At 34.4% G+C, this 288,358-nt stretch overlaps 8 protein-coding genes, 2 long non-coding RNA genes and 6 other non-coding genes across 23 annotated transcripts; 10 read left to right on the forward strand and 6 right to left on the reverse strand.

Annotated features, from left to right (window-relative positions):
* The first annotated feature begins 110,472 nt into the window (after positions 1 to 110,472).
* Trnay-gua lies at positions 110,473 to 110,560 on the forward strand. Its single transcript is given in 2 exon segments — positions 110,473 to 110,509; positions 110,525 to 110,560. It is a non-coding gene; the product is annotated as a tRNA-Tyr (tRNA).
* A 1,194-nt stretch (positions 110,561 to 111,754) lies between these two features.
* Trnay-gua lies at positions 111,755 to 111,840 on the forward strand. The gene is given in 2 exon segments: positions 111,755 to 111,791; positions 111,805 to 111,840. It is a non-coding gene; the product is annotated as a tRNA-Tyr (tRNA).
* Positions 111,841 to 112,145: 305 nt separating this feature from the next.
* On the forward strand, positions 112,146 to 112,231 carry Trnay-gua. The gene is given in 2 exon segments: positions 112,146 to 112,182; positions 112,196 to 112,231. It is a non-coding gene; the product is annotated as a tRNA-Tyr (tRNA).
* A 188-nt stretch (positions 112,232 to 112,419) lies between these two features.
* Positions 112,420 to 112,505, forward strand: Trnay-gua. The gene is given in 2 exon segments: positions 112,420 to 112,456; positions 112,470 to 112,505. It is a non-coding gene; the product is annotated as a tRNA-Tyr (tRNA).
* A 545-nt stretch (positions 112,506 to 113,050) lies between these two features.
* On the forward strand, positions 113,051 to 113,136 carry Trnay-gua. Its single transcript is given in 2 exon segments — positions 113,051 to 113,087; positions 113,101 to 113,136. It is a non-coding gene; the product is annotated as a tRNA-Tyr (tRNA).
* Positions 113,137 to 140,198: 27,062 nt separating this feature from the next.
* Positions 140,199 to 150,956, reverse strand: LOC125057635 (histidine--tRNA ligase, cytoplasmic). Of its 3 annotated transcripts, none has more exons than XM_047661406.1 (9): positions 150,540 to 150,956; positions 150,185 to 150,466; positions 148,626 to 148,838; positions 148,178 to 148,399; positions 146,430 to 146,636; positions 144,605 to 144,899; positions 142,796 to 142,896; positions 141,526 to 141,708; positions 140,199 to 140,683 (listed from the first exon to the last, which is right to left on the reverse strand). In XM_047661406.1, exons 1-9 carry the CDS (start codon positions 150,630 to 150,632, stop codon positions 140,450 to 140,452), a joined length of 1,830 nt encoding a protein of 609 aa, XP_047517362.1. In that variant the 5' UTR covers positions 150,633 to 150,956; the 3' UTR covers positions 140,199 to 140,449. The 3 variants fall into 3 exon arrangements, with proteins under 3 accessions (XP_047517362.1, XP_047517363.1, XP_047517364.1); XM_047661407.1 differs by lacking the exon at positions 150,185 to 150,466 and adding an exon at positions 149,840 to 150,003 and having other exon boundaries at positions 140,200 to 140,683; positions 150,540 to 150,676; XM_047661408.1 differs by lacking the exon at positions 150,185 to 150,466 and having other exon boundaries at positions 140,201 to 140,683; positions 150,540 to 150,952.
* A 119-nt stretch (positions 150,957 to 151,075) lies between these two features.
* On the forward strand, positions 151,076 to 157,561 carry LOC125057636 (vacuolar protein-sorting-associated protein 36). Of its 2 annotated transcripts, none has more exons than XM_047661409.1 (8): positions 151,076 to 151,209; positions 151,457 to 151,584; positions 151,748 to 151,943; positions 152,027 to 152,382; positions 152,563 to 152,727; positions 153,313 to 153,413; positions 154,244 to 154,358; positions 157,358 to 157,561. In XM_047661409.1, exons 2-8 carry the CDS (start codon positions 151,489 to 151,491, stop codon positions 157,526 to 157,528), a joined length of 1,200 nt encoding a protein of 399 aa, XP_047517365.1. In that variant the 5' UTR covers positions 151,076 to 151,209; positions 151,457 to 151,488; the 3' UTR covers positions 157,529 to 157,561. The 2 variants fall into 2 exon arrangements, with proteins under 2 accessions (XP_047517365.1, XP_047517367.1); XM_047661411.1 differs by having other exon boundaries at positions 151,207 to 151,348.
* A 1,306-nt stretch (positions 157,562 to 158,867) lies between these two features.
* On the reverse strand, positions 158,868 to 160,187 carry LOC125057637 (piRNA biogenesis protein EXD1-like). Its single transcript, XM_047661412.1, has 3 exons — positions 159,600 to 160,187; positions 159,404 to 159,520; positions 158,868 to 159,141 (listed from the first exon to the last, which is right to left on the reverse strand). Exons 1-3 carry the CDS (start codon positions 160,185 to 160,187, stop codon positions 158,899 to 158,901), a joined length of 948 nt encoding a protein of 315 aa, XP_047517368.1. The 3' UTR covers positions 158,868 to 158,898.
* A 28-nt stretch (positions 160,188 to 160,215) lies between these two features.
* LOC125057638 (vacuolar ATPase assembly integral membrane protein VMA21 homolog) lies at positions 160,216 to 160,780 on the reverse strand. Its single transcript, XM_047661413.1, has 2 exons — positions 160,550 to 160,780; positions 160,216 to 160,483 (listed from the first exon to the last, which is right to left on the reverse strand). Exons 1-2 carry the CDS (start codon positions 160,568 to 160,570, stop codon positions 160,235 to 160,237), a joined length of 270 nt encoding a protein of 89 aa, XP_047517369.1. The 5' UTR covers positions 160,571 to 160,780; the 3' UTR covers positions 160,216 to 160,234.
* A 2,565-nt stretch (positions 160,781 to 163,345) lies between these two features.
* Positions 163,346 to 167,968, forward strand: LOC125057890. Of its 2 annotated transcripts, XM_047661827.1 has the most exons (7): positions 163,346 to 163,512; positions 163,886 to 163,981; positions 164,053 to 164,153; positions 164,969 to 165,080; positions 165,660 to 165,746; positions 166,369 to 166,467; positions 166,656 to 167,968. In XM_047661827.1, the coding sequence occupies exons 1-7, from the start codon at positions 163,468 to 163,470 to the stop codon at positions 166,965 to 166,967; spliced, it is 852 nt and encodes a 283-aa protein (XP_047517783.1). In that variant the 5' UTR covers positions 163,346 to 163,467; the 3' UTR covers positions 166,968 to 167,968. The 2 variants fall into 2 exon arrangements, with proteins under 2 accessions (XP_047517783.1, XP_047517784.1); XM_047661828.1 differs by lacking the exon at positions 163,886 to 163,981.
* Positions 167,969 to 168,093: 125 nt separating this feature from the next.
* LOC125057888 (cytosolic carboxypeptidase Nna1-like) lies at positions 168,094 to 176,141 on the reverse strand. Its single transcript, XM_047661822.1, has 17 exons — positions 175,993 to 176,141; positions 175,192 to 175,367; positions 174,645 to 174,797; positions 174,105 to 174,337; positions 173,691 to 173,837; positions 173,129 to 173,387; positions 172,577 to 172,741; positions 172,074 to 172,189; positions 171,231 to 171,390; positions 170,845 to 171,164; positions 170,654 to 170,774; positions 170,512 to 170,589; positions 170,252 to 170,428; positions 170,040 to 170,185; positions 169,790 to 169,966; positions 169,559 to 169,720; positions 168,094 to 169,436 (listed from the first exon to the last, which is right to left on the reverse strand). Exons 1-17 carry the CDS (start codon positions 176,018 to 176,020, stop codon positions 169,133 to 169,135), a joined length of 2,922 nt encoding a protein of 973 aa, XP_047517778.1. The 5' UTR covers positions 176,021 to 176,141; the 3' UTR covers positions 168,094 to 169,132.
* LOC125057889 (glutamine-dependent NAD(+) synthetase) lies at positions 168,295 to 197,631 on the forward strand. 3 transcript variants are annotated; one of them, XM_047661823.1, is made up of 13 exons: positions 168,295 to 168,523; positions 177,730 to 177,883; positions 178,807 to 179,062; positions 181,086 to 181,231; positions 181,978 to 182,227; positions 184,575 to 184,779; positions 185,260 to 185,406; positions 187,998 to 188,146; positions 189,034 to 189,189; positions 190,840 to 191,054; positions 193,360 to 193,579; positions 194,881 to 195,057; positions 197,533 to 197,631. In XM_047661823.1, exons 2-13 carry the CDS (start codon positions 177,738 to 177,740, stop codon positions 197,566 to 197,568), a joined length of 2,103 nt encoding a protein of 700 aa, XP_047517779.1. In that variant the 5' UTR covers positions 168,295 to 168,523; positions 177,730 to 177,737; the 3' UTR covers positions 197,569 to 197,631. The 3 variants fall into 3 exon arrangements, with proteins under 3 accessions (XP_047517779.1, XP_047517780.1, XP_047517781.1); XM_047661824.1 differs by having other exon boundaries at positions 177,733 to 177,883; XM_047661825.1 differs by lacking the exon at positions 168,295 to 168,523 and adding an exon at positions 175,733 to 175,984.
* Trnat-agu lies at positions 187,013 to 187,086 on the reverse strand. Its single transcript has one exon. It is a non-coding gene; the product is annotated as a tRNA-Thr (tRNA).
* A 4,646-nt stretch (positions 197,632 to 202,277) lies between the features above and the next one.
* On the reverse strand, positions 202,278 to 205,736 carry LOC125058011. 2 transcript variants are annotated; one of them, XM_047662007.1, is made up of 3 exons: positions 205,264 to 205,736; positions 203,259 to 204,801; positions 202,278 to 202,936 (listed from the first exon to the last, which is right to left on the reverse strand). In XM_047662007.1, the coding sequence occupies exons 1-3, from the start codon at positions 205,358 to 205,360 to the stop codon at positions 202,924 to 202,926; spliced, it is 1,653 nt and encodes a 550-aa protein (XP_047517963.1). In that variant the 5' UTR covers positions 205,361 to 205,736; the 3' UTR covers positions 202,278 to 202,923. The 2 variants fall into 2 exon arrangements, with proteins under 2 accessions (XP_047517963.1, XP_047517961.1); XM_047662005.1 differs by having other exon boundaries at positions 202,278 to 204,801.
* A 3,968-nt stretch (positions 205,737 to 209,704) lies between these two features.
* On the forward strand, positions 209,705 to 211,568 carry LOC125058005. The gene is made up of 3 exons (XR_007118301.1): positions 209,705 to 209,743; positions 209,996 to 210,473; positions 211,110 to 211,568. It is a non-coding gene; the product is annotated as an uncharacterized LOC125058005 (long non-coding RNA).
* Positions 211,569 to 217,989: 6,421 nt separating this feature from the next.
* On the forward strand, positions 217,990 to 219,806 carry LOC125058015. Its single transcript, XR_007118303.1, has 3 exons — positions 217,990 to 218,028; positions 218,281 to 218,758; positions 219,396 to 219,806. It is a non-coding gene; the product is annotated as an uncharacterized LOC125058015 (long non-coding RNA).
* Positions 219,807 to 288,358: the final 68,552 nt, after the last annotated feature.

Raw genomic sequence — 288,358 nt, forward strand, 5'->3', positions numbered from 1 at the left:
TGCCGTTGATTTTATGTAAGGCGATATAAGACCGAACTACCCTTGCTCAAGCTTATCTTAACGACTTAATGCGAACGCTTTATCTTGTAAGTTAAACTTGGTATTAGCACTTTTTAATATCATTTGATATTCTTCTTAAATAAAAAATTACATACAATTACATTTTATTCATTGTCAACTTCTTTAGAATTCCTTTGTTTTTTTTTAATAAGGGTTAAAGCATAGATAAAGCACCCCTTTTCTTCAGAATTCTTGAATTTGCATTAAAATATAGTGTTGTTTGAAATGTAGCGAATAATAGGAAATATTAAGATTAAAGCTTCAAAATCGACACATTTCTGCATCTATTTCATATGATACATAATGAAAGTTTTAATATATTATGAGTGTGAGGTTCTAATAATAATAATAATACTTTATAAAGATGTATATTAAACATCTATCCTTTTATGTTTTATTTATTTTATTGATTAGTAATAACGAAAGTTATAGTGAATAAATAAAAAATAAAATAGTAGTAACATTTACGTATACAATACTTACTTTACTATACAATACAATACAAAATAAAATGTATTTATTATTTTGTATTGTAACCTACTTAAAGATAACTATAATAATCCTACGCTACAAGCCACTGGAGTAATTGGCGTCAGAATTTTGCATCTGTTTAAACTTTTGTCGTCAAAAACATCGATTTTAGACTTTAAAAAAAGCCGGTTTCCTCACGATTTTGCTTCACTGTACTAGTTAATATGAATTGAAAATAATATATAAAATCCATATGATTTTATGAGGCATAATGCGTTGAGGCACGCAACGATCAAATTGCCTATTTAGCAACGGCTAATTAGCAAACATGAACGATTCCGATATTACAATTAATGATCCTTGTATTAATTGCGATGCAGTTTATTTTTATTTCAGGTTAAATATTTTGATCGGAGTTGTTATCTAGTATTTATAGCGAGTATAGGGGTAGAGTTGTCTGGAATCCAGACAACACAAAGAATTGAAAGAAGTTACGTTGGCATCAAGCAAAAGGACATAATGAGAAATACAGATAACTAACCTATCTAACTTTCTCCCTTCAAAGAAAATGGAAATGGGCTGGTACATTGACGACAGGTCGACACAAGGACTGGTAAAATGGTCAGGGCTACGAGGCACAAGATCGAGAGGCCGGACTTTTACCAGAAGGACAGAATTTCGATGACGGCGGGGAAAAGATGACTGTAGATAACAAAAAATACGAAATTGAAGAATGCCTTGAAGGAGGCTTTTACTCGTGGGTGGTCCATATAACATCATGTGTTACTGTTAATTTCTTGTGTATATGTGTTTGTATTTCAAAGGAATAAAATAAAGCTACATTAAGAGTGAGAATAATCTATGGCAAAGAACAAACCCAAAAAGAGGAAACAGCCATGTTCACCATAAAAATAAATGCCATGTAAATAGCATATTACTAAGATAACAAATTAATTAATTAATTTATTGTCTTACATAACCTCTTCACGTATGAGTAGCTGTATTCTACTCTAACTGTACCAACTCCCACAGAAAACATTGTAAGTAAACTGGTATTGCTTTAAATCGGAGAGAAAAAAATGACCAAGAAACACGTATTTTTAGTACATTTAAGTAACCCTCTGTTATGTTCCAATGAAAAATAATGCTATAAAGACAAACCCTTATAATCTATGAAACACTGCAACCCTCAAATGCATCTTAATTATGGTAGATTCAAAGTGGTCGTCAATTAGCCGGCGGCTGGCGTTACAAGTGTCCTAAGAGCCCTAATTACGATAAATGATGTTTATAATTAAAATAACACTTGTGACTCCTGTCAAAGTCAGGTTTCAAATAGCTGACGCGTGTAACACCACTTCACTTTGTGTGCTTTTCCTGTCTCCCGACTTGATGGGGTTAAAAATGTTATGTTTATTATATTATGTATGTTATATGTACAAACAGAACTTGTATGTATAAAGAGTGGATACAACTTTGTGGAAAAAACTTTAAAAATGAAGTCAAAAGACGCGGAAGCAAATTTGTATTTTGAGAAATAGGTGAGCTATTTAATGTGGTTTTATGAAGCTATGACGATTTTAACATATTTTTTAGTAGGCAGTCTATTTTCCTATCTAATTATGATTTTCATATATAAAAAAAAACAAACTTTATAATATTAGTATTGAATACTTAAAATTTCAGTTTGTATAATAAAGTATATTTTCGCTTTTTAATAGTGTGTTTGTAACATCCTTAAGGGTTTTTTGGTGGCTTTATATGCATTTGTAAAAGAGGAAACTATGAAATATTAATGGGCATCCAAAATCAAACTAGCCATGATGATCGCTAACCTTCGCAAGGAGATGGCACTATAAGAAGAAGAAGAAGAAGAAGATGAAATATTAATAGTCTTCGGTACACTTATTATGTTTCAAAACCATAAGACAAGGTTTTTAGCTTTCGTAGAGGTTTTGTAGCACACGTGACTCACTGGTAAGCACAGACCAAAAAGAAAAATAAAATAGTGGCGTTAAAACCTTCGGTTTTGGTCACAGATATCTGTTTCTAGTTATGAAATCTCTACTGTCAGTGCCGTCCGTATCTACTCATAGTAGATTTTAGGTTTAAGGCAAGCAAGTTTTCTTAAAACGATTTCCGTTCGAGTAAGAAAAAGATATTATACAATTACTCATTCATTAAGAGGTTTAGTTGTTTTAAATATGTTAAAAAGATATAAAAAGTCTAACACTGCCTATACGTCGTCGTTAAACACGCATTCATTGATAGTTGAATTGCATTATTTTTTGACTTAATATGTCGGAGCAATGGCGTTACCGTCAGGCGTCAGCTGTCATTGTCATTATATGTCACAGAGTTAATAAATTAACAACGTCAAAGTCAAATCAAACCAGCTAATACTAAGAATTACTATAACTATTCAATGCTTGATAGTAATTCCATAGTCATTATTATCATTAAAATTATTTATTATTAAAATAAATTTATAATTGTTAATTATAAACAACGAACAACTCTGAATACAGCTGTAAGTTTATCAATTATAACAAGAATATATCAACATATTGTTAAAATATAATTATTAATTATTGTATACTACTGTTGATACTACGACATATATATCTGTATAGGAGACAGTAAATACAGCGTCTGCAACATCAATGAAGGCTACCGGCCGTCTGGTTTTGATGGAGGCACGCACGACTAAAGCGGGTGCGTTCCGGAATGCTAATTAACCAATACATTTTATAAATAATTTACTACAAGAGCTTAGGCTGTGTACTACTGTTAAAATAATAATTATGTAGTGTAACAATTTTGTGTTTTTAAAGATAGATGTTCAGCCTTGTGTCATGTCGATTTTTGAGTGATAGGAACATCCTCATCGCAAGTGTTAATTGAAAAATACATTGTGGACACGAATTTGAAACCAAGCAGGGTTGAGGGTTGAGGGTTGAGGGTTGAGGGTTTCATGGTCAGCCATCACGCCGTAACTGCTCACTCTGTTCATACTGTATTCGAATGTCTCTTTATTTTTAATCTTCTATCAAGTGATATACTTTATTGTTACTGCAAGACTCGTACGCAGCTAATATTCACTTAAAATCACTAATATTAAAAATATCTCTATAATGACAATTAGTTGGCGACAGATTAAAGTTTATTATGTATCGGCAAATAATATATACTGTATTTTATAACCAATTATAGCTAATAGTGTTTTGTTGGTTAGCTATTTAAAGACCAATTATTTTATAATTGGTGCTATTCTTGGCACGAACGGCTTACGTAAGTTATATTGTACTCTTAAACAAAAACAAGAGTCCTATAAGACTCCACAATGAAGTTATGGATCAAACAATATTAAAAATACCTACCAATTCAATGTAAATATTATTATTAAATAAAGACTTTAAATAAGTCAAAAAGTAAAAAAAGACAAAAATAATTTATTCATGTAGGTAACAAACACAATGTACACTTATGAACGTCAAAAAAGAAATATACATTAAATGATTCTACTTTTACATTTACTGCCAGTTCTCAGATAAGGCCGTAGAACGGAAGAGAAGAACTGGCAATAAACTCTCCTCCACTCTTTTTAATCGCCAAGTTTTTTGTTTTACACAACGTTTGTAAGAAGCTGCAACCATTACACCATGTTCCACATGACATCCTTAGTAATAAATAATAATAAAATAAATAAATTAAGATAATATATTTAAGAAAACATTCGTATAATCACAGAGATTCAATAAATCATGGTAAAAAATAAATTACATTTCCACAACCCTTTTATAATGCAAAGAGGAATGGCAGTGTTAGCGAAACGAACAAATTCGCTAATTTTATCTCCACTGAATAAAGATATATTAGTGGTCTGTGCAAAGATAAAGGAATAAATTGTGGATGCGATAAATCAGTAAAGGCTGGCTTTAATTACACGTCCGCTGGAGCCTTACTGAATAAATCCGTGGTGTACTAGAGTTTTAAATCTATATATATAAAAATGAAACCCGTTTTCCGTTGTCACGACATAACATGAATACGGCTTGAACGATTAGGCCAATTCTTTTTTTATAATATACTTTGAAGTACGAGGATGGTTCCTACGGAGAGAAAAATTAAAAAAAATGAGTGAAAAAGTCTTAAAACAACACTTTTCTATATTCCCATACATAATATTCGTAATAATACTTAAAAGTCAATTTGAACTTTCATACCATATCATAAAGCTCAAGTGTTAGTGGAGGGGTTTCGGGAAGGTAAATTTTTATTTTTTGACATAATGTATTTGTTGTCTTATCAACTTTCTTTTTTTATCTTAGCTAGTCCGGTGTCCCAAATAGCAGAATAAGTATTAAAAAAAAATAAAGAATCGACTGTTAGGCGGTACGATGTTCGCCAGGCCAGCTAGTACGATAATAAAAACTTAGCAGATAATTTTCTATTTCATTCTAATTTTCATTTTATTACAAAAAAATGTTCAATCAATATGCAAAATTAGTTACATTAAAAGCAAAATTAATTATTTATAACGTCATAATAAATATGTCAGTGTATTTTTTTTATAGAACAAGGTGCAAACGGGCAGGAGCCTCACCTGATGTTAAGTGATACCGCCGCCCATTGATACTCTCAATGCCAGAGGGCTCGCGAGTGCGTTGCCTGCCTTTTATATCGACAATAATGTAATCTATACCTTAAGAACTATTGACTAGAACGCATTGCACAATCAGCATACAAATGTTAAAATGTTGAGCTGTTACATAGCTGTATAGTTATTAATGAATTAATAAATAATGTAAAATACATAAAACCTACAGACTGACCGGTGTGACACTACCCTTAATAAAGGGTTGAGCTTTGCTTTGCAAAACGTAAATAAAGTTAATTATAGCTGGTTAAGTGATTTCAAATGTACTAAAATATATTACCGCGATTCGGGTAACTTTATCAACAAGATCACCGGAGTGTTACATTTTCAAATATATAATACTGAGAATATTTAAACACTTTGTTATACGATCTACGATGTTTACAAATGGTTGATTAATCTGTGATTCTAGAGAAGTAGCTCCACCGTCTATGACACATGTATTTTCCTTCTGTCAAAAACGTATTGGATTTGATAAACCCTGCAGTCTCTAAATTGGACTCGGTCTCAACACAATGGTCTCCTTCGTGTACAAGTAAGTGTTAACTACATCTAGCCAATGTCCTAAAGCGTGAAAGCTTGCTGACAATTGTGAGCTTAATCACTAATCATTACCAAAAAAATATATTAATAAAGCAGTGTTGACCTAGTGGCATCGGTGTACGAGTCTCATCCGTGAGGTCGTAGGTTCGATCCCCGGCTGTGCACCAAACTTTCTGTCTATGTGCGCATTTAAGATTAACTTGAACGGTGAAGGAAAACATGGTAAGGAAACTGGAAAATGATTATGAAACGGATACAGAAATCTGCGGCCCAGACCCAAAAAGCTTGTGCCACTGATTTTATTTATAATTAATAATTACTATACTATATATTAACGCCTTTAGACTGTTAGTATAACAGTCTAAAGGCGTTTTTTTTTGCGTATCGATCCAGAAGTTTTTCTGTATATTCATTATAATAATACATCTATTTCCCTTTATACATACGTTTATACATTTCACTACCATAAACTTCAATGCACATTTGTATATTAAAATTTTAGTAAAACCATTTCCCATTCATACCGATAAAGCTTAATAATTCACAAGTTTACGGTGTTTAGTTCTGTTGCATGGTGCCAGTTTATCACCACGATCTCAAAATGGCACTATAAAATGCATCTAGAGGAAAGGTTGTGTTATGACGTTTAATATGCATTTGGCACGCGATGACACGTTCCCTTGCCCCATAGTAACATAATATAATGTGATTGATATCATTGTTAGGAATACTGGTTTAATTAGGGAAATTACTTTTTTCATACAAAGTAATGTTTTACAGTCTTTATTGTAATTATATTTTTCTTTTCTCTTCCTTCAATGGTTCATTAACTTATAAACATTAACGATTTATTAGATGTATAATAGTAGTATGTTCATTTGGTTGCTGTATACAGAATGTGTTAATAAATAATAAGACATTATTAATAATAAATACAATTCTTGGGTAAACAATTATTTTATTTATTGATACAACATAAATATATTATATCCAGGTCAGTTCCTATATTGTAAGAAATAGTAAAGTCTTTTTGTACTTTGTGTTGTGTTTTTCTTTGTGTAATTATTGTTATCGCATTAGAGTAATCTGTAATGGTTACTTTGTTAATTAAATAATAATTTTGAGAAAACACAATGACACAGTTTCGTTATTTCGTTTGTTCATTTGTACGTCTATAACTTTATTGAAGGCCCTATTTCATTTGTTTTTGTAGAGTCAAGGACAGAAGCTTTCAGAAGGCATACAAAGGCCTTCAAAACCGTTCACAATGAGTCATACTTATTAAGTACATATTTGCCCGACAACGGTCCATTAATCAATTTTTGCATTTTTAATTCGCCCCTCATTATTTGCCCGTGAATTTCATTTCCACTGTTGTTCAACCACTTTAAAATTTAAACTCGTCAGCCTTCAAAACGCACATTTCCAAGTAATTTACAATTTATCGTGTTCGCCAGCAAATGAGCAAATATTTTTCATTTGTTAAGCCACTTGTAATTAAATATTATATTAAAATTTTATTTCCAAATGTGGCCGGATTGCATTTGCGAGAGGCAGTTTTCATTAAAACATGACCGGAAATGTATATATTATTGAAAGCATTTATGTTTGTTGGAAGAACAAGGGCTTAACAGATGCTTCACAATATAATTAGTTTTTTATTTTGTGTTATACAAAATGCAATCCGCCTTGATTATCGTATGTACGAAAGGGCACCATTGGACTTTTCATGGTATGTAGAACTTCGTACGGCAAAGACAAACATCGTGAGGATACTGACATTTCTTATCTTTATATATATAATTCTTCTGTGAGTGTGTATGTCACTGAACTTCTCTCAAACGACTGGACCGATTTTGATGAAATTTTTTGTGTGTGTTCAAGGGGATCTGGGAATGGTTTAGATTCACAAATCAGCCCGGCAGGTGGCGCTGCAGTCGGTATTTTCATACTTTAATATCCTAATAGCTTGAAATATCATGCAGGACAACGTCTGTGGGGTCCACTAGTACTTTAATCGAGTACAAGGTTTGATAATAAAACAATTTTTTACCGGATTGAAGTTATGTATTTACAATTATTTTTCATATTTTTAAATTTAACCGACGTTTCGCGTGCTTTACAGCGTGCGTGGTGACTGAAGACAAAAGGTGTTGAATGTCAAAAAGTATCACAGCTGTAGAAAAAGTTGTATTATCTGTATTTTTTTCCGGAGTTGGTATCGACTAAAAGATGGAGGGTTTTGGCAGAAATGGCTCACAGTGTCCTCTATAATATATATATATATATAATTATGAAAAATAATTGTAACTACATAACTTCAATCCGGTAAAAAATTGTTTTATTATCAAATGTGTGAAAGTTGTGTCAATAAAAGACAAAACAAGGTGTCAAGCATAGAAGGATCATTTTATTACTTATAGATACGGATGTATTATGAGGCCAATACTAGGTAATAAATGAATTTACGTTAAAACTGTAATAAAATTCCATTACAAAGTGTAAAGCAATATGGAATTCTCGTTGAATTTTAATATACGACATAGTCGAAAGTTTAATAAAATGTGCGCACGACTACACAAGTTTCCACTTAATAGGCTGAAGTGTCGTCCAGAGCTACGAATGGAAAAATCCCATTGAAGCACTACCCGACAAATTCGACAAGTGGAAAATCGATGTGGACTCAAGAGTAAACGGTCACTGACAAAAATATTATACGGATATTGCGTTTTTCTTTTGTTTATCATTCCTAATATTAAGATATTAAATATTATTAGAATGTTCATCAAATAAACTATACTTTAGCATATTTCGTTTGATAATAACTTATTCAATTATTTTATATGGTTAATATATGTATGCTGAATTATTTATTTTGACTGGCAAGAATATATATTTTGAAACTAATTACTTGTCAAAAAAGTTTTTAATTAATTAATGGTTTATAGAATACTCGTAGTCAAAGATTAACCGATAAAAACATCGTATTTTACAAGTGAACCTTTTCACATATGTGAGGTACCACATTCATTCGCGAACATTCGCGAACTTAAATAAACAAAACATATGAATAAAAAGTAACATTTCGCATTTTCACTTGGAAATTATCCATGAAAAGGCTGCTATTAGTGCTGTATCGTATAATGTTCTACAAGCACGTTCATTATGAACGCAAATAGCTTAATTGCATGACGTAAACATTTAATTAATTCGCTTATTTTAAAATAAGCAAAATGCAGCTACGTGAGTCGTGTGTGCTAAAGGCTTCTTGTTACAGCCAGTGCATGCTTAATGCCCGAGTAAATATTAAACGATCACTCCGGAGTTTTTCGCTTTATATTTTTGACGTCGGTTGTAATTGATAAAGGCGGAACGACCACATGTATGCGAATTTAAATGCTTCCGATGCGCGAATTTAAAATTCGAATTACGCGTTTTTGAAATGACGCGGGGTGATTGATATTTCATAAGCCAGATTGGGTTAATTGTTTTTTTAATATTAGAATTATTGTTAATGATATACGTACAGTGCTGGTAAATTTTCGATTTTCAAATCATGTAACCCAATGAAACATGAATACATAGATTTTTTTTTAATTCTCTATAAGCAAGTAAAACGCAATTTCTGTGCCAAACAGAAAAAGTTATATTAATAAGTTAGTTATTAGTATATTAACAAATCTTTTGAAACATTTGTATTATTCTTTGAAGTATTTCCGAACCAATTCGACTTTGAGTCCTACAAGAAAAGAGCGTACCAATTCTTAAAAGGCCGGCAACGCACTTGCGAGCCCTCTAGCTGACAGTGACTTATGGCGGCGGTATGACTTAACATCAGATGAGCCTCCTGCCCGTTTGCCCCCGTTCGATAAAAAAAGTATTTCCAAACCAATTCGACTTAGGGTCCTTTAAGACATTAGCGGACCAATTCCTAAAAGGCCGGCAACGCATTCGCGAGCCCTCCAGAATCAGATCTCTTTTGGGTATCACTTAACATCAGGTGAGCCTCCTGCCCGCTTGCCCCCTGTTATAGACACATACAGTTGCAGTATTATTAGAGATACCTCAATTATATTATAATAATTATGTAGACATTCTGTGAACGCAGCTGCTAAACACCTCAATCATCGCGATAACTTGATCCCACGTAACTACAATGCCAACTAGAGCGTTCAAAACTTTAACTAAGGTAACAAACAACATATTTACAAATATTAACTCAATTTAAATCTTAAGCACACGAAATAAGGGCTGTAATATAATTTGTGGATTGTAAAACGGATTTGGTATACATACGCAAACTTGGTCTAAGTTAAAGCTGTCAAATTTGTTCAGCGGTAGGGGCCGCTAAGTTGCAAGAACGCCGGCAGCGTATACCTAAGTGCTTACTTGCGTACAACTTATCGAATTGTTACATTTGTGTTAGAACACAATTTATACATGGAGAAACTTGTTTATAATAATTAATCAAAGGTATTAATGTTTAAATAACTTTATTTATCAGTACAAAAATTTGCCGTACTAATTTTAGTCTACTAGTCTCATTCTGATATGTATTATAGTTCATAAATTTTTACTTACTTTGAACTATGACCAAACGGAAAACCTGCTAGATATATAAAAATAATTTTCACATATTATGTGTGCCTGACACATACCCTCTCCCACTATCACACATACACACACACTCACCTACACATACACAACACTCATGTACACACTCACACACACACACTGACACACTCACGCACACTCACACATACACTGACAAACACACACACATACACACACACACTCACACTCACATACACACTAGTTGACTTTTTTGTTTTTCTTTCTTTATTTAAAAAGTTAAATTTTTTTGCCTACCAATATATGTATGTACTTTTTGTAACCACTCAATATGGCTTTGCTGTGGAATGTAAGCCTGGTTATCCATATCACAGGTTCTTACCTAGTTTGGAAACCAGTCTCCCAATACCTTCTCAACTGTAATCTTATTGATTGTTGTAAATGTTATATGGGAGAAAATAAATTATTGTTATTATTATTTGTGTAAATAATATAAAATGTATTATTTTAAATTTATTATTTTGTAAAATTTACATATTGTAAAATACTTATTATCAACCCGCTTTAAACAAGGGATAGCAAATAATTTAACGCTAAATGAATGTAATGAAATTTCAGGGCTATATTCTCGGGGCTAAAACTAAAAAAGCCTGTGTGAGTAAAATAGAGCCTTGGCTCGTACGTTGAATATAACAAATATAAGCATTACATCACCTTGAATATAAGATATGGATTTTAGGAGATTTGCCTGCAATTACTTCAAGCAAGGACGAGAAAAATATGAATGAAACAGTAGGCACCGCAAGCGTATTCCTAGATCGATTTGTGACTTGAATATTGTTACCTAACACTAAATCTGTATATATATACATTTCATCCTCTAATCCCGCTATTTGTAAGTTATACCAATATATTTGTGCCGGGAATATGAACAGGAAGCCATTCAAGTCCTTCAGGTTGTTCGAAAACGGTCGTATTACAATAAGCACCGATCAGGATTCATTGGACAAAGTTCTCAAGAAGCCGGACGGAGACTAATTATAAAAATTGCTCACTTTTCTTAAAATAGTCTTTCAAAAGGCTCGGTGAAACCATAAGTTACCAAGTTTTTTATAAATCAATTTTTAATTAAACGTAAATTTGTAATTTGATGTTTATTTTTTGTTCAAATTCAAGTATAAGTTTATCAAACTTTAGTGGTTTAAGAATTTTTGCCGAGTCTCAGTTATCAAAATAGAATCAGGCAAAAACTAAGAATTAGTTTTCTTAAAACTTTTTTCCACTAAATCGAACTCATCTAGGTTTATAGAGTATTTGTGATGAGTGTCTCTTACAGTTATTGTCTTATCTAGGCTATGTTTCACACAGTGTTGTTCAAATTGATATTTATTAAGTAATACCAATTTATCAGATAAAAAAAAGCGTAACTAAGTAAATTTCTTAATGACAAAAAGCTCTAACTTCCACATATTCTACGCCGTAGAAGTCTACGGCGTAGTACGTATATAATTTACTCGACAATTTCATAATTGCTAGTACACACGTGATATTTTAGAGCAGTATTAAGTAAAGTATTATCTTAAGGCAATCCTTGTATGTTAGCGGTGAAAGAGTTGATTTCAACATAAAACAAAGTGAAACGATAAGGGCCGCTCCATTGCGTCATATTTCACAAAGTGCCCTAAGTTCGGCAGTTAACTCACATGGTTATGGCACTGTTAACACGTGTTGACGCTCTATATTGTTTTACTTCGTATCCAACTAAATCATCGGAAATGTGAAAAAAGTTTACGAGCGCTCGTAAGTCTTGCTTACCCGATAGCGGAATTACCCTAAACTCATACCAAACAACTTCCTTGCATACAAATGGTATTAAAATGTAATAATATTATCCTTAACCTCGGAAATTATCGTGATTCATGCTATCTGTTATTGAATTAAGAGGCACTTTTGTATTGATTATGATAGGTATGTAATGTATTTATTACTAGTACTTATCTAAAAGTAGTCTCTTGTTAGCGAGGTTACCCTTTATATTACACAGAAATTCAAACGCTTAGCAACTTTAGCATACAAAAATGTAATCGTGAACTGATTTTCAGACAGTTTTTTAACTGCAATGCTGTGGAAAATCTACTTAATCATATGTGAAAAAGTGAAATAAAATATTGTAAACTTATAGGTAAATATTAAGTTACTTTGTCATAATTTAATATAATTTGGTCCATTATTTAATGTTGTTTATTTAATTTTTTTAAATTGTTTTCGATGTTTCTACAATAGTAGTAACTAGGAAGACACAGGCTCAAATACAGTAATACTAAAATACAGTTCTCACTACATCAGGAGCATGGTAAACGAGTTTTTTTTAGGTTAGTTGTTTTTTGGCAATAAATATAATTATTTTGAAACGTAAAAAAGTAAACTTCAAACATCATTCGAAAAGACAGTATAGCTTCGAAATGTCCAAAAATGAATTTAATTTTTCATGAGTTATTTACAATTGAAGTGCAACAGAGAGTAGCAAAAAACTCAACTTAAATACAATATGAAACATAAAAAGCTATCGCAAAAGTAGCCATAAAGCGAGCCATGAAATACACAAGCGTTCAAAAATGAAAAGAAATGGGTAATATTTTCCGGTAAGCTCGGAAACGAGCCAAAACGTATTTACGTGTCGCAGTAAAAAATCGCCAATGGATTATGAGCTTGTATTGTTTGGGATGGCTTTGGAGATGGTGCAAATGTGCTTTCAAATTCTGCTGCAGGCTTCTTTGTTTTCATTTCCTGCAAGGATAAAGGGCGGACTCAATTTTAGGAAATAATGCAATTTGAATGTTCCAATTTCAAATTGGTACTGTATGGTTGGTGATATAAAAATCTAGGTATGTGGCTTAAACAAAACACATGTCACATGTATTCTGTTTAAATTAATAACGTATAACAATCTATTAAAGTGAATTATATAATTTTAATCGCATCCAACAAGTTCAACCTACTACGTAAAAACGTAAGGTAATAAAGATAAAAATCTATAACTATATTTTAACGAAATATGTTTTAACATTACCAAGAGATCACGGATTTAGCACCGAGCTGTATATAAATAAATAACAACGCCATGGCATTTAAACTATTTACTCACTTTCCCAGAGCTTACTGAACACTACCGTATTCTTTTTAGTTTTAGATTTTTCTAAAATGTGAGGGAATTCTTAGATGTTGTGAAATAATAACATTTAATATGACATAATGAATAATTTAAGTGCTTTTCATTATAATTAGACATGCATGCTACGTTGATATGGCCGATTGTGCTGTTATAATATCCACCTTCAAGGCAAACAAAAGATTAATTATTTATATATTATATTTTTAAGTCAGTGAAACATGTTTAATAATAAAAATAATGTGCCCAAACAATATCGACTATATCATAGTAATAACATTACAGTACACTGTATTGTTTTCTCTTATAAACATGTTCTGAACAACATTTTCATAAGAGATCAGTTAAAGCGTTGCCCGGAGCGACGGAGGCTTTATTCAAGATCACTTTGTAGCATTAAAAGCCTCCTTACAGATCAAGTGGGCCTTTTTGAACAGAAATAGAAGTAAAGGGGCGTAACTCGTTATACAAGTAAACTAAGCCATTTAAACAATATTTAGAGGATACTTGAACAATGGAAATATCAAATTTTTATCAAAAGAAACATTATTTTAAAATGAAACTGATTTAATATTACAATCCATTATATATTTATATTAAATTCACATTTTATCGTAGTAATTGTAAACCAAACTAAAGAAAAATATAAATAAAAAAAATAATTACCTTTAAATACCTAAATAAAAAGAATATAAATATTAATAATATATATAGAAGAATTATATATCCCTAAATAAAAAGAATAATTACCTATATTTTAAAAATATTACAGTAATTATTTATACAATTATAATTGCCGTTATTATTAGTGTATTTAATACTAGTTCTGAATCTTATAATTTATTTTCCGTCGTATACATTTATAGATGTCCAAGATTCTCGGCCATCTCTATGAAGCTCAGTGAAGCGAACACCATCTTGACAGTATCATATTTGAAGAAGGGTCTGCTTTGTACCAAAGAGAGGACTTCAAATGAAACTTTATTGGACATTTTTCATCTGAACATGACTATCCATTAAATATTTCACTTTAATACATATTTCGTCTATACAGATTTGTTTATATTAATACTTAATTTTTTTCATTTAGTGGTAGTAGCGGTGACCTTAAGTCTAAAATAAAATTAAAAAAACCCTTTTGTTTTTTTATTTATACATTTATTTAAACACATCCACTGGCATAGGTCCGCGAGTTATAGTCGGCCCTTAAATATATATTAATGACTATCCACCTCTGATACCATGGTAGCCATTTTGACACAAAAACATTAGGCTTTTATAAAAAAGCCAAGCATATTTTAGACCTTTTTACTCCTATATATTAAAAGTACAAAATGTACGTATAAACTTAATCTAAAGCCTAACTTATCCTAAACCGAAATTGAGTTAAAATTACCTATCAAACGAAATAACAATTCACTATCTTTCATCAATTATTTTAATTCAACAATTGAATCGAAGGCAACCCTATGGTAACATATCACGAGACATGTTCAACGGACGTCTGGAATGTTCCGTACAAAAGAAAACGCATATTTCAGAAAATAAAATTACTGAAACGCGGACAATTTCCGTGTACGTTTGAGTATATCCGAAATGTGTTTACAATGAAGGCCGGACGCGACATATTTCATCGTGCCGAAATGCCTCTGACTCTATAAAAAATTGTACGATAAACTGTACAGTCATTAAGAAAAGACATCTCGTAATCCTACTATTGAAAATATTTATTCGTTGCAGTATGTATTTATGTTTCTCCAACAAGTTTTAATTGCAATGAAGTAATCTGAATTTAATATGAAAACTAATTGTAATACTTAATACGAAAACAGTGTGCTGTCATTGTTATAACAAAAATTTATTGGAAATTCACAAAAAACGATAAATATTAATCTATTTATCGATCACTACAGCTTCAGTCCACCTCATTCTCTGGTGTTCTATTTATAAAAATAACCCGGGGCCATTTTGTTATTAGCTTAAGATCCTATTATCATAGCTAGAAGGATGTTTTACGTTAGATACAGTTGCGGTATCTTATTTATAGATATTATATTATCAAAAAATAGTACTATTCACTTTTCCTCGTGACATTACAAGCGTGTCCAACTCCCCGTTCCGGTCACTATATAATAAAGTTATTCTCCTTTCGATAAACTTCAGTTTGTCCGTCGATAAATTACCCGCTCACTCGCGGAAGTCTTTCTTGCCAAATATTGGCTTTGAAGAATATATATTTTTGTTACAACAAATATTATTGACATAAATCGTATTTACTCTAATGCCAGTTATTAGATAATTAATAAATAATAGGGGTTTAATTTGTAATAATAATAATCCAGTGGCTACAATTCCTTAGGAGTCTTGATCCTAGTTTTTTTTGATTGGATTATAGGTTTTCAGATTTATGTGATGAACAAATGAACACTAAGACATAACGGTTGCGTTATGACGGTAATCTTTGCCGTCGGAGATAGATTTAAATGTACACATAGAAAAACTATCAAACATTTAAGCTTAGTCAGCGCCAAATTATAAAAAAAACGTACAAAAGAAATAACATTTTAGCGTCAGATATGATAGATTAAAATTTTAGTATACTGTGGCGACCTACAATTTGTGTCTACGAATTTCTACGTCATACCCCCGAAAATGCGCTAACGAAGTTATTCCTGCTGCTAAGGATATATACTACTTCTCGATCTTAGCCACTGGGGCTTTCTATCTCTTCAGGTTGGAGGAACGGCCTTGCGATTCTGTAACTCACTTTTCGAACTCTCACAGCGGTTTTCGCAGCGGCGGTCGCGCTCGAATCAGTCGTGAAGCATTTTATGATTTGGCATTCTGATAAGGAGGGAGCTTGTAGTTTATTGTTTATCAGAATGCCAAATCATAAAAATATGACTAATTCACGACTGATTTGAGCGCGACCGACGAACTACTGTGTAAGTTCGAAAAGTGAGTTACAGAATCGCAAGGCAGTACACCATTCTACCTCCACTATACCAACTATAAGGATTTTATTATTGGCAAGGGTACAAATTTCATTTAAATTATATTCATGTTCACAAAATCGTCTTACGATTAACGGCCCAAAGAGAATAAACAACATTTTGCCTAAAAAGAATCCAATTTATCCCATTTTTTATACATTTAATACGTTTTCCGTGCCGTCGTACGCATTGTTTGCGGTATCCTGTATCTGATGGCGCGGCACTAATGCCGTATGAATGAAATTTACTGTCAATATCTGAGGCCCGCATGCGGCTTTGTGACGCAAACTGTCCTCTTTTATATCCACTATTATTCCTCTTTTATTTTCCCTTTGAATTTTTCCACGTTTTTTACAATTTCCATATCATTTGCTTTTTCCTTAGTAATGGGTTTGTTATATGAATTTAACTTACGTTATTCTTGGGAATGTATATTCCGAATTTCAAAACTTTGGTAATATGTTTTTACTAGATAAAATAGAAATGATTTCTTAAATACATTCTATCTTCAAATATGTTTAAAGTTCCGTCTCCAATTTGTACAAGTGACAGGTAAAATTCTGTATCAAACAAGAAGTGCAGTTGAGTAACAAACAAAAGAACCTCCAAACATATCTTTTGTTTTTAAATCTCTAATTTTGTTAAGGTAGTGATTCGAAATATTTAGTATTATTTGTTGTTTTAGATATTAAATTTCAGTTTTCTGTATATAGTTTTGTCTATTGATGCGCTTATTTGTTTTATTTTTCGTATATAATATTGTTTAGCTATGTAATCTGTTTTGGCTTTCTAGACTGTCTAAGTGTTTGTTTTGTAATATTATGTATGTTAGCGGTAAGATTACTTATAATTAAATAAATAAATAAATAAAATCTAAGATCTTGAATTATGTATTTGATTCAAAATCGGTTAACAATCTTAAACATCTTCCAAATAATTTCTCACTTAAAGAATCCAAACTGACTACATAATAATGAGCCCAAAAGGAGCTCAAAGTATAAGCGCCCCTATAATTTGTCCTGGATTATCGGGACTGAGGTGAATCCTGCGATTAGTCACAAGTATTGCGAGATGAATTCGCAGTGTTGGGAACGAGGCTTATCTTACGAGAGTCGAACCCGCTACGAATACTGATTACTTCGATTAAGTATTCAAGGTGTGGAATTATCAGATTCACTTGGAATCACGTCGAGTTAATACTTTTACGATAGCGGAAATCGGATGTATTGAGCGTGTGTATTTTCATGATGTTGGTAATGCTCTTTTGTTTACTAATTCTTGTTTTGTTTTTAGACGTATCTAGATGACAATGGACCTATCAATGACATCTAGATGACAATGGTCAATTCGCACAATCCCTTTAGTGTCGCCTACTTGTATATACAATATACATGTATGTATAATATATACCAATAATTATACAGACAACAACTTCAATCGGTAAGGTTTGTATGGTCGAAATTATGAATCAAAAAATGAATTACACGTGAGTAATGAAAATAGAGTCACGAAATAGACGAAAAAGAAGTTTAATTTTAATACTTGATATCACATTCAATTATTTTTGACAAATAACATCATAATTTCTTCATATAATAAGAATTTATGTTTAATCTTTCTTAATGTATCCCAATTTTCATACGAAACTGAGATGATAGCCTTAACTGTGTGCTTCCAATAGACCCCCACAGATTCTAACAAACTTGTCATTAATTGAGATCTTAAGTTTATTTAAACCAACAACGTATGCATGGAAACTAATAAATAATTATTAATTAATATTGTAACAAACAGTAATAAATATAAAAACTAAATATATAAAACTAAATGATAAATTTAAAACTAAAACAAATTTAAAAAGTTTCCATTTTGTTTGTTAGGCTTTGACAGCTTTAATGCTAGCAGCAAGTAAAATAATTTTTTCTCTTTTTATTATTGGAATCTATATTTTATAAAGCCGATGAATTTATTTGATTGGCTAGCCACGTCAATCGCAGGAACTATTTCGAATTGAAAACAATGTTCTATTAGATAATAGCATTTTATTTATATAACAAAATCACCAAACAGGAGAAATAAATAATTTAAAGAAGACATGTATACACAGCGAAAGGGATGTATATGGCGGTCTTACAACTAAAAGCAGTTTCTTCTATTCAACCCAGACGTAAGATGACGAAGCAATGAGCATAGGGAAAAGAAGCCTCCTGTTCTACGCTAGATTTAATTCAAGTATGTCAAACTGGGATTCAACTTTTCTATTATAAATCGGGATGTATTTATTCATCCGCTTTAGTGATTTTTCTTCAGTCAGGCAATACAGAACTTATATAGCTTAAGAACACATCTTAAGCTGTCGAAGAAGATTTTTTTAAGATGCCTCACCTGATGTTAAGTGACCCTCAGAGGGCTCGCGTGTGCATGGCCGGCCTTTTAAGAATTGCTACGCTCTTTTCTTGAAGGACGCTAACTTACTCAGTCTTTTCATTTAAAAATAATTTAGATTTCTTTCCATGTTTTATTTTAAAAAAGTCCTTCAAACATATTTAGACTCTAACCCCCTTCATCACCAAGTACGTCACCCTCACACCTCTACTTTTAATGTCATTCTAATGGTCTTATAAACGTACCTAGAAAGATACCGTACCCGTAGATACCTAAGATAATAGTAGTGCAAAGTAAGCTTAGAATTCACAGATAATAAATAATAGTTTAAAAAAACTAAAAAACACGCTTTTAAAGCACATCAAACTAAAAAGTTAAAAATAATTCCTAATTTAGGCTGAAAATGGTAATGAACAAAAAATACTGGTATTATTGTGAGAAAGCGTGGGTTGCTCGATAGACGAAAAATATGGCACAAACTATTATTTATTTTTTAGTTAAATTTTTTTTATTTTTATCATTTTTTTTTTCCGACTATTGCATTGTCATCGATCTTTGACAGGTGCGCAAAGTTTGAATTAAATCTGTCCGTTAAAAGTGGGTCAAAATCGAGTCCGAAGGAGTCGGTTACATACGTACATACATACATACAGGTGAAGCTAATATAAAGCGTGTAAATCAACAAATCCATGGTCATATAACAATATTTCTCAAGTATTTGAGTGTTGATATAACTGTCATATCAGAAACTAATTCTCAGAATGATCGTGACTGTCCACAGGCATGATAATTACGGCGCACCTCAGGCGGGCCGCAATTAATTCCAATCCGCAATCCGCAGGCTGCCCGTTCGCACGTCTCGTTGCGGTGTCATACCACACTTACATACACATCTTCCATATTTATGTTAGAGATATCTTACGTATGTCAAACGAATTATACATACTTGGCTTCTTCCATACCTATATTACACGTTTATTATTGTTCAAGTCAGAAGAAATCGTCCTAGACCTTACTCATAAAGAAGTTATATAAGTATATGTTCGATTTAAATCTAATCTTGTCTGTATTTAAATACTTAGCCATATAAATCTAAGTCAGTATATTTAATAAATTCTATTCATTATACATTGAAATAAATAACTAACCTTAACATAAACTAAAATATATTATTAAAAGGAGTCCCTTTAGGCAAGGTTCCGAAGATACTGGCAGCGTTCCCCCTTTGAATCGCTAGACTAATTCTTTGTCCGAGGTAGCTGCCAGATCTTCGGTCTCATGTGATGTCGACTAACCTTTTTGATATTTCTTTAAAAAGCCTTAAAGCGCTAGGACCTCACGGACCAAGGGTCTCGACACCGAATTAAAAAAAATTAAATTAATATTGTCAGTATATTAAATAAAAAATGTGTCCAATTTAAAAAAAATTGCATTTGTCAATTTTAATAAAATTAGGAGATCCTAATTTAATTAAAATTGACATAGATTAGATAATCTAGTAGATCGATGTCAGATTCTGTTATACTTTGAAGTTAATACAATTATTTTGCAAATAAAATCAATAAATAAAAAGAACACCATAACTGTGTCTGTATAAATAATAATGTAACTCTAGAACCGCTATTAATAATTAGAATAGACCCTTGAACACGTGTGTACGAAATATTAATTAAACAAAGTTAGGAGCAAAAGATATCATGACCCTAATGAATTTGTAATCTACGTAATCTGTTCAATGAGAAATGGAAATTTTCCAAATAATGGCCGCCGTGCAAATTAAATGTTACCCGAAATAATTTGTCATGCCGAACGATTAAGTTGGCTAATAAATCGGTGTTGTTAGTTTAAAATTATTTAACATAAAATGTAACGATATTTTTTTTATAGAATAGATAGTGTGAAGTGTTAAAATTAATAATATGCTTCTACAAAATGAAAAATGAGGGACCAAGGCAATCTTATCTTAGTCTTATGTCTTTAAGAGACGCTCTTGTCGTAGACCCTATGGTATAGAGATAACAAATCTTGAACCAAAATACTGTAAGAAGAGACAACGGAAGTAAGAGTAATTTGAGCAAATTCGAGTTTGCAGATAACATTCCTATGTTGCATTTAATAAATTTTGATTGATTCCAAAACAACTCACGAAGAGACCCATTAAAATAACTATATACGCGAGATATTTAAATAGAAAAACAAATGAACGGAAACATTATTATATTTATTTAGATAGCCAACAGCTTTTAAAAATATTGCAAAATCGAATCTAACAAAAATAATTACCACGAGGATATAATTAAATCACACAAGAATTTAATTCAAATTAACATGGACGAACGATTGCCGCCAAATGTTGCGTGGGTCTAAATATTTTAATTTTGTGAGCGGAGTAAGACCGATGTCCGTCCATGGCGACACATGCTGTCCGGTGATTAATATGCACGACTGAGGAGCAATTCATCGTTTTGCTTTTCAATATGCCTTCTGTTGTAACGAGATAAATCGTTATCAAAATTAAACAGAATGATAATATGTGTTTTATCACAGTCTGCCAAGTTACCTTGTTTATCAAGCTCTTAATGAGGTATAAGTTTTCATTTAGTTTTAATTATTATTAATTTTTATTTTTTATTTTATGTTTGTTGGTTTTAGTTATTTCCTTTGATAGATTACTTATCCATACTAATATTATAAAGAGGAAAGATTTGATTTTTTGTTTGTTTGAAATGAATAGGCTTCGAAACTACTGGACTGATTTCAAAAATTCTTTCAACGTTGGCAAGCTACACTATTCCCAAGTGATGTTTATCTATGTTTCATTTTCAAAAAAAATAGGGATGCTTACTAAAACTTGAATAATCTAACCCAACGTGTAAACAAAAAACTTCCTTCAATCGCTTGCGCTGCGAAAACTATTAATGATAGAACCAAATAATGTATCACAATTTTTCAGGACACATCTATAAAAAATGTCGCAACAGCATGTCTCTATCTTTTATAGTTACGTCACAATAAGCGTCCTTTTATTAATTGTTTTTTTATTAAAATACCACCTCTAGAAAAGGCTCTTTATTCGTACCTAGGTATTGATCCTTATCAAAATAAATACCAACGTTTCAAATTTAAGCTACAATTTAATGGCATAACCATCAAAAAAGCATGGTGGATTGGTGTTCTCCTGCCGTTTCTCTTGAATAGTTAGTTAGTTATACTACTATGTAATATAACAAAAATCTTAGCCACAGCAACGCTTGGCCGAGTCTACTAGTGTTCTAATATAATTGATGTATGTGTTAAATTTGTGATGTCATATTTTCTTGTATTTTAGGCATACACATTATTTTAGAACAAATAAGTATATGCAATATACATATTATTGTGCCCCGAATTTCCTGCCTCCGTAGCCTAGTCATTACCGATGCTAACCCAGAGATCAGATTCGATACCCGTCAATAAATAATCGTAATATTGCTTGGCGCCTTGCCTTAAAGAAATATAATATAAGTTATGATTTATATTATCAATATAATTAATGTTATGAAATACTGAAAAATAAATTATAATTTCGGGAAAATAACCACGCTGCTATCTCCAGTGCAACCTAGAATAAAATGTGAGTTTAAAGTGAGTTTGCACAATAAATAATTGTTTCCCGAGACGTAATTGCCGTAATTTCATGAATAATTACCGCCATAGAGCAATTAAATAAATTACAGTAGGAATAACGAGCTCCTTCGGGCTTTAGTTTAAACTTAGGGCGCCGGCTGTGCAGTTTGCGAATCATAACTCTTACGGTTTCAAACATTGTACTTTATTACCAACAATGCGCATCCATAAAGAAAACGACGAAGTTTAGACCGCAAAACAAAGTTAGAATTTTATCATCGGCTGTTAAATTGTGGCTTCGCAAAATCTAAACACGTAACCGCAAATGGTAGCTCCAAATGCGGTTAGGTTGAAAATTTCAAAAAGAGAATCGCTCCTGTCATACGCGATATGGCGGGCTTCCAAATATCGGAGTGGGAGGGCCGGGGGAAAGGGTAACTTCCCCACATGGCCAGTTAGTTACGCCGCGAATTATAGGGGCCATTACGATTCATTAAGGCCAGTTAGGCTTAAACCGGTGTTTACTCACGCACACAATGAAACGGACGTCCTGCGCACACATTCGAACAGATGATGGCTAAGCTTCATTTTGAATATAGAAACTGTGCGCAAATAAGTTTGTTTAAGTCTAAATTTCATTTTATATTACGTACTCTGCCATGTATTGATATCATGGTTGTTAATTTGAATGACTGCAAACATAATATCGGACGTACATCAAACGATATTAGAACGGCTCTAGAGTGGATTTACATGTAAATAATAGGTATCGCATTGCGTAGCACGTAGCTGGAGGCTTGCCAGTATTGACATTATCGGCTATCGACACGCAAACTGCCTGTGGCCGTTCATAATATTCATTACAGATTTTACATACTTTATAGATATGACCATGATATAACGTTTTATTTATTTTCCTATTAACTGTTATAATAATTGTTTACACTTAGTCATTTTTTTTAAAGACAATTCACACCAATTGACCTAGTCCCATGCTAAGCTGGTGAAGCTTGTGTTATGGGTACTAGGCAACGGATATACATACATATTATAGATAGATAGACATATAAATACATATTTAAACACCCAAGACCTAAGCACAACACCAAATGCTCATCACATCGATGTTCGTCTCAGCCGGGGATCGAACCCGGGACCCTTAGATTCGCAGTCAGGGGTACTAACCACTAGACCAATGAGTTGTCAAAGTCATAGTTACATTAATGAGTTATAAAGTGGTTCATAACACGGTATGAATTTATTTGAAATGCAGTTTAGGTTTACATTTGAAACCATTTAAAAACTGACGCAAAAACGATATACCCGAAAAATAGACCATAGCATCGCCTATAACCAATCATGACGAAGTCAAATCGAGCGTTATATCAGTTCAGTATAAAATCGCTTCCGTTACAGTAAAATAGACTCTAATCCCTCACAATAAGGTCAAACCGAACGCACACTGTTTGCCACCAACATCGCATCTGCCAATTTGTAGCTCAGTGCATGTAGCAGGTAAATAACCGAAGAGGATCGTTTACCGATGCTTTTGACAGCCTGTAGCGTTGAGCAAACATGACGATTATTTGTGCGAAATGGTTTTCATTCACGTATCTTTTGTAAGTGGCGCGATCGTTCAATTACCGGCTTTTTTGTGTGTGACAGTTATTATGTTTTTAATCTACATATGTATATACAGACTTAGTTTAGTCATTACTTAAAAAGCAAGGAGCCATCATAAACGTACTATGTTTAAGGATTCAATTCAAAATTAAAAAATCTTTATTCAATAACAAGTAACATTTTTAACAGATATTGGAGCCCCTGAACTAAGTCTAGGGAGACCTGTACATCAGGGTACTCCGCTCTTCCAATGGTATAACGAAATAGTAACTTAAGAATTATTGAAACTAAAATACTATATTATAAAAATAAAAAAATCTAAGACTAATTACAAAACTAAGGATAAGGTATGATTGAGATTATATATCGTTGAGATTTACAGGTTTACATTCGTACGCACCAGAATGATAATCTTAAGGAAGGGATGGATGGGATGGGAGGTGGAGGGTGGTAGTGTAAAATAGTGTAAATAGTGCAATGAGGAAATTAAGAATGGTAAAATCATATTTTAACTAGCAATTTAGTTTCTTCGTAGTTAAGTAACATTAATTACCACTTGTTTTAGTTTCGAATAATAATTTAAATAAGGATTATATTTATACCAATTTTGTTATGTTAGAATCAAAAGTTAAAATATATTTAATAATATGGGTTCTATTGTGCACTTATAAATGTATAAAACTAGTAGGTTGAGTAGATAGGCAAGTTTATAAACGTATGTGATAATCCAACCTATTTCAAGATAAAACGTAGCTTAATTACAAATCTGCATTTAACCTGACCGAGGTCATTTAAAATCGTCCCCACCAATTTATTCACGAAACCAGACACATTAAACAAAAGCCCGCGGCCCAAAAGAAGTCCGAAAAAACATAGCTCCAACTAAGCCCACGGGCTATCTAATAACATTTATTACTCGGCCACCGTCCCCAGTGTCCACTTCCAACGCCTGATAAACTGGCGCCATTTTTACGGCCGTATTTATTTATCAGTGTAAATCGAACGATAATACGCGAAACGCTCATACACATCGTAGCTTAAATGGCCTACGGCGTAGTAGCTACACTGTCGTAGCTAAGAAATAACTTGGCGATAATGTGGCGTAGATTACTACGACATATGTGGTTTATATCTAAACTATTGTTTATATTTTTCAAGGCAATAGTTTTTTTTAATTTACTAAAATTGTATGCTTTCAAAGAAAAATCTACACTAATTATGTAACTTTTTAATGATAAATGCTTTTGTGAGCAGTTCTTATGAAAATATCTAACTAGTGGCAGTACGACTGCTTGTTTGAATAATTATAATAACTGTATTCCAATTCTACGCAAATAGGTAGATTATAGATTAGTTAAATCTTAATTTTCCATAGATTATAGAAATGCCTCCTAGCAATAATATAAATTCCATAATGAAAACAAAGATCAAGCACTTTTAAGCTATCTCGGAATGAGTTTTATAACTTTTGAATTTTTATTTTATTTCGAAGTTACGTTTAAATCACAGCTATGGACCGATGGATTTTTATAACGAAATTTATACATGCTTTTACGGCCGAGATTAACATAATTCATACGTTATATATTATATAAAAGAATATCACTCTAGGGTAATTTTTCAAATAAACACAACACTAAAGCTTAGGGACCATCATGAGTAAGGACGGAAGTATTTTTGCTATTGGACATTACGTTTTAATAGTTTTTTTACATAATTAAACAAGTATTGAGATGACATAAATAGCCCCAATAGAAAACAAAAGGTTCGAAAATAATGTTATATAAGAATAAGCTCCAGTTATTAATCATATCGATGAGAAGCGGTGAGTGTGCGTAGGATTTATGCGATTACAAGTTTTCCGCTTCGCACGCATCTTGAAACTAATGACCGCCATTTTGGTCTAATGACGTGCTATTCCGATTCACCCAAAACTTTAGGAAAAAAAAATGTGCGTGTACTAGTGTACACACGTTAGAAGTGAAACTTCTTTATGACCTTATTTTTCGAAAAATTATCTATATGCAACTAACTTTACAGAAATTGGTTAAATAAAGTTAAATTAGATAAAGTTTAACAAAAGGCTTTTAATATCACAGACTTGAATACAAATACTACAATTATTTCATTTTACCTTATTACCACTAAGATTATTACAGTATTTCATAAATTGTAAAAGAATTTTTAGTATCATTGTTATAGTTATTATAAATTTTTGTTATTAATGGTTTAGAATCTCTTCGAATCAACCGTGGTAGGGACGAGAAAAAGACGCGCGTAACGGTCAAATGTGACGCGTAACCGAAAAATTTTACACTAAATTTTTTCCAACCCCGATAAAGAAGTTTCACTTCAACAAGCTTCTATTTTTAATATAACTAAAATAATACAACATGTAAGCTAGCTTTTGGTAGTATTTAGTATTTTTTATTTAATTTAAGTGAATTTGCGTAATGAGAAACAAATATATAACCGTAAAATAGTCGCACAAAATTATAATACAATGATACACAGAAATTCATACAAAACATTCATTTGTTTTTTTTAGAAAACTTTTTTAATACGAACAATTGTATAATTTTTGCGTATTCATTTACGTTATCTAGAATATATTATAAACGGAACTATTACACACACTTATATAACTATTTATATACACTATTACGCAACTCATAGACGCAACACGACGGGACGTTATAATAATAATTTATTGCAAGAATATGGTACAAAAATCGTAAGTTCGCATATTCTGCCATACACAAATTTGTCTTTAAAAGACGTACACAATTTAATGAAAGATTTAAAACGTCTGAGGTCAAACCCCATAAGAATTGTAGGTGATATATATTCTAAAAAAAATCGGTTGTCTGTAAAGTCGGTTTACTGACGATAGTTGAACGTGACAACGTCATAAAAAAATATTGATGGGATGGTTGCATATTTCAAAAAAAAAATTAAATTTTATTTGTTTGATAGCTATTTTGTATGGTTATATGGAGAAGGAGGTAAATGGAAATCACAATTGAATTGATCAAGTTACATTTATTTGTACGCATAAATACAATTATGTCAATTTTAAATGGAACGCCTCAGAGCGAGGTAACGCCGCATGAGTCATGTTTTTTCGTGCGTGCAGCCGGCTCCATCGAATTATAAGACGTTGTCACGTCAAAACTATGTATTATGTCACGCGTGCTGTTTATATTTCGTTTCTATAATTAGAAGTAACAATGCATAAGAGAACCCACCTCATGCGTCCCAGATCTTACAATGACAGTATCCGAGTTGGGTTGATATTATAATTTAACACAATGTTTGTTTGAAGTGGACAGCAAAATCCTCAACATAAATTGCGGAGTAAGCGAAACGGTAGCCCCGGGGAGCGAGCCGCACACAAATCATTGTCTTTACTTTGCAAAACGTACACTAACATCTTAGATGGGTAGTTTCCTTTTCATGTGTGAGTGTTTACATGTGTGGATGGTTAAATGCGAATAAAACAATTAGGGATATCATCATGTATAGCCTAAAGATGTATAGTGTTTTTTTGTCTTAGAATAAACTGAAAAACCCCGCCCAGGTCTCACTTTGAAGACCTTTAAGTCATAATAATTCAAAAAGTGCCTGAAGAAGCGCTCGGTCAAAGTGATGTTAATTGATTGATTGCTAAAAACAATTCATAATGAATAGTGAGGAATTCACTACACATTCAGTTTAAAGATACTTTATTTCTCAAAGAATTAAATATAATTGTTTAAGAAATAAGGTCGTAGGTTCGATCCCCGGCTGTGCACCAATGGACTTTCTTGCTATGTGCGTATTTAGAATTCACTCGAAAAGTGAAGGAAAATATCGTGAGGAAACCTGCTTGCCTTAGACCCAAAAAGTCGACGGCGTGTATTAGGCACTGGAGGCTGATCACCTACTTGCCTATTAGATTGAAAAATGATCATGAAACAGATACAAAAATCTGAGGCCCAGACCTAAAAATGTTGTAGCGCCATTGATTTTTTTTGTCTAAATTTTAGAGTAGGTTAGTTAAGTACATCGTGTTATGTAATTATTTTGCGTCGGTAACTAAAATACTACCTTTGATATATATATATCCAAAATAAAGTAAATTACTTATTTATATTTCTTTAGAAGTGTTAAAATAATGTAACAGTTAAAAAACGTTACCGAAAAGGAAACAGTGAAATCTATGTTCCGCAATTTTTATAAATAGTAGTTTTTTTATGGAAAAATAAATATCAAACATTTTATAACGCATTTCAGACAATAATAACCTAAAATATTTTAGAGGAATATTTATTACAAGATTGTAACAAACAGAAGGCTTTCCTAAATACAGCAATCCATCCAGCCGGGTCACTCGATGCCCAGGAGGAGTATTAGCCGGCCCTACTCTTTGTCGCTTTGATTTGTGTGAGCCCTGAAGATACATCGCCCTTAGGAACGATTAAATGCCCGGAAACATTCAATATTTTTCTTACATTGTTTTAAGTGGAGATATGTCTGAACAGCGTGTTAGTAAGTATTTTGCTTTCTTTATTTTAATTTTAAATATACTTTTTAAGTGTTTACTGCACATCTGGGGTGATATTCAGTTCTGACCCGTTTTTTGAGGCAAACGGACAGCAGGCTTATCTGTTGTGTGCTCAAATAAGTACCCATAGACACAATGCCAGAAACTCGCAAATGCGTTGCCGGCCTTTTTTAAAAATTGGTACGATCTTTTTTGAAGAACTAAGTTGAATCAATTCGGAAATACATAGTGGTGTTGCGCGGCAAAAAGTGTCTTTTAAAAACGCAAAGTTGTGAAACGACGATCTGATCAACGGGTGGAATTTCAAATTCAATCATGAAACTCAGTCGCTTGTATTAATCCGAACAACTCTGAATCAGTCAATAATCAAGCTCTTAACTCTGACCAATATGATATGTTCTAGAAATTTGCTATTATTAATTTTTAGAAGAAATCGTTTTTTGAGGTTTACTAATATTTTTGTGACACTTTTTTTACTACACCATTAATTTTTCTACTAACATAAAGAATGTGATGCTCTGTGACTATTCGCGGAAAAAGGAAAATATCTTTATATACGTAAAATTTATATACTCTATTGTTTATTCTAACACTGGGACCTACAAAATAATCTAAAGTCATTTAGTTAATAAATGATAATGGCTATATTTTCAACCGTTATCAAAGCTACACAATTTATAAATGTCAAAGCAACTGCCCTGAAACCTGATTCATAATTAATGGTAATATCCGCCAGACGGATTTTTCATCCGACGAGAAAAAACTCCCGAGCACCGGAAAACAATCGCGGAAAACGTTTACTCATTTATGACGGTGATCGTACCGGCCATTTTAGAGGCATTTTTGCTTAAACGGTATTAAAGATTACGCAATTCCGTTAAGCGTTCGTCATTTGTCATAGGAAATTTTAAATTTAATTCCCTCTTATATTAAGAGGATTCTTTGCGCTATTTTAAAATACATTTACTAGCATAATTTGTTCGCTACGTTTTGACGTTTATGCACAAAATATGCAATGAGGTTATTTAAATAAAAATACTTTTTATAACCACTTGCGACGTTCAGTGCTGAAGAGTTTGGGTGTTGAGTGTTGATTAAATATTTAATAAAAAGAGTCATGAGGCAGACGAAGGAAAGCCCCAAATAATACATATACGTTTAAATACATACATAGTTTTTTTTTTATAATGTAATAGGAGGCAAACGGGCAGGGGGCAAACGGGCTGGTTCCACATAGTGGTGGTGCGCGGCAAAAACTGCCTTAGAAAACGCTCAGTTGTGGAACGACGGACGTCGAGGTGATACGGTGAAACTCAGCTGCAGTCTAATAAAACCGAACAACTCCTCTGAACACTCTCCATGGTAAATGCGGTAGAAGAAGCAGAGAGACCCCACATCTCTACGCAACGCCAAGGGATCTGGTCGTCGACGATTCGAATCACTCATCGTTGGATACGGTCAAGTGGAAGGAGCTGGTACTGGGGAGCTCCCGCCCAGAGGTGAGAACAGTATTCCATGTGGGGCCGAATTTGCGCTTTATATAGTTGCAAGCGGTGGCCCGGAGTGAAGTACCGTCTCGCCTTAAAAGTAGTTATTTATAATAATTGTTAACTCTCGTAATAAACATGTTAGTAGACAATATAAAATTAAAATTTCAGTGAAAATTAGAATACACCATGTCTAATCTGTCGTAACAAATTCCCTGGAATACCGGAAATACAGGTTTTAAAAAAGAAATCCAAACGGAACTAACCAACAGGAAGACGACAGCGCCTCGTCGCCAACCGACGGAATAAAAAATTCAAAGTACACGATTCCCAGTTTCTTTTAGAGTTAAAATTATTACAAGGATTATCCGATTCTTGTTTAAAGAAAGCATTTATAAATATTGTTTACGATTTATAAGTATTTTGTTTGACATGATATAAAAATACGTTTTAAGTTCACTTTATAACACGAAATGTCGGACTTTCTTTATAATCGCAAATATTAGTCGACAATCAAATAAACTTTATATTTAGTTAGTAGTTTTTAGTTAACACACATTTCTGCTTGTCTTCATGATAATTTTGAAGAAAGTAAGTCATTATGTGTTTAGCTGAATGAATAATTGTTTCTCCGGGTATCTTAGGCTGAATTTAGTCTCACGCTCACCGTCAGCGCTCATAGATCAGCGCGTAGTTCGTCAGCGCTGACGCTCAGCGTGGTTCGTTTTAGTATCCACTTCGCGATTTGCCATGACTGTACACGCTGACGACGTTCGTTCGACACTACAACGCTCACTGAAAGCAGAGGCGCTCTAGCGATCGTCAGCGCTGACAGCTACGCGGCGCCGACGCGCGACGCGTACAGCCGCGTTGCCATCGGCGCTGACCACCGTGCGCGCTGATAGCTACGCGTCATTCAAAAACGCTTCCTAGAAGTTCATATATCCATCGACCATCAGCGCCGACGGTGCGCGTGCGGTCGGCGTGACACTAAATTCAGCCTTACATGTTTGATTAGTACGAGAGTTTTCCTCCGGTAATTCCTTGTGCAAATAGTGAAAGAAATCATCGTGAGAAATTATTCTTATTTTGTTCTAACCAGATAAGCTACAGAAGTGCCTTAAGAATACTATCATGAAGCAGTTACATGATATACATTCAAGTTAGATGACTTTTCATTCAAAAATATTTTTGGGAAAACATAAGTAGGTACACTAAAGGTACCAATAATTAAGTAACCATTGGAAATCGATACTGAGCTACTAGTCATTGCGTGATATTAAAAGCTACAATTAAATAGGCTAATAATAAAATAATGTCTAAGATTTTGTTCCCTTTGGAGTAGAGACTCTTGGGTTCAAGTGCATAGGCGCCTGGTAGATAGTACCGGTGAACCCAGAGCTGGTGCTGCTCAACGAATAAATATCGCAATACAGCGAGGAAATGCTGCCAGCGTTAAAGGTACACTGCCACAGGGACCAAACTTTTTAAATTTGTTTTTAATAATTTTTATTATTACTTTGTAGGTTAAGAAAATTCTAACTGCAAATTATAAGTATGTAATATGATTCAGATATTAGTTAAAAAATAACTAAATTAAATGTATATTTAAGTAGAATTTTCTTGTTAACTTGTATTCTAAACTTAGTTATTAAGACTAAGTTTGAAATATCACATAAAATGTAAAGGGATTTCAATGCTTGTGATTATATGTAATCTTCTTCTTTAGTCACGTTCTTCATTATTGACGGTCGAGCATGTCTTTCTCCATACCTTAGGTAACAAAATAATTCACACCAATTGACCTAGTCCCATGATAAGCTGGTGAAGCTTGTGTTATGGGTACTAGGCAACGGATATACATACATATTATAGATATATATACATATAAATACATATTTAAACACCCAAGACCTAAGCACAACACCAAATGCTCATCACATCGATGTTTGTCTCAGCCGGGGATCGAACCCGATCAGGGGTTCTAAGCACTAGACCAATGAGCCGTCATAAGTAAATAAAAAAGAACAGCGTTAACCATGGTCTAGAGTCAACTATATGACTTCCAATATGTCATTTCCTTTTACACACATTAAAAGAATCGATCTGTTGATAGTTGTAATGGATATGGACTGGTAATACTATAGAATATGTTAAATAAAATCTATTTACGTAGAAGGTAAGCAAACTACGTTACATAAAACACTCACACAGGCGTGTATACGAACTATTATATTTTATATAAGCTTAACGGAAGAATGTCTCACTTCGACCTTCAGAGCGAGCTTCTTGGTGGGCGTGTCAAAGGCAGGGCGGAGCTTAAGACCGACACTCCTTAGACTTTCTCTTTTTTACTTCATCGCGTATTTAGGTACAACACGACCAATTAAACAAGACCCCTAACCATTTGAGCAATTCCTCTCTCCGCGTTCAGTCGATAGCTTTGAGAGGAGCGCGGGAGGTCAATCACACTGGGCATATTTATATACGCATAGAAACAAAGCACCGAACAACTTTAGTCGTTATCGCATTTATAAACTCTCGAGACAATTCCATTTTATAGGGTGTTTTCGAGATAAATTTTATTTCTTTTGTTTAAAAGCTGACGCTGTTTATTTCGATGTGAATTTTTCATAAAAATAAAGGTAAAATGAAACAACAAGCAATTTGATGACGAATCTTTTATCTTCTCCATACAGTTTATTAAAAATTGTATAACATCGGTTAAAATACGCGGTTAACCAATTGATAAGTAACGAAACGCATTGTTTTTATGGTAAATTGGTAAAAAAACTGTAGCCGAGAACCCTTGACTTCGGAATTCTGTATCTTATTAATAAAAACACAAGAGGGAAGAAGCCGCCTTCTGTGCCTGATACACACACACACGCATATTAACAGAAAAGTCCATTAGTGTACATCCGGGCTTCGAACCTACGACTTCAGGGATGAGACCACACGGTCAAGGCAAAAGACCAACACTGCTTTGAATAAAATGTTATTTAATTTAAAGCAAGTAATAATTTTAATTAATTCCAGTTCATTAAAACATACAAAAATTTTACAAATCAACAAATTTACTTATACCACTATACCTTCATCTAATCTCTATCTAATCGGAACCTTTTAATCTTTTTTTTTTTTTAAAGACAAATCACACCAATTGACCTAGTCCCATGATAAGCTGGTGAAGCTTGTGTTATGGGTACTAGGCAACGGATATACATACATATTATAGATAGATAGACATATAAATACATATTTAAACACCCAAGACCTAAGCACAACACCAAATGCTCATCACATCGATGTTCGTCTCAGCCGGGGATCGAACCCGAGACCCATGGATTCGCAGTCAGGGGTAGGTACTTACCACTAGACCAATGAGTCGTCGTTTTAATCAGGTATGTGTCGTGATCGCCAAATATAATAAGAATAAAACTTTATTCACATAACAAACAACATCATAAAACAAAAGAATTACTTATATATGGGCAGTCTAACTGCTAAAAATCTCTTTCAAACAACCCAGTCGTTGCTTCATTATTATTGCAAGTACATATATTCTTTACAGTAACTATATATGAACAATATACGCTTTACACTAATCGCATACAACAAGTCACAATGAATTTAGTCGAGTTGTGCTTAAACACATTCAATTTGGCACTTACACCCCATTACAGCGAATTATCAATGTCACCTACATCATTGTGCGTACCCTAATAGTCGTGTGTGTGTAAACGTCTATGTGTGTGTTATCAGAAAGATTCCACTTCATTTCCCTCGACCCGTGCGTGACGTCACACGTAAAATACTGACGCTCTATAGATTATATAAGCTTAGTAATTTCCCTTTAATAGTGGATTCTGATTCAATTTAATTGAAATATACATTTAATAATGCTCAATACAAATGATGTAGAGCGCATAAAGCGAAATTATTATATAATTACTAGCTGATCCGGCAAACGTTTTGCCATGTATATCATTTATAATAAAAAACAGGGGTTGATCGTAGAGGAGTGAAAATTAGAGGTTGTATGTATTTATTAATGTTGTATCAAAAAATAAAAAATAAAAATTATCTAAAAATTGAAATAAAATATTTGGGGGTGGACTACCCTTAACATTTAGGGGGATGAAAAATAGATGTTGTCTGATTCTCAGACATACCCAATATGCACACAAAATTTCATGAGAATCGGTCAAACCGTTTCGGAGGAGTTTAACTACAGACACCGCGACACGAGAATTTAATATATTAGATATTTCTAATTTTTATCGTTTCCATACAAATGTAAAAATATTTCTGCATCTTTCACTGATATTTACGTTGGTAAAAGTGGGACTTGGTTTAATAATTGTTTAGTCAGGAACCAAACCGCTATACGCCCAGGTTTAACTTAGTAATACTACCATAACATAGAGCCTTATCCTTATTATTTGTCAATGTTTGCGGTTACCATTAAAATGAGCCACATACATTTTATTGCCAGTTCTTCTCACTCTATAAGCCGTGCGACTCTCATATTTTGACAACCTACAATAGGTTCGATTCCCGGCTATGCACCAATGGACTTTCTATCTATGTATGCAATTAACATTCGTTCGAAGGGCGAAGGAAAACATCGTAAGGGCTTTCCTTAGACCAAAAAAAAGTCTACGGTGTGTGTCAGGCTCGGTTGATCACCTACTTGCCTAATAGATTGATAAATGATGATCATGAAACAGATCTGAATCCCAGACCTAATATCAACGTTCATAAGTGTAAATTGCTACCAATATTAATAAAGAAATTTAGTTTTTGATTTATAATAAAATGCCACTTGATTACTAGTATATAAGTTTCTATTACAGTCAAATAATTCCTATAATTTTAGATTAAACATTCAATTAAGTGTCTAAAACATGTTAGCACAAACATCAAAAATGGCCGTCGCGTCGTTTAGGAAATGAGCGTCAGCTTTTTATCTAAATGGCGGTTTGGGGACGTAAAAATGGCGTAAAATTCCCGTTTGATACAATAAATAATGAAATAAAATACCTACATACTGTAGCTTAATGTAGTACAAGTTATGACTAATAACATCATTCTAAATGGCGACCGATAAAAGCGTAGTCATAAATTTGTTCATACATTCCTTATTCTGTATGCACACATCTTCGTATCTACACATAAAATGCTACACGTACAACTTATAATATTATAAATTATTTATGACAGTGCAAATTTACTACAATTTGATCATTAGAAATTTACTTTTGAAAATATGTTAAATTAAAGATTATAGATTTGTTACTGTCAAACTATTTAGTAATTGACCGGATAGTAAATTTATGAGTAACACTGGTCAAATCAGAGAATATTTTAATAAATATAGCAGAAAAAAGGAAACTTTAACATGAATCATTAGTCTTTTAGAAGTTTTTTATAAATTGCACAAAGACTTCAATTAACATTACGATCTAGCCTAATTTAAGACTAATGAGTAATTTAAAATAAATCTAATTTTAAAAAGGATATTTAACATAAAAAGTGTCCAATACTTACAGTCTCTGTTAAGGGAAAGACACAGTTCTTGTAAACATTTTTTTACACTTGTTTCGCACTTAACTTAACTTGCACTCACACTAATTCACTAATTCAAATATGTTCTTTTCAATTCTCACTAGGTCCGTGGTGTCAAGAAGTTGTAGAGCCTCAACATTTAGAACATAATTATGGCGAATGTATAAAAGCTATAAACGAGGGAATTGTTGGAAAAATCAAACAAAACACGAACAATGGGCAACTCGCAACCTTTTCATCGCGTAATGAAGCCGTATCTTTAATAGCCCGATAAGGGCGCTAAATGTTTGTGCACACGCCAAATAATAAGCTCGATCATTTACCGCAGAGGGGTGAAGTTTTGACGAGAAAAAAGAATCGGCCGCTTATCGCCGAATGAGATAAGTGAAAATTGAATAACATGTGGTCATATTTCTACGTTCTTGGGAACTATGATGGATCGTCTGATCGGCTCCATTTCAATATGAGGAAATTGTGATATAAATTGTACTGGTGTATTTTATTGTGTGATTCTTGTAAAACGATAGAGGTCGTTACATTTTTGATTGTGTTTAATTGATGTTTAAGGGTTATAGCAGAGCTGAAGCAATTGTTTCGCCTGAAATTGAACTCAAAACATCATCCATATATATATGAATGCAGTGTATTACTTAGTTTAGATACTATAATATATATTGTCAGTGATTATAACACTATTATAATAGTGTTGTTTTTACATAATTTGAAATATTAAGAAGTTATTTTATGTTTCATAAATAAATTAGTGGCGCTACAACCTTAGGGCCTCAGATTTCTGTATCTGTTTCATGATCATTTGATCTAATCGGCAAGTAGGTGATCAGCCTCCTATACCTGACGCACGCCGTCAACTATTTGGGTCTAAGGCAAGCCGGTTTCCTCACGATGTTTTCCTTCACCGTTCGAGCGAATGTTAAATGCGCACATAGAAAGAAAGTCCATTGGTGCACAGCCGGGGATCGAACCTACGACCTCAATGCTCAAGCTTTATGGTTTATACAAACATTTATTCCACTTAGCGAGCTGGAGCCAGGAGCTGGTGACCATGTACCTCACAGGGGAAGACAAAAATTTCAATGAAACACATATCAGAGCACCACTGACTTCTTTATGCACAGTGTATATTTAAAATTTTCCTCTTAACACAACAACACTAAACTTATTAACTATTGGATATATATACCAGACGTTAATACCTCAAAAATAGTAAGAAAAACCACAATAAAATTTAAATATCACAAAGTTGGTCGACTTTCTTTTTTTTTAAAATGACAATTCACACCAATTGACCTAGTCCCATGCTAAGCTGGTGAAGCTTGTGTTATGGGTACTAGGCAACAGATATACATACATATTATAGATAGATAGACATATAAATACATATTTAAACACCCAAGACCTAAGCACACCACCAAATGCTCATCACATCGATGTTCGTCTCAGACGGGGATCGAAACCCATGGATTCGCAGTCAGGGGTACTAACCACTAGACCAATGAGTCGTCATTTGAATATAACATTGTAAATCGAGCCTTAACGTCGAAGGCAGTAAAAGTGCTGTAAACTTGTTTTTACTTAGTTCCTTTTATAGGGAAATAACCGTAAAGAGTGAAGTTTAGCGAGCGATAGGCGATATCGAATGTTACCCATCCATTTATCTCAACCGGAAAGTTTCCAAAGTACGTCTAATGTCTTTAATGCTTTCCTGATAAACGGAATTGTAGGATTGACATAAATGTCACTGAGAAATAATAATAATAGAATATGCAATTTACTGATAAACGGAATTTTAGGATTGACATAAATGTCACTGAGAAATAATAATAATAGAATATGCAATTTACTGATAAACGGAATTGTAGGATTGACATAAATGTCACTGAGAAATAATAATAATAGAATATGCAATGGAGAAATGTAATTAAAATGGAACATGTTAATCTTAATGTATAAAATTACGTGTCACGTTGTTAGTCCGCTATGGACTCCTAGACTACTTAACCGATTTCAATCAAATTTGCACACCGTGTGCAGTTTGATCTAACTTAAAAGATAGGATAGCTTACATATATATAATTATATTGTACGTGTGTTTGTCACTGAACTCCTCTTAAACGGCTGCATCGATTTGAATGATTTTTTTTTGTATGCGTTTGGGTGGAGCCCTGTATGGTTTTAGATTCACAATTCAGGTTTTTTCGGTTCTTTCACACTTTGTTTAATATTCTAATCGCTTGAAATCTCGTCGATGTCTGTCGGGTCCGCTAGTTGTATATATATCAAATATTGAAATATTTGATATATGTAGCACGGAGCATGGAAAAGTTAGTGAATGCTCTAATTTCTGTTTCCTTGATATTTTTCTCTTTATAGCCACAGGCAGAGTTTGAGCGCGCGATCAAACTCAAACTCAAAATATCTTTATTCATATAGGTAAACCAGTACACTTATGAATGTCAAATAAGAACTTAAATTAATTGTAAATTTACATTTACTACCAGTTCGCAAGTCAAGGGTGTAGAGTGGGCAAGAAACTTTCCGCCACTCTTTTTAATCGCTAAGTTTTGAGACATACTTGAGTTTTGAACTTGAGCAAATCAATCCCAAGGATTAGGATCATTTACTAGGATCCATCGACCTGATTTCGTAACAGTGTGGTTCAAGCACAGGGCCCAGTGTAAATGTATATATATAACTACATAACATACATATACATGTTATTAAAAAAGCCTTTATTATAGTAATAATGTTTATGTATACCCTTTATAAAAAGCTGATTGGGTCGGTCATGGTAAAAAGTGGCCTGTTTTATGTTAATATAATAATAAAATACTTAAAAACAACACATATTGTATTGTCTCCTTATCTTCTGTCAAGTTTGTATCTTATTCTGAGAAACGTTTTGTTAAGAAAAAAGTTTTATTTCTTACTGTTAATAAATAAATCACGAATATATACCACCAAGCAAATTAATACTAAACCACATAACTAGCTATATAACTGTAAAACATTTAATCCTTAATCCAACACCCTTATACTTATCGTCACGGGCCTCATCAAAACTAAATTTTGCCAACGAGTCGCAATCCCACATCAAATAACGGGAGGAATGACGAAGAGAACAAACTCTATATAATATTTATCGACACACGGGCGTCGTGCTCATAGGATCTTTCTCTTTTAGTAAGGTTAGCGTTTACAAGTTGAATAATTATTTACTTGAAACACTAAAAATATGAAATACTTGTATAGTATGTTTTAAAGCATAATTATAATAAAACAAATTATTAGCTTCGCATATATTCAATTTATTTTGCTAATAAACACACTTATTTACTATTTCGCAGAACTTTTTTGCCCAAAATTTTGCATTAATTTTATCTTGTATATAATTTGCTTTTTAAGTCAAATATTTATTGTTTGTAACAATTCTTTTAGTAATAGTTTCGGATAGTGTGCTGCGTTTTTATTGCTATTTTTGTTTGTTTCCAGATGTATATTCTACAGCCCGTTGTCTAGCCTTTTAAAAAAAACTATGTAATTTTTGCTTCGAATCATTCGTAGCATAATGTAGCATGCATGACTTAAGCTAAGCACTTAAGTATAGCTTTGAACTTCTTATACGAATCTAAATGAACGAATAAAAAATAGTTTGTCTTGACGACTCATTGGTCTAGTGATTAGTACTCCTGACTGCGAATCCATGGGTCCCGGGTTCGATCCCCGGCTGAGACGAACATCAATGTGATGAGTTGGTGTTGTGCTTAGGTCTTGGGTGTTCAAATATGTATTTATATATCTATCTATCTATAATATGTATGTATATCCGTTGCCTAGTACCCATAACACAAGCTTCACCAGCTTAGCATGGACTAGGTCAATTGGTGTGAATTGTCTTTAAAAAAAAAAATTAGTTTGATAATATTTCGCACCGTGTGTCCCAGTAGTGAATAGCCAGATGAATATTGTTTCAAACGGAATTAGACACGCTCCACCGGGACAGGGATCACTTATAATTGTTATTTTATTCATAGAAATAACACTCCTTTGGGACATTGGATAGGTGAACAAATATTTTGACGTGTTGAGCACCTTTTAGCGAAAAACCGTGTTGAATCACGCAAGTGTAGTTTTAGTTGAATAATGAATTTATTTTGCAAAAGTATTTTGACGTGATAACGTCTTTAAAATCGTTTTAGTCGGGTGACATGTTCAGAAACTTGTGTCACACCAAAACCTCACGAGCGCGATCGCAGGTATAACGAGAGAGAGACGGACCGATCTCCCGTCTCATCTCGAGCGCTGCCAGTCATTCCGTGAATGTATGAAGAAAAATGTATATCATAGTCGAATAAGTAAACTTGTCATTTTACACCCGAAATTTATCATCAAAAGTGTGAATAAAACGATAGATGTAATTTAAAATTTGAAAAAATTGTTATCTTCATTAATTCCTTACTTCCCAAAAACTTATATCACCAATAAGACGTTATCACGTAAACATCTCGATCGTAAACCTACTTTACAAACAACCAATATTTTTTTTGACCAAGGATATTTAGATACGATTATACTCGTATATCTTTCAGGTGGTTTTAAAGGTACCTAGAAGATAAGCGTCTATCTGCTGCAACTCCAGCTCCACAACGGTCAAATAAAAGATCTTCTTTTGTTTGACATTTGTAAAGAAAATTAACACTGCGCACTGCAATATCTTTTTTGTTACTGGTTCCATGTCTCTTTTTTACAAATAATAATAATATATTCCGAAACTCTGTGATCTGTGAACTTTAATATATTTTCACAACAGTTTATATAATATCTCGGAGTACGGTGTGCCTCTTGGCAAAGGCCTCCTCTAACCCTCTCCACTGTTCTCTATCCTTTGCGACTCTTCTCCAGTTACAGCCTTCTTCGTTTTCCATCTTTTGCTCGATTTTTCACGGGAGCTCCGTAGTATATGATCCGTACATCTCCATTTCATTTGGTCCATCTTAGTGAGGATGTCTATCACACCTGTTCTAGCTCTTATGTCTATGATTCTTTGTTAGTTAGTTACTTATTAAAACAGCAAAGATGCAAAGAAGTATATCTGTAATCAAACTTAGTATTAACCTTAATAAATGGAACCTAAGCTGTAGCCACAAGATAAGCCAAAGTTGTTGGACGTAATCCTTCGCAATCATCCCACAAATCCCGTATCATTAAGTATCGCTAAGAAAGCGATTCGCGGACCATTACTATGTTAATAACGTAGGGGAGAGTGCAATTAATCAACTTGACGTTTAGCCACCTCGGGCACGATACTAACCTCAGCGGTTTGCGATTTTATGCATAGATTCCCGATTGGAATAATCACAATGTTAGTGGGTATCATGGGATATTCAAACAAGATTGAAGTTACCACTAATTGTAATACTATGTTAAAACTTAACTCTTGGTATTGGTCTGTGACCAAGGTAGACGTCATTAACAGTTTTGTTTTCATTACATACACCTAATAATTAATATCATATAATAGAGACCCTTATAATTTTCGAACTACCCTCATAATTTTGAAAAATCTGGATACTAAGTATTCTTCATTATTATGACATATTTGTCGACTTCCCTAATTAATATTTATATTTGTATATGACTTCGAAACGGACAGTTAAATTCAAAATATCATTTTATTTTTAGCAGCCACTGAGGGTTGAAATAATAAGCCAAGCGCATAGCTTTACATCCCCTTCATTTAAATTATAAAAATTCAAATTCAACATAACATAATGTGTAATCTCACCGGTCAAAAGCTGATATTTCTCCTTTTAATCCCTGTCAGATTATTTAAATTCCCACCTGCGAGCTTTTTTCCGAGACTTATTTAACAAAATAAAATATAAAAATATTCGTATTTGTTTTGGACGGATGGAATCCTTTAATTTTCGGCACGGCTGCGTGACAGTTCACCCAATGTGCCGGCTTGCTTCGGCCCCGCGTTTGTAGCTTTGATATTTGTTAATACTCATTTCGTAATTATGCTTTTGTATGAAAATATGGCAATTAAATATTTACATTATATAAAAAAGGTGTACTGAATATATTATTACGTAGTTTAAGCTTCTATATACTAAAGCTGAATGACGCGACACCGATCTTAAATTAAATTATCATGATTCGTGTGCACTTTTCACTTTTTATTTTTCATGTATCCTTTATTAGTTTAGTTTGTGTTTTGTTCCTCTTTAGTTTCTTTTTCTTAATAACTATATGTAATATGTATTTTTGCAGTTCTTGTCTACCTTATCAATTTTAATATTTTTTTTTCTTTTCTCACAATGGTTGCCTGGAAGAGATCGCTCGAAAGCGATAAGGCCGCCAGTTGCCCTCCTTTACATTTAATTATGTTAAATTTTTATATTGTAATGCAACGAAGTGTTAATGAATAAATAAAATAAATAAAAAAAGCTAACCTGTTCTTTATTCCGTTATTATATTAGACGAAAAATACATATAATTCAATTAGCAATGACAATGTTACTATGTAAAGTTTGTGGCATTACAAATCTCAGTAGGTTAATTACAAAAAAAATACGAAGCTTATATTTGATTAATCTACTATTAAAATTACATTGGTTCTGTAATAAACAATATAATAATATAATACAAACATTAAATATTTCTGAAACTACTAGCTTTAAATTGTGGTCACGGCTTGTACGAAAGAGAATACGGATGAAAAAACAAACTGCTGGCTGGAATGCAGAAATTGTTTGCGGCTTTTTATTTGTGAATATCATTTCGGCCTTATTCGAATTCTTTTATATACAAACTTTCAGCAGTGAAACACTTTGAGTCTAACTTTAATATTTCAGAGGCTTTACTCGGTAATTAATTTAGTAGTAAATATTATGTATTAATTGCCAGTACTCTGTTCTCACGTCGGACTGTAGATGAACATACATTAAACAATTATTTAGATGATTTGGTAGATATAGAAATATTGTCAATTTTTTTTGAATGTGTCACTCGTAAAATAAAACAGGTTCGTTAATTTCAGTTCCCTTACTATTCCAGCACTCTTATATGATATAATAGTCAACAGGACAAAATCTTAGTTTTCTTTGCACACTTCAATTTACCAAATTATACTTCTTTAAAAGCAGCATAAGGATGCTGGACTAACAACCGTATATATACTAAGATCGATGAGATTGTCACTATCTTCGATGTTTCACCATATTGAACTTTGGTATGTTATTCGATTGGCCTTGTGAATAGTTTTATTACTGCTTTCTTTTCAATAGCAGCCTTGCGATTCTGTAACTCTAAACTCACTTTTCGAACTCACACAGCGGTTATCGTAGCGGCGGTCGCGCTCAAATCAGTCGTAAAGCAGTCATTTTACGATTTGGCATTCTGATAAACAATAAACTATGTACAAGCTCCCTCCTTATCAGACTGATGACTGCTTCACGACTGATTTGAACGCGACCGCCGCTGCGAAAACCGCTGTGAGATTCGAAAAGTGAGTTACAGAATCGCAAGGCTGTATATTAATATATGCAATTTTTGTGTGAGTGTTCTTACATAGGAGGTTATACAATCGCATACATTTAGAATATGTGAATATGAAACTTTTAGTAACTCTGAGTGTGCAGTGTACCGTGAGAACGACTCGTAATGAAAACAACTTTTTGAATTAACGTCGCGATGGAGTTTTTTCCATTCGGCTCTCCATTGAAAATAAAACTCCTGTATCGAGTTTAAAGTTATGCAGAAAATGCGTTTAACTGCAGCTTTCATATACGAAGTTTAGTAACGAAATGAAAGGGTAGAGTTTTATATTGCTATTTTCATTTCATATTTACATATGAATATAGAATTTGTGTAGATTTAAAACAATGGACTATTATTAGTTTATATATATAAGATAATCTTACTTTTTCGTGACTAGAATTGACTATAGCTTATTCTTCTGTTTATACGGCATTTAAAAAGACGTGTTCTTTACAGTTTAAATTTTCTACAATTTAATCTGTATTAACCTACAAAGTAATAATAGAAATAATAAAAAATAATTAAAATCAAAATCAAAACAAATTTAAAAAGTTTGGTCCCTTGGCAGTGTGAACCTTTAACGCTGGCAGTATTTCCTCGCTGTATTGCGATACTTATTCGTTGAGCCAGTAAAGTGCCAGCTTTGGGGTCACCGGTACTATCTACTAGACGCCAACTTAAATCTTTAATAAGCGCCTGTGCACTTGAACCCCACGGCTCAAGAATCTCTACTCCAAAGGGAACAAAATCGAAGTTGTTTATATATATTATGATAATTAATACGAGGTTTCATTGAATATTTAACAATTTCACCGACCTCCATTGAACATCAAACAATTGCAAGGAAACCGATAAATCACTCGCCAACATCAAATAGAAACATCATATTTCCACAAAAGATTTAACTTGAAAATAAATTGTGTTTTTCCCCTTTTGTACCATTGTTCATGGACGTGTGGAAGCCGCACCATTCTCGGCGATATTTAAAAATCCATTAAGTGCACGCTTTTGTACTGAACTTAAATAGTTTGGAAACGCCAGTAAGCGTGAAATATTACGTGGTTTTACCAGTATTATGATAACCGATTTGTATATTTGTAAAATTTCTTGAACTCTAACTCTAGCTTCAAAAACTCATTTGCAATACAGGCTATATACCTCAGTTACATAAGTATATTTATATAATTTAAAGAAAAAACTTTTTAACCAGATTAAAGTAGCTGTGATTTTTTGTCAACACGTTTTGTCTTCAGTCACCGTGACCACGCACGCAGTAAAGCACGCGAAACGTCGGTTAAATTTAAATACATAATTTTAATCCGGTTAAAAAGTTTTTTCTTTAAATGTGTAAAGGTTATGTCAATAAAAGACAATACTATATTTATATCAATAACATTTTACAAAATGAATGTCCGATATCCGAAGCCGAGTCGGGTCGCTAGATTCTCTTTAAAAAATTAATTTTTTAAACCTGTTTCTTACACACAGATAATAAGTGTTTACCTTATACCTTACCATTAAATAATTAGTTATAAGTTTAATTACCTTTTGTGTGTATGTTGTAAATTCTCCTCCAAATGTTTTGCTAACAACTTATTTTTTTTGGTGTAGGTCTATGCTTAGCTGTCGAAGCAATAGTTGGTTTTATCGTAAACAAACACACATCTATCTAATTTAATGAATGCGATAAATGTGCAATAATTTATTAAAAGTATACCACAGTATATTTAAAAGTAACAAAGAGGGAAACCAAAATATTCATAATATATGAAATGTAAGGACTAAATACACATGACAGATAAATTATTGAATTTAATACCAAAGATATTAACAGACTTTTTTGCTCATTGAAAAAACATTCCAGAAGAAGTTAAACAAATTATGTTAAATTAAGACTATTAATCAAAACTAATAATAATTAGTCCTTAAATTTATAAATAAGAAATAAATGTTTATTTATAATAAATTAATAAAGATTTGATTAACTGGAAATAAATTTAGTTCCGTTACTATCCTAAAGCTTGAGAACGCGAAAGAATTGTATAAAAAATGATTAAGAGAAACTGAAGAACTGAACTGAGAAACCCGTATTGTAAAATACATTAAACGTATCATAAATTTATACCTCCTAATTGTGTGCCAACAACGTTTTGGGCATATTTTTCCGGCCATGTTTAGCAACAGATCCACGAAACGCGCCATAAATTCAACGCTAGCCTGATTTACAGCCTCCGACTAAATGTTTGATTTGTGCTCGTAAATCGAGATGAGCGTTTGTCAGCCACAAGCTTGATCCTTCTTTCCAATTTATTTCTTAATACCATTTTTCATCGAAAGTTCTACGTTATTTTCATATTTTTCATAAATAGGAACCAACCAATCGAGACGGGAAATAATTTATGTATGTATAACGTAATGTAATAATTGTTCTTTTTCACACATCTTGTTACTTCCACATTGTTATATATGGATATCACTAGCTTATTAGTGAGAACGCAGCCCGTTGGCCTTATTATACGTAATTGTACCTAATAACGTAACAAATTGTTAAAAAAATTGACTTTTATTTCTCCCAATATCACCAGATTTCTATTATTATTAATTTTAATGTATGTAAAATTTAAATATACATTTTTATTAGTTGAAACTGGAATTTGATATCAGTCTCCTTCAACTGGGTCAATTGGTTCGACAGATGATGTTGTTTGTCAATGTATACGCATAATTTACTACTACTGGTATTCCGTATGCTCCATTCGGCATTCTGTCCCCAAATCCACGGTTGCGACATCAGCGCTGCAGAGAGAACTATGTTAAAATCGCTATTGCTTTTGGAATTCAGAGGTGCTGCCAGTCAAGTTCAAGAAGAAAGAGAAAGGCGTGATCATTTGTTATTTCTATTCCGCAAATTGGTTCAGGAATCACGCCATCGTTGTTTCGGTGTTCGTTGTGTGCCTGATGAGGCCGGTTTCCTCACGATGTTTCCATTCCGAGCGATTGTTTAAAAGAAAAATTCAATAGTGAGTAGTCGTGATTCGAATGCACGACCTTATGATTGAAATGCACTCAATACACTAGGCTAATACTGCCTGTGTGACAACAGTAACGCATGAAGCTTGTTTTACACATAAAATAAACATGCGAAATTATAAGTTGCATTCTAGTCATTCTTGAAACAAACAATTTGATGATTTTTCTATGGAATCATCGAACGCGCCTTCTATTAATAAATCATTTAAAGAAATTTTGCTAGTATATATAAGTTGGATATATTAAATATTCGTGAAATAGTAAGGAATATAGCGAATTAAACAAAGGAAACAAGTTTAATTAGCGGTTTAATTCATAACTAACTTGTTTCGCGACTGCGAGTTAGTTCTATTCAAAGCTACTAATGTGAAAGCACGATAACATACAATGCCACTAACTTTCAAGTACTATTCGAATTCATCTTAATAATACGTCTCTTGTTATGACTACTGCAGCAAGAGAGATTTAATTTTATTATTGATATGATATTGATAAAATCCTTAATTGGGCAGACATATTTCTGTGTCAGTTTGATTATTTAGTTGGTGATCTTTGTGTCTGTATTTTTGTGTATTTTATGTAGATGTGTTTAGACGGTATTCGCTGGGAAAAATACCTTTTTTATAAAACCCTTTTGATTGAAAGAAATTTGCATTATTATGATTAGTTCAAAATATTATTAAAATGTTTGTAATTGCGACGATTGTTATGTAATGTTTTAATTGTAATTTAAAAAAAACCTCTTTAATACATTATTTCATTGAATTCATCAAATTATACTTGACTTGTTATCAACGTAAATAAAGAAAAACAGAATTTATTGTATTATCAAAGTATTAATAACAACAAAAATCTTACTTTTAAAGTAAGTATACACATCGAGTAATGCCAAAAGCCTAAATGGTATTCAAATAGATCGTTGCCAGGCCGTTAATTTGCCGATTCAAATCGAAAACATGCGATAAATTCACCAGTTAGCGCGTTTCCATTCAAACGTCGACATCTCCTTTATTTGAGTTACACCAGTGGTGCCATTTTTGTACCAGCACAAAGTTTTCGTTACATCAAGAATTACATACAAACTGACATAATAAAAACTTTGATTTTTAGCTGTTTGTCAATGACACAAAACCGGAGAAAAATTAAAACAAAAGAAACAAAAATAATATAAACATAAAAAATACAATACTAAACTTAAAACTACACTAAACCAGTCAATAGCAGCAATAGCAATTGAGCAGTGTAGGCCTAGTGGCTTCAGCGTGCGACTCTCAAACCTGAGGTCGTAGGTTCGATCCCCGGATGTGCACCAAACGACTTTCTTTCTATGTGCGCATTTAACATTTGCGCGAACGGTGAAGAAAAACATCGTGAGGAAACCGACATGTCTTAGACCCAAAAAGTCGACGGCGTGTGTCAGGCACTGGAGACTGACTTGATCTGATCTCTTCTGCTCTTTTTCGATGTCTCAGTGTTACACCCACCATGCTTCTTTCCATTCCTCTTTGGCATGTTCTCAACTTTAGAAGATGTTTCTGAGATAAAGCCCAAGTCTCGCAGCCGTATGTAACACATGGTAGGATACATAGATTGAACACCTTTTTCTTAGCTACTATTGGGAAGTCTTTACTTTTAAGTTTACAATAAATACATAAAAATATCAAAGGTTTAATTGGTACAGGGTTGTTAATTTACTTAGAGTAAATTTAGTCTGCGAAGTACTTAATTATACGAACAAAATTCTATATTATTTCCAAATAGCCCTCAGATCAGGTTTTCTATATAAAAACGTATTACTGATTAACAAATGACTGTGCCTTCCCGCCAGTGCCTTCGAGTCAATCCTGATGTGTCATGCGTTCTTGTGGTAATTTGGGTCATGGCTGTATGATTAACCTTGAAAATATAGCACTTCTTACTTACGCATACTACTTACGCACTACTACTTACGCATTTCTTACTTTATATTATTGGCGTAATCCATTGAGGGCTAGCATTTGTTAAGGGGTTTCACTTAATTAATCAAATTCTTAGATTTTAATAGAAAAAATACATACTGAGCAATACAATTATAATGTTATTATAAAATAATCATGAGTGTCTTGAACAAACGTATCTAGAGCTAATATTATATTTATACGTTCGTTCAGAGCAGGGCGCCGCTTTTTGTCCGTTATTTATGACTGCACAGATATCGATAGCTTGGAGCGGTGTCATGAAATATTAAACGCATTACAAGTGGCATATAGGCCGAATGAGGTAAGAAAAACGTTTACATTTCAAAAAAGGAATAATGTTGATATACCGAAGTGGATTTCAAATTTGACAGTTCTATTTTCAAATTTAGATTTGATTAAAACAAATGTCAACATGAATTTGGCGGGTTAAATTATAGTAGAATTTTTATCCTGATCACAAGGAAAATAGTAACAAGGGCAAATTTAATGTTCTGAAATAATCTGTGCCATGTTATATCTGTCTCAATCTTTGAAAATATCGTATTCGATATTTGAAATGTAAAGGAAGTATTTAAGTACAACAATTGGCAGCTAGGTGAGGGGTACCGGGTTCGATTCCCGGTTCGAGGGCAAGTTTTAATTTAATTTAAATTTGTTCTCGGCCTTTGGGAAGGTTGTGCGGTACCGGGCGAGTGCTTAAACCGTACATGGAGGACATGGTCGAATTTCTAAGGCAAGCAGTGAGTATGCTACCTAAGAAAGGAGACTGTGAAGGTTTAGAACGTAGCAATACGTTCTAGGCCGAGGATGGCAAAATTACAAGTGCGAATTATAAAAATCTTATACTTGACGCTGGCTAATGCACAAACCGTGCCTGAGCCATTAAAAAAAAAGTTCAACAATTAAACAATACGCATTTAATAACATTTCTTCTTCATTTACTTTATTTCTCAAGTTAATGCCATTATCCAAATATGACATAAATACTCAAGATCGATTGTCCATTAGGCAGTCTAACATATATTCTTTCAATGTTATTAATTGCTTGTGAATAAAATAAATTAACCTTAAATCATGGTGCATTCGTCTTATCCACATAATATGTCTGCTAAAGTTTCTATAACAGGCAACAACCGCAATACTATCTCGTTTAGGAATCACACAAAAGTTTATTCGTTCGCTTTTATCGCACTGAGGGCGCGTTAGAGAAAATGATTTATACGATTTATCATAAATAACTTATTTCCTCTCCCTGCCAACTATTCTAAGCGATTTTTACTTTAAATACGTTTTCATATAAATTATAGTTCTGTTTTATTTATCTATAATACAACAAGACACACATGACACAATGTATGAAAATAACTAATTGTATAGATTAACAGGCGTTTTCAATAATTGTCCGTTGAGTGCATTGACATAAAGTTTGCTTCTTGTCAGTTCCTATATATAAATAGTAAGTTTTTTTTATAAATATTTTATCTATTAATCTAAATACCGTATTGGAGTATTCTGTAATGGTATGTATCTTTTTAGTAAAACATATAAGAGATAGAAAAAGTCCCTGGACACAATGGCAGGGGAGTAGAGAGTATTATATTATTAATAAAAAAACATTTTGTATTAGTATCTTATTATATATGGATATTAAAATTGGGCACAAACTAAACAATACACAAATGAGTCAAACATATTTTAAACAAAATGAATACTATCCCTAATCCCACATTGCCAATATATTTATCATTATCTAACTAAATAATACTTAATTTTTAATATAGATAGATAAATAATGTACCAGTTTGTTTATTGAAGTCCAATACGATACAGTAACTTTAATATTGGCAAGAGTTATTGACGACTGGTCCCTCACAATACTTCTTATATTATTATAATCTACATATTATTCCAATAAGTGGGTTTTCCCAGCCAATATTGCGCTCGGGAGTAGTAGCCGACCCTCAGAATTGAGTAAGTTTTTACCTTTTATTGTTTTATTTATAACTTTGTGATTGATGATGGCTCAGGCCGTAGTGCCTTCATAAATATTGAGGCGCGAACTTATACAGACGAAGTGGCTATACTTTTTCTACAAATCCATTGTATTTACGCAACATGTTCCTTTAAAAAATAACTTTAAATAGTCCATTTTTTGTGTATAAAATTGTGAGTTTAAAATTGGAATCTTAAGCAGTGTGTATTTTATAAATAATTAAATTTAATTATAATTGTAATAGATACAGAATTGTGTCTACATCAAGGTTACGGAGATACACTCGGGTAACAGAAATTATTTAAGATAAATATACCTTCTCTGTCGTTAAATATAGTATTAGATAGATTTCCAATTAGTTATTTATGTAACATTTCGCTTAGCAGTGTTGGCCTAGTAGCTTCAGCGCGCGAATCTCATCCCTGAGGTCGTAGGTTCCCCGGCTGTGCACCAATGGACTTTCTTTAATCTTTTTATGTGCGTATTTAACATTCGCTCGAACCGTGAAGGAAAAATTCGTGAGGAAACTGGCATGTCTTAGACCCAAAAAGTCGACAGCGTGTGTCAGGTCTACTTGCCTATTAGATTTCAAAATGATCATGAAACAGATTCAGAAATCTGAGGCCCAGACCTAAAGAGGTTGTAGCCACTGATTTATTTTATTTAAGATTTCTCTGCATAATATATATCTTTTGGAAGGTAACAATAAGTGTTTATTTAATTTTACAATGTATGTGAGATTAAACTTCATACAGTTCGTATACATTCGCAGTTAAAAGGCATAATGAAAGTAAATGATCAATAAAGTGAAATTCGAGAATCGTGCTCGGGGACCACAAATAGTGCGTTATCAGCAACAATCAACAGGAAATCCGTGCCACTGACGATGTTCGTTCCGCGCCCGACGATTCAATTTGCATACACGTTTATCGCTATTGTTTTGTACTTTTAATTTCAGTGCTACGAAATAAAAACAACGCGCTCTTCAAGGTTTAAAATGCAAATATGATTACATTTTGCATATAAATTATTCGCCATAATTCGAAAAATTCTTATATTTATTTAGTCGACATCACAGGAGACCGAACAGCTGGTAGCCACCTCGAACAAAGAATTAGCCTAGCTATTTAAAGGGGAAACGCTGCCAGTATCTTCGTAACCTTGCCTAAAGGGACTCCTTTTAATAATATATTTTAGTTATTATTTTTCTTATTTTATTTATTAAGTTTGTATTAATAAATAAACGTAATTTTATAAAATATGAAGTGTAGCTGCAATGTTTTTTTATATTATATATCGCTACGTATATATTATATCCATTCAAAGCTTGAGATTAAATATCGTTATTAAAGGGTATGCCAGAAGTGTGATGTTATTATGTATTTGAAATTGTCATAGATTATAATAAATACCTATTGTATACGATACATGTCGAGATTTATAAAAACAAAATATGTGAACCAATGTTAAAGTATTAAATAAATTGCTCTCAAAAATCCTTTAGACATCTTGAATAAACGACGTTGAATTCAAAAGGTCGCAGGTATGATAAGGAATACCTTTAAACGATGCCATAAAGTTACATTCATAAAGAGATGTCCATGAGACCCGGCGGCCGATAGCACAATGCGGCAAACGACGAAGCCGCTTCCTGTTCCGGCCGCGGCGCCACCGTCGCCCAGATTTATGCGCGTCGCTTCCTCCCGCCATATGCGTGTCTACCCTCCTTCATTTACACAAAACTCGAGTTTTTCAAGCACCTGTGTGTGTCGTAGCGGATACGGGCTTTTTGCTATTTGGTGGTCGTTTGTATAAGTACCTTCTATTTACGATAAAGCTTGCTAAATCGTCATATTTACCTGATGTAATAATTATATTCATAAATGTATTATTTTTGCTTTCTTATATGTGGATAAGCAAGCAATCAACTCAAAACGCAAACAATAAAATAGCTCAGGATAAATAAAATTTTATAATGATTAGGAAAATAAGGAAACATCTTAAAGTAAATTAAAAAAATCATTTATTCATATTGGTAAAATAATTTTCACTTATGACTCGTCAGTAAAGAAATGCATATTAATGATTCTAATTTTACATTTACTGCCAGTTCTCAAATCAAGGGCGTAGAACGGAATAGAAGAACTGGCAATAAACTCCGCCACTCGTTTTAACCGTCATTTTTTTCTTTTTTTTACACAACGTTTTAAGAAGTTGCAACCATTACACCATGTTCCACATGACATATTAAGTAATTAATAATAATAACATAAATTAAAAAAAAACAAAGACTTGTCCTCTATCAGCAGGAGGCATTGTGAAATAGGAGCACACACTTACATTCTCGAATAACTCTTGAAAATGACACTATACTTACGTTTATATTAGCAAAGTTTATTTATTGATATGATTATGATTATTAAAGTTAACAATTTTAATGGAGTTACATCCATTAAAATTGTTAACTTTATCTCATATCAAATTGCTTAAAAACCTCAAACGCTTTGATAATTAAACATATGATTTTGTTAACAAAATTATTTACCAACAATTTCAGAAACTTTATATGTTGTTTTAAACAGTATTAGGTACGACGAGGGAAGGGAAAGGAATAGGAATCTCGTGCATAATAGAGCGTCGGCCGCAAGTGTTCGCTGCGTCTCGGAATATCTTAGCAGCTTTGGAGCCATCACATCATCCTAAACGGCACGGCTCTGTTACGGCGAATCTCAAATCATATTTAAAAAAAAAGAACATTCTTTTTTTAAACCGATTCATATATTGGTGTAAGCCTAAGTTCTATAGTCTTTATCTTTTATTTTTTGTTTATTACAACCGCGATATTTGTAGTATTTTATCTGTACAGAAAATATAGTGTATATATCCTTGTGTCTTTCTAAGTACAAATTTCTAAGTTTCAAATTCTACACACTACTTCTATTCATGAGAACTTTCTATTAAAAATATGCGTCGTAAGTTTTTAAATATAAAGTGTAGGAATCTATTAGCGCCGTTTAACCTGTAATAAACCTGCTCTTTGATCCCAAAAAAATTCTTGATACTATATTATAGATATCATAAAGTATAATTGTGGTAACATAAAAATAAACTTGTATTATTGACAACAAACCCCGAATCAGCGTAACAAGCCCGAAACAAGTACGGAGCAAAGTTTCATATAAATTTTGTACAATAAACCTTAACTGACGTTAACTTGGAATCTTTGTCTGATGCTCACGTGGAGGCAGGTGAGTGGGAGGTGGATTCTAGCTGGCTTTGTGAATCAATCAAGAATTAATTGCGGCCCAACTTGAGTGGAGTTGAATGATTTGTGAACTAGTGTTTTTGTTGTGTATATAAGTGATTTCTGAATATATTTCTAATTTATTTATAAGATAAACTACCTGACCCGGCAAACCTTGTTTTGCCATGTATATTATTTCTAGAAAACATTTTTCTTTCTTTTCATTTGATTCGCCGACCTAACCGATATGCATACAAAACTTCACGAAAATCAATCGAGGCATTTTTTATACATTAGATTTAACGAAATAAAATATATTAAAGCAAGGGATCAGCGATATTATACTATTAAAAGGCGTAATAAATAGCTTAAATCTAATCTCACTTCATCATCTTACGTCAGGTTTTACGTAAAGTTTGTAGTTAATGTTGATTAATAACTTATTAATATGACCGACTGTACCACGAACCCACGACCTCTGAGTCATGTCTTAGTCATATGTGCCAGCTATTTAACCACGGAGGTTGTTGTATCTTGTATATAGTCAGCAATTACATTTAAGAAAATAATAACTAAGCATTAGAATTAAGTAAAGTAAAAAGTGTTCCATCTATCTCTTAATCTAGCTAGTTCTTTTCACGGTTCGGGAATAAACCTCACCAGGCGATTAGGGATTTTCGTTTCACAACGGGGAGCGTTTTTCAAGGCAGTTTTTGCCGCGCACCACCACTATGTGGAACCAGCTGCCCACTGAAGTATGTCCAAACCAATTTGACTTAGGGTCCTTCAAGAAAAGAGCGTACCAATTCATAAAAGGCCGGCAACGCACTCGTGAGCCCTGTGCCATTGAGAGTGTCCATGGGCGGCGGTATCACTTAACATCAGGTGAGCCTCCTGCCCGTTTGCGCCCCATTCTATAAAAAAAATATAAATTATAATAATAATAATCTATTAGCAAACTTTTAGGGGTTTTTACATTTTAGTATGTTGTAAACCACTTTTTTAAAGTGATATTCTAAAATTTAGCTACGGAGGTAACTATTTAGTGCTAAGCTGCTTACTGTACATGCCACATGTTTTCCTTACAAGCAAATGTTAATTATATATAGAAAAAGTACGTAATAATTCATATGATATAGCGTTCATTTTATAATATCTAGAAGTTGCCAAGCTGCTTCACAATACAATTCCACCTATTCGGTAGACTTCAAAGGAAAACTTTTGAGTGGCTCGCAATAAACGGTTTGTTCTCATGTTTCACGATTTTGAATAGGCCAATTAATTCGATAGAAATTATGGTTAATTACTCGGGTATTAATTTAATTATACTTCGGAGTTTGAATTGGTTCGATGTATGATGATTATATATCTTTTTGATAAACTACAGACTTATTTTCAAGGATACAAGACATGAGGGTAAAATTACAATTAATTGTTTTTTTTAAAGAAGTAACATTTTGTTACTGTGATATTCTATGACTCTTCTTCTATTATTAAATTGTAACTATTGTTCGGATTAATAACTGCAGCTGAGTTTCATCATCGGACGTCGAGGCAGAATACGAAATTCCACCCGTATTACCTTGACGTCCGTCGTTCCACTAAGCGTTTTTAAGACAGTTTTTGCCGCGCACCACCACTATTTTGGACCAGCTGCCCACCATTTCCGAACCAATTCTACTTAGGGCCCTTCAAGAAAAGAGCGTACCAATTCGTAAAATGCCGGCAACGCACTCGCGAGCCCTATGGCATTGAGGCGGCGGTATTACTTAACATCAGATGAACACTGTTCAATAAAAAAAAAATATTTCATACAGTACTTAAATAATTTTATACATTTGTCTCTTCAGACCTGTATTTAAAATAGTAGTTTGATTCTACTATTAAATAGTTATTAATATTTTTCCTATTGTGTTGTCCAAATGATCCACCTTATTTATTTGGTAATTCAACTATCTAATAGATTGTATTCGTTTTTGTCTGTGAACTACAAAATTGATGTCTATTGATAAATCTACAACACGTAACAGTAACGGCTGATATAAATGTAAATCAATACATTTCAATCAATAATTTACGAAATACAGAAACTCTCTAGCCATACAAATCAAATTTACCTTGAGGATCAGATGGCGAGTAAGCATACCTTCACTGAAGTGCCCTTCGTTCAACTATCCCTGGTTAGACTCGGTATTAGTACCGTCTACTTTGGCTCAAAGACATTCCAAACCAATAAGGCAGGTAATTCAATACAATCCTAATTCGAACTAGGATATGAGTTAATTAAAAATAGTCGTTAATTTCAGACAGTATTTAATGATACTAAAACTACACAATGGATAAAAACAAAGACTAAATTTGAAAATAGAACGTCGAATTTATTATAATTTTTAGAGCCTCTCTTTTTGTTTGTGAAGTAGTAGTAGTAACTATTTTAGAAATAGTATAATAGTATGAATTCTTTGAGGTTTTTAATTACAAACACGCACAGCTTTCCTCTTTGTATCTCGGAACAGTATGCATAGATATGTTAAATATGGTAGCTAAGGGTGCGTACAGACTATGTAACATATTATATAACTTGTCTTTTATAACACGTCCACATTATGTAACCTTGTTATTCAACATTATAACATAAAACAATACTGTACACATTAGAATAACAATGCAATATAACAATGTTATATAACCATTTTAAATAACAAAAGAAAAACAAAAAAACGTAGATGCTGGGTTAACATGTTTTATAACATTCAGTGTCCACATTATCTGAAACATGTTGTATAGCAATGTTGTATAACATGTTATGTTATATACCGTAAGACAGACATGTTCAGACCGCATAGATCTCAGCACCTTGACTTAGATAATTGCTTAAGTGGGATCTCACTTATCCCTTTTGGCCCCTTTCTCTTGGACAGCCAATTCTTGACAATAATTTCCAGCCTCTTATGTTTATGAACATTGAAATAGTAACTAATTCGTATTCAAAAGTTATTTACTAAAAATACATTTTTGGCTCTGACAACCTATGAGTCTGATACTGCCAAGCATTAGTTAAAGACATTAAGCGTTTATTATTTGCCTTTGAATTCTCAGTTACATATATATATATATATATTTTAGTTAATATTTAAAAGCGTAAACATATAAACAAGAATAGATTTACATACTCTTCAATAAGTCAAGTTAGTTTTTTGTTAATCCAGCATCGCTACAACCCCTAATGTTATCTTAGTTATAAGCTCATGTTTTAAACAATTAAAGCCAGTTATTACCCAGCATCAACAAAGCGTTTCATTGAACATATCTATACAAAAACCGCCACCAACTTAGAAGTACTGCCTTGCGATTCTGTAACTCACTTTTCGAACTCAAACAGCGGTTTTCACGGCGGCTGTCGCGCTCAAATCAGTCGTAAAGCAGTCATTTTACGATTTGGCATTCTGATAATTGAAACGTGTGAGTTCGAAAAGTGAGTTACAGAATCGCAAGGCTGGTAACTCCAGTCAAAAACTTTTTCTTGCTAAAGAGATCTCTATAAAAATGAATTGTTCTGGAACAAATGCCAGATGACTGTAGAACGTAACGGCCTACAGGACATGTTAATAAAGCACAGACCGTGCCTGGAACGGTTCTGCGAAAAAAATATTAAATATATAAAGGCGGCAAACAAAACTGAAAGAGCGGGTCTCGCGAGGAATTGCGCCCCGGCTCGCCCATGAATATTGTAAATAAAAATATTACTGATTCGTGAACTAGTTTATTGTAATTAATATAATGTATCTTGTTTTTTTTAGAAAAAGTGCCCTGGACACAATGGCAGGCGAGTAGAGTGTTATTAACAATAAAAAAAAATAATTGTTAAATATATAAATGAGAATTTAAAAGCCTCAGTAAGTTCTCAATGTTCAAATACATTGTAGGTATGTGTTGAATATTTGATTGCGTGTTAATTGCCGAAACAAAGTAAGGCACACGTGGAAGAAACTCAAAAGGGTTGACGTCTTCACTGTCTTAACACATTAACAATTTACGTGATTTCGTTACTTTGTTTAAAAGCCACGCTTAAACAATTTAAGCCTTCATTAATCATACGTAACGGGTATTTTATATACTTGCTTTCAATATCTTAACAAAACCCTATTAAGCCGTGCATTAGACTAATAAAATGTTTGTTTCTCTTCGATAACTGTTTATATATATACGTAATCAGTTACAGTAAAACTAAGATTGTTATTTAAGTTTTAATAAAATAAGGTTGGATTATATTTTAATATTTAAAAAAAATATTAATGGAACAGGTGCACTACAACCTAATAAGGTGTGTGCCCCAGATATCTGTATCTGTTTCGTATTCATTTCATTATAATAGGTAAGTAGGTTTAGTATAATAGAAGGTAGGCTTTCCTTCTGTACCCGACACACGCCGTCGACTTTTTAGGTGTAAAGCCGGTTTCTTCACGATGTTTTCCTTCACCGTACGAGCGACTGAAATGCGTAGGTACATAGATAGACAGTCTATTGGGGATGAGAGTCGCACGCTGAAGCCAATACTGCCCTGCGATTCTGTAACTCACTTTTCGAACTCACACAGCGGTTTTCACATCGGCGGTCGCTCTCAAATCAGTCGTGAAGCAGTTTTTTTATGATTTGGCATTCTGAAAAGGTGGGAGTTTATAGTTTATTGTTTATCAGAATGCCGACGAACGACTGATTTGAGAGCGACCGCCGATGTGAAAACCGCTGTGTGAGTTCGAAAAGTGAGTTACAGAATAGCAGGGCAGCTTTTTAAAAATATAAATACAATGTCTAATTATAGTTATTTTCATTAGGGAATGATATTGTCATTAATAGCCAAACTATTATGAAAACCCTATAGAATAATCCGAAGCCATAAATTACCTCAATTCAGGTGCAAATAATTCAGTACACGTTTCCTAACGAATATTGATACGGCCTCCAGAAAGGCAATCCGCAATAATTTTCACTCAAATCTGACGTAAACATGACCGATATTCAAGCAATTTGCATGTCCGTTGGCTGTTGAATAAATTAGAGGTACCTGCCCGAAGGTTCAACCTATGAATATGTAAGACAATGGCTTCCAAATCTTAAACTCCAATTAGAAAGGGGTTATTAAGCCGCCGCTTGATTACATCTGCAACTGTACAAGGAATTGTTAATATTTGTATGAATATTCAACACGATAAGTGCTAGTCCTATTATTTAAAAATAGTATCGATGATAAATTTATATTTGTGTGTAACTCTTGCATGGTCCAATCAATACTTGTTAAGTGTGAAAGGGCATATGTTTATTATACATATATATATGTAACGTACGCCCTTGGAGACATGGGACAGCTATAGGAAAATAGCAAAAATAGCCATAGAAGTCAAGACTAAATAGTGACTTGTAATCCCCTTTATACATACTTGGCTCCATAAACTTAAGATAGGTGTAATATTTTGTATAAGGTTTTAATTTTTTCTTCTCTCTGTTTGTTTTAAAGTTTATATTAGGTGTGTTTATGTAAACCTTGTATTTTAGCTCTTTAGTTTATAAGGAATTTAAAATTTGTACTGTGGTGTAGCCCAAAGCACTGAGGTCAACCCACGGTGGTGGGTTTTTAGGTGTATTCTGTACTTTTAGTTTATTTATAATAGTAAGCAATAATAAAAATAAAATAGTTTAAATGCACCATGTTAACCTAAGTATTTTTCCGCCTATTTTATTCATAGTGTGAATCCAAATGATGAGAGGGAATGATATCTTCCACTATACTTTTTTTTACATTTGAAAGTGTCTTCACGGTTTTCATTAAGTAATCGTGCAGAGTTGATCACATATGACAAAGAAATGTAGCTGAATTAGTAGTAACTTTACTTACGTAGATATTTTATTACCCTTTACTCTGGTCAGTTTAATATAGTTACAGTTTAATCGATTCAGCCGAAGTCGATACCCGACTTGTGTGGTACGAGTTTCATTTTCACGGTAGAATATCACCTGCGGCAAATTGAAAATATCCAATATATTCCCAATTACTTGGACACGCTATTTTTAATTAATGGATGGATATATACCAAGAGCGCTACAACCTTTTAGATCTGAGCCTCACAATATCTATTCCGTTTCTAATATGCAAGTAGGTGATAAACCTTCTGTGCCTGACATACACCGTCGAGTTTTTGGGCCTCACGATGTTTTTTTTCACCGTAATTTATGGATAGCGCAGAGCATAGATGTATAACTTTTCGAAAGTTTGGATCGCCATAGTACTAAAAATGCTCCTATCTATCCATACACAAAAACTGTTTCTAACTGGCAGTAAATTTCAATTTAGAAGCATTTTTTTACTGACGATAACTTGTACATTGAGTTACCTACAGTAATAAATGATATTTTATTTCATTACTATAGAGCACACTGGAATTACTATTAATGGTAATTGTTGAAATAAATTCGAACATTTCCTAGTTCCTACTGACTACCACGTGTTATGTTTTTGTTTCAATACGAATTTAGTAACATATTGGCTTGGCTATATAGCCTCTACTCACTTGTAGCCTCTTTATTTTATAAAACGGGGGGCAAAGGGGCAGGAGGCTCACCTGATGTTAAGTGGGCACTCCATGGACACTCTCAATGCCAGAGGAATACGCACTGTGCGTTTCCGGCCTTTATAGAAGCGGTTCGTTCTTTTTTTTGAACGACCCGAAGTCATCGCCGTTCCGTTATTACAATAGCACATTTACTGTATATAAAAACAGTGGTTCGCCAATTGAGGTACATCGACATATCACCTTCAAACACTTTTAATAAAAAAACAATTTTTATCTTATATTATGATTGTAATAAAATTCAAAATTGCCACTGCAATTCTATTTCGTACATCATAAGCTAAAACGTAGTTTAAAACTCCGACGTGACTTCATTGACCTAGTTTATTTGCATAAAATATTTAACTTCAATACTTATACTTCTTGCAAAATTGTCCTTTCTTTGTAATCCTACAGTTCCTAGAACTAAAAGACTTCTCAACGTACGTACGGCTCGCTTATCTGTTACTTTAATCAGTGAATAGGCTAACATTGATGAAAATATTGATATATTTTACAAAAATCTTCCAACTTAATGAGGTTTAAGTTTCTATTTATTTTTTTGTTTTTTATTTCGTGGTTCCTTGCTTATTTTTCCCTTGCTAGCTTGCTTATGTTCTAATATAATTGAGGTGTATGTGTGTAAAATTTGTGATGTCATATTTTCTTGTAGAATTGTATGCATACACCTTCTTTTAGATCTTATAAATAAATAAGCAGACACAGCAAATATACGTATGTTTTAGCTTCCTAGACTATTGGTATACTCATGTGACAAAGTGAAGTAAGCATTATGATTTATAACGAGGTAATTATTCGTGCACGTGAGCCCGTGAGCATAAATACGGAGAGTAAACACAGTATTAGCACCGGTCACGCTGCGCCTTGTTTGCACGGCCTAAAACAACATGCGTTTGCGGCCACCGACTGAATTTGTTACTGTCCGTCATTTGCTGACTCAGTCAAATTTTCTTGTACACTTACGTACACAATTTGACTTTGTGTTTAGTCTAAACGCCATGAAACCAAATCTTGCGCCTTAAAATCAAATAACCCCTTCGCGTTGAAAACTTTTAGAACAATTAAATTTCGTAATACAATTTATTTAAGTATTAACATAACTGATCAAGTGTCCAATTTCCCAACGAAACACTTATTTGCAATTGTAATTTTTATCACACTTTTATGCACGATTGTACATACGTGACCACGCGTTAATGGACAGATAACAAATTGCATTTTACAATATTTCGTAGCCTATTATTATAACGAAATAATTTTCACAATAAAGATATTATTTTTTGAGATTGCGATCTATATAAAATATTTTATTACTGGTTAAATAAAGGGTTAGGGAATTTTAGATTTGAATTAAATATAATTGGTATATTATAATTAACTTAATACTAGGTATTTATATTGTATTTGGGAGGTTTTGAAGCATTGTCTTATATTTACGTTATTTTCTAGTATCTTATACGACATATTAAGTAATATTAGGCTGAATATTATTATTAATTTTTGACAATTTTTGCCGTGCACCACCACTATGTGGAACCAGCTCCCCACTGAAGTATTTCCGAACAAATTCGACTTAGTGTCATTCCAGAAAAGAGCGTACCAATTCTTAAAAGGCCGGCAACGCACTCGCGAGCCTCCTGGCATTGAGAGTGACCATGGGTGGCGGTATCACTTAACATCAGCTGAGCATCCTGCCCGTTTGCCCCCTGTTCTATAAAAAAAATAATGTTGTTTGAAATACCGAAATACTAAATCTGCAGACAATTTTTCGGTGACCTCAGAGCTGGTGAATTCCTTGCTCAACGAATAACTATCGCAATACAGCGAGGACATTCTGCCAGCGTTAAAGGTACAGTGCCACAGGGACCAAACTTTTTAAATTTGTTTTGTATTTTCTAATTATATAGGTTAAGAAAATTGCTAATACTGTATATTTAGGTTTATTGTTATGTTTAGGTTTTCATAAACGATTATCTGACAATCAGCAGCCAGTTAACTCCGCACAAATGACAGTAGCACAACGAATGTTAGGACATGTCGATTTTAGCTAATGTGGTCATGTCAACACAACGTGTGGACAGGGCCTAAACAAACAGTCATTATTCCGACACCGTGCTACGTGATCGCCTAAACGATCCTATTGAATCAATGTGTTATCATTGTTATACAATGCTGGCGGATTTTTTCCAACAGATGTATCAAGTTTACTAGATTTCATCTGTCTTAAGGAGTAGATTTCCTTGTTTATCTTCCGTCAAGATGAAGATATAATGGATTCAATAATCACTTCAAAAGCCACCTCTTTCATATATTTCTTCTTAAATTGATCGGTTTATAAATAGAATAATAATTTCATAAAAATTATCTAGATTTTCTTATAATTCCAAGTACATTATTTTCACAACAAAACAAGTCATTTTCGTCTCTGCAAAAATTCCAAACTCAAAGGCGTTTCACAAAATACAAATGTAACAATATATTTGGTTTTGGGTATTGTTTTAACATTCAGATAGAACAGTGTCGTTTGCACAGTGCCACATTGGCCTAACAAAGAGGTAGGATTCAAAACATAATTTAATTCATGCCTTATGTTTACAAAAAACGTAAAACAAGTTATCAATGTTTCTTACTTAAATTAATAATGTAAGCTAATGTTAGTGGGGTCCTAGCGCTTTAAGGCTTTTTAAAGAAATATCAAAAAGGTTAGTCGACATCACAGGAGACCGAAGATCTGGCACCTCGGATAAAGAATTAGTCTAGCTATTCAAAGGGGGAACGCTGCCAGTATCTTCGGCACCTTGCCTAAAGGGACTCCTTTTAATAATATGTTTTAGTTATTATATGTTAAGGTTAGTTATTTATTTCAATGTATAATGTATATAATTTATTAAATAAATAATTATAGGATTATATAATATAATATTTATTTATAATATATATGTCAGCTAATGCCTTAACTTAATAGTTTACATAGCATTTTACTTCAGTTGTATAAATCTTTGTAAAAGTATATCGTAGTTATCGTAATATTTAAACGTAAATTAAATACATAAAGAAAATGTATATGCCTTAAGGTCCACTTATTACACCATAAATTACGTTTGACGAGTTGATTATATCATCGGGGCTTTTCGTACCACCGCTACATCCCTGTAACTTAGCCACAATGTGCTGTGAATGACATATCGTATGCACGTGAACTGCATTTTGTTTTGCCATATTTTAATATAAAAATGTTGTCTCGGTTGTACTTGTGAACTACATGTTAAACGAACACACACACAGATCCACACAGATGTCCACAGATCTCTATGAACCTATTTCAACCGATCTACATTAATTTATTTACACTTTGTTACATTAAACATACATATAAAAAACAGGTTACGTAATTTATTAGGCAACAGGTGGCCTTGTCGCTAACAAGCGATTTCTTCCAGACAACCAAAAAACATAATATTACATGTAACACTAGAAATATACTAACTAAAACCTAAATATGATAATAATATTAATAAAAATGTAAAATCTAATTTTAGGGTTAATCAATATACATAATTTCGTTCAAAGACAAAAACATCTGAGCGATTCGAAATACGTAAATTTTCTGAAGGTAAAAAAAAATAAAAATGCATTTACAGGTGGAATGTATAAAAGGAATCCATGCATGCAGACTTTTAGTTTTACAAAGTACAAAGACTACAGCCATTAAACTACCGATAATTATCGAAAATAAAATTATATCTCTTAGGCTTTTAATCGCATTCAAAATCATTTTTCACAGAATTTTACGCAGGTAGATATTAAATAATATTTTCATATAATTTAACTCTTTACCCAGAATTCGGCTCAATTATTCTCGAACAGTATATTTTAATAGTTAAAAGCTTGCGGAATAATTACTTTAAACAGTTATTAAAGAAGAGTACGAAAACATAAAAAAATTTGCCAAATTGTATTCTCTAGGGACGTTACTAAATGAATCTCTGAATTCATTTGTTTATTTCTATAAAAAACCTATCAGGCAATAATCTTCGTAGACCCATACAATAGATTTAATTGAAAATAGAGTCTGTTAAGAGCAAGTATAAATAGATGTGAACGGACGTTAAAATACACAAAGGTAAGGCTGTCAGACAGCAAGACGGTTTAAATGGAGGAAATGGGGAGAAACATCCAACTATTTCTCAGATAATGTCAGACATTTGGTCTTCATATCGAAGGCCAAATCTATATAATACAAAGAGAAATTTGTGAGGTTGCAGAATAGAGAGGGTAATTTCCGGAAGTTTATAATGATTTTTCATTTAATTTTTTACTGCTAGTAGATATATTATTTCGTTACTTTTTTCATTTAATACAATATTTAATGTATTAGGTAATAATTAATATGTCATGCTCTTTTTTTAATAGTACTACTGTAGTGATTTTACACACATACAACGCAGACGCATGCCAGTGGCAATAATGCTAATAATTGCATAAATTATTATTTTAGTTCTCTATTGCCTTTCAATAAAAAACCAAATAAGAATTGTTTCTAAGAAGTTATATTGTTCATTTCAGCTATCATTTTAACGTTTTTAACTTAAAGACATCTTAAAACCAAAATCTCATTTCAATCTCTCTGGATGCGAACTCACATTAATTACCTATAACCCTTATTTTCTCTATAACATTTGGTTTTCCCCAGTGTTTTCCGAAAGTTTCCCAAACTGACCCTTAACTTAAGTAGTAAATACCGAAGCCGCTTAAACTTTCAAAAACTTAAGCACTATTCCCACTTGTGGCTGACCTCTGTTAAAACAAGAACAAGTGACCAGCTGGGGACCTCACAACTAACAAGAATAAACATATTAGTCGCCCGTGGGACAGTTAAATTAGTAAATTATTCCCTAAAATAACTTGGTAACTGCATATTAAATAAAGTCTTCTAAAGCTATTATAATATATATATTTTGATTTAATATGTATGGTAAAAAATTGGTTTTGTAGTTTTAGGTAATACATTTAAGCATAAAAGGTCAATTAAAATAAATACGTTTTTTATCGTTATATTATTTTACCTAAGTATTCGTATTTTATTCTTTATTAGGTCTAGGAATCAGTGTTTAAGATAAAAGAGTGTGTTATTAAAAAATTGTGAAACCACGTAAAGTAAAAAACTTTATATAAATAAATCCCCATAAACCTACTAATCTTTTTCGATTTCTAATCACTTGTTAGATAAATAAACGGGGCACAATACTCTTTAACCAATTGAGACAGAATGTTTACGAACAAAATATCGTCTGTCATAATTATATTATTTATTAATGTATAATAACTAATAATTACGAAACATTAATGTTTTGAATCGCATTTATTTTGTGTTTTCTTACGTTAACGTTTTACGTTAATTAAAAATCTTTAGTGTTATTTTTTTAACCCATCTTCTTGGTTATTAAAAGATAATTATACGCCATTCTGTGTTATACGAAGGAATAACGATTAGTTTTTGGATACCTAGAGGTAGTTAGCCACTAAAATTGATATCAAATTCAATACCTGTCAAGGAGTTTAGTTGGGCGGGCGGTTTGAACAGATTTCAAAGTTAGAATTCTGTATCGAGCTGAAGTAACAGATTTGGCCGTGTTGGTATTGCACGAGCCACTTCCAAATTCAATTAATCATAGTTCGGATTAGTTCCTCTTTGACGATCCCTGGACGTGACTGTCTCTATCCTATTTCAATAAGCACTTAGACTAATATAATTTCATTGTAAAATATGCAAAACCTTTGGTTCAAAAGTCTTAACATATGAATATATGGGTGTATAAGTTATACTTTATAAGGTTAACAGATTTACTGGCAGGAAAACGGTAGTATTATGTTTAAGTTAATATATATATACTAGTGAACCCGACAGACGTTGTCCTGCATGATATTTCAAGCGATTAGTAAAGCAAAGTATGAAAGTACCGACTGCAGCGCCATCTGGCGGGCTGATTTGTGAATCTAAACCATTCCCAGATCCCCTTGAACACACACAAAAAATTTCATCAAAATCGGTCCAGTCGTTTGAGAGAAGTTCAGTGACATACACACTCACAGAAGAATTACATATATAAAGATGTATATTCCTATCATATTGTCTCGACAAGGCAACTTTTGTATTTTATAAGCAAAGTAAGGCACAAAACAATCTAAATATTACACGCAAGCAAAAATTTCATTTGTAACATGTTATATAGTCATGTTTTTCATGTTAAACAAGATTTAATCAAATTTCTCTGCAATGTAGACTCGGCCGAATTCTCGGATGCCACTCAAATTAACTAACTTCTGACGGTCAGTTTTCAAAGCTATATCCGTTACCGTCCGGGAATCGAAGCCAGGCTCTTAGTTACAAATTTATTAAGAGGCTACTCCTAAATACCAGCGGGATTTCGCTTCAATTTAAATCCGTACGCTAAGCTTTCTAAATTCGAATTTAGCCTTCCGTTAGCTGAGCTTAAATAGATAGTGAATGAGAGAACAATTATTTCTCCTTTGAGATCGAGCTTTATTTTTGGCTTTAGTAGAATATTCGCAAATTTTAATTTAATTTATTATGTATAATTATAATATTATTGGCGCGTACAAGTCTGATTCAGAACCAAGTTTCAATTGTTTTCATAGTAAATATATTTTAGCATCAATTACTAAGCTTTTAACTAATCCTTTACAATGTAAGCCTTGGTTATTACTAACTTATCTAGTTATTATTTAATTAATAAAATACATTTTTATTATAAAATATTCATGAAAAATCGCTTTGCATATAAAACTGTAATTATGTACCAAATATAAATAAAATACTGCTTACCGAAGCGAATGTCCTAAAGCGATAAAGACAATTCAAACAATATATTTGATTCCTTTTGTTAAAGAGGAAGTAACAACAAATCAAAAGACTAATAAAGGCAAACCGAACAAGTCTTGCTGAAGTATTTCTTTCACGGGTTAAAGTTGCGAGTCGAGAATTTCCTGTAGCCTTATTCCTATAACTTTACAGAAATCGTAACGTACATGAAAATGTATTTTTACACGCTTTATATTAGCTTCACCTGTATGTCTGTATGTATGTACCCACTTTTAACGGACAGATTTAATTCAAACTTTGCGCACTTGTCAAAGATCGATGACAATGCAATAATTCGAAGAAAAAAAATAAAAAAAAAACATAATAGTTTAAAATAACTAAAAAACACGCTTTTAATGCTTTTGTGCGTTGCTCGATAGACGAAAAATATGGCACAGAGCGCCCCACGCTTTTTCACAATAATACCAGTATTTTTTGTTCATTACCATTTTCAGCCTAAATTATTAATTATTTTTCACTTTTTAGTTTGATGTGCTTTAAAAGCGTGTTTTTTTAGATTTTTTAAACTATTATTTATTAATAAAACAGTGATTTGAATTGTATTGTTTGTTACGATTTTATTCTCTGTACTGCTTTCTCAGCCAGTCCTGTCCGAGCTTTGGACAGGACATATAACCCAGCTTAAATCACCATTTACTGTCCTTCTGGTACAATAAAATGGGTAATTAAGTACTTTCTTAATTTGGGCGGTTTATATACTATGTGATAAATCCCGCTCTAGGGGTTATTCTTTCGTCTCAATATGTAATCAAGTGTAAGGATTCGACCTTGATCGTTGTTCGATTGACAGTTGATTTCCCACGATTATACTAAATTATATAATAATCAATCAGCAGATGCTAGGTAGTAAATAAGATGACATCATAAAATCAGTGTGAATTGGAACTTAATTAGTCTTACTCTCAACATCAACAACAAAACATCGACAACGCACTCGCGAGCCCTCTGGCATTGAGAGTAACCATGGGCGGCGGTATCACTTAACATCAGGTGAGCCTCCTGCCCGTTTGCCCCCTGTTCTATAAAAAAAAATCTAATGAGCACGTTTAGCGTCTAGTTTGGCTTCATACAGAAAGTCGTGACCTAGTGCCTAGTGCCCCCAATCCGGCCTATACAGTATACACTACAGGATTTTAAAATGTAAGCTTACTAAAATATCTTATACGTCAAGTGCGTGAATAACTCCACAGAAAATGGCAAGAGCGGAACTGCAAACGACTTCCTTTCGGATCGCAGTGCACGTAGACAAGTCCACAACCAGTGCAGACAACGCTTTTGTTTTGAAAGTTTTTAATTGTTAGCAAAAGTATATTAAACTTACACGCTACGTTCCGTGACTCATCTAGCCAATATCATATTTTAACAGCTTCATGATAAGACTAAAATATCTATAATACATAATAATTTATTATAACACATAGTTTCAACGTTTAATCGCTATTTGAGGTCTATCAATAAGGGGGAAAGGCGTAAGGAAACAAAGACATTTCTATGTCTGCTCGATTTAAACTTTAGATGGTGGGAGTTGAAACTTCCAAGTATACAAAAATTATTGCTTCGATGTCAGATTATATACCTGATCTACATGTTAAATTCAAATTGCTCAAAATAAAGTAATTAAATTGCTTTTTCATTACCCATACTTAACTTCTACACAAAAAATCTACTGTGAAACAAAACTCATGAATGTAAAACAATTATTTCAATACAATACCACCTTATTAATCTACAAAATTCTAAATGACTATATACACACTAACATTACTTTCACTAAAATAAATCAAATTCAGAAGCGCACTTCACGACGCCCTCACAATCTTATTGTACCGAAGTTTAGAACCAATCACGGTAAAAAAACATTGAGCGTTGGGGGAGTGTTGCGGTATAATAGACTTCCACAAAATATAAAAAGTGCAGACAGCCTGGCAATATTTAAATTAAGACTAAAAGACCATCTCTTGAGTGATCCCAGTTACCTGCGTGAATGAAAGTCCACCCAAGTAAAACTTCGATAATTGATCCTTGAAGCTCTTCAATGACCCACGACGTGATAAATTGTATCTTTAGTATATAAGTTCTCATGTAAGTGACTATTGTCTGTTATGAGAATAAATAAATGTCTTTAAACCTAAATTCCGTACGCAAAAAGCACAAGGTATATTACAGGTTATAAATAATCAAATTTCAATCTAGGTACTGAAATAGTTAAATCAATAAACTCATTATATTTTTCAATCAAGTAGGTATCTGTCGTATTAAATAACAGCACAAAAGTCGGTTTTGAAAAACCTTTTAAAAAAGCCGTTTTACAATGAATTTGCAAATACTGTTCGACAAAGGGTTTAACCAAACAAACCTTTATAGATCTTATACTATAGTAACATAACTAGGTTAACAAATTATAACAACAATCAATTATATAAAGTTAAACAACAACTTGAACAAGTATTAAACTAACAATCTGATCCCAGTATTGAACTTGTAATAATAATATTATAATGTAGCCAATATACAGGGTAATACGAATAGTAGACTAAATATTATCATATGTAATACCACAAGAGCTTCAAAATTATCGGGTATTTCCCGATAGGTTCGTTGCAAACAATTAATATAGTCGTCATGACGACTATATTTGTTTGCAACGAAACTTGAGGGAAATACCAGATAATTTTGAAGCTCGAGTGGTATTCGGGGGATTATTTTTCCGACCCAAATTTCGGCCAATAGAATTGCACCATGAGACGAAATGTACAGTTAACAAATAAGAATTTCATAATGAATAAAACAACTACTTAATACTTTTCTTGAAGCAACGACCAGAGAAAATTTTCACAAAAAATTGTCAGTATAATACCATGTAGGTTGTACCACGTGACGTCGAATGGTGCAATTCTATTGGCCGATATTTGGGTCGGAAAAATAATCAATAATAATCGGCTTACCCCAAAAATTATTGCATGTTTTAAGATTAAATTTAAGACGAGAAAAGAAGTATTACGGGAAATCGCACATTACCTACTTGGATTAGATAGACTAGACTTAGATACATATATATAATTATAAAGATATTTTACTTATGATAATAAAATCGTAGCTGTGACGTAGCAGTTGTGGCTACGAACGACATTTATGTAGATTGACTTTTTCCAATGTGGATAGCAATCTAAAATAAAAAAACAGCTGATGGAATGTGAGAAGACTAGTATTGAAATATAGTGTAATAAATATTTGTAAGATGAATTACACACAATAAACAGATTCGCTAGAAGTAAGTCTCTATAAATTATTATTATATTTTATAGTTCAGAGAGTGTTCATTGCGTAAATAGAAAGGAAAGGTTAAAATCATTCGAAATTTGAAATTTAATATTTTATTATTTTTGCAGTATAGAGTTTGGTGGAAACAAAGGAAACGGTAATATATGCATTTCCGAACGTGTTTATTGAAAGTCAAACTGAGATAGTGGCGCATATATTAATATCAACTTGATGAATGACTAATTAATCTTCCTGCTACAGTGACACGTACACTGCATTAGGATTTACTTAATCCTAATTTATTAGAGTCATTTTATAATATATAGTTTAACTAGCAGACCGTTCAAGCATTGCTGTGGCTAAGGTTTTAGTTATATTACATAGTTGTAAACTATTCAAGGGAAACGGTAGGAGAACACCAGTCATGGGGACCACCATGCTTTTTTGGTGGTTATGCCATTAAATTGTAGCTTATGTGAAACGTTGGTACTTTCAACACAGCGCCATCTGTTAGAATTGTGACTATCAAATAATAAACAAATATATTGCAACAATGTAATATTGCGGGTAAAATTAAGTAACTATCCCTTCTTTTAAGTTAGATCAAACTGCACACGGTGTGCAAATTTGATTGATATCGGTTCGATTGTTTAGGAGTCCATAGCGGACAAACAATGTGACATGTAATTTATATATATTAAGATAAGTAGGATATATGGTGTATGGTGAGCATGCATAGTGAATGTCTTGAAAGTGGCTTCAGCGTGCGACTGTCATCACTGAGGTAGTAGGTTCGATCCCCGGCTGTGCACCAATGGACTTTCTTTCTATATGCGCATGTATCATTCTCTCGAACGGTGAAGGAAAACATCGTGAGGAAACCGGCTTGCCTTAAACCCAAAAAGTCGACGGCGTGTGTCAGGCTGATCAGCTATTAGATTGACAAATGATCATGAAACAGATACAGAAATCTGAGGCCCAGACCTAAAAAAGGTTGTAGCGCCACTGGTTTATTTTATTTTATCTTATGAAGGGAGGAAAGAAAATATTTTAGTGTTCAACTGTTTCGTGTTACACACAGTAATAAAAGTTTTAATTCGCCAGGAAATATTTCAATATCGCATACAAATTGACAGTAAAACTTCAATTTCATCCATTTTACGAGCGAAAAGTGAATATATACACTAGGGCTGTGTGTAAATTATTTCAGAGATTACTTTTACCTAGAAGATAAAATAAGTAGAAATAAAAAATAAATGTTGTTCCATTTTTGTGTTAACTTAGACTTGAGCTTATAAAAGTATTTTCAAATAAATTAGGTAATTAGTATTTTCACGTGACGATGTCTTATAATAAGATGGAGCCGGCTGCACGCACGAAAAAATACGACCCATGCGTCGTTACCTCGCTCTGAGGCGTTCCATTTAAGGCTTGCAGTGCAAGCGAGAGCGCGTAACGAGCGACAAAGAGGCACAATCGGCTTTCGCGTTCGGCAGCGTTCGACATCTTTATTGTATACTAGTGGACCCGACAGACGTTGTCCTGCATGATATTTCAAGCAATTAGTAAAGCAAAGTATGAAAGTACCGACTGCAGCGCCATCTGGCGGGCTGATTTGTGAATCTAAACCATTCCCAGATCCCCTTGAACACACACAAAAAATTTCATCAAAATCGGTCCAGTCGTTTGAGAGAAGTTCAGTGACATACACACTCACAGAAGAATTATATATATAAAGATAAAGTATTTATCGTATTATATCGATTATATTGTAATCAATCAATTCAATTGTGATTTCCATTTACCTCCTTCTCTATATATACAAAATATCTATCAAACAAATAAAATTAAAATTTCCTTTTGAAAAATGCAACCATTCCATTGGTATTTTCTTATGACGTTGTCACGTTCAACTATCGTCAGTAAACCGACTTTACAGACAACCGATTTCTTTTACAACCTTTATTCGTTCTCTGGAAACCAACCTCCTCCTTTTGACCTCCAGATGAGAATCTGCCACTGATCTAAGGCTTGTCCCAATTGCCACCTGTTACAAGTTTTCAATTGTATTAGGTTCTTCTCCACTCTTTCTGTGTAATAATAACTTTATTTACCATAGAATAGTGTTACATAAAATTTAATACTAGATTTAATAAAACAAATAAAATTTTTCGTGCCAGTTACATAATTAATTATGAAAAAGTTTCTATTAGATATACTCAATAAAAAATAAAACTTTATTGTACCAACCCTGATACACTCAAAGTATAATCAAGCACTCCCAATATAGGTGGAATAGAATTTTTTCGATCTTAAAAATTGCGCTCACGTTTCTAATATAGTGAAAACAATATTCTAGTGACCGGGTGATTTCTGAACATGTGCGCCCTTCTTGTGTAATAAGGTTATGATTTCAAAATAAGAATGTTTAGTGTTCTTTATACTGTTTTTTTTTTAATTCTATTAAAAAGAAAATTTTACTGGCTGCCTACAATTTTGTCTGTTATTGACAGGTCTTGTGTTCTTTTAGATGTGACAACACTAGTTTATGAGCTTCATACTCGTATATCTTAACAATGACGTAAAGTATGTCTCGATTGCACTTACGTAGTCCATAAATGTTACCATCTTAGGCTAGTAATTTACCTTAGAAATAATCTAATAAAACCAAATAAAATGTAGAGATAAAATAATAGGTAGAATTTACTTTCATGATATGATGGATAATGTTATGTATGTAATATGTAACTACTATGTAAAATTTTACCTTTTGATTATGTAAGACAAATTTGCACGCCATTATGTATATGCGAATTTTAGATTATACCACCATATTTTTCACATTTTCTTGCAAAATTTTTATTACAATTACAAAAGTCAACACTTATAATATACTCAAATGCGCAACATGTACTGGCTCTAGAAATATGATAGGATGGTATAAAGCATTTTAGGATAAGCAAAACAAAAATCACATAAATATTTTTTTCAATTATATTCCGCCATTACACGTGTGTCGAACAAAATACTCAATTTATTCTTTACGATAACGCGATATCGAAATTTAAAATCACATACATCGCGCAGTTTCTGCGTTCTAATGCTCCCGAGGGGTGTAAAAATGGCGTATCGATATAAAAACCACATTAATCTACACTTATCTCGGCCGTGTTATTTAATGACGCGTCATTTCGCGGTTATTTGTACTCTTTGAAAACTGGCGATGTTCAATTATTATTTTTAAGATAAGGTTAAATATTCGACGAAATTTATTCGTGTTGTTAAACTAAACTTTACATCTCAAAATCAAAGTCAAACCATTTATTTCAATTAGGCCTATTAAAAAGGCACTTTTGAAAGTCATTTTTTTTTTAAATTACTCTTGTTGCCCCTTCCAGAAGGTAGTTTCACATGTATCTTTTAAAATAGTTTTATAACATTTTGTATACATTGATTTGATAATTATAGGTGAAGACCATGTACCTAGAATAAAAAATTATATTATAATATACTTAAATAAAATAGTCGCATAGTATAATAAATAAACCGTGTAAAAATAATGCAGCAGATAACTAAATTATTATGTAGATACATGGTGCTCACAAATATTGCAACTATAGATTTTACATAATTTTTTATAAAAAATTAATAATCAACTTACAGTCAAACAACCTAACTACCGTCAAAGTTCTTTTTCAAAATAAATTTAAAAATAACAGCAAATATAACTAGATTAGAAACCAGTTGACTTTGTGTAGTTTGTTTGTCCTATGGAGCAGAACCAGCATGTTTGAATATAATCCACTAAATTGTTTGGTTGTCAAAGTGTATTTTTAATAAAAGTTTTAAATTCTCTTTCGTTTAGTTTTAATATGTCACAAGGTATTTTGTTGTTACATTTAACACAGTACCCCATAAGCATGCAACAATCGATAGCCGCCAAAACATCGAGAGGAATGTCATGCCTCATAAATCGACGGCCTACACCTACATTCCTTTTAGAAAAACAAATTAAACAGAAATCTGAGGCCCAGATCTAAAAGTTTGTAGAGCTACTTTAGTGTAGAATTGTAAACTTTACCGCAGTATGTAGATCAAAAATACTTATTACACCCCTAACCTATGTAAATTCAACATAAACGATGCGACATTTAAATCAAGTTAAAAACAATTCAGTTTTATCGTGCGATCATTCCGCAAACATTTTCCTTTAGCTGTGGTAGATTTGCATGAAATATAAAGGTGACCGCACATAGTTTCCTGTTGTTTATAGCGGTCACTAAGCGCGTTCGTTTTGTTTACTCGCCCCTTTCGCATTCCACTCTTAGCTCCTTTATTGTCTTACCTTCCGCTTATGACGTTTTACAGGGCATTTATTATAATGGAACAAAGGGATGCATATTTTGCATTGTAAGGACAAAGTTTCGTTTCCCTTTGTAATAATTCGCGAATGTAGGAGAGCATTTTTCTGAACGAATTAAGGTCTTTGTGCTATTGTCAGTGTAATTGTTTATATTCAGTTGAATAATAACACGATTTATCACATTTAATTATCACGGTTCTTTATTTAAAATTAAAACTGTTTTTTCTATCTACAAAAGCGCGCGAAACGTCGTGACAGTTTTCTAATTTGAAAATGGAACAAAATAAAATCAAATTATATAAATCAATGTAACAATAATGCTGGCAGTATTTCCTCGCGGTATTGCCATACTTATTAGTTGAGCGAAAGCACAAGCTCTAGGGTCACCGGTACAATCTACCAGCTGCCAACTTAAATCTTTAATTAGCGCCTGTGCACTTGAACTCCACGGCCCAAAAGTATATCCAAAAGGACGAAACTTTTGAATTTTGTTTTAATTTTCTATTTATCAATATTGAATTATTATTACTATATATATTAGTATATCTTTGTCTGATGTAAACGTCTGATAAAGGATAACGTATGAATAAGTGAACGATTTTAGAAACCACAGTCTCGCCACTTTAATTCGATTATACTCGTCAATTAGACGTCATATTGGCGACAATGGCCACTCGATCAGATCTCTTTTTAATGAGGGTCGCAGTATTGGGAGCTCCAAGTGGAATTATTAAAAAACCATTTAGATGTGGGACATACAGTGTGATGGATGGACTTTGGAATACGATCCATTTCAATTTCAGCTGTTGTCTCTTAACAAAGGGTGAGTGTCCCCTGGTACTTGACTTGAAACATATTTCCCTTAATTTGGGGATATTACATTCAAAATGTTCTAGTGGCTCTAAGATGATGGGTATGACATAGTGACAAGTGACAATCGCAAGACTGGCAATAGCTACGTATGTATAAAGTGTGGACTCCAATTCCGCACTTAGTCGCTCATTTGGTCCGTTGTGCATACAGTCCAGCTGTGCGATTCTGTAACTCACTTTTCGAACTCACATAGAGGTTTTCACACCGGTGGTCGCGCTCAAATCAGTCATTTTACGATTTGGAATTCTGATAAACAATAAACGTGTGAGTTCGAAAAGTGAGTTACAGAATCGCTAGACTGGCTAACTATGCCAGCCTAGCTCCTTCCAGATGGTCAGAAGTTTCCTGGGCACTTCGCAGGCTTCACGGAGCGACCTCACTGCTCCGAGGATTTCTTTTCGTTGGGAATCCACAGCCATTACACGCATTCCAGTACCACGTGGATGATTGATTCCACTGCGCTGAAACAGCCTCTGCACGTGGTACTGTCTGTTGTGGCAATAGCTATGAACGATTCGATGAACGATACGAATTATGTGATTAAGATTTGAGAAACTCCCCAGTCCATGCAGGAAAAATTATTAATATTTAAGCAAGTGAGAGCCTTCTACACATATTATATTACATAATGTACGAAAATAAGTTTGTTATAATTAGGATAATATTAGTATTATCTTTAACAAAAGCTTAGGTATTTTAACCGAGCCACATAACCAAAAACGTAGGCAAGACGTTTCTTAAATACTTATTTAACGCTTGGGTTCTCTTAGTGTTTTAAACCAGCTATTTGAGATACTTAAATATACATTATTATGAACGAAACTGCGAGTTGTTTAAGAAACACATAAAAGTAATAAAACAACACGAAGAAACATTTATAAGGTGGTAATAACGGGTGGAACATTGCTCACTCGTAACCAGGAGTGATGAGCTGATAAATCATATCTAGTCCCCGATTTATATCGTAATAAACCACAAGAAACTGCAGCTATAAATAAGTACATTATCTCTTTATGTCTCACTTTTTATCAGTTTTCATATGATTGCCATTTTTCCTTATCATCGAAGATTGCCAAGGATATAAGTACATATCTGTGTACATTTAACAATCAACTAGTTCAAGATTAAGCCTGGAGAATGCTGAATTTTCATTTATATTATGGAACGTAGCATCAATTTTAATAACGATTTAATATAGCTAGTAATTGTATTTCAAACACTGCAATGCTAAAGGCGAAATTAGATTTATTAAATTATATATGTCTTTATTTCTAACCTCAATAATATTGTTTGTATTAGAAAAAGAATAAGACAATCATAGATATAATCATAATCAATAAGAATAAAATAATCAAAACATAATTTCTATTGTTTTCTAGTTTAACAACCGTTAACAATATGTTTAATAATTACAAATAAATGTAACTTGACACTTCTTTTGCGTTCAAAGTACTTTTATAAAAGACATATTATGCTTAGCACAGAATATGCTAATGCAAAACCGGACAAAAATTTAAAATACAGGTACGAGAGAGAACTTAATAGAGAAACGTGCAACATTCTCCATACAAGCTTAGTGTAAAGAGCGCGCGGTGCTGAATGCTAAAACCTCCGGCCGTTAAGCTACACTGTATAAAATAACCATCTGTGGAAAACCGCCGCTTATCCCTGAGAAAAACTCTCTTTGTGAGGATAACTCGTTCTACATCCCCTTATGATATGTTTACGCACTTCGAGATTTTATGTGGACTTTCCAACGCCGGGCACGAATTTTATTGGGTTTATAGAATTTTATGACGCGATACCCCACGCGGCCGCTTTTCCATTGTTTATTGATTCTGATGCCATTAAACTGTCGATATAGTATGAGATATTGCCAGTGTCAATTTATTATTATTATTAACACTTTGTTGCTTAATTATATACAAAAAAATACAAAATTACAAGTAAAGGAAAGGCAACTGGCGGCCTTATCGCTTTCGAGCGATCTCTTCCAGGCAACCACTGTGAGAAAAGAAAAAAATGTATTAAATTACATGAGGTAGGCAAAAAGTGCAAAAAAAGTAAAGAAAAAGAAACTAAACAGGAACAAAAAAAACAAACTAAACTAATAAAGGATACATTAAAAAAAAAATACTAATAATAATAAAAAGTGCACATGAATCATTTTAAATTTAATTTACGATCAGTCTCACGTCGGTTAGTATTATTAAAGTTAGGGATACGATGTGGACAGGTAATGACTGTACAGAAGAGATTTAAAGGAAGATAGAGAAGGAGCTAAGCGAATAGGGACTGGAAGTGAGTTCCATAGCTTAACTGCAGAGACCTTAAAGGATTCGCCAAGAAAGGAGGAGTTATGACACGGGATTTCAAGGATATAGTTTTCGGAAGAGCGTAAGCTTCTTATGGGATCCCAAAAATTTGAAATCATTTTTGAGATAGGAAGGAGAAGGAGAGAATTTAGTTATGAAACCTTATGAAAATACTTTCGGGTTAAACAGTTTGACGGCGCTTAATGTATTTATACCGAGCGCCGGACAGCGTCATCTGTGGCTAATGATATCGCTGGACTACCACCGCACCCCTGCCCCACCCTGGCCGGGGGGCAGCTCGATATGCCCCCATGACTCGGTCATTAGTTAAACACGCACAGCCGCCCGCATGTCGCAAGTTTATCTTTGGCTAAACTGTAGGTATGTGGACTCGATTAGCCCTTTGATCAAATAATCCAGCGATAAAATAGGGTTTGCCGAGGAAATTTAATTACATTAAATGTCATTGTTCGGGCTCTCTGGCGTCGAAATGGTGACTTAATATACTAAGATAAGTGGTGTGTTTACTGTTCTTGAATACGATCAACTACATAATCAAATTCGGTATAATCTTAAATCAATCTTGAATGCCCAAGCCATTATTAGCCGCAGTTAGTTAAAGAATCCTTTCTCGAGTCTATGTCTTAAAGTGAACGAAATGTTCAAAGAGTCTGGGATTTATAAAATGTTTATATAACATTATTTAGGTTAGAAATCTAATACTAGTACTAAATAAGATTAGAAATTTATTTATGGAATCCAGACATTAAGGAATACTAATAATAATATATGACTAAATTGACGTAAATTGCGTATCCGATATAGTTTTAAAAGTAATTTAAAAAAACAAAATAATGATAAATGAAATAGTAATAATGGTTAATGATAATGATTAATTATAAATAGAACACCTAGCAAAATAAATTTAGTCTAATTCTATATAATATAATCCGTTTTTAAAGTGAAAGTTTTATTACATCGTCTCAAACTTTTTCGTCTGTGTGTTGCATGTCGCGTGACGGTCGGCCGCGGAGTAGGGATAAAGTGAAAGGCGCTCGTCATAGCAGCTAATGCCAATATGGCGGCGCCTATAGTTCGCAGCAGCTGACTGTGTAGTGTATAGAGTATTATTTAATATGTGTATATAACCTAAATAACTGTTAAGTATTATGTATTATGTCTCTAAGACACAGAGTTCGATAAAAATATTATTATTATTTCCCTTTATCATTCCAATTTTCCAAGTATAAAATTAAGATTGATAAAGCGATTTTTATACCCTTAATGGAATATTATTCCAAAACACTAGTTAAATGTCTATAATGTGAAAAAAAGTCTTACTTTTACCGTGGTTTCATAAAACCACACAATCCTTTTTTTATGAGACAGCTTCGCATATACAAATACTTCGACATACATTATATATTTTATCCCTTAATAAGCTTAGCCAATTTAATTTTGCTAACTGCTTCATCAGTGTACTTGTACATGTAGAGGAAGGTCCGAAAGACACGCTCGTTAATTGCAGGTGGCGTGCAGATTAAGTGAGCGGCGATATAATTGGCGGTCACTCCGCCGCATGTAAACATTTCCTAAAGCTAAATTTATTTTGTAGAAGCTTGAGTTTTCTTCAGAATTTTAATCCTAATAACTGCAGCACGTAATGCATTTTAAGTTGTGTAAACATAAATCAATTAATGATATAAAGAAATTTAGAGATAGGAATCAATTTAAAATCTTTTCTTTTGACGTTCATAAGTGTACTTGACTATATACTTACTTATATTAATAAAGTTGTTTTTGAGTTCGAGATTACGACGGCGACACTTGTATATTTTTACTTTAATATATTTTTGTAATAATAAACATAGAAAGCATAACGTCCGAAGTCTAATGAAATAATCTTGAGTTATTTCCTGTAACAAATATTTTTATATAGGCCTATATAACTGTGTTTTCTTTTTATATAGAAAAGGGGGCAAACTCACCTGATATTAAGTGATACCGCCGCCTATGGTCTTTCACTGCCAGAGGGCTCGCGAGTGCGTTGCCGGCCTTTTAAGATTTGAGTCCAATTGCTAGTCCGACATAGTAATAGTGAGCGGCATAAACTGCCTTAAAAATGCAAATTTTGGATTAAAACACTAAAAGACTACAGATTTGTGAAATCATCGTGTTTCGGGAGATATGTCTTAATGGCTATATGAATTATAGATCTATAATGATAACCCAGCTCCTAATTAAAAGCTGTGTTATTTTCTGGTGCTTGATCAAGCAGGTAGAGCGGGAGGCAGCGGTCACTCGATTAATACTAACATTAATCTCGGCTGCCCGAGGGGGCCCTAATTTATAACCCCGTTTTGACAATTGATGACCGGAATACAGCAGATATTTGTTGTAAATACCATTTTATAGCAACTGATTTGCTATATTCAAATGTTATGCGCATTTAATATTGTTATTGTGATGTTTGATATGATGAAAATATTAGTAATGGTTGTTGTAGACTTCTATATGACTTTATTACATAAAATTATTTTATTAAATACGACAAATACGTAACCACGTCAAAACTACGTATGTAGGTCTGAACGCGTGAATATTCAGGTAATTATTTATTAGCAATCCTTGTTTATTTCCAAAGAAAATAACAATTTTCTTATCTCGAGTGCCTGAGGACTGCGGGAACTTGTAAAGATTTGTGTAAATAGCTGTAGGCTTGATTAACTTTAAGTCCTAATTAAGAAATTTAATTTTCAAATGTGTTCGTAATTTAATGTGATATTTTAATACAGTGTAATGAAATTGAATAAATACCCGTTGGAAATGGACAATTTTGTTTTACGCTCTTAAGGGCCTATATGGTCGCCTACCTCCAAAAAAGTACATTGTTTCTTTCCATTTTTTGTTATCATTTCTTGAAGTAGGGAGAATGGAAAAAATATATGGTGGAGTTAAGTAGTTTATGTATCCATTTTGAAAGATAGATATACGATTTAAATAACTTCGCTCGATAGAAAAAAAATCCAAACATAGCCAATTTTTGACACTTTGACTTATTATATATAGAACATGATTTTGAAATTTACACGATATATTTTATCGCAAGCCAAGTAATCTATTTCAAAAAATTGTTAAAATTACATTAATTTAATGTTTTACATAACTAATTGTTATTACGGGCCGGCGCGACTTAGTGGTCCAGCTCTCAACTGCGCCCCGCAGTCCAGTGCTGGGATAGGGCCTTAAGTTTATATTCAGTTTTATTTCTATTCAGTTCATATTTTTATATTAATAAGTGATATGTATGTGTAAAATATTCCTCATATTTCCTTCTTTCTTTCTTTGTATCTTTAAAGCATAGATGTTGTTAAATAAATAATTAAAAACTCCTTTATCCGTTCGTATTCTGTTGTGTAATGTTTATTATAGAATCGAAGATGAAAACAAAGCTGTTTCAGTGGATTGTAAACAAATCTGCAGACTGTAGCTAATGAGCGTCGAGCGGCCGAGTCAAGGCATGCGTGAAGTGGGCCTGACGGGGCTCGGAATATTAATGCGCCATCTAGCGGACTTCACTTGCAGATCTTCATGCACAGTTCGAAACTCGTTTGACTGACATCTTGGTTCGCAAACTTTCTGACGTACTCTTCCATACAACGCTAATTATATGTTTGAGTGGAGAGTTTAATGCCCAATTAATAATCGACTTATGTATTATTTATATCTGTATGTAGGTAATATTAATAATATGTTGGTATGTAATGTTGAAGGGTATTTGAAATGAGTTTCTTTTTTCGAAAATACTTTTTATTAGAGCAGTGTGGCTTAGGTCGTAGGTTCGATACCCAGCAGTGCACTAACGGACTTTCTGTCTATGCGCATTTTACATTCGCTCGAAAGGTGGAGTAAAACATCGTGAGGAAAAAACGACATTAAAAGCGTTTCCTTTTCACGACTACATTTAAACCTTAGAAATAAAAGGGTCTATTACTTATTAGGTGCTTAATCATTGAGAGCATTCTCTCATAAAATTAAATCGTCATAATATGAGAAAATTCAATATGGCATGTCTAGTTAGTTACCACAGACTGGATTTTACAATGTTCGATTTTCAAACATCCCGCTTCTTTAATAGACGCAAATAGACGCATAATAAATACATATAGGACCTTATTATATATATAAACACAGATTAAAAATACTAGCGTATTTTTCGGATGTTTCTTTCATTTAAAAAAATATAATAAGGCCATATAAATATAGTTAAATTTATATCAAAAAGCAATTATACGAATATGAAAATTAGTTTTACCCCTAAATTATAAATTCGACGTTGACACAGGGAACAGAACTAACGCGGAATAAATTTTCAACTTAATTTAACTAGACAAACACAAAGGGCCAAACGACAGGGACCGACTTCACTTTGGTATTGAGGTGAAAACTAATGATAAGGTACTTTGAAATACATTCAACCGTAAAATAATAACCCTCACTGTACTTAAATCCTGAGCTGTATTTTGTTTGAAGTCGCTATGTATGGGACGGAAATATTTCGGCGATACAAAGCATCTAATCAGGCCTAAAACAATTATTATTTTGTCGGGAATCAACACCCAACTAACCCGCTCTGGTGCGTTAACCACTAGCCACAAAGCAGATTCATAAATTATGTATTAAAAAAAATGAACAAATTAAAAAAAAATAAACAGATATACATATATGTAGTATAAATACAAAGCAGTGACTAAATTGTATATTCTAAATAGTCTGTGGCGGTACAGAGTAGTAAGCATTTATAACTTAATAGTCCCAAAGATTTTGTATACGTCAGGTATAGGTTTAAACACCAAATAAATAATTGCAAGTAGGTACTTTAATATAAATTTTTCGCAATGTACTAAGCTCAAATTACGTGTATAATGTATGCACATAGTATTGTCTTTGATTAACATAACCTTTAAACATTTAAAGAAAAACGCTTTCTCCATCTTTTAGTCGATACCAACTCCGGGGAAACAAATACAGATAAGGCAACTTTCTCTGCAGCTGTGATACCTTTTGACATTCAACATCTTTTGTCTTCAGTCACCGTGACCACGCACGCTGTAAAGCACGCGAACCTCGGATAAATTTAAAATTATGTCAAATAGTTGTAAATTTATAATAATAATACATAACTTTAATCCGGTAAAAAGCGTTTTTCTTTAAGTGTATAATGTATATTTATCATACAATCTTAACAAATCCTCAATTTACCACATCCAAATATAATTTTCATAGTTGGGCTCGACTATCCGATTTCGCGCTTCAATATACTCCGCATCTGTCACGGGTCGCGTACGCGCCCGCTGCCGCTTCGCTGCTTTCAACTCGCTGTCAACTTTAACATAGGAATTCTGCTTTTAAATTCCACACATTTTCAAAAGCGGAAATGCTTTTTTCTATTTTTAAATCTTAATTGTAATCTTAGAAAATTAATTTTTTTTATTTAGTTTTTTATAGTAAGCAGGAGATCAGTCTTCGCTGTCTAATACAGAGATGTTCGTGGTTTGCTTCCATAGTTTACATTGCACGTTGCAAGCGAGTTTTTTCCGCAAAGAAATACATTCCTGGGTTTGATTTCAGGTTTGTGAGCACAAACGTGCTTATGGGATCGGAGACAAATGAAAGCGGGTCACATTAAATAAAACGCTAACCAGTCATGGACACCTACAACGCCGGGGCATGCGTGTGTGTTGCCAACCTTTGAGAGAATGGTACGCTCCTTGCTTAAAAAAAATTTAGTCGTATCAGTTCAGTTCAGTTCGCGTACCAATTCTAAAAAGGCCAGCAACGCATTCGCGAGCCCTCTGGCTTTCAAAGTGTCCATGGACGGCGGTATCACTTACTTACTCACTTACTTATCAGGAGAACGTCCTGTCCGTTTGCAGTTCTATAAAAGAAAATATATAAATAAGTTAATCATTTCAAAATCCTTTATAAATAATGCACTTTGATAAAGCAATTTCAGTCTGAACACAAAACAAAAATAACATATTAGAGAACTATTTAATAATTCACAACGATAAATCAAGTGCGTTAAAATATGTTTTTTAATCATTTAAATCCAGCAATCATTCCACGTAAAAATTCTAAATTTAAATTTATTCAGTCTGTAAAATACATAACATCGTTTTCGAATTGACTTAATTTAATTACACGATACGCGAAACCAATTGGCTTCCACCGAAATCAAAGGTCGTAATAATTTAATCTGCAAAATTCAGTGGTAACGTCTGTATAACATACAGTTATTAAACCGCAACCTCCCGTGTCCAATTTACAATGTAACCGACAGATTTTGTTACATTTATAAATGTAACAATTATAAAATATATAGACAAAGTTTTTTTCCTACTATAAAGTTCACAAAAGAGAGTGCGACTTTACATGAAATTCAATCTAGCCTTTATAATAATTATGGCTAAGTAATAGTACGTTGAATTAATTTTCTACAATACTAGCATAAACTAAGGCAATGTTCAATTACAGTCTAATCTATAATGTTTTGACACTAAGTTCGTGTATTCGAGATACCGCACTTGCACTTATATTCACTATACTAGACTATCAAGGTTCGTCCTAAAAATATCTCGAAAAATTTATAAATTATAATAAATATTTTGCTTCACGTAAGGAGTTGTTTCTTGCTTTCACAAGGAATACGTTACATGTAAATAAAAAATATACTATATGTAGAAGTATTGAACGTTTGGGATTAGTTTTGCGTATATTTGATGCACAAAATAAAAAGAAGAAAAAAGTATTGCCATAAGAGTTTTTCAATATTACAAATATTTAAATAATATCATCTCAACGGCCGCCGTTGAATGAACGTTTTCTGATGCACCTTTTGCCGCGCTCCACCTCTATGTCAAAACAGCCCATTATGCTATTTCAAACTCAAAATATCTTTATTAATATAGGTAACCAAGTACACTTATGAACGTCAACAAAAAATATGTTAAATTGATTCAAGTCAAGGGCGTAGAGCGGGCAAGAAGAAACAAACCAATTTCCGAACCAATTCAACATAGGGTCCTACAAGATAACGCGTACTGGTTCTTGCTTGCCACTTAAAAGCCTTCTGGCAATGTGTGTCAATAGGCAGCGGTATCACTTAATCTCCTCAGTCTCCTGTCCGTAACTCTTAAAAAAGATTTATTATTACATTACAGATAACCCATAGTTGGTGACATTGATTAAAACTCGAAATGCGCTCAATGCAGCACGTAGGAAAGTTCCATCCGAGGGAGTTACTTAAGCTTAGTTCGCAATACATTCTCATTCAGCAATAACAACGCTAGGGGAAGTAATTAATAAGGCTAATATGATTAGTAGTTGTTCGCTTCTCAGTATTTGCTTAGCGAATGTTTCGGAGACGCTAAATTGAGCGAAAACTATACATTACAATATATACGTAATGAACAGGATATTGTTGCTTAAAGTAATTTGTTTTTTTGAAAATGGAATCTATATCTATACTAGGGTGTTTTATGAGTTTCTTACAAAGAAGCTTGCAACCTCCCGGTGTATCGGTGTCACTCACGATTGCTTTACATAAAACTACCCATATTAAACAAATATGAAATACACTCATTACCTTTTGTTGTTCAAACTGAAAAATGCTTCTTGTTATTATATTTTAAGAAAATAGGATAAAAAGCAAAGCAAGATAGCCAGCTTTTTAAGTCCGTTTCGTTTTATGACTAAAAACAATTTGAAAATAAGAAACAAATGAGTAACAGGACTGATTTCGTTTAAAGTGGGATCAGTCTTCTTGAGCAATATAAAACACCTTACCAAATATAGAAAAGTGCTTTTAATTTAAGAAACTTTAAGTAATAAATATTTGTTATTTAGTAAACTGTAAACGGAACAATTGAGATTTTTGTATTGTTAAAATTTGTTTTTAGTGGTGGGTACATCTACAAGCCTTCCACAATATTTATTTGTTACAGTACGAAGAGGGAACAGTCACAATAGCACGCGATAATGCAAGTAATTATAATTTTAGTTAGATTCAGTGTTCTTTAACATTAATTTTCCATAGCGATAATTTTCTAGCCAAGACAATCGTAATTTTAATAATGGGTAGTAAAATCATTACAAATGCAATTTCCTTAGTTAGTTCAAGCGTAGTTTTGGTAAGTCAACTATATTTCATGAGTGGCAGTAGTTTCGGAATTAAGCTACAATTAAATGGTCGTAAATTCCAAGTTTGGGTCGGGTCACTTCGGGGAGCTCCGTGGCAATTTATCAATTATTTACGCCACTTGGGCCCGCGCTGTCTGCTGCTGCCGTCACCTGCCCGAACCAAATGATTTTCGGATTTGTTTATGCCTACGATTTTGTCTAGTGGAGATTATAATTAAGAATTTTCATATGTTATAAAACCTTTCTTGAAAAAAACCATTAGTACATTTTAGAAGTTATACTTCTTTAGGCGCGTTATGAAAAATTGATGAGAGTGAAATTTTACGATGCGCGCGCACCGTGACACAAAATTAACAGAATGAGTTGCCCACGGAAGATGCTACGGCATTGGATATAATTTAACATTCATTTTCAACATTTGAACATTCGAATAATAATAGAATTTATGTTACACTTAATGTAAGAGAATAGTAATAAATATTTATTTATTTAATTTTTCAAATGTAAATTGAACTTTATTGACTATAATGACTCCTTTTCCAGTCTTTGATTATTTCATTGTAATTAATTATTTGCATGCAATCAAAAACTATTTTTAATAATGCCAAAGAAGTATAACTTCTTACGCGCATACATAAGTACACGCACCCTTTTTTGTAGTATAAAAGTATCATTATAGTGTTCCGATTCCTTCACAATATTATATCTTCAACCATACTTTTATGTACACAGTCTATTAACACCGCCTTAATAAAACCTAACCCTATGAGTTCTTAGATTTAAAAACAAATTCATATCGAAAAAACGAGTATCAAAAAGTTTAGTAAACATTCAATAAAAATCTTATTGAGTCATAACAAAACCCTTGCGACTTTTAAATAACTGCTAACTTCAATGCAAATCTATCGCATGGATCTCACAAAGGAAAGGTGATAAGTGCGACGCCCAGCAATCATTCACTTAGCTACTGTCTTGTGGTCGGCCAATCGATCTAAGTCGGCGACAGTTTGGCTCAGTCTAACACCCTGTTGCCACATACAGTTGTGACGTGTGGACCGTCATCACTCATTTGTATCCTGGGAAAATGCTTCAAGATAAACTTACGGTTCATAGAATCTGTTTACGCTACATTTGGAGCTTAATTCTTAATAAAATATGGTTGTAGATGTTATTGTATTTGTATAATAAACTAGCTGGCCTGGCGAACATCGTACCGCCTAACAGTCGATTCTTTATTTTTTTTAAATACTTATTCTGCTATTCGGGACACTGGTCTAGCTAGTAAGATAAAAAAAAGAAAGTTGATAAGACAACAAATACATTATGTCAAAAAATACAAATTTACCTTCCCGGAACCCCTTCACTAACACTTGAACTTTATGATATGGTTTTAAAGTCCAAATTGCCTTTAAATATTATTACGAATATTTTGTATAGGAATATAGAAAAGTGTTGTTTTTAGACATTTTCACTCATTTTTTTTTAATTTTTCTCTCCGTAAGAACCATCCTCGTACTTTAAGGAATATTATAAAAAAATAATCAGACAAATCGGTCAAGCCGTTTTCATGTTATGTCGTGACAACGGAAAACGGGTTTCATTTTTATATATATATATAGATTAAATTAAATTAATTTCGGTAAAAAGACATTGCACAACCGAAAACAGAAATATGTAGAATCTGAATGATCTTATCTATGACACTCGATAGAATATGACAGTTGACTGCGAAGTCAATTGTCATAATGTTAGTTAATTTCCAGATTGAATCTAAAACCAATTATATAGAAGACTATATAAATAATAATGAATTGAAAGTCTGTGCTTAAACACAAATATATATTATAATTAGTTCTTTTTAGGTTTAGGTAAAATTAAATTTCTTAGGTATGATTTTCTATTGAATTAATAATAAGTTTCTGTGTGAATAGAAGACAAGGAGTTTTAAATAATAACCATTTATTTCAGACAAGACTAGCCCAGAGATATTTGAGTTGAATTAGTTTAAACGTTTCGTAAAAATCTACGTTAGTATAAATAGAAAACTCAATATAAAATTCAATGCGTGATTTATAAGAACATACAAGCTTAGAAATATGAATTTATATAAAATAAATATATATGCGAGGGTAATGCTTCCAGCGTTAAAAGTACATTTCCACAGGGACCAAACTTTTTAAATTTGTTTTAATTTTCTTTTTATTAATTTTTAATTATTTGTATTATTAGTATGTAGATTAAGAAATTTGTAAAACCTGTATATTTTATTGTTATGATTACTAAAATAAATATATTTATATAAAATAAAAGAGCTGTGCTAATCAAGTGGCTTGGGCACGACTTTCAACCCTGAGGATGTGCATTTGAATTCCAGCTATACATATATGTATTCAAACTATGTCTACATTAACTACTTGCTTATAGGATGAAGGGAAACATTGAACCCCATGTTTAATACGGCAAAATAAACGTTTCGTGTCACAGTTACTACTCGCCTATGATTATGAATGATAAAGAAAGTATGTGCGCAGCAGCCCTTACTTTTTCTCATATACATAAAAGAAAAGATATTTTATTTTATTTTTAAAATTTATTTCACTAATAGAAAGCCACATTATGAGCGAATAACATAGACAAATATGCTACCAAATGAACGCGATTGAGACCGCAGGGCACAGCTTATCAGCAGTAATAAATAAATTCAATCTTTATGAAACCATATTAAATTTTTGTTGCTATGTGTGACGTCATATGAAATACAATATTGTGGTATCGTTATAGTATTAATCTAACCAGTTTCATGAACCATTTATGTAATAATGAACGTAAACAATATTAAAGCATTTTCTAAACATTAAAGTAAAATTTTCTGTAAACGACGGCTTGTTGGGCTAAGTCGAGAATCCTTATAAATCAGTGAGGCACAAGAGGCGTCGAATATAACTTAATCCTTCTGTTCGTTAAGTCCTGAAATACACTGAGCTGGTTGTACATACTAAGATAATTTCGTTTATAAATTACAAGCGTTTTTTTCCTAACCGCTCGTACTTATATTCGCTAGTAAACTATTGGTTGGAGATTATTACATTGGAATTAATTTTGCAATTCGTCCATCAACAACATTTGCTATATATTGCTTAAGGATCAGCCTTGCGATTCTGTAACTCACTTTTCGAACTCTCACAGCGGCGATCGCGCTCAAATCAGTCGTAAAGCAGTCATTTTACGATTTGGCATTCTGATAAACAATTAACTACAAGCTCCCTTCTTATCAGAATGCCAAATCATTAAAATGACTGCTTTACGACTGATTTGAGCGCGACCGCCGCTGTGAAAACCGCTGTGAGAGTTCGAAAAGTGAGTTACAGAATCGCAAGGCTGGACAGTGTTTTATGAACTTGGATGTGTTTGTTACTCGTAGGGATTTTAATTTTTTTACGAGAAAATCTTTAATTGTGTAATTATATATATTTTATACATTTTATTATTATTAATACATTACAAAACTTATAATACCGAACAATATAACTAAAACACTGTATTGATAAGTGTATGTCTTTAATACTATCTCCACTCAATTACGATGTTTCCTTTATAAAGTATCTTTGAGTGTACGTACACCGTAGGAGTTGCGTATTGACTTGGCACCATCAGTCATGAGAAATAGGAAAATTGTAACAATGCCGGATTAACAGTTGACGGCTTTATAAATATTCATTTTAGGAGCATTCAATTAAAGCTGTTTGAGAGCTTTGTTTATGTGACAGATGTGTTGATTCCTTTGCCTTATTAAATGCCTATTTAATTTACAATATTTTAAGATTTTTGTTTGTCAAATCTATATTATATTTAAGTCAAATCTTTTGGCTGACTTACATGGGTTATAACTCAGTCGTGGCCTAGGTTTCTGGCAAAATAAGCCATAGGAGGCGACGACACAAGTACAACCAGTGCCCCAATTAGGAGGTAATGAAACTGCAAATTAAAAATTTATGAGAATCATAATTAAAATAAATAATTTATTAAAGCATAATAAATATATAAAGCCTTCTATTTCAAATAATTATAATAGAAATTCTTAACTCTAGTTTTTAGTATTGGAACCCCATGATAGGACATTATTAGCATAAGCGAGATTAACAAGGCAGTTTTTTTTAATTAATTAGTATTTTAATTTTTTAATTTATTAGTAGGTTACTTTTAATGGGTACGAATTTTTTTGAAACATATCTTTGTTATCTAAGCATTCCATATGCCTCAAGTAAGCGACACTCTATAAATAACATACAATTTTACAAGTGACTTTAAAAGCCAAGCAACCATACAACGTGCATGGATGCTCAATAGTTTGTTCTATGACGTGAAGTTAGCCATAAAATATCTCTGAACAGGTAATGAAGCTATAAGTGTAGAGGTAGCGAGGTATCGTGGTATCTTCATGCTCGGCCGAGTGGAAGCATTCGCTTCATCACACGCGCCATTGTAAACTATCCACGCAATTCAGTTACCTTGCTTCGTAAAGAAGCTGTAAACATTGAAAAGAGTTTATAAATATTGACTAAAAGTTGTCTATAGCCGTCATATCCAATCAATTTGCACTAGAAATCTATGTCTAAATGTCTGTTTCGAGGTTATTTTTAGAAAAAATAAGTTAATGAAAACCTAAATTTATATCTTTTGGGCTATTGAAATATCGGTATTTGTAATCTACGTCTTTTATCCTTGATCTTGATGAAAAATTAATTATTTCTCAATACAAAAAATGTATTTTTATTTACATGAGAAACTTAATATGAATATACGAACGAGATACACGTCGTCATCAGCCGTCCCAATTTTAGTCTACTAGGCTCATTCTGATCTGTATCTTTAACTGATGATATGTATTTTTAATTAGTTAAACGCGATATTACGATTTTTAGACGATAATTGATTAAATAACTGCACAACCTCAAGCTTAATAGACTTCTTCGTGCATTTGAAGACCATATAACAAAAACGCATCTATACTACGTTAATTGTTTCACTATAAAGTCCGTGCGGAAAGAAAACCTCAAGAAAATAAGTTGCGAAATAATATAATTATTGTTTAAGTCATTTATATTATTCAAAATAAGTAAGTACATAAAATTAGCATCAATATAATAACTTATTAAATATAATCACGAAAACATATCACAAAAAAGGAAGCAATGAAACCCCATAGTACGAGATCCGACCGCGTGATTTATACGTTCATATGTTTGATTAATAAAATATAATTTTTATCGATATTTATAACTAAACCAATGCAGATCCGCAAAGGTGGCCATCCAAATTTGGCCGCAATTAATTTTAATTAAAATGTAATTAATTATTTATTTTTGAACAATTACGTTCACTTGTAATTGTTAAAAAATATATTTCATTAGAAAGAAATATACCTGAGATACCGAGAAAGTTCAAGGTGCCATCCCTCACTTGGCCGCAACCTAATGTCAGCCAGGTGTAAACAGGTATAATTTCGTTAAATATATACGTTCATAATGTATTATCATGTTATACATACCAAATTGAAGATTAATTCTTTCCCTACATGATGAGATATAGGTGCCTATGCAAAAATGCCCGCAAATAGTGACTGCCAACGATTAAAGATAAATAAAAGCGAGAGAAACTTAAGATAAACACCCCATGTCGAATAAAGATAGAGCATCCCAGCTGCTTGTCGTTTTTATGCTACTGCGCATGCGTCCATAGATAAGGTGCTCAACTAGTAGCTCGCGTATTTGCTTGGAGTTTAAAATACTCCAAAAATTGAGCAGTAAAAATAATATGTCATAATAATTAATCTACCAAACTAGTGTTTTCAATATTTTTTTAATTATATTCAACTAAAACAATATTTTTTAACTGTGAAACGTCATTTTACGGCCTGGCCACGGGGATCGGCGGTGCGAACGGCGATGCGGGAGGCGAGGCGACCATTCGCGCGGGGCCGTTTGCAGGCCACGGACCAGTCACGTTTGCCGCCGCGACCAGTAAGGAAGTTCGACAGCGAAATGTCTTTATCGAAATCATCTCGATATTGCTTGGAAAGTAATAGCTTTTGGTGCAAGACCTAATATTTGGAGAAATTGTGGAGAATTCCACAAGAAGTATGAGAAATTCAGAATATATCCAGAATTATTTTTTTGAGTATACCAGAATGAGTATTGAAACCTTCAATTATATTCTTATGAATATTCAACCAGAATTGGAGAAAAAAGTTAATGCAAATAAAATTTTAAGTGCCGCTGAAAAATTGTTTTTGAGATTAAGGTATATTAAATTAATGCTGTGGATGGCCAGACTTCCAAATAGCTGGTCTAGCCAGTATTTCAGTAACAAAAAACTCTGTATTCATTTTTCGCCGCGACCACGACTAAACTTATTTATTCCCTTCTCTATTCGCCGCGACTGCCGCTCGACTCCGTGGCTTGCACCGTACTGATTCATGCATTTGTTTCGCTCGCCCGTCGCGACGTCAATCGCCCGCGCGATTCGCTCGGTACATTTCGCCGGTCGCATCGCTGGTCGCCGTTGCGCGTGGCTTGATTAGTACATTGCTATGAGTTTATTTCAGTCGCTAGACGCATCGCGGTTCGCACCGCGCGAATATTCGCGTCGGCGAATGTCCCGTGGCCAGGCTGTTAAATATAAAATTTATCTTTTAAATAAATTTTGCCACCTTGCCTATGGACGCATGCGCAGTAGCATAAAAACGACAAGCAGCTGGGATGCTCTATCTTTATTCGACATGGGGTGTTTATCTTAAGTTTCTCTCGCTTTTATTTATCTTTAATCGTTGGCAGTCACTATTTGCGGGCATTTTTGCATAGGCACCTATATCTCATCATGTAGGGAAAGAATTAATCTTCAATTTGGTATGTATAACATGATAATACATTATGAACGTATATATTTAACGAAATTATACCTGTTTACACCTGGCTGACATTAGGTTGCGGCCAAGTGAGGGATGGCACCTTGAACTTTCTCGATATCTCAGGTATATTTCTTTCTAATGAAATATATTTTTTAACAATTACAAGTGAACGTAATTGTTCAAAAATAAATAATTAATTACATTTTAATTAAAATTAATTGCGGCCAAATTTGGATGGCCACCTTTGCGGATCTGCATTGGTTTAGTTATAAATATCAATAAAAATTATATTTTATTAATCAAACATATGAACGTATAAATCACGCGGTCGGATCTTAGACTACCACGTGTTCCTTTCCGCACTGACACTACAAGAACGTATAATGAAAAAATCTATTGCAGCACACCTTCGAACGTTCGCTTAGTATCGCAAGCCACTAACAGCCTGGCCACGGGACATTCGCCGACGCGAATATTCGCGCGGAGCGAACCGCGATGCGTCTAGCGACTGAAATAAACTCATAGCAATGTACTAATCAAGCCACGCGCAACGGCGACCAGCGATGCGACCGGCGAAATGTACCGAGCGAATCGCGCGGGCGACTGACGTCGCGACGGGCGAGCGAAACAAATGCATGAATCAGTACGGTGCAAGCCACGGAGTCGAGCGGCAGTCGCGGCGAATAGAGAAGGGAATAAATAAGTTTAGTCGTGGTCGCGGCGAAAAATGAATACAGAGTTTTTTGTAACTGAAATACTGGCTATTTGGAATTCTGGCCATCCACAGCATTAATTTAATATACCTTAATCTCAAAAACAATTTTTCAGCGGCACTTAAAATTCTATTTGCATTAACTTTTTTCTCCAATTCTGGTTGAATATTCATAAGAATATAATTGAAGGTTTCAATACTCATTCTGGTATACTCAAAAAAATAATTCTGGATATATTCTGAATTTCTCATACTTCTTGTGGAATTCTCCACAATTTCTCCAAATATTAGGTCTTGAACCAAAAGCTATTACTTTCCAAGCAATATCGAGATGATTTCGATAAAGACATTTCGCTGTCGAACTTCCTTACTGGTCGCGGCGGCAAACGTGACTGGTCCGTGGCCTGCAAACGGCCCCGCGCGAATGGTCGCCTCGCCTCCCGCATCGCAGTTCGCACCGCCGATCCCCGTGGCCAGGCCGTAAGCTAAAGGCCGATTTACTTAATTTATTTACATTATCTTTAGTGTTTAGGAGAGTATTTTAGTACAAGTTGAAAGGCAAGTTCTTTAGTGCTTTAGTGCGTTGCGAGTGAACATTTACATTTCTTCCAGTAGAGTATCATTACAGCGCCACAATGAACGCGCAACGACGTCGGCAAATACGCTCTATTCTACGCAAAATACTAACTGTAGTTATGGAACAAATAGAAGACGAGATTTTATTCGAAATAAATAAACTAAATATAAATAATAAACAAAATAGCTTAAGGCAGTGTATGCCGAATGCCTAGCCGGTTTGTTTTTGTATAAATTGTTTTTAACGTTCCACAAACATTCGTGAACAACATATTCAGACACAAATTTGATAGTTGTATCTTCCGACCATTTAGCCATCATTAAAAATCAAAAAACACGCACGCATTTCACGGCACTTGTGCACTCTCCAGTCTCCTAAAGATTGTACTAAATAACGTGTTTACACACAACGAGGGAAGATCTCGGGGGTTGCGCGGGCGCGGGAGGGGTATCACTTGAAACAAAAATAAAAAGCGATTCTATTTTGATTCAACTTGAAAGTCAAGTAGAACCGTACTAAAGCAAGTAGCGTTTACATGTTTCAACTAAAGTACTATCCTAAAGCACTCTCCTAAACACTAAGATAATGTAAATCGGCCTTAACACTGCTCGATTTGTATAACACAAGAGCAATCAATATGCAGTTGTTATCTAAATACTAATTATACAGATTCCTGACCGTGCACAGATTCATTTAATTACAATACGTTAATCGTCCGGTATTGTTTACATATGATTAATTACCGTCAATTGTAGCGTTGTTTATTGTTCGGATTTTGTTTTAATTTAAACATGAGTGCCTAAGGACATATTCATTTATTTACCTAGCGTAATATTTAATAATTCTGTGAGTTTTTGTTGACCATTATAGCATTCGAATATCATTTAATACAAATATAACACAATTTGTGTTGTTGGCGGCAAAGTATAATGTTTAAAGATATGACATGTGCGTTACTGTCGGCTGTCATTGTCATGTCACAGAGCTTATAAATTAGCAACGTCAAAGTCAAATCAGTTCGAAGCCGTTATGTCTTGTAGTTTATAGATCTACAAATATTGCTAAATCAAATAAAATGTATTATCTTGTCAGCGGTAATAGCAACACACATTTCAAGACTATATTTCCCATAAAAAGCTTAAGAAAATTTTTCCCAAATCCGCGACTCACTTCACTTCTCAAATATCTTAGCTTAATATTTGCGTAGCGATCAACAAATTAGATAATATTAGTAATAAGTAGCTACATCAATACAATTAATATAACACAGATTTTAATTAAATTAAAAGTAGTTTATATTAACGAATATTAATTTTATTCATTGGAAAACAAAGGGTATATTGTCCTGGATTAGTTAAACGATTTAATTTGTTCTTAAAGGTCTTGCAACAAGACAGAGATAGACTAATATGTAATCTATTTACTTGAAATAAGGTTTAATATAGATTGTACGATATATGGTAAATATTTGTCGTTGGATATGCAGCGAATGTTGCAGGGTGGTGAATTCAGTGCAACGCGTGTCGGTGAATAATACGTTTCGAACGGGCGATTAACGTCTGACATTAGCCGATCGGACCTATACTATGTCGTGAAGTCAATGGAGAATTTATATTTTCATATAACGAAAGCAAAATACCTATTATACAAAGCGATACAGTACCGCCCCGTTTGTCATTCAAATAATTTACTGTCATGAGACTTAGTTTATTTCCGTTTGTTCATATAATATTAAATTGTCTTTCAACATAATCTTTAGTAACATAGTAAAAAAATCAGTGGCGCTACAATCTATATATTTGGTCTGCCTCAGATTTCATGATCATTTGTCAATTTAATAGGCAAGTAGATGATAGCCTCCTGTGCCTGACACGCCGTCGATTTTTTGGATCTAAGGCAAGCCGGTTTCCTCACGATGTTTTCCTTCACCGTTCGGACAAATGTTAAAGTGCACATAGAAAGAAAGTCAATTAGTGCACATCCGGGGATCGAAATTACTCTCAGGGAAGAGAATCGCGCTTTGAGCCACTGCTCTGCACTGTAACATAGACGTCAATTATAAATTTTGCCTTCCCAGCATCGATCGAATAATAATTAACTAATTATTATTAATTCATCTAATTATTCCAATGCAATAAGTAGGTACTCAACTAATCGCCTAATTACCGTTATATCCAATTACTGTAATAGAAGCTCATTAAATTATTATGCATAAATGATCAAATCCTTACCATTAGCTTTGGATTAAAGTAGATACCAGTAAATCAATGAAGGCTGTCTAGTCAGGTTAATCAAATGAATCCAATGGGCTTAAGGAATATGCATTACGGACAGTCGAGGAGACAATGCCAGTTATATTAATTAATATATTACAGTAGAACCTCGATAAGATAAAGTCCAAGGGAAACACAAAATATTTTATGTTATAGAGGTTTTAAGTTATCAAGGTTCTATGTTAGGTAAAGGTTAATTTAGAGGTATGTACATGTTTCTATGTACCCTTGCTCCCATTTTTACTTGAATGCATCAGAAGGATGGAAAATTAAATATGTAATCATATTTATTCACATTACTTACATTACATAAAAATAAAACAACAACTAAAGGTTTAGTCTACTTAAAAAAATCTGTGATTTTCTTTTGTTTTAAAAAATTCACTGTTTCTAAATCGATTTGATTTTCATTGACAAATAGAGAGGAGAATACATTAACACATTAACTTATTATGCAAGTAAGTCGTTGTCACAAAGCTAACCGCCGCAAAGTTTTGAAGAATTTAGATAAAGCAAACAATAAGTAATGTATTGTTTACGTTAACAATACATTAGTAAACACGTGCAAGCAATAAATACCGAAACCATTTGTTTTGACACTCTTTCAAATTGACTCATTCACAAACAATTTTATGTTATAGAGGTTGTGGAAACATTTCTTTTAGTTACTGAGGGCCTATACAGAGATTATTAATTTAAGTTATAGAGGTTGCGTATTTTAAGTTATAGAGGTTTTGGGCTCTGATGGGAAGGGAACACAGTATTTTTTGAAGTAACAGAGGTTTTTATGTTACCGAGGTTTACGTTATCGAGGTTCTACTGTATAAGTTAACAGAAGCGAATTTAATTTAAAAACAAAAGAATCCACACGAAATTGAATATACAAAAAAACAACAATCAAAAGATTAGACCGTGTAGGTACTTTACACTTTTAAAATTTACTGAGGGTAGGGTAGTCGAAATAAAAGTGAGTCAACAGTGTAGCTTTCTTCCGCGCCTACACCCAAGGGTGGCGCTGGGAGCCCCGTTACGCCCATGGTCTTGCGGGGGGTTTCATGTTCGCGCCCCGCTCAACGGCGGGGCGGTCCTGATGGCGGGCCTGGAGCGGCCCTGAGCCTCGTTTGCGCTGCGGAGCGTCTTCGCTCTCGCAGCGCCTCAGTTGTATGTATCGGTGGGGCTGGTGGCGCCCCCCCGTGGCGGCAACGGGCGCGCACGGGCGCGGTCAAACCACACCGGGTGACACCCTCGGTAACCCGAGGGAAGCCCAGCGAGGAAGACCAGCGGACGAATCCTCTGCGCGCTCCGAGTCGCCAGCGGGAGGGGTCCAGCCCTTTTGTCTTGAATGTGTGTCTAAGAGTCGTCGGGTTCCGCGCGAACAAGCTCGCGCGGGAGTGTGTCAACACCAGTCTAAGGTTTTGCTTCGCGTTATATAGGTTTCTGCTCCAAGATGGCGTTAGTCCTCTAACAATATATAATTACGCGTCACGTTGTTTGTCCGCTATGCAACTAAACTACTTAACCCATTTCAATCAAATTTGCACACCGTGTGCAGTTTGATCTAACTTACAATATAGGATAGCTTACATCTCAATATTATAATTTTATTGCAAATGATTTGACAGTCACAATTAATAAATATAAAATGTGAGTTACAAAATTAGTAAACAAGTATTGTGTACTATTATTAGACATGTATTTTAATTTACAACATAATATTTATTGCCTGAGATGGCTTATAGAAAATGCATTTGACTAGAAACCCCTTTGAATCATACAACATGGCATGGCTTACCGACATTCCTGTTTGTTTCATTCTTCTACCGTCATTTCCCGTATTAATACTTCTAGGCCACATTTTCTTTCCGGATATCGACCACTGACAACTTAGTAACAAAGCTATGAATAACTAAAAATATTATATGAAACTAGATTTACCACACAACTGTACCGTATACCGCATGCAACATACACAGAGATTCCAGGAATATCACTTGAAATTCTAAACTATGTAGAATTTCCAGGTGACGTCATACATCAAGCGCAAGAGCTTAAGTCTCATAAAAATCTAAATGACAGTGAAAAACGACTGTCATCATTTCAACGCCGTTTTATAGGCGCAATTTCTTTCAAATAAAATATCTTTATAAAAACATCTCTTCAATTGTCATTCATGAGGGCGTTTTGCGTATTTGTCATCGGGAACCGCTCGCGTGTCGCGTACCAAATATAAAAATGCAATTTTAAACAAAAAATCATTGGATTCGAACCCTCGCGATATAAATGTCGATTTGATGTTCGCAAACAAATGCGGATATTTATGAAAACCCCAAAACTTTTATAACATAGCGGAGCTTTTACTATTGTTTTAACTACGAATATTATATATTAAATTTAATGTATTTTAGTTTTACGTTAATTTATCTATCATCGATTATTAGCAATACTAGCGTATAGGAAGGTCGGTAACGCAATTGCAAAACCTTCTGGAAATGTTAGTGTCCATGGGCGGTGGTATCACTTAACATCAGGTGAGCATCTTGCCCGTTTGTCCTCTATTATATAAAAAAATATTCAGGGACATGTTTATCTGAAGGAGCTAAAATCATAGCTCTTGACTTTCTGAGTAAAATGTTAGCATACGGAGTCCACAGAACATATTATGCATATTTCAAAGAGAATTTATTTAATAAAATACTCTTATTAAACAGGCCATAAACAAAAAAGAATAAAAAATGCCGTGGGCCGTGTTCGAAATTCGAATACAATCAGTAATAAATTGCGCAGAACAAAATCAAAGATTGCAGAGCTGTATTTGGTATTCCGAGCGTCGTCAAGAAGACATCAGGGTGGATGGCAAAATATTATAATAGCGTAATGGCGTCAGGTGTTGTTTTGAAAAGCTCCTCCCATCTTGCTAGTGGAACTGAGGTATCGATAAAATATTGTTCATGTAATACTTGTAATAAATATATTTTTAACGTTGTCTTTTATTTACACGAATATACATATCATATTTTCACTGTTCTCACTTTGATACTGTCACTAACATAAGAATTTCTTACGGAAATTTAAAAATCTTTGAAATCGTGTTGTTTAATTCAAAATACATTTTATTATTTCATAAAAATCTATTAGAGTATTTACTTTCATAAGAAATATTTAATCTATTTTACTTATTATATTATATAATTTTTTAATGTGTTCTGAAGGAAAAAAAATTCGCGTTTAGCCACTCGTTTTACACCCTTGATTTGAGAACAAACAAACAGGTTGCCTGAAAAGTTCAGAATTTTTTTTATAGAATTAATTTAAATTATTCAATATTGTCTATTGCCAAGAGAGCGTCACAACCATTACAGCGGTCAAACAAATTTTCAATACCATTTTTATAGAATCATTTCTTTTGCTTCAAAATTTTATAGTGGTAGTAGGGCGATTTTAGTCATTTAAATTTTTTTGACGTTTGATAAAGATACTTACGGTTCTGCAGAGTACGCGATTTGAAAACAAAGTGACGTCACTTAAACTCAGTAAACAGATCCGTGTAACTTTGAACGCTCTCGTCGAGTTTTATTGTTCGCTGGATTGTCGTGTGCTTAGTTTTATAGCACTCTCGGTGTTTAGATGCCGACTGTGGGCTGTGAATGCCAAACAGTTCCGAATATGCATATAAAAGTTAGCAATTTGTTTTTCTACAAGCGATTGCTCCTTTACGATCTAACGAGATTTTTTTTATATAGAAATTATAATTATATTGTGTGCGCAACAAATTCAGCTCGGCTTCATGCATTAAAATATTCTTGATCGTATACATTTCTTTCTTCTTAGTGCAGCCTTGCGATTCTGTAACTCACTTTTCGAACTCGCACAGCGGTTTTCGCAGCGGCGGTCGCTCTCAAATCAGTCGTGAAGCAGTCATTTTACGATTTGGCATTCTGATTAACAATAAACTACAAGCTCCTTATCGCGCGACCGCCGCTCCAAAAACCGCTATGCGAGTTTGAAAAGTGAATTACACAATCTCATGGCAGGTCTTAGACTCAAAAATCTAAATGCTAACAGGACAAATCGTGGAAAGAAAAATGTATGAAACCGCTATAATATGTGTATTACATTTGCAATCGTTAACATAATATTTAACACAAAAACATGTCAGTCAAATAATTTGAAACCCCAGCTGAATTATTTTATAAATGGTGATTATCCAAATGTAAATACGCCACATAAAACGGCAATTAAGAATGAAAAATGATCATTACTCGCGTTATAATTAAAAAGCCGACTTATGAGTAGTCTTGTTCAGACTTTGATTAATACGTTGGTGTGACAGCGTGTTGTCATTAAATTTCCTATTTTACCTTCATTTGGATTTTTTCATTATTTGAAATATTCGCTATGAAAATATTCAATTAATCAAAAGTTGTATTATTTTTGAATTAAAATTACTCCAAGTTTGTCTGATGGTTTTTACTATAAAGTTCTATATAGTGACATTTATCTTTTTTTTATAGAACAACTTATTTTTAAGGACAAATGGGCCTCCCGCCGCCCATGGACACTCTTGTTATCAGAGGGTTTGCGAGTGCGTTGTCGGCCTTTTAAGAATAGGTAGTGGTCGCTCTCTTCATGAAGGACCTTAACAAGAAGAGGTTATTCAGCTTTAATAAGTTAAGGATGGTTTTCTCATAATTATTTCATTAAAAAAAACAAATTTGCCATTACGGGTCACCACACTGCGGCATATTTACGTTACATACATATATAACAACATACAATTACATAATACTACAACATTTAGCAGAAAAATATTAAAATATTTGCTATAGGTACTGTCGTAAAACAACCCTTTCGTCATTTCACTCAACGGACTATAAAAAAAGTCCTTTAATGTATGAAGTTTGTTAAATTATTGTCTATTATTGATGTAAAGATATACCTAGTCAAAAATCCATTTGAAATTTGGTTATCTTTACCATATCAACTCTATAAACTAAGCTGAAGGATAACATTGTAATCCCAAACCGTCAAGTTTAAATCGCAATGCCAAACGAAAGTGTCAACTTGTAATCTATGTAATTAAGTGAATGTCACACAGGTTTACACTGATGAATATCCCGACATAATGTTATTATGTATACTTTTCATGTGACATATCTAATATATAAAATTCTCGTGTAGTCCACCCCTAAATGTTTTTTTTTTAATTTTAGATAAAAAAAATGTTTTTTATTTTTTTATGATACAGCATTAAAAAATACATACAACCCCTAATTTTCATTCCTCTACAATCAACCCCTATTTTTTATTATAAATGATATACATGGCAAAACGACGTTTGCCGGATCAGCTAGTATTTATATATATTTTGTCTATTAATTAAACTCCTGAGCTGTCCGGTGTAAGGTCCGATTGCGATTATTTTTTTTGTTTGGATTCAAGAATGATTTAGATTTACAAGAGGTCCATATAAAATTGTTGTGTTAAAAGTAGTTATATAACATACTTTTTGAAGTGAAACTTCTTTTACGGGTTGGAAAAAAATTTAGTGTAACATTATTTATGATTTATTATTTATTATTTATTATTTATTATTTATTATTTATTATTTATTATTTATTATTTATTATTTATTATTTATTATTTATTATTTATTATTTATTATTTATTATTTATTATTTATTATTTATTATTTATTATTTATTATTTATTATTTATTATTTATTATTTATTATTTATTATTTATTATTTATTATTTATTATTTATTATTTATTATTTATTATTTATTATTTATTATTTATTATTTATTATTTATTATTTATTATTTATTATTTATTATTTATTATTTATTATTTATTATTTATTATTTATTATTTATTATTTATTATTTATTATTTATTATTTATTATTTATTATTTATTATTTATTATTTATTATTTATTATTTATTATTTATTATTTATTATTTATTATTTATTATTTATTATTTATTATTTATTATTTATTATTTATTATTTATTATTTATTATTTATTATTTATTATTTATTATTTATTATTTATTATTTATTATTTATTATTTATTATTTATTATTTATTATTTATTATTTATTATTTATTATTTATTATTTATTATTTATTATTTATTATTTATTATTTATTATTTATTATTTATTATTTATTATTTATTATTTATTATTTATTATTTATTATTTTATTAGAGGAAACTCTTTGGTAATTTGCATACATATTATATCGTCATAGTTCGTTATTTAAAGTTGGCGTTGCTATGGTCTTGTTATGTTTTTATATTGTCAATTAATTAATAAACTGGACTGCTGCACGCGACTACCGCTGCACACTTATAACCCAACAAAGGTTATGGGCCCAGTCATAGTCTAGTAAATTAATAAAAAAAAAGGGGGGAACTAGAGTGCTTAACCTAGTAACGATGGCGAGTGTGCGGATAGAATTATTAAGCCGTGATAATTACGACTCATGGCGAATCCAGGCCCATGCTCTATTGATTAAGAGCGATGTGTGGGGCTATGTGGATGGTAGCATTAAGAAGCCAGCTGAGCCAGCAGAGGCGTTGCTTTGGGAAGCGGCGGATGCAAAGGCGAGAGCGGAGATTATTCTCTCAATAAGTCCAGGTGAGCTACGACACATTAAGGGGACGAGCACGTCGCGAGAATGCTAGTTAAAATTAGAAAGCATCTTCGCGTCTTCGGGTCCCGCTAAGAAAGCGACACTGTTAAAGCAGCTCATATTACACAAGATGTGTGAGGAGGACGACATGCGTGAATATTTGTTAAGCTTCTTTGAAGCCAAAGAAAAGTTACTAGACATGGACATAAATATAAATAATGATCTTGCATCTATTATTTTACTCTATAGTCTGCCCCCAAGTTATGAGAACTTTAGATGTGCGATGGAGACTAGAGATTCATTGCCAGACCCGAATTCTTTGAAAGTTAAAATTCTTGAAGAAGATGCCTCTAGGCGACAGCAAAGGAAGGAGACAGAGAGGGGGTCGTCAGCAATGTTCGCTAGGAGAAAAACCACGAAGAGTTCTACATCTAAAAATCCGCAGAATTATAAACCGGATCAAGCGTTTAAATTTAAATGTTACAGATGTCATAAATTTGGGCATAAAGCTTCGGAATGCCCGTGTAAAGGAACAAGGCAGGACTCAAAATGTGTTAGTGAGTTAGGTGCTAGTGAGAATTTTAACTCATGTGTTCTATCTGTTTCAGAGTGTAACGGAGTGATTGGTTCGGGATGTGGAGGAAACTGGCTCATAGATAGTGGGTGTACATCGCACCTTTGTAGATCGAAAGGAAAATTTGACACCTTGACAAATTGCAGTAGTAAGTTAAGTTTGGCCACTAATGTGAGTACATTTGCAAAAGGTAAAGGAAATGTGAGTTTGAATGGGGAGGTTCCGATAAAACTATCAGACACTTTATATGTTCCCGATTTGCGATGTAACTTAATTTCCGTTTCTAAAATTACAAGCAAAGGTTTTACTGTAACTTTTAAGAAAGATTCAGCTTATGTAACCGATTCTGAAGGAAATATTAAGTTCATAGCAGATCGAAAAAACAACCTTTATTATATGCGGGAGGGCCATGCTTCTGTTTCTGCGATTTCCGAAACTAAGAACGATTTACTATCCTGGCACGTTTAGGTCACTTAAATGCGAAGGATTTAATAAAAGTATTAGGTCATGTGGGCATTAAAGTTGATATGTCAAATATAAATATTTTATACGACTGTAAGTATTGTGTGCAGGGTAAGATGACTTCTTTTCCATTTTCCAAGTCGAGTGGACCATGTGACGAAAAACTGTCCATCATCCATTCCGATGTAGTTGGGCCAATTCGAAATGAAACTGTCGGTGGTGCAAAATATTTTGTCACGTTTATTGACGACTGTACTAGATGGTGCGAAGTTTACTTACTGAAGAGTAAGAGTGGTGTTCTGGAATGTTTCAAAGAATACAAGAGCTATGTTGAGAACCTTACCGCTAAGAGAATAAAGTATTTACAAACTGATAACGGTGGAGAATACTGTAATAATAAGTTTGATCAATTCCTGAAACAAGAGGGGATAATAAGAAGACTGACTATACCTCAAACCCCACAGCAGAATGGCGTAGCAGAACGAATGAACAGGACATTAGTTGAAATGGCTAGGTGTATGTTACTTTCATCTAATCTCTCAGCAGGTTTTTGGGGAGATGCTGTATTGGTGGCATGTCATATTAGGAATCGTTGTCCCACGAGTAGTTTGGGTGGTACAATTCCGTACGAGAAGTGGTTTGGCTCTCCAGTGAAGATTGAGTATCTTCAGAAGTTTGGAGCTGAAGTTTATGTTCTAGACAAGAGTCCAACCAAGGACAAATTTGCTGCCAGAAGTGTCAATGGAATATTTATTGGATATCCAATGAACCAAAAGGGATATAAGGTATGGATACCAGTAGACCATAAAACCATTATAGCTAGGGATGTGAAATTCTGCAAGACGAGGCTCGATACTAATGATGACAGGAAATCGGCAATTACTCATGATCCTTTTCAGCTAGATCAATTTTCTGCTGATGTTGATACACCGAAGCCGAAATATGTAGAGGTGGACGTAATACCAAGTACATCTTATTCAGGAACTCGAGAAATGATCGTGGAGACGACTGATTCACCCCTTGGTTCACCTTCTCTATGTCATGAGGAAGATAGTGAAATAGCGCAAGCTGATACAGAGGTAACGTATAAGAGAGGTCCCGGAAGACCAAAACTTCAGAAAGGCCAAGTTGGCCGACCTAAGAAGGTCTATAAAATGATACCCAATGATAATAATGGCCGTGCAGAAGAAACTTTACCTGAGGATGTTGCGTTGACTGTGGAAACTTCCTTAGGGGATGCCCTAAGTAGCGCTGAACGTGCTCTATGGGAGGAAGCAATATTGTCTGAGGTCAAAAGTCTTGTAAAAAATGAAACATGGGAAATTGTTCAAAAGCCGAGAAATCGAAAAGCGGTAGGATGCCGATATGTATTGACAACGAAGCTTAACGTTGACAAAACCGAGAAGAAGAAAGCACGGTTGGTAGCCAAGAGCTACAGTCAACGATATGGCATCGATTACCGAAACACTTTTTCACCTGTCGTCCGACTAGACACGATAAGACTGCTTACAGCGCTCGCGGTTGAATTAGACATGGAGATACACCAGTTGGATATCAATACTGCATATCTGAATGGATATCTTGACGAGGAAATTTATATGGAGGTTCCAGAATTGTTGACAGAGTGCTTAGGTAGAATTATTAAAGAAGAAAGAGACGAAAGCTTAAAAGAGCAGGCTCGTAAGATGTTAAATGATCTGAAGACAGGTGGAGATGTATGTCGATTGAAGAAATCACTGTATGGCTTGAAACAAGCTGGACGTCAATGGAACAAAAGACTTGACAATAAATTGAAGTCAATGCATTTTAAACAGTCTTTGAAGGAACCGTGTCTCTACTATTTGGACGGTAACTCCATTGATACGTCTATATACTTAGCGGTTTATGTTGATGATTTACTGATAGTTTCACGCAATAAAGGTCTCATACAATCTTTCAAAGATGAACTTTCCAAAGAGTTTGATTTAAAAGACTATGGACTGGCGAAATATATTTTAGGCATTGACATTGTCAAAAATGAGTATGCCACGAAACTGTCACAACAAAAATATATTAATGATTTGATGATAAAATTCGGCATGGAGAATTGTAAAGAAACAGTGACCACGCCGATGGAGGTGAATTTTAGACCCGATGGTTCACAAATTCCGCTGGAGAAGGAATGTCCATATAGAGAATTAATCGGAAGCTTGATTTATCTTTCAGCAGGAACTCGTCCGGATATCACACACGCCGTGACAAGATTAGCAGCGTTTTGTGATAATCCTGGACAGATACAGTGGAATGCGGTGAAAAGATTACTTCGTTATCTTAAGAGGACAGCCGATTATGGACTGATTTATCGAAAAACAGGTAAGAGCTTAATTGGTTATTCGGATGCTGACTGGGCAAATTGTCCTATAGATAGGAAGTCATACTCCGGGTATGCTTTTTTGTTAGGAGGGGCTGCGATTTCATGGAAATCCCAGAAACAGAAATGCGTAGCAACTTCAACGTGCGAAGCCGAATATATTAGTTTAAATTTGGCGATAAAAGAGGCAGTTTACCTGAATAGTCTTATGAAAGAGATAGGGTTGCGCGATTTCGGGAACATAGTGTTGTACTGTGATAATCAAGGTGCCTTATTTCTATCGGAGGATCCAGTCTTCCACGCCCGAACTAAACATTTCGATATTCAATATTATTTTATAAGAAGTGTTTTAAGGGAGAATACTGACATACAATTATCGTATGTGTCTACCGAGGAGATGGCGGCGGATGTGCTAACAAAAGCTTTACAAAGACAGAAACATTACCGCTGCATCTCAATGTTAGGTGTAGATTAAGATTGCATGTCTGTATATTTTTGTAATGACTATTTAGTACATATTTGTTGTTAAATGTGTATGCAAATCAAGGGGGTGTATTAGAGGAAACTCTTTGGTAATTTGCATACATATTATATCGTCATAGTTCGTTATTTAAAGTTGGCGTTGCTATGGTCTTGTTATGTTTTTATATTGTCAATTAATTAATAAACTGGACTGCTGCACGCGACTACCGCTGCACACTTATAACCCAACATATTTATTATTTATTATTTATTATTTATTATTTATTATTTATTATTTATTATTTATTATTTATTATTTATTATTTATTATTTATTATTTATTATTTCTATTTATTATTTATTATTTATTATTTATTATTTATTATTTATTATTTATTATTTATTATTCATTATTCATTATTCATTATTCATTATTCATTATTCATTATTCATTATTCATTATTCATTATTCATTATTCATTATTCATTATTCATTATTCATTATTCATTATTCATTATTCATTATTCATTATTCAGTATTCATTATTCATTATTCATTATTCATTATTCATTATTCATTATTCATTATTCATTATTCATTATTCATTATTCATTATTCATTATTCATTATTCATTATTCATTATTCATTATTCATTATTCATTATTCATTATTCATTATTCATTATTCATTATTCATTATTTATTATTTATTATTTATTATTTATTATTTATTATTTATTATTTATTATTTATTATTTATTATTTATTATTTATTATTTATTATTTATTATTTATTATTTATTATTTATTATTTATTATTTATTATTTATTATTTATTATTTATTATTTATTATTTATTATTTATTATTTATTATTTATTATTTATTATTTATTATTTATTATTTATTATTTATTATTTATTATTTATTATTTATTATTTATTATTTATTATTTATTATTTATTATTTATTATTTATTATTTATTATTTATTATAATTTATTAATGACAATTACATTCATTAAATTCCTAACATATCTTCCTTTTTCCGTCCCTCTAAGTATCGGAAATCTAAACTTTTAGATTTGTATAAATATGAACAACACTTCAAGATTAGTTTGCCACTGAAGCTTCACTTCTGACATGTGTACTTTGTACACACACACTTTTTTTTATATATAGTTTTTTTTTAAAAGTAGGTACAGCGGGCAAACGGGCAAGAGGCTCATCTGATGTTAAGTGATACCGCCGCCCGTGGACACTCACAATGCCAGAGAGCTCGCGAGTGCTTTCTCAAATCAAGAGCGTTGAAACAGCAGCCATGAATGTCTTCACCAATTATTTTTCAAGATACTAAGGAGCTGCAAGCATAACAATAAAACTACTCGTAATTATTACGTGTATATTAATTGTATAATTAGTCCTAAATTACTAAATGATTATCATATTATGTGCAAAGCCAACGAGAGAACAAAGTCGAGAAATAAGCACGCGGGAAATATCTCCTAAATACATAATAAGACCGAAACTTATAAGTGAAAAATCCAACAGAATTAATTGACAAGCAGACGTGCGTCTTGAAGCGACGAGACGTACATCGCGAGTTAACTGCCACTAAATGAATTATTCGGCTGAGGTGGCGCCCTCTGTTGACGGAGTAAACTTTGCTAAATAGTTTCGTTCCCACTGCTATTATTGTTCAGCAACTGTCGCAGAAGTTCTCTGACGCCTGTATTCACTACATTGTGTCTGCCAGCACAAAAGACACCATTTATGCCTCAAACATTTTGAATGAGGATTGACGTGTTAAGAGATCTTGGTGACTTCAAAGCTTGGTTCAATACTGTATTATTTAATGTTCATTTGTTAATACGTAAACTTTTACGTATCATGGCTTATGTATGATTGAGTACTAAACTTTAAATAAGAATCGGCCTAATTACTATTTATTGTTTTAAACAAAAATGCGTTTAAAAATAAATCAGTATAATACAAAACATGAGGTCAAAAGATTACACGAATATTTTTCGATAACATACTTTTATCGATAAGAAACACGGTATTGTTAAATTGCATATAAATCACGTTGTGAGTTCGCGTTGCTTTCGCTCAAAAGCGGTAACCAATCAACATGAGAGTATAAAAATAAAACAAAAACATAAGTTGATATTTTTTTAAATTCAGGAATTAGATGGACACATAAACGTCACAATAAAAAGCAATAACCAAACCAAACTGGAAAAAGAATAATTTATAAAAACCATTACTATAACTTTCTTAGTAAAACTTTCCTTTATGTTACAAGAATAACCAACATCTGAATATAGTACCGGATTCCGGATCTCCAATTCCAAGTACGAGTGCTAAGCAGCTTACTTCATGCGGGTTTCCAATTAATATGTAAATGTAAGAATATTCGGGGTTATGATGCACCGGGGTGCAAGACGCAGTAAAATCCACTCAATCGTAATCTTGTAGATTACATGTCTGTACTCGAATTTAGGTTTGCATATTAAATAGTATGAATACTGAATATATTTAACACTATCTTTTGTTTCACGCGTGTGCTAGTTGAATATCTATGGTAACTCTATAGTTAACGCTATATAAGGCTGGGACGCGATTATTTCCTTCATTCGGAGGATAAAATTCGTGGTCCTAGTCTTTCTTCTTAGCGTGTCATAGAAGAGAGAAATAGAGCTTTAAAGTATGGTTCATTAAACCGATAGCTGTACTTAAATACGATATTTGAGTAATGCAACAACAACAAAATTTGAATATGAGCCCAGATTCCAGATAAGTTTTATCTTAAAAAATTCGGGTTTCTAGACTTTGGGGTTGAACTTTCTGAGGATTTTAGAAAATTCTATGGTTGACATTGACATTACGACACATATTATTAATTAAAATATATATAATAGTATCAATCGCTTATACGAGTACTGGGAATAAATAAGGCGCAACTGCGTTTCTCTGTGAATACAAAAGAAACAACATTTAAAGCCTATATTCTAGGTTTTATAAAATAAAAAAAATAAAAAATTAATACATCTTACATCTATTATGTCAAGTGACAAATTAAACATCGTCGATCAGACGGCAAAGAAGAAAAATAAAATATAAAAAGAGTTAGTATAGGAAAATATGTTTTCCTTGCATATATATTGCGACTCTTTGGGGTAAGCTTCAGAGAGAATATCGCATTTATTTAGTGTATATTTAAATACGATATATTGATGACGTTCACTTTCGCTTTTTGTAGAGTCTATTAATGCAGTTTCTCTTAATACGTACTAGTATAAGTAATACGATGTGAAATGTGTACAATAATCCTTAAGAAAACAACAGATTAGCGTTTCTTTACGTCATTACTATGAGAACATTTAAAATTCCTACCAAAACCTGTATATTATGTATCAGTTGCAATCTAAATCGTAACGCGTGACGTGTCAAGGCTGTTACCGACTTAACACTTGTTTATTAAAAAACACAGATATACCTTCGATAGCTCAGTTGGTAGAGCGGTGGACTGTAGAAGTGAAAGTTAGTCATCCATAGGTCGCTGGTTCAAATCCGGCTCGAAGGAATTTTTGCAAAAATATTCGAAAAAAGTCACAAGTATAAGTAAGGTATATTGAGCGGAAAGGTCTTGTCTATATACCTATTTTTGTTTTACATTTATATATAAGACGATAAGTTATTTCTTAATTTTCTTTAATTCTATATTATATTACTAAATTTTATTAAGAACACGCTGCTTACTTTGTACTTCGTTCTTAATTCCGCGTGTTACGATAGGACCACGCATTGCATTGCCTATATTTTTTTTATTGTTTGCAAATCATTACAAAAAGCGACACAAGAGTTACGCGTTCGTAAGGTCGGTGGTGGTGGTTGTAGATATGTTCGAACATATGTTAAATGAAACACTTTGTTTGAAGCTGGCTGTCAATTGGCTTTAAACGTTTAATACATGACTTAATTAAAATTAGGGGTGTTGGGACGCTGGATTAACAAAAAACTAACTGATCTTATTGAAGAGTTCCTAAATCTAAGAGACACTTATGTGTTTGAACATTACCGGGAACGAGATTGTTAAATTTTAATTTATGAGTGTGGTAAAAACTAAAGGGCTCATTTTGGCTTCAAGTGTGCGATGATTGCTTACATTTTGTTTACGCTTCTAATTATTAACCAACTATTATGCAACTGAACTAATGTTAGGTTACAAAACTCAAGCCAAAAGATTTTCTGCAATCCATTTTTTATTAATAGGTGAGTGTACTCTGTTTACAATTCAAAGCAACACAGTGCGAATCTAGTACCCTAAGATTAAATAAAACCTCGTAGGCACTGATACAGTTTGACGGTGCATTACGCATTTTTAATGTAGAAAAATAACAGAAATTATTATTAATTTAATGGTAATGTTCAATGTAACCTAGAAGTTTACATTGGGCGCCCTATGGGATCGTGCAAACATTCTCATCACTACAAAATTAATACACATATAATTCTAGTGTAATATTGTGTACACAACCTAGTCACAGAATTCAAAAGAAATTATTGTAATTAATAAATAATCAAGCTAATAATCAATAACAGAATCGTGGTTTTTTATATTTATTTATGGACAATTAACTAAATTTAACAAAAAATATAAAATTAGCTATTGGACCCAATAGATGGCGCTGTTAACAAGCAAATGTAATTTGGGACCTTTCACTTACGTATTTGTGTCGCGTTGTTAAATTCCAGTGAATTCATACAAACTCATATACCTTCGATAGCTCAGTTGGTAGAGCGGTGGACTGTAGAGTTTCAATTGGTATCCATAGGTCGCTGGTTCAAATCCGGCTCGAAGGAACTTTTTGTAACTACCCACAAATCATAAAGCTGTACTTTGAGAGATGTTAAAAGCATTTACATTATTATTATTATTATTATTTACTTAACACACTGGCAGCTTTTAATAAGCTGATGCGCGTGTATTATGAGATTTGGAGAAACTTATCCAATCTACTTTTAAAGAGATTTCAGATACATGAATTAGTTTTGCTGTCACAATCCATAGATGGCGTTATTAACAAACAAGAATAATTTCGGTCCTTTCACTTTGTATTACGTATTGGTGTTGAGTTGATATGAGTACATTTGTTTGTTATAATATACCTTCGATAGCTCAGTTGGTAGAGCGGTGGACTGTAGAGTTTCAATTGGTATCCATAGGTCGCTGGTTCAAATCCGGCTCGAAGGAACTTTTTGTAACTACCCACAAATCATAAAGCTGTACTTTGAGAGATGTTAAAAGCATTAACATGGATTAGTTTTGCTGTGACACTCTATAGATGGCGATATTAACAAACAATAATAATTTCGGTCCTTTCACTTTGTGTTACGTATTGGTGTTGAGTTGATATGAGTACATTTGTTTGTTATAATATACCTTCGATAGCTCAGTTGGTAGAGCGGTGGACTGTAGAGTGTTAATTGGTATCCATAGGTCGCTGGTTCAAATCCGGCTCGAAGGAACTTTTTGTAGCTACCCACAAATCAGAGAATGTATTATTTAGCTAGGCCTTCTCTTGCAGGAATCTTTTAGAGAAAACCACACAAAATATTATTTATAATTCTAGTACTTTGATATTTATGTACGATGCTTTTCGAATTGGATAAAAGTCAGACTCGTAACTACAGAATACTTTATTAATAATTATAGACTATGTATCTATGTAATATATATTTTACTATGTATTTGCGTTAAATACTGCTATGTAATAAAGCGTTCCGTCAGTAAATTTTACCTCTTAAGACAGGAGGAATAGATATGATCATGCTTTGTATTATGTGTTGTCTGTACTAACCTAAACAATTTTTGTATCGCTAGAAATTGAAGCTAATAGCTCTCCGTTTACCACCACTAAGCCACGATAGCAATCATTTAATTTTGGTCTGCAATATAAATGTATAACATATGCAATGTTTCACGTTAGGCAACAACACGATAAGTAGAGCACCTTTCACCTCATACGTAACAAGGTCCGTAATATACATAAAATTCGCACATACACGTACGCCTTCGATAGCTCAGTTGGTAGAGCGGTGGACTGTAGTGAAAGTGAAGTCATCCATAGGTCGCTGGTTCAAATCCGGCTCGAAGGAATTTTTCATTTTGGATTCATAGTGTTGAAATTGTAATTACGCGAAACTTGTGTTTCGAATATCCGTTACCCCAAAGGGATTTCGGGAGAGATACATTTTTGGGTCTTCTGTCATGGTTATCAATTTATTAAGGTGATAATACATAGTATATAAGATAAAATAATTTATCTAACACTCGCTAGTACCTAATGCGAAGATGGCATGTCTCAAATCAAACGACTTTTACAACGGCTTTTTTCAACACTAGACATATTCAATTCCCCTCACAACTCTTTTAAAAAGAGATATCCTTAAAACAATATGAGACATTAAATGTTACTGAATCAAGCCATAACATACGTCATACATGCATTAGTTATTACACGCATTCTGTGGGTCTATATTATTGTTTGGTCTGTTACAGTACACCTTTTAATTGGCATTTGGATTTATTTTGTATTATGCTTATGTGCTCCAAATAAAAAAAATCGACATGTGTCAGACAGAAAGCTGATCACCTACTTGTCTATGAAATAAAAATTATCAAAGAAACAGATGTTCTCTGAGGCTAAAACCCATATAGGGTTATAGCTATTATTTTTTATTACTTAATTATTTAGCGTATACGCCATCCCTGTCCCTTCTATACTTTCACATTTCGGCACAAAAGCAATAAATCTAAACCTTGAACCATCCAATTATTATTTATTATTCATAGCCTATAAATAAGCCAAGTATTTCCATGACAAATTGACAGGTATCATCGCAAAGGGCACCTCATAAAGATCAAACAAGCTTGTCAAATAATTCAGGGGTAGTTAGTATAAGGTCAAACTGACATTTCCTAAACATTTACGTTGAGGGCAATTCATAACAACAGGATACGGAATGTCACGTCACTATATAATAGCTAGTCTGTGGCAAATAGATTATATTAATTTTATAGCGGGCGTAACAAGTTTCAATAACTCATTTTTTATTTATTTTACCGCTTAAACATTTTTGATATTAGCTTCATTCTACAATTACATAGAAAAAATAATAATAGCAAAACTAGCAAATTCTACGGTCTTACCTTTTTGGGCTAGCATCAGGTAGATCTTATATCAAATTGAACGCCGTAGAAGTAGATTCCAACTTTATCGTGGCGTTGAAAATGTGCTAGTTCCTTGAGGGTAAAATATTTATAGTATAGATTTACTCCATACATGCTGCTCACAGAAAACTTGGTAAAAAACACAGATTGCATTAAAAATTTCAGACACTAAGAAATAAGGTTACTAACCTAAGTAAGTTTAATGAAATTATAATTGGCATAATTTCTTTGAGGCATCGAACCCTTAAAATAATATTATGTGAAATATCTCATACAGAAATAGATTTTATCAACGGTTATATTAGACTTGATAATTCCTAGTATTCAAACAGAGGTAAAAACAATCAGATATGAGACACGTTTCCCTAAAACAATAAACTTTTAACATAAAACGCTACGAAAATCTTTAAAACTGTCAATCAAGAATACGTCTCCTAATTTACGATGATACCAATTAAGTCAATCTTCCATTAAATCCCCCTTTCTTAGCGACTCGTCTCTCGCCTGTACTCGCATAAAATGCGCGAAAACCTAATGCCATTTCACGGCGGAGTAAACCTTTCTCTTAAAGTTAATGTCTATTTAAACTTGGCTTAAGTTAATCGATCGAGAAGGCTCTTAATTATGGGTTTATCTTCGAAGCAATGAAGATCGAAGCGGGAGGATTTAACTCAATTCGAATTAGCAGTTTTAGAAGTTAGCTTTAGACTGGGTTATTCCAAATTCAAAAAAGGGACGCCTTCTTTTGACAGCGTTCAAAAATTGACGGGATGTGTCAGCTGTCACAGAATATGTTACACAGTTTTAGTTCTAGTCTAAAATGATAATAATTATAAGACATTTTTTTTATCCAAAATCATCCGGATATTACTCTCCAACAATAATCCCGCACTATAAGAATACAAAACTTATCAATAACCTTGTAGGTCAGTGAACAAAAATCTACGAAAGATCGAGAACGATTCTGATCTAGATAAATCATTATGGTATTGCAAGAATAAAAGTGTACGGAAAATATTTTTAATTTTCTACTCAAGACTATATAAACTTAAGCACAGTTAACGAAGACATGGTTTGTCAGTGCGAATTAGCGTCAAACCGCTAACCTGCCGCCGCCATATTAATATTCATAATCGACGTTCCTTGCATGTTATTAAAGCGGTGGAGACTGGGGATGTCAAAATATTTATGTCAATTTAGGGTTAAATTTAACGTCTTATTGCAAGTCCTTAACAATTAAATCTCATTATTATTTTAAAATTAATTCTATAAAGTCTGATTTGAAAGAAAATAACAAGAAACTCCGATATAATTAGGTTTTTTCCATAATGAATGTACATTATTTTTTCTTCTTCTTTCTCACTCTTACACTATTTTCTTACAATTTATCTATGAAATAGAGGATATATGAAAAGTCAGCATCCTAAAACTTATAATAATGAAACATCATAAAAGTATCTTTTTTTAATTCTAGTTAACTGCAGAAGTGTGAACCGCATTTGTCCTGTCTTAGTTTATTAAAGGATAGAAATAAATTTAAATATTTGCTTTTCCATTTATTAATATAAAGAAAAATATGAAAGAAATATATTAATAAAATGTGACGGTAGAAACACGGAATAACCGTTAAGTCGTGTGACTTGCAGTTCGCGGCTACCCGTCGGGACCACAAACCCTAATTATCTCTGAAACAATACCGCACCTTATTTTTATCCATTTTGTGCTCAATCATAATTACCAGATCCATCCTCTGGGATCCTTTCTCGTGGAAAAATCATCCCCCGTAAATACCAAACGTATACAGACTAATGTAGGATTAAAACAAATTATGTTATTCTTATTATGAATATGGTCGATAATGAATTACGGTAAGTTGTTAAAAATTTAAAATTCGAATTGTATTAAGTTTTTAAAGTTATATGTGAAGCCATTTCGTAAAAAAAAGTAATTGTAATCGGCCAGGGCTTGATTATATATAAAAACTCGTTTTACGAACGAGCCCTATACGACACCGAGTAATGTTGGCCTAGTAGCTAGACCATGCGACTGTCATCCCTTAGGTTCAAGGCCCGGCCGTGCACCATTTCTTTTCGATCGTACGGTGAAGGAAAACATTGAGAGGAAACCGGCACGCCTTAGAACAAAGAGGTGAAGAGCTTGTGTCGTGCACAGAACAGGCTGATCACCTACTTCCCAAAAAATATCAAAGAAACATACAGAAATCTAAGGCCAAGACCAAGAGGTTGTAGCAATATTTTTTTTCAAAAGGGAATTCTAACAGTTCTGTCTTAATATTTCATTTGTAACCTAGAGAGACTTGATTCTTAATGAATAAATAAACAATTTCCGGTCGTTATTAAAACCGGCCGTAAAAAAGTCCGCCATTTTACGAACAGTATTTTAATAAAACAACGTTATTCGTTTAAACAATCTGTTTAAACTAAAATGCACTTCCATATGTGCTTTTGAATACAAACAATAACTCAATAAAAAAGCATTCGCAATTAATTACCTGAGTCTCGAATATTTATCTTTTTCCGCGCTGTAAATGCTTTGTGAAGCTGAACAATAGCTGCAGGGTGGTAAAGCTCTATAATTTTTTAATTAATTCTGTCGAAAATATCAAAGTCACCTAGTGAGCCGTCTACTAGAGTGGAATTTTATTAAACGCAACCTTTCAACCACATTTTTATAAAACTACAAGCGATATGTCCTGACTTCGCGTGCGTATAAAGGTTATAAGATACTAATTCCGTAGTACAATTGATCTAGTCAAAGTTGCTTTTGCAATAGGGAAACATTAGTTCACGAAAGGTCACGTGACCATTTCCAAAGAAATTTAGAAACTCTAGATGAGATATGAATACTATCTATAATTAATCAATCTGTGATTATTAAAAAAAACAAATACCATTTTCGGTATTTCATATTTATATCGGTATTTCGTATTAATTAATTCCTTTATCATATTTTTTTACACTTATAAATAATAAATCTAGACTGACGAATTGCACTGTTTGGCCTATGTCTGTCAAAATATGTTTACGCTGTGCTGAGAAGAGATAATGCTATTTTTATTCTTAGGTATTGATTTTTTATAAAGAAGATTCTATCGTAATCTGAACTAGAACAGATAAAACTAAATTGATTAAAAAAACACTAAATTACAACATAAAGCCGCATTTGTAAGTGAAAATTTTCGAGTAATAACAATTTAATCTTGCTAATAATGATACTTTACTAACAATTTTTTATGTATCTTTAGAGATTCAAGTGGATACATCGTGGTTGGTCTATAAATGCTTAATCGCAGTTCAATCTGTAATGAAAAAATTAATTCATTTTCCACTCAACTTCAAGTCGGCCCACTCTCTCGTGAAAGTTATTCTATTGGAAATTCGTGTCATTTCACTGGGGTGATCACGTGGCTTGGGAAATTACTGTGAAAATCACTCATTAGGAAAACCCGTAGGAAAACATGGACTTAAAAGATTTCCCGCTCGAGAACACTTGTTAATTAAAAGCTGAGTTGTTGGACAAAGTGAGTTAAAATATGGGTTTAATGATGCAGTTGGTTTTGGGCATACAATTAAAAAAAAAAAAAAGTACGATCGATTAATATGTCTCGACTCGACTTGTCAATAAAATATTTTAGAACGCTAAGTATAGAGTCTGTTCAGGGCTCACATTGCTCTTCCAAATTTTAATAACTAAAGATGTACACCGACCGCTCATAAGAGTACCATTATGTATGTGTGTAAGTAGTATTTAAGATGTTGTTTCATAACGATTTGAATATTGCTCTGTCTTATTCATTTCCCGCTTCCTCACAAAGTGGCGAAGCCTCCTTCTAGTACTTAAATATCGTGGTAAGCCTACCCAATAAGTTTGAGATCCCACCACCTTAAACTCTGTCTGTTACGTTAGCGGTTAGGGTCTCTTGGTACCAACATCCCGTACTTAGTACCTAGGGTTGTTAGGTTCTTAGGTCTCGTCCTGTCATATATTTACGTAGTTATCTAATACAGCTTGCTAATACATACACTACATATACTATAGATATCTCTTCTGAAATTTATTACAAATAAATTTAAATACACATTTCACAGTACATTGACTGAAAAGCTGTACAGAGTCTTACCTAACGGTATTATAATAGTACACTTTTCAATTAGAGCGGTGATCGATATCCTCTCATCATAGGGTGGCCGTTGGCCAAGATGCGAATAATTTAGTTAGACTAAATAGTCGAATGCTCAAAAATTACCTTTTTGAGTTGTTTAAATTATAAATTGGGTTAAATTATTGGTTTCTATAAATGAAGTTTGTTTTAAGTTACTTGAAATAAGTGATCATTACAATAACATTGCTAACGTAAACATCATTGGCAAGAAACAAGTTTCATAAAGATTATTATGGGGACAGCGTAGTATAATTTTAAGCCACATAAATTACTATTCTTTACGCTCTAGCCTTATTATATAACAAAACACATTCTCACATACACACACGCACACAAAAGCACCTTAGCTATGTATATAGCAAACACTTAAAATCAAAATAATTCATTTAATACCACAATCAAAGGGTAAATCGCCACCCAGTCTGGGTTTGATAAAATTTTATTACACGGACAATGCTCACTTAAAATTAGCGTTATTAGTCCTCGCTCATACAAATTGCCGCTTTTATCCGAATTTATTGAAGGTAATTGATTTAATGCGTCTCTTTGTTGGCGATTATCTTTTCTGTATAAATGATTTCAGCGCGTATTTCGACGGAAAGATTCATTAGGGTAGAAAGCTTGATTGTATATAGGTAAACTTATATATTATATCAAAGAGTTATTAAATTAAGTGATAAATTAATGTAACTAATAAATAATCTTAACTATAATTAAATTTTGCAACGTATACTGAGTATTTTTTAATATGAAACACCTATTTCCTTCATCATGGTTAGAGCTGATTTAAGATATATAACATATAAATTGTAATTGGTCAAGTAGCATCATTCTTTTTAGCTACGGTAAAATTTTGAAATCATATTATCAGTAAAATGGTACTGTACTTTTTCTATACATAGTAAAGGTAAGTATATTCAAAGGAAAAAATCTAACAATACAAGTCAATCCTAAATTATGTTCCGAGTGTTTACCAGCGGCAATAACTATAATTTCCGGTCAGTTCGAAATGTCCACTTGCGACGAAGGCTGTAATTAGACCAATTTGTGTAATTGCAACACTAGCCGCAAAATATAACCTGCAAATACTGTATTTCTTTCAATATTTTCATTTTATTCATGGAACTAAACATAACAAACAAATATATAGTATTTACAGTTTTCTTATACTACATAGTAATAATAAAAATAATTAAAAAAGAATAAAACAAATTTAAAACGTTTGGTCCTTTGGCAGTGTTCCTTTAACGCTGGCAGCATTTCCCTCCTGTATTACGATACTTATTCGTTGAGCGAGGAAAGCACCAGCTCTGGGATCACCGGTACTATGTACCAGGCGCTAATTTAACTCTTTAATTAGCGCCTGTGCTCTTGAAACCCACGGCTTAAGAGTCTCTACTCCAAAGGGAACAAAATCGAAGATGGAGGAAAGACTCTTATATTTGAGCCGTTCATTTTTCTTTCATTATTAATTATTATTTTTGTCATTATAATTAAGGACGTATTTCATATAAGAAGTTTTTTAATTAAGTTGTATTTGTATAAACCTTGTGGTTAATTAAATGTACAAATTCTTAAAAGTACGGCAACGCACTGGCGAGCCTTCTGGCAAAGTGTGTCCTGGTATCACTTAACATCAGGTGAGCCTTGTGCCCGTTTGCCCCCGTTATATAGAAAATTAAATTTACTCTTACGTTTGAGGTTTTGAAATATAAAAAACCTTGCAGAAATATTTATAAAAAGTAAGAATATAAAAGAATATATTAAAATAATTAAACACAATTCAAATTCCAATGTAAAATATAGTAAGATAAGAAAATTCGGGTGAAAATGAAGGAAAATCTCGCAGCATTATCTGTTCAGTTTAATTGTTGGCAGGAGTGCTATCTCGGCGTGTTCGGGGTCTACTGACTCGGATTGCGCCCAATAAAATGTTACAACCCCGTTGATAATGCTGTTTACGCCGCACTTTGTCACTTGTTTATATTGTACACTATGAGAGAGTTGATATTAATGTATGCTATTTTAAAACAACTTATATATATTCTCTCTTCTCTTCTTTTAGTGCCTCTCCATTACTGGAGGTTGGCTGTCAGTCTCTTGAAGTGTGTCTTGTCTTCTCCCTTAAGGTTTCATAAATATAAATCATCTTAATAGGTCAAAAAAGGTTAAAAAGAACTTTAGTCAAGTCAAATCCTTTATTTCAATTAGGCCTATTAAAAAGGCTCTTTGAAAGTCAAAAATTACGAGTTACACTATTTAAAAAATCTGTAAATGCCCCTTCCCAAAGGTAGTTTCATATGGAAAAGAACGGGCAAGAACCATTTTGTATTTGATTTGATAATTATTTAAAAAAATATGTGAAGACTGTAAATAGAATAAAAAAACTACTGTACTTAAATAAAATAGGCGCTTGGTATTATAAAAACAATGTAGCAGATAACTAAATTATTATGTAGATACATGGTGCTCACTTCACAAGTCTACAAATCTTTTTAAGGTCTATTAGTTTTCAAAGACACCATAGGAAACTGGCCAAGTTTCGGTTTTTTTAAATAAATCTTTACTAACAAATAGGCACTTAAATAAATGTATAAGAATTTATAGACACAAAAATAAAAATGCGTTTATTCGTGTTACAATGTTTAGAGACCCTTTTAAGTAAAAGGTCAGAGTTCCCAGCTCTCAATAACAAAACACTATTGATAAATCAGAATATTAATTAAAAATATTATATTATGATATTTTAATAAACATTAATTAAAATATATTTTAAAAAAAATACATTCTCCAAAAGTGTAATTTGTATAAATTCATATTTATATATTTACGTTCTAACGGCTCTGTTAGTACGAACTTTATTAAGTATTTGCTGTTATTTACACCACGTTTCCTATTTTGAATAATTTAGTTTAGGAAGGCATTTTCACGCACAACGTACAACTTACAAAACGACATACAAAATCTACATTTTATATGTGTATAAAACGTGACATCCTGTCATGGGATTGGCAATTCTTTGGAATGATTTTTTTTAGAAAATAAACAGGCATACAATTTTCATGTGTTTTTTGTTTAAATTAAAGACTTCTTGTAAATATAAAAACTACAAATGGAATTAATTTATTACTGTGTTTTTTTTTATACAGCACTGGACAGACGATGCCTAATTATCCGCCGCCTTAATGAAACCATATTAAACCGTCTAGGGAAATGGAAGGTTCCACTCCTTTGCTGTTTTTACAAGAAACGATGAACCAAAGAGTGCAGTGCGGCATCTGTGGATGTCAACAATGAACGGAGTGAAACTCTAGCGTGCTTCTAGATGAGCGTAGTTTGAAAGCGGATGACGGAATCAGGATGTGTATTTCCATGGAGAATTCTCAGTCAGTCTCAATCAGTAGTCAGGAAACTGAATGGCAAGTCAAGACTTGAGAGTTGAGAATGAATTGTCAAACGCTTAGCCAGCCACTAAATAGCATCCAAGGCACTCAGATGATATTTGGCAGCGCCGGCCCAGAGATAACTGCCGTACTCCACACACGAACGGACTTAAGCTTGATCAAGAATAGGAAGCTGTTCTGCTGAGAAAAATGGTCGGACTTTTGCCAATAAACCAACCTGCCACCTGCGCCTTAATAAACGTAATAATAAACGCCTAAAGCTGTTTTGTTAAAATGCGTTTCTAGGTTCAAATAATTCTATAATATATTATGTCGGAGTAATGGCGCTGGCATCAGCTGCCATTTTCATTATAATTTAATAACATCAAAGTCAAATTAGTCAAAAACCGTTAATATGGTTTATTTTATTTGTCAATATTAATAAATCTACAGATTAACAGACTTTTTGATAGTCTGTAGTAATATGTTGCTAATAAGTATAATTTTCAGAAATGGCTGACTGAACCTGAACAATAAAAAAAATCTAGTGAAATTCCATTTTATTTGTTTCGTTTGACGTGTCAGTCTTTTGTGAAAAAATCTCACGTACAACGAACGAAATGCGATCTGTATGATCCGCGAATCGTGATTTTCAAGTGTACTAGTGTAGAGGCAGGTTTATATCGATATAAACAATATATGCTGTGAAAATAATATTTCATTATACGAATAAAATGAAGTCACGGCGGGTAGGCCAAGAATCTATGCAGCTCGAATTACAGACTCTCCTCTAATCTTTATAGCACTTAATTATCCACCAAATCTTCCACGTTTCACTTCACTAGACTTTTCTTTTGCGAACTGTGGAATGAATCCCGGTGGGGGTCTTCCCTGAGAGATACGATTTTCAATTGTTTAATATACTCCTCCCGCAAAGATAGGCAATGCACCCACTAAAATGGCTGTCCATGGGCAGCGATATTGTTACGTTCTGAACTTTCAAATCTGGTTTAAGAGTGTATTATAACATTTTTGTTTAATATTTTTTTATCTAACAATACAACTTCTCAACCTTAGCCACTAGGGCCTTTCGACTAAGTGGATAGACTGATCAAGGATTCCTCCCTTTAGGTTACAGGGACAGTATACCATCCTTCCTCCTCAGTCTTGACAGTATGTTAAAGTATGCATAAAATAAAACTTTTCTACTGCCTTGAGATTCTGTAACTCACTTTTCGAACTCTCACAGCGGTTTACACAGCGGCGGTCGCGCTCAAATCAGTCGTAAAGCAGTCATTTTACGATTTGGCATTCTGATAAGGAGGGAGCTTGTAGTTTATTGTTTATTAGAATGCCAAATCGTAAAATGACTGCTTTGTAAACCGCTGTGAGAGTTCAAAAAGTGAGTTACAGAATCGCAAGGCTGGTATATTTTAGTCTCCGCACAATGACTATATTTAACGTCATTTTTATCTTAATGTTGGTGTTTATTCCTTGGTTCAATTACAACTTACCCTAACGCACAAAAAATCTGCCCCAAGCGAAAACCGCAGCTTCTAGCGACATTTGAAACAGCCCTAATATGAATAAAAGTGAAATAGGCTCTGTCAATAGTTGGGTTGGTATTTGCGAGGCAAACAGGTCCCTTCTGCGCGAGTTGGTACTCCCGCAATCGCGTCCCCTTGTCAACAAGCTTTTGTGCATTTTTACATTCAATCCTTTTTTATTTCCACTGTTCGGAAAATTAAACATATTACCAGTTATTTGAAGTTGTCGCTTGGGCTATTATAAATATTTCTGCATCTGTATCATTGATCTTTTTAAGTAGATAAGATTTCTGACACAATTTTTGAGGGCAGTCAACTTTTTTAAATTCACTATAGTAACTTACTATACAAGTAATTTACTATAGTAGCAATGTCAATAAAAATCGAATCAATCATAAGACAGGTTGAAAGTTGTTGTTTTATTAAATCTATAAATTAATTCCCTTTAATTGAATCTCTATAACATTTTTAATAACGCGTACCGTCTCAAGAAATATCAATTATATGTTCCCAGAATGAATTCACACAATCGACATTGTATGTTCTATGGAAATTATGCATAATTAAAGCATATGTCTCACTGTTACATTTAATTTTTTTATAATAATTACAATGATTGTTAAGATTCACAACCATCGCATTGGTGGTTATACCTAATAAGATAATTGTATAGTTTGTAGTTTGTGACTAAAAATATTAAATCCTATTTAAGCAGTTTTGTTAATAATGCGAATGGCATTATTAATAATGGCATACAATTTTACACGCTTACATATTTTCTTGACTAATAATGCCTCTATTAATTCATTACAAAGACGTACCTATTCTTACTGTATACATGAAGTATTTATTCTGTAAATCTTTGTAATAGCGATGTGAGGGTTCTCGCAATACACATTAGTCTTGTTACACAAAAACATTGAGGATTCAACAAAAACGTGCGCATTGTTTCTGAGCTCTGGTAATTTATCAGGTGTGTTCAAAGAAAATTCTAACAGACTTGTCCATTTTATGCTTCAATGCAATTCTTTAATAGCATTTATAAACCTTTAGTTATGGCCAAATATTGTCTGTATTACATTCGACTTTATTGGTATTTTCTCTTAATGATTGGGCTATAAAGAAGTATGATGTAAACCTGAAGCATGAAGTACGTTCCAAGGCCATTTTATTTCTTATAACTCCAGTTTTAGATAGTTTATAATCGTTGACAGAATAAGCGAGTGTTTTCATTTGTAGATGATAGATATTAAACCATTTAATATTATTTATATAATTTATTGCTATTAACAGATTACGTAAAACATATATCTGGATCCCGGGACTTCGCAGTTACAAGTAAAGTATAGAAAAAAAAGGGAGTTAATAATAATTGAATTTAAAAAAATACTAATTTTCGATATGTTAATACTAAAATAATAACATCACACGATATTTCCTAAATACAAAACCATGATTACCAAGTATAAACAATCTTATCTAGAAACAAAACTTCATATTATTGTTCTTTGTTAAATTGCGTGGGAACAACGCAGAATGCCGCGCGAATGCTCCCCGCTAACGTCTTGTTTCAAGCGAATGAAATATCTTAACGCGACTCGTAATGATCCTCATTTATTTCTCTCCCGAATCTCGCAATGAACGCTCCTAATTATTGCGTTTCCAGTAGGGTTATTAAGTTTTGCTTCGGTTAAAATGAGAAATGAGCGCATTCGTTTCCTCCTCAACGTGATATCTCGCGTGCCAAGGTCCTAAAATTTAATTCTGGATCAACGTTATGAGGGTATTAAATTAATTGCTACCCGGATTGTTAAGGGTTATTCCTTGGGATATTTGTTTTCAACTGCGTATAGATAAGCTTTGTACAACCTAAATTTTAATAATAATACTATAATTACGAAATAATTAATTATAATAATTTATTGTAATAAGAAATGTAATATAACAAAACAAATGCCACGTTATTCATTCGTACCGTCTAAGTTTTGACTGTGAGTCAAAGCTGCGTCACTGATTAGTTCAAAATTTGACACAAGTTAACTTTATATTTGGTATCTATGAGCCGTACTCTCTATTTAGGGCTAACGACTTGTTAATTTTGTTTATAACATATTTAAATTCTAAGGGTCTGTATCACAATGTACGGATAAGTTCTACATAAGTTCCAAATAAGCTATTTATGACTTATTGGTAGGATAAACACTATTGTTGCGTTTCACGACTGTCAGATAGCGCTATTCGTCACATAAAGTCCATCATAAGTTATGTCCGATGAATGTCAAATAGCACAATTTATCTTTCAAATAATTTATGTGTTGCATAGCTATTTGGTACTTTATCCATACATTGTGAAATAGACCCTTAATAAGTTTAACTATCCTATCAGATATAACTCTGAAAAAGTCTGTGTTCAGTCCTATACATTCAACGTCGTTAAATATTGTTACCATCAACATACGACAAAAAATGATATATCAATTTATATTTATAGTAATTTTAGATGGAGAAATTATTTCTTGATGACATTTCTGATAATATATAACTAATTAATACATAATACATTGAAATAAATACCTATTTCCTAACCTTAACATATAATAACTAAAATATATTATTAAAAGGAGTCCCTTTAGGCAAGGTTCCGAAGATACTGACAACGTATTTGCCAGCCCTTTGAATAGCTAGACAAAAAATTAAATATTCACTTATCCGAAACAACTATTTAAGAAATATAGCTACATAATATTCCACAAGTCTGTAGCTTGTTTGTATTTAGTATTCGAGACTTTGAGGCAATTTAGCCGTAGGCTTAAGCTCATACATATATTGTTTAAAGCCCTCGGCATTAACAAATTTCCAACTTTCCACTGATAACTTGGTACGTCTTAAAGTTGCTAAGAGGATTTACATACTTAAATGTTTGGATAGAAGACAAGAATTTATAAATAATACAAAATAATATTTTTAAACTGACTACGTATATACTTATATATTGATTATACTTTATTTAATGTTTCTCGACATTATCGTATTGGCATAGTCTGTAAGGATAATGTATGTATTTCTGTAATAAATTAAATAAATGAAAAATAATGACCTTTTCAAATCACTTAGAAAGTTATATTATTTCATTTGATGTTAAAAAATTCTACCTGTTTTAGAAATGGAACTTCAGTGTATTATTAATATACCGTGCTAAAGAGTGTTTCTAGATTATCGACCATGATTGCTTTGAAAACTGGAACTAGCCTCGCCCATAGAAAGACCGAACCTTTTAACCCATCAACAACATAAAACATAATTGGAATAATCCTAAGAAAATTCTAGAAGGAATTTTAATTTGTTTATTGTATACATATTTTTAACAATTCAATTGCAAATTACTGTAGTATACGAGTCACAAACCGTTCAAAGCAACTACACCAAGGTATTTACTAACGGAACTATGCAGGTGTAGGAAATAGTTTATAATTCGTGAGCACACATCGGTTAGTAGTTATCCGAAGCAGTCGTGCGATTCGTAGCCTCATGCTACGGAAGGGCTACGAAACTTGGAATTCGCTATGGATAGACAAAATTCCAAATTTAAAAATATTTCCACAGTTCACATATAGGTCAAATATAAGTCATGGCAAAATGCAACAAATTCTAGTTCGGGATATATTCATAATAATACCATAACTTGATTTATTGGGTTTCCTTAGTTAGGTTTAGGTTTAAGAATAACTTTATTTCTCATAAGAATTGCATACAAAACTCACTTACTGAGAAACACATATTTAAAACTAAGATTAAAAATTAGAATGTATGATGTAGGTAGGTACATAACATATGAAATAACAAAACAGAACAGCACCAAAAATGTGGGTAGACAATAAACTTGATCAGTCAACCAAGCAAAACACGGATGTTCGAAACAAATACAATACGTAAATCATAAATGTATAAAAGTTTAGTTTTAATTTTAAATGTTGTTTTTATAAAACCATTAGAACGGTTAATATTGAATGTTATATTAACCACGGAAGAGTATCTGGTCATCTACAACACAGGTATGTCGCTCATTACGGGACCAACGTCTATATAGCTACAATACAAATTAGTTTTTTATAGAGTATAAGAACATGTTTTTCGTCATGAAGCATAACTGAAACTTAGTCATACTTAGTTGTATCAACTATAAATTGTTATTAACTCAGTTCATTATAATATAAGCTAAGTAATCTCAGCGCTTTGAGTGGCCTCAACTCGAAATACTCGAATACCGCCTCAAGGCACGAATGCCTGGCAAGACAAACCGAAATCTTATCAAGCGTCCGCCATGTTGGTCTCGTTAATAAGCAAAACTGCACACAAGGGTCTCCATAACTTACCTGACGGCTGTTTGTGGAACATATTGCTCCGCGCCATGGGCAAACAGTTGTCCAATAAGTTATGGGCGGGCGTGGTTATAACTTTATTAGGTTTACACAATTTCTAATAGTTTGGAATTGATTCATTATGATTAAGGGATATTAAAGCTATGATTCGTTTCTTGGCACTATAATAATGGTTTGGGGTTGGAACACCTATTGTTCTGAAACAATATAACGTAAGCTATAGGTAAAAAAATGTGTTTTTTTTCATTTATGGAATTTACTTAGAACATAACAAGTTTAAATATGTCGTAAACATTATAATTTTTATCATTTTCTATAGAAACCCTTCGAAGTTCAAAGAATATATTTCGGTCCCTTTATTCGCGGTGTCATTGTTATTTTAAAATCCATAAAAAGTGAATTTATTTTCTCCCAAGGTAAATTAATATTAACACAAAAGGCGAGCTAATAAAAGGGAAGTCTTACAAAAAGTCTCGAAACATTGTTAAAGGCATTTCGTAAATGTGGCATTTTTCTTATAACGACTTGTGAATTCAACCCTTCAGAATAAAAATATATTTTTCAGTTAAATGTGTACAAGGGTTGAACGGAATTGCATCAATTTAATTTTGAAAGCGCTTTACACGAACGACTTGGACTCAAACAAATGCAGGGGTGATAGATCTCATGGGAGCGGTTTATTTCATACCAATTAGTTAGCTACAGGCAGTGGATTCGTCACGGATGAACAAATAACCCTTTCGAGTTTAAATGCTACGATTTTACTTTCTACGCGTGTTGTATTCACAACCACTTAAGACTAACTTAAATTTTACTTACACTAATTTGTTTGCAATACAAACTACTTTTTTATATATTATACTAGCTAATCCGGCAAACGTCGTTTTGCCATGTTTATCATTTATAATAAAAAATAGGGGTTGATAGTAAAGGGGTGAAAATTAGGGGTTGTATGTATTTTTTAATGCTGTATCATAAAAAAATAAAAACAAAAAAAATATCTAAAAAATAAATAAAAAAATTTAGGGGTGGACTACCTACATTTAGGGGGATGAAAAATAGATGTTGTCCGATTTTCAGACATACCCAATATGCACACAAAATTTCATCAAAATCGGTCAAGCCGTTTCGGAGGAGTATGGCAACGAAAACTGTGACACGAGAATTTTATATATTAGATTTTTATTTCAATAAAATTAAACAGAATATATACATACCATTTATAAAGGAACTTATTTTGCAACATAATAAAACATTGAACTTTAAAAAATAAGCATTAACTTAAACGAGGTGTAAAATTATTACCAAAATTTAATTGATAATTTTCATCTAACAAAAGTATTATTTCTTTTACTATATGTATGATAACAGTGCTAGTCTAGTGGCTTAAGCCGTATCTCAACCCTGATGTCGTAGGTTCGAATCACGGCACGGCAATGGATTTTTTTCCAATTAACGGTTGCTCCTGCGGTAAAGACAAATATCGTTAGGAAACCGACATGTCTTAAATCCAAAAATCGATTAAATGTGTCGGACACAGCTGATCTATAAGTCTACAAAATAAAAAGGCTCGAAGAAACGGATGCAATCTGAGTTCAAGACCCGTCTAAGGTTGCAGCGCCACTGCGTTATTATATAATTATTATATGTATGGAGAACTATGAGGGCGTTTCAAGAAGGGAAAAGAAACAATTCAAAGGAGGCTTCAAAAACAAACCCTAAATCAATAATTAAACAAAACTAAGGCAAATAAACCATAAAATTCACAACACAGAACAATCTCATATAATCTTCCTTCGCTATTTTTTTCAACTACCCTCAAAATTATAGTTTTCACGTTAAAATAAGTACCTATTCTTAATGGGTAACATTTTAGTAAATATTTCTGCATCATATGTGTAATCCAAATTTTTAATTAACACTAATTAAAAATTAACTAACTATACATAAAGCGTTTTTTCATTTTTGCCAATTTTTCTATTGATACAATATCACTATACAGTGAATTAAAATAGAGTACAGTGTTCGCAGGTGTTAAAAGATCCGATTTTGATTCCATTTGCGGATAAAAAAATATCGTATCGTATAAAAGGTACCACAAAAGAAGACCAACTTGTTCATCTAAACTGAGTTGGAAATCTGTAACAAAACGGCCATTGAGGCAAGTTCAGACAATAAACAAAGTCGGAGATAAGCGAGTTGCGACTACATTGTTCTGTCGGGAATCCGCGACTCGAGATACCGACGGAAATGACGTCATTATTAATACTATTACTTTCCTGGAAACATAAAAGTCTAATTTTGATTCCCCTTCAGGATTTTGTTTGTATCAATTAACAAGATGTACATTATATTTGAAGTTTTCTTCAGTTGTTATTGAGGATTTAATTCTTTTTTATTTTGTTTTACACTTTGTTAAAAAAGGTATTTTTTTTTCCACTTTTGCGCTTAATTATAAACATACACATACATATAAAAGGTACGTACATAGCTCATGTTTTATTATTAACCTTATTGTAATACAAGTCAAAATATTAAAAAAATATATTATGCAACGGGCCATATTTCCAATAAGCGATGGCATTCCAACCATTCTAGAGTGAAAAATTCACAGAACGAACTTTTTGTCTAGTCTATACTCTTGAATATAATAATTATTGGGTATGCTACAGCGCGATTGTAGTATTAATTGTATGAAATGGGCATCTAGTACAAGCATTATTATAAAACATATATCAAGACTGGCTCTGTAACACATAGCTATACCGACAGCGATTCAAACTCAATAACGCGCTTTTGTTCCGCGCGATCCCTGTTGGAAGGTCGTGATGTTGTCCATACTTGTCTATGATGCACTGCATTTGAATTTGTATTTATGTTCTTTTACTTTTGATGTGCGGTGTCATTATGTTTTATATTTACTCATATACAAGTAAACACAATGTTTTCAAGTATTATTTACGTTTTAATTAATTGCTATAGCCGCTAGTCCACCCTATCAATCCCAAGGCCCCGACATCAGGGCTACGGATATTGAGAGAACTACATCGAACTTGCATACAAAAACGTTAACGTATAGCTGTAGAAAGTTACAGAGTACGGGGATAGATGAATAACCGCGTCTTAACACCTATACTGGCTATACATAGTTTGACCATAGACGTCTTTCCAACGACACATATATTCCAATTAATATTATAATACTCATCTCAGAACCTCCCCAATACGACATCGAAAGTTCGTTAAAGTAATGTCACTATCGTCCTTCCCCTTTCCGCGTGAAAGGGACACAGATACATTCACAAACGTGTAAAACAAGGATGGAACAGATAGATAATATCCTATAATCACAGTTTTGTTTTCCAATCGCTACTAACGATTATTGGCGTGTTATTCGGGTGTCGTTTTGAAATTGCTTTAGTGTAAGACAAGTCGTTATCAAGTCTAATAAAAAGAGGATAAGGGTATTAATGTTCGAAGCGATTATATAGTTAAAACTTTGTTTTTGTATGTTTGATGGTATTTGAGTTTTGTAATTAATCTCAGTGGATAATCGCAGTTATGAAGACTCCTTTTTATTACATGCTCGAAAAGTCCATGCGTTGGTAATTTTAATATCATATCAACTAAAAGAAAGTGACAAAAACTTTATTACACATAATTAAAATGTGCTACCCACACTAGGCTTTTTTATGTTACAGGAGGCAAACTGGCTCATCTGGTGTTAAGTGATACTGCCGCCCATGGACACTCGCACTGCGAGAAGGTTCGCAAGCGCGCTGCCGGCCTTTTAAGAATTGGTACGCTAAAGGACCCTAAGTCGAATTGTTTCGAAAATACTTCAGTGGACAGCTGGTTCGACATAGTGGTGGTGCGCGGCAGAAATTGCCTTAAGAAACGCTCAGTTGTGGAACGACGGACGAAGGTGATACGGATGGAATATTGTATTCTGCCTTGACGTCCGATGATGAAACTCAGCTGCAGGTATTAGTCCGAATAACTCCTCTGAACACACTAGGATTCTCTGTATCGTGGGCAGTTAGTTCCTTTCATTTAAATAATGACTAATAGGGAAATTATTATCATATAAATAGGCGGTGATGCTATCGAATATGTAGATCACTTCGTATACGTATGTAGATATATCTTGGGAAAATAATATCATTTAAATACCAATCAGATCTTAAGATCAAACGAAGAGTGTCTTGCGCCTGGAAGAGATATTGATCCCTTAAGGAAGTACTTAAAATTAATTTGAAATTGCGCTGGACCTGGCACATGATGAGTGATAGCCTGTTGAAATGGACAAACATTATTACATCATGACAACCGCGAGATGGAAAAAGAAAAATAGGAAGAGATGGGCAGACGATATAAAGAAAGAGGCACAACTTGGACAAAAAGAGCTAACATCAGAAAAGAATGGAAGCAGCTGGAAGAGGCCTATGTGTCACAGCACACGCTGATTACCTAAAACGAGTCATATGATGTATTAGATTAAGTTTTATTATGTAACTTAAATAAGTGGTAATATATTAAACTGGGTGTCAGCAATAAAGACTCAAGACAAATCTAATTATGGTATGGTATTTTACATAAGACTTACTATACTTTAACTTCTGTACAAGAGTTGAGCAACAATTATAAGGTTTGGACACGTTTAGAAGTTGTTCATCTTTTGATGCCACTTCATTGCTGCAGGTTGGCCGTCAATCTCGTGAACCGTGTCCAGGCTTGCCCTGCGATTCTGTTACTCACTTATCGACCTCTCACATCGGTTTTCGCAGCGGCGTCGCGCTCAAATCAGTTGTGAAGCAGTCATTTTACGATTTGGCATTCTGAGCAAAGTGAGTTACAGAATCGCAAGGCTGTACCTGTTCGGATGCAGCAACTGTTCAGCAGTCGCAAAACCCGTCCACTACCGTTACGTTATCTAGGAAATAATAGTATAGAATAGCAAAGGACGGATCAACATGCCGATATTTGGAGCAGCTCTTTGTTGAGAGACAAGTTGATTAGAAGTAATACCTGATAGTAAATACTAAATAATGAAAAAAAACTCTACATTGAATATATCAATAAAGACATATCTTTTTTTTTCATTTCAGGGTTCTGGCGCCCTCGCTAGGAAAACGTTTCTGTTGAGGAAGCCTTCCCAAAGCGGTATCATGGGTTCATGTATCTGTACTAATATGTGTCATAATTTTTATTGATTTTATTACGAAAAGTTTTTGTAAGTGAACATTTTTTTTACAAAACATTTAAATACAAAACTTACATATTTTATGGAAAATAATAGAATTAATTAATTTTGAGAAAATTATGAACATATAGCATAACTGAACTACACATTAACTGTGTACCCGTTATTTATATATATTTCTTTGGACTGTGTAAATTCCAAAGAAATATTCTTGTATAAGAGATTAAAAATTCTATATAAGAATAGGAAGAAGACCTTAAAATATACTATTTCTTCTGCAATATTATGCAATTATCTTAACAAATGATTATTAAACACATTAAAACATAGAAAAATGCGGTAAACACAGGAGATATCCCCAAATGTGTATTTGATTATATTACTGTGTAATACTTATATTTACACAAAAACTTAATATCATCGAAATATCATTTATTACTGAATTTTTCGGGATTGAACGCATTTACAAAATATTCCTTTTAGTCGAAATATATTCCGTTTTCAAAAATGAATTTCAATTTGGTCCTTGTCTCCCAAAACTTAATTTCAAAGGATTGATGCAATTTCAAGTAGAACACGACTACTTTTACAAAGTAACATAAGAGGAGTGTATTTTAATTGCAGATTGGCTGGTAATGTAAGTAGACTGTCTACCAAAATCAAAATATGTATGGAATTATACATATATCTTTGCTAACTTTAATTACGAAATACCAATCATGTATTTTGTATGGAAAATAATGGATCCCCCGAAAACCTAATCGGGGATAGGCTAGAGAAGGGCTGTTTTTACACGCTTTATATTAGCTTCACCTGTATGTATGTATGTATGTATGTAACCGACTCCTTCGGACTCGATTTTGACCCACTTTAAACGGACACATTTAAATCAAACTTTGTACACTTATAAAGAATCAGCGACAATATAATAATTTCATAGGTTTATCTCGAAAAAACTATGAATTTTTTTTAAGTCCACAAAGCAATACGGTTATATTGAGACAACACGTATTGCTGCTAGGACTAAAAAGTGGAAAATAAATATAGTTTAAAAAACTAAAAAACACGCTTTAAAAGCACATCAAACTAAAAAGTGAAAAATAATTCCTAATTTAGGCTGAAAATGGTAATGAACAAAAAATACTGGTATTATTGTGTAAAAGCGTGGGGCGCTCTGTGCCATAATTTTCGTCTATCGAGCAACCCACGCTTTTTCACAATAATACTAAGCGCGTTTTTTAGTTTTTTTTAAACTATATTTATTTTCCACTTTTTTATACTAAAGTTGACATTACCTAAAAAGTCCAGGACAAAATTATAATGGGCCCTAACAGCTGATTAATAATTGTTTTTATATATAAAACATCACAGTACAAATGTTGCTATATCACAATCGATACGGTCGATACACACATTGAATGGACATTATATTATAAGGGACTTTAACTGGGGCTTAACGTTTAAATTAGTTTATTCCCCTAAAGCGGAACCACAACGAAGGGTTGCAAAATTTAAATTACAAATAAAAGCACTGAAAAATATCTACGAGTGGGTCCTGGGTAGTGCCTCAATAACGACTTCCGTTAATTAAAGCCGAGAGTAATAAAGTGAATTAATCTGTAAAACTTGAATGGTGTTATTGTCAAAGACAAAGTGAGAAATGCATAACAAGCAATCAAAGATTTTAAGATTTATTAAGTATTTTTCTTTTAGATTGAAAAATGTATTTCAATTGTTTTGAATAATAAATGAATATGTATTATAGTGTAATAAATGCTGCAATTGAATATGTTAGTAGTCGAGTATCGCACATATAAATAATACACATTGCAAAATTAATCTGGGTGTCGATAATGTCTCGGGGTTTAATATTGATTTGGCGTAGTTATTTTAATAAGGGAATTTGCGAGCAACGGATATAATTAGACTCAGTATATATGTTACTGTAAAAGCTCGATCTGCAGTAAATCCTAAGATATTCCAGTAAAACCTAAGATCTACCAATTCCTACTGGTAAATGTCCCAAAAGGTTTGCGATTCGAACTCTTACCACCATTCCGTTGGTAAATCTTAGGATTTACATTAACGGCACGGTAAATGTTGAAAAATAAAAAAAAATCCCCTGCAGATCATCAGGATTACTTTGTAATTCTAAATGCCAAAATAGCAATCCGTGTTGTAACAAGTGAATTGTTTTTTTAGGTACCTTATGTAGGTGAGATATTCAAAGATATACGTTATGTGTTTTTTCAAAATAATTTAAGTAAGTTGGTATTAGTTTGTACTTATTACTATCATATGATACCTTTAAAATACTATGAACCTGTTTTGTCTGATAGTTCATTAAAGTAAATAACTAAGAATTACTCATTGTTGTATTCCTAAAACCAACATCTACCAGCTGACAGTGGTAAAACCTAGCATATACTGAATTCGAATGGAAAAAGCTCGAAAAAATCGTCGTATTTTCAGAAATACTTACATTTACCACCTCATGTCGGTAAATCCTAAGACTTACACTTAAATCTTAAGATTAACCGTAGTTCGAGCTTTTACAGTAACATATAGATTTATTATTGATAGTTTCAAATTTTAATAATTAATGTTACAGAACATATTATATTATTTTTTATTAATAGGTAGATTATATCTTAAATAAAATATAGAGTATAATATAAGACTATGCTCGTCTATTGTAAACTAACCTATTAATATTGCTTGATTGAGCTTCCCTAACAGGCAAGTTGTAGTATGTATCGTCATAGCTGGCATATCGGCGGGTACTTGGTTTTATATCAAGTTGGATGTAGTCACCTTCTTCTCTCCTCACCTGGCCCCCTTCTTTACCACTATACCTTGGATCCTCGTATATTGTTATCGTCTGTTTTCGACGCGCTACCACTGGTGCATTCGAAGGAACTTCTACAGGTGTATCAGGAATTGTTTCAGGAATTTCAGCAACGGGATTCGACCTTGACTCTCCATATCGATATCCAGGGTTTGAACCATAGTAAATACCATCGTGTAAGCCACGATTGTCATGATATCCAGGCCCGGCATCTTGTCGCCATCCAGTTCTATCCCATCCAGGGCTCTCTTCCCACGCTGGTTGCTCCCACTTCCTCCGATCGTCCCATTTTTGCCAGTCCCATCCCGGTTCTTGATGCGGAACGTGGTACACGTGTGGTTCTTTATACTCATGATGATCGTGGATATTACGCCTATCGTAAGAATTTCGACCATTACGGTACTTATTGTAGTCCTCCAAATCCTTCAAGTAATGTTTTCTCCCATAATCCTGATGAGCTACTCGCTTGTTACCGACATCTCCATAGCGATTATGACCTCCATCTCTGTAATGATCTCTAAGATATTCATGTCCGTTGTTATGGGATCCTCTATAATTCCGTCCATCATGATTGTCATAACTGTTTACCTTACTTTTATAAGCAGATTGATCACCTTCATCAGTTATGTCATCGAAATACGTGCTTTTATTCGAGGATTCATCCTTATGATATGAGTTTTGGAATCCTTGATTATGGTGTCCCTTTTTATGACCCCGTTTATAACCATTTGATTGAGTATCTTCTAATTTATCCTGTTTGACATTCGACCCTTTGTAATCGTCGCTTTCTGAAGCTGCTTTCGTTTCGTGATCCTTCGTCAAATATTTAAGATCGTCAGTTGTTTTTGTATGTTTATCAGTGTGGTCATCATTGATAATGCTTTCAATGTGATGATCCTTCTCTCCTTTTTGCTTTTCTAATTTAATCACTTCAGCTGCATCATTGTGCGCCAGCTCTTTCAGATGGTCTTCAGATGCATCTTTAAGCACCGACGCTCCGACTTTTGCCACAAATAACACACAAAAAACAAAATAGATTCGTTTTGTAACCCGTCGCACCATTTCATTCCAGTAATTCGATATTACTTGTTGATATTTCGAGTCTATAGTAAATAGAACTAACGTTGTGTTAAATTATTTATACTGGTGTTAACTATGGACTTCACGGTGGATTGGGGACAATAAGAGGAAGTATCGGTAGGCACAATGAGTGCCCAAAAAGACCGCGGTACTTTGTCCGTGACATGCCGGTACTAGTCAAGAGTACCACGAGTAAGCACGGAGGTCAACGGTTATTCATTCCAGTAATCAATGAACTATACAGCCTGAATTATATTTGGTTTAGCTTACATAAACGTAAATTTAATAAATTAAACGAACACCATATACGAGTACCTGTCTAATGAAATGGAAAAATTAACCAATAATTCTTTATAGATTATTATTCATGGACTGAGAAATGCGTCCAAAAAATATCTCGAAACGAACAATGCCGATTCTAATGAAACTTAAACTGTTTCCTAAGTTGGAGTATACCTGATTCAGAGAGATAGTTTGAATATAAGTCAGTTTCGGAGAAATTTATGGACAAACAAACACTTTCGAAATATTATCCCATTAACAATATCACATATATATACAGGTGAAACTGATAATGACTTTTGACTTGGTTTATAAACAGCTTACTTTACGCTTGATTAATAATTGATAGATTTAACGAACCAATTGATAAGATTGAATTTTGGTATATTCTAAGTAAAGTAAAGTAAAAAAAAAATCATTTAATCACATAGGTAACATAATGTACACTTATGACTTGTCAGTAAAGAAATACATATTAATGCTTCTAATTTTACATTTACTCTTCTCAAATCAAGGGCGTAGAACGGGAGAGAAGAACTGGCAATAAACTCTCTGCCACTCTTTTTAATCGGCATTTTTTTGTTTTACAAAATGTTTGTAAGGAGCTGCAACCATTACACCGTGTCCTATGTGACATTTTAAGTAATTAATAATAATAACATAAATTAAAAACAAAGATTTGTCCTCTATCAGCAGGATTTTAATCATATAACTCCAGTACCTCCAGATTATACGCTACATGCCGCTAAACCACGGACGCGGTAAAAGGCAGTGTTAGATTAACTAAAGTTAAAATAAAAAACTTGTAGTACTTTAAACCATGTTTATTAAAAAATCAGATATACAAATAGTCTATGGGTAACAGAAAAAGCTTACATCCATTATGATAAATTACGTTCAAGCTTAAACAGAACTTTCATACTATTAAACCTACATTGGTAAGTTAAGATAAAAGCCATTGAACAAATTATTGCTTGAAAATTCTTATGAACTCAATTAAGCATAAAAGGAGCGTTCAAGTATTACGTAACGATTTTTTTTGGTCCTTTTGTAAAACGTTACGATGCGGGGCGGGGATTGAATTACGCGTTATTGTTAATGTTATTTTCTACTTACACCACATAATAGTAACTAAAGAGTCACTAACTGGTCACGAAACGTTCTACTAGACTTGGGTACAGTATTGTACTTGGGTACTGAAAAACGTTACGGTGAATTACATGGGGGGGTCAATAATCTCAAAAAATTGCGTTACGTAATACTTGAACGCTCCCAAACGCTAAAATTCTCTACCTAGTATCACGAAATAAATAAATAGGAATTCATTCATCAGTGTTCATGCCTAAAGCCAGGCAGCTATCGCAAGCAGCTAGGGCCGTAAATGAGCAACTTTATATCAATTGTATAAAAATTGTATGCCCCTATTATGGTTTTAGTAGCTCTCATCCCTTAGTTCGTAGGTTTGATTCCCGGCTTTGCACTAATGGACTTTCTATATGCGCATCTAACTATCGGTGTACAGTGAATGAATACATCTTGAGGAATTTGTCAATTATCTCAAATCCATAAGGGAGCGTTCAAGTATTACGTAACGAATTTTGGGAGAGGGGGGTCCTTTTGTAAAACGTTACGATGCGATTGAATTACACGTTATTGTTAATATTATTTCCAACTTTCCAGTACTTTACACCACATAATGGTAACTTTAAGCTATAAAGAGTCACTGGGTGGTCACGAAACGTTTTACTATTGGGTACAGAAAGACGTTACGGCGCGTAACATGGGGAGGGGGGGTCAATAATCTCCAAAAGTTGTGTGACGTAATACTTGAACGCTCCCCAATTCGACGACATGTGTCAGACAAAGCTGATCACTTGTCTATGAAATGAAAAAATTCAAAGACACCAATGCAATCTGAGGCCAAGACACGTTTAGGGTTGTAGCTTTGCACTAGATTATTATTAGTACATTTAAAAATGTCGTACAATCTACGTACATCGTGCATCGTTATGAACTAATCAACACGTACAGTTCGGAACCCTGTACGTACACGAACCTTCCCATACCCAAATATTGCTTTTAACTCCATTTCATATCACAAATATGCAAAATTTAAGTTATTAATTTAGTTAGCAGACCATGTGCTACAGCAAGAGAACCTACTACTTCCATATTTATTGATCTATTTCGTGAATCATATAAATGCGAAAATGTGTTTAATAAAGGACGTCATTAATATTGTGTAGAAGATATTTTAATATCGATATTTTGTCAAACGACGAAACGGGTATAATGATGGAAGCAAAAAAACAAGTTCTATTAAACTTAAAGCTCAAATATATTTGACATTTTATAAATAGTAATGTGTGTGTGTAAAAACTCATACCTGTTGTATGGAAGAGATTCTGACGCAAGAAATTAACAGGGCTTTTTGGGCACTTTATCATTAAACACATTTTCCGTAGCATAAAATAAAATGCAATTAAATCGTAATAAATCTATTAAAAAATGTAATGCACGTTCGTAAAATCGTTTCAAGAAAATTCTTATATTAGAATAAATAATGAGGAATCATGATGTTAACTAATACAATTTTGTACACACATTTTGAGGAACTAGAAATATATTTTAGAGCGAGTCGACATTACATGGTAACTAATTCCATTAAATATGAATTTTTAATCGAATTTAAACGCGTTTTTTTAATAATCCAAGGGCTACAAATTTATCTTTTCATTGACATCAGAATATAGATTTATATAAATAATGGTTTAACTTGTATATTCCTTAAGTTAATAAATATGTAGCAATACGCGTTATATAAAAAATTACAATCCCTTTTGAAGTTATACTTCTTTAGGCGATGCGCGCGCACCGTTACACAAAATTAACAGAATGAAGTTAGTTCTAGGTGGCATGAAAATCGATAATAACTATGTTGCAAGTTGTATATTCTATAGTATTTTTATATTTAAAACACGTGTTTTGTAACAGTACAATTAAACAGTGTGAATAAATAAATATCATTTTGGTGTTTATATTAAATCAATTTCATACACGACGGTGATAGTATTTACTAATAATAATTTTATTGATGATTTTAATATCTATCGTCAATCACTACTGCATTTTAGTCATTTTTTTCCATTCGCCAAAGAAGTATAACTTCTAACGCGTGTACATTTTTTATCACATTTCATTATATCGAAACGATAATATAAATATAATTACGATATATCGTCAACGACATTTCAGGCCTAGTAAAATTTGTACCAATTTAAACGCGTATTATTTTTGTAATGAAAAATTTCGCTCTAAAACACACTCAGTACCTTAAGTCGACCCATTCATTTTCTTCAAACCAAAATTTGCGATTCTGGTCTCCAATTCCTCAACCAATTTCTCTCGAGGAACCTCAGCCTCTTCCCGTGAGGTAATATTCCTGATTTTAACCACACCACGCTTGAGCTCCGATTCTCCAAGAACCACGGCGAAGGGGATTCCGTTCTCTTCGCAGTGCTGGAGTTGGTTGAGCATCTTGGGATTCTTTTTGTAGGATTGCTCGGTCTGAAAATATTGATTTCATAGTGAGTAAAAAATTCAATTACAATTTGAAGAGATTTTTTTTATATTTTCTTATTGAATGGACATTTTTGACTATCTGGCTGGTTTTTGACATTGATGACATTATCAAAATTGACAGACTGAGACACTTGTATATTAAATTAGGATACTGCTTCTTGTCCCACGAAATTTTGGAAATATTTATTTACTCTTCGTTACTTCCAAATATTAAGAGTAAAGTGCAAGACGAGCATAACCAAATATTATAAAAAAATATAGAAGAAATATCAAGAGATACACGTAAGGGAGCGTTCAAGTATTACGTAACGAATTTTGGGGGGTTCCTTTTATAAAACGTTACGATGCGGGGCGGGTATTGAATAACGCGTTATTGTTAATATTATTTTCGACTTTCCAGTGCTTTACACCACATAATGGTATCTTTTAGGTATAAAGAGTCACTAGGTGGTCACGAAACGTTTTACTATACTGTCTTTGGGTATAGAAAAACGTTAGGGCGCGTTACACGGGGGGGGAGGGGTGTAAATAATCTCCAAAATTTGCGTGACGTAATACTTTAATTTTTTTGCTTTTTTGCTCTGTAAAGAAAAGGCGGTATGGGTCTATAGTCTTTATACTGACGGCAAATAATAATAACAAAAAAATAGAGCTTTCTTCTGTCATAATGTGTGAATTTCATGAAGAAATTTTATTACAAAAAAAGGGAAAATGCAATTGACTTCATAGAAAATAACTATATACATATATATAATAACTATAATAGATTGTCTTTTGTATGTAATTTAATAAAAAAATAAAAACCATGTCAGTTACCCCTTACATACCTTGATTCCAGCATTCCACAATTCCGCGCAGATCTTCATACGTTCGTCGAGGAAATTCTTCTGCGCAGACGCAACGTATACGTCTATGTCCGTCGTTCGTACTACAATATCACCCGCAGCCAACTTCGCTTCGAGCACTGAGAATATACGTTCCACGCCCACACTCACTCCTACGCAAGGCACCTGAAACATAAACAGAAAAATTAACACCATGACACCAAAGTGTGGATTAGGGTTAGTGCTATAATTGTTTTCCATAGAAAAAAAGGGCTAACAATCTAATATGAATAAAATTCTTGTGTCACAATGTTTGTTCCCTTACTCCTCAGAAACGGCTCGACCGATTCTTATGAAATCTTTTGTGCATATTCAGTAAGTCTGAGAATCGGCTACTATCTACCTTTCAAATCCCTAAGACCTAAGTGATAAGGGGTGTCCAACCCAAACTTTTTATTTTTTTGACACTTTTGTTTTTATTTTATATGATACAACATACAAAAATACATACAACGCATAATTTTCACCTCTCTACGATCAACCCCTATTTTTTATTATTGTAGACAGTTATTTTTATGGAACTAAAAATATTTCCTAGAAATAATATACATGGCAAAACAATGTTTGCTGGTTCAGCTAGTAAGTATATACCAATATATAGTAGATATAGTGGAATTCGTATAGTTTTTCCATTTTGCACATATTGTAGGCAATAGTAAGATATAGCCCCGTGAACATACTTCTTTACGACTTAATCAATTAAACTAATATCCGCAATAGGCTATATGACAGTATGAAAATATGTATATATCATTCTACTGTACTACTTTTAAACGGGTGGATCAATTTGTAAATGTTTTTGTATGCGTTTTAGTAGCGCCCTGCCTAGTTCCCAAATTTCCTAGTTCCTGATTCAGAAATCAGCCCGGCAGATGGCGCTGCAGTCGGTATCTAGGTTATTTATCTATACAGCAAATAAACAGCTGGTATATATATATAAATATTCTGTACACGTGTTCGTAATTAAACTTCTAAACTGATGGACAGATTCTGATGAAATTTTTTTGTGTGTTCAAGTGGAGTCAAGAATGATTTACATTATTAGATTTTTTTGTATGTAAAACTGTGTACAGGACAACTTCTGTCGGATCCGCTAGTATTTTTATAATTAAATAAAAAGGATAATTGAATTTGACAGTGATTTAAATAGGAAAAATCATTTAACGAACGAACTTTATTATGTAAAAAAAATAATTCGTAGAGTATAGGTTACCTGTTTATTCTTGGAGTCAAACATTCCAACGAGATTATCGTACCGTCCACCACCAGCTATCGAACCCACTGTCTGATCTTCATTTCCTATTTTTATTGGGTCTGAAAATTATATTTTTCACTCATTTAAATCAGATTTTTCAAGTCAAACTTATAGGAGATGGTCGACTTTCTCCAACATAAGATCCTAGACCAGTCTAACCACTGACTAGTAGAAGACCCCACATATGCACTAAAACCCCGTCTCGAGCGAGGGTGAGGTAACAGCGGAGCCGGTTCTCCGCGGGGTTGATGATTTGTGATGACGCTACAGCAAATGTCATTCTCAAAAGTTACCATCAGTTATAAAAGGAGAACAAAGTTATGCCCGGTTTAAAAAACTACTAAAACCTCACACAGTTAATACATACAAATAAGTGATTAAAAATATAATATGTACCTATATATATTGAGAAAAATAAAATAACACACTCTTGTTAGACCAGTGCCGATAATTTTTGAAACCAAAAAATATTACAGTAGGATGAAACCCATTAGAAAAGTATGGAGTAACGCCCAGACCCGTCATCCCCTTCCCTACTTCTCTATGAATCTTCTTTAAATTATAATAAGATGCCTTAGTTTTCTTCGATAGGACTTTTAGTTTTGCCGGAAATCGAGATAAACCGTTTTTTACCCATAAAACTCCCCCCCCTAACCCTTCCCGACCTCAGATCGACCGTAATTTATTTTTCCTTTCATTTTGATCATATTCCCCTGCTTTTCTAATGGGTTTCATCCTACTGTAATTTTTTTCACTTTTTATTATTTTTAAAGGCTATCTGCACTGGTCTATGTACTAAATGTACATAAAATTAAGTATACACCTCTAAATTTAAATTATACATTAGTAATTATATTAAACAAAAACAAATAAAACCCTGTTTGTAAACCATGAATATATCCAATATATATAAAAAGAACAATAAACTAAAAATAAAATAGTGTTATGAAAAATAATATAAACTTGCTATATCAGACTATGCCATCAATGCCACATCTAGTAAAAAAAATCAAATTCGAACATCTATGTTTTGCTTGGTTGACTGATCAAGTTTATTATGTCTACTCACATTTTTGTTTCTGTTTTGTTTTGTTATTTTATATACGTACCCACATCTGTGCGCTCTAATTTTTAAACTTAGTTTTACATATTGTTTGTCAGTAAGTGAATTTTGTATACAATTCTTATGAGAAATAAAGTTATACTTCAAAGAGTATATATCCTTAGCAGAATTACTTTCTTAGCGCGTTTCAGAGTATGACGTCATCGCAGTGACTGTAGCCGTAGATTATAACTGTCGCCATTGCGTTATAGGTTTTTTAACATTTTCACCGTACAATTTAATATATTTGCGTTTGTCAAAAAAATTAATCAAAGCAAAAACCAATATTCTATTAAACTTATTTCAGTAATTAAATTCAATATTGAATACGAATTCGTACTGTCTTTGAATTATTTCAGAAGGCAAGAAAAGGGCACTTACAATTTTTTTTTTAAAGACAATTCACACCAATTGACCGAGTCCCATGCTAAGCTGGTGAAGCTTGTGCTATGGGTACTAGGCAACGGATATACATACATATTATAGATAGATAGATATAAATACATATTTAAACACCCAAGACCTAAGCACAACACCAAATGCTCATCACATCGATGTTCGTCTCAGCCGGGACTTATGGATTCGCAGTCAGGGGTACTAACCAATGACTCGTCAAACAATGAACGAATATAGGTCAAGATTAAGTTTATATAATTTATACTCACGCGTCAAAACTGCTTCATAAATGACCCCAGTGTAGTAATCCAATCCCCTAGCGAGACTCAAATCGAAGAGAATTTTATCTTTAATTCCCATCAGCTCACAATAGTGCAACAACAGCTTAATCCCTTCAAGTCCCTCCACAGCACTTTTGCTTTTCGATAGCTTCTCATCACTCAAGAGTTTAATAGCCAACTCCGAACTACCGTTGAGTTGTACGTATTCACCAATTTTGTCTGCAGCTTCGGGGGTGACGCCCTTTTCATTTATCATTTCAGTTCTCACTTCCGCCCACGGTAACTGGAAAAATAGTTTAGTTCAAGCTACATGGCATTGCCATATAATTAATTGTCTACAAAATTATGTTAAGGGAAAACATAACAATTAATTCTCAACATTACTATATCTTTTTTAAAGCCGAGATGTCACTGTCGTTTTGTGATACAAATTTTACACGCTTTATATTAGCTTCACCTGTATGTATGTATGTATGTATATATGTAACCGACTCCTTCGGACTCGATTTTGACCCACTTTAAACGGACAGATTTTATTCAAATTCTGCGCACTTTTAAAAGCGTGTTTTTTAGTTTTTTTAAACTATTATTTTTTTTATTTATCGAAATTTCGTTTGATTCTTGAGGTTTGTAGTTAATAATAAGTATTTTAATATTTGTTTGTAGCCAATAAATTGTAAAACGTCAGTTTTGGTAGTGATAAATTAGCCCTTTAGTTTAGTAAACGATTCATAAATTGTAATATAACATTGGGAGCGTTCAAGTATAACGTAACGAACTTTGAGGGGGGGAAGGGGTGTCCTTTTGTAAAACGTTACGATGCGGAGCGGGGATTGAATTACGCGTTAATTTTAATATTATTTTCGACTTTCCAGTACTTTACACCACATAATGGTAACTGTTAAGTATAAAGAGTCAATAGGTGGTCACGAAACGTTTTACTATGCTTGGGTACAGAAAAACGTTACGTGGGGCCCCAAATCTCCAAAAATTTTGTGACGTAATACTTGAACGCTGGGAGCGTAAACATAAATGTACGACATCTCTTATATTCTTTTTAGTTAACAGATGTGTCACTTAGTTTTAAGAACCCATAAATAAGTCAAGTTGTTTATTTATTTGAACATCCCTCCAACAACCGCCACCGAACTCAACTCTCGGCACGACATTTATTTGTTAGGGATTGGTTGCAGCTAGCTTTTGTATACGGATTAGTTAGTTTAAGTATGCATTGTTAAAAAATAATAACCTGTTATACTCATAAAATACTAAATAATTAATATACTATTGATTCAAAGTTAACCTATATTCTAAGTGTAATACTAATTATACCGTCCTACATCGATTATCATTTCTCGATTCACACCTCCAAGAAACTGGTTACACTTGATTTCACTTGACTCAATACGCAATGACATTGTAACTTTCATTGATTACATAAAACATCACCATGTATTTCTAATTAAGATATTGATTTTACTGATGCCATTTTGTTATAATTTCCTATTTTAAATCTAGTATAGAAAATCCATTCTTTGTAAAATCATGTTTCCAACTGTATTAGCTTTTTCTACCGTCATATTGCACTGCCAAATTTTATAAGCCTGCATTGTTTTGTCAATTAAAATTTTATCTTCCCCGATCCCCTGATTAATCTAAGGAACTAGAATATTAAAGGCATTCATAGAACAGATATTTTTATATATAAAACCTATTCATTTACTTCCAAAAAGTGAAGGGGTCTTTAGATAAAAATATTTTTCAACTGACAATTGACATTTTAAAACCAGAATTGATGTTACATAAGCCATACCTTATCGAGCTTGTCTATAGTGGAGCAAGTTGAGCGGAACTTGTCTGCGGGAACGCCGCACGCCTCAAACATTCCATCCAACAAACGTCTGTGGTTCACCTTCAGTATGTATTTGCCAATGTCAAGGACGTCTAGGATTTCCGTGACCACTTTTAAACATTCCGCGTCAGGAATCATTGGATCATACTGGCCGGCGATGTCGAAATCCTTAAAAAATATATTTCTTTTAATATTCTATAATCTCAAAAAAAGAATAGAGTTTTTAATAACTCTTATTACAAAATCTTTTTTTTGTAACAACAATGTAATAAGTTGTTAGATGAAAAAGTAACGCTAAGTATGGAGGTATGTCAAAAACATATTATGAAATACGGGAAATCTTGCCCATAGACTAAAATAGGTAAATTATTAATGATTTATATATCATTAGACGGAGATAGATAGTAGCGTAATTTGTCTAGGATTAAATATAAAAACTAATAAATTCAATTTCAAATACTGGATCTATTTGCAGTGTAACATTTTTTGAACGTGTTCTTAGAAATCGCATAGTGAGAGGCTATCTAATGTATCTAGATCGAGGTCACAGATCGACAATTCTCTGACCTTAAACTGCTTTTTGCTTTGTTTCTATTGCTCTTAGAACTAACGGTATATGAGAGTAATGTAAGCAACAAGTTGCATAAGAAAATATTTGATCTATTCAAAGTAATAAAGATAACTGAATGCTTTCTTTATAAAGTAGGTGGAAAGTAGTCAAAGATTTAGAAAAAATATATAGAATAAAAACTAATGTAATATTGAAGCCACAAAGCAGAATATTGGCCTCTATTGTCTTTTAAGTAAAAAATTATGTTCCTCACAGGACATTTATCACAAATTTATCGTGTGGACCATATTGCAATTTGTAACAAATATATTATGTATAATTAAAGCCAGAATAGCCCCATTTAATTTATCCTTAACATTACATAAACGGTAATTAACACTAATATCATAAATAGACTCAATTACATCTTGTAATGATTGCATCTATTAATAAACTTGAATCTGATTCACACACTTTAGGAACGAGAAAATCTTTAAATAGTTGAGGAATTTAATCTCTATACCAAGCTGATAATGCTCAAACTTCCATACCACCTATCGATATACCGATTCGTAAACCTTTGAACTATCGTTATTAATTAATATGAACTTTATAAACATGTTATACAGTTAAATATTGATTAACGCGAATTTAATTCAATTGTAATCCTATTCAAGTTAAATTATAAGAATCGAGGCATTTGTGTTTTTATGGTATTAATCATCACGCAAACTTAAACACGTGTTTTGACGGATATTAATGTATTCTTATTAACCTTAATAATATTATAACCTTTATATTTAAGTTTTCTTTAAATTACTATGTTTGGCAGTAAGTAGTTTATTATTTACTATATTTTACATTTAATAATTATACTCACATTAAATATTTTTATATTATATTTAATGTGAGTAAAATGAAATGGATTTGTAACTAAAAGTAACAGAGAGGGAACACAATGAAGATAAAATTAATGTTAGTTTGATGGCCAAAAAAGAATTAATAAAAAAAATACTAGAATGTGTCTGTTCCATGCCCAATTAGGATTACAAAGAAATATCTGGGCTAATCTAGGAGTACTACAATAAACAAATTTATTCTTCATTTTAACTATAAATCTAAAAATTATATAGGTTAAATTGAAATATGTTATACATACACATTGGTAAAACTCCCTATATCTCCCTCTTGTCATGGCTGGATTATCTCTTCTATACACCTTGGCAATGTGATATCTTTTGAGTGTTGTTATTTTATTCATTGCTAAGTAACGAGCTAAGGGAACTGTAAGATCATATCTTAAAGATAATATTTCTCCACCTTGATCTTTTAAGTCATAAATTAATTTAGAGTCTTCTCCATATTTTCCTGTTAATACTTCCTGAAATAAAAATATTATTTAACAATGATACATACCTATAGAGTATAAGTACAGAAACCTTTAAAGAAAATTTGTTAATTTTTAATATTTTGTTTCACACAAAAAGACAATTACATATTGCATAAATAATGTTATCTTCTTATCATTTGTTTTTTAGTTATTACATTTGTCACATTATATATCTTTCCATTGTTATTTTATTTATTTTTATAATTTATTGCAGTACCTTGAGTTCAAAAACAGGTGTATCAATACACTCTGCTCCATGTTTTTTGAATATGGTAGTAATTTTCTGCAAAACATTATTTCTTATTGACATTTGTTGGGAATTGTAATCCCTGGTGCCTTTTGGTGTCTTAAGAGTAAATTTTTGAGGTGCGGCATCTTCAGTGTTAAGTTGTGCTTTTAATCCCAATAATTTTGATACCTCTTCTTGTATCTAAAATAATATGAATAAATATAAGAAAAACATTGCAAAAATTATACTAAAAGATATTCTAATTAGGGATTGCAATCCGGAGAAACGGATCCGGTAATCCGGCGGATCCGGCATCATTTAATGGTTACCGGATCCGGTACCAATATACCGTATCCGAAGACCGGATCCGGTGCTAGCAGTTTGTGGGAAAATGTGGCCTTTTCGGCCGCAGGTTATATTTGCAGCTCTATTAGAAGTAGCTTAGCTGATGACCCAATTAACAATATTTGTTTTCTACGATCTTATTTTCAAAATCAATATTAATTTTCTTCTAATACTTATATTTTTTTACAATAATTATTACTTAAAATAATTATTTATCGTAAGTTGATTAAACTAAAGAGTTCTAAACTCGTTATTGTGATAATTTTGCCATTCATTCGTTTGACAGATTCATCAAATCATGATGGTATCTGTCATAATCATAAATACCAATAAGACTTGTTTGTTAGCATTCTCAAATACTTTAATAATGATTTTGATCTCATTTCAGTTAATTACGTAAGATTAATTGTATCTATAAGATATTATAGTTACTTGATAATTAATATTGTTACTTATAAATTGATCTATCTGTGAAAGTGAAATCTAGAAAGACTGAGCTACTCGTTACGTCGTAAAATTATTACTAGTTTCTACTAAAAAAAATAGTCACTACTAAATTTTAATTGTTTTCTTGTTGTCTATTTGTCTTAACATTGGTTAGGAAATAAAGTCGATTTTATATATTTGTGATTTATTTTTTATAAACTACCTACATATAAGTGCAGTGACATTGATTAACTCACTTATTTTGTACTAAAAAGCGAAAATCATCTTGATTTTATCAATCCGGTCGGATCCGGCCGGATTGATGGGAATCCGGTCGTATCCGGCCGGACTGAAAATGACGCCGGATTGCAATCCCTAATTCTAATCACTATGAACATCAAAAGCTTAGCTTTCTCTATAATGTTCAATACCTTGGAATAAGAAGTTGTTGCAATTGTTTTTGTGAAACTGCGGCTAAAAGCTGATTTATGCAACAATAAGAATGTTGCATTATAATTTACAAATCTAACCACTTGATGAAACATGCTTCTCTAAATACTTTCAAATACAACACCAATATGATTCCTCGTCACCACTGATGTTTTCAATTACCGGAAAAAAATACAAAAATATTTATAATTAACAGTAATAGTGGTAACGAAAAAACCATATGGGACACCCCATATCAACTCAACATACAAAAGCATAGCATGCTTTGATAACTTGCTTGACTATTTTTTACAGTGCATAACTTAGTGTAATGTTAAAAGACAGACCTGATAATCATAATTAACTGAATGGTATGGTTTAAGTAGATCAATTACATCTCTTGTTGGTTTACTGTCAGGTAACAAAGATCTTTCAGAGTCACTGAAACTCCTCATATGGTACCACCATCTCTTAATATACACATATTTATAGAAATCAACATCAAAATTTATACTTTTTAGTAGTTCTAAATCATATTTACTAGGTAAGTAACCACAAATATAGCTGTATTGAGATAGATGTCTGTCAATCTGACCAAGATCTTGTTTTTTTTTGTTTATTATCATACCCTACAACATCAAATACAATGGCAAAATTAACTGATGCAATCTTTGGAAGAGTTAACTTATATTTAAATCTTACCTTTTCGTTAGATTCTTTCGCCGCTTTTAACTTTCTAACGAGATCACCTTGCTCTTTGATTTGCTGTAATAATAAATTTTGCGACTCTGCCATTGCTTTTAAAAATAAATCAATCCAAATTTTTGCGTTAAAATGCAACGTAACCACTAAGCACTGAAGTGAATGGATGTTCTTAATTCTTATGAATCTAATCTTTTGGTTAACAGTGTTTATTTTGCAATCCCTTTCATTATTAGATTAGCCTTCAAATAAACTGTAATTTATTGATGGTCAAAAATTAAAGTGCTTGTTACAGTAAAGTATAAATATTTCTAATGTTTAAAATTATGAAGTTCCTCTAATTTACTTCCTAACCTCTAACTTTTTATTCACACTGTGAACTGACACAGAATTTTATTCCTAGCGATCACTTTTACTTTAAATTTATTTTAACTAGACGTCAAGTAAATCAAGAAGCAATCAGTCAAAGTTAAAAAGTTTACAGATGACATTTATGGGATTTGTATCTTTTGTGTATATTTACGTATGACTTTATTTTACCTGGACTTGATCTGTGGTCTTTGGTACTCTGTACTCTATAGGCCATGTGACAGATGACTGTGTTTACGTTTTTAAACCAATATCCCATAAAACAAAAATTTATTGAAACGATTTATTAAAAGATTAAAAAGTAAGTAATATGAGCGTACATGCTATCGCCTAGACTCTAGGCCCTAGAGCTAAACATAAAATATACATGCAAAGATGATTTTCGTAATAAATGTTGTCTTTCAATGAACTAATCTTTTAATTAAAAAAAAGTCCATAACGTGAGTAAATAATGATTTAATATGTTTGTGTACTTTAATGATGAATAATTGAGGAATCTTAAAAATATATTAAACGAATAATTAATCACTCTTATATTATTTATTTAGAGTACTACACCCACTTATGTGGTTTTTGCAAAATGGATAGATTTGAGTATATGGAAGCAAGATTATGTGAAGGAGAAAACTATATCAAACGCGATAAAAATGTGAAATTGTATGATGGTGATGATAAGGTATGTTTTATATACTTAAAATTATCAAGAATTGACACATTAAACTAATTATTGTAGAAGTTAAACGTACAGTTCTCTCTAAGAAATTAAAATTAAGTTTTTATTTATCAACTATCTATTAATTAATATCTATCAGTATTTCTAATTTGTTCTTACATTTTAGACTCAATATGTTGATGGTGAAGTTGTTCTTACTTCCCATAGACTCCTCTGGGGAAAACCAGGAGATATACCTAAAGGACTTATATGTTTATCTCTATATTTGTATTATGTGTTTTGTTTGGAAGAAGAAAATGGCGGTGTTTTTGGGTTAGGAGGGCCTAAACGTATTATAATGCATCTGGGACCTGCACTACCTGGTAACAATCAATCAATCAATACATAGCTCAGTAGTATATAAACTATTAAATATAGCTCTTAATTTGCTTTGTTCTTCTTTCAGGCAAAAGACCTGGGCCAGCAGTAATCAGTACTTACCATTTCATTAAACTCTCATTCAAAGATGGCATTGACCCTGCTTTTTATAAGGCTTTGAGTGATGCCGTTGCCAATAAACTATGGGAAAGACAACCACTTGAAACAAATGCATTCAGCAGCCCCACTATGAGCCCACGTTCGTTGATAGCTCCTATTGGTGCCAAAATTCGTTCTGGAATTGTTGGGATTGAAAGAAGCATAGAAGAACAGCATAAAGCCACAGATGAGAGTATCACTGTGGCATTTAAAGATTTAACAAAACTTATGGAAAAGGCTAAGGACATGGTTTCCATTTCTAAAACAATATCTACTAAAATAAGGGTAAGGTATTTTATACCATTTCTAAAAAATTAATAGTAATCATATGATTATTATAGGATGTTGTTTTTCATAATACTATAATTGGCATCTGCCTATATATGGGTTTTTGTTTTAGTATAATTTAGTGTCTGTACATTTAAGCAATAAAAGCAATACTTTTAAATATAATTTAAATTACAGGAGAAGCAAGGTGACATATCAGAAGATGACACAGTAAGATTTAAGTCATATCTAATGAGTCTTGGTATAGATGATCCTGTTACAAGAGATGCTTTTAGATCAGATTCAGATTACTACATGGGGCTTGCACAACAAATTTCTGATATGATGGTTGCAGTTCTAATGGTAAGTGCCTTGATATGTAGCATTAGACATGTACAATAGTATTTTTCATTACGAGTGCAGAAAGTCTGTCATTGCTAAGAGTCCCGACAAATATCTACATGAGCCTTTACTTTTCCGGTAAAATGTTCTCCGAAGCATTTTGTATATATACTGCGTTCCGGTAGTGTTCATTCAAATAAAATATCGTCGAATTTAATGTAGTGCAACAAACAACTAAACTCACAAAGAACATTTTTTGTAAAATGGCGCCAATCGTAAAATAATTTTTTTTTTGTTTTCTTCACCCATTCTGGGTAGACAAAGGGCTATGCCCATACAGCCAAGTCTTCAGTAGAATTTTTTTATTGATATGAAATGAAAATGAAATTTAAAGAAATAAAATGAAACCTCACCTGGCTCATTGAATCAAATCATTAAATATGATATTGAAACAAGATAGTAGAGTGAATCATAAAAACTTCTATGATTTTTTTGTAGTAAAAACTTCGTGGTCGTTATTCTTTTTAGGAGTAGATCCCCGAATAGAATCCAAAATTAACATTGGGTTCCCCATTCCCCATTTGTCCTGTAATAAATAATTTTCAGGATTCTGGAGGCATCATGTCATTGGCTGATGTATGGTGCAGAGTGAACAGGGCAAGAGGTCTAGAGCTTATATCGCCTGAAGATTTATTAAATGGTTGCAAGTATGGATTTTTCGTATATTTACTAATGGGAAAATGCCTTTAAAATATGTTTTGTTATTACTCTTAATAGTGATCCTGATTTTAATGCTGAGTTTTTGTATCCTGCGAATAGTAAGGGAGCCCACGATGCTAAATGGAGATTTACTGTCATAGAGACCTATTGGGTTGCGAAGCGTAGATAATATTAAGAAAAAAATGTTATATAACGTACCTATACCTTTTCATCGGTGGGAGGAGCAGATATAGATTTTCAAATGCCATGCACATACTCGAGCGCGTCAGATATTGATAGCATCCATGTCCTACGTATGTTAATCTGATTGTTTGAATGGGGGTGGTCGTACGGTGGGGTTGAAAATGAAGAAAAAAAAAGAAATTTATTCGAGCGCGTCAGATTTTCTAAGGGGGTGTTAAGTGAACCTATAGAAATCTCTCATCTAATAATCTGACGATTTGGATGTGACGCAAACTCGCGGTTATTAAAAAAATCTAATTTTTGAAATACTCAAGCGCGTCAGATTAAGATAAATATATAGTTCATCTTTATGTCCTAGACGCGATGTCTCATAATCTGACAATTAATCTGACGCGCTCGAGAAAGTATGATGATAAATTTTTGTTTACTAATATGGGGCTCATATTTGGTAGAGATACTTAACCGGGTACAAGGTATCTCCCTATATATTAATCTGCCACGCTGTACTAAATCCCGGAATCCCCGCTTGGGCCCCCCTACTACAAGGTGATGAAATAGACAGAGAGACAGAATTATTTAAAAACCTGAAAATGTTTCTGACAAATTCGTAAACACTTTTCGATAACATTTTCAGATTACTTCCTACTATCGATGCCCCAATGTCCCTTCGCAAATTTCCGAGTGGAGCGTGCGTCCTTCAACTGAATAGCCATAGAGATGAAGAAGTTGCCAAAACTACTAGTCAATTGGTATATTTTATATTTCTTAATTTTTGTAGTATCTATATTCAATTCTCTATGGTCATGCGTTACAACAATGTCTGCACAATGTGCAAGCTCTGTAGCTGGAAATTTGAACAAAAAATGTGAAGGAACCAGCATTTTGTATCAGATTGAATTACGTTAGCTAAAAACATTGTATAATGGCGTTCTTTAAACACGGAATATGTAATGATAAATATTAAATACCACTAAGATACCAAGTTAATAGATAATTCCATAAATTTTGTATTATCAAGGAGTTTTTAATATTTTTTACCGAATGACGGGTAACTTATAAAAGTACCCTAAGTTAGTAAATTAGTTTTTTTATTTATCTGCATCTGTTTCTATACATACACGTCTTGACTCTTGACACAATTCTCAGTACAGAATTATCTCGTTATAAGTTACCAATTAATAATATCCAAGTTATATTTTTTTAATCAACTAGATCATAGATGTGTTAGTCTCGGGTGGAACAAAAAATAAAGTATTATATTAAATATCCTGCCTTGGTTGCGCAATTAAAGCCTATCTCGCTGCCACTGTCATGATACTCATAGTCTCATTGGAAATTGGACTTGATAACTTTGTCTAATTGATTCTTAAACATACAATAAACCTGAAATAGCTGTATGATTGTGCTGATTTAATAACTATTGAATATCTACAAATAGAAGACACAATACCATTTCTAGTGTTTATCATTATTAAGTATTTACAACAGACTAATCGTGGCTAAGGGAGCGTTCAAGTAGTACGTACCGCAATTTTTGGAGATTATTGACCCCCCCCCCCCATGTAACTCGCCGTAACGTTTTTCAGTACCCAAGTACAGTACTATACCCAAGTATATTAAAACGTTTCGTGACCACCTAGTGACTCTTTAGTTACTATTATGTGGTGTAAGTTGAAAAAAATATTAACAAAAACTCGTAATTTAATCTCCACCCCGCATCGTAACGTTTTACAAAAGGACCCTCCCCCTCCCAAAATTCGTTACGTAATACTTGAACGCTTCCTAAAGAGCAGACACTTATAATTTTATGTACACAAATGAGATATATAAACAAACACAAAGAAATGTAAAGAAAAAAACCACTAAAGATTAAAACCTTAATTTGAATAACTGTACCATATGGCCACGAATGTGAGTAAGAACATAATATATTGTACGAACCCTACTATGAACTGGTTTCTTGTTGTTCGGATTCATTTCAAATTATAAAAACTAGTTACGCTGACTCACGAAGCGGTTTTCACCCGCGCCCGCCATGGTTGCGGGCCAGCAGCCTTTGTAGAATACAGATGTAAAAAAAATAAAGTACATTTCACGACGCGATTTACGCCCGCGGCGTGACCGCACACAATCGGAAGGACATTTGAAAATGATTAAAGAACTTTTCTTCATCCTTATTTAACTCAATAAGGGTAAGAAATAATCCATAACGATCCTTTCCGCTATCAGTGTATGCACCCAGAATGTTTTTGGCCTTCTTTTTTTAATTCTTCTGTGAAGTAATTATAACGCAACAGCTCGTTTCTGGTGTGTCCATGGCGGTCTGGAACTCAACTGAACCGCCCGTATGTTTATCCTACCAATAAGTAATAAATATATAATTTGGAACTTATGTAGAACTTATCCGTACATTGTGAAACAGAGCCTTATGCATGTGCTACACGGTATGAAACGGCGGTTTGAAACGAAATAAAAGCGAGTTGCGCTTTTCGGCTACACGGTTTAAAACCAATAGTGTCCAAAATAACGTTGCGTTGCGCGAAACGTGGTTATGCGCTTAACGTGCGAATAACCACGCGTTCGGCAATCGGCAGTCGTGCTGCGGCGGCGAGGGTAGACGCACGCGACGACGATGTTCTTCACAATGGCACAAGAAGCAAATGAACGTGAAGTTATTACCGAATTGCTCGAATTATACAGAGAATTGCCATGTCTTTGGGATAGGGATGTGAAAAAAAAAATCGATTTTTTTTACGTGATTTTTATATTTAAAATAATCAATTATTTTTATAATTGAAATCAATCATAGTCGATTTTTTATCTGCCACCTCCCGACATTATGTCTGGAATTTTATAACCCGGACCTCGAACTATTAGGGATATTCGATATACAACGATGTTTACAATGCGATACATTGAATCCGATTCTTTGAAGATGTATTGTTTTTTTGTAAAACATCGAAAGGATGATAAAACTATAACTTAAAAGTAAAATAAATTTATTCAGCAGCAAAAGACTACATACAATTAAAAATACAACAAAAATACTGCAATGTGCTACTGAAAAGGCATACACTCAGCATTTATCAAATTTCACCTAAAATCTATCAAAACGAAATTTAGTTAATTTCGATTTTGATTATTCTTAAACGTTAATTTGTGTTTATAATTTCTATTGTTTACTTTTAATTAAAAAACCATGAAAAATTAAAAATTAAGGGTGTTTATTTTGAAATTGATTCAAAAATTAGGAAAAAATCTATTAATAAAAAATCGATTTTTTTATGCAGAATGTCACATCCCTACGGAGACGTCTTATCTGCGCAACGTTATTTTGGACACTGTTGGTTTTAAACCGTGTAGCCGAAAAGCGCAACTCGCTTTTATTTCGTTTCAAACCGCCGTTTCATACCGTGTAGCACATGCTTTAGAATAACAACTAAGTTTTTTATGGCTCTGGCACGGTTTGTGCATTTGCCAGCGTCAAGTCTGAGATTTTTATCATTCGTGCTTTTTGCCTTAGAAATTCGATCATATCCTCCATGTACGGTTTAGGCACTCGCCCGGTACCGCACAACCCTCCCAAAGGCTGAGAACAAATTTAAATTAAATTAAAACTTGCCTTCGAACCGGGAATCGAACCTGGTACCCCTCACCTAGCTGCCACTTAATAAGACTGCTAGGCTATGAGACCCCTAACAACTAAGTTTATCCTTAAGATGTTTGTTCAATACCGTATTTTTTACAGATTGAAGAAAACGGCTCGCTGACTCCAATAAAACTATCTCAAATCGCAAACGTATCCGTCCTACTTGCTCGTGAACGTCTTTTTACTACAGAACGACTCGGACTCGCCTGCAGAGATGAATCTATTGAAGGATTAGCTTTCTATCCAAATCTATTTTTAAGCAAAGTGTAAATTTATCTTTAAAAATATATTTTCTTCAATCGATTGTGTTATTTATTAAAACACCCTTTTAAGCAGACATTTTATTGAAGCGTTCACAAAGTTTATAAAGCCCTTAAAACTCAAGACTAAGGGAGCGTTCAAGTATTACGGAACGTATTTTTGGGGTCCTTTTGTAAAACGTTACGAGCGGGGCGGAGATAAAATTACGAGTACTTACACCACATAATAGTAACTAAAGAGTCACTAGGTGGTCAAAAAACGTTTTACTATACTTGGGTACTGAAAAACGTTACGGCGAGTTACATGGGGGGGCAATAATCTCCAAAAATTGCGTTACGTAATACTTGAACGCTCCCTAATTTCCTTTATATAAATTTCATAATAGCAATATAGCTTTTAAGCAGTTTATGTTTACGCTTAAGAATACTTTATCAATAACTTATACCTTTAAAATTTATGTTGACATTCTGCCTACTTAATTTTTTTCTCGCTTGGTATATATTTATAGAACTATATCTCGATGCTATGGCGGCAAACATTTGTGCGCAGAAATATTGTTCACGTCCCTTATGTGATAGATAGGGACTAAACCACCATAAATTTTGCATCCAAAAAACCTATGACCTTCCTATAGTGGTTTCTTACCTTGCCAGTTTAATATAGTTTGACTTCAAAAAATTTCAATAATTCATTTTAATTTAAGACCCTTACTAAAATTACACAAAATATAAGTACATACATTGTTATACTCTTGATTAGTCTAGAAGTTACTTAGTGCTTATACCTTAGTAGCAGAAGCCTTAAATGAGAGCGACCCATTTGCATCAAAGATATATAATACAGAATTAACATTGGTATTCCCTTTTAGGACCCATAAAATGGAAAAGAGGGTAAAATCTCAATGCAAAGGGGTAGGTATCATTTAGTATTATTTCAAGACATTTAATACATTTTAGACTTATAAGAAAAGCATAGAATCTTATATTAATGATATTAATTTGCATCCTAAAATATATACTATAAGATACAGTTAAAAAAATAGCTTCCATTTTTATTGACATAACAATACTGTTTAGCCACAAGCTTTAGACACATCAATCACAGTTAGCCAACATTTCTTTTATAAAGCTATAAACATACATATCATTTGCAAGGAAAGTATATTGTGTAAATATGTCAAAGAAAAGCTTTGAATTTTGTGACACCATTAAAATACCACCACAAAGAAAATGCCATTTCTTTCAATTTTGAATTCTCAAAGAAAATCACCTCACAATGAGAGAGTATTAAATTGAACATTAAAATAATTGCGTAAACTTAAGGTAAAATGGCAAAATAAAATAAAATCCTACTTCTACAATTTATTTCTCGCTGGAATGTTAATACTCTATTGCACTCTTAAAATCCTTTGGTATCTGGTTGTATTTTCCACACAGCTCCCAAGCTTTGAAATCATCACATGACCTCAAATTGTTGATGAAAAATTCAACTCCCCGTAAAAATGGTAGTTGCATTTCATCATTGATAATATCTGATAGACGGTGCAAGAAAGCAATGTTCTTAGCGAGACTCTCTTTTATATTTAATGGTAGAGGTCTTTCAGTACACTGTACTATATCCAGCTAAAAGTAAATATAATAAAAAGTTAATATATAGTTGTCTAAAGATACCACCTTTTAGTGAAGTATGACCTAATTGTGGTAAACCTTTCTATATTTATTTGAATTCAACCAATCACAATTATATTTTACTATTTTTAATCAAATTTAATAGTTAATTTCTAATAATAAAGACCCTTGGTTACCAAGGGCCACAATTTTTTATAAGGAGTTGTAAAATAAAAAATTGAGCCAGAAAAGGAACTAACTTTTAGAAATATTTTACCTTTTCGTCCACCATGTTTTCTTTCAGTCCCAGATATGTATTAAGACATTGTGCTAATGTTTTTACATTTCCTACCAAATGGCCCATTTTATTTTTTGTGATAATAAGATCACCAACCTGCAAAATAATTTTTTGTTCATAGGTAATAAATTAAATAGATAAATAATAGAACAGTAGGTGGACGAGTAATACAAACCTGTGTGTCAAAAATGGACTTTATCTTAATATTATGTTTGTGATATAAACAATCTGCAAGTTTTCTACAATCATGAACAATCTTTTTTATAGTTTCATCTTCAAGAAGTTTCTTTAATCCAGCTTCAAAAGCATGATACTGCATAACATGAATGTCAAAAATAAAAATCTGTTTAGGTGTTGATAGAACCAAGAAAGGCATTTTACACTTCCGCCCCATATGAGCTCCATCAGTGCTCAAGCCAATATAACTGTACTGATTTAGCATCTCTAATGCATCATGGAAAGTGCTATCAACTTGATTTATATAAATGTACTTTTTAGATGTCATTAAAATATCTTCACATTCTTTTTCTGATATTTTTAAAAAGGTTACTTTATCAGATTCTTGAAGCTTTACAATTTCACGCACCTCAGAGTCATAATAGTGAAATACAGATTCATTTTTTTCATCGTTTGGAAGTTCCTTAACATCGTAGAGAGATATTTTAGATTTATCATTTGTTATGCTGTAAAATCTTCCTTCAATAATTTCTGAGTCTTTTGTATGCAGTTGTAATAATTCTCCTTTCATGTAAAGGCTGTCCATTGTGATTTAGAGGCAATAAAGATCAAGATGGAAATTAATAAAATTTATTAATCTTTTTTAACAGGTTTTTCTGGCTTTTCAGCCTCAGTATAGGCCCTGTATATGTAAAGACCTAAAGTAACGTGTAAAACAATCACAGCCACCACAGCTGAATAAACGCTACTAGTAATCGGCGCTAAGCGTAATATTCCATCAAAGAGTATCGTCTTTGCCGAGAAGAAAGATAAAACAGGAACGATAATAATAAACAAGCAGTATTTTATTACTGTCCTGAAGACCTGGAAGTCTGGTAGTTCCTGAAATTAAAATAAGTTACAGAAGGCATCACTTTAAGGGATAACCTATTAGTGTTATATACTTACATTTGCTTTGCCTTCAATCATTATACGTTAAATAAAAAGAAAAGAAATAAAATATACAACCACAAGGCTGATAAAATCTCATTAACTTAATAGAAACACTTAAGTATCTACTACGAACTAATCGCTAGTAAGTAAGACCGAAATAGTAGTGAACTGAATCTAAATTACAGAAATCAATACAAAATTGCTGACATATCGTTTTCACAATTCCAATTGACCTCCCAGTCACAAGACAAATTGTCATTGAGATTTTAGGTTTTAAAATACTGGAATATGACGTTGACAGTGCCCTAGCCTTAAAACGACGAATACCGTTTATCGCTGATTCACATTGCAAAAAAATTTAAATTTCTATAAATTATATTGTACTTACCTACTTTGATAAAATATAAAATATGTTTATTATGGAACATAAGATACAGGTATCACTTATTTCACGTCATTAAAATTGAATCTGTAGGCGTCCCTACTCATCGGCAAAGAAGACAGAGAGTGTAGGCCGAGAGAAAAAGCTGGCGTAAAAAACTCTTGGTACTCACTACTCTTTTAAAATAGCAAAACAACAAACAACACTTATTTTAAAACAAATATCGCAAATTAATTAGTAGTTATCAACTAGATAATCGTTAACTTTGTAAACAGCTTTTTTTTAATACATTTCTTAAATTTATTAAAAGACAGAGATAAAAGAGCCTCTGGTATTTTATTGAAGAAGGATATCCCTTTTCCCAAAAAAGAATTACTAACTTTAGATAGTGTGATAGTACGAAATTGCAGCCTGCGTTATTAATATTGTGCGTATGTTCTATTCTAGTAAACTTATCACTATTTTTATATACATAGGTACATAATATTTTCATAAATATGTTGCGAGGAAAACGTAAGTATATTAATTTCCTTGAATTATCTCTCAGAGATTCCCTACATTTTAAATTATATCGACTGTGTAAACTAAACAAAAACCTTATGCTTACAGATTTGCAATTTAAAATGACGTACCTGCACTATTATCTTCTTTATAAAGTTATTTATTTTGTTTCCTTCTTATCTCCCCAACGCTCGTGGTTTGTTAGGATACTTATATAATTTTGTCTCTTATGTTACAGAACCTCGCGAGATGGCTTGTGTACCATCTTCTCCAATAATATTTCTCGCGAGTCCCGTCCATACGCTATTAATGCAGGCTCCAAATAGAAAAAAATATGCCACATTAAACTAAAAATATTAAATATTACAATTCAAAGTGTTTTTTCTATACTACAAAACCTTTTGCTATATAGATGAGTTAATACAATAGAGAGGAATTGACGAATATTTCACAAATATGCTGTGGGTACCTATGTTTAAAATTATTTGTTGTTTCCTAATGTGAGGCATTATATTACTTGAATAATGTTTAGGATAAACTGTTTTGTGAAAACTTTCACAACTTCATGGTTCTGTCACAAGAATAATAGCTATGAGTATTGGACCATAAAGTGTTATTATAAGATAAATATACATTCGAGATACTATAATAATCGGAATAGTTTTAGAGTTAGAATAAAAAAATATTTTATCCTATACTTAAATGAAATTGTATATTGCAGCCGTAGTCCGTATTTCACCTTCAGATTTTATATGAAACAAATAAAGGATTTTTACAAAACTAATTAACTGTTTTATTATAGATATTTGCTTGTAAACACTAAGGTACTAATAGACTTTTCTTACTGTTGTTGTTGATGTGTAAAATATTTTATTTATTGCCGAAAGTATCATCTCAGAATTACTAGGTGGCTAGGTACTGATACTGTAAAGAAACAAAATTTAAACATATTATTTAATAATCTTAACAAACACTGATTTTTTTATTTATATTTTTAAAGCCTACGCTTTTTCGATAGACATATTTTGGAAATCCCATCACACAACTCATATATTCTTGAGGAATCCGCAGTAAGGCTATGAAATTCACTTTCTATCTATTTCCGCTTAGTTCCTTCTCTATCTTTCTTTGAATCTCCACTGTACAAGCATTCCTCGCCCACATCGTATACCTAACATACTTTGGAAATTATAACGATTAATTATATTGTCCTAATTGTTTATGTTAAAATAGTCTATTTTGTTCTATTCTTTGTTTAAGTTATATAAGTATATATCTCCTGTAGTTTACACTTCTTCTGCCCACCTAATTCTTAAATAGGTATTAATTGGCAAAATTTGATGCAGACAGTACCTAAATCATCAGAAAACCGTCATGCAGAAATCTTTTTGATTTCTATGAGGTAGCAAAAAAAAACGGTTCCCAAATTTGTCGCGCTAAGCTCCAGCCTACTCAGCCTGCTGGTAAATCCACCAGCACTGTTCGTTTTTTTAGATAGAAGAAGAAACCATGACTTCTTTCTACAAGAGCATTATCGGCAATCTAGTCCGGATAACAACTTTTATAACTTTTTAATCGTTTTATCTCAGAATCGTGGCTATTAGGAAAAAAGTATTGATACATTTTTTATAGATAATTTTATGATCTACATTTTTATGATAAAACTTACCGTTATGCTGAAAATCGTGAACTCTTTTTTTTGACCTTTGACATTGAATAAACAAATTCCATGATGGGGAACTTTTAATTATTTTATATAATTATTTATTAAAAATATTATTTAAATATTGTTTTGAACAATTTTACTGAATTACAGCTTGTTGGGACTTTATGTACCTTCACTCTCATTTTTTGGTATACGGAATCGACGCCCGATAATGTTACACTCATAACTGATATAACTTAATAACTAGGTGCTTTTTATTATACCAACATTAACTTTCCAACCAAATTATTTTAAATGAATCGTATCGTAATTGTTTGTCAATCTATGTTAAAATCACAATGGTTACTAGCTTTGTAGAAATAATGTTGGACGGACGTATTTAAAATGTTAAAAAGCCAATACTACATAGGTTTCGTGTTTTTAGCTATTGTGAGTAATATAATTCGTGATATTTTTATTAAAAAAAAAAATCAGTGGCGCTACAACCTCTTTAGGTCTTGGCCTCAGATTTCTGAATCTGTTTCATGATCATTTTTAAATCTAATAGGCAAGTAGCCTCCAGTGCCTGACACACGCCGTCGACTTTTTGGATCTAAGTCATGTCGGTTTCCTCACGATGTTTTCCTTCACCGTTCGAGCAAATGTTAAATGCGTTAAAAGTCCATTGGTGAACAGCCGGGAATCGAACCTACGACCTCAGTTATGAGAGTCGCACGCTGAAGCCACTAGGCCAACACTGCTCATTTATTTTCAGATATTTTTATTTGCTTTCCGTTAAGTAACATTTTTTATATGTTTCTAGCAAATAAAAGGACTTGACGGTACCTTGGTAGACCTTAACGAAATAAAAAATCATGTTATGCAATGGAAGCACCAACACTTGCTTAATCTGAGTGAGGTCGTAATGTTTTATACAATTATTAAAGAATGTATTACCATAGATAATACAAAATAATATGTTGATTACAGGTTGCAGTGGCCCCAAACGGTATATTTGATTTAAGCGATGTTAAAAACAAATTATTGCAATGGAAAACACAAAAATTAACATCATTGTGTCCATCAAACGGGCAAGTTATTTTTTAATTGTTAACATAAATAGTAATAATAATCCAGTGGCACCATAGAATATGTCTTTAACCAGTTTCTTTTAATTATAGACAACTTGCTTAATTTTTTTTGTAGATATTAAAATGTTCTTTATAATTGTGGAACATTTGTTTTGTTCTATCAACAATAGATTTCGCAGCTCATGCGTTGAAAGATATTTTATAGGCATTATTTTACACCTTGGGTAACATTATTATTGTTTTAGTAAGTAGTAGTTTTCTTTGAATTTAAATAGCATAAATTAATATATTAATCAGTGATAATGTAGCATTCAAATGGTGGTGTTTTTTTAAAATCGGTACAGTACTTTTTGAGCTAATTCGTTACAAACATTCTTCTACAAATCTTTCCTCTTTATAATCTACTATATAAAAATAAGTCGGGTTTTCCTTCCTGACGCTATAACTCCAGAACGCACTTACCGATTTCCACGGTTTTGCATTCGTTGGAAAGGTCTCGGGCTCCGTGAGGTTTATAGCAAAGAAAATTTAGGAAAAATTTCAACAGAAAAGCGGGATCACCAAACGAAATGTTACATAAAACGAAGCCATCTGGTGGCGAAACGGAGTTCGCCGAGTTTGCTAGTATTAGTATAGAATTAGGTGATGACCCTTTTCCAGTCTCATTTGATCGATTTTATTTGATGTTTTGGTTTCTCACGAGCAAGATATTAATAGCGCCCTCACGGCCGGGATATGAACGCTCGACCTCAGAGTCGCTTATATGGCCGGTAGTGCTGCTGTAGCAATTCCGTAATATTTTTATTTTATTTTAGGCAAAAACTACAATATTTATTGAATTTAGTATGCAGTACAGCACAACCTACGAACGTTACAAATCGAGATGCATGTATCTCTTGCTTCTCTAGGGTCACATCTATGCCAGAGGTATGCAATCGATGTATTAAAAACGACTTAATATTGTAGGTCTGAACGAAGACAAGTTATAGACAGTAGAAGTTGCGTGATAGTCTTCCTAAATCTGTGGTATTCTATGTTGTAGAATTCGAATTTTTGTTACCAATTAGACAAGTTATAGACAGTAGAAGTTGCGGGATAGTCTTCCTGAATCTGTGGTATTCTATGTTGTAGAATTCGACTTACATAAAGCATTTTATTTCTTATTTTAAAGGACTTTGTCAATTGTATAATATAAACCAATTAGACTAAGAAGGCTTTTACATAAAACGATTAAAAATAAACTTAACTATGTATATCTAAACTATAGGTAGATAAACCTTTTGTCACGATTCACGATTCAGAAGACACAACAAAAAGTTAGTTAGTCACAAACGAAAATGCAAAATAGACAATAAAACTGTGTTTTTGGTGGTCACACACCAGTGATAGGAATTATTAGTTTGTAATATAATATATAGCAACATCTCCAATCGACGATCCACCCTTTAGGTTGAGGGAAGAGCACCTTCCTTTCTCGAAAAATATATTTATTTTTATTTTTTTAAGGGACCTCAAGAATTGAATTCTCTAAGTGTTTGTGCTGTCCAATATTTTGCGAATACGTCGTATGCTGGATGCGCCACGGCCCTAATGGTAAATGCTTTTGAATTTTACTTTTTTTTTGAATCTTTGAAGTGAAAACTTCTTTACCGACGTTGTACACTTTTTTTGGAATGGGTAAGAAATGTTAAACTCGCGTCAGGACTAATTCGTAAGACAGAGGTTTTTTTAAAGGATTATGAACCTTCGTACTATATAGTTACGGTTTTAATTCATTTGTCTCTTTCCTCAGATACATTGATGCATGTGGAATTGGACCTTAAGTCAATACATCGAGGTTTAATTTTGCGAAACGTCTAGAGCTATATTATTAACCATTTGGTCAGACTGACGCGAATAAAAAATGGCAACTTAAAAATAGTGAATTTTCCTAATTGAATTATTTAATACTAATTTTAATTATTTTGTGTAGGTTTCGTAAAACGGACGGAGAGTAGAAGTAGTAGTAGATGTAATATAAATTGTCATGTTTGTGATACCGCAATAAATAAATATTGTATTCTACCACATAAATGATAGTACTTTTATACTGCTAAAGCAATTCGTGCAAAATTATTCCCTAACCATTCCAAACAACGTTAATATTCAAGTTTTCACTTCTGCCGGCACCGGAGTGCAGCCCGTCGTTTTTTTTTTAATTTATGTTTTTAACCAGGCCTTATCAACATCAGCTCTTAATGTACAACCGTCAGGATGCTATATGGGATATTGTGATTTTGTTCGCTGCTTGAGGAGAGCTAATTCAGTTAACCTGGTTTGTCATATTTCATTTAAATTTTTAACTTAACAGCAGACGATTATGTTCGTGCTATCTTTCAGTTGAAAAAAAAAATTAGCACATTTTAAAACTCAAGCACTAAATTATTTTTGTAAAATTAAAAGCAAACTGTATAATATATATATCGCCATTGAGTTTTTAATGTTTCCGGTAAATTTTTGCAGATAACCCAATGTACGAGAGAAGCTAGAACCGGTGTAAACATTACTCTAGACAATGACAATGTACGGTTTTATACAAATGTCACATCTTGCATATTAGCGAAAACTAGATGTGGTCCTTTTAACCCCATAACGGGAGAGCCTCAAACGCCAGGTTACACGTCGACCGGGATAAGAGTGAGCAACGCACTTCAGTTTTCAGACAATGGGGAACTCAGAGTATTGGCATTTTCTACAGCTACACCCGTATCGTCATCTTTTTGCTCTGCAATGAATAATTTAACCCAAACAAATTGGCTGACAAACGTATGCTAAGCCATTTTTATTTGTGCAAGATTATTTTTTTACCTGTTGTTACTTGCCTTGGTCCTCTAGAAATTATAACTAGGATTTAGCGCGTCAATTGGCAATTTTATTGAACAGTAAGGGAAAGAGCTGTAATTAAAAATTGGCGCAAGGCTTATTTTGAAAATGTAATCATAGTTTAAAAATAGTGATAGTCTGATAATTTCTAAAATAAAATAAAGAATTTAAACAAATAGTGTTTGTTGTTTTGAAGAGCAAAATAAATTGGATGTGATTTATTTAGACGAGACTTACATTCACGGTTCTTGTTCTGTGAATCAGAGTTGGCAAAGCAAACATAATATTGCAGGTCCATCTAAAAGTATTTCAGTACAGGTCAACAAGTGCATCTGCTGACTACCACCACGATATGAATAAAAACAATTTTACAAAATGGGTGACAGAGAAGTTAATTCCAAATTTAATAAAACCTTCATTAATTGTTATGGATGATGCTAGTTATCATTCCGTAGGTACGTATGAACAAACAGCCCACACAAACCAATCGTATCGCTGTTATAAAAGAATGGCTCCGTACAAATGATTTACATTATGATGATGTTTGAAAACATGTCTGCGCCCTTATATGAGATAGATGAAGTATTAAAATTGAACGGTCATGAGGTTTTTATCATTGCACATTGAATCCCATAGAAATGATTTGGAGTATAATGAAGCAAAAAGTTGTTGATATAAATATAAATAGACCTGCAAGTGACATAAAATTATTATCAGAAGAAGCTTTCTCACAAATTGGTGCAGAGGATTGGAAAAATGTTGTGAACATGAAAAGAAAATTGAAAACGATTTCATCAAGCAAGATATAATAATTGAAATGCTGGAGGAGCGATTTAAAATAAACACCTCTTTATCTCCTGATGACAAACAAGAAAAGCAAGTGGAGTTCTTGCAATCGTTTTCTAGTTCTGGATGAGGTTTTAAGTTATATAATAGATTTCTACATAAAGTAATTTACGATTGATTTATTTTCATGACATATTATATTATCTTAAAAACCCGATGTATAACAACATTCTTCATACAAATAACCAATATACTTCATGTTCATTAATACTAAAGACATAAATAAAAATGTAACAGTATCAAGATCATTTAATCCAATTTCCCCAGAATTGTCCACAACAAATTTTTATTTCACTATCGGCGATATACCTATATCTCATTTTATACAGTATATAATATGTTGTTATGTTTGCTATTTATGTCTGTAAAATAAATTACTTAGTTTTGGTAGTGTCAGCTAGAACTTAGAAGTCTATATGACAACTGACATTGTCATCCTATCCAGATAAATCCCTGAGATTTACCGTTTTCGTGAATATTTTTTTTAATAATTTTATACCTACAATAACAGTAATCAGTATCGTAAATCGTTATGAATGTTATTAATCTCTTATATAACTTAGATGTACAGTTAACTGAACCATTTATGTTAAAAGTGATTTTTATCTCACGAATTTTTAAAAAACTCATATAAAACAATTCGAAGAGTAAACTATTTACTTGTAAGTAAACAATGATTTTCTCCTATATTTATATCAGAATAAATGTTAATATTGTCGTGAAACTATACAACAAACGACAATCCTAAATCAGCTTTATAATAAAAAAGCGTTATTTTATGTTATATTAGTAATTGATTCGCTACAGTTAACTAATATAAATTTCGTGGTATATGAAATACCTAATTACATGCCTTTACAGTGTGTATTAATGTGAATGAAAACGCTGAACAGACATACTATATATGTAATACACAATATAGTATTTAGTTTTTATAAATCAATATGAATGCTCAATATAGAGAGATTAAGGTGCTAAATAAGTTACCATGGTTTTATATTTATTATTAATCAACATTTTGTAACAAAAGTTTTTTAAAAATTACATTTTATAATAAGCCTCAGAACAACAGATGCTGTTTAAAAAAAAATGTTGTTATAAAAATTATAAAACCTTTATTTGGAAAAACTAAATTAACACTTACCCTAAGAATCAGCGTTGAGACTGAACTACCATGTGTCAATGAAATACTAATTAATAATAACTAATTTTTTTGACATATGGTAGTTACACATGGTACTAAGTCTCAACTCTGAATCTTACTCTTAATATCACACTTTAAGTCTATTCTCTGAAGCTGCTTTTTGAAGTTTTTTGGGAATCTTAGTTTTCTTTTTGACTTTTTTTCTATTTTGTATAGAATCATCAGTTTCAGAATTGTCACTACACTGTTTTAATTCTTTAGGTTTAGACTTCTTTGTTTGAATAGCAGTGGCAACAAAAGCACCCTTTCGGAATGTCTTTTGCTTACTTTCTATTAGACTTGGTTTTTGCACAGTTGGTTGAGTGTTCTTTGGTATTTCGGTGAAACTTGTATTATTTTGGTATGAAAACTCTGCTTTGTTAAATTTTAACCTGAAATATGATATAGGTACATATTTACACACTATGAAAAATAAAGCTAGATCATAGTTTAGCAGTTATGTATATATATTTTTTAAAGTATGTCTTTGTTTGTTTGTATAATGGATACTCACTTCCCTTTTTTCTTTTGTGTTTTATTTGCTTTTGATATGGGATCAATTGAATCCTCTGTGGTAGTTTTTGCTTTGTATTTGGACTTGGTTTTCTTTTTCTTTTTGCATTCTTTATTTTTCTTTTTTTCATCCTCAAGTTCTTCCAACTTTTTCGAACATGACCTGTTGATGGCATTGGTGATAAAATTCTGCTCATATTTAGACTATATTTTTAATTTGGTATGTACTAACTTGAGTAATGCTTCACTGTCTGTGAAGTATGAGCTCATCCCAAAACTTGAAAGTCCCCAGGATAAAGGTCCTTTATTGTCATCTTGAATTCCAGTCCAAAAGTTTTTCTTAAGTGAATTCAGTTTTACTTGTAATTCAGCAGGTTGTGTTTTCCTATATTTTGTTTCCATATGGCACCTAAGAATAAGTTTATATATTTATTTATATATATACAGCAATGACATATAATAATTAAAAATTTATAGCATACCTTGTTGGTGGTAACTGTCTAAATTGATGCCACGATGCTGGTTTGAGTTTAGGTTGATCCGTAGTGTTATTTAACAAAGATACACTACGAGGTCTCCTAGTTTTTGGCCTTTTCTCGGGATCAGAATTAAAAGGGGAGTCACTGGTCTGTAAACAGATTATGTTATAAAATACATAGAAGGACTTTAATAATATTTAACAATTAAAACTTACCGGTGCGCGAAAAATCCTTAGCTCAGGAGGCATTTTTTTCTTCCGACGAGGTTTGTTTTTGTGTGAATGCAGTAGCTTATGAACTTTTCGCATAGGACTTTTTTCCCCAAAGGATTCACATTCAGACGACACATCTGACATTGCATCTGATGTTAAATCTATTGTAGCTCTTGAAACCTAAAATTTATGAAACGCCAAAAGAACATTAAAATTTGTTTTATATCTTAGTCTAATAACTGGTAAGTTTTATTATTATGTACTTGTAACGTTTCTCTTTTCGCCTTTTTCTTTTCATTTCTATTAATTTTTTCCAACTTGTCTAGTTGTCGGCGCGGTTTCTGAAATTTTTTACACATTAGACTATAACCTTCACAAATGAAATGTAACAAATAGCCTACTTACTTCAGTAGTTTTATTAATGTCGGGGAAAATAGGAGATGGCGGAGGTGCTAATTGAGTTGAATTTATCTTAATACGAGAAAGGCCAGCATCTGAACTGCTACTTGATGTATCTCCTTCATCACTGTAAAAAGTCCTTTGGCTATTTTATTTGTAACTGTAACATAGTATTCAAATGATGTTTGTTTCGTCACCTTGAATAATCTGACAGGTCTATATTAGTAGGTTCATCAGCATTGGATCCTTCTTGCAAAAGACGCGTCACAATTTTTGTTCTCAATCTCTCCTTACTCGGGCCCTCATCGTAAAAATCGAGTAGAGTCTCGCAAAATGTTTTACCTAAACTTTCATAGTCTTGAACGGAAAAGTGAGTTGACATTCTGCTACCCAGCTCGGAACCACCAAAAGATGCTTCCATTGTATAACTGTTGGCTACGCCCAACATCCAAACAACAACCCTTGCGGTACCCTCCTTACTACGCTGAATGCGAAACTTGCAATTTTCGAAGGAAAACTGAAATAATATAGTATTTGCAATGTTTACGATTTCCATCCGTGTATTTGCCTGTTTCATACCTACTTTATCTGCAGCATTTTTATGTAACATCAGCGGAAATACTTGTTCTTGTAGACGTTTGTCAGAATTTCGCCTACTCTCGCATCCGTAGATAAAAATGTTATGTTTGCGTGAATGTGCATGCAGATCAACATACATTGCAATACCGCATTCTTCCTGTAACCTAAGAAAAATCATAGGCTCATACGTATTCATTTGATTAGGAAGCGTTCAAGTATTACGTAATGCAATTTGGGGGGAGAGGGGAGTCTTTTGAAACGTTACAGTGCGTTACATGAGGGGGGTTAATTAAACAACGCGTTACGTAACATTTTTTATTTTAATAAAAAAACTGGGGTATTAGAATTAGAAGCACATTGCTGTTGTCAATGTTGTTAAAGATTGAGGAAATACCGTAATGTCCTCGAAAGCGGGAGATTTGCATCATCAGCTGTTCATGGCATATAAAAGCTGTCATATTAACTTGCCAGCACAATTGTGCCAAAAAAATACCAACAAATTTGGAAAACGGCTAAAGAAAACTAAAAAACAAAGAAAAGTTTTTAGAACATATAAAGAATGTTATACATATATAACTTAACAATCTCTTCTTTTGTTTATTACAACTGCAAACGCAATTAAAACAATACAATAAACAAAGGTATTGTTTTGTTTAACATGATTGTGTCTTTAATGGTCACTTAAATGTTACGTAACATTAAGGGAGGGGAGGGGGGGTACAGAAAAACGTTATGGTGCGTTACATGGGGGGGAGGGAGCTTCTTAAATCTTTAAAAATTGCGTTACGTAATATGTACTTGAACGCTCCCTTACTGACTACTAAATTTTATAGCATTGTTGTCTTGCCTTCGTATCATCACTTTGGTATGCCAAACGGGTGGATAAGTTTCCCGAATAACTGTTCTATATTGTCTATTTAAATCTTTTCCAGTTAGTGAGCAGCGATTATTTCCAACGATAACCTAGAATAAGCAATTATATTATAGAAGAAACTAGCTGACTGGGCGAACGTCGTTTTGCCATGTATATCATTTATAATAAAAAAATAAGGGTTGATCGTAGAGGGGTGAAAAAAGTAGGGGTTGTATGTATTTTTTAATTTTGTATCATAAAAAAATTGAAATTAAAAATTTTGTCTAAAAAATAATAAAAAAATTTTAGGGGTGGACTACCCCTATCATTTAGGGGGATGAAAAATAGATGTTGGCCGATTCTCATAGATACCGGATAAGCACAAAAAATTTCATCAAAATCGGTCGAGCCGTTTCGGAGGAGTATGGCAACGAAAAGTGTGACACGAGAATTTTATATATTAGATAAATTATGATCACTGTATTACTTTTACTTACACCATCAGGATTCAGCATTGGAACTAATTTGAAAATGAATTTTTCTCTCAATTCCCGTGCCTGATTTGAATCTCCTGTTAAGTAATCCATAAAACCTTTCATCATCCAGGACGCTGGTGTTTCCCCGGGATGCACTCTTGCTGTTACTATGACTGCCTTCTTTTTCTAAAATTGTATGTTATTTTTGGAACGAAGTTCCTTATCGCGCGTTGTGAAAGGGGGCTAGACGAAAAAATTCTTACGAAAAGTTGTCACGACACTTTTTTGCTATTTGCTATTGTAATACACCGGTTCTCGTCCGATCACCGAAGTTAAGCAACGTCGGGCGAGGTCAGTACTTGGATGGGTGACCGCCTGGGAACACCTCGTGATGTTGGCTTTTTCTTTTTTCGTCGTAAGATTGGTGTCGAGAAAATCTATCATACTGTTATGGTACCAATTAACATATAAATTAATCGAAAGGAATTTCGTTCCATCCGGGTGTCCCTTGACACCTCTAAAGTTTTTTTTTATTTTTAATCAATTTAATAGCAGAGATTTCCCATTTCTTACCTTTTGATCCATTTCATTTTGATTTTGTGGTGCCGTGATTGTTAAGTAATAAACGTTATTCCCTGCTAACGTGCGACACAAAAGTCTTAATTTCGAAAATGTTGACTTAACGGGATGGGCTTGTAATCTCGAAAGATACTCTTGTAGATCAGAATAAGTATATGGGTAACAATGAGCGAGGTATACAGCATCATCTGAATGCGGAAACTCAATATTGAATGTAAGCGTATAGCTGGGAAATTGCTCCTCTTCTTCACATCTGAAAAAGCGCTGTCATGAAAATGGGAACTATTAATAATAATAATTTATTCCAAGAATATGGTACAAAAATGTGTAAGGTGGTAGAATCGTAAGTTCGCATATTCTGCCACACACAATGCAAATTTGTCTTTAAAGGAATTTTACATTATTAGTCATATAGATTGGTCAGTTATATTATTTGTATCGTACATATCATAATATACGTTATTAAATTTATATCAACTACAGTGTCTCACGCAAATAATCATTTATTGAATAATACATTTAGGCTTTGTTATTCAAGGTTGCGAAGTATATTTACGTAGGTTCGTTTTTGTAGTATGCAATATTGTCGCCGCACCGTCTCCAACCGATCGAATGCAGCTGTGCGTCCTTGGTGGAATATAGTAACGGCCGCATTCCCTCATTGTATAAACTATCAGGCTTTGATAAATTTACTATGGAAAATCTGCAAAGCAAATAGTGAGTTAACATGGCATAAAACAGTATATTGAAATTAAAAAGCGTTGATCTATCAACCCCCGGTTGTCATGTGTTTTAATCTAAGCCAAATAAGATTTTTATTTTCATGTATGTTTTTTGCCAGCACCCGAGATCCGGCATGTGTTAGCCACTGTACTTTCTTATAAAAAAAAAACAAATGCAATCCAAGGCGATAATTAAAAACGACACGGCATCATTATTAAGCAATAGATTACAGTGAAATTGTAATTACCTGTACATCGTTTGCTTTTTCGTTTTAGATACTTTAAAATAAAACCACTGAACATGTCTATTTGTATAGAGATCAGTCCGAAGATGTAATTCGTAGTACGCTGGTGTGATCTTGATTGCCTTCGCAAGATTTCCACTCTCAAAGCGAGATTCGAACCGTAATTCATCATCGCCGCCAGCAGAAGTACACGCTGATATAAAAAGGCGCGATCCTCCGACACTTGACCGGCTAAACTAAAGAGAATTATATAGAAAACAAAATATGTCGTAACGTCGACTCATTGGTCTAGTGGTTAGTACCCCTGACTGCGAATCCATGAGTCCCGGGTTCGAGCCCCGGCTGAGACGAACATCGATGTGATGAGCATTTGGTGTTGTGCTTAGGTCTTGGGTGTTTAAATATGTATTTATATGTCTATCTATCTATAATATGTATGTATATCCGTTGCCTAGTACCCATAACACAAGCTTCACCAGCTTAGCATGGGACTAGGTCAATTGGTGTGAATTGTCTTAAAAAAAAAAAAAATACTAAACTCACATAATTAACAGCGCTCATGGGATAATATTGAAATATTACTGTTCCTGCCTCCTCTCCAACGGGCTGCGGTTTTAATTCCTTACCAGTTGCGACATAGTATGGTTCAGGTGACGCTGGACTCCAAGTTAAATGTTGTATCCTTTCCTCTATTACCTGTTTTAAGTTACTATTTAGTAATGTTAACGTAAAATTGTAAACACCGTTAGATTGTAATCTATCTCGCGAGATTATAAACTGTCGAAAGATTGTGAACCTCAGCGTACTGCTTACAATTTAACGTATTATTATTCGGTAGATTGTACTACACTAACTTAGTTATCATTCAAACTTCTTTGGTCAATTACAGATTAATTTTACTTCCCAACAATTTCATATAACTACCGAATAATAATACGTTAATTTGTAAGCAGTTCGTTGAGGTTCACAATCTTTCGACAGTTTACAATCTCGCGAGATAGATTACAATCTAACGGTTTTTACAATTTTACGGTGACAGTAACATCAAGTAAATAGTCGATATAATAGTGTGAATAGTCTTTATGCTTACTTGACATTCCGACGGCCATCGTGGCGCTTGCTGTGGGCAATCCAACTCTTTTGGCAAAGCGAACAAGTCCCTAGGTTCTTTGAGTTTTGCAATGGTTTTAAATGTTTTAATGTCTGTATTGATTTCTAGTTGATTCGTTTTTAAATTGTTTTGTAGGAAGTTTGAAATAAACGTACCTGAAAAAATACCGGTTTTGGAGTTTATGATAGCCGGTTAATTAAAGGTAATATACGTAATTTTGCACTACCTCTCAACTATCAGACTATGTATACCTTTATTACATATGGGAAATAATGATGCCTGTAAAGTTTTTACTTGTTCTAAATTTGCTATTAAAAGGTTATCTCTGAAAACGGGGTCTCTGTTGGGCAAAGTTAAGGTCAAAGTTGTATTTTCGGCATAGTCTCTCCCGTGCTCCTCCCTTTCAATCATTATAAAATTTTCTTGGCCGCGTTCCAGATGTTTCCACCATAACATTGTAAAGTGACAAACTTGACTAAGTTTTCAACTTCTAACTAGTTAATCTTATCGCATTTTGTAGGACTACTTTCAGTAACCATGGTTTCACGAAAAATTGTGATAAAGGACTGATTTTCGGGTGCGACACGGCGATTTCAACAACGCACGAATTCCTACTGAAGTTATTTTGTAAGGGGCCAAAGTTACGGATATTTGGAAATAAAAAGTGACGTAGCGAGCTTGTGGATTGCGGCAGCAAGTTGTATTTCAATTTGATTGTTCGTCGAAAACATCGCGTTTCGCTGAATAATTATTTACTATTAAAAGTTGAGAGGTACCTACCGATATTTTTCTCGCTAATAGCTTCCATTAACAGCTAATTAAAAGTATTTTAAGCTCACACGTTATCAAACATTTTTGTTGTAATATTAGTTTATTTTTAATTCGAAAATTGTCATAAACTTGTGCCCTGCCTATAAGGTAGACACTATTCCGCGAAAACCTGAAAGGTGACTGCACTTCTCGCTAAGTGTTGTTCGCTCGCTAAAGTTGGAAATGTGCAAACTTTCCGATTGATAAAGTTTTCACACAAAGAAGAACGCATTCAAAGAATTTTTTAAATTTTACAATTCAAAGTTATATTATGTCTATTTGAGAACGGTAACCTCAAATATCATATATTAGGAAAATATTTCGTGAAAGACATTTTTATTTCTTCCGTAACAACATATCTTTGCATCTGTTGACGATCATAAATATATGATCTTTATGTCTTGGGTCTGACGTGGAAATATAATAAATACAAATGGAATATTTAAAAGTTTTTAGTTTTCAGTCATAAATTATAAGTTGTCACACCCTCGTAGCCTTGGAAACAATTTCCTTTGATCGATATGGCATATTCAGTAGAACTACAATTTCTTTTGTTTCGCTTTGACAAAGTTTATAGTTAAAGTAGGAACTTATTACATTTAACGATACTGTAAGTTTTATTTCTTTGTCTATAATTTATATTATTAACTTGTAAGACGCATGCTTACTATAATTAAAAATAATACTTGTTTAAGAACCCATTATAACCTTTTTATTAAATCTAGCCAATACTATTGTCATAACAAAACTGAGTTAGAAATAGGCGTACGTTTAAAAATCGAACGTTCGGTTTTTAAACGAACAAAGTGCTTTGGTTATAAAGGATTAAGGGTTGCCCAAAGAGGTTATTGCCCGGTTCCTGGCACTGGATTCCACGGGCTATGGGTCGATTATAAGCCTGTCTGTCTCGTGTCAACACATCAATGAACTTTACACAAAATAGGCCACATCATGTTGTTTAGGAATTAGGAAAATTAACTTTCAAATTTACTAATTTTTTTCTGAATTAATTATTCAGTTAATTCTTTTATTTTTGTAGTATAAAGGCAATAGGTAAAAGAGGTATTCCTATGCATTTTTGAAACGAATAAAATTTTTTCATATAGGTCGGTTATCGAAAGCTGGCGGGTTCACAGTACTCACACTAATGCAATTACACATACAGTATGTTTCAAAATATGATTTTTTTGCCATGCTATACATTTTAGTCCACTCATACACGACGGACAGTCTATTCATGATGTATTTATGATTGTATTTCAGTTTGACATCACGTCACGCGCTTATTCACAGACACTACACAAGCACAAAGTGTAAATGTGTTGAAGCCGCCAGCTTTAGTTAACATACCTCTACGAATGTTTAATTATTATTTTTTTTTAATTTTTTATCCATCTGCAATCAGCCTCATGGCTTTTATCAGATTTTATGAGAAATAATGGCAATTAGGGAACGCAAATCCAATTAATTTTTTATTCCCTCCGTATTTCGTGAACTGTCAGACTGCGGCAAGTTTTGCCCTTTTCAGCCGATACACACTGTCCGTCGTTTCCAAGAGGCCCGAAGCTAGCGTGTTGCTAAAGTCTCATTATGTAATATATATTTAATGAAAAAGTATTTTACGTTATCCATACTTTCGTCTTCACGAAAAGTTTGTCGATTTTCATGCTGTTTCAAATTTCTAACCAATCTCTTGATATTTTTCAGAAGCAAAAATGGGCCGTAAAGCAGTAGTAGCTGTGTGCACTCTTAATCAATGGGCTCTGGACTTTGAAGGCAATTTGAACAGGATTCTTGAATCTGTTCAAGAAGCAAAAGAGATGGGTGCTTTATATCGTACTGGGCCTGAGTTAGAAGTTTGGTAGGTCTCGATTTTTTGTTTATGAAGCATGAATCCATGGCTTTTTTTAGCAAGAATAATGCATTATCACGTTCGTTATATGTTAAAGTGTCGATAAAAAATCAAAAGAAGAAAAAATCTTGGCCTTGGTTTATTCCCGATATATATTTTTTTGTATAATCAGAAGAAAGTTCAAGTTACATTACTAATTAAGTGCGGATACTAACAAATTCAACGGACAACGCATTTTCTAACATATCCTACTAATAGAGTAATAAGTATTATTAATTTAGCATTTAATACATGTTATTTATTAGGAATAAGCTGAAGTTTTACAGCTACTGAATTATATTTATTTTAACTAAACACTAAATTTTTATGCCAGCCAGGTTTTTTTCTGTATGGGATATAAGACATCTTCATAAAAAAAAAATCGAGTTTTTTTTATAAATGCCCGAAATTTGAGTGTACTCCTCCCTCAAATGCCGGCAACGCATCCACTAAAAATGGGTGTCTATGGGCTGCGATGACTGCCCTTTTTGGGCGTCCCGCAGGCTCGCTTGCCCCCCTATTTTATATTTAAAAAAAAAACTTAATGTTCACGAAGCCTAGACTTAGACGACTCATTGGTCTAGTGGTTAGTACCCCTGACTGCGAATCCATGGGTCCCGGGTTCGAACCCCGGCTGAGACGAACATCGATGTGATGAGCATTTGGTGTTGTGCTTAGGTCTTGGGTGTTTAAATATGTATTTATATATCTATCTATAATATGTATGTATATCCGTTGCCTAGTACCCATACCACAAGTTTCACCAGCTTAGCATGGGACTAGGTCAATTGGTGTGAATTGTCTTAAAAAAAAAGCAACGTTATCAAAATCTATATTTTTCTATAGTTCTATGGTATATTTATGCATTTTTATATTATAACCTATGTTTCCAGTGGCTACAGTTGTGAAGATCACTTCCACGAATCCGATACATTCCTCCATAGTTGGCAGGTTCTTGGTGAACTGCTGAAGTCAGCAACATGCAGTGATATTCTCATAGACGTCGGTATGCCCGTACAACATCGTAATGTATCGTACAACTGTCGTGTGGTGTTTCTAAATAGGAAAATACTATTGATTAGACCGAAGATGTCCATGTGTGAGGATGGTAATTATAGGGAATCGCGGTGGTTTTCCTGTTGGACGAAGGTACGGTATACTATGATTAATATATTTTTTTTATAGAACAGGTTCACCTGATGTTAAGTGATACCGCCGCCCATGGACACTCAATGCCAGAGGGCTCGCGAGTGCGTTGCCGGCCTTTTAAGAATTATATGAAAAACTTGTGGAGTCTAGCGCCTTGTTCTTGGTCTTAGATTTGTGTATCTGTTCCGTGACCTATTTTTTCACGACCTAATAGGCAAGTGATCAGTCTTCCGTGCCTGACACATGCCGTCGACTTTATGCATCTTAGGTATGAATAAATTAATGAAAAAAAAAAATTAGTTAAGTACATATTCTTAGGAATGTCGCTATTATAACTCGCTCCGAACAATTAATGATTGACTGAGAGAATAGACACTAATCTTAACATATATAAATTACGCGTCACGTTGTTTCCTATGGACTCCTAAACTACCGAACCGATTTTAATCAAATTTTGCACACCGTGTGCAGTTTGATCTAACTTAAAAGATAGGATAGCTTACAACTCAATTTATAACCGCAATATTATTTTATTGCAAAATATTTATTTATTATTTAATAGTCACAATTCTAACAGATGGTGCTGTGTTGAAAGTACCAACGTTTCACATAAGCTACAATTTAATGGCATAACCAGCAAAAAAGCATGGTGGTCTCCATAACGTGTTCTCCTGCCGTTTCCCTTGAATAGTTTACTACTATGTAATATAACAAAAACCTTACAGCAACGCTTGCCTGGTCTGGTAGTTAAATATATATAAAAAACGTGTACTTATGCACACGCGTTAGAAGTTATATTTCTTTGGCATAACAAGATAAAAATCATTTCAAAAATTTTATTCTGCGTTTGTAGATAAAACTACAGTAACAATAGAGAAAACGTAATTAATACAATGAAAGTTTTATCTTATATATATATTAAGTTTATTTAAATACTAGCTGACCTGGCTAACTTCGTTCCGCCCTACAACCTTATAATATCGTTGTTACTTTAATTTAACTTATTTTAGGATTTCATTAATGTTAAGTATTACATTAATACAACTTTTTTGCAAATACAGAAATGTTTTATTGCTTGCCATTGCGAAAGAAGAATGGCAGTTTTACACATTAGGTATCTTCTCTCTAGCGTCAATATGGCGATACTGCACGTTAAGCACTTTCTGATATCCAACATCTTTTGATCAGGATCAAAGCATGGTTATGCATCTCCTCATTCACCTCAAGATCGGAATTTCTTGAACTGACACGAATTCGACGTAAAATGATGCGTAGTTTTGTCAACAGATGGCACCATATGGTTTTTGCATTCGTAAAATTAATTAATTAATTTATTGTTATTCGATAACTTATCCGATATTTTATTGCTTATTCTGCTATTCGGGACGGAAACCAATCCAACAAATCAAAAACCATGGCAATCGGTCCAGCCGTTCTTGAGTTATAAGTGTTGTAACAAACACGACTTTCTTTTATATATATAGATTAAAAAAAAAATATTTCTATATAATTAAAGAAATGGACATTTTTTATTTTAGCATGCAACTTATACATATTGATATTTACTATTTAATTCACGTCCATTGGTCGGAGTTCAGTAGACATGTAGGTTACAAGAGGTATGATAGCTAAAGTGTGATACAAATATTCTTGTAGAAACATTGTCTAAATATCGTACAAATACAGCATTAATAGTTGTATAAAAAAACTAAAATGTTGACTTTAGCTAACTTCAGGGTGTCGGTTTTTTGTGACGGTGTGCACGCGCATCGTATAAATTTAGTCTCACCATTTTTCCCTAACGCGCCAAAAGAAGTATAACTTCAAAACTAACATGTTGACTATAGCTAACTTCAAGGTGTCGGATTTTTGTGACGGTGTGCGCGCGCATCGTAAAAATTTACTCATATAATTTTTCCATAATGCGCCAAAAGAAGTATAACTTCAAAAAAATATATTGTTTATTCAGGGAAACCTCTAGGTAACAATAGTTCTATGTGTTAATCTAAGAATAATTTTCCAGGAACGTCAAATAGAGGAGTATTATCTACCTCGTATGATTGCCTCTATAACGGGTCAGACCACCGTGCCCATTGGTGATGCAGTAATTGCTACTAGGGACACGTGTATTGGGTTCGAGATTTGTGAAGAACTTTGGAATCCTCAAAGGTATAGTTTTAATTGCAAAAACAATTTTTTTTATACAAAATATAATAAAACTTTGGTTGTATAAACAAATGACTGTTTAATGTCTAATACAGACACTTAATGTGTTTTTGATGACACACAATTAAAAACACTGTATTGGAAGTAAAATCCTAATTTATACCGAAACAAAACTTTAAAATGTAATATTTTATAAATGCTAAGAAACTGAAATCTTTTAACATGACTATTACTTTAATGTTAGGCTGAGCTTTTTTTTTACATGTCTGTTTATATATACTACTATTTATACCTTTTCTTTAGATTTTATTTTATTTAATTTTAGTTATAGTTGCATGTTATTGAAGTTATACTTCTTTAGGCGCGTTATGAAAAATTGATGAGAGTGAAATTTTACGATGCGCGCGCACCGTAACACAAAATTAACAGAATGAAGTTGCCCACGGAAGATGCTACGGCATTGGACATAATTTAAAAACAACATTGGTATATTAATAGAATTTATGTTACACTTAATGTAAGGGAATAATAATAAATATTTATTTATTTAATTTTTCAAATGTAAACTGAACTTTATTGACTATAATGACTCCTTTTCCAGTCTTTGATTATTTAATTGTAATTAATTATTTGCATGCAATCAAAAACTATTTTTAATGATGCCAAGAAGTATAACTTCTTACGCGCGTACATAAGTACACGCACCCTTTATTATGGTAATGAAGTATACATAAATATTTCTCTTACAGCCGACATATTCCTCTAAGCCTAGACGGAGTGGAAATAATATCGAATGGGTCAGGGAGTTACATGGAGTTGCGGAAAGCCTATGTTACTGTGGATTTAGTGAAAAGTGCGACATTCAAGAGCGGTGGGGCGTATTTGTTCAGCAATTTGAGGGGTTGCGACGGACAACGGATTTATTTCAATGGCTGTTCGTGTGTGGCTGTTAATGGAGATATCGTTAGCCGGGGGTTGCAGTTTGCGCTAAAAGATGTGGTGATTATACAATTATTATATACGACTAGCTGACCCGGCAAACGTAGTTTTGCCATATTTCTAGGAACAATTTTTTCAGTTTAATAAAAAAATTATTTACAATAATAAATAAGGGAGCGTTCAAGTATTACGTCACGCAATTTTTGGAGATTATTGACCCCCCCCCATGTAACGCGCCGTAACGTTTTTCTGTACCTACCCAAGTATAGTAAAAAGTTTCATGACCACCTAGTGACTCTTTACACGTAAAAGTTACTACTATGTGGTGTAAGTCGAAAATAACATTAACAATAACGCGTAATTTAATCCCCGCCCCGCATTGTAACGTTTTACAAAAGGACCCCCCCTCCCAAACTTCGTTACGTAATACTTGAACGCTCCTAAAGGGGTTGATCGTAGAGGAGTGAAAATTAGGGGTGTTATGTGTTTTTTTATGTTGTATCATAAAAAATAAAAATAGGGGTGGACACCCCGTATCAATTAAGAGTTTTGAAAGATAGGTTATAGCCGATTCTCAGATTTACTGAATATGCATAAAAAATTTCATAAGCATCGGTCGAGCCGTTACTAGTATTTTTGCCAAAAAAAATTGCCTATATTTGAATACTATAATAATAAGGATTACATAAAGTTTATATTATTACTAGCTGACCGGGCAAACGACGTTTTGCCATGTATATCATTAATAATAAAAAAAATAGGGGTTGATCGTAGAGGGGTGAAAGTTAGGGGTTGTATGTATTTTTGTATGTTGTATCATAAAAAAATAGTAATTAAAAATTTTGTCTAAAAAATAAATAAAAAAATTTAGGGGTGGACTACCCCTAACATTTAAGGGGATGAAAAATAGATGTTGGCCGATTCTCATAGATACCGGATAAGCACAAAAAATTTCATCAAAATCGCTCAAGCCGTTTCGGAGGAGTATGGCAACGAAAACTGTGACACGAGAATTTTATATATTAGATTAGTACACGACCTCCAATGACTGATTGATTTACATAAATGTTACAAAATTTACATTAACATTTTGCAGCAGACGTACTTACAGCTTTGCTTCTTTGTATAAAATTAAGAATTTTATAAATTTTATGTCTGACCTTGTGTGTGTGTGTTGTGAAACAATGATTGACAGCGTTTCGTTGGATTATGATAAAAAAATAAAAGAAAAGAAAGAAAAACTTAATTACACATAATAAAAAATGTACAGCAAAATGAGAAAGCGCCACCCACACTAGGATTATATCTATCTATCTATATCTAAGCTAATCTCTTCCATTTGACATACTTATGATTATAGGCACTTTAAGTACAGTCGACTCTCGATAATTTGAAACTCATAGGACCAGAGATAAATTTCAAATTAACTTCAAAATAACAAGCGTGAAATAACCACGAGGGGAAGGGGGGGACGTAAATGATTGATTCAAGTACGTGATTTATTATTTTGTGTTTACAATTTTTTTTTTCAAAATAACTCCGAACAGGATAGACACTTCTTTTGCTCAACATATAATTTCGGTTCGGGGATAATGTATAACATATAATGTGTAAATTGCGCCATCATACAAATTTCGTTTTAAATTGCTAAGATATTAAGTTCGTTTTCAGTCTAAAGGTGCGCTTACACGAGGGCAATAATTGCTCGGCGACACGAATGGACCGATCTGGAGCAATTTCAATAAATTCAATAAATTATTTCGGCGATATTGCTTCTAATTGCTCCAGATATTTCATATCGCTCAATGTCGCTGATACGAATTGACGAATATCCAATGGAATTGGAAATTCCTAGCAATTTTTGTATATATCTCTTTCGCACTTGTTTGTTTTGCGGCTTGCCGTCTTGCTTCCGCGGGGAGAGCGAGAGGTCTAAATAATAATAATTTCTAATTACTTTATTCAAAAGTAATTTAAAGTCTGTTCTGACATTCTAGTATAGTTTTAGAATAATATATCATCTAATTCTTTACACAATGAAAATGGCGGCCTCTTTGCTATAAACGATCGCACCCATATACGCCTATTCCTTTTCTTTCTTTGTTGTTTTTGATTAATAATAAAAAAAAGCGCTACAAGTCGCCGCAGCAAGAACAATGTCATCCATAGCGAGCGAATACTGAAATGCTCGTGTAGGACAGTATTGCCTAGTTGATGAAGTTGCGCCATATCGCTCAATATTGTATTGCGCAGTATTGATGCTTGTTGCCGTTGCCGTAAATTGCTTGATGTAGTCGTGACGTCATAGTTAACGAGTATTGACTGGAATTGAGCAATTTTAGTTGCCCGTGTAAGCGCACCTTTAAGTCTGGAATATATTTCACAGCAATCACTTTGATTATTTCAGGAAGTTATCCCTGCGACAATTGATCTGGAAGATATAAGGTCTTATCGGAATAGGATGCGCTCAAGGTCCCATTTAGCAGCGTCTAACAAACCGTTTCCAAGAATAACAATTGATTTTACATTATCCGATGAAAAAGACACCACTCTTGTTGTCAATAGACCTATTCAATGGAAGTACTTGACGCCGGAAGAGGAAATCGCTTTAGGTAATTTGGAATAATTAATTAATGAACTATACAAGATAAATGTTATATGTCAGTCATTTGACAGTTTACTTCATTTTGTCACAGATTCAAAATTAATATGTAACATAAACTAAAAGTTAGTTTTTGGTCACTTATATTGAGTGTTCTGTGTACATGGCAAGTTTAATAATTGTTTTATGGAACGGGGCAAATGGGCAGGCTCATCTGATGTTAACTGGTACCGCCGCCCATTGACACTCTCAATACCAGATGGCTCGCGAGTGCGTTGCCGGCCTTGTAAGACAACTATAATAGACAAGTCGTGGCCGAATAGGCCGAATATTTGACAAATCCATTGAAAAGTTTCTTCTTCTTGAAGTGCCCCTCCACTACTGGAGGTTGGCGGTCAGCTCGTCATACTCCTTTTTTCGCCAAGCGCATCATCTGTTCTACGCTGGCCACTCCAAAGTTTCTGCTGAGAATATAAAACGGTTATTCCAGGTCCAGCTTGTTGGCTGTGGGACTACTTACGAAGGTCCGGGCAAGGAGGATTTTTCCTACCGCTTAGTGGTGGAGTGGATTCTTCCAGTACGGCTTGCATGGTGTACTCGATGTGTACGCAGATATGTGAAGCAGTTGAAATAGGAGGTAATTGAACTAATCATCATCATCACCATCATCATCATCACAATCATCACCACCATCATACTCATCATCATCATCATAATCACCATCATAATCATAATCACCATCATAATCACCATCATCATCACCATCATAATCATCATCATCAACAACATCATCATCAGCATCATCATCATAATCATCATCATCTTGAATGGCTGCGCAGCCCCTTGTGGACCTTTGTGGACGAGATTTTTATCATTCGTGCTTTTTGCCTTAGAAATTCGATCATATCCTCCATGTACGGTTTAGGCACTCGCCTGGTACCGCACAACCCTCCCAAAGGCCGAGAACAAATTTAAATTAAATTAAAACTGACCCTCGAACCGGGAATCGAACCCGGTACCCCTCACCTAGCTGCCACTTAATAAGACCGCTAGGCTATGAGGCCCCCCCATAAGGCTTTTAAACATATATTTACTGTTGACAAAACCATTATCGTTTCACCATCCGGAATCCATATTAACTCAAGCAATCTTTTAGTCAATCACATTTCACTTCCTCTAAGCGCGAGTAAAGGAACGACAACGGACTTTTGGTTTAAAATAATTTATTTAAATGAACAGAGTGACAGCACTTAATTAAGAACTAAACAATAATCAACTTAATATCTATTTCTTTATGTATTTATACATTCAGATTACTTACTAAGTATTGGACGTTCGACCTACATTTGGTTTCGTGCTAGCAAAGCATATATCAATAGGGTTGGTACTCTTAACTCGCGCGCTCTTTTTTTTTAAAATATTATGGCAATAGCTTTAACTTTACGCCAGTTTTAATTACGCGCCCTCTTTAGTAGTTCTCGTGAACTACATACTGGGCGCGTAGGCGTCAACTGTCAAATGAATATTTGTCAATTGTCATTATCGCGTCGTTTTTCGCGCCGTCTAGTCTGCTAAATTATGAGTTAATCGTTCACTAAGTTTGTCTTTTCTTATTACTTAATTTTCTGACTAGTTAATTGGAAATTTAATTGAACTAAATTCAGCATGGGTGAATAATAACATACTTAAAGTTGGTTATTGAAAGCTGTCAAAAATATAATTTGCATAGTCAATAGTAGTTCATGACAGCTACTATAACGGATTTGTTGGCTAAAATCCGGATGTTTTACTAAAAATGGATTCCGGATGTTGTAGGAAGTAATAAGTTTTATTTGAAGGTATAACTATTTTTCTCAAAACCATTTATTCGATTCGATTTTTATTGAATTATGTATCAATTAAACAACCTTAATTATTAAATCATAAAAGTAATTTTATGAAACAATTGAATGCAGGCATTACATTATTTTTGGACCATATTTAAAGTTTAAACACACAATGGAAAATAAATAGATATTTCATAAATAATTGTATATAAAGAGAAACAATATTGCGTACAATTATTTATTAATGGTACAGTTTGAAATAGAAATTTGTCATATTCGAATTAATTCACCCATATATATTTAAAATTAGACTTTATTTTTATTAGAATTATTTAAATAATCTTAAAAAACCTAAAAAGGTTACCTGCTTATTGTTTCTAAAATATTGTACAAGAAAAAACAAATAGCTTAACAGCTAGGCCCCGGCGAGATTCGAACTCACGATCTCCTGTTTACTAGACAGGCGCTTTAACCAACTAAGCCACGGCGCCGTTGCGCTGATTTACGAAATACAGATATGGGTGTGACGTAGTCTATACTTTCGTACTACAAGTAATTTACAAAGATTCAACTGACTTTCAATATCTATAAACATTATTTACTAATACATATGTTCTTCAGAAATGCGAGGATAACTCTAAGACTACTAAACCGGTTTTGATGAAACCTATGGAAAGATAGGATTACATACGAGACTTCCCGCCAACTAACCGTATGTCAAATACGTTTAACATACATGAGTCACAGCGCTAAATATCAGTTCTAAATATTATCTCTAGACTGTTTGCATTTAGGGGCCCCTTTCTTTATAACTAAATTTCCAAATCTATGGATTCTGAGATCGTTAAACTATCCAGATATAAACTCGCTAGACACAGAAATTACACTAGTCAAATTGGATTTCTAATCTACAGAGGCATTACTACATATCTTGGTATGACTTTTAGGTTTCAAAAACTAACACAGAAACAGTGCATGATCATTTATCATAACACTCATCACCCATCCACACACTCACTCATTCACTTAATTTGTAACACTAAACTTATTATTATTTTTTATTTTTTAATTATTATCTTTTTTTAACTGTTTTAAAAATGTACCACGTAATAATTGTTTTCTAGTTACCCTCAACACAGGGCCTCCCTAGTGTGGGGACTAGCGATATATGAATTCTGTCACAACCCTTTTGTCATAAATAAAAAATTTTATTTATTTATTTATTGTCCCATAGATAGGAATACACAGATTAAAATCATTATTAAATTAATTTTTTAGAGGTAGGTTAAAAATATAATTACGGTTAATAAACCAATTACAATTAAAATTAAAGTAAGGTTTATTAAGTATCTTTTAGATTAATTAGTTATTCACATTCTAATTTAATAATTAATCCTTCCAGAATCACAAGTATTAGATGACGTGCGTAGAGTTGTATGTGATTTTAATTATACGCCCAAAGACCCTAAAGAGCTATGCAATAAATTGCTCGTTACATGTTATATGGCTTCGAAAAACTCTAGCGAAGAAACTAAGCTACGAGCTAAGGAGGTAATACTGATTTTAAGACGTTCAAAAACTTAAACTATATTAAATTTATTTCTTATATAAAATGTAACGAAGGGATCGAGAAGGAGAATGAGATGCACAGAGAGAGTCGAAAAAGCTTTTATTAGTTAATAATATTTTTATTCTAAAAAGCACAAAAAAAACCTTTTTAGGTCTGGGACTCAGTTGTCAGTTCATTGGTGCACAGCCGGAGTTCGAACCTACGACATCAGGGATGAGAGTCGCACGTTGTAGCCACAATGGCAACACTGCTCTCTTGTCAATTGTCATTTTTGACATGCGGAAATCCCCATATCCCGTCTATTCGCTTTTCCGGAATAATTTTTTTTTTTAAATATTTTTCCAAAATTCATAAAAACCTTATACAAAGTTCAAGGGATAAAAATTCGAATTCAGCATTTAGGTCCAAATGCTCTTAAGTTTTGCGCTTAGCATATTTTTGCGGTTTTATTTATATAGATTTTACGGTAATTTTTTTCTATAGAAAATACAACTTGGTTTAAGTAATAAACCACTAACAACTGTAAACCCGAAGTAATAACAGTTAATCTTTTTTTTTTTTTAAAAGACAATTCACACCAATGACCTAGTCCCATGCTAAGCTGGTGAAGCTTGTGTTATGGGTACTAGGCAACGGATATACATACATATTATAGATAGATAGTCATATAAATACATATTTAAACACCCAAGACCTAAACACAACACCAAATGCTCATCACATCGATGTTCGTCTCAGCCGGGGATCGAACCCGGGACCCATGGATTCGCAGTCAGGGGTACTAACCACAAGACCAATGAGTTAATCCGAAGTTATAATTTTTTTTTAAACTAAAAGCAAATTACTTAAATAATATCTAATATTTCAGTTGGCGAGTGAAATAGGCAGTTATCACTTTCCGATAATAATTGATACAGCTGTGAAGGCTGTATTGGCCATATTTCAAGCCGCAACAGGTCTCATACCGAAGTTTAGAAGTAATGGCGGATCTCCAAGAGAGAATCTCTCCTTACAAAATATTCAGGTACATACTGCTGGTATTTTTTTAACTTTATTTGTTTATGAACGCTTGCCAACGATCGGCACAGTGATATATTTGACAAGCACTTAGGCAAACATAACATACACAAAGAGATAAAAGTATAAAAACTAAAGGAAAATTGATTTCAAAGTGTGAGGGGAGCAATTACAGTCAACAAATAATTGTAACATTAATTCACTAAGGGGGCCATAAATTACGTGAGGTGTTTTTTTTAATTTTCTGTCCCTCCCTCCCCCACTGGTGAGATTTTATTCAACCCTCTCCCCCAATCTCACGTGAGATTTTTAAAAAGGTGAGTTGCTTACGTAAACGCGTAAGAAGCTATCTTTTTGAGCTCAAAGAACTCAAAATAACACAGAATTTGTACTATTGAGCTCAAAGAGCTCAACAACAAAATAAGTGAAATGTTGAGCGTTTAGGTATGGAGTTAGCGGGAAGTTGCAGAGATGGCCTTTAGGGTCAACCGTTTTCCTACTTTTTTTTTCAATCAGAAAAAAATTGCGTGATATTTGACGAGACCCGCCTCTCTCCAACGTAAGATTAAATGAGATTTAACTCGACCCCCTCCCCCCCTTAAACACCTCACGTAATTTATAGACGCCCCCTAATTCAAATGATTTTGTTATTTTCTTCTTCTCCCTAAGTAGTGTCAAGCAGTTATTAATATAGAGGGAAAATAATTACTATTAAGCATGTTGACCCAGGAACCGTACAGTCATATTTTTTTAATTATTTGTGGAGGAGATACTTAGCATACAGTTTTAAGCTATTGCATAGATTTTATCGCGGGCTTTGAGCGCGGCGACCGAATCAATAAATTCCGTATCGAAAATAAACCTAACACACGATGACGTAATATAGGTGCAGCCAATACGCGTTAGAGTGAGACAGACTATATAGGCGTGTTGGTCTGAGTCTGGTAGAGGGGTAGAGTGGTAGATTGAATTAATAACAAAGAAAAAAAAATGCTGCATAAATAAAAAAAGGGTGCGTGTACTTATGTACGCGCGTAAGAAGTTATACTTCTTTGGCATTATTAAAAATAGTTTTGATTGCATGCAAATAATTAATTACAATTAAATAATCAAAGACTGGAAAAGGAGTCATTATAGTCAATTAAATTCAGTTTACATTTGAAAAATTAAATAAATAATTATTTATTATTATTCTCTTACATTAAGTGTAACATAAATTCTATTAAGTTAAAAGTATATATTATTATATATTTAGAACATCTCTACCAAACACTAAGATGTATGTTGTAGCTTTGTCAGTATTGCACAATACAAAATTAATAAATTTCTTTGAAAAAATAATTAAAACTCCTTTATTTGTTTAAAAGGTAAATGACAAATGTCATTATGGTCATTCAAAATTCTTGGCTGCATACGAACTTCACGCATATTCTATTTCTTTTTACTTGTAGATTGTCTCATTCCTATCTCGCTCGCGCACGCTATAATCACACTCACAATTTTGTGTCACAGGTGCGCGCGCATCGTAAAATTTCACTCTCATTTTTCATAACGCGCCTAAAGAAGTATAACTTCAAAAATGCTATGCAATAGCTTTACCGCGGCAGTTCCTGAGTGCCACGTTTTTTTTAACTAAAAATATATTTATGAATTACAGGCTCGTATGCGTATGGTGTTCTCGTATTTATTCGCGCAACTGATGCTCTGGGTGCGAGGCAGACCGGGCTGTCTATTAGTACTGGGTTCGTCTAACGTAGACGAAGCTTTGCGGGGTTATTTGACAAAGTACGACTGCTCAAGCGCAGATATCAATCCCATTGGAGGAATCTCGAAGACGGATTTGAAGTCTTTCCTGCATTACGCGAAAAATCGGTAAGTTGAATCTTAAATAATTTAAGCTTGCCAATTTAACCCCAAGAAGACACAAGTAAAAAAAACTCCCTTTGTCGACACTCTCCTTAAAGCCTCAGCCTAGCATCGGAATACTGGGCGTTGACATATCGAATAACGTTCAGTTTCGCGGTCATCTGGAAGGAAAGGCTAAATTAGCCTCCAAAAAGCTTGGTGTGCTCAGCAAGGCGAGGCGGTACTTCACTCCGGGCCACCGCTTGCAACTATATAAAGCGCAAATTCGGCCCCACACGCAGTACTGCTCTCATCTCTGGGCGGGAGCTCCCCAGTACCAGCTCCTTCCACTTGACCCTATTCAACGAAGAGCGATTCGAATCGTCGACGACCAGATCCCTTGGCGTTGCAAAGAGATGTGGGGTCTTTCTGCATCTTCTACCGCATTTACCATGGAGAGTGTTCAGAGGAGTTGTTCGGTCTAATACCTGCAGCTGAGTTTCATCATCGGACGTCAAGGCAAAATACAAAATACCATCCGTATCACCTTCGTCCGTCGTTTCACAACTGAGCGTTTTCTAAGGCAGTTTTTGCCGCGCACCACCACTATGTGGAACCAGCTGCCCACTGAAGTATTTTCGAACCAATACGACTTAGTCCTTCAAGAAAAGAGCGTACCAATTCTTGAAAGGCCGGCAACGCACTTGCGAGCCCTCTGGCATTGTGAGTGTCCGTGGGTATCATTTAACATCAGGTGAGCCTCCTGCCCGTTTGCCTCCTATTACATAAAAAAAAAGTCTCTTTTTGTCCCGGAGACCCGGACCCAAAGACGAGTAGACATAGGGCTGAATTGTGTCTAGCCTATGGTTATTGGTTTATTGAATCAGCTTCCGCACTTTGACTCTCAATAGGTCCGTTGAGCGTAAAGTCCTGGCTAACTAAGCCTAGCTCGGAAGGAGTTAGGCTGACTTAGTTAGCACGGAAGCCTCCTGGGTACTTCGCAGACTTCACGGAGCGTCCTCACATTTTATATAATAGGAGGGCAAACGAGCTTGCGGGACGACCAAAAAGGGCAGTCTACGCAGCCCATAGACACCCATTTTAGTGGGTGCGTTGCCGGCCTTTGAGGGAGGAGTAGGCTCGTTTTTTAAAAATTTGGAGGTCGTATCTCTGAGGGAAGACCCCCCCCGGGAGCCGATTCCACAGTTCGCTAGTTCGCAAAAGAAAATGCCTTGTGAAACGGACTATGGAAGACCTCCAACCATCAAGATGCTGATGGTGAAATTTAGAGGTCGTTCGGCTCGTACGGTGTTGAAAAGAGGCAGGAGGGATCAACCCAAACAATTCTTCCGAACACTCTCCGTAGTAAACTTTGTAAAAAACGCAAAGAGACGCAATGTCTCTGTAGCGAGAGAGAATCAAGCCGATCAGTAAGACATTGGAGATTGACAATTCGACAAGCCCTTCGCTGAATTTGGTTAAAAGGAAGAAGCTGGTATTTGGGAGCACCGGAGATGCGAGCAGTATTCCATATGAGGATGTACTTGAGCTTAACATTTTCGGCCGGGCACATTTTTCAATTTCAATACTAGTCTGAACAACTGGGTCACACATTTGATTGTTAGTAATATATCCATTGTATTAAGCAGTGCCAGCTAAAGAATAAAATAAAGTAATTAAAGTTAATTCGATATATTGTTCGTGATATTGAAATTTTTTTTATTTTTGTACTAGGTCACTTGAGTAAGAAAATATTAAAATTTACCTACAAACCTAAAACGTACTGTAGATAAAACATAAAAATGTAGCATGTTTTTATTGCCCTCAAATAAGTCAAATTTGTCCCTTTTTCGGTGAACTTTTTTTAGTTGCAACACTTATGATTCGTAGGGATTTTTCTGTGGTCAGGTTTGGTTTAAGTGTAATTAAGAATGAAACGGAAAGCGCATACTTGCTGGGAGAGATCATGAGGCTATACGTTCCGGACAACTATTACCGCTGCCGGAGACCTATTTGGGAAGCTTATGGGGGGGGGGGGGTAGTATACTGCGATTTCAGAGTATACTTGGAGGGGATAAGAGGATAGCATTTACTGTCAATTGTGTTAATCTTAATTGTATTTTATTGTTTTTAGTCTAAGTTTTCGCCATTGGGCTGTAAATATATAAATAAATGAAATGTCAGAATCCTACGGAATAAAAAATCAGAGTATAGTTGCCTCCAAGTAGCTTTTAAAATGATAGTTGCCGACCGCTAAGTAAATGGTAGTTGACAGTCTTGAGGTGATATTTAGCTGGTTGAGAATAAACTTATTGGTATATTATTTTTGCAGTTACGAACTACCCTCGCTATCTGATATATTGGATGCGCCGCCGACGGCTGAGCTGGAACCGCTGTCCGAGGGTAGAATCACACAAACAGATGAGCAGGACATGGGGATGACGTATGCGGAGCTGTCCGAGTTCGGGAGGTTGAGGAAGATGCACTCGTGTGGTCCATACGCGATGTTCGAGAAACTTGTCCATATTTGGAGTGAAAGGACGCCGCAGGAGGTGATTTTTTTTTTTGAAGTGAAACTTTATCGGGGTTGGAAAAAAATGTAGTGTAACATTTTTTCGTTACGCGTCACATTTTTCCGTTACGCGCCATCTTTTGAAGTGAAACTTCTTTATCGACGTATGGGAGAAATTTTGTAGCAGGTTACACGCCATGTTGCTTTTTGAAGTCAAACTTCTTTATCGGCGTTGGAAAAAAATTTACACACATTTGTCACATTTTTCGGTTACGCGCCATCTTTTTCTTGTCCCTACCACGGTTGATCCGAAGAGATTCGAAGCCATTAGTAACAAAAATATATAATAATGATAACAATGATAGTAATACTAATAATTCTATTACAATTAATGAAATTCTGTAATAATCTTAGTACTACATAGTAGTACAGTAATAAGTTAAAATGAAATAATTGTATTTGTATTCATGTCTATGATAATAAAAGCCTTTTGTTAAACTTTATCTAATTTAACTTTATCTAACCAATTTCTGTAAAGTTGCGAAAAATAAGGTCATAAAGAAGTTTCACTTCTTACGTGAGTACACCTAGTACACGCACACATTTTTTTTTGATGTTATACTTCTTTAGGCGTTATGAAAAATTGATGAGAGTGACATTTTACGATGCGCACGCAGCGTGACACAAAATTAACAGAATGAAGTTAGTTCTAGGTCGCATGAAAATCGATAATAACTATGTTCAAGTTGTATATTCTAGTATTTTTATATTTAGAACACGTGTTTCGTAACAGTACAATTAAACAGTGTGAATAAATAAATATTATTTTGGTGTTTTTATTAAATCAATTTCATATACGACGGTGATAGTATTTACTAATAATAACTTTCTTGATTAATTTTAATATTTATCGTTAATCACTACTGCATTTTACTCATTTTTTTCCATTCGCCAAAGAAGTATAACTTCTAACGCGTGTACATAAGTACACATACGTTTTTTTATTTTGTGTGTGGGTTTGTAATTAAACTAAACGGCTAAACCGATTTCATGATTTTTTATGTGTTCAAATGGATTCGAGAATGGTTTACATTTACTATTAGACATTTTTTTTATTTATTAAATAAAACTTTATAACAAAACGACGCAATAGAAATATTGTGTTTAGGATTTGATGTTTATGTTAAATTATATTTAAATTTCTTATTAGTTTTCAAATTCATTTTCAATTATTGTTAATAAAATATTTAATCGTTTGCATTAATCTTATTACTGTTATTACCGACTGATTTTTTGACAGTTTCCATAATATACACGACCTTAATTGATGAATTTTGTCAGGTAGCAGATAAAGTGAAGCATTTCTTCCGTTGCTACGCGATTAACAGGCATAAGATGACAGTATTGACCCCATCGTACCACGCTGAATCGTATAGCCCGGATGACAACCGTTTCGACCATAGACCTTTTTTGTATCCAGTTAACTGGGCATGGCAGTTCAAGAGGATCGATGAAATGGTAAATCTTTTTTTTTTTAAAGACAATTCACACCAATTGACCCATGCTAAGCTGGTGAAGCTTGTGTTATGGGTACTAGGCAACGGATATACATACATATTATAGATAGATATACATATAAATACATATTTAAACGCCCAAGACCTAAGCACAACACCAAATGCTCATCACGATGTTCGTCTCAGCCGGGGATCGAACCCGGGATCCATGGATTGGCAGTCAGGGGTACTAACCACTACACCAATGAGTTGTCGAATACTCTAAAAAATATTTTGTTATATTTTTTGTAATGGTCGTAATGTATTGTGAAATAAATTTTGAAATAGGATCATTACTTTAGTAATAGCTGGAGAGCTAGTGAACCCTGGGAGTAACGGTCTCCCTGTAAGGTTAGAAATTTGTATACTTACGATTTATGACATGCTAAGAGCAATAGCCATGACCTGGCAGGCGTCAGCCCTGCACGTCATCAGCCCCTTTATTTTTTGGACTGTTAAGTAAATTGAGTTTCAAAACTTGTTTCTGTAAATTTGAAAATTTAATAGGATAAAGTTTATTTATTGTACATCTTTAAAAAAAATTGACAGGTGATTACAATAAGCAGAAGTATATAACAGATCAATTAGAAAACGTAAAGTTGATGAGGTAAAATAAACTTTATCCTGTATACTTAAAAATTTTATATGTTTTCAAGTAAACGTCTCAGAGTAAATATGTACAATGCCAGGCGGTTTTGAACAGCATAAGACCTTGACAGGCGTCAGGCGTTAAGGGCGTGCGAGTGAGAGGTGTTGCGTGAATGCCTATAGTGCGAGTGAGACCGTTTATCTAATACGAAGGGACGTACACCTGCTCTCGAGCAACAATGTACAGAGAAGAATTTCGTCAGTTGTGCCAATGATTTTTACTTGTGAAGATGCTTTGAGCTATAACATTTCTTATGTTGAGTGATTTCGAATTTTAAAAAATCAAACTTTAGTTTGATTTTTTAAAATTCGAAATAAAAAATATTATTATCAATTGATATTATTATCAATTTATATTATTAAAAATTTAAATTAAATATTATTATCAATTGTGCAGTGATATTGTGTATTGTTGTACTTAATATTAACATTTCAGTAAATAGTGTGCAAGATGAAATTGGAACACGTGGTTTGTGTGATTTGTAACGAAGACACTGACGAAAAAACTGTACGATTTACAGAGACTACGTTGAATAAAAGTAAATCAAAGTAGTAAGCTATGATTCATCGAATTTACCACCCTGCAAACGTGAACTACATCAACAATTATTGAGAACTGCCTACATTACAAATATATGGCGAAATTGTAATTTAAAAGAACCAACAATTCTTACACCTGAAAATAACGGTTGGAACTTAATTGATAGTCGTTACTGGTTTAATTGGTTTGAGGGGAATACGGTTCCATCTTCTATATACCTACGACATACTTTTACAAGGACCTGCTGATACTGCCACAGCACAATCGACTGAAACTGAGGAATGCATTTCAGGTAACATACAACTATTATATTCCGTAACATTTAATACGCAGTCCTATGTAATTGAGCTTGATATTTAATTCTTAACAACCTTATTGATTCATTAAAATATTTTTTTTTTACTATTTTCAGATGAGGAAAACATTGTTAAAGAATCAGATGATGATGAAAACAGTGATAGCGAAATTTCTGATGATGCTGAAGAAAATGAATGTTAAAAATAATGTAGATTGCATAAAACCCAATAAAATACATTGCATTTACTGTATGCGTTCATGTAACATTTCTTATTTGCACGCCCTTAGCAGCTGTCCCCTCGCCTGTCAAGGTCTTATGCTGTTCAAAACCGCCTGGCATTGTACATATTTACTCTGAGACGTTTACTTGAAAACATATAAAATTTTTAAGTATACAGGATAAAGTTTATTTTACCTCATCAACTTTACGTTTTCTAATTGATCTGTTATATACTTCTGCTTATTGTAATCACCTGTCAATTTTTTTTAAAGATGTACAATAAATAAACTTTATCCTATTAAATTTTCAAATTTACAGAAACAAGTTTTGAAACTCAATTTACTTAACAGTCCAAAAAATAAAGGGGCTGATGACGTGCAGGGCTGACGCCTGCCAGGTCATGGCTATTGCTCTTAGCATGTCATAAATCGTAAGTATACAAATTTCTAACCTTACAGGGAGACCGTTACTCCCAGGGTTCACTAGCTCTTGGACCATAAGTAAATTTTTACGTTTTTCTGATGGGAAATTGTTTTGCTGAGAATCGAAGTCAGTTGCAGTATGTGCGATAAGCCTTTTATATTTATTTGTACATTTATCCATGAAAACCCGGCTTCGTTTCGAAAGAGAATCATGCTCTAAGTAAAAGTTAATCAAAATTGGTTTAGCAGTTGCAGCATAAAAGTATGTTAAACGTTGGATGTATATTGTAATACTGAATTATATTTCAGGTGGCAGCGATGAACAATACAAAGGCTATTAAATAGAATACCACACACAACGTAGAAAAAGTGCAATAAATATGTTATTTAATGCCAATTTAGTATTGGCCTATGTAGAATATTGCCTATATTATATAATATAAATATAAATTTTGTTGTACTCTTTTATTTCACCAAACAATTTTTTTTTTATAAAACCTTAATCTATATATATAAAAGAAAGTCGTGTTTGTTACAACACTTATAACTCAGAACGGCTGGACCGATTGCCATGGTTTTTGATTTGTTGGATTTGTTTCCGTCCCGAATAGCAGAATAAGCAATAAAATATCGGATAAGTTATCGAATAACAATAAATAAATTAATTAATTTTACGAATGCAAAAACCATATGGTGCCATCTGTTGACAAAACTACGCATCATTTTACGTCGAATTCGTGTCAGTTCAAGAAATTCCGATCTTGAGGTGAATGAGGAGATGCATAACCATGCTTTGATCCTGATCAAAAGATGTTGGATATCAGAAAGTGCTTAACATGCAGTATCGCCATATTGACGCTAGAGAAAAGATGCCTAATGTGTAAAACTGCCATTCTTCTTTCGCAATGGCAAGCAATAAAACATTTCTGTATTTGCAAAAAAGTTGTATTAATGTAATACTTAACATAAATGAAATCCTAAAATAAGTGAAAGTAACAACGATATTATAAGGTTGTAGGGCGGAACGAAGTTAGCCAGGTCAGCTAGTTATATATATTCTGAATTTTTATTTTATTTATTTACAATACAATTTTATCCTAACAAGTGACCCTAAATCGTCAAGGTAACATATACAAAGGAAACTTAACATATAATAAGCTGTAGGGGAAGGTGATTAGGTTTTTGAAGTCAAGGTGCTTCTATAGCGTAACTGAATATTTAGAACATAAGTTTAGAACATAAATTTAATAACGTATGATATGATATGTACAATAATGTAATGATACAAATAATATAAAAACTGACCAATTCATATGACTAATAATGTAAAATCCCTTTAAATACAAATTTGCGCGCCATTGTGTGTGGCAGAATATGCGAACTTATGATTGTACCCTGACACATTTTTGTACCATATTCTTGCAATAAATTATTATTATTATTAAAAATTCAACTAAAGCGTACGAGTGGGGTATACTGGACTGAACTGGTTTTCAGGCTATAAAAGCACGGCGCGCGAAATGGCCGTGCTCACTTCTTCGCGGCTCGCACTAGATAATATAGACGTCACTTACAGTTATTGTTGTTGAATTTGTGGTTGTGTTCTTTATTAATTAATAGTAGTTGTGTGGTAAATTTCGTGTAATCTAATTTGTTTTTTTTTGTAATTTTATTTGTTAATTTCTTACTTCAGAAGTGGGATTCGTTCTCATTTCTGCTTAGTTTAAATTTACGCCCACATGTTTTTAGTCAGTTTGAAACGCGAGTGTCGTACGTTTTGTAAAAAATAATGGAGGGTAGCGGCGAATACGGAAAAAGGACGGTGTACAATACGTCCAGCCCTAACGTGACGCAAGTGACCATGCCATGTCCACCAGTGGTGTCACCACGGCCGGCTCCGGTGCCATGTTTAAGCAGCGCGTGCCAGTCAAGCGCTGACCTGGTGCTTAATCAGGTGCCCAACAAACTTGTAAGTGCGATGAGCACAATTCCGGTAAGATCGAACTCCATTTATATTTCTAATTTCGATCCGTCTTTTAACGATTTCGATATTGGTGTGAGGAGGTAGACTCTGCACGGTTGTCTAATTATTGGGATGATCGTGAGTGCTTATCTCAGATTGGTTATTGTTTGAAAGTAGATGTTAAAGTATGGCTAAATGAGTGGCTTAGTAATGATCGTAGTTGGTCTAAGTTTAAAAGGGAATTTAAATCACTTTGTCCGCAGCGAGTAGACATAGCAAATATTTTATACGACGTAATGAAAACCGACTCTAATAGTTATCCCACGTATGCGTACGCTACACGCTTTTTATTACGATTGCGTGTCGTACATGGTAATGAGTGATTAGTTAATTATTGTCGCAGTAGTTATTCGGGATATTAAGGACCCACAAGTTCGCGCCGCCGCGACTAGTGCTAATTTATCATCGGAAGACCTAGTTAAATTCCTCTCATTATATACCAAGCCAAGAACCGCTCTCTATATTACAAAATCATGTTAAAAGGACAAATTTGCGAGGTAATTCCCGAAAGCGAGATTATTTTAAGTCTAATACTAAATGTTTTTCATGTGGGGAAATTGGTCATAGACAAATTTTGTGTCTTAAAAAAACGAATTATGAAAATGCATACAATACAAGTTTAAATAAAAGGCAGTTTTTTAATGACAAAATAATTTGCACATTTTGTAAGAAGGTAGGACAAAAAACGAAGGACTGTTTTGTTCGACAGTGTTCTAAGTAGGTAGGCTAAATGTTAACTTTTGTAGTGATTCATTAGCTAATTGCCATTAGCAAAATGATTTTACAACTGCCAGATAGTGGGTCGATGGTGTCTTTGATTTCCGTGTTTCCGATTATCGTGTTTTCTTGTATTACGCGGCTTAGGAAGCCAAGACATCGAGGTATCTTTTTGTACTACTCTGACAGTAGAATTTTCTGAGATATCGCTTGAAATATATTTTTATGTCGTGTGCGATAAAAGCATGTATATCCCGGTAATCGTGCGGACCGACGTGTTAAATCGGGATGGCGTTATCCATACACGTACTCGCGGTGTGCAAATGCTTACCAACTGTGTTGAGAGAGTTATGACTATCGAATCTACCGACGTCGTACAAGTAAATACTCCGCTGTTAGGGTTTAATAGGGAACGTTTAATGAGCGTAGTTAAAAAATTCATACATTTCTTAGTAGTTGGGACGGCTAATACCACGGTTAAGACTGTTTCTATGAATATATAGCCCTTATAAAATGTACGATGAAAAATTACGCGTAAGAGAAATAATAAAAGACCTATTGGATAAAAAAATATTAGAGAGTGTGACTTTCTAATTATTCTGAGTATTCTAGTCAAATTTTACTTGTAAAGAAAAAAGACGGGTCAGATAGGATTTGTGTCGATTGTAGGACCCTAAACTCAGAGACAGTCAAATATCACTACCCTACTTAATTGAGGACAATATTTATCGGCTAGGTAAAGCACCTATTTTACTTGCAATGGTCAGGTAAGGCCGAGCTCATAACGATTAGAGGAAAACCGTGTATGACAAGATGCTCGCGTCAATAAAAATCGCAGGAAACCAAAATCATTACAAATATATGTACCTACTATATGTCATTATGCTTGTTATAAATTATGTTTTTATCACAAAAACAATAACAATAAGCCTACAACAATGTTATGAGTAGTTAGCCCATGACCATATCAATCTAGATGTCATATTAATAATTATTCAACATAAAATTAGAATACTTCAGTAAACTAAATTTAATTTGCTATAAAAAATATGTTCTCTAAAAGGAGTTTTCAAGTATGCTAGCTCTCCGCGTGCCGGACAAAATCTGTCCGTGGGCCAGATGTGGCAGATGTGGCCGTAGTTTGGAGACCCCTGTTCTAAAGCGATATTGAGTAGATCTTAACGTTAGTAAAATATTACAAATTTTTCTTGATGCTTGTTTTTACTTGACTAGAAATAAAAATACATTCTTAATAACAGGTGTCTCAAAAGAAAGTTTACATTTATTTATTTAGCGTTATGTAAAAATGTTAGACGACTTCTTGGTGCCTGAATTTCAAAACTTTCCTGGCCAAAGAACATGGTCCAGCAGGACGGAGCAACGTCACACACGTCCAATACGTCTCTGCCACGAGTTTGTGAAATTTTCTCAGGCAAATGGATCTCCAGGAGAGGTGACATAAATTGGCCTCCACACAATCCTGATTTAACACCTGTGGATTTTTCTAATGGGGTTATCTTAAATCTAAAGTCTACGCCAATAAGCGGACTTCTCTGGCGCAATTAAATGAAAATATCCGTCACGAAATGGCAGCCATTACTGAGTCCACCTGCCGAGCCGTCATAAGTAGTTTTATTGTGCGATTAAATGAGTGCCGCGAAAACGAGTATTATTTTTAAGAAATAAATTCCTAAAATGTGTACTTTAATAATGAATAAACACTTTTTTGATACACGACTTTTTTTTTAAATCCATCAACTAAATAATATGGGATAAATAGCATCTATTGTGTAGAGATTACACCAAAAATGTTTAATTGTATTCAATTCTTCAATTAAAATGAAAATAATAAAACCACATGAACACATTATTTTGTATATTTCGACGCCTCCTACGCATAAAGTCGTAAGGCAAAAAAAGCATTTTTTCAGGAGAGCAATTTTTGTGTACGTTAATGATAAACTTGATTTGTTAAACATTTTTAACCGATATTTTTGCACTATGCGATTAATTATTAGTTACAAAACATTGCTCTCAAAGCTGGATGCTATAAAAAATTATATTTATGCAAAATTACTAATTTTAGTTACATACGACCTTATACTCACTAGAGAAACGTCGTATCTTATTGTTACGACTTTATGCTTTTAATCAGGTTGTTATAAACAACGCGAATAAAGTCGTATGTTTGAATTACTACATTATGCTACGTGTAAACTGCCATATAGGTATCTCGAAAAGGTGGTCGTATGTGGTGGTGGTACTTCATGAATAAAAACAACAAAAAGTGTAGGCTAAAACTAGCTTCTTCATTACCATGAACAGTATAATAAACGTTTAATAAAAAAATAACATAGCTTTACTAATAAAGTTAAAACTGGCCAGTGAGTCTTTGGAGCACAGATAGATTAATGAAATAAAAAATGACTACAAATAAAAATTAAAAATAAGACTGATAAATCAAGTTAAAGGAAACAAAAAATATTTAAATCTTCAAAATAAAATGAAAATTACATTAAATTAGATATTGAATCATCTTATACATAATAGACCTTTAGATTTATGATAGAATAGCAGTGATGTAATTGACGGTTATTCAGAGGAATCACTACTGTTCTGTTCTGCAACATTGCCGCTGTGTGACAACTGTTGATAAAAACTATGGTACTCTTGAGGTATTATACGTCCTTGACAAAGACTTAATAAATCATTAAACTTTGCTAATGTAATAGGTAAATGGTCAGAGTAACATGGACCTAAAATTTCTGTATGTAATAAATTATTATTTTTCCTTCTTGATGAATAATTTTTTTTGGTTATTAAACTCATAATGTTATTTTCTTCTTCAAAATTATAACGATAGTTCAAAATATAGGGTTCGTTGGACACTACCTGAACTTCTCTAATCTTGTTCCATGATATTTTTTGGTTTTTAGTATTTTTAGCCCAATTTCTACCGTCTAGCAAAATTTTATAATTGTAAAAATCTGTAACACTCATTTCAATTACATTATAATTTGGGGGGTTGACTTTTGACCATCTAACTAAGGCAAACCACTGTGCAGGAGTATATATAAGTTTATTTTTTGCATTTCTCTCAATCAAAGCATGAACTGAGTCGGCTTCATTTTGTGTGTGCCCGCGCTCTAAAAACCTATGAACTATCGTTATACCATACTTTTTTGCTACATAGGTATAACATGCAAACACAATACGGTTTCTATTTTGGCCGGCACAGTTATCGGACCAAAACCTGAATTCTTTGGCACCTTGACTAACTTTAGTTTCAATAAATTTAGACAAGCAACTTGCTACTTCACACGCCCCATGTTTGCCATTAATCTCGGACCACATGTAACAATAACCTTCTTGACAAGCTAGATCAAATACAGTAAAATTATAAATTGACAGTTTTCTTTTATAATAAAATAAACCGACATTGCCATGGGGACAGTTTAAAATTTTTTGGAAATCAAAACACGCCGTAACTATTTTTCCTTTGCTTTCCAAAGCTTCCTTTTTATCATTTGCCTTCACTTCTCTAGCTTTAGTCTTATTTCGCATGTGAAGTTCCTGTTTTTGTTTTTCTTCTTCTGTCATTGTATTTAAGTTTGTATTGTATATATGGCACTCATTGCAGATGTCTTTTTTCGGTTTGTGAAATGATATATTCAAATTTTGATTTATGATATCTCGATACTGTCTTACTGTCATTGCTTTTTTAGTTATATTTTCAATCGTACACCACTCATTGTATAATGAAAACATTTTTGTAAATGATAGGTCACTCTCTAAGTAAATTTTAGTAGTGTCCTTACGCACATAATGAGATTCAATAGGCTGGAACGTTTTGACATGTCTTAAAACACTCTGTTTCATTTCGTCGTCAATGACAATAGTTCTGGTACCACCACGCCGATCAGGAAAAACAGACCCACCACCTGAACTCCATTTTGCCAATGCTGTTTGAACAGTTCTCTCCCCTACAGAAAGTGTGTTTAGGAACATCGTTTTGCAGACAAACACTCTAATAGGAATGTCAGAGTTTGGTTCAATAAGAGGCAAGCAATACTTAATGGATTTCTTACGTCTAGAAGTAGAAGGATACTTAGTGTCGCCTACTTCGGTATGATTGACGATGTAATCCCATTGCCGACAGTGATCTCCAATTTGCCAAAAAGAACAAAATATACGCTCCCGTTCTTGTGCATTAAATTTTGTAAAGCATTTAAGTCGGCAAGTAGTCGGACATGGTTGTTTCAAAATCTTTCCATCTCTTTGAACTCCATTTCTGCTTAAATAGGCTTTCCCTAAATTTTTTAAACATTTTCTTTTTACGTCTTTCCACTCATCACGGCGACGGTGACGCTTTCTTCCAACTCTGCCTGACGGTGTACATTCATTTGACGAACATACAGAAGAATCCTGACTCGAAGCGTTACTAAGCTGTGGTGTATTGCCTCTACTAACACTACTAGTTGAACCATAATTATTATCATCACAAATAGATGAGTTTCTAAATAACGGAGTTGAAGTGGCCACACTGTACTCGAAAAAATCCTTATTCGGGGAGGGCATTGGTGTTAAAGAAGGTTCTATTATATCAGCTGATTCGTGAGAAAACTCTTCAGCACATAGCTCTGAATCCATACATCTTATAGTTTTTTCATTTGGCATAGCAGACGACAGTGAGGATTTTGCTTCCGTATTATACGTTACCTCGTGAATACTCGTTACAAAACTGTTGTCAATATCACTGCTACTTTTATTAAAAGAGTGCCCAAACATCGTCTTGTACAGATTCCACTGGTCTTCAGCTTCAAGTGGCACCGGTGATTCTGAAAATATTGAAGTCCAATTAGTTAAAAACCTAGAGAAAAATACATAAGCAGTTATAAATAGAATTAAAAGTTCAATTTTAGTGATATTTTAGCTACAATTGAATAGCAGATAATCGTATCTTCATTATATAACAAAGCATAAAGTCTTATGTCTGTGATCCGTCTTTATACGTTTATTTATCTTTATACTACAACCACGCATATGGTCGTAAGTGTAAGTTACGACTCTTAGAAAATTTTTTTTGCGTAGTATAAAGTCTTAACTGGCCACTGCTAGCGATTGAATCCGACGCTTATAGTCGTAACATAGACTTTCCGACGTTATGCACCGGGACTACATTTTTTTTGTCGAGGTCTATTAAACACTAACACTTATTAATATAATTTATTCGTATGATGGTATCTCACATATAAACAAGTGAATTATATAATAATGTAAGAAAATAGAGTAAAACTTACCATTTCCAAAATTTTCGTCGGCCGTTATTACTTCGCTGTTTGGATTGGGTTTATCTAACACTAATTTCAAAATCTTAGACGAACGTAGGTTGCTCATTTCACTAATTTATAATTGCACACGTCCTAACTAACAAAAGTAAACAAAAACAACACAACATCAATATTATTTTCAACATTTAAATTAGAGAGACTTTGTGCATGCTAGTTCGTGTCATACGACGTCGGTACTGCGCTTTGATTGGCCGGCTGAGGTCCAATAGATCGGAGCACATCGTCGGAACTATAAGCGCGACGATTTGCGGGGGAGCGTTCAAATGTTACGACTATTATCAATTCAAAAACTCATTATTTATAGAAAATATTAAAATTTGGGTTTCAGGATTGTGTATTGCTGTTCAATAGTGTTCTAATGGTACAAAAAAACAATTTTACTCAAAAAATGTGTTCCGACTTTATGCGTAGGAGGCGTCGATTTCTTTCAGGAGACACGTCATATCATTCACGAATTTGAACTTAATATTTGAGACCAGAAATGAATTTTACCTCACTAGATGGTTTAATACAACAAATTAGTCTGGATATATAATGCAAATAAGAAGCTAGCATTACCAGAGTTTGTTAAACTCAAGAGCCATGAGTTTTTTAGTAATGATAATAATTAGTATAATTTTATATGGTGACTAAGTACTTTATGTACCTACAATGACTATTACACAAATTATATATTTTAATGTTAGATCAATTGTTTAGATACCTATATTGGTTTATTTTATTTGGTTTATTTATTTATTTATTTTCTCACAAAAACTTAAACTTAGGACATAAGGAAGTGACAGTTATATTATACTTCTGTTTATGAAAAAAACAAGTCTGTGTGAGACTGATGCCTGTTAAAGGTAATAGTACCTGTGTTACAGGTCATCAGGCCTCCACCACTTCGGATCGACAGAAGATACAATACAATACAATACAATACAATACATTACATTACATTACAATACATTACATTACAATACATTACATAACAATATATAGAGGAAACCACATAGGGTATGTGTGTATGTGTAAATTATGTGTATGTGTGTGGGTATGTGTCTGTGTATGTTTTATATTTTATTACTTAAGTGTTAGTCTATTAAAGTTAAAACTATTATATTATAATAACATATAATATAGAATAACTATAATATTATATCATTATAGTTATTCACCCGTTGGTGAGGAGCCGCGTTTGCTTTGTTATGTACCTAAGGGTCACACTTAGCTTACTTAGGGTATTCCATGACGAGCATGAACATATCGGGGTTAAGAAGACTTGTGACCTACTTTTAAAACACTTTTGGTTTCCCGGTTCAATGCAATTTGTTCGTAAGTATATATGGGCGCAAATTCATATATAATGATTATGTTGTTACAAAAATATAAAGATTGATATTTAATTCAAGTAAATAAATATGTATGGGCGCAAATTCATATATAATGATTATATTGTTACATAAATATAACGAATGATATTTAATTCAAGTAAATAAATATATTTAAGATAATAATAAACAATATTAAGGATTGATATTCTTTGGTAAATTCGTAGCATTTATTATTTATGTTAAAGGAATTGTCATTCATCATCATTTGGTAATATCGGGGTCAAATTAGTTAAAAACCGTTATGTGGTTTATTTTATTTACCAATATTATTGGATCTGCAACTTAACGACTATTTCATAGTCTGTAGTCTTTATAATTAATATTGAAGAAATTGTGTTAGTGTCATGTCATTGTCATTGTCATTTAATAATTTCGAATTGGTTCGAGTCCGTTAATACGAATGGTTTATTTAATTTGTCAATGTTACTAGATCTATAAATTAACGATTATTCAATGGTCGATAATAATAATGACTCCATAGTCATTATTATTATTATTGAAAGTAGTATATATATATTACTTTAAACATTTAAATCTTAATAATAATAAATATTAAAGAAATCTTTGACACTCGTTTCTATGACTGTCGTTTGACTCTGTGGTCGATTCGGGTTCGGTCGTGGAACGAGTACACGTAATGTCACGAAACTTGTTTATTACAAATTCATCAAGCAGAAATCATAGTGGGTGGTTTCGATCCCCACCCGCCTTCTATAAAAGAAAGGCCTCAGTGTGCCACGGGCTCTGTTGTTGCTTAGACGTTGACAAGAAAGGTGGTTGGTGTCGTGCGAGCATACTGTGAGTACGTTTTGTGTTATTTTTATTCGGTGATTTTTGTGTAATTGTTTTAAGGTTAACGGTTGTTTTTAAAATACCCAAAGTCGTGTTGTTTCGATTGCATAAGTAAATTTTAAGGTAGATTTAGTGAGATTTCGAGAATACCGTGATTTGTTCTTAAATGAAGTTATTTTTGGTGCGTGCGTGTACTGATCCTTCTGCTTCCTCAAGAACACACGAACCACATATTGGTGACCATGGCGAGCAAGATGCCATTCTCCCGAAGAAGAGATCACCAGTGCATCCGAGGACGGTGCACGGTCAGGAGAGGCCGTATAAGTATGTATGTAAGTATTTTAATTGTATTTTTTTTTAATTTCTAATTTCTATTTAATTTTTTTCTGTGAAACTTATGTTAACATTAATTGTCACACATTTTAGATGTAAGATTTTGTACTGTGTGGATGTTGTTAGCTTAATAATAAAATAAATGATAGACTAGGCACTAACGTAATTTCGTCGTGATTAACTAACAGGAAAACTGTTGCACAGATTGCGATGACGAATACCCGATGACGTTGGTGAGCCTTCAGCTGCGTGTACTGATCCTTCTGCTTCCTCAAGAACACACGAATCACATATTGGTGACCATGGCGAGCAAGATGCCGTTCTCCCGAAGAAGAGATCACCAGTGCATCCGAGGACGGTGCACGGTCAGGAGAGGCCGTATAAGTATGTATGTAAGTATTTTAATTGTATTTCTTTTAAATTTCTAATTTCTATTTAATTTTTTTTTGTGAAACTTATGTTAACATTAATTGTCACACATTTTAGATGTAAGTTTTTGTTAAATAATTAGTAGTTTTGTACTGTGTCGAATGTTGTAAGCTTAATAATAAAATAAATGATAGACTAGGCACTAACGTAATTTCGTCGTGATTAACTTACAGGATAACTGTTGCACAGATTGCGATGACGAATACCCCGATGACGTTGGTGAGCCTTCAGCTGCGTGTACTGATCCTTCTGCTTCCTCAAGAACACACGAACCACATATTGGTGACCATGGCGAGCAAGATGCCGTTCTCCCGAAGAAGAGATCACCAGTGCATCCAAGGACGGTGCACGGTCAGGAGAGGCCGTATAAGTATGTATGTAAGTATTTTAATTGTATTTTTTTTTTAATTTTTAATTTCTAATTTCTATTTAAAAAAAATTCGTGAAACTTATGTTAACATTAAGTTTACATTGTCACACAACACAACAAAATGTCTAAAGAATAAACTTTACCTCATGACCACACTTAGATCTGGACACGTTATAAAAATTATACCTAAAGACATCAAGACATACAAAATGATCCGAGAGAACTTCATTGCCAATAATATCTCACACTACTTCCCAGCTTAAAAGCGAGAGAGCATACAGAATAGTACTACGCGGACTCCATGCATCAGAAAATACCACAGAAATTTCAAAAGAATTGTATGAAATTGGACATGAAGTGAGACAAATAGTCAATATCAGACATCGAGTTACAAAGGAACCGTTGCCTGTATTTTATGTCGATTTAGAACCAAAGCCAAACAACAAAGCCATTTTCGATGTGAAATACTTGAATAACATGAAGATTACTTTTGAAGCCCCATATGAGAAAAAGGAAATCATTTAGTGCAAGAGATGTCAGAGATTTGGGCATTCCGAGAACCAATGTTTTAGGCCCTATCGCTGTGTTCAATGCAGACAATCAAAACTTAACTAAAACTTATTCAGAAGCAACAAAAACCAAGAACAAGATACTCAGCAAGACACAAAGAACGACTTGGATCACCAGTGCATCCGAGGACGGTGCACGGTCAGGAGTGGCCGTATAAGTATGTATGTAAGTATTTTAATTGTATTTTTTTTAAATTTCTAATTTCTATTTAATTTTTTTTTGTGAAACTTATGTAAACATTAATTGTCACACATTTTAGATGTAAGATTTTGTACTGTGTGGATGTTGTTAGCTTAATAATAAAATAAATGATAGACTAGGCACTAACGTAATTTCGTCGTGATTAACTAACAGGATAACTGTTGCACAGATTGCGATGACGAATACCCCGATGACGTTGGTGAGCCTTCAGCTGCGTGTACTGATCCTTCTGCTTCCTCAAGAACACACGAACCACATATTGGTGACCATGGCGAGCAAGATGCCGTTCTCCCGAAGAAGAGATCACCAGTGCATCCAAGGACGGTGCACGGTCAGGAGAGGCCGTATAAGTATGTATGTAAGTATTTTAATTGTATTTTTTTTTTAATTTTTAATTTCTAATTTCTATTTAAAAAAAATTCGTGAAACTTATGTTCACATTAAGTTTACATTGTCACACAACACAACAAAATGTCTAAAGAACGAACTTTACCTCATGATCACACTTAGATCTGGACACGTTATAAAAATTATACCTAAAGACATCCAGACATACAAAATGATCCGAGAGCACTTCATTGCCAATAATATCTCACACTATACTTTTCAGCTTAAAAGCGAGAGAGCATACAGAATAGTACTACGCGGACTCCATGCATCAGAAAATACCACAGAAATTTCAAAAGAATTGTATGAAATTGGACATGAAGTGAGACAAATAGTCAATATCAGACATCGAGTTACAAAGGAACCGTTGCCTGTATTTTATGTCGATTTAGAACCAAAGCCAAACAACAAAGCCATTTTCGATGTGAAATACTTGAATAACATGAAGATTACTTTTGAAGCCCCATATGAGAAAAAGGAAATCATTCAGTGCAAGAGATGTCAGAGATTTGGGCATTCCGAGAACCAATGTTTTAGGCCCTATCGCTGTGTTTAATGCAGACAATCAAAGCTTAACTAAAACTTATTCAGAAGCAAAAAAAACCAAAGAACAAGATACTCAGCAAGACACAAAGAACGACTTGGATGACCAGTGCATCCGAGGACGGTGCACGGTCAGGAGAGGCCGTATAAGTATGTATGTAAGTATTTTAATTGTTTTTTTTTTTAATTTTTAATTTCTATACAATTTTTTTTTTGTGAAACTTATGGAAACATTAATTGTCACACATTTTAGATGTAAGATTTTGTACTGTGTGGATGTTGTTAGCTTAATAATAAAATAAATGATAGACTAGGCACTAACGTAATTTCGTCGTGATTAACTAACAGGAAAACTGTTGCACAGATTGCGATGACGAATACCCGATGACGTTGGTGAGCCTTCAGCTGCGTGTACTGATCCTTCTGCTTCCTCAAGAACACACGAATCACATATTGCTGACCATGGCGAGCAAGATGCCGTTCTCCCGAAGAAGAGATCAACAGTGCATCCGAGGACGGTGCACGGTCAGGAGAGGCCGTATTAGTATGTATGTAAGTATTTTAATTTTTTTTTTTTAATTTTTAATTTCTATTTAAAAAAAAATTGTGAAACTTATGTTCACATTAAGTTTACATTGTCACACAACACAAGAAAATGTCTAAAGAACGAACTTTACCTCATGACCACACTTAGATCTGGACACGTTATAAAAATTATACCTAAAGACATCCAGACATACAAAATGATCCGAGAGCACTTCATTGCCAATAATATCTCACACTATACTTTCCAGCTTAAAAGCGAGAGAGCATACAGAATAGTACTACGCGGACTCCATGCATCAGAAAATACCACAGAAATTTCAAAAGAATTGTATGAAATTGGACATGAAGTGAGACAAATAGTCAATATCAGACATCGAGTTACAAAGGAACCGTTGCCTGTATTTTATGTCGATTTAGAACCAAAGCCAAACAACAAAGCCATTTTCGATGTGAAATACTTGAATAACATGAAGATTACTTTTGAAGCCCCATATTAGAAAAAGGAAATCATTCAGTGCAAGAGATGTCAGAGATTTGGGCATTCCGAGAACCAATGTTTTAGGCCCTATCGCTGTGTTTAATGCAGACAATCAAAGCTTAACTAAAACTTATTCAGAAGCAAAAAAAACCAAAGAACAAGATACTCAGCAAGACACAAAGAACGACTTGGATGACCAGTGCATCCGAGGACGGTGCACGGTCAGGAGAGGCCGTATAAGTATGTATGTAAGTATTTTAATTGTTTTTTTTTTTAATTTTTAATTTCTATACAATTTTTTTTTTGTGAAACTTATGTCAACATTAATTGTCACACATTTTAGATGTAAGATTTTGTAAAATAATTAGTAGATTTTGTACTGTTTCGGATGTTGCAAGCTTCATAATAAAATAAATGGTAGACTAGGCACTAACGTAATTTCGTCGTGATTAACTAACAGGATAACTGTTGCACAGATTGCGATGACGAATACCCCGATGACGTTGGTGAGCCTTCAGCTGCGTGTACTGATCCTTCTGCTTCCTCAAGAACACACGAATCACATACTGGTGACCATGGCGAGCAAGATGCCGTTCTCCCGAAGAAGAGATCACCAGTGCATGCGAGGACGGTGCACGGTCAGGAGAGGCCGTATAAGTATGTATGTAAGTATTTTAATTGTTTTTTTTTTAATTTTTAATTTCTATTTAAAAAAAAAAATGTGCAACTTATGTTCACATTAAGTTTACATTGTCACACAACACAACAAAATGTCTAAAGAACGAACTTTACCTCATGACCACACTTAGATCTGGACACGTTATAAAAATTATACCTAAAGACATCCAGACATACAAAATGATCCGAGAGCACTTCATTGCCAATAATATCTCACACTATACTTTCTAGCTTAAAAGCGACAGAGCATACAGAATAGTACTACGCGGACTCCATGCATCAGAAAATACCACAGAAATTTCAAAAGAATTGTATGAAATTGGACATGAAGTGAGACAAATAGTCAATATCAGACATCGAGTTACAAAGGAACCGTTGCCTGTATTTTATGTCGATTTAGAACCAAAGCCAAACAACAAAGCCATTTTCGATGTGAAATACTTGAATAACATGAAGATTACTTTTGAAGCCCCATATGAGAAAAAGGAAATCATTCAGTGCAAGAGATGTCAGAGATTTGGGCATTCCGAGAACCAATGTTTTAGGCCCTATCTCTGTGTTCAATGCAGACAATCAAAACTTAACTAAAACTTATTCAGAAGCAACAAAAACCAAAGAACAAGATACTCAGCAAGACACAAAGAACGAATTGGATCACCAGTGCATCCGAGGACGGTGCACGGTCAGGAGAGGCCGTATAAGTATGTATGTAAGTATTTTAATTGTTTTTTTTTTAATTTCTAATTTCTATTTAATTTTTTTTTGTGAAACTTATGTTAACATTAATTGTCACACATTTTAGATGTAAGATTTTGTACTGTGTGGATGTTGTTAGCTTAATAATAAAATAAATGATAGACTAGGCACTAACGTAATTTCGTCGTGATTAACTAACAGGAAAACTGTTGCACAGATTGCGATGACGAATACCCGATGACGTTGGTGAGCCTTCAGCTGCGTGTACTGATCCTTCTGCTTCCTCAAGAACACACGAATCACATATTGGTGACCATGGCGAGCAAGATGCCGTTCTCCCGAAGAAGAGATCACCAGTGCATCCGAGGACGGTGCACGGTCAGGAGAGGCCGTATAAGTATGTATGTAAGTATTTTAATTGTATTTCTTTTAAATTTCTAATTTCTATTTAATTTTTTTTTGTGAAACTTATGTTAACATTAATTGTCACACATTTTAGATGTAAGTTTTTGTTAAATAATTAGTAGATTTTGTACTGTGTCGAATGTTGTAAGCTTAATAATAAAATAAATGATAGACTAGGCACTAACGTAATTTCGTCGTGATTAACTTACAGGATAACTGTTGCACAGATTGCGATGACGAATACCCCGATGACGTTGGTGAGCCTTCAGCTGCGTGTACTGATCCTTCTGCTTCCTCAAGAACACACGAACCACATATTGGTGACCATGGCGAGCAAGATGCCGTTCTCCCGAAGAAGAGATCACCAGTGCATCCAAGGACGGTGCACGGTCAGGAGAGGCCGTATAAGTATGTATGTAAGTATTTTAATTGTATTTTTTTTTTAATTTTTAATTTCTAATTTCTATTTAAAAAAAATTCGTGAAACTTATGTTAACATTAAGTTTACATTGTCACACAACACAACAAAATGTCTAAAGAACGAACTTTACCTCATGATCACACTTAGATCTGGACACGTTATAAAAATTATACCTAAAGACATCCAGACATACAAAATGATCCGAGAGCACTTCATTGCCAATAATATCTCACACTATACTTTTCAGCTTAAAAGCGAGAGAGCATACAGAATAGTACTACGCGGACTCCATGCATCAGAAAATACCACAGAAATTTCAAAAGAATTGTATGAAATTGGACATGAAGTGAGACAAATAGTCAATATCAGACATCGAGTTACAAAGGAACCGTTGCCTGTATTTTATGTCGATTTAGAACCAAAGCCAAACAACAAAGCCATTTTCGATGTGAAATACTTGAATGACATGAAGATTACTTTTGAAGCCCCATATGAGAAAAAGGAAATCATTCAGTGCAAGAGATGTCAGAGATTTGGGCATTCCATGAACCAATGTTTTAGGCCCTCACGCTGTGTTCAATGCAGACAATCAAAACTTAACTAAAACTTATTCAGAAGCAACAAAAACCAAAGAACAAGATACTCAGCAAGACACAAAGAACGAATTGGATCACCAGTGCATCCGAGGACGGTGCTCGGTCAGGAGAGGCCGTATAAGTATGTATGTAAGTATTTTAATTGTTTTTTTTTTTTAATTTTTAATTTCTATTTAATTTTTTTTTTGTGAAACTTATGTAAACATTAATTGTCACACATTTTAGATGTAAGATTTTGTACTATGTGGATGTTGTTAGCTTAATAATAAAATAAATGATAGACTAGGCACTAACGTAATTTCGTCGTGATTAACTAACAGGATAACTGTTGCACAGTTGCGATGACGAATACCCCGATGACGTTGGTGAGCCTTCAGTTGCGTGTACTGATCCTTCTGCTTCCTCAAGAACACACGAACCACATATTGGTGACCATGGCGAGCAAGATGCCGTTCTCCCGAAGAAGAGATCAACAGTGCATCCGAGGACGGTGCACGGTCAGGAGAGGCCGTATTAGTATGTATGTAAGTATTTTAATTTTTTTTTTTTTAATTTTTAATTTCTATTTAAAAAAAAATTGTGAAACTTATGTTCACATTAAGTTTACATTGTCACACAACACAAGAAAATGTCTAAAGAACGAACTTTACCTCATGACCACACTTAGATCTGGACACGTTATAAAAATTATACCTAAAGACATCCAGACATACAAAATGATCCGAGAGCACTTCATTGCCAATAATATCTCACACTATACTTTCCAGCTTAAAAGCAAGAGAGCATACAGAATAGTACTACGCGGACTCCATGCATCAGAAAATACCACAGATATTTCAAAAGAATTGTATGAAATTGGACATGAAGTGAGACAAATAGTCAATATCAGACATCGAGTTACAAAGGAACCGTTGCCTGTATTTTATGTCGATTTAGAACCAAAGCCAAACAACAAAGCCATTTTCGATGTGAAATACTTGAATAACATGAAGATTACTTTTGAAGCCCCATATGAGAAAAAGGAAATCATTCAGTGCAAGAGATGTCAGAGATTTGGGCATTCCATGAACCAATGTTTTAGGCCCTATCGCTGTGTTCAATGCAGACAATCAAAACTTAACTAAAACTTATTCAGAAGCAACAAAAACCAAAGAACAAGATACTCAGCAAGACACAAAGAACGAATTGGATCACCAGTGCATCCGAGGACGGTGCTCGGTCAAGAGAGGCCGTATAAGTATGTATGTAAGTATTTTAATTGTTTTTTTTTTTTAATTTTTAATTTCTATTTAATTTTTTTTTTGTGAAACTTATGTAAACATTAATTGTCACACATTTTAGATGTAAGATTTTGTACTATGTGGATGTTGTTAGCTTAATAATAAAATAAATGATAGACTAGGCACTAACGTAATTTCGTCGTGATTAACTAACAGGATAACTGTTGCACAGTTGCGATGACGAATACCCCGATGACGTTGGTGAGCCTTCAGTTGCGTGTACTGATCCTTCTGCTTCCTCAAGAACACACGAACCACATATTGGTGACCATGGCGAGCAAGATGCCGTTCTCCCGAAGAAGAGATCAACAGTGCATCCGAGGACGGTGCACGGTCAGGAGAGGCCGTATTAGTATGTATGTAAGTATTTTAATTTTTTTTTTTTTAATTTTTAATTTCTATTTAAAAAAAAATTGTGAAACTTATGTTCACATTAAGTTTACATTGTCACACAACACAAGAAAATGTCTAAAGAACGAACTTTACCTCATGACCACACTTAGATCTGGACACGTTATAAAAATTATACCTAAAGACATCCAGACATACAAAATGATCCGAGAGCACTTCATTGCCAATAATATCTCACACTATACTTTCCAGCTTAAAAGCGAGAGAGCATACAGAATAGTACTACGCGGACTCCATGCATCAGAAAATACCACAGAAATTTCAAAAGAATTGTATGAAATTGGACATGAAGTGAGACAAATAGTCAATATCAGACATCGAGTTACAAAGGAACCGTTGCCTGTATTTTATGTCGATTTAGAACCAAAGCCAAACAACAAAGCCATTTTCGATGTGAAATACTTGAAAAACATGAAGATTACTTTTGAAGCCCCATATTAGAAAAAGGAAATCATTCAGTGCAAGAGATGTCAGAGATTTGGGCATTCCGAGAACCAATGTTTTAGGCCCTATCGCTGTGTTTAATGCAGACAATCAAAGCTTAACTAAAACTTATTCAGAAGCAAAAAAAACCAAAGAACAAGATACTCAGCAAGACACAAAGAACGACTTGGATGACCAGTGCATCCGAGGACGGTGCACGGTCAGGAGAGGCCGTATAAGTATGTATGTAAGTATTTTAATTGTTTTTTTTTTTAATTTTTAATTTCTATACAATTTTTTTTTTGTGAAACTTATGTCAACATTAATTGTCACACATTTTAGATGTAAGATTTTGTAAAATAATTAGTAGATTTTGTACTGTTTCGGATGTTGCAAGCTTCATAATAAAATAAATGGTAGACTAGGCACTAACGTAATTTCGTCGTGATTAACTAACAGGATAACTGTTGCACAGATTGCGATGACGAATACCCCGATGACGTTGGTGAGCCTTCAGTTGCGTGTACTGATCCTTCTGCTTCCTCAAGAACACACGAACCACATATTGGTGACCATGGCGAGCAAGATGCCGTTCTCCCGAAGAAGAGATCAACAGTGCATCCGAGGACGGTGCACGGTCAGGAGAGGCCGTATTAGTATGTATGTAAGTATTTTAATTTTTTTTTTTTTAATTTTTAATTTCTATTTAAAAAAAAATTGTGAAACTTATGTTCACATTAAGTTTACATTGTCACACAACACAAGAAAATGTCTAAAGAACGAACTTTACCTCATGACCACACTTAGATCTGGACACGTTATAAAAATTATACCTAAAGACATCCAGACATACAAAATGATCCGAGAGCACTTCATTGCCAATAATATCTCACACTATACTTTCCAGCTTAAAAGCGAGAGAGCATACAGAATAGTACTACGCGGACTCCATGCATCAGAAAATACCACAGAAATTTCAAAAGAATTGTATGAAATTGGACATGAAGTGAGACAAATAGTCAATATCAGACATCGAGTTACAAAGGAACCGTTGCCTGTATTTTATGTCGATTTAGAACCAAAGCCAAACAACAAAGCCATTTTCGATGTGAAATACTTGAATAACATGAAGATTACTTTTGAAGCCCCATATGAGAAAAAGGAAATCATTTAGTGCAAGAGATGTCAGAGATTTGGGCATTCCGAGAACCAATGTTTTAGGCCCTATCGCTGTGTTCAATGCAGACAATCAAAACTTAACTAAAACTTATTCAGAAGCAACAAAAACCAAGAACAAGATACTCAGCAAGACACAAAGAACGACTTGGATCACCAGTGCATCCGAGGACGGTGCACGGTCAGGAGTGGCCGTATAAGTATGTATGTAAGTATTTTAATTGTATTTTTTTTAAATTTCTAATTTCTATTTAATTTTTTTTTTGTGAAACTTATGTAAACATTAATTGTCACACATTTTAGATGTAAGATTTTGTACTGTGTGGATGTTGTTAGCTTAATAATAAAATAAATGATAGACTAGGCACTAACGTAATTTCGTCGTGATTAACTAACAGGATAACTGTTGCACAGATTGCGATGACGAATACCCCGATGACGTTGGTGAGCCTTCAGCTGCGTGTACTGATCCTTCTGCTTCCTCAAGAACACACGAACCACATATTGGTGACCATGGCGAGCAAGATGCCGTTCTCCCGAAGAAGAGATCACCAGTGCATCCAAGGACGGTGCACGGTCAGGAGAGGCCGTATAAGTATGTATGTAAGTATTTTAATTGTATTTTTTTTTTAATTTTTAATTTCTAATTTCTATTTAAAAAAAATTCGTGAAACTTATGTTCACATTAAGTTTACATTGTCACACAACACAACAAAATGTCTAAAGAACGAACTTTACCTCATGATCACACTTAGATCTGGACACGTTATAAAAATTATACCTAAAGACATCCAGACATACAAAATGATCCGAGAGCACTTCATTGCCAATAATATCTCACACTATACTTTTCAGCTTAAAAGCGAGAGAGCATACAGAATAGTACTACGCGGACTCCATGCATCAGAAAATACCACAGAAATTTCAAAAGAATTGTATGAAATTGGACATGAAGTGAGACAAATAGTCAATATCAGACATCGAGTTACAAAGGAACCGTTGCCTGTATTTTATGTCGATTTAGAACCAAAGCCAAACAACAAAGCCATTTTCGATGTGAAATACTTGAATAACATGAAGATTACTTTTGAAGCCCCATATGAGAAAAAGGAAATCATTCAGTGCAAGAGATGTCAGAGATTTGGGCATTCCGAGAACCAATGTTTTAGGCCCTATCGCTGTGTTTAATGCAGACAATCAAAGCTTAACTAAAACTTATTCAGAAGCAAAAAAAACCAAAGAACAAGATACTCAGCAAGACACAAAGAACGACTTGGATGACCAGTGCATCCGAGGACGGTGCACGGTCAGGAGAGGCCGTATAAGTATGTATGTAAGTATTTTAATTGTTTTTTTTTTTAATTTTTAATTTCTATACAATTTTTTTTTTGTGAAACTTATGGAAACATTAATTGTCACACATTTTAGATGTAAGATTTTGTACTGTGTGGATGTTGTTAGCTTAATAATAAAATAAATGATAGACTAGGCACTAACGTAATTTCGTCGTGATTAACTAACAGGAAAACTGTTGCACAGATTGCGATGACGAATACCCGATGACGTTGGTGAGCCTTCAGCTGCGTGTACTGATCCTTCTGCTTCCTCAAGAACACACGAATCACATATTGCTGACCATGGCGAGCAAGATGCCGTTCTCCCGAAGAAGAGATCAACAGTGCATCCGAGGACGGTGCACGGTCAGGAGAGGCCGTATTAGTATGTATGTAAGTATTTTAATTTTTTTTTTTTTAATTTTTAATTTCTATTTAAAAAAAAATTGTGAAACTTATGTTCACATTAAGTTTACATTGTCACACAACACAAGAAAATGTCTAAAGAACGAACTTTACCTCATGACCACACTTAGATCTGGACACGTTATAAAAATTATACCTAAAGACATCCAGACATACAAAATGATCCGAGAGCACTTCATTGCCAATAATATCTCACACTATACTTTCCAGCTTAAAAGCGAGAGAGCATACAGAATAGTACTACGCGGACTCCATGCATCAGAAAATACCACAGAAATTTCAAAAGAATTGTATGAAATTGGACATGAAGTGAGACAAATAGTCAATATCAGACATCGAGTTACAAAGGAACCGTTGCCTGTATTTTATGTCGATTTAGAACCAAAGCCAAACAACAAAGCCATTTTCGATGTGAAATACTTGAATAACATGAAGATTACTTTTGAAGCCCCATATGAGAAAAAGGAAATCATTCAGTGCAAGAGATGTCAGAGATTTGGGCATTCCATGAACCAATGTTTTAGGCCCTATCGCTGTGTTCAATGCAGACAATCAAAACTTAACTAAAACTTATTCAGAAGCAACAAAAACCAAAGAACAAGATACTCAGCAAGACACAAAGAACGAATTGGATCACCAGTGCATCCGAGGACGGTGCTCGGTCAGGAGAGGCCGTATGAGTATGTATGTAAGTATTTTAATTGTTTTTTTTTTTAATTTTTAATTTCTATTTAAATTTTTTTTTGTGAAACTTATGTAAACATTAATTGTCACACATTTTAGATGTAAGATTTTGTACTATGTGGATGTTGTTAGCTTAATAATAAAATAAATGATAGACTAGGCACTAACGTAATTTCGTCGTGATTAACTAACAGGATAACTGTTGCACAGTTGCGATGACGAATACCCCGATGACGTTGGTGAGCCTTCAGTTGCGTGTACTGATCCTTCTGCTTCCTCAAGAACACACGAACCACATATTGGTGACCATGGCGAGCAAGATGCCGTTCTCCCGAAGAAGAGATCAACAGTGCATCCGAGGACGGTGCACGGTCAGGAGAGGCCGTATTAGTATGTATGTAAGTATTTTTTTTTTTTTTTTTAAATTTTTAATTTCTATTTAAAAAAAAATTGTGAAACTTATGTTCACATTAAGTTTACATTGTCACACAACACAAGAAAATGTCTAAAGAACGAACTTTACCTCATGACCACACTTAGATCTGGACACGTTATAAAAATTATACCTAAAGACATCCAGACATACAAAATGATCCGAGAGCACTTCATTGCCAATAATATCTCACACTATACTTTCCAGCTTAAAAGCAAGAGAGCATACAGAATAGTACTACGCGGACTCCATGCATCAGAAAATACCACAGAAATTTCAAAAGAATTGTATGAAATTGGACATGAAGTGAGACAAATAGTCAATATCAGACATCGAGTTACAAAGGAACCGTTGCCTGTATTTTATGTCGATTTAGAACCAAAGCCAAACAACAAAGCCATTTTCGATGTGAAATACTTGAATAACATGAAGATTACTTTTGAAGCCCCATATGAGAAAAAGGAAATCATTCAGTGCAAGAGATGTCAGAGATTTGGGCATTCCATGAACCAATGTTTTAGGCCCTATCGCTGTGTTCAATGCAGACAATCAAAACTTAACTAAAACTTATTCAGAAGCAACAAAAACCAAAGAACAAGATACTCAGCAAGACACAAAGAACGAATTGGATCACCAGTGCATCCGAGGACGGTGCTCGGTCAAGAGAGGCCGTATAAGTATGTATGTAAGTATTTTAATTGTTTTTTTTTTTAATTTTTAATTTCTATTTAATTTTTTTTTTGTGAAACTTATGTAAACATTAATTGTCACACATTTTAGATGTAAGATTTTGTACTATGTGGATGTTGTTAGCTTAATAATAAAATAAATGATAGACTAGGCACTAACGTAATTTCGTCGTGATTAACTAACAGGATAACTGTTGCACAGTTGCGATGACGAATACCCCGATGACGTTGGTGAGCCTTCAGTTGCGTGTACTGATCCTTCTGCTTCCTCAAGAACACACGAACCACATATTGGTGACCATGGCGAGCAAGATGCCGTTCTCCCGAAGTAGAGATCAACAGTGCATCCGAGGACGGTGCACGGTCAGGAGAGGCCGTATTAGTATGTATGTAAGTATTTTAATTTTTTTTTTTTTAATTTTTAATTTCTATTTAAAAAAAAATTGTGAAACTTATGTTCACATTAAGTTTACATTGTCACACAACACAAGAAAATGTCTAAAGAACGAACTTTACCTCATGACCACACTTAGATCTGGACACGTTATAAAAATTATACCTAAAGACATCCAGACATACAAAATGATCCGAGAGCACTTCATTGCCAATAATATCTCACACTATACTTTCCAGCTTAAAAGCGAGAGAGCATACAGAATAGTACTACGCGGACTCCATGCATCAGAAAATACCACAGAAATTTCAAAAGAATTGTATGAAATTGGACATGAAGTGAGACAAATAGTCAATATCAGACATCGAGTTACAAAGGAACCGTTGCCTGTATTTTATGTCGATTTAGAACCAAAGCCAAACAACAAAGCCATTTTCGATGTGAAATACTTGAAAAACATGAAGATTACTTTTGAAGCCCCATATTAGAAAAAGGAAATCATTCAGTGCAAGAGATGTCAGAGATTTGGGCATTCCGAGAACCAATGTTTTAGGCCCTATCGCTGTGTTTAATTCAGACAATCAAAGCTTAACTAAAACTTATTCAGAAGCAAAAAAAACCAAAGAACAAGATACTCAGCAAGACACAAAGAACGACTTGGATGACCAGTGCATCCGAGGACGGTGCACGGTCAGGAGAGGCCGTATAAGTATGTATGTAAGTATTTTAATTGTTTTTTTTTTTAATTTTTAATTTCTATACAATTTTTTTTTTGTGAAACTTATGTCAACATTAATTGTCACACATTTTAGATGTAAGATTTTGTACTGTGTGGATGTTGTTAGCTTAATAATAAAATAAATGATAGACTAGGCACTAACGTAATTTCGTCGTGATTAACTAACAGGATAACTGTTGCACAGTTGCGATGACGAATACCCCGATGACGTTGGTGAGCCTTCAGTTGCGTGTACTGATCCTTCTGCTTCCTCAAGAACACACGAACCACATATTGGTGACCATGGCGAGCAAGATGCCGTTCTCCCGAAGAAGAGATCACCAGTGCATCCGAGGACGGTGCACGGTCAGGAGAGGCCGTATAAGTATGTATGTAAGTATTTTAATTGTTTTTTTTTTAATTTTTAATTTCTATTTAAAAAAAATTGTGAAACTTATGTTCACATTAAGTTTACATTGTCACACAACACAACAAAATGTCTAAAGAACGAACTTTACCTCATGATCACACTTAGATCTGGACACGTTATAAAAATTATACCTAAAGACATCCAGACATACAAAATGATCCGAGAGCACTTCATTGCCAATAATATCTCACACTATACTTTTCAGCTTAAAAGCGAGAGAGCATACAGAATAGTACTACGCGGACTCCATGCATCAGAAAATACCACAGAAATTTCAAAAGAATTGTATGAAATTGGACATGAAGTGAGACAAATAGTCAATATCAGACATCGAGTTACAAAGGAACCGTTGCCTGTATTTTATGTCGATTTAGAACCAAAGCCAAACAACAAAGCCATTTTCGATGTGAAATACTTGAATAACAGAAGATTACTTTTGAAGCCCCATATTAGAAAAAGGAAATCATTCAGTGCAAGAGATGTCAGAGATTTGGGCATTCCGAGAACCAATGTTTTAGGCCCTATCGCTGTGTTTAATGCAGACAATCAAAGATTAACTAAAACTTATTCAGAAGCAAAAAAAACCAAAGAACAAGATACTCAGCAAGACACAAAGAACGACTTGGATGACCAGTGCATCCGAGGACGGTGCACGGTCAGGAGAGGCCGTATAAGTATGTATGTAAGTATTTTAATTGTTTTTTTTTTAATTTTTAATTTCTATACAATTTTTTTTTTGAAACTTATGTAAACATTAATTGTCACACATTTTAGATGTAAGATTTTGTACTGTGTGGATGTTGTTAGCTTAATAATAAAATAAATGATAGACTAGGCACTAACGTAATTTCGTCGTGATTAACTAACAGGATAACTGTTGCACAGATTGCGATGACGAATACCCCGATGACGTTGGTGAGCCTTCAGCTGCGTGTACTGATCCTTCTGCTTCCTCAAGAACACACGAATCACATACTGGTGACCATGGCGAGCAAGATGCCGTTCTCCCGAAGAAGAGATCACCAGTGCATCCGAGGACGGTGCACGGTCAGGAGAGGCCGTATAAGTATGTATGTAAGTATTTTAATTGTTTTTTTTTTTAATTTTTAATTTCTATACAATTTTTTTTTTGAAACTTATGGAAACATTAATTGTCACACATTTTAGATGTAAGATTTTGTACTGTGTGGATGTTGTTAGCTTAATAATAAAATAAATGATAGACTAGGCACTAACGTAATTTCGTCGTGATTAACTAACAGGATAACTGTTGCACAGATTGCGATGACGAATACCCCGATGACGTTGGTGAGCCTTCAGCTGCGTGTACTGATCCTTCTGCTTCCTCAAGAACACACGAATCACATACTGGTGACCATGGCGAGCAAGATGACGTTCTCCCGAAGAAGAGATCACCAGTGCATCCGAGGACGGTGCACGGTAAGGAGAGGCCGTATAAGTATGTATGTAAGTATATTAATTGTATTTTTTTTAAATTTCTAATTTCTATTTAATTTTTTTTTGTGAAACTTATGTCAACATTAATTGTCACACATTTTAGATGTAAGATTTTGTAAAATAATTAGTAGATTTTGTACTGTTTCGGATGTTGCAAGCTTCATAATAAAATAAATGGTAGACTAGGCACTAACGTAATTTCGTCGTGATTAACTAACAGGATAACTGTTGCACAGATTGCGATGACGAATACCCCGATGACGTTGGTGAGCCTTCAGCTGCGTGTACTGATCCTTCTGCTTCCTCAAGAACACACGAATCACATACTGGTGACCATGGCGAGCAAGATGCCGTTCTCCCGAAGAAGAGATCACCAGTGCATCCGAGGACGGTGCACGGTCAGGAGAGGCCGTATAAGTATGTATGTAAGTATTTTAATTGTTTTTTTTTTTAATTTTTAATTTCTATTTAAAAAAAAAATGTGAAACTTATGTTCACATTAAGTTTACATTGTCACACAACACAACAAAATGTCTAAAGAACGAACTTTACCTCATGACCACACTTAGATCTGGACACGTTATAAAAATTATACCTAAAGACATCCAGACATACAAAATGATCCGAGAGCACTTCATTGCCAATAATATCTCACACTATACTTTCCAGCTTAAAAGCGAGAGAGCATACAGAATAGTACTACGCGGACTCCATGCATCAGAAAATACCACAGAAATTTCAAAAGAATTGTATGAAATTGGACATGAAGTGAGACAAATAGTCAATATCAGACATCGAGTTACAAAGGAACCGTTGCCTGTATTTTATGTCGATTTAGAACCAAAGCCAAACAACAAAGCCATTTTCGATGTGAAATACTTGAATAACATGAAGATTACTTTTGAAGTCCCATATTAGAAAAAGGAAATCATTCAGTGCAAGAGATGTCAGAGATTTGGGCATTCCGAGAACCAATGTTTTAGGCCCTATCGCTGTGTTTAATGCAGACAATCAAAGCTTAACTAAAACTTATTCAGAAGCAAAAAAAACCAAAGAACAAGATACTCAACAAGACACAAAGAACGACTTGGATGACCAGTGCATCCGAGGACGGTGCACGGTCAGGAGAGGCCGTATAAGTATGTATGTAAGTATTTTAATTGTTTTTTTTTTTAATTTTTAATTTCTGTACAATTTTTTTTTTGTGAAACTTATGTCAACATTAATTGTCACACATTTTAGATGTAAGATTTTGTAAAATAATTAGTAGATTTTGTACTGTTTCGGATGTTGCAAGCTTCATAATAAAATAAATGGTAGACTAGGCACTAACGTAATTTCGTCGTGATTAACTAACAGGATAACTGTTGCACAGATTGCGATGACGAATACCCCGATGACGTTGGTGAGCCTTCAGCTGCGTGTACTGATCCTTCTGCTTCCTCAAGAACACACGAATCACATACTGGTGACCATGGCGAGCAAGATGCCGTTCTCCCGAAGAAGAGATCACCAGTGCATGCGAGGACGGTGCACGGTCAGGAGAGGCCGTATAAGTATGTATGTAAGTATTTTAATTGTTTTTTTTTTTTAATTTTTAATTTCTATTTAAAAAAAAAAATGTGCAACTTATGTTCACATTAAGTTTACATTGTCACACAACACAACAAAATGTCTAAAGAACGAACTTTACCTCATGACCACACTTAGATCTGGACACGTTATAAAAATTATACCTAAAGACATCCAGACAAACAAAATGATCCGAGAGCACTTCATTGCCAATAATATCTCACACTATACTTTCCAGCTTAAAAGCGAGAGAGCATACAGAATAGTACTACGCGGACTCCATGCATCAGAAAATACCACAGAAATTTCAAAAGAATTGTATGAAATTGGACATGAAGTGAGACAAATAGTCAATATCAGACATCGAGTTACAAAGGAACCGTTGCCTGTATTTTATGTCGATTTAGAACCAAAGCCAAACAACAAAGCCATTTTCGATGTGAAATACTTGAATAACATGAAGATTACTTTTGAAGCCCCATATGAGAAAAAGGAAATCATTTAGTGCAAGAGATGTCAGAGATTTGGGCATTCCGAGAACCAATGTTTTAGGCCCTATCGCTGTGTTCAATGCAGACAATCAAAACTTAACTAAAACTTATTCAGAAGCAACAAAAACCAAGAACAAGATACTCAGCAAGACACAAAGAACGACTTGGATCACCAGTGCATCCGAGGACGGTGCACGGTCAGGAGTGGCCGTATAAGTATGTATGTAAGTATTTTAATTGTATTTTTTTTAAATTTCTAATTTCTATTTAATTTTTTTTTTGTGAAACTTATGTAAACATTAATTGTCACACATTTTAGATGTAAGATTTTGTACTGTGTGGATGTTGTTAGCTTAATAATTAAATAAATGATAGACTAGGCACTAACGTAATTTCGTCGTGATTAACTAACAGGAAAACTGTTGCACAGGTTGCGATGACGAATACCCGATGACGTTGGTGAGCCTTCAGCTGCGTGTACTGATCCTTCTGCTTCCTCAAGAACACACGAATCACATATTGCTGACCATGGCGAGCAAGATGCCGTTCTCCCGAAGAAGAGATCACCAGTGCATCCGAGGACGTCGCACGGTCAGGAGAGGCCGTATAAGTATGTATGTAAGTATTTTAATTGTATTTTTTTTTTAATTTTTAATTTCTAATTTCTATTTAAAAAAAATTCGTGAAACTTATGTTAACATTAAGTTTACATTGTCACACAACACAAAAAAATGTCTAAAGAACGAACTTTACCTCATGACCACACTTAGATCTGGACACGTTATAAAAATTATACCTAAAGACATCCAGACATACAAAATGATCCGAGAGAACTTCATTGCCAATAATATCTCACACTATACTTCCCAGCTTAAAAGCGAGAGAGCATACAGAATAGTACTACGCGGACTCCATGTATCAGATAATACCACAGAAATTTCAAAAGAATTGTATGAAATTGGACATGAAGCGAGACAAATAGTCAATATCAGACATCGAGTTACAAAGGAACCGTTGCCTGTATTTTATGTCGATTTAGAACCAAAGCCAAACAACAAAGCCATTTTCGATGTGAAATACTTGAATAACATGAAGATTACTTTTGAAGCCCCATATGAGAAAAAGGAAATCATTCAGTGTAAGAGATGTCAGAGATTTGGGCATTCCGAGAACCAATGTTTTAGGCCCTATCGCTGTGTTCAATGCAGACAATCAAAACTTAACTAAAACTTATTCAGAAGCAACAAAAACCAAAGAACAAGATACTCAGCAAGACACAAAGAACGACTTGGATCACCAGTGCATCCGAGGACGGTGCACGGTCAGGAGAGGCCGTATAAGTATGTATGTAAGTATTTTAATTGTATTTTTTTTTAAATTTCTAATTTCTATTTAATTTTTTTTTTGTGAAACTTATGTAAACATTAATTGTCGCACATTTTAGATGTAAGATTTTGTACTGTGTGGATGTTGTTAGCTTAATAATAAAATAAATGATAGACTAGGCACTAACGTAATTTCGTCGTGATTAACTAACAGGATAACTGTTGCACAGTTGCGATGACGAATACCCCGATGACGTTGGTGAGCCTTCAGTTGCGTGTACTGATCCTTCTGCTTCCTCAAGAACACACGAACCACATATTGGTGACCATGGCGAGCAAGATGCCGTTCTCCCGAAGAAGAGATCACCAGTGCATCCGAGGACGGTGCACGGTCAGGAGAGGCCGTATAAGTATGTATGTAAGTATTTTAATTGTTTTTTTTTTAATTTTTAATTTCTATTTAAAAAAAATTGTGAAACTTATGTTCACATTAAGTTTACATTGTCACACAACACAACAAAATGTCTAAAGAACGAACTTTACCTCATGATCACACTTAGATCTGGACACGTTATAAAAATTATACCTAAAGACATCCAGACATACAAAATGATCCGAGAGCACTTCATTGCCAATAATATCTCACACTATACTTTTCAGCTTAAAAGCGAGAGAGCATACAGAATAGTACTACGCGGACTCCATGCATTAGAAAATACCACAGAAATTTCAAAAGAATTGTATGAAATTGGACATGAAGTGAGACAAATAGTCAATATCAGACATCGAGTTACAAAGGAACCGTTGCCTGTATTTTATGTCGATTTAGAACCAAAGCCAAACAACAAAGCCATTTTCGATGTGAAATACTTGAATAACATGAAGATTACTTTTGAAGCCCCATATTAGAAAAAGGAAATCATTCAGTGCAAGAGATGTCAGAGATTTGGGCATTCCGAGAACCAATGTTTTAGGCCCTATCGCTGTGTTTAATGCAGACAATCAAAGCTTAACTAAAACTTATTCAGAAGCAAAAAAAACCAAAGAACAAGATACTCAGCAAGACACAAAGAACGACTTGGATGAGCAGTGCATCCGAGGACGGTGCACGGTCAGGAGAGGCCGTATAAGTATGTATGTAAGTATTTTAATTGTTTTTTTTTTTTAATTTTTAATTTCTATACAATTTTTTTTTTGTGAAACTTATGGAAACATTAATTGTCACACATTTTAGATGTAAGATTTTGTACTGTGTGGATGTTGTTAGCTTAATAATAAAATAAATGATAGACTAGGCACTAACGTAATTTCTTCGTGATTAACTAACAGGAAAACTGTTGCACAGATTGCGATGCTGAATACCCGATGACGTTGGTGAGCCTTCAGCTGCGTGTACTGATCCTTCTGCTTCCTCAAGAACACACGAATCACATATTGCTGACCATGGCGAGCAAGATGCCGTTCTCCCGAAGAAGAGATCACCAGTGCATCCGAGGACGTCGCACGGTCAGGAGAGGCCGTATAAGTATGTATGTAAGTATTTTAATTGTATTTTTTTTTTAAATTTTTAATTTCTATTTAAAAAAAATTCGTGAAACTTATGTTAACATTAAGTTTACATTGTCACACAACACAAAAAAATGTCTAAAGAACGAACTTTACCTCATGACCACACTTAGATCTGGACACGTTATAAAAATTATACCTAAAGACATCCAGACATACAAAATGATCCGAGAGAACTTCATTGCCAATAATATCTCACACTATACTTCCCAGCTTAAAAGCGAGAGAGCATACAGAATAGTACTACGCGGACTCCATGTATCAGATAATACCACAGAAATTTCAAAAGAATTGTATGAAATTGGACATGAAGCGAGACAAATAGTCAATATCAGACATCGAGTTACAAAGGAACCGTTGCCTGTATTTTATGTCGATTTAGAACCAAAGCCAAACAACAAAGCCATTTTCGATGTGAAATACTTGAATAACATGAAGATTACTTTTGAAGCCCCATATGAGAAAAAGGAAATCATTCAGTGTAAGAGATGTCAGAGATTTGGGCATTCCGAGAACCAATGTTTTAGGCCCTATCGCTGTGTTCAATGCAGACAATCAAAACTTAACTAAAACTTATTCAGAAGCAACAAAAACCAAAGAACAAGATACTCAGCAAGACACAAAGAACGACTTGGATCACCAGTGCATCCGAGGACGGTGCACGGTCAGGAGAGGCCGTATAAGTATGTATGTAAGTATTTTAATTGTATTTTTTTTTAAATTTCTAATTTCTATTTAATTTTTTTTTTGTGAAACTTATGTAAACATTAATTGTCGCACATTTTAGATGTAAGATTTTGTACTGTGTGGATGTTGTTAGCTTAATAATAAAATAAATGATAGACTAGGCACTAACGTAATTTCGTCGTGATTAACTAACAGGATAACTGTTGCACAGTTGCGATGACGAATACCCCGATGACGTTGGTGAGCCTTCAGTTGCGTGTACTGATCCTTCTGCTTTCTCAAGAACACACGAACCACATATTGGTGACCATGGCGAGCAAGATGCCGTTCTCCCGAAGAATAGATCACCAGTGCATCCGAGGACGGTGCACGGTCAGGAGAGGCCGTATAAGTATGTATGTAAGTATTTTAATTGTTTTTTTTTTAATTTTTAATTTCTATTTAAAAAAAATTGTGAAACTTATGTTCACATTAAGTTTACATTGTCACACAACACAACAAAATGTCTAAAGAACGAACTTTACCTCATGATCACACTTAGATCTGGACACGTTATAAAAATTATACCTAAAGACATCCAGACATACAAAATGATCCGAGAGCACTTCATTGCCAATAATATCTCACACTATACTTTCCAGCTTAAAAGCGAGAGAGCATACAGAATAGTACTACGCGGACTCCATGCATCAGAAAATACCACAGAAATTTCAAAAGAATTGTATGAAATTGGACATGAAGTGAGACAAATAGTCAATATCAGACATCGAGTTACAAAGGAACCGTTGCCTGTATTTTATGTCGATTTAGAACCAAAGCCAAACAACAAAGCCATTTTCGATGTGAAATACTTGAATAACATGAAGATTACTTTTGAAGCCCCATATTAGAAAAAGGAAATCATTCAGTGCAAGAGATGTCAGAGATTTGGGCATTCCGAGAACCAATGTTTTAGGCCCTATCGCTGTGTTTAATGCAGACAATCAAAGCTTAACTAAAACTTATTCAGAAGCAAAAAAAACCAAAGAACAAGATACTCAGCAAGACACAAAGAACGACTTGGATGACCAGTGCATCCGAGGACGGTGCACGGTCAGGAGAGGCCGTATAAGTATGTATGTAAGTATTTTAATTGTTTTTTTTTTTAATTTTTAATTTCTATACAATTTTTTTTTTGTGAAACTTATGGAAACATTAATTGTCACACATTTTAGATGTAAGATTTTGTACTGTGTGGATGTTGTTAGCTTAATAATAAAATAAATGATAGACTAGGCACTAACGTAATTTCGTCGTGATTAACTAACAGGAAAACTGTTGCACAGATTGCGATGCTGAATACCCGATGACGTTGGTGAGCCTTCAGCTGCGTGTACTGATCCTTCTGCTTCCTCAAGAACACACGAATCACATATTGCTGACCATGGCGAGCAAGATGCCGTTCTCCCGAAGAAGAGATCACCAGTGCATCCGAGGACGTCGCACGGTCAGGAGAGGCCGTATAAGTATGTATGTAAGTATTTTAATTGTATTTTTTTTTTAAATTTTTAATTTCTATTTAAAAAAAATTCGTGAAACTTATGTTAACATTAAGTTTACATTGTCACACAACACAACAAAATGTCTAAAGAACGAACTTTACCTCATGACCACACTTAGATCTGGACACGTTATAAAAATTATACCTAAAGACATCCAGACATACAAAATGATCCGAGAGAACTTCATTGCCAATAATATCTCACACTATACTTCCCAGCTTAAAAGCGAGAGAGCATACAGAATAGTACTACGCGGACTCCATGTATCAGATAATACCACAGAAATTTCAAAAGAATTGTATGAAATTGGACATGAAGCGAGACAAATAGTCAATATCAGACATCGAGTTACAAAGGAACCGTTGCCTGTATTTTATGTCGATTTAGAACCAAAGCCAAACAACAAAGCCATTTTCGATGTGAAATACTTGAATAACATGAAGATTACTTTTGAAGCCCCATATGAGAAAAAGGAAATCATTCAGTGTAAGAGATGTCAGAAGTTTGGGCATTCCGAGAACCAATGTTTTAGGCCCTATCGCTGTGTTCAATGCAGACAATCAAAACTTAACTAAAACTTATTCAGAAGCAACATAAACCAAAGAACAAGATACTCAGCAAGACACAAAGAACGACTTGGATCACCAGTGCATCCGAGGACGGTGCACGGTCAGGAGAGGCCGTATAAGTATGTATGTAAGTATTTTAATTGTATTTTTTTTTAAATTTCTATTTAATTTTTTTTTTGTGAAACTTATGTAAACATTAATTGTCGCACATTTTAGATGTAAGATTTTGTACTGTGTGGATGTTGTTAGCTTAATAATAAAATAAATGATAGACTAGGCACTAACGTAATTTCGTCGTGATTAACTAACAGGATAACTGTTGCACAGTTGCGATTACGAATACCCCGATGACGTTGGTGAGCCTTCAGTTGCGTGTACTGATCCTTCTGCTTTCTCAAGAACACACGAACCACATATTGGTGACCATGGCGAGCAAGATGCCGTTCTCCCGAAGAATAGATCACCAGTGCATCCGAGGACGGTGCACGGTCAGGAGAGGCCGTATAAGTATGTATGTAAGTATTTTAATTGTTTTTTTTTTAATTTTTAATTTCTATTTAAAAAAAATTGTGAAACTTATGTTCACATTAAGTTTACATTGTCACACAACACAACAAAATGTCTAAAGAACGAACTTTACCTCATGATCACACTTAGATCTGGACACGTTATAAAAATTATACCTAAAGACATCCAGACATACAAAATGATCCGAGAGCACTTCATTGCCAATAATATCTCACACTATACTTTCCAGCTTAAAAGCGAGAGAGCATACAGAATAGTACTACGCGGACTCCATGCATCAGAAAATACCACAGAAATTTCAAAAGAATTGTATGAAATTGGACATGAAGTGAGACAAATAGTCAATATCAGACATCGAGTTACAAAGGAACCGTTGCCTGTATTTTATGTCGATTTAGAACCAAAGCCAAACAACAAAGCCATTTTCGATGTGAAATACTTGAATAACATGAAGATTACTTTTGAAGCCCCATATTAGAAAAAGGAAATCATTCAGTGCAAGAGATGTCAGAGATTTGGGCATTCCGAGAACCAATGTTTTAGGCCCTATCGCTGTGTTTAATGCAGACAATCAAAGCTTAACTAAAACTTATTCAGAAGCAAAAAAAACCAAAGAACAAGATACTCAACAAGACACAAAGAACGACTTGGATGACCAGTGCATCCGAGGACGGTGCACGGTCAGGAGAGGCCGTATAAGTATGTATGTAAGTATTTTAATTGTTTTTTTTTTTAATTTTTAATTTCTATACAATTTTTTTTTTTGTGAAACTTATGGAAACATTAATTGTCACACATTTTAGATGTAAGATTTTGTACTGTGTGGATGTTGTTAGCTTAATAATAAAATAAATGATAGACTAGGCACTAACGTAATTTCGTCGTGATTAACTAACAGGAAAACTGTTGCACAGATTGCGATGACGAATACCCGATGACGTTGGTGAGCCTTCAGCTGCGTGTACTGATCCTTCTGCTTCCTCAAGAACACACGAATCACATATTGCTGACCATGGCGAGCAAGATGCCGTTCTCCCGAAGAAGAGATCACCAGTGCATCCGAGGACGTCGCACGGTCAGGAGAGGCCGTATAAGTATGTATGTAAGTATTTTAATTGTTTTTTTTTTTAATTTTTAATTTATATTTAAAAAAAAAATGTGAAACTTATGTTCACATTAAGTTTACATTGTCACACAACACAACAAAATGTCTAAAGAACGAACTTTACCTCATGACCACACTTAGATCTGGACACGTTATAAAAATTATACCTAAAGACATCCAGACATACAAAATGATCCGAGAGCACTTCATTGCCAATAATATCTCACACTATACTTTCCAGCTTAAAAGCGAGAGAGCATACAGAATAGTACTACGCGGACTCCATGCATCAGAAAATACCACAGAAATTTCAAAAGAATTGTATGAAATTGGACATGAAGTGAGACAAATAGTCAATATCAGACATCGAGTTACAAAGGAACCGTTGCCTGTATTTTATGTCGATTTAGAACCAAAGCCAAACAACAAAGCCATTTTCGATGTGAAATACTTGAATAACATGAAGATTACTTTTGAAGCCCCATATTAGAAAAAGGAAATCATTCAGTGCAAGAGATGTCAGAGATTTGGGCATTCCGAGAACCAATGTTTTAGGCCCTATCGCTGTGTTTAATGCAGACAATCAAAGCTTAACTAAAACTTATTCAGAAGCAAAAAAAACCAAAGAACAAGATACTCAACAAGACACAAAGAACGACTTGGATGACCAGTGCATCCGAGGACGGTGCACGGTCAGGAGAGGCCGTATAAGTATGTATGTAAGTATTTTAATTGTTTTTTTTTTTAATTTTTAATTTCTATACAATTTTTTTTTTGAAACTTATGGAAACATTAATTGTCACACATTTTAGATGTAAGATTTTGTACTGTGTGGATGTTGTTAGCTTAATAATAAAATAAATGATAGACTAGGCACTAACGTAATTTCGTCGTGATTAACTAACAGGATAACTGTTGCACAGATTGCGATGACGAATACCCCGATGACGTTGGTGAGCCTTCAGCTGCGTGTACTGATCCTTCTGCTTCCTCAAGAACACACGAATCACATACTGGTGACCATGGCGAGCAAGATGCCGTTCTCCCGAAGAAGAGATCACCAGTGCATCCGAGGACGGTGCACGGTCAGGAGAGGCCGTATAAGTATGTATGTAAGTATTTTAATTGTTTTTTTTTTTAATTTTTAATTTCTATACAATTTTTTTTTTGAAACTTATGGAAACATTAATTGTCACACATTTTAGATGTAAGATTTTGTACTGTGTGGATGTTGTTAGCTTAATAATAAAATAAATGATAGACTAGGCACTAACGTAATTTCGTCGTGATTAACTAACAGGATAACTGTTGCACAGATTGCGATGACGAATACCCCGATGACGTTGGTGAGCCTTCAGCTGCGTGTACTGATCCTTCTGCTTCCTCAAGAACACACGAATCACATACTGGTGACCATGGCGAGCAAGATGACGTTCTCCCGAAGAAGAGATCACCAGTGCATCCGAGGACGGTGCACGGTAAGGAGAGGCCGTATAAGTATGTATGTAAGTATATTAATTGTATTTTTTTTAAATTTCTAATTTCTATTTAATTTTTTTTTGTGAAACTTATGTCAACATTAATTGTCACACATTTTAGATGTAAGATTTTGTAAAATAATTAGTAGATTTTGTACTTTTTCGGATGTTGCAAGCTTCATAATAAAATAAATGGTAGACTAGGCACTAACGTAATTTCGTCGTGATTAACTAACAGGATAACTGTTGCACAGATTGCGATGACGAATACCCCGATGACGTTGGTGAGCCTTCAGCTGCGTGTACTGATCCTTCTGCTTCCTCAAGAACACACGAATCACATACTGGTGACCATGGCGAGCAAGATGCCGTTCTCCCGAAGAAGAGATCACCAGTGCATCCGAGGACGGTGCACGGTCAGGAGAGGCCGTATAAGTATGTATGTAAGTATTTTAATTGTTTTTTTTTTTAATTTTTAATTTCTATTTAAAAAAAAAATGTGAAACTTATGTTCACATTAAGTTTACATTGTCACACAACACAACAAAATGTCTAAAGAACGAACTTTACCTCATGACCACACTTAGATCTGGACACGTTATAAAAATTATACCTAAAGACATCCAGACATACAAAATGATCCGAGAGAACTTCATTGCCAATAATATCTCACACTATACTTCCCAGCTTAAAAGCGAGAGAGCATACAGAATAGTACTACGCGGACTCCATGTATCAGATAATACCACAGAAATTTCAAAAGAATTGTATGAAATTGGACATGAAGCGAGACAAATAGTCAATATCAGACATCGAGTTACAAAGGAACCGTTGCCTGTATTTTATGTCGATTTAGAACCAAAGCCAAACAACAAAGCCATTTTCGATGTGAAATACTTGAATAACATGAAGATTACTTTTGAAGCCCCATATGAGAAAAAGGAAATCATTCAGTGTAAGAGATGTCAGAAGTTTGGGCATTCCGAGAACCAATGTTTTAGGCCCTATCGCTGTGTTCAATGCAGACAATCAAAACTTAACTAAAACTTATTCAGAAGCAACAAAAACCAAAGAACAAGATACTCAGCAAGACACAAAGAACGACTTGGATCACCAGTGCATCCGAGGACGGTGCACGGTCAGGAGAGGCCGTATAAGTATGTATGTAAGTATTTTAATTGTATTTTTTTTTAAATTTCTATTTAATTTTTTTTTTGTGAAACTTATGTAAACATTAATTGTCGCACATTTTAGATGTAAGATTTTGTACTGTGTGGATGTTGTTAGCTTAATAATAAAATAAATGATAGACTAGGCACTAACGTAATTTCGTCGTGATTAACTAACAGGATAACTGTTGCACAGTTGCGATGACGAATACCCCGATGACGTTGGTGAGCCTTCAGTTGCGTGTACTGATCCTTCTGCTTTCTCAAGAACACACGAACCACATATTGGTGACCATGGCGAGCAAGATGCCGTTCTCCCGAAGAATAGATCACCAGTGCATCCGAGGACGGTGCACGGTCAGGAGAGGCCGTATAAGTATGTATGTAAGTATTTTAATTGTTTTTTTTTTAATTTTTAATTTCTATTTAAAAAAAATTGTGAAACTTATGTTCACATTAAGTTTACATTGTCACACAACACAACAAAATGTCTAAAGAACGAACTTTACCTCATGATCACACTTAGATCTGGACACGTTATAAAAATTATACCTAAAGACATCCAGACATACAAAATGATCCGAGAGCACTTCATTGCCAATAATATCTCACACTATACTTTCCAGCTTAAAAGCGAGAGAGCATACAGAATAGTACTACGCGGACTCCATGCATCAGAAAATACCACAGAAATTTCAAAAGAATTGTATGAAATTGGACATGAAGTGAGACAAATAGTCAATATCAGACATCGAGTTACAAAGGAACCGTTGCCTGTATTTTATGTCGATTTAGAACCAAAGCCAAACAACAAAGCCATTTTCGATGTGAAATACTTGAATAACATGAAGATTACTTTTGAAGCCCCATATGAGAAAAAGGAAATCATTTAGTGCAAGAGATGTCAGAGATTTGGGCATTCCGAGAACCAATGTTTTAGGCCCTATCGCTGTGTTCAATGCAGACAATCAAAACTTAACTAAAACTTATTCAGAAGCAACAAAAACCAAGAACAAGATACTCAGCAAGACACAAAGAACGACTTGGATCACCAGTGCATCCGAGGACGGTGCACGGTCAGGAGTGGCCGTATAAGTATGTATGTAAGTATTTTAATTGTATTTTTTTTAAATTTCTAATTTCTATTTAATTTTTTTTTTGTGAAACTTATGTAAACATTAATTGTCACACATTTTAGATGTAAGATTTTGTACTGTGTGGATGTTGTTAGCTTAATAATAAAATAAATGATAGACTAGGCACTAACGTAATTTCGTCGTGATTAACTAACAGGATAACTGTTGCACAGATTGCGATGACGAATACCCCGATGACGTTGGTGAGCCTTCAGCTGCGTGTACTGATCCTTCTGCTTCCTCAAGAACACACGAACCACATATTGGTGACCATGGCGAGCAAGATGCCGTTCTCCCGAAGAAGAGATCACCAGTGCATCCAAGGACGGTGCACGGTCAGGAGAGGCCGTATAAGTATGTATGTAAGTATTTTAATTGTATTTTTTTTTTAATTTTTAATTTCTAATTTCTATTTAAAAAAAATTCGTGAAACTTATGTTCACATTAAGTTTACATTGTCACACAACACAACAAAATGTCTAAAGAACGAACTTTACCTCATGATCACACTTAGATCTGGACACGTTATAAAAATTATACCTAAAGACATCCAGACATACAAAATGATCCGAGAGCACTTCATTGCCAATAATATCTCACACTATACTTCCCAGCTTAAAAGCGAGAGAGCATACAGAATAGTACTACGCGGACTCCATGTATCAGATAATACCACAGAAATTTCAAAAGAATTGTATGAAATTGGACATGAAGCGAGACAAATAGTCAATATCAGACATCGAGTTACAAAGGAACCGTTGCCTGTATTTTATGTCGATTTAGAACCAAAGCCAAACAACAAAGCCATTTTCGATGTGAAATACTTGAATAACATGAAGATTACTTTTGAAGCCCCATATGAGAAAAAGGAAATCATTCAGTGTAAGAGATGTCAGAAGTTTGGGCATTCCGAGAACCAATGTTTTAGGCCCTATCGCTGTGTTCAATGCAGACAATCAAAACTTAACTAAAACTTATTCAGAAGCAACAAAAACCAAAGAACAAGATACTCAGCAAGACACAAAGAACGACTTGGATCACCAGTGCATCCGAGGACGGTGCACGGTCAGGAGAGGCCGTATAAGTATGTATGTAAGTATTTTAATTGTATTTTTTTTTAAATTTCTATTTAATTTTTTTTTTGTGAAACTTATGTAAACATTAATTGTCGCACATTTTAGATGTAAGATTTTGTACTGTGTGGATGTTGTTAGCTTAATAATAAAATAAATGATAGACTAGGCACTAACGTAATTTCGTCGTGATTAACTAACAGGATAACTGTTGCACAGTTGCGATGACGAATACCCCGATGACGTTGGTGAGCCTTCAGTTGCGTGTACTGATCCTTCTGCTTTCTCAAGAACACACGAACCACATATTGGTGACCATGGCGAGCAAGATGCCGTTCTCCCGAAGAATAGATCACCAGTGCATCCGAGGACGGTGCACGGTCAGGAGAGGCCGTATAAGTATGTATGTAAGTATTTTAATTGTTTTTTTTTTAATTTTTAATTTCTATTTAAAAAAAATTGTGAAACTTATGTTCACATTAAGTTTACATTGTCACACAACACAACAAAATGTCTAAAGAACGAACTTTACCTCATGATCACACTTAGATCTGGACACGTTATAAAAATTATACCTAAAGACATCCAGACATACAAAATGATCCGAGAGCACTTCATTGCCAATAATATCTCACACTATACTTTCCAGCTTAAAAGCGAGAGAGCATACAGAATAGTACTACGCGGACTCCATGCATCAGAAAATACCACAGAAATTTCAAAAGAATTGTATGAAATTGGACATGAAGTGAGACAAATAGTCAATATCAGACATCGAGTTACAAAGGAACCGTTGCCTGTATTTTATGTCGATTTAGAACCAAAGCCAAACAACAAAGCCATTTTCGATGTGAAATACTTGAATAACATGAAGATTACTTTTGAAGCCCCATATGAGAAAAAGGAAATCATTTAGTGCAAGAGATGTCAGAGATTTGGGCATTCCGAGAACCAATGTTTTAGGCCCTATCGCTGTGTTCAATGCAGACAATCAAAACTTAACTAAAACTTATTCAGAAGCAACAAAAACCAAGAACAAGATACTCAGCAAGACACAAAGAACGACTTGGATCACCAGTGCATCCGAGGACGGTGCACGGTCAGGAGTGGCCGTATAAGTATGTATGTAAGTATTTTAATTGTATTTTTTTTTAATTTCTAATTTCTATTTAATTTTTTTTTTGTGAAACTTATGTAAACATTAATTGTCACACATTTTAGATGTAAGATTTTGTACTGTGTGGATGTTGTTAGCTTAATAATAAAATAAATGATAGACTAGGCACTAACGTAATTTCGTCGTGATTAACTAACAGGATAACTGTTGCACAGATTGCGATGACGAATACCCCGATGACGTTGGTGAGCCTTCAGCTGCGTGTACTGATCCTTCTGCTTCCTCAAGAACACACGAATCACATACTGGTGACCATGGCGAGCAAGATGCCGTTCTCCCGAAGAAGAGATCACCAGTGCATGCGAGGACGGTGCACGGTCAGGAGAGGCCGTATAAGTATGTATGTAAGTATTTTAATTGTATTTTTTTTTTAATTTTTAATTTCTAATTTCTATTTAAAAAAAATTCGTGAAACTTATGTTCACATTAAGTTTACATTGTCACACAACACAACAAAATGTCTAAAGAACGAACTTTACCTCATGATCACACTTAGATCTGGACACGTTATAAAAATTATACCTAAAGACATCCAGACATACAAAATGATCCGAGAGCACTTCATTGCCAATAATATCTCACACTATACTTTCCAGCTTAAAAGCGAGAGAGCATACAGAATAGTACTACGCGGACTCCATGCATCAGAAAATACCACAGAAATTTCAAAAGAATTGTATGAAATTGGACATGAAGTGAGACAAATAGTCAATATCAGACATCGAGTTACAAAGGAACCGTTGCCTGTATTTTATGTCGATTTAGAACCAAAGCCAAACAACAAAGCCATTTTCGATGTGAAATACTTGAATAACATGAAGATTACTTTTGAAGCCCCATATTAGAAAAAGGAAATCATTCAGTGCAAGAGATGTCAGAGATTTGGGCATTCCGAGAACCAATGTTTTAGGCCCTATCGCTGTGTTTAATGCAGACAATCAAAGCTTAACTAAAACTTATTCAGAAGCAAAAAAAACCAAAGAACAAGATACTCAACAAGACACAAAGAACGACTTGGATGACCAGTGCATCCGAGGACGGTGCACGGTCAGGAGAGGCCGTATAAGTATGTATGTAAGTATTTTAATTGTTTTTTTTTTTAATTTTTAATTTCTATACAATTTTTTTTTTGAAACTTATGGAAACATTAATTGTCACACATTTTAGATGTAAGATTTTGTACTGTGTGGATGTTGTTAGCTTAATAATAAAATAAATGATAGACTAGGCACTAACGTAATTTCGTCGTGATTAACTAACAGGATAACTGTTGCACAGATTGCGATGACGAATACCCCGATGACGTTGGTGAGCCTTCAGCTGCGTGTACTGATCCTTCTGCTTCCTCAAGAACACACGAATCACATACTGGTGACCATGGCGAGCAAGATGCCGTTCTCCCGAAGAAGAGATCACCAGTGCATCCGAGGACGGTGCACGGTCAGGAGAGGCCGTATAAGTATGTATGTAAGTATTTTAATTGTTTTTTTTTTTAATTTTTAATTTCTATACAATTTTTTTTTTGAAACTTATGGAAACATTAATTGTCACACATTTTAGATGTAAGATTTTGTACTGTGTGGATGTTGTTAGCTTAATAATAAAATAAATGATAGACTAGGCACTAACGTAATTTCGTCGTGATTAACTAACAGGATAACTGTTGCACAGATTGCGATGACGAATACCCCGATGACGTTGGTGAGCCTTCAGCTGCGTGTACTGATCCTTCTGCTTCCTCAAGAACACACGAATCACATACTGGTGACCATGGCGAGCAAGATGACGTTCTCCCGAAGAAGAGATCACCAGTGCATCCGAGGACGGTGCACGGTAAGGAGAGGCCGTATAAGTATGTATGTAAGTATATTAATTGTATTTTTTTTAAATTTCTAATTTCTATTTAATTTTTTTTTGTGAAACTTATGTCAACATTAATTGTCACACATTTTAGATGTAAGATTTTGTAAAATAATTAGTAGATTTTGTACTTTTTCGGATGTTGCAAGCTTCATAATAAAATAAATGGTAGACTAGGCACTAACGTAATTTCGTCGTGATTAACTAACAGGATAACTGTTGCACAGATTGCGATGACGAATACCCCGATGACGTTGGTGAGCCTTCAGCTGCGTGTACTGATCCTTCTGCTTCCTCAAGAACACACGAATCACATACTGGTGACCATGGCGAGCAAGATGCCGTTCTCCCGAAGAAGAGATCACCAGTGCATCCGAGGACGGTGCACGGTCAGGAGAGGCCGTATAAGTATGTATGTAAGTATTTTAATTGTTTTTTTTTTTAATTTTTAATTTCTATTTAAAAAAAAAATGTGAAACTTATGTTCACATTAAGTTTACATTGTCACACAACACAACAAAATGTCTAAAGAACGAACTTTACCTCATGACCACACTTAGATCTGGACACGTTATAAAAATTATACCTAAAGACATCCAGACATACAAAATGATCCGAGAGCACTTCATTGCCAATAATATCTCACACTATACTTTCCAGCTTAAAAGCGAGAGAGCATACAGAATAGTACTACGCGGACTCCATGCATCAGAAAATACCACAGAAATTTCAAAAGAATTGTATGAAATTGGACATGAAGTGAGACAAATAGTCAATATCAGACATCGAGTTACAAAGGAACCGTTGCCTGTATTTTATGTCGATTTAGAACCAAAGCCAAACAACAAAGCCATTTTCGATGTGAAATACTTGAATAACATGAAGATTACTTTTGAAGCCCCATATTAGAAAAAGGAAATCATTCAGTGCAAGAGATGTCAGAGATTTGGGCATTCCGAGAACCAATGTTTTAGGCCCTATCGCTGTGTTTAATGCAGACAATCAAAGCTTAACTAAAACTTATTCAGAAGCAAAAAAAACCAAAGAACAAGATACTCAACAAGACACAAAGAACGACTTGGATGACCAGTGCATCCGAGGACGGTGCACGGTCAGGAGAGGCCGTATAAGTATGTATGTAAGTATTTTAATTGTTTTTTTTTTTTAATTTTTAATTTCTATACAATTTTTTTTTGTGAAACTTATGGAAACATTAATTGTCACACATTTTAGATGTAAGATTTTGTACTGTGTGGATGTTGTTAGCTTAATAATAAAATAAATGATAGACTAGGCACTAACGTAATTTCGTCGTGATTAACTAACAGGATAACTGTTGCACAGTTGCGATGACGAATACCCCGATGACGTTGGTGAGCCTTCAGTTGCGTGTACTGATCCTTCTGCTTCCTCAAGAACACACGAACCACATATTGGTGACCATGGCGAGCAAGATGACGTTCTCCCGAAGAAGAGATCACCAGTGCATCCGAGGACGGTGCACGGTAAGGAGAGGCCGTATAAGTATGTATGTAAGTATATTAATTGTATTTTTTTTAAATTTCTAATTTCTATTTAATTTATATTTGTGAAACTTATGTCAACATTAATTGTCACACATTTTAGATGTAAGATTTTGTAAAATAATTAGTAGATTTTGTACTGTTTCGGATGTTGCAAGCTTCATAATAAAATAAATGGTAGACTAGGCACTAACGTAATTTCGTCGTGATTAACTAACAGGATAACTGTTGCACAGATTGCGATGACGAATACCCCGATGACGTTGGTGAGCCTTCAGCTGCGTGTACTGATCCTTCTGCTTCCTCAAGAACACACGAATCACATACTGGTGACCATGGCGAGCAAGATGCCGTTCTCCCGAAGAAGAGATCACCAGTGCATCCGAGGACGGTGCACGGTCAGGAGAGGCCGTATAAGTACGTATGTAAGTATTTTAATTGTTTTTTTTTTTAATTTTTAATTTATATTTAAAAAAAAAATGTGAAACTTATGTTCACATTAAGTTTACATTGTCACACAACACAACAAAATGTCTAAAGAACGAACTTTACCTCATGACCACACTTAGATCTGGACACGTTATAAAAATTATACCTAAAGACATCCAGACATACAAAATGATCCGAGAGCACTTCATTGCCAATAATATCTCACACTATACTTTCCAGCTTAAAAGCGAGAGAGCATACAGAATAGTACTACGCGGACTCCATGCATCAGAAAATACCACAGAAATTTCAAAAGAATTGTATGAAATTGGACATGAAGTGAGACAAATAGTCAATATCAGACATCGAGTTACAAAGGAACCGTTGCCTGTATTTTATGTCGATTTAGAACCAAAGCCAAACAACAAAGCCATTTTCGATGTGAAATACTTGAATAACATGAAGATTACTTTTGAAGCCCCATATTAGAAAAAGGAAATCATTCAGTGCAAGAGATGTCAGAGATTTGGGCATTCCGAGAACCAATGTTTTAGGCCCTATCGCTGTGTTTAATGCAGACAATCAAAGCTTAACTAAAACTTCTTCAGAAGCAAAAAAAACCAAAGAACAAGATACTCAGCAAGACACAAAGAACGACTTGGATGACCAGTGCATCCGAGAACGGTGCACGGTCAGGAGAGGCCGTATAAGTATGTATGTAAGTATTGTAATTGTTTTTTTTTTTTAATTTTTAATTTCTATACAATTTTTTTTTGTGAAACTTATGGAAACATTAATTGTCACACATTTTAGATGTAAGATTTTGTACTGTGTGGATGTTGTTAGCTTAATAATAAAATAAATGATAGACTAGGCACTAACGTAATTTCGTCGTGATTAACTAACAGGATAACTGTTGCACAGTTGCGATGACGAATACCCCGATGACGTTGGTGAGCCTTCAGTTGCGTGTACTGATCCTTCTGCTTCCTCAAGAACACACGAACCACATTGGTGACCATGGCGAGCAAGATGACGTTCTCCCGAAGAAGAGATCACCAGTGCATCCGAGGACGGTGCACGGTCAGGAGAGGCCGTATAAGTATGTATGTAAGTATATTAATTGTATTTTTTTTAAATTTCTAATTTCTATTTTATTTATATTTGTGAAACTTATGTCAACATTAATTGTCACACATTTTAGATGTAAGATTTTGTAAAATAATTAGTAGATTTTGTACTGTTTCGGATGTTGCAAGCTTCATAATAAAATAAATGGTTGACTAGGCACTAACGTAATTTCGTCGTGATTAACTAACAGGATAACTGTTGCACAGATTGCGATGACGAATACCCCGATGACGTTGGTGAGCCTTCAGCTGCGTGTACTGATCCTTCTGCTTCCTCAAGAACACACGAATCACATACTGGTGACCATGGCGAGCAAGATGCCGTTCTCCCGAAGAAGAGATCACCAGTGCATCCGAGGACGGTGCACGGTCAGGAGAGGCCGTATAAGTATGTATGTAAGTATTTTAATTGTTTTTTTTTTTAATTTTTAATTTCTATTTAAAAAAAAAAGTGCAACTTATGTTCACATTAAGTTTACATTGTCACACAACACAACAAAATGTCTAAAGAACGAACTTTACCTCATGACCACACTTAGATCTGGACACGTTATAAAAATTATACCTAAAGACATCCAGACATACAAAATGATCCGAGAGCACTTCATTGCCAATAATATCTCACACTATACTTTCCAGCTTAAAAGCGAGAAAGCATACAGAATAGTACTACGCGGACTCCATGCATCAGAAAATACCACAGAAATTTCAAAAGAATTGTATGAAATTGGACATGAAGTGAGACAAATAGTCAATATCAGACATCGAGTTACAAAGGAACCGTTGCCTGTATTTTATGTCGATTTAGAACCAAAGCCAAACAACAAAGCCATTTTCGATGTGAAATACTTGAATAACATGAAGATTACATTTGAAGCCCCATATTAGAAAAAGGAAATCATTCAGTGCAAGAGATGTCAGAGATTTGGGCATTCCGAGAACCAATGTTTTAGGCCCTATCGCTGTGTTTAATGCAGACAATCAAAGCTTAACTAAAACTTATTCAGAAGCAAAAAAAACCAAAGAACAAGATACTCAGCAAGACACAAAGAACGACTTGGATGACCAGTGCATCCGAGGACGGTGCACGGTCAGGAGAGGCCGTATAAGTATGTATGTAATTATTTTAATTGTTTTTTTTTTTAATTTTTAATTTCTATACAATTTTTTTTTGTGAAACTTATGGAAACATTAATTGTCACACATTTTAGATGTAAGATTTTGTACTGTGTGGATGTTGTTAGCTTAATAATAAAATAAATGATAGACTAGGCACTAACGTAATTTCGTCGTGATTAACTAACAGGATAACTGTTGCACAGTTGCGATGACGAATACCCCGATGACGTTGGTGAGCCTTCAGTTGCGTGTACTGATCCTTCTGCTTCCTCAAGAACACACGAACCACATATTGGTGACCATGGCGAGCAAGATGACGTTCTCCCGAAGAAAAGATCACCAGTGCATCCGAGGACGGTGCACGGTCAGGAGAGGCCGTATAAGTATGTATGTAAGTATATTAATTGTATTTTTTTTAAATTTCTAATTTCTATTTAATTTATATTTGTGAAACTTATGTCAACATTAATTGTCACACATTTTAGATGTAAGATTTTGTAAAATAATTAGTAGATTTTGTACTGTTTCGGATGTTGCAAGCTTCATAATAAAATAAATGGTAGACTAGGCACTAACGTAATTTCGTCGTGATTAACTAACAGGATAACTGTTGCACAGATTGCGATGACGAATACCCCGATGACGTTGGTGAGCCTTCAGCTGCGTGTACTGATCCTTCTGCTTCCTCAAGAACACACGAATCACATACTGGTGACCATGGCGAGCAAGATGCCGTTCTCCCGAAGAAGAGATCACCAGTGCATCCGAGGACGGTGCACGGTCAGGAGAGGCCGTATAAGTATGTATGTAAGTATTTTAATTGTTTTTTTTTTTTAATTTTTAATTTCTATTTAAAAAAAAAATGTGAAACTTATGTTCACATTAAGTTTACATTGTCACACAACACAACAAAATGTCTAAAGAACGAACTTTACCTCATGACCACACTTAGATCTGGACACGTTATAAAAATTATACCTAAAGACATCCAGACATACAAAATGATCCGAGAGCACTTCATTGCCAATAATATCTCACACTATACTTTCCAGCTTAAAAGCGAGAGAGCATACAGAATAGTACTACGCGGACTCCATGCATCAGAAAATACCACAGAAATTTCAAAAGAATTGTATGAAATTGGACATGAAGTGAGACAAATAGTCAATATCAGACATCGAGTTACAAAGGAACCGTTGCCTGTATTTTATGTCGATTTAGAACCAAAGCCAAACAACAAAGCCATTTTCGATGTGAAATACTTGAATAACATGAAGATTACTTTTGAAGCCCCATATTAGAAAAAGGAAATCATTCAGTGCAAGAGATGTCAGAGATTTGGGCATTCCGAGAACCAATGTTTTAGGCCCTATCGCTGTGTCTAATGCAGACAATCAAAGCTTAACTAAAACTTATTCAGAAGCAAAAAAAACCAAAGAACAAGATACTCAGCAAGACACAAAGAACGACTTGGATGACCAGTGCATCCGAGGACGGTGCACGGTCAGGAGAGGCCGTATAAGTATGTATGTAAGTATTTTAATTGTTTTTTTTTTTAATTTTTAATTTCTATACAATTTTTTTTTTGTGAAACTTATGGAAACATTAATTGTCACACATTTTAGATGTAAGATTTTGTACTGTGTGGATGTTTTTAGCTTAATAATAAAATAAATGATAGACTAGGCACTAACGTAATTTCGTCGTGATTAACTAACAGGATAACTGTTGCACAGTTGCGATGACGAATACCCCGATGACGTTGGTGAGCCTTCAGTTGCGTGTACTGATCCTTCTGCTTCCTCAAGAACACACGAACCACATATTGGTGACCATGGCGAGCAAGATGCCGTTCTCCCGAAGAAGAGATCACCAGTGCATCCGAGGACGGTGCACGGTCAGGAGAGGCCGTATTAGTATGTATGTAAGTATTTTAATTGTTTTTTTTTTTAATTTTTAATTTCTATTTAAAAAAAAAATGTGAAACTTATGATCACATTAAGTTTACATTGTCACACAACACAACAAAATGTCTAAAGAACGAACTTTACCTCATGATCACACTTAGATCTGGACACGTTATAAAAATTATACCTAAAGACATCCAGACATACAAAATGATCCGATAGCACTTCATTGCCAATAATATCTCACACTATACTTTCCAGCTTAAAAGCGAGAGAGCATACAGAACAGTACTACGCGGACTCCATGCATCAGAAAATATCACAGAAATTTCAAAAGAATTGAATGAAATTGGACATGAAGTGAGACAAATAGTCAATATCAGACATCGAGTTACAAAGGAACCGTTGCCTGTATTTTATGTCGATTTAGAACCAAAGCCAAACAACAAAGCCATTTTCGATGTGAAATATTTGAATAACATGAAGATTACTTTTGAAGCCCCATATTAGAAAAAGGAAATCATTCAGTGCAAGAGATGTCAGAGATTTGGGCATTCCGAGAACCAATGTTTTAGGCCCTATCGCTGTGTTCAATGCAGACAATCAAAACTTAACTAAAACTTATTCAGAAGCAACAAAAACCAAAGAACAAGATACTCAGCAAGACACAAAGAACGACTTGGATCACCAGTGCATCCGAGGACGGTGCACGGTCAGGAGAGGCCGTATAAGTACGTATGTAAGTATTTTAATTGTATTTTTTTTTTAATTTCTAATTTCTATTTAAAAAAAATTTGTGAAACTTATGTTCACATTAAGTTTACATTGTCACACAACACAACAAAATGTCTAAAGAACGAACTTTACCTCATGACCACACTTAGATCTGGACACGTTATAAAAATTATACCTAAAGACATCCAGACATACAAAATGATCCGAGAGCACTTCATTGCCAATAATATCTCACACTATACTTTCCAGCTTAAAAGCGAGAGAGCATACAGAATAGTACTACGCGGACTCCATGCATCAGAAAATACCACAGAAATTTCAAAAGAATTGTATGAAATTGGACATGAAGTGAGACAAATAGTCAATATCAGACATCGAGTTACAAAGGAACCGTTGCCTGTATTTTATGTCGATTTAGAACCAAAGCCAAACAACAAAGCCATTTTCGATGTGAAATATTTGAATAACATGAAGATTACTTTTGAAGCCCCATATTAGAAAAAGGAAATCATTCAGTGCAAGAGATGTCAGAGATTTGGGCATTCCGAGAACCAATGTTTTAGGCCCTATCGCTGTGTTTAATGCAGACAATCAAAGCTTAACTAAAACTTATTCAGAAGCAAAAAAAACCAAAGAACAAGATACTCAGCAAGACACAAAGAACGACTTGGATGACCAGTGCATCCGAGGACGGTGCACGGTCAGGAGAGGCCGTATAAGTATGTATGTAAGTATTTTAATTGTTTTTTTTTTTAATTTTTAATTTCTATACAATTTTTTTTTTGTGAAACTTATGGAAACATTAATTGTCACACATTTTAAATGTAAGATTTTGTACTGTGTGGATGTTGTTAGCTTAATAATAAAATAAATGATAGACTAGGCACTAACGTAATTTCGTCGTGATTAACTAACAGGATAACTGTTGCACAGTTGCGATGACGAATACCCCGATGACGTTGGTGAGCCTTCAGTTGCGTGTACTGATCCTTCTGCTTCCTCAAGAACACACGAACCACATATTGGTGACCATGGCGAGCAAGATGCCGTTCTCCCGAAGAAGAGATCACCAGTGCATCCGAGGACGGTGCACGGTCAGGAGAGGCCGTATTAGTATGTATGTAAGTATTTTAATTGTTTTTTTTTTAATTTTTAATTTCTATTTAAAAAAAAAATGTGAAACTTATGATCACATTAAGTTTACATTGTCACACAACACAACAAAATGTCTAAAGAACGAACTTTACCTCATGATCACACTTAGATCTGGACACGTTATAAAAATTATACCTAAAGACATCCAGACATACAAAATGATCCGATAGCACTTCATTGCCAATAATATCTCACACTATACTTTCCAGCTTAAAAGCGAGAGAGCATACAGAACAGTACTACGCGGACTCCATGCATCAGAAAATATCACAGAAATTTCAAAAGAATTGAATGAAATTGGACATGAAGTGAGACAAATAGTCAATATCAGACATCGAGTTACAAAGGAACCGTTGCCTGTATTTTATGTCGATTTAGAACCAAAGCCAAACAACAAAGCCATTTTCGATGTGAAATACTTGAATAACATGAAGATTACTTTTGAAGCCCCATATGAGAAAAAGGAAATCATTCAGTGCAAGAGATGTCAGAGATTTGGGCATTCCGAGAACCAATGTTTTAGGCCCTATCGCTGTGTTCAATGCAGACAATCAAAACTTAACTAAAACTTATTCAGAAGCAACAAAAACCAAAGAACAAGATACTCAGCAAGACACAAAGAACGACTTGGATCACCAGTGCATCCGAGGACGGTGCACGGTCAGGAGAGGCCGTATAAGTACGTATGTAAGTATTTTAATTGTATTTTTTTTTTAATTTCTAATTTCTATTTAAAAAAAATTTGTGAAACTTATGTTCACATTAAGTTTACATTGTCACACAACACAACAAAATGTCTAAAGAACGAACTTTACCTCATGACCACACTTAGATCTGGACACGTTAAAAAAATTATACCTAAAGACATCCAGACATACAAAATGATCCGAGAGCACTTCATTGCCAATAATATCTCACACTATACTTTCCAGCTTAAAAGCGAGAGAGCATACAGAATAGTACTACACGGACTCCATGCATCAGAAAATACCACAGAAATTTCAAAAGAATTGTATGAAATTGGACATGAAGTGAGACAAATAGTCAATATCAGACATCGAGTTACAAAGGAACCGTTGCCTGTATTTTATGTCGATTTAGAACCAAAGCCAAACAACAAAGCCATTTTCGATCTGAAATACTTGAATAACATGAAGATTACTTTTGAAGCCCCATATTAGAAAAAGGAAATCATTCAGTGCAAGAGATGTCAGAGATTTGGGCATTCCGAGAACCAATGTTTTAGGCCCTATCGCTGTGTTTAATGCAGACAATCAAAGCTTAACTAAAACTTATTCAGAAGCAAAAAAAACCAAAGAACAAGATACTCAGCAAGACACAAAGAACGACTTGGATCACCAGTGCATCCGAGGACGGTGCACGGTCAGGAGAGGCCGTATAAGTATGAATGTAAGTATATTAATTGTATTTTTTTTAAATTTCTAATTTCTATTTAATTTATATTTGTGAAACTTATGTCAACATTAATTGTCACACATTTTAGATGTAAGATTTTGTAAAATAATTAGTAGATTTTGTACTGTGTCGAATGTTGTAAGCTTAATAATAAAATAAATGATAGACTAGGCACTAACGTAATTTCGTCGTGATTAACTTACAGGATAACTGTTGCACAGATTGCGATGACGAATACCCCGATGACGTTGGTGAGCCTTCAGCTGCGTGTACTGATCCTTCTGCTTCCTCAAGAACACACGAACCACATATTGGTGACCATGGCGAGCAAGATGCCGTTCTCCCGAAGAAGAGATCACCAGTGCATCCGAGGACGGTGCACGGTCAGGAGAGGCCGTATAAGTATGTATGTAAGTATTTTAATTGTATTTTTTTTTTAATTTCTAATTTCTATTTAAAAAAAATTTGTGAAACTTATGTTCACATTAAGTTTACATTGTCACACAACACAACAAAATGTCTAAAGAACGAACTTTACCTCATGACCACACTTAGATCTGGACACGTTATAAAAATTATACCTAAAGACATCCAGACATACAAAATGATCCGAGAGCACTTCATTGCCAATAATATCTCACACTATACTTTCCAGCTTAAAAGCGAGAGAGCATACAGAATAGTACTACGCGGACTCCATGCATCAGAAAATACCACAGAAATTTCAAAAGAATTGTATGAAATTGGACATGAAGTGAGACAAATAGTCAATATCAGACATCGAGTTACAAAGGAACCGTTGCCTGTATTTTATGTCGATTTAGAACCAAAGCCAAACAACAAAGCCATTTTCGATCTGAAATACTTGAATAACATGAAGATTACTTTTGAAGCCCCATATTAGAAAAAGGAAATCATTCAGTGCAAGAGATGTCAGAGATTTGGGCATTCCGAGAACCAATGTTTTAGGCCCTATCGCTGTGTTTAATGCAGACAATCAAAGCTTAACTAAAACTTATTCAGAAGCAAAAAAAACCAAAGAACAAGATACTCAGCAAGACACAAAGAACGACTTGGATCACCAGTGCATCCGAGGACGGTGCACGGTCAGGAGAGGCCGTATAAGTATGAATGTAAGTATATTAATTGTATTTTTTTTAAATTTCTAATTTCTATTTAATTTATATTTGTGAAACTTATGTCAACATTAATTGTCACACATTTTAGATGTAAGATTTTGTAAAATAATTAGTAGATTTTGTACTGTGTCGAATGTTGTAAGCTTAATAATAAAATAAATGATAGACTAGGCACTAACGTAATTTCGTCGTGATTAACTTACAGGATAACTGTTGCACAGATTGCGATGACGAATACCCCGATGAAGTTGGTGAGCCTTCAGCTGCGTGTACTGATCCTTCTGCTTCCTCAAGAACACACGAACCACATATTGGTGACCATGGCGAGCAAGATGCCGTTCTCCCGAAGAAGAGATCACCAGTGCATCCGAGGACGGTGCACGGTCAGGAGAGGCCGTATAAGTATGTATGTAAGTATTTTAATTGTATTTTTTTTTTAATTTCTAATTTCTATTTAAAAAAAATTTGTGAAACTTATGTTCACATTAAGTTTACATTGTCACACAACACAACAAAATGTCTAAAGAACGAACTTTACCTCATGACCACACTTAGATCTGGACACGTTATAAAAATTATACCTAAAGACATCCAGACATACAAAATGATCCGAGAGCACTTCATTGCCAATAATATCTCACACTATACTTTCCAGCTTAAAAGCGAGAGAGCATACAGAATAGTACTACGCGGACTCCATGCATCAGAAAATACCACAGAAATTTCAAAAGAATTGTATGAAATTGGACATGAAGTGAGACAAATAGTCAATATCAGACATCGAGTTACAAAGGAACCGTTGCCTGTATTTTATGTCGATTTAGAACCAAAGCCAAACAACAAAGCCATTTTCGATCTGAAATACTTGAATAACATGAAGATTACTTTTGAAGCCCCATATTAGAAAAAGGAAATCATTCAGTGCAAGAGATGTCAGAGATTTGGGCATTCCGAGAACCAATGTTTTAGGCCCTATCGCTGTGTTTAATGCAGACAATCAAAGCTTAACTAAAACTTATTCAGAAGCAAAAAAAACCAAAGAACAAGATACTCAGCAAGACACAAAGAACGACTTGGATCACCAGTGCATCCGAGGACGGTGCACGGTCAGGAGAGGCCGTATAAGTATGAATGTAAGTATTTTAATTGTATTTTTTTTTTAATTTCTAATTTCTATTTAAAAAAAAATTGTGAAACTTATGTTCACATTAAGTTTACATTGTCACACAACACAACAAAATGTCTAAAGAACGAACTTTACCTCATGACCACACTTAGATCTGGACACGTTATAAAAATTATACCTAAAGACATCCAGACATACAAAATGATCCGAGAGCACTTCATTGCCAATAATATCTCACACTATACTTTCCAGTTTAAAAGCGAGAGAGCATACAGAATAGTACTACGCGGACTCCATGCATCAGAAAATACCACAGAAATTTCAAAAGAATTGAATGAAATTGGACATGAAGTGAGACAAATAGTCAATATCAGACATCGAGTTACAAAGGAACCGTTGCCTGTATTTTATGTCGATTTAGAACCAAAGCCAAACAACAAAGCCATTTTCGATGTGAAATACTTGAATAACATGAAGATTACTTTTGAAGCCCCATATGAGAAAAAGGAAATCATTCAGTGCAAGAGATGTCAGAGATTTGGGCATTCCGAGAACCAATGTTTTAGGCCCTATCGCTGTGTTCAATGCAGACAATCAAAACTTAACTAAAACTTATTCAGAAGCAACAAAAACCAAAGAACAAGATACTCAGCAAGACACAAAGAACGACTTGGATCACCAGTGCATCCGAGGACGGTGCACGGTCAGGAGAGGCCGTATAAGTACGTATGTAAGTATTTTAATTGTATTTTTTTTTTAATTTCTAATTTCTATTTAAAAAAAAATTGTGAAACTTATGTTCACATTAAGTTTACATTGTCACACAACACAACAAAATGTCTAAAGAACGAACTTTACCTCATGACCACACTTAGATCTGGACACGTTAAAAAAATTATACCTAAAGACATCCAGACATACAAAATGATCCGAGAGCACTTCATTGCCAATAATATCTCACACTATACTTTCCAGTTTAAAAGCGAGAGAGCATACAGAATAGTACTACGCGGACTCCATGCATCAGAAAATACCACAGAAATTTCAAAAGAATTGAATGAAATTGGACATGAAGTGAGACATATAGTCAATATCAGACATCGAGTTACAAAGGAACCGTTGCCTGTATTTTATGTCGATTTAGAACCAAAGCCAAACAACAAAGCCATTTTCGATGTGAAATACTTGAATAACATGAAGATTACTTTTGAAGCCCCATATGAGAAAAAGGAAATCATTCAGTGCAAGAGATGTCAGAGATTTGGGCATTACGAGAACCAATGTTTTAGGCCCTATCGCTGTGTTCAATGCAGACAATCAAAACTTAACTAAAACTTATTCAGAAGCAACAAAAACCAAAGAACAAGATACTCAGCAAGACACAAAGAACGACTTGGATCACCAGTACATCCGAGGACGGTGCACGGTCAGGAGAGGCCGTATCAGTATGTATGTAAGTATTTTAATTGTTTTTTTTTTTAATTTTTAATTTCTATTTAAAAAAAATTTGTGAAACTTATGTTCACATTAAGTTTACATTGTCACACAACACAACAAAATGTCTAAAGAACGAACTTTACCTCATGACCACACTTAGATCTGGACACGTTATAAAAATTATACCTAAAGACATCCAGACATACAAAATGATCCGAGAGCACTTCATTGCCAATAATATCTCACACTATACTTTCCAGCTTAAAAGCGAGAGAGCATACAGAACAAAACTACGCGGACTCCATGCATCAGAAAATATCACAGAAATTTCAAAAGAATTGAATGAAATTGGACATGAAGTGAGACAAATAGTCAATATCAGACATCGAGTTACAAAGGAACCGTTGCCTGTATTTTATGTCGATTTAGAACCAAAGCCAAACAACAAAGCCATTTTCGATGTGAAATACTTGAATAACATGAAGATTACTTTTGAAGCCCCATATGAGAAAAAGGAAATCATTCAGTGCAAGAGATGTCAGAGATTTGGGCATTACGAGAACCAATGTTTTAGGCCCTATCGCTGTGTTCAATGCAGACAATCAAAACTTAACTAAAACTTATTCAGAAGCAACAAAAACCAAAGAACAAGATACTCAGCAAGACACAAAGAACGACTTGGATCACCAGTGCATCCGAGGACGGTGCACGGTCAGGAGAGGCCGTATAAGTATGTATGTAAGTATTTTAATTGTATTTTTTTTTTAATTTCTAATTTCTTTTTTTTTTTGTGAAACTTACGTTTACATTAATTGTCACACATTTCAGATGTAAGATTTCGTAAAATAATTAGATTTTGTACTGTGTGTGATGTTGTAAGCTTAATAAATAAATAAATATAAGCAGAAATCATAGTGGGTGGTTTTGATCCCCACCCGCCTTCTATAAAAGAAAGGCCTCAGTGTGCCACGCGCTCTGTTGTTGCTCGGACGTTTACAAGACAAGTGATTGGTGTCGAGGCCGCATACTGTGAGTACGTTTTTGTTATTTTTATTCGGTGGTTTTTGAAAGTGAAGTGTTTTAAATAAGTTTTGGTAGTGCGATTTTGTATGAGGGCCTTGGATGCGTGATGTATGATAGACTAGGCACTAATGTAATGTCGTCGTGATTAATTAACAGGATTACTGTTGCACAGATTGCGATGACGAATACCCCGATGACGTTGGTGAGCCTTTAGCTGCGTGTACTGATCCTTCTGCTTCCTCAAGAATACACGAACCACATATTGGTGACCCATGGCAAGCAAGATGCCGTTCTCCCGAAGAAGAGATCACCAGTGCATCCCAGGACTGTGCACGCTCAGGAGAGGCCGTAAAAGTATTGTATGTAAGTATTTTTTTTTAAATTATTAATTTCTTTTTTTTTTGTGAAACTTACGTTTACTTTAATTGTCACACATTTTAGATGTAAGATTTCGTAAAATAATTAGATTTTGTACTGTGTGATGTTGTAAGCTTAATAAATAAATAAATATAAGCAGAAATCATAGTGGGTGGTTTTGATCCCCACCCGCCTTCTATAAAAGAAAGGCCTCAGTGTGCCACGCGCTCTGTTGTTGCTCGGACGTTTACAAGACAAGTGGTTGGTGTCGAGGCCGTATACTGTGAGTACGTTTTTGTTATTTTTATTCGGTGGTTTTTGAAAGTGAAGTGTTTTAAATAAGTTTTGGTAGTGCGATTTTGTATGAGGGTCTTGGATGCGTGATGTATGATAGACTAGGCACTAATGTAATGTCGTCGTGATTAATTAACAGGATAACTGTTGCACAGATTGCAAAGACGAATACCCCGATGACGTTGGTGGGCCTTTAGTTGCGTGTACTGATCCTTCTGCTTCCTCAAGAATACACGAACCACATATTGGTGACCATGGCGAGCAAGATGCCTTTCTCCCGAAGAAGAGATCACCAGTGCATCCCAGGACGGTGCACGGTCAGGAGAGGCCGTAAAAGTATTGTATGTAAGTATTTTAATTGTATTTTTTTTTTAATTATTAATTTCTTTTTTTTTGTGAAACTTACGTTTACATTAATTGTCACACATTTCAGATGTAAGATTTCGTAAAATAATTAGATTTTGTACTGTGTGTGATGTTGTAAGCTTAATAAATAAATAAATATAAGCAGAAATCATAGTGGGTGGTTTTGATCCCCACCCGCCTTCTATAAAAGAAAGGCCTCAGTGTGCCACGCGCTCTGTTGTTGCTCGGACGTTTACAAGACAAGTGATTGGTGTCGAGGCCGCATACTGTGAGTACGTTTTTGTTATTTTTATTCGGTGGTTTTTGAAAGTGAAGTGTTTTAAATAAGTTTTGGTAGTGCGATTTTGTATGAGGGCCTTGGATGCGTGATGTATGATAGACTAGGCTCTAAAGTAATGTCGTCGTGATTAATTAACAGGATTACTGTTGCACAGATTGCGAAGACGAATACCCCGATGACGTTGGTGGGCCTTTAGCTGCGTGTACTGATCCTTCTGCTTCCTCAAGAATACACGAACCACATATTGGTGACCATGGCGAGCAAGATGCCGTTCTCCCGAAGAAGAGATCACCAGTGCATCCCAGGACGGTGCACGGTCAGGAGAGGCCGTAAAAGTATTGTATGTAAGTATTTTAATTGTATTTTTTTTTTAATTATTAATTTCTTTTTTTTTTGTGAAACTTACGTATACATTAATTGTCACACATTTCAGATGTAAGATTTCGTAAAATAATTAGATTTTGTACTGTGTGTGATGTTGTAAGCTTAATAAATAAATAAATATAAGCAGAAATCATAGTGGGTGGTTTTGATCCCCACCCGCCTTCTATAAAAGAAAGGCCTCAGTGTGCCACGCGCTCTGTTGTTGCTCGGACGTTTACAAGACAAGTGATTGGTGTCGAGGCCGCATACTGTGAGTACGTTTTTGTTATTTTTATTCGGTGGTTTTTGAAAGTGAAGTGTTTTAAATAAGTTTTGGTAGTGCGATTTTGTATGAGGGCCTTGGATGCGTGATGTATGATAGACTAGGCACTAATGTAATGTCGTCGTGATTAATTAACAGGATTACTGTTGCACAGATTGCGAAGACGAATACCCCGATGACGTTGGTGGGCCTTTAGCTGCGTGTACTGATCCTTCTGCTTCCTCAAGAATACACGAACCACATATTGGTGACCATGGCGAGCAAGATGCCGTTCTCCCGAAGAAGAGATCACCAGTGCATCGCAGGACGGTGCACGGTCAGGAGAGGCCGTAAAAGTATTGTATGTAAGTATTTTTTTTTTAAATTATTAATTTCTTTTTTTTTTGTGAAACTTACGTTTACATTAAATGTCACACATTTCAGATGTAAGATTTCGTAAAATAATTAGATTTTGTACTGTGTGTGATGTTGTAAGCTTAATAAATAAATAAATATAAGCAGAAATCATAGTGGGTGGTTTTGATCCCCACCCGCCTTCTATAAAAGAAAGGCCTCAGTGTGCCACGCGCTCTGTTGTTGCTCGGACGTTTACAAGACAAGTGATTGGTGTCGAGGCCGCATACTGTGAGTACGTTTTTGTTATTTTTATTCGGTGGTTTTTGAAAGTGAAGTGTTTTAAATAAGTTTTGGTAGTGCGATTTTGTATGAGGGCCTTGGATGCGTGATGTATGATAGACTAGGCACTAATGTAATGTCGTCGTGATTAATTAACAGGATTACTGTTGCACAGATTGCGAAGACGAATACCCCGATGACGTTGGTGGGCCTTTAGCTGCGTGTACTGATCCTTCTGCTTCCTCAAGAATACACGAACCACATATTGGTGACCCATGGCGAGCAAGATGCTGTTCTCCCGAAGAAGAGATCACCAGTGCATCCCAGGACTGTGCACGCTCAGGAGAGGCCGTAAAAGTATTGTATGTAAGTATTTTTTTTTAAATTATTAATTTCTTTTTTTTTTGTGAAACTTACGTTTACATTAAATGTCACACATTTCAGATGTAAGATTTCGTAAAATAATTACATTTTGTACTGTGTGTGATGTTGTAAGCTTAATAAATAAATAAATATAAGCAGAAATCATAGTGGGTGGTTTTGATCCCCACCCGCCTTCTATAAAAGAAAGGCCTCAGTGTGCCACGCGCTCTGTTGTTGCTCGGACGTTTACAAGACAAGTGATTGGTGTCGAGGCCGCATACTGTGAGTACGTTTTTGTTATTTTTATTCGGTGGTTTTTGAAAGTGAAGTGTTTTAAATAAGTTTTGGTAGTGCGATTTTGTATGAGGGCCTTGGATGCGTGATGTATGATAGACTAGGCACTAATGTAATGTCGTCGTGATTAATTAACAGGATTACTGTTGCACAGATTGCGAAGACGAATACCCCGATGACGTTGGTGGGCCTTTAGCTGCGTGTACTGATCCTTCTGCTTCCTCAAGAATACACGAACCACATATTGGTGACCCATGGCGAGCAAGATGCCGTTCTCCCGAAGAAGAGATCACCAGTGCATCCCAGGACTGTGCACGCTCAGGAGAGGCCGTAAAAGTATTGTATGTAAGTATTTTTTTTTAAATTATTAATTTCTTTTTTTTTTGTGAAACTTACGTTTACATTAATTGTCACACATTTTAGATGTAAGATTTCGTAAAATAATTAGATTTTGTACTGTGTGATGTTGTAAGCTTAATAAATAAATAAATATAAGCAGAAATCATAGTGGGTGGTTTTGATCCCCACCCGCCTTCTATAAAAGAAAGGCCTCAGTGTGCCACATGCTCTGTTGTTGCTCGGACGTTTACAAGACAAGTGGTTGGTGTCGAGGCCGCATACTGTGAGTACGTTTTTGTTATTTTTATTCGGTGGTTTTTGAAAGTGAAGTGTTTTAAATAAGTTTTGGTAGTGCGATTTTGTATAAGGGCCTTGGATGCGTGATGTATGATAGACTAGGCACTAATGTAATGTCGTCGTGATTAATTAACAGGATTACTGTTGCACAGATTGCGAAGACGAATACCCCGATGACGTTGGTGGGCCTTTAGCTGCGTGTACTGATCCTTCTGCTTCCTCAAGAATACACGAACCACATATTGGTGACCATGGCGAGCAAGATGCCGTTCTCCCGAAGAAGAGATCACCAGTGCATCCCAGGACGGTGCACGGTCAGGAGAGGCCGTTTAAGTATTGTATGTAAGTATTTTAATTGTATTTTTTTTTTAATTATTAATTTCTTTTTTTTTTGTGAAACTTACGTTTACATTAATTGTCACACATTTCAGATGTAAGATTTCGTAAAATAATTAGATTTTGTACTGTGTGTGATGTTGTAAGCTTAATAAATAAATAAATATAAGCAGAAATCATAGTGGGTGGTTTTGATCCCCACCCGCCTTCTATAAAAGAAAGGCCTCAGTGTGCCACGCGCTCTGTTGTTGCTCGGACGTTTACAAGACAAGTGGTTGGTGTCGAGGCCGCATACTGTGAGTACGTTTTTGTTATTTTTATTCGGTGGTTTTTGAAAGTGAAGTGTTTTAAATAAGTTTTGGTAGTGCGATTTTGTATGAGGGCCTTGGATGCGTGATGTATGATAGACTAGGCACTAATGTAATGTCGTCGTGATTAATTAACAGGATTACTGTTGCACAGATTGCGATGACGAATACCCCGATGACGTTGGTGAGCCTTTAGCTGCGTGTACTGATCCTTCTGCTTCCTCAAGAATACACGAACCACATATTGGTGACCCATGGCGAGCAAGATGCCGTTCTCCCGAAGAAGAGATCACCAGCGCATCCCAGGACTGTGCACGCTCAGGAGAGGCCGTAAAAGTATTGTATGTAAGTATTTTTTTTTAAATTATTAATTTCTTTTTTTTTTGTGAAACTTACGTTTACATTAAATGTCACACATTTCAGATGTAAGATTTCGTAAAATAATTAGATTTTGTACTGTGTGTGATGTTGTAAGCTTAATAAATAAATAAATATAAGCAGAAATCATAGTGGGTGGTTTTGATCCCCACCCGCCTTCTATAAAAGAAAGGCCTCAGTGTGCCACGCGCTCTGTTGTTGCTCGGACGTTTACAAGACAAGTGATTGGTGTCGAGGCCGCATACTGTGAGTACGTTTTTGTTATTTTTATTCGGTGGTTTTTGAAAGTGAAGTGTTTTAAATAAGTTTTGGTAGTGCGATTTTGTATGAGGGCCTTGGATGCGTGATGTATGATAGACTAGGCACTAATGTAATGTCGTTGTGATTAATTAACAGGATTACTGTTGCACAGATTGCGAAGACGAATACCCGGATGACGTTGGTGGGCTTTTAGCTGCGTGTACTGATCCTTCTGCTTCCTCAAGAATACACGAACCACATATTGGTGACCCATGGCGAGCAAGATGCCGTTCTCCCGAAGAAGAGATCACCAGTGCATCCCAGGACTGTGCACGCTCAGGAGAGGCCGTAAAAGTATTGTATGTAAGTATTTTTTTTTAAATTATTAATTTCTTTTTTTTTTGTGAAACTTACGTTTACATTAATTGTCACACATTTTAGATGTAAGATTTCGTAAAATAATTAGATTTTGTACTGTGTGATGTTGTAAGCTTAATAAATAAATAAATATAAGCAGAAATCATAGTGGGTGGTTTTGATCCCCACCCGCCTTCTATAAAAGAAAGGCCTCAGTGTGCCACGCGCTCTGTTGTTGCTCGGACGTTTACAAGACAAGTGGTTGGTGTCGAGGCCGCATACTGTGAGTACGTTTTTGTTATTTTTATTCGGTGGTTTTTGAAAGTGAAGTGTTTTAAATAAGTTTTGGTAGTGCGATTTTGTATGAGGGCCTTGGATGCGTGATGTATGATAGACTAGGCTCTAAAGTAATGTCGTCGTGATTAATTAACAGGATTACTGTTGCACAGATTGCGAAGACGAATACCCCGATGACGTTGGTGGGCCTTTAGCTGCGTGTACTGATCCTTCTGCTTCCTCAAGAATACACGAACCACATATTGGTGACCATGGCGAGCAAGATGCCGTTCTCCCGAAGAAGAGATCACCAGTGCATCCCAGGACGGTGCACGGTCAGGAGAGGCCGTAAAAGTATTGTATGTAAGTATTTTAATTGTATTTTTTTTTTAATTATTAATTTCTTTTTTTTTTGTGAAACTTACGTATACATTAATTGTCACACATTTCAGATGTAAGATTTCGTAAAATAATTAGATTTTGTACTGTGTGTGATGTTGTAAGCTTAATAAATAAATAAATATAAGCAGAAATCATAGTGGGTGGTTTTGATCCCCACCCGCCTTCTATAAAAGAAAGGCCTCAGTGTGCCACGCGCTCTGTTGTTGCTCGGACGTTTACAAGACAAGTGATTGGTGTCGAGGCCGCATACTGTGAGTACGTTTTTGTTATTTTTATTCGGTGGTTTTTGAAAGTGAAGTGTTTTAAATAAGTTTTGGTAGTGCGATTTTGTATGAGGGCCTTGGATGCGTGATGTATGATAGACTAGGCACTAATGTAATGTCGTCGTGATTAATTAACAGGATTACTGTTGCACAGATTGCGAAGACGAATACCCCGATGACGTTGGTGGGCCTTTAGCTGCGTGTACTGATCCTTCTGCTTCCTCAAGAATACACGAACCACATATTGGTGACCATGGCGAGCAAGATGCCGTTCTCCCGAAGAAGAGATCACCAGTGCATCGCAGGACGGTGCACGGTCAGGAGAGGCCGTAAAAGTATTGTATGTAAGTATTTTTTTTTTAAATTATTAATTTCTTTTTTTTTTGTGAAACTTACGTTTACATTAAATGTCACACATTTCAGATGTAAGATTTCGTAAAATAATTAGATTTTGTACTGTGTGTGATGTTGTAAGCTTAATAAATAAATAAATATAAGCAGAAATCATAGTGGGTGGTTTTGATCCCCACCCGCCTTCTATAAAAGAAAGGCCTCAGTGTGCCACGCGCTCTGTTGTTGCTCGGACGTTTACAAGACAAGTGATTGGTGTCGAGGCCGCATACTGTGAGTACGTTTTTGTTATTTTTATTCGGTGGTTTTTGAAAGTGAAGTGTTTTAAATAAGTTTTGGTAGTGCGATTTTGTATGAGGGCCTTGGATGCGTGATGTATGATAGACTAGGCACTAATGTAATGTCGTCGTGATTAATTAACAGGATTACTGTTGCACAGATTGCGAAGACGAATACCCCGATGACGTTGGTGGGCCTTTAGCTGCGTGTACTGATCCTTCTGCTTCCTCAAGAATACACGAACCACATATTGGTGACCCATGGCGAGCAAGATGCTGTTCTCCCGAAGAAGAGATCACCAGTGCATCCCAGGACTGTGCACGCTCAGGAGAGGCCGTAAAAGTATTGTATGTAAGTATTTTTTTTTAAATTATTAATTTCTTTTTTTTTTGTGAAACTTACGTTTACATTAAATGTCACACATTTCAGATGTAAGATTTCGTAAAATAATTAGATTTTGTACTGTGTGTGATGTTGTAAGCTTAATAAATAAATAAATATAAGCAGAAATCATAGTGGGTGGTTTTGATCCCCACCCGCCTTCTATAAAAGAAAGGCCTCAGTGTGCCACGCGCTCTGTTGTTGCTCGGACGTTTACAAGACAAGTGATTGGTGTCGAGGCCGCATACTGTGGGTACGTTTTTGTTATTTTTATTCGGTGGTTTTTGAAAGTGAAGTGTTTTAAATAAGTTTTGGTAGTGCGATTTTGTATGAGGGCCTTGGATGCGTGATGTATGATAGACTAGGCACTAATGTAATGTCGTCGTGATTAATTAACAGGATTACTGTTGCACAGATTGCGAAGACGAATACCCCGATGACGTTGGTGGGCCTTTAGCTGCGTGTACTGATCCTTCTGCTTCCTCAAGAATACACGAACCACATATTGGTGACCCATGGCGAGCAAGATGCCGTTCTCCCGAAGAAGAGATCACCAGTGCATCCCAGGACTGTGCACGCTCAGGAGAGGCCGTAAAAGTATTGTATGTAAGTATTTTTTTTTAAATTATTAATTTCTTTTTTTTTTGTGAAACTTACGTTTACATTAATTGTCACACATTTTAGATGTAAGATTTCGTAAAATAATTAGATTTTGTACTGTGTGATGTTGTAAGCTTAATAAATAAATAAATATAAGCAGAAATCATAGTGGGTGGTTTTGATCCCCACCCGCCTTCTATAAAAGAAAGGCCTCAGTGTGCCACATGCTCTGTTGTTGCTCGGACGTTTACAAGACAAGTGGTTGGTGTCGAGGCCGCATACTGTGAGTACGTTTTTGTTATTTTTATTCGGTGGTTTTTGAAAGTGAAGTGTTTTAAATAAGTTTTGGTAGTGCGATTTTGTATAAGGGCCTTGGATGCGTGATGTATGATAGACTAGGCACTAATGTAATGTCGTCGTGATTAATTAACAGGATTACTGTTGCACAGATTGCGAAGACGAATACCCCGATGACGTTGGTGGGCCTTTAGCTGCGTGTACTGATCCTTCTGCTTCCTCAAGAATACACGAACCACATATTGGTGACCATGGCGAGCAAGATGCCGTTCTCCCGAAGAAGAGATCACCAGTGCATCCCAGGACGGTGCACGGTCAGGAGAGGCCGTTTAAGTATTGTATGTAAGTATTTTAATTGTATTTTTTTTTTAATTATTAATTTCTTTTTTTTTTGTGAAACTTACGTTTACATTAATTGTCACACATTTCAGATGTAAGATTTCGTAAAATAATTAGATTTTGTACTGTGTGTGATGTTGTAAGCTTAATAAATAAATAAATATAAGCAGAAATCATAGTGGGTGGTTTTGATCCCCACCCGCCTTCTATAAAAGAAAGGCCTCAGTGTGCCACGCGCTCTGTTGTTGCTCGGACGTTTACAAGACAAGTGGTTGGTGTCGAGGCCGCATACTGTGAGTACGTTTTTGTTATTTTTATTCGGTGGTTTTTGAAAGTGAAGTGTTTTAAATAAGTTTTGGTAGTGCGATTTTGTATGAGGGCCTTGGATGCGTGATGTATGATAGACTAGGCACTAATGTAATGTCGTCGTGATTAATTAACAGGATTACTGTTGCACAGATTGCGATGACGAATACCCCGATGACGTTGGTGAGCCTTTAGCTGCGTGTACTGATCCTTCTGCTTCCTCAAGAATACACGAACCACATATTGGTGACCCATGGCGAGCAAGATGCCGTTCTCCCGAAGAAGAGATCACCAGCGCATCCCAGGACTGTGCACGCTCAGGAGAGGCCGTAAAAGTATTGTATGTAAGTATTTTTTTTTAAATTATTAATTTCTTTTTTTTTTGTGAAACTTACGTTTACATTAAATGTCACACATTTCAGATGTAAGATTTCGTAAAATAATTAGATTTTGTACTGTGTGTGATGTTGTAAGCTTAATAAATAAATAAATATAAGCAGAAATCATAGTGGGTGGTTTTGATCCCCACCCGCCTTCTATAAAAGAAAGGCCTCAGTGTGCCACGCGCTCTGTTGTTGCTCGGACGTTTACAAGACAAGTGATTGGTGTCGAGGCCGCATACTGTGAGTACGTTTTTGTTATTTTTATTCGGTGGTTTTTGAAAGTGAAGTGTTTTAAATAAGTTTTGGTAGTGCGATTTTGTATGAGGGCCTTGGATGCGTGATGTATGATAGACTAGGCACTAATGTAATGTCGTTGTGATTAATTAACAGGATTACTGTTGCACAGATTGCGAAGACGAATACCCCGATGACGTTGGTGGGCTTTTAGCTGCGTGTACTGATCCTTCTGCTTCCTCAAGAATACACGAACCACATATTGGTGACCCATGGCGAGCAAGATGCCGTTCTCCCGAAGAAGAGATCACCAGTGCATCCCAGGACTGTGCACGCTCAGGAGAGGCCGTAAAAGTATTGTATGTAAGTATTTTTTTTTAAATTATTAATTTCTTTTTTTTTTGTGAAACTTACGTTTACATTAATTGTCACACATTTCAGATGTAAGATTTCGTAAAATAATTAGATTTTGTACTGTGTGTGATGTTGTAAGCTTAATAAATAAATAAATATAAGCAGAAATCATAGTGGGTGGTTTTGATCCCCACCCGCCTTCTATAAAAGAAAGGCCTCAGTGTGCCACGCGCTCTGTTGTTGCTCGGACGTTTACAAGACAAGTGGTTGGTGTCGAGGCCGCATACTGTGAGTACGTTTTTGTTATTTTTATTCGGTGGTTTTTGAAAGTGAAGTGTTTTAAATAAGTTTTGGTAGTGCGATTTTGTATGAGGGCCTTGGATGCGTGATGTATGATAGACTAGGCACTAATGTAATGTCGTCGTGATTAATTAACAGGATTACTGTTGCACAGATTGCGATGACGAATACCCCGATGACGTTGGTGAGCCTTTAGCTGCGTGTACTGATCCTTCTGCTTCCTCAAGAATACACGAACCACATATTGGTGACCCATGGCGAGCAAGATGCCGTTCTCCCGAAGAAGAGATCACCAGCGCATCCCAGGACTGTGCACGCTCAGGAGAGGCCGTAAAAGTATTGTATGTAAGTATTTTTTTTTAAATTATTAATTTCTTTTTTTTTTGTGAAACTTACGTTTACATTAAATGTCACACATTTCAGATGTAAGATTTCGTAAAATAATTAGATTTTGTACTGTGTGTGATGTTGTAAGCTTAATAAATAAATAAATATAAGCAGAAATCATAGTGGGTGGTTTTGATCCCCACCCGCCTTCTATAAAAGAAAGGCCTCAGTGTGCCACGCGCTCTGTTGTTGCTCGGACGTTTACAAGACAAGTGATTGGTGTCGAGGCCGCATACTGTGAGTACGTTTTTGTTATTTTTATTCGGTGGTTTTTGAAAGTGAAGTGTTTTAAATAAGTTTTGGTAGTGCGATTTTGTATGAGGGCCTTGGATGCGTGATGTATGATAGACTAGGCACTAATGTAATGTCGTTGTGATTAATTAACAGGATTACTGTTGCACAGATTGCGAAGACGAATACCCGGATGACGTTGGTGGGCTTTTAGCTGCGTGTACTGATCCTTCTGCTTCCTCAAGAATACACGAACCACATATTGGTGACCCATGGCGAGCAAGATGCCGTTCTCCCGAAGAAGAGATCACCAGTGCATCCCAGGACTGTGCACGCTCAGGAGAGGCCGTAAAAGTATTGTATGTAAGTATTTTTTTTTAAATTATTAATTTCTTTTTTTTTTGTGAAACTTACGTTTACATTAATTGTCACACATTTTAGATGTAAGATTTCGTAAAATAATTAGATTTTGTACTGTGTGATGTTGTAAGCTTAATAAATAAATAAATATAAGCAGAAATCATAGTGGGTGGTTTTGATCCCCACCCGCCTTCTATAAAAGAAAGGCCTCAGTGTGCCACGCGCTCTGTTGTTGCTCGGACGTTTACAAGACAAGTGGTTGGTGTCGAGGCCGCATACTGTGAGTACGTTTTTGTTATTTTTATTCGGTGGTTTTTGAAAGTGAAGTGTTTTAAATAAGTTTTGGTAGTGCGATTTTGTATAAGGGCCTTGGATGCGTGATGTATGATAGACTAGGCACTAATGTAATGTCGTCGTGATTAATTAACAGGATTACTGTTGCACAGATTGCGAAGACGAATACCCCGATGACGTTGGTGGGCCTTTAGCTGCGTGTACTGATCCTTCTGCTTCCTCAAGAATACACGAACCACATATTGGTGACCATGGCGAGCAAGATGCCGTTCTCCCGAAGAAGAGATCACCAGTGCATCCCAGGACGGTGCACGGTCAGGAGAGGCCGTTAAAGTATTGTATGTAAGTATTTTAATTGTATTTTTTTTTAAATTATTAATTTCTTTTTTTTTTTTGTGAAACTTACGTTTACATTAATTGTCACACATTTCAGATGTAAGATTTCGTAAAATAATTAGATTGTGTACTGTGTGTGATGTTGTAAGCTTAATAAATAAATAAATATAAGCAGAAATCATAGTGGGTGGTTTTGATCCCCACCCGCCTTCTATAAAAGAAAGGCCTCAGTGTGCCACGCGCTCTGTTGTTGCTCGGACGTTTACAAGACAAGTGGTTGGTGTCGAGGCCGCATACTGTGAGTACGTTTTTGTTATTTTTATTCGGTGGTTTTTGAAAGTGAAGTGTTTTAAATAAGTTTTGGTAGTGCGATTTTGTATAAGGGCCTTGGATGCGTGATGTATGATAGACTAGGCACTAATGTAATGTCGTCGTGATTAATTAACAGGATTACTGTTGCACAGATTGCGAAGACGAATACCCCGATGACGTTGGTGGGCCTTTAGCTGCGTGTACTGATCCTTCTGCTTCCTCAAGAATACACGAACCACATATTGGTGACCCATGGCGAGCAAGATGCTGTTCTCCCGAAGAAGAGATCACCAGTGCATCCCAGGACTGTGCACGCTCAGGAGAGGCCGTAAAAGTATTGTATGTAAGTATTTTTTTTTAAATTATTAATTTCTTTTTTTTTTGTGAAACCTACGTTTACATTAAATGTCACACATTTCAGATGTAAGATTTCGTAAAATAATTAGATTTTGTACTGTGTGTGATGTTGTAAGCTTAATAAATAAATAAATATAAGCAGAAATCATAGTGGGTGGTTTTGATCCCCACCCGCCTTCTATAAAAGAAAGGCCTCAGTGTGCCACGCGCTCTGTTGTTGCTCGGACGTTTACAAGACAAGTGATTGGTGTCGAGGCCGCATACTGTGAGTACGTTTTTGTTATTTTTATTCGGTGGTTTTTGAAAGTGAAGTGTTTTAAATAAGTTTTGGTAGTGCGATTTTGTATGAGGGCCTTGGATGCGTGATGTATGATAGACTAGGCACTAATGTAATGTCGTCGTGATTAATTAACAGGATTACTGTTGCACAGATTGCGAAGACGAATACCCCGATGACGTTGGTGGGCCTTTAGCTGCGTGTACTGATCCTTCTGCTTCCTCAAGAATACACGAACCACATATTGGTGACCCATGGCGAGCAAGATGCCGTTCTCCCGAAGAAGAGATCACCAGTGCATCCCAGGACTGTGCACGCTCAGGAGAGGCCGTAAAAGTATTGTATGTAAGTATTTTTTTTTAAATTATTAATTTCTTTTTTTTTTGTGAAACTTACGTTTACATTAATTGTCACACATTTTAGATGTAAGATTTCGTAAAATAATTAGATTTTGTACTGTGTGATGTTGTAAGCTTAATAAATAAATAAATATAAGCAGAAATCATAGTGGGTGGTTTTGATCCCCACCCGCCTTCTATAAAAGAAAGGCCTCAGTGTGCCACGCGCTCTGTTGTTGCTCGGACGTTTACAAGACAAGTGGTTGGTGTCGAGGCCGCATACTGTGAGTACGTTTTTGTTATTTTTATTCGGTGGTTTTTGAAAGTGAAGTGTTTTAAATAAGTTTTGGTAGTGCGATTTTGTATGAGGGCCTTGGATGCGTGATGTATGATAGACTAGGCACTAATGTAATGTCGTCGTGATTAATTAACAGGATTACTGTTGCACAGATTGCGATGACGAATACCCCGATGACGTTGGTGGGCCTTTAGCTGCGTGTACTGATCCTTCTGCTTCCTCAAGAATACACGAACCACATATTGGTGACCATGGCGAGCAAGATGCCGTTCTCCCGAAGAAGAGATCACCAGTGCATCCCAGGACGGTGCACGGTCAGGAGAGGCCGTAAAAGTATTGTATGTAAGTATTTTAATTGTATTTTTTTTTTAATTATTAATTTCTTTTTTTTTTGTGAAACCTACGTTTACATTAAATGTCACACATTTCAGATGTAAGATTTCGTAAAATAATTAGATTTTGTACTGTGTGTGATGTTGTAAGCTTAATAAATAAATAAATATAAGCAGAAATCATAGTGGGTGGTTTTGATCCCCACCCGCCTTCTATAAAAGAAAGGCCTCAGTGTGCCACGCGCTCTGTTGTTGCTCGGACGTTTACAAGACAAGTGATTGGTGTCGAGGCCGCATACTGTGAGTACGTTTTTGTTATTTTTATTCGGTGGTTTTTGAAAGTGAAGTGTTTTAAATAAGTTTTGGTAGTGCGATTTTGTATGAGGGCCTTGGATGCGTGATGTATGATAGACTAGGCACTAATGTAATGTCGTCGTGATTAATTAACAGGATTACTGTTGCACAGATTGCGAAGACGAATACCCCGATGACGTTGGTGGGCCTTTAGCTGCGTGTACTGATCCTTCTGCTTCCTCAAGAATACACGAACCACATATTGGTGACCCATGGCGAGCAAGATGCCGTTCTCCCGAAGAAGAGATCACCAGTGCATCCCAGGACTGTGCACGCTCAGGAGAGGCCGTAAAAGTATTGTATGTAAGTATTTTTTTTTTAAATTATTAATTTCTTTTTTTTTTGTGAAACTTACGTTTACATTAATTGTCACACATTTCAGATGTAAGATTTCGTAAAATAATTAGATTTTGTACTGTGTGTGATGTTGTAAGCTTAATAAATAAATAAATATAAGCAGAAATCATAGTGGGTGGTTTTGATCCCCACCCGCCTTCTATAAAAGAAAGGCCTCAGTGTGCCACGCGCTCTGTTGTTGCTCGGACGTTTACAAGACAAGTGATTGGTGTCGAGGCCGCATACTGTGAGTACGTTTTTGTTATTTTTATTCGGTGGTTTTTGAAAGTGAAGTGTTTTAAATAAGTTTTGGTAGTGCGATTTTGTATGAGGGCCTTGGATGCGTGATGTATGATAGACTAGGCACTAATGTAATGTCGTCGTGATTAATTAACAGGATTACTGTTGCACAGATTGCGATGACGAATACCCCGATGACGTTGGTGAGCCTTTAGCTGCGTGTACTGATCCTTCTGCTTCCTCAAGAATACACGAACCACATATTGGTGACCCATGGCGAGCAAGATGCCGTTCTCCCGAAGAAGAGATCACCAGTGCATCCCAGGACTGTGCACGCTCAGGAGAGGCCGTAAAAGTATTGTATGTAAGTATTTTTTTTTAAATTATTAATTTCTTTTTTTTTGTGAAACTTACGTTTACATTAATTGTCACACATTTTAGATGTAAGATTTCGTAAAATAATTAGATTTTGTACTGTGTGATGTTGTAAGCTTAATAAATAAATAAATATAAGCAGAAATCATAGTGGGTGGTTTTGATCCCCACCCGCCTTCTATAAAAGAAAGGCCTCAGTGTGCCACGCGCTCTGTTGTTGCTCGGACGTTTACAAGACAAGTGGTTGGTGTCGAGGCCGCATACTGTGAGTACGTTTTTGTTATTTTTATTCGGTGGTTTTTGAAAGTGAAGTGTTTTAAATAAGTTTTGGTAGTGCGATTTTGTATGAGGGCCTTGGATGCGTGATGTATGATAGACTAGGCACTAATGTAATGTCGTCGTGATTAATTAACAGGATTACTGTTGCACAGATTGCGATGACGAATACCCCGATGACGTTGGTGAGCCTTTAGCTGCGTGTACTGATCCTTCTGCTTCCTCAAGAATACACGAACCACATATTGGTGACCCATGGCGAGCAAGATGCCGTTCTCCCGAAGAAGAGATCACCAGTGCATCCCAGGACTGTGCACGCTCAGGAGAGGCCGTAAAAGTATTGTATGTAAGTATTTTTTTTTAAATTATTAATTTCTTTTTTTTTGTGAAACTTACGTTTACATTAATTGTCACACATTTTAGATGTAAGATTTCGTAAAATAATTAGATTTTGTACTGTGTGATGTTGTAAGCTTAATAAATAAATAAATATAAGCAGAAATCATAGTGGGTGGTTTTGATCCCCACCCGCCTTCTATAAAAGAAAGGCCTCAGTGTGCCACGCGCTCTGTTGTTGCTCGGACGTTTACAAGACAAGTGGTTGGTGTCGAGGCCGCATACTGTGAGTACGTTTTTGTTATTTTTATTCGGTGGTTTTTGAAAGTGAAGTGTTTTAAATAAGTTTTGGTAGTGCGATTTTGTATGAGGGCCTTGGATGCGTGATGTATGATAGACTAGGCACTAATGTAATGTCGTCGTGATTAATTAACAGGATTACTGTTGCACAGATTGCGAAGACGAATACCCCGATGACGTTGGTGGGCCTTTAGCTGCGTGTACTGATCCTTCTGCTTCCTCAAGAATACACGAACCACATATTGGTGACCATGGCGAGCAAGATGCCGTTCTCCCGAAGAAGCGATCACCAGTGCATCCCAGGACGGTGCACGGTCAGGAGAGGCCGTAAAAGTATTGTATGTAAGTATTTTAATTGTATTTTTTTTTTTAATTATTAATTTCTTTTTTTTTTGTGAAACTTACGTTTACATTAATTGTCACACATTTCAGATGTAAGATTTCGTAAAATAATTAGATTTTGTACTGTGTGTGATGTTGTAAGCTTAATAAATAAATAAATATAAGCAGAAATCATAGTGGGTGGTTTTGATCCCCACCCGCCTTCTATAAAAGAAAAGCCTCAGTGTGCCACGCGCTCTGTTGTTGCTCGGACGTTTACAAGACAAGTGATTGGTGTCGAGGCCGCATACTGTGAGTACGTTTTTGTTATTTTTATTCGGTGGTTTTTGAAAGTGAAGTGTTTTAAATAAGTTTTGGTAGTGCGATTTTGTATGAGGGCCTTGGATGCGTGATGTATGATAGACTAGGCACTAATGTAATGTCGTCGTGATTAATTAACAGGATTACTGTTGCACAGATTGCGAAGACGAATACCCCGATGACGTTGGTGGGCCTTTAGCTGCGTGTACTGATCCTTCTGCTTCCTCAAGAATACACGAACCACATATTGGTGACCCATGGCGAGCAAGATGCCGTTCTCCCGAAGAAGAGATCACCAGTGCATCCCAGGACTGTGCACGCTCAGGAGAGGCCGTAAAAGTATTGTATGTAAGTATTTTTTTTTAAATTATTAATTTCTTTTTTTTTTTGTGAAACTTACGTTTACATTAATTGTCACACATTTCAGATGTAAGATTTCGTAAAATAATTAGATTTTGTACTGTGTGTGATGTTGTAAGCTTAATAAATAAATAAATATAAGCAGAAATCATAGTGGGTGGTTTTGATCCCCACCCGCCTTCTATAAAAGAAAGGCCTCAGTGTGCCACGCGCTCTGTTGTTGCTCGGACGTTTACAAGACAAGTGATTGGTGTCGAGGCCGCATACTGTGAGTACGTTTTTGTTATTTTTATTCGGTGGTTTTTGAAAGTGAAGTGTTTTAAATAAGTTTTGGTAGTGCGATTTTGTATGAGGGCCTTGGATGCGTGATGTATGATAGACTAGGCACTAATGTAATGTTGTCGTGATTAATTAACAGGATTACTGTTGCACAGATTGCGAAGACGAATACCCCGATGACGTTGGTGGGCCTTTAGCTGCGTGTACTGATCCTTCTGCTTCCTCAAGAATACACGAACCACATATTGGTGACCATGGCGAGCAAGATGCCTTTCTCCCGAAGAAGAGATCACCAGTGCATCCCAGGACGGTGCACGCTCAGGAGAGGCCGTAAAAGTATTGTATGTAAGTATTTTTTTTTAAATTATTAATTTCTTTTTTTTTTGTGAAACTTACGTTTACATTAATTGTCACACATTTTAGATGTAAGATTTCGTAAAATAATTAGATTTTGTACTGTGTGATGTTGTAAGCTTAATAAATAAATAAATATAAGCAGAAATCATAGTGGGTGGTTTTGATCCCCACCCGCCTTCTATAAAAGAAAGGCCTCAGTGTGCCACGCGCTCTGTTGTTGCTCGGACGTTTACAAGACAAGTGGTTGGTGTCGAGGCCGCATACTGTGAGTACGTTTTTGTTATTTTTATTCGGTGGTTTTTGAAAGTGAAGTGTTTTAAATAAGTTTTGGTAGTGCGATTTTGTATAAGGGCCTTGGATGCGTGATGTATGATAGACTAGGCACTAATGTAATGTCGTCGTGATTAATTAACAGGATAACTGTTGCACAGATTGCGAAGACGAATACCACGATGACGTTGGTGGGCCTTTAGCTGCGTGTACTGATCCTTCTGCTTCCTCAAGAATACACGAACCACATATTGGTGACCATGGCGAGCAAGATGCCGTTCTCCCGAAGAAGAGATCACCAGTGCATCCCAGGACTGTGCACGCTCAGGAGAGGCCGTAAAAGTATTGTATGTAAGTATTTTTTTTTAAATTATTAATTTCTTTTTTTTTGTGAAACTTACGTTTACATTAATTGTCACACATTTTAGATGTAAGATTTCGTAAAATAATTAGATTTTGTACTGTGTGATGTTGTAAGCTTAATAAATAAATAAATATAAGCAGAAATCATAGTGGGTGGTTTTGATCCCCACCCGCCTTCTATAAAAGAAAGGCCTCAGTGTGCCACGCGCTCTGTTGTTGCTCGGACGTTTACAAGACAAGTGATTGGTGTCGAGGCCGCATACTGTGAGTACGTTTGTTATTTTTATTCGGTGGTTTTTGAAAGTGAAGTGTTTTAAATAAGTTTTGGTAGTGCGATTTTGTATGAGGGCCTTGGATGCGTGATGTATGATAGACTAGGCACTAATGTAATGTCGTCGTGATTAATTAACAGGATTACTGTTGCACAGATTGCGATGACGAATACCCCGATGACGTTGGTGAGCCTTTAGCTGCGTGTACTGATCCTTCTGCTTCCTCAAGAATACACGAACCACATATTGGTGACCCATGGCGAGCAAGATGCCGTTCTCCCGAAGAAGAGATCACCAGTGCATCCGAGGACGGTGCACGGTCAGGAGAGGCCGTAAAAGTATAGTATGTCAGTATTTTAATTGTATTTTTTTAAATAATTAATTTCTTTTTTTTTTTGTGAAACTTACGTTTACATGAACTGTCACACATTTTAGATGTAAGATTTCGTAAAATTATTAGATTTTGTACTGTGTGTGATGTTGTAAGCTTAATAAGTAAATAAATATAAGAAGAAATCATAGTGGGGGGGTTTCGATCCCCACCCGCCTTCTATAAAAGAAAGGCCTCAGTGTGCCACGCGCTCTGTTGTTGCTCGGACGTTTACAAGACAAGTGATTGGTGTCGAGGCCGCATACTGTGAGTACGTTTGTTATTTTTATTCGGTGGTTTTTGAAAGTGAAGTGTTTTAAATAAGTTTTGGTAGTGCGATTTTGTATGAGGGCCTTGGATGCGTGATGTATGATAGACTAGGCACTAATGTAATGTCGTCGTGATTAATTAACAGGATTACTGTTGCACAGATTGCGAAGACGAATACCCCGATGACGTTGGTGGGCCTTTAGCTGCGTGTACTGATCCTTCTGCTTCCTCAAGAATACACGAACCACATATTGGTGACCCATGGCGAGCAAGATGCCGTTCTCCCGAAGAAGAGATCACCAGTGCATCCCAGGACTGTGCACGCTCAGGAGAGGCCGTAAAAGTATTGTATGTAAGTATTTTTTTTTAAATTATTAATTTCTTTTTTTTTTGTGAAACTTACGTTTACATTAATTGTCACACATTTTAGATGTAAGATTTCGTAAAATAATTAGATTTTGTACTGTGTGATGTTGTAAGCTTAATAAATAAATAAATATAAGCAGAAATCATAGTGGGTGGTTTTGATCCCCACCCGCCTTCTATAAAAGAAAGGCCTCAGTGTGCCACGCGCTCTGTTGTTGCTCGGACGTTTACAAGACAAGTGGTTGGTGTCGAGGCCGCATACCGTGAGTACGTTTTTGTTATTTTTATTCGGTGGTTTTTGAAAGTGAAGTGTTTTAAATAAGTTTTGGTAGTGCGATTTTGTATAAGGGCCTTGGATGCGTGATGTATGATAGACTAGGCACTAATGTAATGTCGTCGTGATTAATTAACAGGATTACTGTTGCACAGATTGCGAAGACGAAATACCCCGATGACGTTGGTGGGCCTTTAGCTGCGTGTACTGATCCTTCTGCTTCCTCAAGAATACACGAATCACATATTGGTGACCATGGCGAGCAAGATGCCGTTCTCCCGAAGAAGAGATCACCAGTGCATCCCAGGACGGTGCACGGTCAGGAGAGGCCGTAAAAGTATTGTATGTAAGTATTTTAATTGTATTTTTTTTTAATTATTAATTTCTTTTTTTTTTGTGAAACTTACGTTTACATTAATTGTCACACATTTCAGATGTAAGATTTCGTAAAATAATTAGATTTTGTACTGTGTGTGATGTTGTAAGCTTAATAAATAAATAAATATAAGCAGAAATCATAGTGGGTGGTTTTGATCCCCACCCGCCTTCTATAAAAGAAAGGCCTCAGTGTGCCACGCGCTCTGTTGTTGCTCGGACGTTTACAAGACAAGTGATTGGTGTCGAGGCCGCATACTGTGAGTACGTTTTTGTTATTTTTATTCGGTGGTTTTTGAAAGTGAAGTGTTTTAAATAAGTTTTGGTAGTGCGATTTTGTATGAGGGCCTTGGATGCGTGATGTATGATAGACTAGGCACTAATGTAATGTCGTCGTGATTAATTAACAGGATTACTGTTGCACAGATTGCGAAGACGAATACCCCGATGACGTTGGTGGGCCTTTAGCTGCGTGTACTGATCCTTCTGCTTCCTCAAGAATACACGAACCACATATTGGTGACCCATGGCGAGCAAGATGCCGTTCTCCCGAAGAAGAGATCACCAGTGCATCCCAGGACTGTGCACGCTCAGGAGAGGCCGTAAAAGTATTGTATGTAAGTATTTTTTTTTAAATTATTAATTTCTTTTTTTTTTTGTGAAACTTACGTTTACATTAATTGTCACACATTTCAGATGTAAGATTTCGTAAAATAATTAGATTTTGTACTGTGTGTGATGTTGTAAGCTTAATAAATAAATAAATATAAGCAGAAATCATAGTGGGTGGTTTTGATCCCCACCCGCCTTCTATAAAAGAAAGGCCTCAGTGTGCCACGCGCTCTGTTGTTGCTCGGACGTTTACAAGACAAGTGTTTGGTGTCGAGGCCGCATACTGTGAGTACGTTTTTGTTATTTTTATTCGGTGGTTTTTGAAAGTGAAGTGTTTTAAATAAGTTTTGGTAGTGCGATTTTGTATAAGGGCCTTGGATGCGTGATGTATGATAGACTAGGCACTAATGTAATGTCGTCGTGATTAATTAACAGGATAACTGTTGCACAGATTGCGAAGACGAATACCACGATGACGTTGGTGGGCCTTTAGCTGCGTGTACTGATCCTTCTGCTTCCTCAAGAATACACGAACCACATATTGGTGACCATGGCGAGCAAGATGCCGTTCTCCCGAAGAAGAGATCACCAGTGCATCCCAGGACTGTGCACGCTCAGGAGAGGCCGTAAAAGTATTGTATGTAAGTATTTTTTTTTAATTATTAATTTCTTTTTTTTTTGTGAAACTTACGTTTACATTAATTGTCACACATTTCAGATGTAAGATTTCGTAAAATAATTAGATTTTGTACTGTGTGTGATGTTGTAAGCTTAATAAATAAATAAATATAAGCAGAAATCATAGTGGGTGGTTTTGATCCCCACCCGCCTTCTATAAAAGAAAGGCCTCAGTGTGCCACGCGCTCTGTTGTTGCTCGGACGTTTACAAGACAAGTGATTGGTGTCGAGGCCGCATACTGTGAGTACGTTTTTGTTATTTTTATTCGGTGGTTTTTGAAAGTGAAGTGTTTTAAATAAGTTTTGGTAGTGCGATTTTGTATGAGGGCCTTGGATGCGTGATGTATGATAGACTAGGCACTAATGTAATGTCGTCGTGATTAATTAACAGGATTACTGTTGCACAGATTGCGAAGACGAATACCCCGATGACGTTGGTGGGCCTTTAGCTGCGTGTACTGATCCTTCTGCTTCCTCAAGAATACACGAACCACATATTGGTGACCCATGGCGAGCAAGATGCCGTTCTCCCGAAGAAGAGATCACCAGTGCATCCCAGGACTGTGCACGCTCAGGAGAGGCCGTAAAAGTATTGTATGTAAGTATTTTTTTTTAAATTATTAATTTCTTTTTTTTTTTGTGAAACTTACGTTTACATTAATTGTCACACATTTCAGATGTAAGATTTCGTAAAATAATTAGATTTTGTACTGTGTGTGATGTTGTAAGCTTAATAAATAAATAAATATAAGCAGAAATCATAGTGGGTGGTTTTGATCCCCACCCGCCTTCTATAAAAGAAAGGCCTCAGTGTGCCACGCGCTCTGTTGTTGCTCGGACGTTTACAAGACAAGTGTTTGGTGTCGAGGCCGCATACTGTGAGTACGTTTTTGTTATTTTTATTCGGTGGTTTTTGAAAGTGAAGTGTTTTAAATAAGTTTTGGTAGTGCGATTTTGTATAAGGGCCTTGGATGCGTGATGTATGATAGACTAGGCACTAATGTAATGTCGTCGTGATTAATTAACAGGATAACTGTTGCACAGATTGCGAAGACGAATACCACGATGACGTTGGTGGGCCTTTAGCTGCGTGTACTGATCCTTCTGCTTCCTCAAGAATACACGAACCACATATTGGTGACCATGGCGAGCAAGATGCCGTTCTCCCGAAGAAGAGATCACCAGTGCATCCCAGGACTGTGCACGCTCAGGAGAGGCCGTAAAAGTATTGTATGTAAGTATTTTTTTTTTAATTATTAATTTCTTTTTTTTTGTGAAACTTACGTTTACATTAATTGTCACACATTTTAGATGTAAGATTTCGTAAAATAATTAGATTTTGTACTGTGTGATGTTGTAAGCTTAATAAATAAATAAATATAAGCAGAAATCATAGTGGGTGGTTTTGATCCCCACCCGCCTTCTATAAAAGAAAGGCCTCAGTGTGCCACGCGCTCTGTTGTTGCTCGGACGTTTACAAGACAAGTGATTGGTGTCGAGGCCGCATACTGTGAGTACGTTTTTGTTATTTTTATTCGGTGGTTTTTGAAAGTGAAGTGTTTTAAATAAGTTTTGGTAGTGCGATTTTGTATGAGGGCCTTGGATGCGTGATGTATGATAGACTAGGCACTAATGTAATGTCGTCGTGATTAATTAACAGGATTACTGTTGCACAGATTGCGAAGACGAATACCCCAATGACGTTGGTGGGCCTTTAGCTGCGTGTACTGATCCTTCTGCTTCCTCAAGAATACACGAACCACATATTGGTGACCATGGCGAGCAAGATGCCGTTCTCCCGAAGAAGAGATCACCAGTGCATCCCAGGACGGTGCACGGTCAGGAGACGCCGTAAAAGTATTGTATGTAAGTATTTTAATTGTATTTTTTTTTAAATTATTAATTTCTTTTTTTTTTGTGAAACTTACGTTTACATTAATTGTCACACATTTTAGATGTAAGATTTCGTAAAATAATTAGATTTTGTACTGTGTGTGATGTTGTAAGCTTAATAAATAAATAAATATAAGCAGAAATCATAGTGGGTGGTTTTGATCCCCACCCGCCTTCTATAAAAGAAAGGCCTCAGTGTGCCACGCGCTCTGTTGTTGCTCGGACGTTTACAAGACAAGTGATTGGTGTCGAGGCCGCATACTGTGAGTACGTTTGTTATTTTTATTCGGTGGTTTTTGAAAGTGAAGTGTTTTAAATAAGTTTTGGTAGTGCGATTTTGTATGAGGGCCTTGGATGCGTGATGTATGATAGACTAGGCACTAATGTAATGTCGTCGTGATTAATTAACAGGATTACTGTTGCACAGATTGCGATGACGAATACCCCGATGACGTTGGTGAGCCTTTAGCTGCGTGTACTGATCCTTCTGCTTCCTCAAGAATACACGAACCACATATTGGTGACCCATGGCGAGCAAGATGCCGTTCTCCCGAAGAAGAGATCACCAGTGCATCCGAGGACGGTGCACGGTCAGGAGAGGCCGTAAAAGTATAGTATGTCAGTATTTTAATTGTATTTTTTTAAATAATTAATTTCTTTTTTTTTTTGTGAAACTTACGTTTACATGAACTGTCACACATTTTAGATGTAAGATTTCGTAAAATTATTAGATTTTGTACTGTGTGTGATGTTGTAAGCTTAATAAGTAAATAAATATAAGAAGAAATCATAGTGGGGGGGTTTCGATCCCCACCCGCCTTCTATAAAAGAAAGGCCTCAGTGTGCCACGCGCTCTGTTGTTGCTCGGACGTTTACAAGACAAGTGATTGGTGTCGAGGCCGCATACTGTGAGTACGTTTGTTATTTTTATTCGGTGGTTTTTGAAAGTGAAGTGTTTTAAATAAGTTTTGGTAGTGCGATTTTGTATGAGGGCCTTGGATGCGTGATGTATGATAGACTAGGCACTAATGTAATGTCGTCGTGATTAATTAACAGGATTACTGTTGCACAGATTGCGAAGACGAATACCCCGATGACGTTGGTGGGCCTTTAGCTGCGTGTACTGATCCTTCTGCTTCCTCAAGAATACACGAACCACATATTGGTGACCCATGGCGAGCAAGATGCCGTTCTCCCGAAGAAGAGATCACCAGTGCATCCCAGGACTGTGCACGCTCAGGAGAGGCCGTAAAAGTATTGTATGTAAGTATTTTTTTTTAAATAATTAATTTCTTTTTTTTTTTGTGAAACTTACGTTTACATTAATTGTCCCACATTTCAGATGTAAGATTTCGTAAAATAATTAGATTTTGTACTGTGTGTGATGTTGTAAGCTTAATAAATAAATAAATATAAGCAGAAATCATAGTGGGTGGTTTTGATCCCCACCCGCCTTCTATAAAAGAAAGGCCTCAGTGTGCCACGCGCTCTGTTGTTGCTCGGACGTTTACAAGACAAGTGATTGGTGTCGAGGCCGCATACTGTGAGTACGTTTTTGTTATTTTTATTCGGTGGTTTTTGAAAGTGAAGTGTTTTAAATAAGTTTTGGTAGTGCGATTTTGTATGAGGGCCTTGGATGCGTGATGTATGATAGACTAGGCACTAATGTAATGTCGTCGTGATTAATTAACAGGATTACTGTTGCACAGATTGCGAAGACGAATACGCCGATGACGTTGGTGAGCCTTTAGCTGCGTGTACTGATCCTTCTGCTTCCTCAAGAATACACGAACCACATATTGGTGACCCATGGCGAGCAAGATGCCGTTCTCCCGAAGAAGAGATCACCAGTGCATCCCAGGACTGTGCACGCTCAGGAGAGGCCGTAAAAGTATTGTATGTAAGTATTTTTTTTTAAATTATTAATTTCTTTTTTTTTTGTGAAACTTACGTTTACATTAATTGTCACACATTTCAGATGTAAGATTTCGTAAAATAATTAGATTTTGTACTGTGTGTGATGTTGTAAGCTTAATAAATAAATAAATATAAGCAGAAATCATAGTGGGTGGTTTTGATCCCCACCCGCCTTCTATAAAAGAAAGGCCTCAGTGTGCCACGCGCTCTGTTGTTGCTCGGACGTTTACAAGACAAGTGGTTGGTGTCGAGGCCGCATACCGTGAGTACGTTTTTGTTATTTTTATTCGGTGGTTTTTGAAAGTGAAGTGTTTTAAATAAGTTTTGGTAGTGCGATTTTGTATAAGGGCCTTGGATGCGTGATGTATGATAGACTAGGCACTAATGTAATGTCGTCGTGATTAATTAACAGGATTACTGTTGCACAGATTGCGAAGACGAAATACCCCGATGACGTTGGTGGGCCTTTAGCTGCGTGTACTGATCCTTCTGCTTCCTCAAGAATACACGAACCACATATTGGTGACCATGGCGAGCAAGATGCCGTTCTCCCGAAGAAGAGATCACCAGTGCATCCCAGGACGGTGCACGGTCAGGAGAGGCCGTAAAAGTATTGTATGTAAGTATTTTAATTGTATTTTTTTTTAATTATTAATTTCTTTTTTTTTTGTGAAACTTACGTTTACATTAATTGTCACACATTTCAGATGTAAGATTTCGTAAAATAATTAGATTTTGTACTGTGTGTGATGTTGTAAGCTTAATAAATAAATAAATATAAGCAGTAATCATAGTGGGTGGTTTTGATCCCCACCCGCCTTCTATAAAAGAAAGGCCTCAGTGTGCCACGCGCTCTGTTGTTGCTCGGACGTTTACAAGACAAGTGATTGGTGTCGAGGCCGCATACTGTGAGTACGTTTTTGTTATTTTTATTCGGTGGTTTTTGAAAGTGAAGTGTTTTAAATAAGTTTTGGTAGTGCGATTTTGTATGAGGGCCTTGGATGCGTGATGTATGATAGACTAGGCACTAATGTAATGTCGTCGTGATTAATTAACAGGATTACTGTTGCACAGATTGCGATGACGAATACCCCGATGACGTTGGTGAGCCTTTAGCTGCGTGTACTGATCCTTCTGCTTCCTCAAGAATACACGAACCACATATTGGTGACCCATGGCGACCAAGATGCCGTTCTCCCGAAGAAGAGATCACCAGTGCATCCCAGGACTGTGCACGCTCAGGAGAGGCCGTAAAAGTATTGTATGTAAGTATTTTTTTTAAAATTATTAATTTCTTTTTTTTTGTGAAACTTACGTTTACATTAATTGTCACACATTTTAGATGTAAGATTTCGTAAAATAATTAGATTTTGTACTCTGTGTGATGTTGTAAGCTTAATAAATAAATAAATATAAGCAGAAATCATAGTGGGTGGTTTTGATCCCCACCCGCCTTCTATAAAAGAAAGGCCTCAGTGTGCCACGCGCTCTGTTGTTGCTCGGACGTTTACAAGACAAGTGGTTGGTGTCGAGGCCGCATACTGTGAGTACGTTTTTGTTATTTTTATTCGGTGGTTTTTGAAAGTGAAGTGTTTTAAATAAGTTTTGGTAGTGCGATTTTGTATGAGGGCCTTGGATGCGTGATGTATGATAGACTAGGCACTAATGTAATGTCGTCGTGATTAATTAACAGGATTACTGTTGCACAGATTGCGAAGACGAATACCCCGATGACGTTGGTGGGCCTTTAGCTGCGTGTACTGATCCTTCTGCTTCCTCAAGAATACACGAACCACATATTGGTGACCATGGCGAGCAAGATGCCGTTCTCCCGAAGAAGAGATCACCAGTGCATCCCAGGACGGTGCACGGTCAGGAGAGGCCGTAAAAGTATTGTATGTAAGTATTTTAATTGTATTTTTTTTTTAATTATTAATTTCTTTTTTTTTTGTGAAACTTACGTTTACATTAATTGTCACACATTTCAGATGTAAGATTTCGTTAAATAATTAGATTTTGTACTGTGTGTGATGTTGTAAGCTTAATAAATAAATAAATATAAGCAGAAATCATAGTGGGTGGTTTTGATCCCCACCCGCCTTCTATAAAAGAAAGGCCTCAGTGTGCCACGCGCTCTGTTGTTGCTCGGACGTTTACAAGACAAGTGATTGGTGTCGAGGCCGCATACTGTGAGTACGTTTTTGTTATTTTTATTCGGTGGTTTTTGAAAGTGAAGTGTTTTAAATAAGTTTTGGTAGTGCGATTTTGTATGAGGGCCTTGGATGCGTGATGTATGATAGACTAGGCACTAATGTAATGTCGTCGTGATTAATTAACAGGATTACTGTTGCACAGATTGCGATGACGAATACCCCGATGACGTTGGTGAGCCTTTAGCTGCGTGTACTGATCCTTCTGCTTCCTCAAGAATACACGAACCACATATTGGTGACCCATGGCGACCAAGATGCCGTTCTCCCGAAGAAGAGATCACCAGTGCATCCCAGGACTGTGCACGCTCAGGAGAGGCCGTAAAAGTATTGTATGTAAGTATTTTTTTTAAAATTATTAATTTCTTTTTTTTTGTGAAACTTACGTTTACATTAATTGTCACACATTTTAGATGTAAGATTTCGTAAAATAATTAGATTTTGTACTCTGTGTGATGTTGTAAGCTTAATAAATAAATAAATATAAGCAGAAATCATAGTGGGTGGTTTTGATCCCCACCCGCCTTCTATAAAAGAAAGGCCTCAGTGTGCCACGCGCTCTGTTGTTGCTCGGACGTTTACAAGACAAGTGGTTGGTGTCGAGGCCGCATACTGTGAGTACGTTTTTGTTATTTTTATTCGGTGGTTTTTGAAAGTGAAGTGTTTTAAATAAGTTTTGGTAGTGCGATTTTGTATGAGGGCCTTGGATGCGTGATGTATGATAGACTAGGCACTAATGTAATGTCGTCGTGATTAATTAACAGGATTACTGTTGCACAGATTGCGAAGACGAATACCCCGATGACGTTGGTGGGCCTTTAGCTGCGTGTACTGATCCTTCTGCTTCCTCAAGAATACACGAACCACATATTGGTGACCATGGCGAGCAAGATGCCGTTCTCCCGAAGAAGAGATCACCAGTGCATCCCAGGACGGTGCACGGTCAGGAGAGGCCGTAAAAGTATTGTATGTAAGTATTTTAATTGTATTTTTTTTTTAATTATTAATTTCTTTTTTTTTTGTGAAACTTACGTTTACATTAATTGTCACACATTTCAGATGTAAGATTTCGTAAAATAATTAGATTTTGTACTGTGTGTGATGTTGTAAGTTTAATAAATAAATAAATATAAGCAGAAATCATAGTGGGTGGTTTTGATCCCCACCCGCCTTCTATAAAAGAAAGGCCTCAGTGTGCCACGCGCTCTGTTGTTGCTCGGACGTTTACAAGACAAGTGATTGGTGTCGAGGCCGCATACTGTGAGTACGTTTTTGTTATTTTTATTCGGTGGTTTTTGAAAGTGAAGTGTTTTAAATAAGTTTTGGTAGTGCGATTTTGTATGAGGGCCTTGGATGCGTGATGTATGATAGACTAGGCACTAATGTAATGTCGTCGTGATTAATTAACAGGATTACTGTTGCACAGATTGCGAAGACGAATACCCCAATGACGTTGGTGGGCCTTTAGCTGCGTGTACTGATCCTTCTGCTTCCTCAAGAATACACGAACCACATATTGGTGACCATGGCGAGCAAGATGCCGTTCTCCCGAAGAAGAGATCACCAGTGCATCCCAGGACGGTGCACGGTCAGGAGATGCCGTAAAAGTATTGTATGTAAGTATTTTAATTGTATTTTTTTTTTAATTATTAATTTCTTTTTTTTTTGTGAAACTTACGTTTACATTAATTGTCACACATTTTAGATGTAAGATTTCGTAAAATAATTAGATTTTGTACTGTGTGTGATGTTGTAAGCTTAATAAATAAATAAATATAAGCAGAAATCATAGTGGGTGGTTTTGATCCCCACCCGCCTTCTATAAAAGAAAGGCCTCAGTGTGCCACGCGCTCTGTTGTTGCTCGGACGTTTACAAGACAAGTGATTGGTGTCGAGGCCGCATACTGTGAGTACGTTTGTTATTTTTATTCGGTGGTTTTTGAAAGTGAAGTGTTTTAAATAAGTTTTGGTAGTGCGATTTTGTATGAGGGCCTTGGATGCGTGATGTATGATAGACTAGGCACTAATGTAATGTCGTCGTGATTAATTAACAGGATTACTGTTGCACAGATTGCGATGACGAATACCCCGATGACGTTGGTGAGCCTTTAGCTGCGTGTACTGATCCTTCTGCTTCCTCAAGAATACACGAACCACATATTGGTGACCCATGGCGAGCAAGATGCCGTTCTCCCGAAGAAGAGATCACCAGTGCATCCGAGGACGGTGCACGGTCAGGAGAGGCCGTAAAAGTATAGTATGTCAGTATTTTAATTGTATTTTTTTAAATAATTAATTTCTTTTTTTTTTTGTGAAACTTACGTTTACATGAACTGTCACACATTTTAGATGTAAGATTTCGTAAAATTATTAGATTTTGTACTGTGTGTGATGTTGTAAGCTTAATAAGTAAATAAATATAAGAAGAAATCATAGTGGGGGGGTTTCGATCCCCACCCGCCTTCTATAAAAGAAAGGCCTCAGTGTGCCACGCGCTCTGTTGTTGCTCGGACGTTTACAAGACAAGTGATTGGTGTCGAGGCCGCATACTGTGAGTACGTTTGTTATTTTTATTCGGTGGTTTTTGAAAGTGAAGTGTTTTAAATAAGTTTTGGTAGTGCGATTTTGTATGAGGGCCTTGGATGCGTGATGTATGATAGACTAGGCACTAATGTAATGTCGTCGTGATTAATTAACAGGATTACTGTTGCACAGATTGCGATGACGAATACCCCGATGACGTTGGTGGGCCTTTAGCTGCGTGTACTGATCCTTCTGCTTCCTCAAGAATACACGAACCACATATTGGTGACCCATGGCGAGCAAGATGCCGTTCTCCCGAAGAAGAGATCACCAGTGCATCCCAGGACTGTGCACGCTCAGGAGAGGCCGTAAAAGTATTGTATGTAAGTATTTTTTTTTAAATTATTAATTTCTTTTTTTTTTGTGAAACTTACGTTTACATTAATTGTCACACATTTTAGATGTAAGATTTCGTAAAATAATTAGATTTTGTACTGTGTGATGTTGTAAGCTTAATAAATAAATAAATATAAGCAGAAATCATAGTGAGTGGTTTTGATCCCCACCCGCCTTCTATAAAAGAAAGGCCTCAGTGTGCCACGCGCTCTGTTGTTGCTCGGACGTTTACAAGACAAGTGGTTGGTGTCGAGGCCGCATACCGTGAGTACGTTTTTGTTATTTTTATTCGGTGGTTTTTGAAAGTGAAGTGTTTTAAATAAGTTTTGGTAGTGCGATTTTGTATAAGGGCCTTGGATGCGTGATGTATGATAGACTAGGCACTAATGTAATGTCGTCGTGATTAATTAACAGGATTACTGTTGCACAGATTGCGAAGACGAAATACCCCGATGACGTTGGTGGGCCTTTAGCTGCGTGTACTGATCCTTCTGCTTCCTCAAGAATACACGAATCACATATTGGTGACCATGGCGAGCAAGATGCCGTTCTCCCGAAGAAGAGATCACCAGTGCATCCCAGGACGGTGCACGGTCAGGAGAGGCCGTAAAAGTATTGTATGTAAGTATTTTAATTGTATTTTTTTTTAATTATTAATTTCTTTTTTTTTTGTGAAACTTACGTTTACATTAATTGTCACACATTTCAGATGTAAGATTTCGTAAAATAATTAGATTTTGTACTGTGTGTGATGTTGTAAGCTTAATAAATAAATAAATATAAGCAGAAATCATAGTGGGTGGTTTTGATCCCCACCCGCCTTCTATAAAAGAAAGGCCTCAGTGTGCCACGCGCTCTGTTGTTGCTCGGACGTTTACAAGACAAGTGATTGGTGTCGAGGCCGCATACTGTGAGTACGTTTTTGTTATTTTTATTCGGTGGTTTTTGAAAGTGAAGTGTTTTAAATAAGTTTTGGTAGTGCGATTTTGTATGAGGGCCTTGGATGCGTGATGTATGATAGACTAGGCACTAATGTAATGTCGTCGTGATTAATTAACAGGATTACTGTTGCACAGATTGCGAAGACGAATACCCCGATGATGTTGGTGGGCCTTTAGCTGCGTGTACTGATCCTTCTGCTTCCTCAAGAATACACGAACCACATATTGGTGACCCATGGCGAGCAAGATGCCGTTCTCCCGAAGAAGAGATCACCAGTGCATCCCAGGACTGTGCACGCTCAGGAGAGGCCGTAAAAGTATTGTATGTAAGTATTTTTTTTTAAATAATTAATTTCTTTTTTTTTTTGTGAAACTTACGTTTACATTAATTGTCACACATTTCAGATGTAAGATTTCGTAAAATAATTAGATTTTGTACTGTGTGTGATGTTGTAAGCTTAATAAATAAATAAATATAAGCAGAAATCATAGTGGGTGGTTTTGATCCCCACCCGCCTTCTATAAAAGAAAGGCCTCAGTGTGCCACGCGCTCTGTTGTTGCTCGGACGTTTACAAGACAAGTGATTGGTGTCGAGGCCGCATACTGTGAGTACGTTTTTGTTATTTTTATTCGGTGGTTTTTGAAAGTGAAGTGTTTTAAATAAGTTTTGGTAGTGCGATTTTGTATGAGGGCCTTGGATGCGTGATGTATGATAGACTAGGCACTAATGTAATGTCGTCGTGATTAATTAACAGGATTACTGTTGCACAGATTGCGAAGACGAATACGCCGATGACGTTGGTGAGCCTTTAGCTGCGTGTACTGATCCTTCTGCTTCCTCAAGAATACACGAACCACATATTGGTGACCCATGGCGAGCAAGATGCCGTTCTCCCGAAGAAGAGATCACCAGTGCATCCCAGGACTGTGCACGCTCAGGAGAGGCCGTAAAAGTATTGTATGTAAGTATTTTTTTTTAAATTATTAATTTCTTTTTTTTTTGTGAAACTTACGTTTACATTAATTGTCACACATTTTAGATGTAAGATTTCGTAAAATAATTAGATTTTGTACTGTGTGATGTTGTAAGCTTAATAAATAAATAAATATAAGCAGAAATCATAGTGGGTGGTTTTGATCCCCACCCGCCTTCTATAAAAGAAAGGCCTCAGTGTGCCACGCGCTCTGTTGTTGCTCGGACGTTTACAAGACAAGTGGTTGGTGTCGAGGCCGCATACCGTGAGTACGTTTTTGTTATTTTTATTCGGTGGTTTTTGAAAGTGAAGTGTTTTAAATAAGTTTTGGTAGTGCGATTTTGTATAAGGGCCTTGGATGCGTGATGTATGATAGACTAGGCACTAATGTAATGTCGTCGTGATTAATTAACAGGATTACTGTTGCACAGATTGCGAAGACGAAATACCCCGATGACGTTGGTGGGCCTTTAGCTGCGTGTACTGATCCTTCTGCTTCCTCAAGAATACACGAACCACATATTGGTGACCATGGCGAGCAAGATGCCGTTCTCCCGAAGAAGAGATCACCAGTGCATCCCAGGACGGTGCACGGTCAGGAGAGGCCGTAAAAGTATTGTATGTAAGTATTTTA

The sequence above is a fragment of the Pieris napi genome, chromosome 17 (genome assembly GCF_905475465.1).
Source record: "Pieris napi chromosome 17, ilPieNapi1.2, whole genome shotgun sequence".
NCBI lineage: Eukaryota > Metazoa > Arthropoda > Insecta > Lepidoptera > Pieridae > Pieris > Pieris napi.

Coding starts and splice junctions, on each gene's coding strand:
- LOC125057635 (XM_047661406.1), bottom strand. CDS start 150,632: ATGGCAGAGTCGCAAAATTTATTATTACAGCAAATCAAAGAGCAAGGT. Junction 148,839..150,184: donor CAGTTAATTATGATTATCAG/GTCTGTCTTTTA, acceptor ATATTATTTTAG/ATACAAGAAGAGGTATCAAA. Junction 142,897..144,604: donor TTATGAAGCAGTTTTGACGC/GTGAGTATAAAT, acceptor TATAATTTTCAG/ACCCAATAAAAATAGGAAAT.
- LOC125057636 (XM_047661409.1), top strand. CDS start 151,489: ATGGATAGATTTGAGTATATGGAAGCAAGATTATGTGAAGGAGAAAAC. Junction 152,728..153,312: donor TGATGGTTGCAGTTCTAATG/GTAAGTGCCTTG, acceptor AATAATTTTCAG/GATTCTGGAGGCATCATGTC. Junction 153,414..154,243: donor GATTTATTAAATGGTTGCAA/GTATGGATTTTT, acceptor TAACATTTTCAG/ATTACTTCCTACTATCGATG.
- LOC125057637 (XM_047661412.1), bottom strand. CDS start 160,187: ATGGACAGCCTTTACATGAAAGGAGAATTATTACAACTGCATACAAAA. Junction 159,521..159,599: donor AGTCCATTTTTGACACACAG/GTTTGTATTACT, acceptor ATTATTTTGCAG/GTTGGTGATCTTATTATCAC. Junction 159,142..159,403: donor AAAACATGGTGGACGAAAAG/GTAAAATATTTC, acceptor ATTTACTTTTAG/CTGGATATAGTACAGTGTAC.
- LOC125057638 (XM_047661413.1), bottom strand. CDS start 160,570: ATGATTGAAGGCAAAGCAAAT. Junction 160,484..160,549: donor TGATTGAAGGCAAAGCAAAT/GTAAGTATATAA, acceptor TTTTAATTTCAG/GAACTACCAGACTTCCAGGT.
- LOC125057890 (XM_047661827.1), top strand. CDS start 163,468: ATGTTAAAAAGCCAATACTACATAGGTTTCGTGTTTTTAGCTATT. Junction 163,982..164,052: donor ACTTGCTTAATCTGAGTGAG/GTCGTAATGTTT, acceptor TGTTGATTACAG/GTTGCAGTGGCCCCAAACGG. Junction 165,747..166,368: donor GATGCGCCACGGCCCTAATG/GTAAATGCTTTT, acceptor GTTTTTAACCAG/GCCTTATCAACATCAGCTCT.
- LOC125057888 (XM_047661822.1), bottom strand. CDS start 176,020: ATGGAAGCTATTAGCGAGAAAAATATCG. Junction 172,742..173,128: donor AAAATGAAATGGATCAAAAG/GTAAGAAATGGG, acceptor ATACAATTTTAG/AAAAAGAAGGCAGTCATAGT. Junction 169,721..169,789: donor GACAGTGAAGCATTACTCAA/GTTAGTACATAC, acceptor TGCCATCAACAG/GTCATGTTCGAAAAAGTTGG.
- LOC125057889 (XM_047661823.1), top strand. CDS start 177,738: ATGGGCCGTAAAGCAGTAGTAGCTGTGTGCACTCTTAATCAATGGGCT. Junction 191,055..193,359: donor CTGCATTACGCGAAAAATCG/GTAAGTTGAATC, acceptor TTATTTTTGCAG/TTACGAACTACCCTCGCTAT. Junction 193,580..194,880: donor GTGAAAGGACGCCGCAGGAG/GTGATTTTTTTT, acceptor GAATTTTGTCAG/GTAGCAGATAAAGTGAAGCA.
- LOC125058011 (XM_047662005.1), bottom strand. CDS start 205,360: ATGAGCAACCTACGTTCGTCTAAGATTTTGAAATTAGTGTTAGATAAA. Junction 204,802..205,263: donor CGACGAAAATTTTGGAAATG/GTAAGTTTTACT, acceptor CAATATTTTCAG/AATCACCGGTGCCACTTGAA.